The 230,391-nt window shown below is 31.9% G+C and overlaps 29 protein-coding genes, 1 long non-coding RNA gene, 2 other non-coding genes and 1 pseudogene across 49 annotated transcripts in view; 18 read left to right on the top strand and 15 right to left on the bottom strand.

Moving 5' to 3' along the window:
- LOC137835884 (putative leucine-rich repeat receptor-like protein kinase At2g19210) overlaps positions 1 to 2,562 on the top strand; it is a 4,331-nt gene extending 1,769 nt beyond the window's left edge. The window contains exons 5-13 of the mRNA XM_068644627.2: positions 1 to 18; positions 160 to 231; positions 311 to 379; positions 681 to 847; positions 953 to 1,200; positions 1,284 to 1,410; positions 1,590 to 1,658; positions 1,730 to 1,919; positions 2,047 to 2,562. The exon at positions 1 to 18 is cut by the window's left edge and continues 54 nt beyond it. Of these exons, the coding sequence (XP_068500728.2) occupies positions 1 to 18; positions 160 to 231; positions 311 to 379; positions 681 to 847; positions 953 to 1,200; positions 1,284 to 1,410; positions 1,590 to 1,658; positions 1,730 to 1,919; positions 2,047 to 2,461 (1,375 nt within the window). The 3' untranslated portion in view covers positions 2,462 to 2,562. The remainder of the gene's footprint in view (positions 19 to 159; positions 232 to 310; positions 380 to 680; positions 848 to 952; positions 1,201 to 1,283; positions 1,411 to 1,589; positions 1,659 to 1,729; positions 1,920 to 2,046) is intronic.
- Positions 2,563 to 6,898: 4,336 nt separating this feature from the next.
- LOC137834430 (putative LRR receptor-like serine/threonine-protein kinase At5g59680) lies at positions 6,899 to 8,257 on the top strand (annotated as a pseudogene).
- A 2,453-nt stretch (positions 8,258 to 10,710) lies between these two features.
- Positions 10,711 to 15,043, top strand: LOC137834540 (LRR receptor-like serine/threonine-protein kinase IOS1). Its single transcript, XM_090302848.1, has 13 exons — positions 10,711 to 10,798; positions 10,905 to 11,448; positions 11,531 to 12,005; positions 12,109 to 12,248; positions 12,410 to 12,481; positions 12,568 to 12,639; positions 12,716 to 12,784; positions 13,069 to 13,259; positions 13,341 to 13,588; positions 13,677 to 13,803; positions 13,982 to 14,050; positions 14,122 to 14,311; positions 14,440 to 15,043. Exons 1-13 carry the CDS (start codon positions 10,729 to 10,731, stop codon positions 14,846 to 14,848), a joined length of 2,676 nt encoding a protein of 891 aa, XP_090158974.1. The 5' UTR covers positions 10,711 to 10,728; the 3' UTR covers positions 14,849 to 15,043.
- A 4,339-nt stretch (positions 15,044 to 19,382) lies between these two features.
- LOC137834429 (LRR receptor-like serine/threonine-protein kinase IOS1) lies at positions 19,383 to 24,343 on the top strand. Its single transcript, XM_090302977.1, is given in 13 exon segments — positions 19,383 to 19,534; positions 19,639 to 20,173; positions 20,256 to 20,740; positions 20,820 to 20,958; positions 21,130 to 21,201; positions 21,368 to 21,439; positions 21,519 to 21,587; positions 21,957 to 22,123; positions 22,231 to 22,478; positions 22,562 to 22,716; positions 23,276 to 23,343; positions 23,415 to 23,604; positions 23,732 to 24,343. Coding segments are annotated over 13 exon segments (2,685 nt in total). The 5' UTR covers positions 19,383 to 19,464; the 3' UTR covers positions 24,147 to 24,343.
- A 7,145-nt stretch (positions 24,344 to 31,488) lies between these two features.
- Positions 31,489 to 36,479, top strand: LOC137835883 (LRR receptor-like serine/threonine-protein kinase IOS1). The gene is made up of 13 exons (XM_068644626.2): positions 31,489 to 31,558; positions 31,664 to 32,198; positions 32,281 to 32,759; positions 32,852 to 32,990; positions 33,697 to 33,768; positions 33,935 to 34,006; positions 34,085 to 34,153; positions 34,517 to 34,674; positions 34,781 to 35,028; positions 35,137 to 35,263; positions 35,438 to 35,506; positions 35,578 to 35,767; positions 35,891 to 36,479. The coding sequence occupies exons 1-13, from the start codon at positions 31,489 to 31,491 to the stop codon at positions 36,303 to 36,305; spliced, it is 2,643 nt and encodes an 880-aa protein (XP_068500727.2). The 3' UTR covers positions 36,306 to 36,479.
- Positions 36,480 to 38,565: 2,086 nt separating this feature from the next.
- Positions 38,566 to 43,432, top strand: LOC137835882 (LRR receptor-like serine/threonine-protein kinase IOS1). Its single transcript, XM_068644625.2, has 13 exons — positions 38,566 to 38,843; positions 38,950 to 39,481; positions 39,664 to 40,142; positions 40,264 to 40,402; positions 40,508 to 40,579; positions 40,819 to 40,890; positions 41,000 to 41,080; positions 41,291 to 41,475; positions 41,563 to 41,810; positions 41,897 to 42,023; positions 42,178 to 42,246; positions 42,338 to 42,527; positions 42,755 to 43,432. Exons 1-13 carry the CDS (start codon positions 38,762 to 38,764, stop codon positions 43,155 to 43,157), a joined length of 2,679 nt encoding a protein of 892 aa, XP_068500726.2. The 5' UTR covers positions 38,566 to 38,761; the 3' UTR covers positions 43,158 to 43,432.
- Positions 43,433 to 44,407: 975 nt separating this feature from the next.
- Positions 44,408 to 49,801, top strand: LOC137835881 (putative LRR receptor-like serine/threonine-protein kinase At1g05700). 2 transcript variants are annotated; one of them, XR_016521224.1, is made up of 13 exons: positions 44,408 to 44,676; positions 45,016 to 45,550; positions 45,860 to 46,338; positions 46,463 to 46,598; positions 46,699 to 46,770; positions 46,877 to 46,948; positions 47,214 to 47,294; positions 47,477 to 47,631; positions 47,950 to 48,151; positions 48,273 to 48,399; positions 48,737 to 48,799; positions 48,888 to 49,077; positions 49,173 to 49,801. XR_016521224.1 is itself a non-coding variant. In XM_068644624.2 (13 exons), exons 1-13 carry the CDS (start codon positions 44,478 to 44,480, stop codon positions 49,585 to 49,587), a joined length of 2,748 nt encoding a protein of 915 aa, XP_068500725.2. In that variant the 5' UTR covers positions 44,410 to 44,477; the 3' UTR covers positions 49,588 to 49,801. The 2 variants fall into 2 exon arrangements, 1 of the variants encoding a protein (XP_068500725.2); XM_068644624.2 differs by having other exon boundaries at positions 44,410 to 44,676; positions 47,950 to 48,173.
- A 3,768-nt stretch (positions 49,802 to 53,569) lies between these two features.
- LOC137835873 (transcription factor bHLH87) lies at positions 53,570 to 55,676 on the bottom strand. The gene is made up of 2 exons (XM_068644615.2): positions 55,520 to 55,676; positions 53,570 to 55,064 (listed from the first exon to the last, which is right to left on the bottom strand). Exon 2 carries the CDS (start codon positions 54,968 to 54,970, stop codon positions 53,684 to 53,686), a length of 1,287 nt encoding a protein of 428 aa, XP_068500716.2. The 5' UTR covers positions 54,971 to 55,064; positions 55,520 to 55,676; the 3' UTR covers positions 53,570 to 53,683.
- Positions 55,677 to 63,524: 7,848 nt separating this feature from the next.
- LOC137835876 (RNA methyltransferase family protein) lies at positions 63,525 to 70,545 on the bottom strand. 4 transcript variants are annotated; one of them, XR_016521153.1, is made up of 12 exons: positions 70,034 to 70,510; positions 69,726 to 69,968; positions 69,451 to 69,627; positions 68,699 to 68,808; positions 68,202 to 68,310; positions 66,976 to 67,131; positions 66,744 to 66,859; positions 66,489 to 66,655; positions 65,958 to 66,088; positions 65,746 to 65,883; positions 65,051 to 65,130; positions 63,525 to 63,918 (listed from the first exon to the last, which is right to left on the bottom strand). XR_016521153.1 is itself a non-coding variant. In XM_068644618.2 (11 exons), the coding sequence occupies exons 1-10, from the start codon at positions 70,346 to 70,348 to the stop codon at positions 65,776 to 65,778; spliced, it is 1,632 nt and encodes a 543-aa protein (XP_068500719.2). In that variant the 5' UTR covers positions 70,349 to 70,545; the 3' UTR covers positions 64,413 to 65,130; positions 65,746 to 65,775. The 4 variants fall into 4 exon arrangements, 2 of the variants coding, with proteins under 2 accessions (XP_068500719.2, XP_090158850.1); XR_016521154.1 differs by lacking the exon at positions 63,525 to 63,918 and adding an exon at positions 64,799 to 64,929; XM_068644618.2 differs by lacking the exon at positions 63,525 to 63,918 and having other exon boundaries at positions 64,413 to 65,130; positions 70,034 to 70,545.
- Positions 70,546 to 71,511: 966 nt separating this feature from the next.
- Positions 71,512 to 75,599, bottom strand: LOC137835880 (IAA-amino acid hydrolase ILR1-like 4). The gene is made up of 5 exons (XM_068644622.2): positions 74,989 to 75,599; positions 74,588 to 74,713; positions 73,450 to 73,764; positions 72,698 to 72,826; positions 71,512 to 72,262 (listed from the first exon to the last, which is right to left on the bottom strand). Exons 1-5 carry the CDS (start codon positions 75,343 to 75,345, stop codon positions 71,855 to 71,857), a joined length of 1,335 nt encoding a protein of 444 aa, XP_068500723.2. The 5' UTR covers positions 75,346 to 75,599; the 3' UTR covers positions 71,512 to 71,854.
- A 2,518-nt stretch (positions 75,600 to 78,117) lies between these two features.
- LOC137835878 (eukaryotic translation initiation factor 2 subunit gamma) lies at positions 78,118 to 82,114 on the bottom strand. Its single transcript, XM_068644620.2, has 9 exons — positions 81,889 to 82,114; positions 80,883 to 81,052; positions 80,587 to 80,648; positions 80,206 to 80,318; positions 80,023 to 80,125; positions 79,690 to 79,917; positions 79,376 to 79,594; positions 78,884 to 79,144; positions 78,118 to 78,727 (listed from the first exon to the last, which is right to left on the bottom strand). Exons 2-9 carry the CDS (start codon positions 80,986 to 80,988, stop codon positions 78,419 to 78,421), a joined length of 1,401 nt encoding a protein of 466 aa, XP_068500721.2. The 5' UTR covers positions 80,989 to 81,052; positions 81,889 to 82,114; the 3' UTR covers positions 78,118 to 78,418.
- Positions 82,115 to 83,601: 1,487 nt separating this feature from the next.
- Positions 83,602 to 88,350, top strand: LOC137835879 (uncharacterized). Its single transcript, XM_068644621.2, has 9 exons — positions 83,602 to 83,956; positions 84,792 to 84,961; positions 85,257 to 85,318; positions 86,223 to 86,335; positions 86,416 to 86,518; positions 86,624 to 86,851; positions 86,942 to 87,160; positions 87,380 to 87,640; positions 87,793 to 88,350. The coding sequence occupies exons 2-9, from the start codon at positions 84,856 to 84,858 to the stop codon at positions 88,099 to 88,101; spliced, it is 1,401 nt and encodes a 466-aa protein (XP_068500722.1). The 5' UTR covers positions 83,602 to 83,956; positions 84,792 to 84,855; the 3' UTR covers positions 88,102 to 88,350.
- Positions 88,351 to 91,187: 2,837 nt separating this feature from the next.
- On the bottom strand, positions 91,188 to 92,146 carry LOC137835875 (ESCRT-related protein CHMP1B). The gene has a single exon (XM_068644617.2). The coding sequence runs from the start codon at positions 92,026 to 92,028 to the stop codon at positions 91,417 to 91,419; it is 612 nt and encodes a 203-aa protein (XP_068500718.1). The 5' UTR covers positions 92,029 to 92,146; the 3' UTR covers positions 91,188 to 91,416.
- Positions 92,147 to 94,535: 2,389 nt separating this feature from the next.
- Positions 94,536 to 96,383, bottom strand: LOC137835874 (large ribosomal subunit protein eL28y). The gene is made up of 3 exons (XM_068644616.2): positions 96,054 to 96,383; positions 95,731 to 95,894; positions 94,536 to 94,880 (listed from the first exon to the last, which is right to left on the bottom strand). The coding sequence occupies exons 1-3, from the start codon at positions 96,199 to 96,201 to the stop codon at positions 94,740 to 94,742; spliced, it is 453 nt and encodes a 150-aa protein (XP_068500717.1). The 5' UTR covers positions 96,202 to 96,383; the 3' UTR covers positions 94,536 to 94,739.
- On the bottom strand, positions 95,045 to 95,135 carry LOC137836289 (small nucleolar RNA R24). Its single transcript, XR_011085240.2, has one exon. It is a non-coding gene; the product is annotated as a small nucleolar RNA R24 (small nucleolar RNA).
- Positions 96,384 to 101,298: 4,915 nt separating the features above from the next.
- On the bottom strand, positions 101,299 to 102,867 carry LOC137835872 (uncharacterized). The gene has a single exon (XM_068644613.2). The coding sequence runs from the start codon at positions 102,268 to 102,270 to the stop codon at positions 101,653 to 101,655; it is 618 nt and encodes a 205-aa protein (XP_068500714.1). The 5' UTR covers positions 102,271 to 102,867; the 3' UTR covers positions 101,299 to 101,652.
- A 3,922-nt stretch (positions 102,868 to 106,789) lies between these two features.
- On the bottom strand, positions 106,790 to 109,021 carry LOC137835870 (uncharacterized). Of its 2 annotated transcripts, none has more exons than XM_068644609.2 (3): positions 108,938 to 109,021; positions 108,134 to 108,329; positions 106,790 to 107,112 (listed from the first exon to the last, which is right to left on the bottom strand). In XM_068644609.2, the coding sequence occupies exons 2-3, from the start codon at positions 108,313 to 108,315 to the stop codon at positions 106,926 to 106,928; spliced, it is 369 nt and encodes a 122-aa protein (XP_068500710.1). In that variant the 5' UTR covers positions 108,316 to 108,329; positions 108,938 to 109,021; the 3' UTR covers positions 106,790 to 106,925. The 2 variants fall into 2 exon arrangements, with proteins under 2 accessions (XP_068500710.1, XP_068500711.1); XM_068644610.2 differs by lacking the exon at positions 108,938 to 109,021 and adding an exon at positions 108,696 to 108,830.
- A 2,227-nt stretch (positions 109,022 to 111,248) lies between these two features.
- Positions 111,249 to 119,790, bottom strand: LOC137835868 (serine/threonine protein phosphatase 2A 55 kDa regulatory subunit B beta isoform). Of its 4 annotated transcripts, none has more exons than XM_068644605.2 (14): positions 119,276 to 119,790; positions 118,671 to 118,774; positions 118,434 to 118,532; positions 118,229 to 118,348; positions 116,639 to 116,848; positions 115,504 to 115,595; positions 115,097 to 115,215; positions 113,904 to 114,027; positions 113,511 to 113,634; positions 112,532 to 112,600; positions 112,345 to 112,436; positions 112,181 to 112,258; positions 112,022 to 112,092; positions 111,249 to 111,928 (listed from the first exon to the last, which is right to left on the bottom strand). In XM_068644605.2, the coding sequence occupies exons 1-14, from the start codon at positions 119,385 to 119,387 to the stop codon at positions 111,792 to 111,794; spliced, it is 1,551 nt and encodes a 516-aa protein (XP_068500706.2). In that variant the 5' UTR covers positions 119,388 to 119,790; the 3' UTR covers positions 111,249 to 111,791. The 4 variants fall into 4 exon arrangements, with proteins under 4 accessions (XP_068500706.2, XP_068500708.2, XP_068500707.2 ...); XM_068644607.2 differs by having other exon boundaries at positions 111,249 to 111,922; XM_068644606.2 differs by having other exon boundaries at positions 116,642 to 116,848; positions 119,276 to 119,718.
- Positions 119,791 to 126,579: 6,789 nt separating this feature from the next.
- LOC137835866 (inorganic pyrophosphatase 2) lies at positions 126,580 to 129,748 on the top strand. Of its 3 annotated transcripts, none has more exons than XM_068644603.2 (4): positions 126,580 to 126,827; positions 127,140 to 127,261; positions 127,952 to 128,153; positions 128,841 to 129,748. In XM_068644603.2, exons 1-4 carry the CDS (start codon positions 126,690 to 126,692, stop codon positions 129,159 to 129,161), a joined length of 783 nt encoding a protein of 260 aa, XP_068500704.2. In that variant the 5' UTR covers positions 126,580 to 126,689; the 3' UTR covers positions 129,162 to 129,748. The 3 variants fall into 3 exon arrangements, with proteins under 3 accessions (XP_068500704.2, XP_090158084.1, XP_090158085.1); XM_090301958.1 differs by having other exon boundaries at positions 126,594 to 126,827; positions 127,952 to 127,967; positions 128,841 to 129,288; XM_090301959.1 differs by lacking the exon at positions 127,952 to 128,153 and having other exon boundaries at positions 126,594 to 126,827; positions 128,841 to 128,904.
- A 3,242-nt stretch (positions 129,749 to 132,990) lies between these two features.
- On the top strand, positions 132,991 to 135,537 carry LOC137835867 (inorganic pyrophosphatase 2). The gene is made up of 4 exons (XM_068644604.2): positions 132,991 to 133,173; positions 133,263 to 133,384; positions 133,901 to 134,102; positions 135,054 to 135,537. Exons 1-4 carry the CDS (start codon positions 133,036 to 133,038, stop codon positions 135,426 to 135,428), a joined length of 837 nt encoding a protein of 278 aa, XP_068500705.2. The 5' UTR covers positions 132,991 to 133,035; the 3' UTR covers positions 135,429 to 135,537.
- A 6,055-nt stretch (positions 135,538 to 141,592) lies between these two features.
- On the top strand, positions 141,593 to 141,751 carry LOC137836241 (U1 spliceosomal RNA). Its single transcript, XR_011085220.2, has one exon. It is a non-coding gene; the product is annotated as a U1 spliceosomal RNA (small nuclear RNA).
- Positions 141,752 to 147,997: 6,246 nt separating this feature from the next.
- LOC137835864 (inactive protein kinase SELMODRAFT_444075) lies at positions 147,998 to 153,951 on the top strand. 2 transcript variants are annotated; one of them, XM_068644596.2, is made up of 11 exons: positions 147,998 to 148,121; positions 149,107 to 149,478; positions 149,555 to 149,990; positions 150,234 to 150,391; positions 150,466 to 150,560; positions 150,712 to 151,745; positions 152,203 to 152,363; positions 152,492 to 152,568; positions 152,660 to 152,807; positions 152,895 to 153,044; positions 153,445 to 153,951. In XM_068644596.2, the coding sequence occupies exons 3-11, from the start codon at positions 149,807 to 149,809 to the stop codon at positions 153,529 to 153,531; spliced, it is 2,094 nt and encodes a 697-aa protein (XP_068500697.2). In that variant the 5' UTR covers positions 147,998 to 148,121; positions 149,107 to 149,478; positions 149,555 to 149,806; the 3' UTR covers positions 153,532 to 153,951. The 2 variants fall into 2 exon arrangements, with proteins under 2 accessions (XP_068500697.2, XP_068500699.2); XM_068644598.2 differs by lacking the exon at positions 147,998 to 148,121 and adding an exon at positions 148,147 to 148,428.
- Positions 153,952 to 154,291: 340 nt separating this feature from the next.
- On the top strand, positions 154,292 to 158,967 carry LOC137835865 (uncharacterized). Of its 2 annotated transcripts, XM_068644601.2 has the most exons (7): positions 154,292 to 155,015; positions 155,444 to 155,595; positions 155,701 to 155,834; positions 155,993 to 156,222; positions 156,795 to 157,001; positions 157,286 to 157,366; positions 158,482 to 158,967. In XM_068644601.2, exons 1-7 carry the CDS (start codon positions 154,975 to 154,977, stop codon positions 158,729 to 158,731), a joined length of 1,095 nt encoding a protein of 364 aa, XP_068500702.1. In that variant the 5' UTR covers positions 154,292 to 154,974; the 3' UTR covers positions 158,732 to 158,967. The 2 variants fall into 2 exon arrangements, with proteins under 2 accessions (XP_068500702.1, XP_068500703.1); XM_068644602.2 differs by lacking the exon at positions 157,286 to 157,366 and having other exon boundaries at positions 154,708 to 155,015.
- Positions 158,968 to 160,482: 1,515 nt separating this feature from the next.
- LOC137835871 (PRA1 family protein F3) lies at positions 160,483 to 161,334 on the bottom strand. The gene has a single exon (XM_068644611.2). The coding sequence runs from the start codon at positions 161,315 to 161,317 to the stop codon at positions 160,679 to 160,681; it is 639 nt and encodes a 212-aa protein (XP_068500712.1). The 5' UTR covers positions 161,318 to 161,334; the 3' UTR covers positions 160,483 to 160,678.
- Positions 161,335 to 167,939: 6,605 nt separating this feature from the next.
- Positions 167,940 to 171,147, top strand: PLDEPSILON (phospholipase D alpha 4). Its single transcript, XM_068644595.2, has 4 exons — positions 167,940 to 168,101; positions 168,236 to 168,793; positions 169,005 to 170,196; positions 170,436 to 171,147. The coding sequence occupies exons 1-4, from the start codon at positions 168,015 to 168,017 to the stop codon at positions 170,870 to 170,872; spliced, it is 2,274 nt and encodes a 757-aa protein (XP_068500696.2). The 5' UTR covers positions 167,940 to 168,014; the 3' UTR covers positions 170,873 to 171,147.
- A 458-nt stretch (positions 171,148 to 171,605) lies between these two features.
- LOC137834427 (uncharacterized) lies at positions 171,606 to 174,035 on the bottom strand. The gene is made up of 3 exons (XM_068642484.2): positions 172,848 to 174,035; positions 172,504 to 172,713; positions 171,606 to 171,839 (listed from the first exon to the last, which is right to left on the bottom strand). Exons 1-3 carry the CDS (start codon positions 174,033 to 174,035, stop codon positions 171,606 to 171,608), a joined length of 1,632 nt encoding a protein of 543 aa, XP_068498585.2.
- A 2,078-nt stretch (positions 174,036 to 176,113) lies between these two features.
- LOC137835861 (DNA double-strand break repair protein) lies at positions 176,114 to 181,692 on the bottom strand. 5 transcript variants are annotated; one of them, XR_016521190.1, is made up of 7 exons: positions 181,542 to 181,685; positions 180,776 to 181,324; positions 180,510 to 180,664; positions 180,122 to 180,198; positions 179,786 to 180,034; positions 176,521 to 176,858; positions 176,114 to 176,339 (listed from the first exon to the last, which is right to left on the bottom strand). XR_016521190.1 is itself a non-coding variant. In XM_068644594.2 (6 exons), exons 2-5 carry the CDS (start codon positions 181,312 to 181,314, stop codon positions 179,951 to 179,953), a joined length of 855 nt encoding a protein of 284 aa, XP_068500695.1. In that variant the 5' UTR covers positions 181,315 to 181,324; positions 181,542 to 181,683; the 3' UTR covers positions 176,114 to 176,858; positions 179,944 to 179,950. The 5 variants fall into 5 exon arrangements, 2 of the variants coding, with proteins under 2 accessions (XP_068500695.1, XP_068500694.1); XR_016521191.1 differs by having other exon boundaries at positions 179,944 to 180,034; positions 181,542 to 181,683; XR_011085162.2 differs by having other exon boundaries at positions 176,114 to 176,858.
- Positions 181,693 to 183,117: 1,425 nt separating this feature from the next.
- LOC137835860 (uncharacterized) lies at positions 183,118 to 188,251 on the top strand. 2 transcript variants are annotated; one of them, XM_068644591.2, is made up of 7 exons: positions 183,118 to 183,465; positions 183,552 to 183,685; positions 184,341 to 184,430; positions 185,064 to 185,116; positions 186,051 to 186,153; positions 187,092 to 187,196; positions 187,779 to 188,251. In XM_068644591.2, exons 1-7 carry the CDS (start codon positions 183,249 to 183,251, stop codon positions 187,800 to 187,802), a joined length of 726 nt encoding a protein of 241 aa, XP_068500692.1. In that variant the 5' UTR covers positions 183,118 to 183,248; the 3' UTR covers positions 187,803 to 188,251. The 2 variants fall into 2 exon arrangements, 1 of the variants encoding a protein (XP_068500692.1); XR_016521151.1 differs by having other exon boundaries at positions 183,219 to 183,465; positions 187,063 to 187,196.
- Positions 188,252 to 195,582: 7,331 nt separating this feature from the next.
- LOC137835859 (beta-galactosidase 1) lies at positions 195,583 to 201,535 on the top strand. The gene is made up of 19 exons (XM_068644590.2): positions 195,583 to 195,985; positions 196,120 to 196,215; positions 196,334 to 196,446; positions 196,528 to 196,594; positions 196,709 to 196,801; positions 196,902 to 197,045; positions 197,244 to 197,332; positions 197,446 to 197,551; positions 197,643 to 197,730; positions 198,164 to 198,282; positions 198,381 to 198,545; positions 198,820 to 198,998; positions 199,126 to 199,235; positions 199,391 to 199,500; positions 199,625 to 199,735; positions 199,809 to 199,919; positions 200,229 to 200,434; positions 200,513 to 200,843; positions 200,979 to 201,535. The coding sequence occupies exons 1-19, from the start codon at positions 195,818 to 195,820 to the stop codon at positions 201,087 to 201,089; spliced, it is 2,517 nt and encodes an 838-aa protein (XP_068500691.2). The 5' UTR covers positions 195,583 to 195,817; the 3' UTR covers positions 201,090 to 201,535.
- Positions 201,536 to 203,418: 1,883 nt separating this feature from the next.
- LOC137835858 (CA-responsive protein) lies at positions 203,419 to 206,191 on the top strand. The gene is made up of 6 exons (XM_068644589.2): positions 203,419 to 203,932; positions 204,734 to 204,786; positions 205,252 to 205,339; positions 205,433 to 205,531; positions 205,725 to 205,849; positions 205,945 to 206,191. The coding sequence occupies exons 1-6, from the start codon at positions 203,507 to 203,509 to the stop codon at positions 205,979 to 205,981; spliced, it is 828 nt and encodes a 275-aa protein (XP_068500690.1). The 5' UTR covers positions 203,419 to 203,506; the 3' UTR covers positions 205,982 to 206,191.
- Positions 206,192 to 208,365: 2,174 nt separating this feature from the next.
- On the bottom strand, positions 208,366 to 214,445 carry LOC137835857 (WD-40 repeat-containing protein MSI4). Its single transcript, XM_068644588.2, has 15 exons — positions 214,146 to 214,445; positions 213,997 to 214,060; positions 213,825 to 213,911; positions 213,681 to 213,743; positions 212,365 to 212,430; positions 212,122 to 212,196; positions 211,946 to 212,021; positions 211,427 to 211,622; positions 210,946 to 211,027; positions 210,166 to 210,239; positions 209,864 to 209,975; positions 209,681 to 209,755; positions 209,126 to 209,205; positions 208,825 to 208,924; positions 208,366 to 208,534 (listed from the first exon to the last, which is right to left on the bottom strand). Exons 1-15 carry the CDS (start codon positions 214,262 to 214,264, stop codon positions 208,439 to 208,441), a joined length of 1,365 nt encoding a protein of 454 aa, XP_068500689.1. The 5' UTR covers positions 214,265 to 214,445; the 3' UTR covers positions 208,366 to 208,438.
- Positions 214,446 to 218,854: 4,409 nt separating this feature from the next.
- LOC137834539 (uncharacterized) lies at positions 218,855 to 219,303 on the bottom strand. Its single transcript, XR_011084915.2, has 2 exons — positions 219,229 to 219,303; positions 218,855 to 219,073 (listed from the first exon to the last, which is right to left on the bottom strand). It is a non-coding gene; the product is annotated as an uncharacterized LOC137834539 (long non-coding RNA).
- A 2,898-nt stretch (positions 219,304 to 222,201) lies between these two features.
- LOC137835856 (protein ROOT HAIR DEFECTIVE 3 homolog 1) lies at positions 222,202 to 229,881 on the top strand. Its single transcript, XM_068644586.2, has 22 exons — positions 222,202 to 222,367; positions 222,454 to 222,520; positions 222,604 to 222,706; positions 223,020 to 223,090; positions 223,250 to 223,313; positions 223,411 to 223,476; positions 223,593 to 223,640; positions 223,727 to 223,789; positions 223,892 to 223,948; positions 224,151 to 224,309; positions 224,396 to 224,464; positions 224,554 to 224,645; positions 225,812 to 225,890; positions 226,087 to 226,252; positions 226,335 to 226,459; positions 227,005 to 227,267; positions 227,336 to 227,432; positions 227,517 to 227,684; positions 227,843 to 227,947; positions 228,298 to 228,392; positions 228,945 to 229,041; positions 229,396 to 229,881. Exons 1-22 carry the CDS (start codon positions 222,202 to 222,204, stop codon positions 229,633 to 229,635), a joined length of 2,460 nt encoding a protein of 819 aa, XP_068500687.2. The 3' UTR covers positions 229,636 to 229,881.
- The last annotated feature ends 510 nt before the right edge of the window (positions 229,882 to 230,391 follow it).

Below are 230,391 nucleotides of genomic sequence, written 5' to 3'. Positions count from 1 at the left end.
CACCATGCTGGAGATATTGTGAGTTTCTCTGTTTCACCTGGTCCAATATTGAATCATGAGACCAGAAGAAGAAAAACATAATTAATTATATCCTTTTATTCTTTCATACATGTGTCAAGATTTCAACATACTTAAAAGAGCAAGTTATTTGGTTTCCAGGGATTTATCAAACAATAGCTTAAACGGTGAAATTCCTGACTTTCTGTCACAACTGCAACACTTAAAGATCTTGTAAGTTCATTCGGTGGTTGTTCCTGATATCATCTATATCAAAATATAGAAATTTTATTATATTTCCTATTCTTTGCAGAAACATGGAAAAGAATAACCTCTCTGGTTTAATTCCACCAGCACTAAATAAATCTTCCCTCTTACTACGGTATACATCTTATTCAGAATTTTCAAATTTAAAATGTCTTCATCTTTACCCCTACATTTGTAGCCATCTATCACAACTGCTATTTATATCTTCCTCTTTGTACAGACTTTCACACCAATGGCCTATAAAATTGAATTTGGAACTCTTTTTAGTATACATGTTAAATAAGGGTGTGGTACCACTTGATCCACACTGAATATCTCGGCACAAGGAACACGAATTGAAGTATTTATAGAAAAAATTTATGACTTGTAAGACTTACTGGGAGTTGAAATATTTACCTACTTTGAATTTATCGCAGTGTTGACCAAAATCCATATCTATGTGAAGCTGATCAATGCAACATGAAGAAAAACAAGAAAAGCAATAGCATTGTTGCACCCATAGTAGCATCAGTTGGTGGGGTTTTGATCCTTCTGGTAGTAGTGGCAGCTATACTGTGGACCGCTAAAAGAAGAAAAGCGAAAGGTGATGCTGCAGTTATTAAGATTCGTAAATTTTGTTGATAATTTTCAAATCGTATTCAAATGTATCCTTTTAGATTTTAAAAAACTTGTGTATGACATTCAACAGCTTTGATGTTAAGAAAGGATCAAAGTGCCATATCACCGCAACACACTGACCAAAATGATTCATCACTGCAATTCCAAAAAAAAATATACTCATACTCTGATATCATTAAAATCACCAACAATTTCACTAGAATTGTTGGTAAAGGAGGATTTGGAACAGTTTATTTGGGCTATATCCAAGACACTCCAGTTGCAGTGAAAATGCTTTCCCCATCATCTGTTCGTGGTTATCAACAATTTCAAGCTGAGGTGGGTTTTTTAATCACCTTGCACTTCCCGAGCTCAGCAATAAATATACAAGGTTAAAAAATTGTTGAGATTTTGATTTACAGGTTAAACTTCTTATGACAGTTCATCACAAAAATTTGACCTCCCTTGTTGGTTACTGTAATGAAGGAACCAATAAGGGTCTCGTATACGAGTACATGGAAAACGGAAACTTACAAGAACATCTCTCTGGTTAGCTCCAAAAAAAATTAATTTCTTGTTTAAAATCTGTGTAATAAATTTCCAAACTAGTTTTGTTTTCTAAAACACTGGATATGGATATTTTTTTATTTGACAATTGTACAAGTCATATGACTAACCTTTAGTGAAACAAAAATATGTACAGAAAGTTATAGAACTTGATTATGCAGGTAAACAAAGCAAAACAAGTTTCTTGAGCTGGGAAAAGAGACTTCGAATCGCAGTGGATGCTGCCTCAGGTAAGAAAGTACAGCAATAATATTCTTTTCTTAATTCTTCAGTTCCTCTCTTAATATACTTTTGGCCTCAGGATTGGAGTATCTGCAAAATGGTTGTAAGCCACCAATATTCCACAGAGATGTAAAATCTACAAACATCTTGTTGAATGAACACCTCCATGCAAAATTATCTGATTTTGGTCTGTCCAAATTTATCCTAACAGAAGGGGGAACTGATGTGTCAACAGTTATTGCTGGTACTCTTGGTTATCTAGACCCTGAGTGAGTCCATCAACTATACTGTCCTATTGCTATCCATTGTTTTCTTGGAAAATATAGCAATTCTATATGAATGTTTATTTCACAAATTTCTGACAAAAAATAAATTGAGTTACATTCTGAGTTACAGATACTACCTAACCGGTAGATTAACAGAGAAGAGCGACGTTTATAGCTTTGGCGTTGTGCTTTTAGAGATAATCACAGGGCAACCAGTGATAGCGAAGAATGAAGAAAAAGGTCACATAAGTGAATGGGTTAGGTCCGTGATTGGGAAAGGTGATATCAATGCTATTGTTGACTCCAGGTTAGATGGAGAATTTGATAGTAACTCAGTATGGAAAGCAGTAGAGATAGCAACAGCTTGTGTATCTCCAATCAGCAACAGAAGGCCAAGCATAAGTGTGGTAGTGAGTGAACTGAAGGAGTCTTTATCTTTAGCAACGGAAGTAGTTGGAACTAAAGATAGAAGTAATGGTACAAGTAATTCAGCAAAACGGGTCGCCATGAATCTGAATACAGAATCTCTTCCCCAGGCCAGATAAACGGTTGTTTGAATACAAGATGAAGATTGTTAGGATTGATTGGTGAGTGAAATGGAGTGTGCATATAGAAGAAAAATAAATAAATAATCAGGAGTGAATTTCAATGTATAATTATTTACCATTGCTGTTGTTTTTACTGGTGTTGTTATTTGAATGAATGCAGTTTCATCTTCTAAAAAGTTATATCGTTTGTAACTTGATCTTTTTAAGAGTTGGTTCTTAAAAAAAGCAAGAAACAATTGTAATTACAAAATACTCAAGGCAATATTTTGTTTTGTATATAAATTAGCCTACTGAATCAAATATGGATCCACAGTTATATTTAGATTCACTAACTTCAAACCAACCAATTGGAAATCTACAATTTTCTGCTAAACTATAATTTTTCATGGTAGGCGATTGTACCCAATGAAAAGAATTATTGGGATTAAGTCTACTCATCTCACAAAATCAGAGTGAGTTAGATAAAGTCTACACAACTCTAGGGTTGTGCATAATTTTTCTATGAAAATGCTCCTCCTTGGTTGGTAATTTTCTTCAGCTGCTGGTTTTCTCCTTTGAGGTTTCCATGAGTTTTGGTGATGATTTGAAGTTGGGTAGTCTTGCAAACATGGAAAAGGCATGAATGGAAAAATGGAGTTTGGTTTTGTTTTAATGGTTGCACAAGCATCTTCCGCATCACAATTATGGAGAGACTTTTCGAAGAATGCATTCCCAAATAAAAATAAAATTATTTTCCAGATTAGTGTATCCGAAAGTTTATTCTTTTTAATTCTAGAAAGCACATTCGAAAACAGTTATGTCGAAAACAACGTGCATGCATGTGTGTTGCAGAAATGTATTAGGATAACTATAATAGTCCAACCTGCCCCCAATTCACATATAAAGGCCTACATAAAAAACAAATATGGCACACAAAGAAATTCACTGCAAACGAATCTGTCTCATCAGAGAGCCACAGCCATAATTCAACTAGATGAGCTCCCTCTTTGTATAAATGCAGCACCAGCAATGCAGTTCCAAAACATTGAGAAACAGATTCGAGAGACAACATAACAGAACTGAGATGCTGCAATTAGTCTAGCCCTCCTCAACCTTGGCACATATGGCATATGTAGGTGCTGGAAAATTCCGCAGCAGATACATGCTGCAGTGAATCTGTCGCACCACACCTAGCAGAGCCAAAGAACAGTTCTTAGATGAGTTGTTAACTGCTAAACAGCAGTACAAATTGAGCATATAAGCTTAATCTCCTCCCCCTACCAGCTCTGGTTTCTGTTTCCCTGCACCACTCCCAGCATTTTCCATTTCTGTTTTCTGCACGGTTACAGAACTTTCCAAGTGATGTATAATATATTAACTAAAAGGAGCTATGAAGAAGCTCATTCAAGCATTCCAAGTGCTTTCCAAATATTGCATACTAGCATGTGGTTCAGGATAAGATGTAGAATAGCTACTGAAAATTTTCCAAAGTATGCTCATACTTTCATATAATCTCTTAATGAAATAAAAATTCCTTAATTTTATTTGTACTTTTTTTTAAATCAAAAGAACAAAATCTAGATATAACATTATATATATATATATATAATATACTATTTTCATTGATCTTCAATCATTTTCATCGTTTAACCACAGCAACTGCCAATATAAAATCTCAAATATAGTAAAATAAAATGATAATTCCATTTACGTTTTGTTTTCTTCAAAATTTTGTGGAGTTTTAGGTTATATTTGGCAAGATTTTTATTAGCGAGTTTTTTATATTTGTTTTATTACACAACAAAAAATCATAAAATAGAAATCAATTTTAAAGACAAAAAAATAATTAGTTGTTATAGTAACTAAATTGGAGATCATTTTATAAACTAAAAAAATTGGTTTCTAAATTAGTTTCTATTACTGATAAATAGTTTCTAAATTGTTATCTAATTAGTTACCAAGGTTTTAACTACCAATTATCTATATTCTATATTTAAACTTTTCAATTTTACTACTTCTAGAATTTTGTTCACTTGATGAAGAGTTAAGAGTTATAAAAATAAATATAATGAATTGGTCTCACCCTAAAAGAATTGACTTAGGCCTAAAAGTAAAACTTAGTATGTGTTCTAATTGACTAAACTCATTTTTTTTCATCAAAGATATCTTGTAATAGATACTTAAATTGCATTTGCACTTTTTTTTATCAGTGATTGAGCATTATGGCAGGGAGTGTCAACGCTTTCATAAATCCCTGTCATGGCATTACTGTAATTATAAGGCAATTGAATTCATGCAATAATCTCAAACACAAATCGGGTTTCAAAAGCCTTCCATCATTCTAATAAACATGAACATTTTCTTGTTAATTTAACACTCGATGAGATCTCGATTGATAAGTTTTTAATTACTTTATTTCCATTTACAGTATATATTGATTGATTGACCAGTGAATGTTGAACAATTCTATTGATGCAGACGCAGGTGCATAAGAGACAAGTGATGAACATGACAGGAATTTCAAAGTATCAAGTGGATGATCCTACAGAGCTAGATGCTGTAATACCAATACTTTCAACAAAAATAGACAAAAACAACTATGTCAAAATTCAACATGGTAAAAAGTAAAACATTTTAATTCTTTTCATTTTTTTTTATCTTACCTTCTTTTTGTTTAGAAATAAAAACTAGTTTAAGTGAAATTTGCTGAATTAGAAAGATTCTTTCTCTCTGCTTTTTCTCTTTTTCTTCTGCTTCTTTTTTCTTCTGCTTTTTTTTCTTCTGATTGCAGTGGTAGCATCCGATAGGTTGAGACTCTTCGGAACAGAATCGTTGGAGAGAAATTTAGAAAAGAGTTTAGAGTTTAAATTTTACATATTTTAACCCTTTTTCAGATGATTTTTTTTGACAAAGTGTGGAAAGAAACAAATCAGTGTTGTCTTGTAGACAGAAAAAGTTTTACCAAACCCTATAGTAGGCGTCATTGTTCGAGTTCAAAATTTATATAAAAGATAAATTACATTTTTCTTATAGAAAATTAGAGTAGATACCAATAAAATACTGATCATTTATTACACATTATGATAGAAGATAAAAAAAACTATACAATGAAATGTTGTATTTTTATCATTTCAAAAAACAAGACTAAATACCAATAAAATACTCATCATTTATAATATATATAATGAAATGTTGAATTTTTATCATTTCCAAAAACAATGACATTGCTGCACATATGTAGTTTTATTATATGTAATAACTAGAGGGAACAGGAACACATGATAATTAAGATGTGTGTAAATTATAATTAACATGATAATTTTTACCTCTTTTATCTAAAAATAATTTTTTTTATAAACAAAGAATTAATAGATTAAAGGGGACACTACTTCAAGAATGTCTCGACCCTTAAAAAAAAAATCAACCCAACATATACTGCTAGAACCAACAACTTTACACACCTGAGCACAAGACAATACCTTAACTCATGAAGGTCTAATTATCTAAAAATACAATGAAATAAAAATAATACCCTGCAAAATTATATTGTAGTCAGAAATATTATAGAAGTAGACGACGTTCTTAAGAACATAGCGATCAGATTTTATTTTATTCATATTAGTGCAAGCACACTTTTAGATTATAAGTTGATACGAAAATGAAAAGACCAGTTTCAATTATCTTATAATTTGAGTTTAGGCTGAATTTAGCTTAATCAAAGCAAAGTTTACTATAAAGCTATTGACCAGCATAAAATTTCTAAACACTTCCATCTTCCTACCATATATAAAGGTTCACAACATATAAATGGAAATATTTCTTGTTGATTTAACACCCTCTTTTAATATATATGTGGGTTTAATTTTTCAATGTACTATTAACTATCTAAGATTTAATATTCAGGTTTTTCATAAATGAAGACTAACTTATCAAATGATTTTTTTTTTATCAGCAATAAAGAATAAATAAATGGGAACCACTTTAGGGATGGTTCAACTCTTATACATAAAGAGCTAGCGTCTTACCAATCTCCAACCAAGAAACACCTTCCAACTTATCAAATAATTCTAATATACACATCAAACTATGATGAACCACACAACGATATGAAACCAGTAGATGATGACAAATTGATATATGATTTACTACAACTGGACAATCTAACACCTCTCAACGATGTAAGAAAATTAAACTTAGATTTTATCTAAACCAAAATTTTCACGGTAAACAAGTGGATGTACCTACCAGGGTTTCTGGAAAGGAAGAATGAATAGTTAGACTGAAATGGAAAGGGAAAAAGAATTAAACAAGTACAAAAACTGGTTAGAATTACCTCCACGTTCCCATTGACCACGTCGCCCCAACACATACAAACTTCCTTACAGCAACAAGGCAAGCTCATATATATGTGTCATAGTCTTCTTCAAAGCCAGATAGCAGAAGAGGTGATCAAAAATGGGAATGTCATCATCTACTTTCGTAGGAACTCTAGTTCTTGTCCTTCTGATTCAAGCTAAGGGCCAACCAGGTTTGTTACCAAATTAAAACATGAATTTTCATTAGACCATTATGCTTTTATAAAAGTTTAGCTCAAGTCTAAAGTGCCATGCATATATTGCATGTTTATGTTTTAGGATTCATCAGCATAGATTGCGGAGCTGAAGCAGGTGCGAACTATACTGAGCCGTCATTACACATAAATTTGTTTCTGATGAAAATTTCATAAATACTGGTGTGAGAGGGACAATAGCATCTGAAGAGATCAGCACACACACTCAACAACAACTGCGGAGTCTGAGAAGCTTCCCAGAAGGAAAAAGGAACTGCTACAAAATAAACATCACAAGAGGCTCTAAGTATCTCATCCGCACTCTTTTTCTGTATGGAAATTATGATGGCCGCAATATGTCACCGCAGTTTGATCTTCATCTGGGAGCTAACCTGTGGAATACAGTGACTATAAGAAATGCATCCATTACCCAATCCAATGAGATCATACATGTACCTTTACTTGATTTTATACAAATCTGTCTGGTTAACACGGGAAATGGTACACCATTTATAACAGCCATAGAATTGAGGACTTTGAAAAATGATACATACGTCACTAAATCGGGATCACTGGAACGTTACCTGCGGTGCAATTTGGGTTCTAACACAGCCTACAGGTGAAATCATAGTAATGAATTAAATCTTTTTGTGCATTAAAAGATTGATTGATTCTATTATACTTTTCTGATTTTCTCACAGGTACCCGGCTGATGTTTATGATCGTTTCTGGTTTACCTGTGACATCAAAGAAGTTTGGACACTGCTTCGATTTCAAATGATTCTTTTTTTGAGAACGATTACAAACCGGGAGCTACCATCATGAGCACCGCAGCTACACCAGCAAATAGTAGTGCTCCGTTGGTAATAAGGTGGGAGCCAGAAGATGAAACTGATGAATTCTATGTGTACATGCACTTCATGGAGCTTCAAGTGTTAACAACCAATCAGACAAGACAATTCAACACCACCATGAACGGTGAATTATGGTTTGGAAATTATTCTCCACAGTACATGAGCGTCCACACTGTATATGGCTTGTCAGGCTTCAGCGGGAAAGAAATTAAATTTTCCCTTGAGAGGACCGAAAATTCAACCCTACCTCCCATCATGAATGCCATTGAAATTTACAAAGTAAAACAATTCAATCAATCTGATACATTCCAAGGAGATGGGTCGCCATGAATCTGAATACAGAATCTCTTTCCCAGACCAGATAAATGGTTGTTTGAAGATGAAGATTGTTAGGATTGATTGGTGAGTGAAATGGAGTGTGCAAATAGAAAAAAAATAAATAAATAATGAGGAGTGAATTTCAATGTATAATTATTTATCATTGTTGTTGTTTTTACTGGTGTTCTTATTTGAATGAATGCAGTTTCATATTCTAAAAGATATATCGTTTGTAACTTGGTCGTTGTAAGAGTTATTTCTTATAAAAAAAAAGAAGCAAGAAACGATTGTAATTACAAAATACAAACTTAGTCTTTGTAAGAGTTATTTCTTATAAAAAGAAAAGCAAGAAACGATTGTAATTACAAAATACTCAAGGCAGTATTTAGTTAGACTGAGGTATCTTATTTTTCTTTTTATTTTTTATAAGAGTTGAAAGTTGGTCATCCGTTAAAAGTAATCCATTTTATTTATTGTTTCTTGTTGATAAAAAAAATTCTAATTCTTTAAATTCCTATGAGCTTATGCCCTTAATCTTTAGTACAAATTAATAACAAATCACATTGACTAAATACATGCAAATCTCTTGGAAAACTATATTTAAACTTTTCAATTTTACTACTTCTAGAATTTGTTTCACTTGACAAAGAGTTAAGAGTTATAAAAATAAATATAATGAATTGGTCTCACCCTAAAAGAATTGACTTAGGCCTAAAAAGTAAAACTTAGGCAATTGAATTCATGCAATAGTCTCAAACACAAATCGGGTTTCAAAAGCCTTCCATCATTCTAATAAACATGAACATTTTCTTGTTAATTTAACATTCGTTGAGATCTCGATTGGTAAGTTTTTAATTAGTTTATTTCCATTTACAATATATATTGATTGATATGACCAGTGAATGTTGAACAATTCTATTGATACACACGCAGGTGCATAAGAGACAAGTGATGTTGTTTTTGAGTAGGTAGTTGGTGGTAAAATTGTTTGGTTTTGTTTTGCTTTGGAGAGAGGCGTGTAAGTCTTTCTTGTTCTTTATTTATTTTTTCTAGTTGGTAGTTAAAACTTTGGTAGCTAATTAGATATCAATTTAGAAACTATTTAACAATAATATAAATTAATTTAGAAACCAAATTTTTTTTTTTTAGTTTTTAAAATGGTCTTTAATTTAGTCATTATAGCAACTGATTATTTTTTGTCTCTAAAATTAATTTCTATTTCATGGTTTTCTTGTAGTGTATGTATCTGATTTAGTGTTGCTTTAGAGTGTTGGTTTTTTCCTTTTTTTTATCAACAAATAATGAAATTAAATTAAGAGGGATACAAAAGGGTATTCCAACCCTTTTACATAAACCAAACCACAATAAGAATCTTCAAGAATAAAGAGATGAACAAACACCCCAGAAGCAATAGAAAAATAATGTTTGCTGCATAAGCTAGACATCTTATTCCAGCTACTACCGTGCTCATATTGGAATGGTAGTTGTTTGGTTGGATGTTGGTTGTTAGTTGTTGTGTTCCTCGCCGTTGTTAGGTGTTTTTGGTTTTTGTTTTGTTTTCAGGGGATGAGTTATTGTTATGTATAAGAGTTAAATTATCCTGAAGTGGTTCATATTTATTTCATCTTCTTGCTAATAAAAAAAATCTCTCTTTTTCTGGATTTTATTCTTTATCGTACATAAAAATGGATTTTTCGTTTAGGGTTTGGAGTTTAAGAAATTTTCTAATCCTTTTCTAGATAATTTTTTTTTCCAAAGTGTCGAATTGCTAGCTATTGTGAAAGAACCCATAATTAAAACATAACTGTTTGACCTAAAATATGAGTATAACACAATTAGTAAATAGCAGGATTTTTTTAAAAGATATACTGATAGATGTAAGTTCACTCCAGTGATGAAATTTTGGTAAGTTGTAGGGCATGCAACGTCAAATTGAGAGAACGATTAACATCTTAAAATCATCAACAATATGACTCTATACTGGGTGAATTTGTAAAAATGATACTAAACTCAGCCATTAGCCATCATGAACTGTTGGATCAGAGAAATTCATCATGAAACGAATGCTGGATTCAAAAGCCTTCCATCTTTCTGTACACATCATATTACACAAGCCTTTTTTTCTTTACAACTGAAGTGTCCCTCTTAATTCAATCTTATTCTTTGCAGATAAAAAAAAAACATAAGCCTTGTTTTTGTTAATTTAATATTTGTTAATTTAGAAGCATCATGGTTGTTATTGACAGTGAATGAAGTGTTATTTTTTAGACAAATACATGAGTGACAAGTGATAAATATGAGAGGATATTCTAAGTAAGAAAGTGGATGTTCCTGCTGAGGTAGCTCATGAAAAGGAAGAATAAATAGGTAGACTGAAATTGAAATGAACAAACAATTAAACAAGTACAACAACTGGTTAGACTTACCTCCAGTTCCCATTGACCATGTCGCCCCAACACAAAAACAAATTTCCTTTTGTAATACAAGTCACAACAGCAACAAGCCAAGCTCATATATATGTACCATAGTCTACTACAAAGCCAGAAAGCAGAAGGTGATAAAAAATGGGAATGTCATCGACTTTCGTAGGAGCTCTACTTCTTGTCATTCTGATTCAAGCTAAGGGCCAACCAGGTTTGTTAACAAATTCAAACATGAATTTTCATTAGACCATTATTCTTTTATAAAAGTTTAGCTCAAGTCTCAAGTGGCATGCATATTTTGCATGTTTATGTTTTAGGATTCATCAGCATAGATTGCGGAGCCGAAGCAGGAGTGAACTATACCGAGCCATCATTAGACATAAATTATGTTTCGGATGCAAATTTCATAAATACTGGTGTGAGAGGGATAATAACATCTGAGGAGATCAGAACACACACTCAACAACGATATTTGTGGAGGCTGAGAAGCTTCCCAGAAGGAAAAAGGAACTGCTACAAAATAAACATCACAAGAGGCTCTAATTATCTCATCCGCACCACTTTTCTGTATGGAAATTATGATGGCCGAAATATGTTACCGATATTTGATCTTCATCTGGGAGCTAACCTGTGGACAACAGTCACTATAGACGATGCATCCAGTGGTGAAGTCTATGAGATCATACATGTAACTTCACTGGATTTCGTACAAATCTGTCTGGTTAACACAGGAAATGGTACACCATTTATAACAGCCATTGAATTCAGGACTTTGAAAAATGATACATACGTCACTCAATTTGGATCACTGGAACTTCACAATACCTGGCGTTTCGATTTGGGTTCTAACAGAAGCTACAGGTGAAATCATAGTTATCGATTAAGTCTGCTGCCGTATAAGATTGATTGATTGATTATTGGATTTATTCTGATTTTCTCACAGGTACTCGGTTGATGTTTATGATCGTTTCTGGTATGTCTGGGACAAAAAAGATTGGACAAAGCTAAGTGCTTCGATTCCAGATGATTCTTTGAAACAGAACGATTACCGACCGGGAGCAACCATCATGAGCACCGCAGTTACACCGGCAAATGATAGTGCTCCGTTGGTAATAAGATGGGAGCCAAAAGATGAAACTGAGGAATTCTATGTTTACATGCACTTCACAGAGATTCAAGAGTTAACCACCAATCAGACAAGACAATTCAACATCATGAGCAACGGTGAATTATGGTTTCCAAATTGTTCTCCGCAGTACATGAAAGTCAACACTTTATATAGCAAGTTAGGCACCAGCGGGAAAGAAATTAAATTTTCCCTCGAGAGGACCGAAAATTCAACCCTGCCTCCCATCATCAGTGCCATTGAAATTTACAGAGTAATAGACTTACAGAAACCTGAAACACTCCAAGGAGATGGTATTTTTCATTTTTTAAATCCATTTATTAGGTTTTCACTATTGTATTTGTATGTGCATGACCTTAACTACCTTCAACCTATCTTTTGCATTTGAAAAAAAGGTTGATGCGATTACAAGCATAAAGTCAGTTTATGGAGTGAAAAGAGATTGGGAAGGTGATCCATGCGCCCCTGCAGCCTACTTGTGGGATGGTCTAAATTGTTCTTATCAAGGAATAGAATCTCCAAGAATCACAACTTTGTAAGTCCTCATTCTCATAATTATCACTACATCTTATATTCTTCAATTATTTTGTAAGACTTAATTGAAAATATTCATATCTACAAGATAATCAAAACTTAATTAAGCCTTGAAATGCTATTGCACATAACTCTTTGTAATTATTTGGTTGTGCAAAACAGGAATTTATCTTCAAGTAGATTGCATGGAAAGATTTTCCCTTCAATTTCAAATCTCACCATGCTGGAGATATTGTGAGTTTCTCTGTTTCTCCTGGTCCAATGAATCATTAGACCAGAAGAAAAAAACATAATTAATTATCCTTTTATTTGGTTTCCAGGGATTTATCAAACAATAGCTTAAACGGTGAAATTCCTGATTTTCTATCACAACTGCAACACTTAAAGATCTTGTAAGTTCCTTCGGTGGTTGTTGCTCATATCATCTGTATCAAAATATAAACTATATTATATTCCTATTCTTTGCAGAAACTTGGGGAAGAATAACCTCTCTGGTTTAATTCCAACAGCACTACATAAAGATTCCCTCTTACTTCGGTATACATCTTATTCAGAATTCTCAAATTTAAAATGTCTTTTAAATAAATCATCTTCACCCCTACATTTGCAGCCATCTATCACAACTGCTATTTATATCTTCCTCTGTGTACAGACTTTCACACCCATGGCCTATAGAATTGAATTTGGAACTATTTTTAGTAGAATGTTAAATAAGGGTGTGGTACCACTTGATCCGCTGAATATCTCGGCACAAAGAACACGAATTGAAGTATTTATAAATTTTTTTTTTACTTGTACGACTTACTGTGAATTTGTCGCAGTGTCGACCAAAATCCATATCTATGTGAAGCTGATCAATGCAACAAGAAGAAAAACAAGAAACACAAAAGCATTGCTACACCCATAATAGCATCAGTTGGCGGGGTTTTGATCCTTCTGGTAGTTGTGGCAGCTATATTGTGGACCGCTAAAAGAAGAAATGCTAAGGGTGATGCTACAGTTATTAAGATTCGTAATTTTTGTTGATAATTTTCCAATCGAATTCAAACTTATCCTGTTAATTTTTAAAAAACTTGTGTATGACATTCAACAGCTTTGATGTTAAAAAAGGATCAAAGTGCCATATCACCGCAATACACTGAACAAAATGATTCATCACTTCGATTCCAAAAACAAATATATTCATACTCTGATATCGTTAAAATCACCAACAATTTCACTACAATTGTTGGTAAAGGAGGATTTGGAACAGTTTATCTGGGCTATATCGAAGACACTCCAGTTGCAGTGAAAATGCTTTCCCCATCATCTGTTCATGGTTATCAACAATTTCAAGCAGAGGTAGGCTTTTAATCACATTACACTAAGTTCCTCAGCTCAGCAATAAATATACAAAGGTTAAAAAAATTGTTGAGATTTTGATTTACAGGTTAAACTTCTTATGAGAGTTCATCACAAAAATTTGACATCCCTTGTTGGTTACTGTGATGAAGGGACCAATAAGGGTCTCGTATACGAGTACATGGCCAACGGAAACTTACAAGAACATCTCTCTGGTTAGCTCAAAAGAAATTAATTTCTTGTTTAAAATCTGTGCAATAAATTTCCAAACTAGTTTTGTTTTCTGAAACCGTGGATATGGATATTTCGTTATTGGACAATTGTACAAGTCATATGACTAACCTTTAGTGAAACAAAAATATGTACAGAAAGTTATAGAACTTGATTATGCAGGTAAACGAAGCAAAAGAAATTTCTTGAGCTGGGAAAAGAGACTTCGAATCGCAGTGGATGCAGCCTCAGGTAAGAAAGTACACAAATAATATTCTTTTCTTAATTCTTCATTTCCTCTCTTTATAAACTTTTGGCCTCAGGATTGGAGTATCTGCAAAATGGTTGTAAGCCACCAATATTCCACAGAGATGTAAAATCTACAAACATCTTGTTGAATGAACACCTCCATGCAAAATTATCTGATTTTGGTCTGTCCAAAGTTGTCCTAACAGATGGGGGAACTCATGTGTCAACTGTCATTGCTGGTACTCCTGGTTATCTAGACCCTGAGTGAGTCCATCAACTATACTGTCCTATTCCCAGCCATTATTTTCTTGGACAATATAGTAATTCTATATGAATGTTTATGTTCACAAATTTCTGGCAGAAAATAAATTGAGTTACATTCTGTGTTACAGATACTACCTAACCAGTAGATTAACAGAGAAGAGCGACGTTTATAGCTTTGGCGTTGTGCTTCTAGAGATAATCACGGGGCAACCAGTGATAGCGAAGAATGAAGAAAAAAGTCACATAAGTGAATGGGTTGGGTCCTTGATTGGGAAAGGTGATATCAATGCTATTGTTGACTCAAGGTTAGAAGGAGAGTTTGATAGTAACTCAGTTTGGAAAGCTGTAGAAATAGCAACAGCATGTGTATCTCCAAATCCCAACAGAAGGCCAATCATAAGTGTGGTAGTGAGTGAACTGAAGGAGTCTTTCGCAACGGAATTAGCTCGAACTAAGCATAGAAGGACTGATACAAGTGATTCAGTTAAGCAGGTCACCATGAATCTGAATACAGAATACCTTCCCCAGGCCAGGTAAATGGTTGCCCAAAGTAAGATGACTACAGTCGTATTGTAACGTACGACTTAAGATTGTTTGAAGATGATCATTGTTAGGATTTCTTGATGAGTGAAATAGAGTGTGCAAATAGAGGAAAAAATAAATAAATAAACAATCAGGAATGAATTTCAATGTATAATTATTTAGCATTGCTGGTATTGTTATTTGAATGAATGCAGTTTCATCTTCTAAGAAGATATATCCTTTGTAACTTGGTCTTTGCAAGAGTTATTTCTTAATAAAAAAAAGCAAGAAACAATTGTAATTACAAAATACTCAAGGCAATATTTTGTTTTGTATATAAATTAGCCGACTGAATCAAATATGGATCCACAGCTATATTTGTGCAGATAAATATGAGATGAAATCTACTGCTATTTTTTTTTATCAAATTTAAGGAGACATTTTAAGGGTGTTTCAACCCTTTTACAAGAACCAGCTAGCTTACAAACCGACAAACTAACAGTTATAACATAACAAATTGCAAAAGTTTAGGCTTCCTAACTATAATTAGAGCATAACTAGTGACAAGTTCTGCAAAAAATTGACATAAGCCCTTGCCACCATATTCATAGCAGATGCAATCACCCCAAAACTATGCAGCCTTGCTGTAAACAGATGGGCCATAGCTGCATTACAAAGTAGAACTGCTATGCCACACAGCAAAATAAAACAGAACCTGTACAGCAACACAAAACTATGCTTTAATAACTCATTCTTCCTTCATCTTCCATCCTCTAATACGTTCTCTCATTTGGATTCCAGTGTGTGATGCATAATTATGCAGCACCTTATGCTCACCAATCTCCAACCTCTCCATTTCACCATCTTACTAACACATAAAAAACCACTACAAGCAACCAAACCAGAAACAGATAACCTTTTTCTCCCTGCACAAGTCCAGCGCTGTCTGAAGGCTAAAATCTGCATAATTATGCAGTATACAGGGGAGAAAAATCAGCATGAATGTGGCTCAGTCTTTACTGCTGCCAAATTATGCATCACATAAAAAGAGGGCCTCCCACTTTTCAATCGTACATCCGATACCCTTTCTCCCCGCGAGCAGCCATTGCTTGAAACATTCTGATATGAGGGTCAACTAGTAGGCCAAGAGTCTCATAAGCAGGGTCATAGAGAGAATTACTGATACATTCCCAATTATTTCCAGAGCTATTAATCAGATCCAGAACCCTTGGATTTTCAGGTGCATTGCTTGGTCCCTGGAGTGCAGGCCCTCCTGCATTAGGTCCTTGGTTTGGTGGAATGAATTTGTCTGCTTTTTCTCCCTGCACAAGTACAGCGCTGTCTGAAGGCTAAGATCTGGATCAGCACCACCAACTTGGTTAGATATTTTCCTGACAAAGATAGCTTCTGCACCAGATGCTGGCCAAATGCTGTTAAAGAACAGATTATACACTATTATTTGTCCAAGTATTCATAAAACCCTGCCCCTCATCATATCACTGTTGCTAAATTATACAAAAACCAAGACAAGTCCTCACGGTATGCCAAACAAGACACCATGGTTTGTTAACCACTTGCCAAGCTCTTGTAAACCCTTAGCTAACACTGCAGCACCTACTATAGCAGAGAGGTCAGCATAGAGGTACTCCAACACGCTTCCTAGTAGACCCAGCAGCAACAATTATGGCAGAAAAACACCATGTATGGTACCTAAAAACCCAGCAGAATACCAGTAACAGCACTATAAACAGAGGAATTGAGATCTAGTCTGCACCTTCACATACCCAATTCTGCATCTGTAGTCAAAGAACCTCTACCCTCTACCTTTCCACCCTTCAGAAACAAGAAAGAACATCAAGGATGCTCCCCTTTAGGACTACCCTCCCTTTCAACAATAACTTTTAATGCATTGGCCAGGATTCAAGTCCCAATCCGAAAATGAATAATTGAAAGAACGAACTCCATGTTTCATCCATAATCATGATCTAAGTTGTGTCGAATGGAAGATTTCTTCAGGATCCGGTATCCCTTGCTTAAAGATAAGAGAGTTTTTCTGCTCCCAAATATCTCTTACTATAGCTGCTCACATACCTTTCCAAACCTGATTCTGCTTGATACTCATATGTGCTAAGTGGAAGTTCTCAAGGTGACACTTCAAATTCTTATACTGCAGAAACAGGATACATATCCACCAAAAACATAGAGACCACACTCATTGTGAAATGGAGCATTATACTGCTATTTAAACAAATGATTAAATATGTATCTAAAAGGACCTATAGTGAAGTTCGTTCAAGCATCCAGTGTGTTGCATGTTTTGATCTTCAATCATTTTCAACGTTCTACCACAGCAATTTCCAAAATAAATTTTCAAATATAATTAAAGAAAAACGATAATTCCGTTTAAGTTTTGTTTTCTTATAAAAAAAAATTGTAGTTTTAGGTTGCATTTGGCAAGATTTTTATTAGCGAGTTTTTTATATTTCTTTTACTAGTTGAAAAACTTGTTTATTGTAATTAACCGTAAATAAAAAATTTCTAATAGCTTTTAGTGTTTTTTGAAACACTATTTTAAGTAGTGTTTTTTTTTTTAAATATTAAACGATAGCTTCTAAGTTCTATTTTTCTATAGTTATTCTTTTTATCTTTTAAATATTTATTATATTTTCTTATTACTCTTTTTAAATAAATAAAATTATTATTTTTATTTGATTTCTTTTCTTTCTTTCTTTTTTATAAATTCGTATCTTCTCGTATTGATTTTAAATGTCATATTATTATTTATAATATTTAATAATTCAATATTATACTTGAAGAAATTGAAAATGCTATCTATTTTTATCCTAATTAAGTAATATAATTTAAAATTGGTAGCTTTGAATTCTTTCAGTTTAGAATTATCTCTGCTCTTTAAATTCCTATGAGCTTATGCCTTTAAATCTTTAGTACAAATTAATAACAACTCACATTGACTAAATAGATGCAAATTTCTTGGAAAACTATAGTTAAACTTTTCAATTTTATTACTTCTAGGATTTGGTTCACTTGACAAAGAGTTAAGAGTTATAAAAATAACTATAATGAATTGGTCTCCCCCTAAAAGAATTGACTTAGGCCTAAAAAATAAAACTTAGTATGTCTTCTAATTGACTAAACTCACTTTATTTTTCATCAAAGATGTCTTGTAATAGATATATACTTAAATTGCACTTGCACTTTTTTTTATCAGTCATTGAGCATTATTGCAGGGAGTGTCAACACTTAGAAATGCAAGCTACGAAAATTTTCATATGTTATACGTCTCTATGCTTGAATTTTGCAAGGCAAGTGAGTCATATATTATAAATTGCATGAGGATCATAAAACCCCATCTTGGAATTATTCTAAGCAGTGTGTTCCACAAAAAGCATGGACATTTTCTTCTTGATTTTGAGATCCATCGATTGGTAAGTTTTTAATTACTTTATTTCAATTTACAATATATATTTTTTATGATCCATCTATTTACAATCTGAGATCCATCGATTTACAATATATATTTATTGACCGACCAGTAAATGTTGAACAATTTTATTGATGCACAGGCAGGTGCATGAGAGACAAGTGATGAACATGACAGGAATTTCAAAGTAATCAAGTGGATGATCCTACACCTCTAGATGATGCAATACCAATACTTTCAACAAAATCGACAAAACAACCATGTCAAAATTACAAAGACTCTTTCTCTCTGTCTTTTTTCTTTTTCTTCTGTTTCTTTCTCCTGTTGGAGAGAATTGAGAAGAAAATTTAGGATTTCAAATTTACAATATTTTAGCTTTTTTTTAGGTGAATTTTTTCTGTAAAATGTCAAAGGAGAAGGAAAGGAAGATGTTCTTTCGGTTTTTCCGTGACTCAAAGGGAGATAATTATAATTAAGATGTGTGTAAATTATAATTACCTAACATGATAATTTTTACCTGTTTTATCTAAAAATAATAGAATGAAATAAAAATAATACCCTGCAAAATTATATTGCAGTCAGAAATATTATAAAAGTAGACGACGTTCTTAAGAACATAGCGATCAGTTTTTTTTTTTTTTATTCATATCAGTGCATGCACACTTTTAGATTATAAGTTGATACGAAAATGAAAATAGCAGTTTCAATTTTCTTATAATTTGAGTTTAGGCTGAATTTAGCTTCACCATATCAAAGTTTACTATAAAGCTATTGACCAGCATATTATGATACACACGAGACTATGATGAATCACTTGAAGGTCTGAGACCAGTAGATGATGACAAACTGATAAACGATTTCAAAAACTAGACAATACGATCTAGGAAACTTCAACTTAAATTTTATCTAAATCAAATCTTCACGGTAAGCAAGTGGTTATCCCTACCGCAGTAGCTGCAAAGGAAGAATGAATAGTTAGAGACTGAAATGGAAAGGGACAAACAATTAAAGAAGTACGAAAAATGGTTAGACTTGCTTCGACGTTGACATTGACCACTTCGCCCGAACACAAACATAGTTCCTTTTGTAGTACAACTCACAACACCAACGAGCCAAGCGCATATATATGCGTCATAATCTACTTCAAAGCCAGAAAGCTTCAAAGCCAGAAAGCAGAAGGTGATGGAAAATGGGAATGTCATCCACTTTCCTAGGAGCTATAGTTCTTGTCATTCTCATTCAAGCTAAGGGCCAACCAGGTTTTTAACAAATTAAAACATTCATTTTCATTAGATCATTATTCTTTTGTAAAACTTAGCTCAAGTCTCAAGTGCAATGTATATTTTGCATGTTTATGTTTTAGGATTCATCAGCATAGATTGCGGAGCCGAACCAGGTGCGAACTATACTGAGCCATCATTACACATAAATTATGTTTCCGATGCAAATTTCATAAATACTGGTGTGAGAGAGACAATATCATCTGAAGAGATTAGCAGACAGAGTCAACAACAACTGTGGAAGCTGAGAAGCTTCCCGGAAGGAAAACGGAACTGCTACAGAATAAACGTCACAAGAGGCTCCAAGTATCTCATCCGCACTAGTTTTCTGTATGGAAATTATGATGGCCGAAATATGTCACCACAGTTTGATCTTCTTCTGGGAGCTAACCTGTGGGATACAGTCACTATACACACTGCATCCATTGGCAAAACCAATGAGATCATACATGTACCTTCAATGGATTTCATACAAATCTGTCTGGTTAACACAGGAAACGGTACACCATTTATAACAGCCATAGAATTCAGGACTTTGAAAACTGATACATACGTCACTGAATCGGGATCACTGGAACGGTACATGCGGTGTGATTTGGGTTCTAACAGAGGTTACAGGTGAAATCATAGTTATGGATTAAATCTTTTTCTGCATTAAAAGATTGATTGATTCTGTTGTAATTTTCTGATTTTCTCACAGGTACTGGTCTGATGATTATGATCGTTTCTGGTTTACCTGTGACTTCAAGCAAGATTGGACACAGCTAAGTGCTTCGATTTCAGATGATTCTTTTGGTGATAACGATTACAAACCGGGAGCAACCATCATGAGCACCGCAGTTACGCCAGCAAATGGTAGTGCTCCGTTGGTAATAAGCTGGGAACCAGAAGATGTAACTGAGGAATTCTATGTTTACATGCACTTCACGGAGATCCAGGTGTTAACCACGAATCAGACTAGACAATTCAACATCACCAAGAACGGTGACTCAGGGTGGGGGTTTCAAAATCTTTCTCCACGGTACAATAGTGTCAATACTATATATACCCCGTCATCCATCAGCGGAAAAGTAATTACATATTCATTGGAGAGGACCCAAAATTCTACCCTGCCTCCCATCATCAATGCCATTGAAATTTACAGAGTAAAACAATTCCATCAATCTGATACATTCCAAGGAGATGGTAGGCCACAAAACTATCATATTTTATATCCATTTCTTCTCTTTTTACAATTGTTATGTTATGATTTGAAACATAATAGTCGAAGCGATTACAAGCATCAAGTCAGTTTATGCGCTGACAAGAGATTGGGAAGGTGATCCATGCGCCCCTGCAGCCTACTTGTGGGATGGTCTCAATTGTTCTTATCACGGAATTGAGTCTCCAAGAATCACAACTTTGTAAGTTCAAGAATTCTTACTACAACTTATATTCTTCAATAATTTTTTATTTAATTATAGTTTTTCAGACTTAATTGAAGATATTCATATCTACAAGATAATTAAAACTTAATTAAGCCTTGAAATGCCATTGCACATAACTCTTTGTAATTATTTGGTTGTGCAAAACAGGAATTTATCTTCAAGTGGACTGCATGGAAAGATTGACCCTTCAATTTCAAATCTCACTATGCTGGAGATGTTGTGAGTTTCTCTGTTTCACCTGGTCCAATATTGAATCATGAGACCAGAAGAAAAAAAAACATAATTAATTATATCCTTTTATTCTTTCATACATGTACTTATATGCTAAGAAGTATATGTGTCAAGGTTTGAACATACTTAAAAGAGGAAGTAATTTGATTTCCAGGGATTTATCAAATAATAGCTTGAACGGTGAAATTCCTGATTTTCTGTCACAACTGCAACACTTAAAGATCTTGTAAGTTCCTTCGGCGGTTGTTCCTAATATCATCTGTATCAAAATATAGAAATTATATTATATTTCCTATTCTTTGCAGAAACTTGGAGAAGAATAACCTCTCTGGTTTAATTCCACCAGCACTAAATAAAGATTCCCTCTTACTACGGTATACATCTTATTCAGAATTCTCAAATTTAAAATGTCTTTTAAATACATCATCATTACCGCTACATTTGTAGTCATCTATCACAAAACAACATTTATTTATTTCATCGGATCATGGATTACACCAAATTATACCCCACTTTCCTCTGTGTACAGACTTTCACACCCATGACCTATAGAATTGAATCTGGAACTCTTTTTATTATACATGTTAAATAAGGGTACGGTACCACCTATGCCTTTTCATAGGCAGTTGATCCACTGAATATCTCGGCACAAGCAACAAGAATTCAAGTATCTATAGAACACTTTTATGACTTGTATGACATACTGGGAGTTGAAATATTGACCTACTGTGATTTTATCGCAGTGTTGACCAAAATCCATATCTATGTGAAGCTGATCAATGCAACAAGAAGAAAAACAAGAAACACAATAGCATTGCTACACCCATAGTAGCATCAGTTGGCGGGGTTTTGATCCTTCTGGTAGTAGTGGCAGCTATATTGTGGACCGCTAAAAGAAGAAAAGCTAAAGGTGACGCTGCAGTTATTAAGATTTGTAAATTTTGTAGATAATTTTCCAATCGAATTCAAACAAACGTATTGTTAATTTTTAAAAAACTTGTGTATGACATTCAACAGCTTTGATGTTAAAAAAGGATCAAAGTGCCATATCACCGCAATACACTGAACCAAATGATTCATCACTGCAATTCCAACAAAAAATATATTCATACTCTGATATCATTAAAATCACCAACAATTTCACTACAATTGTTGGTAAAGGAGGATTTGGAACAGTTTATCTGGGCTATATCGAAGACACTTCAGTTGCAGTGAAAATGCTTTCCCCATCTTCTGTTCATGGTTATCAACAATTTCAAGCAGAGGTAGGCTAATCACATTACACTAAGTTCCTAAACTCAGCAATAAATATACAAGGTTAAAAAATTGTTGAGATTTTGGTTTACAGGTTAAACTTCTTATGAGAGTTCATCACAAAAATTTGACCTCCCTTGTTGGTTAATGTAATGAAGGAACCAATAAGGGTGTCGTATACGAGTACATGGCCAACGGAAACTTACAAGAACATCTCTCTGGTTAGCTCCAAAAAAAAAAAAATTTCTTGTTTAAACTCTGTGCAATAAATATCCAAACTAGTTTTGTTTTCTCAAAGATAGGGATACTTCCTTATTGGACAATTGTTCAAGTCATATGACTAACCTTTATTGAAACAAAAATATGTACAGAAAGTTATAGAACTTGATTATCACTACAAGAAAATCATGAAATAGAAACCAATTTTTAGATACCAAAATAATTAGTTGCAATAATAACTAAATTAGAGACCATTTTAGAAACTAAAAATAAAAAGAAATTTGGTTTCTAAATTAGTTTCTATTATTTTCTATTATTGTTAAATAGTTTCTAAATTGGTATCTAATTAGCAACCAAGGTTTTAGAGACTAAATTTAGAAACTAAATAATTGGTATCTAAAACCTTAGTTGCTAATTAGATACCAATTTAGAAACTATTTAACAATAATAGAAAATAATAGAAACTAATTTAGAAGCCAATTTTTTTGTTAGTTTCTAAAATGGTCTCTATTTTAGTTCCTATTGTAACTAATTATTTTGGTCTCTAAAAATTGGTTTCTATTTCATGATTTTCTTGTAGTGTATGCAGGTAACCGAAGCGAAAAAAATTCTTGAGCTGGGAAAAGAGACTTCGAATAGCAGTGGATACAGCCTCAGGTAAGAAAGTACACCAATAATATTCTTTTATTAATTCTTCATTTCCTCTCTTAATATACTTTTGGCCTCAGGATTGGAATATCTGCAAAATGGTTGTAAGCCACCAATATTCCACAGAGATGTAAAATCTACAAACATCTTGTTGAATGAACACCTCCATGCAAAATTATCTGATTTTGGTCTATCCAAAGTTGTCCTAACAGATGAGGGAACTCATGTGTCAACTGTGATTGCTGGTTCTCCTGGTTATCTAGACCCTGAGTGAGTCCATCAACTATACTGTCCTATTGCAATCCATTGTTTTCTTGGAAAATATAGCAATTCTATATGAATGTTTATTTCACAAATTTCTGACAAAAAATAAATTGAGTTACATTCTGAGTTACAGATACTACCTAACCGGTAGATTAACAGAGAAGAGCGACGTTTATAGCTTTGGCGTTGTGCTTTTAGAGATAATCACAGGGCAACCAGTGATAGCGAAGAATGAAGAAAAAAGTCACATAAGTGAATGGGTTAGGTCCTTGATTGGGAAGGGTGATATTAATGCTATTGTTGACTCAAGGTTAGAAGGAGAGTTTGATACTAACTCAGTTTGGAAAGTAGTAGAAATAGCAACGGCATGTGTATCTCCAAATCCCAACAGAAGGCCAATCATAAGCGTGGTAGTGAGTGAACTGAAGGAGTCTTTATCTTTAGCAATGGAATTAGCTCAAACTAAGGATAGAAGGACTGATACAAGTGATTCAGTTAAACAGGTCGCCATGAATCTGATTATAGAATCTCTTCCCCATGCCAGGTAACCTGTTGCCCAAAGTAAGATGACTAAATCATATAGTAACAAACCACTTAAGATTGCTTGAAGATGAACATTGGTGAGTGAAATGGAGTGTTCAAATAGAAGAAAGATAAATAAATAATCAGGAATGAATTTCAATGTATAATTATTTACCATTGCGGTTGTTTTTACTGGTGTTCTTATTTGAATGAATGCAGTTTCATCGTGTAAAAAGATATATCGTTTGTAACTTGGTCTTTGTTAGAGTTATTTCTTATAAAAAAAAAAAAAGCAAGAAACGATAGTAATTACAAAATACTCAAGGCAATATTTTGTTTTGTATACCTACTGAATCAAATATGGATCCACAGGTATATTTAGATTCACTAACTTCAATCAATTGGAAATCTACAATTTGTCTGCAAAACTATAATTTTTTCATGGTTATTTTTATCAGCAAAGAATAGAACTGAATAAAAAATGATACTTCAGGAGCATGTCAACCCGTATACACCACCTATAGGCTTAGGACATAACAAAACAGTCCTAAAACCCATCAAAACCCTCTATTACAGCTACTGCATAACCATAAACAGAATAACCAACAAACAGAAAAAGCTTAGCCAAAACACCACATCACAGTGGCCTGCATCAAATCTGCACCTGCATAATTGGTCCAGCCTCCCCTGCATCACAAGGTCTGCACCGGATCTGCACCTACAAAACTGGCCAGCATCCCCTGCAAACTTGCTACCATTCCCCTGCATACTTAGTTTGATATTCCATGCCCATGCATTGCCCTTGGTCATCATGTCCGTGCCCTTCCTTACGGTAAACTAGTGCAGCTGAATAGCCAAATATGAAGGAGCTAATAGGAATGTTGGCCACCACCACATTATGGTTCACTGAGAAATGCTTTGTTCTAAATAGCTCAGTGGTTGTGGAAACAACAAATTGCTCCAGTACACACTCCAATGACTGCAGTGCTAACGTAAAGGGCAAGGTCAGTTTTGTTGAGAACTAGGAAAAATGCACCTGATGTTGAAACCATCACTGCCAACAGAGAAGCAGGTCTTGAAATTCTACACTTTCCCCAGTAGAAGAAGTACATAAGAGATGGCATGAGACGGCCGAAGAACCCAAATGATGATGACAAAGACACCAAAGATGAAGTATTGGAGCAATCACGAGATTCAGCTATTTGTCCCAAGTTATTAATATAAACTAAACCAACTGTTGCACCAAAAAAAAATACAAAGAAATTTATTCTTCTTAGCATCAACTTCACTCCAACTTCTTCTATAATATCAACCTCTTCTTGAACTTCACCCTCTTTCACCTCATTCTCCACCCTCTCTGCACTATTATTCTCCTCCATAGTAAAATAGTAGACTCACAATTTTTCTCTATTTTCCTGTATTTCCTTCATCTTCATTGAAAGTGGGACTAAATGAGGCAACAGAAGGGACACTAGGATACCAGTCATGATACCTAGTGTTTAGGGTTTTTTCATGGTAGTCGATTGTACCCAATGAAAAGAATTATTGGGATTAAGTCTACTCATCTCACAAAATCTGAGTGAGTTAGATAAATTCTACACAACTCTAGGGTTGTCAAAGCATAATTTGTCTATTTGAAAATGCTCCTCCTGGGTCGGTAGTTTTCTTCCACTGCTGTTTTTCTCCTTTGAGGTTCAAAGTAGAACTATTCCTATGAGTTTTGGTGATGATTTGAAGTTGGGTAGTCTTGCATACATGGAAAAGGCATGAATGGGGAAAATGGAGTTTGGTTTTGGTTTAATGGTTGCACAAGCATCTTCCGCATCACAATTCTGGAAGAAAGACTTTTCGAAGATGCGTGGGTTGGCAACATTAAACTTGCTATTTTATACCCGAGATTGTACTCTTTATCTCTGGATCAAGGGAAGAAGGTGGGTGAAGTAGGAGTTTGGGAAGATCTTGGATGGCATTGGAGGTTGAGATGGAGGAGAGTCAGGTTTGTATGGGAGTCAGCACAAGAAGAAGAGTTGCTTAAATTCATATCTAGGGGAGCTTTAATTAGGGAGGAAGAGGACACTCAACTTTGGGGAAGGGATTCTACAGGGGTTTTCTCAGTGAAATCAGCGTACGAATGTTTGGATGTTCTTGGTACAGACTAGTCTGATGGTCCTTGATCAGTTATGGCGGAGCAAAGCCTTACCCAATGTGTTAACTACTGCGTGGAGGGTGTTGTTGGATAGACTACCAACCAGAGTTAATCTGATGAGGAGAGGAGTAGTAGTTAGTACAAATATTTGTGTGCTATACCAAGAAACGGAAGAGTCTACTCAACACCTGTTCATTGAATGTGCCTTTGCACAACGTGTGTGGTGCTTTTGCTTTAGATGGATTGGCATCCTTTTCGTTGAACATAAGGCCTTAGATTTTCACTTTGAGCACTTTCACCTATCCTTTCTGACTGTCAAACAAAATCAGGTGTGGAAAGGTTTTGTGCGGTGATTTTTAAGCAAGGGGTTTCGGGAAGAAATTTTCCAAACAATGTAATGGTTATGAGTGAAATATAGGGCATGAGCCTTTTGTTATTCTTTCTCGGACTGGATTTTGAATGCCGTCCAATGCATTAAAAGTTATGTTTAAAAAGCATGGGGACCTTAGAGATTGATACTGAGGGTGTTTTGGGAGGCAGTTTGGGAATGTGAAGGCGGAGAGCAGTGGTAGAAGCTGGTTAAAACCATGTTAGTGGGGATGGATTGCGGGAAGTGCAACAGGAGGTAGTAGCAGGTAGCAAGTTTAGGAAACAGAGGAAGGTTGTAGTTTGATTAGTTCTATTGTAGCAGGAGGAGTTTTTTCAGTTTTGGAGGTTGTATATTTGATGTGGTAGATGCTTAAAGTAGGTCTGCAGAAGGTAATCAGCATAGCCTGAGATGATGGTGTGGTGTGGTTGCTAGAATGGAGGGATTGAAGGAGCAAGAAGTTGGAGGATGGAATGTAGGATAAAGAAATATGGAATCTGTTTTGCAGAAGTGAGATAGGAGTGCTGCCAGAGTGGAACTCACAAGTGCAGATCAATTGAATCAAAATGTATATATAGACTATTTGTCAATTTTATTCAAACCATTTAACTTCTTTTTAATTAAATCTTCTTTCTTCAACCACAGATTCCAATTAAATTTTATTAAATATATTAAAATAAATAAAATGTAAAACAGTTAAATATTTTTTTTATCAGTAAAAATAAATAAATAATAGAGATATTTCAGGAATAACTCAACCCTTATACTACAAAAGGTGTAAACATACACAAGACTTATAACAACTTCTACCCTTAAGCAAACCTACTAATCTCATCCCCACCTCTAACCTTTAAATTTTTTGATGGACCTCATACATTTTTTTTATTAGCAAAGAATTAATAAATTAAAATGGGACACTTAGGAGTATTCCAACGCATATACAAAAAGCCAGAAACAATTACCATGATGAACCTCATACATATCAAAGGTTCTAACTTCTAAGCACCAATTTGAATAAGAAAAACATGTTAACCGTACTTTCGATGTTACCCATGACCAAAGCCATCAAGAAAATTTTTGTGTGGTCTATGTGCCCGTTTCTGAAAATCTTCTTATTCTTATGTTTCCACAACTCTCCTATAACTACTATCCACACGCACAACCAGATCCGATTAACAGCTTCACTTTCCTCGAACATCCTAAACTGTGAAAAATGCATTCTCGGGTACTGATGTACAATCGATGTCAAACCCACCGACTCGTAACATTTAGATCAGACAAGTCAGGTCACTCTACATGTACAGAAGAGATGAGACGTGATTTTTTCACCCTCCCCACATATATTATAAACTCTACTCTCCACGCTTATCCCCATTTTTATCATATTTCCTTTAGACGCTATTTCATCCTCCAAGACTCTTCATGTTGTGAGATGAACTGATGATTAAGCTTTGATCCTCTAAAACCCCTCATACATATTAATTAATTATAATAGATAAATATTTATTTAATTAATTTTATTAAATTATTCATTTACTGTTATTTTATCTTTGGAAAAATAAAAATATAAGATAAAAGTGACATGTAGAAGTATATACTAAAAATTTGCCATTTTTAATTTTATTTTGAAAAAATAGTTTATATTATTTTAAAAAGATGCTACATATTAATTTTTCTCTAAATGGGATGGGACACCAAAAATGTCCCTTTTAATCTAATTATTTTTAGATGATAAAAAAAATACATGTTAACTGAACTTCTGTTTAAAAGTGATTTTAAATAAAATATAATTATTTAATTCAAAACTAATTTGTTAGAAAAATATTCTATTGTAATTATTATATTTCATAAAACATATTTTAGAGGAATAAAATTTAAATTAATATAGATTAAAATTATTTAAACTTTTCTGGTTGCATGGGTTCTTTTGCTATATAAATTATTTGAAATTTATCACATTATTAACAAATTCCTTCTCATTTGCATATTTAATATGGATGAATTTAGTTTTAATAGAATAAATTTTGTTTACTTATATTAATTAAATAGAATAAAGTTCAAATAATGTGCATAAGAAAATATTCGGGCAATCATATTATTATTTTGTAATAACAATGATTTTTTTAAACAAAGTCTTTTTCTTACAAAACATTGTCATTTTGTCCCCATTTTGTTATTTTTATTATATATCCCACTTAGTTAAATATTTAGTAAATTAGTAAAAATGTGTGAAAAATGAAAGTTATGATTGCAAAATGCTTGAAAAAATTTGAATGGTAAAAATCTTGACATCTTGATAATTTAAAGAAGAAATGTATAACTAATCCTAATTAATTTATTTCACATTCAATTTTTGTTTAATTTTTATAAAATTAATGTGGTATAAACATCAAATTTTAACAATAGATGAGAGATAAAAAAATTATATAAGAAAAGAAAAACATAATAGATCTTAAAATTAGTTAATTTAATGATTATTTTAAAATTTTAACTTTTCAAAGTAATTATTTATTAAAAATAAATTATTCTATTAAAAAATTATAACAAATGAGTTTATTTTCTCCAACTAAAAATCATAAATTGTGGATTTTGAAAGTCCATACAACAAATGATTCTAATAGATATTGGTATATCAATCAATATTATAAATTAAGATTTTAAATATATCTAATCATGATTAAGTTATTACTGTATATAACTATTATATTGGTTATGTTTCAATCACAATATACTCTTTTTTAATGTATATTTATATTTATTAAAATAAATTTATACTAACAATATAAGTGTGTGAATACTAACATTTTTTATTCAATTTTTAATATTAATCATAACTATATGTAAATGATAAAAATAAAAAATACAGATACACGGATCGAGTACTAGTATTTCTGTTAATATTTATTAATTCAATATTATACTTGAAGGAATTGATAATGATATCTAATTTTATCTTTATTAAGTAATATAATTTTAAGTTTGATAGGTTTGAATACTTTGAGTTTAGAATTATATCTCCTCTTTAAATTCCTATGAGCTTATGCCTTTAAATCTAGAGTACAAATTAATAACAACTCACATTGACTAAATACATGAAAATTGGAAAACTATACTTAAACTTTTCAATTTTATTAGTTCTAGAATTTGGTTCACTTGACAAAGAGTTAAGAGTTATAAAAATAAAGATAATGAATTGGTCTCACCTTAAAAGAATTGACTTAGGCCTAAAAAATAAAATTTTTAGTCTGTCTTCTAATTGACTAAACTCATTTTTTTTTTCATGAAAGACGTCTTCTAATAGAAACCTAAATTGCATTTGCACTTTTTTTTTTATCAGTGATTGAGCATTATGGCAGGGAGTGTCAACACTTAGAAACGTAAGCTACGAATATTTTTCATATGTTATACGTCTCTATGCTTGAATTTTGCAAGCCAAGTGAGACATATATAAATTGAATGAGTATCATAAATCCCTGTCTTGGAATTATTCTAAGCAGTGTTCCACCAAAAACATGGACATTTTCTTCTTGATTTTGAGATCCATCGATGGGTAAGTTTTTATAAAAAAAATTTATAAAAAAGTAATAGATAAATAAATAAATATGAATCACTTAAAGGTTGACTCAACCCAACCTTTATACGGAAAAAATAAAATAGAACATCTCTCCTCATTTTATTCCAAACTTCCGACAGAAGCTACCTACAAATTCATACCCTCATAAACAAAACCAAGAAGATTCGTCCTTAGCAACGACCCGGATATAAAAGTACATCAAACTCCAAAATACAAACAAACTTAATCAGTTCACCAAGAAATTAACCTTTGAAAGAAAAAGTCTTTTTACAAAAAAACACAAAACCTTAACAAACCACGAACATAACAAAAACACAAATTTAGGGTTTAAAATTTACCATTAAAGCAAATTTGTTCAGTAAAATGTCAAAGGAGAAGTAAAGGAACTTCGAAAGAGATAATTATAAATAAGATGTGTGTAAATTATAATTACCTAACATGATAATTTTTACCTTTTTATCTAAAAATAATACAGTGAAATAAAAATAATACCCTGCAAAATTATATTGTAGTTAGAAATATTATAAAAGTAGACAACGTTCTTAAGAACATAGCGATCAGGTTTTTTTTTATTCATATCAGTGCACACTTTTAGAGTATAAGTTGATACGAAAATGAAAAGACAAGTTTCAATTTTCTTATAATCTGAGTTTAGGCTGAATTTAGCTTCACCAAAGCAAAGTTTATACTATAAAGCTATTGACCGACATAAAATTTATAAAAGGCTTCCATCTTCCTACCATATATAAAAAGGTTCAGAACACATAAATGGAAATATTTCTTGCACCCCTTTTTTAATATAACTGTGGATTTAATTTTTCAATGTAATATTAATTATCCAAGATTTATTATTCAGGTTCTTCGTAGTCAAGGCTAACTTATGAGATGATTCTGATACACATCAGACTATGACGAACTACTTGACAGTCTGAGAACTACTTAACAGTCTGAGACCAGTAGATGATAACAAATTGATAGACGATCTAACATCTCTGGACGATTTAAGAAACTTAAACTTAGATTTTATCTAAACCAAATCTTAGTAAACAAGTGGTTGTCACTGCGGTAGCTACAAGGGAAGAATGAATGAATAGTCAGAGACTGAAATGGAAAGGGATAAACAATTAAAACTGTTTAGACTTACGTCGACCTTGACATTGACCACGTCGCCCGAACACAAACATAGTTCCTTTTCTAGTACAACTCACAACAGCAACGAGCCAAGCGCATATATATGCGTCACAGTCTACTTCAAAGCCAGAAAACAGAAGGTGTTGGAAAATGGGAATGTCATCGACTTTCGTAGGAGCTCTAGTTCTTGTCATTCTGATTCAAGCTAAGGGCCAGCCAGGTTTTTAACAAATTCAAACATGAATTTTCATTAGATCATTATTCTTTTGTAAAAGTTTAGCTCAAGTCTCAAGTGGCATGCATATTTTGCATGTTTATGTTTTAGGATTCATCAGCATAGATTGCGGAGCCGAAGCAGGTGTCAACTATACTGAGCCATCATTAGACATAAATTATGTTTCTGATGCAAATTTCATAAATACTGGTGTGAGAGGGACAATAGCATCTGAAGAGATCAGCAGACAGAGTCAACGACAACTGTGGAGGCTGAGAAGCTTCCCAGAAGGAAAAAGGAACTGCTACAAAATAAGCATCACAAGAGGCTCTAAGTATCTCATCCGCACTATTTTTCTGTATGGAAATTATGATGGCCGAAATATGTCACCACAGTTTGATCTTCTTCTGGGAGCTAACCTGTGGGATACAGTCACTATACACAATGCATCCGTTGACCAATCCAACGAGATCATACATGTACCTTCAATGGATTTCATACAAATCTGTCTGGTTAATATAGGAAACGGTACACCATTTATAACAGCCATAGAATTGAGGACTTTGAAAAATGATACATACGTCACTGAATCGGGATCACTGAAACGTTACCAGCGGTGCGATTTGGGTTCTAACAGAGGCTACAGGTGAAATTATAGTTATGGATTAAATCTTTTCCTGCATTAAAAGATTGATTGATTGTGTTGTAATTTTCTGATTTTCTCACAGGTACTGGTCTGATGATTATGATCGTTTCTGGTTTACCTGTGACTTCGAAGAAGATTGGACACAACTAAGTGCTTCAATTTCGGATGATTCTTTTAAACAGAATGAATACCAACCGGGAGCAACCATCATGAGCACAGCAGTTACACCAGCAAATAGTAGTGCTCCGTTGGTAATAAGATGGGAGCCAAAAGATGAAACTGAGGAATTCTATGTTTACATGCACTTCACGGAGATTCAAGTGTTAACCACCAATCAGACAAGACAATTCAACATCATGAGCAGCGGTGAATTATGGTTTCCAAATTGTTCTCCGCAGTACATGAAAGTCAACACTTTATATAGCAAGTCAGGCACCAGCGGGAAAGAAATTAAATTTTCCCTCGAGAGGACCGAAAATTCAACCCTGCCTCCCATCATCAGTGCCTTAGAAATTTATAAAGTAATAGACTTACAGAAACCTGAAACACTCCAAGAAGATGGTATTTTTCATTTTTTAAATCCATTTATTTAGTTTTCACTATTGTACATGAACTTAACTACCTTCTTCTCCTCTTTTGCATTTGAAAAAAAGTTGATGCGATTACAAGCATAAAGTCAGTTTATGGAGTGAAAAGAGATTGGGAAGGTGATCCATGCGCCCCTGCAGCCTACTTGTGGGATGGTCTCAGTTGTTCTTATCAAGGAATTGAGTCTCCAAGAATCACAACTTTGTAAGTCCTCATTCTCATAATTATCACTACACCTTATATTCTTCAATCATTTTTTATTTAGTTATAGTTTTTCATACTTAATTGAAAATATTGATATCTGTGGGTTTATGACTCACCTTTACCGTTATCTTGGCATAAATGGGAGGTTAATTGTCACAATCAATTGCAATCAATAGGAGGTTAATTGTCGCAATCAATTGCAATCAATAGGAGGTTAATTGTCGCAATCAATTGCAATCAATGGGAGGTTAATTACCATTAATTGTATTTATTATTGTTGTCTCCTAGAACCACTATATATAGTGACTTCCTTCCAGCAATGTAACACAACACTACAAACAAGCAACACACACTTGTTTCCTCTCTCTTTTCATATACTCTCTATTTCTGTTCTTGGGTGTAAGTGTTTAACCCATATAGAGAGGATTTGTTTTAGGGCTATTTATCTATTAGTCTGATAGGAATTCATTGTACTCCCAATATCATTATAGTGAAAGTTTTGGCTCTCTCGCCGGTAGTTTTTTACCTCTATTTAAAGGGGTTTTCGCACTTTACTTGTTACTTTAATTTCTCATAATCTTTGGTTGAAATTATCACGCTTCCGCACACGATATCCCTACAATATCTACAAGATAATTAAAACTTAATTAAGCCTTGAAATGCTATTGCACATAACTCTTTGTAACTATTTGGTTGTGAAAAACAGGAATTTATCTTCAAGTGGATTGCATGGAAAGATTGACCCTTCAATTTCAAATCTCACTATGCTGGAGATGTTGTGAGTTTCTCTGTTTCACCTGGTCCAATATTGAATCATGAGACCAGAAGAAAAAAAAACATAATTAATTATATCCTTTTATTCTTTCATACATGTACTTATATGCTAAGAAGTATATGTGTCAAGATTTGAACATACTTAAAAGAGGAAGTAATTTGGTTTCCAGGGATTTATCAAATAATAGCTTGAACGGTGAAATTCCTGATTTTCTGTCACAACTGCAACACTTAAAGATCTTGTAAGTTCCTTCAGTGGTTGTTCCTGATATCATCTGTATCAAAATATGAAATTATATTATATTTCCTATTCTTTGCAGAAACTTGGAGAAGAATAACCTCTCTGGTTTAATTCCACCAGCACTTAATAAAGCTTCCCTCTTACTACGGTATACATCTTATTGAGAATTCTCAAATTTAAAATGTCTTTTAAATAGATCATCTTTACATTTGTAGTCATCTATCACAACACAACTTCAATTCATTTCATCGGATAATGGATTACACCAAATTATACCCCACCTTGCTCTGTGTACAGACTTTCACACCCATGACCTATAGAATTGAATCTGGAGCTCTTTTTATTATAAATGTTAAATAAGGGTGTGGTACCACCTATACCTTTTGATAGGCAGTTGATCCACTGAATATCTCAGCACAAGCAACATGAATTGAAGTATCTATAGAAAATTTGTATGACTTGTAGGACTTACTGGGAGTTGAAATATTGACCTACTGTGAATTTATTGCAGTGTTGACCAAAATCCATATCTATGTGAAGCTAATCAATGCAACAAGAAAAAAAACAATAGCATTGTTACACCCATAGTAGCATCAGTTGGCGGGGTTTTGATCCTTCTGTTAGTAGTGGCAGCTTTATTGTGGACCGCTAAAAGAAGAAAAGCGAAAGGTGATGCTGCAGTTATTAAGATTCTGTAATTTTTGTTCACAATTTTCCAATCGAATTCAAACTTATTCTGTTAGTTTTTAAAAAACTTGTGTATGACATTCAACAGCTTTGATGTTAAAAAAGAATCAAAGTGCCATATCACCGCAATACACTGAATCAAATGATTCATCACTGCAATTCCAAAAACAAATATATTCATACTCTGATATCATTAAAATCACCAACAATTTCACAACAATTGTTGGTAAAGGAGGATTTGGAACAGTTTATCTGGGCTATATCGAAGACACTCCAGTTGCAGTGAAAATGATTTCCCCGTCTTCTGTTCATGGTTATCAACAATTTCAAGCAGAGGTAGGATTTTTAATCACATATAAGGTTGAGCTGCATAATCAACACTAAGTTCCTGAGCTCAGCAATAAATATACAAGGTTAAAAAATTGTTGAGATTTTGATTTACAGGTTAAACTTCTTATGAGAGTTCATCACAAAAATTTGACCTCCCTGGTTGGTTACTGTAATGAAGGAACCAATAAGGGTCTCGTATACGAGTACATGGCCAACGGAAACTTACAAGAACATCTCTCTGGTTAGCTCCAAAAAAAATTAATTTCTTGTTTAAAATCTGTGCAATAAATATCCAAACTAGTTTTGTTTTCTCAAAGATTTGGATATTTCCATATTGGACAATTGTTCAAGTCATATGACTAACCTTTAGTGAAACAAAAATATGTACAGAAAGTTATAGAACTTGATTATGCAGGTAAACGAAACAAAACAAGTTTCTTCAGCTGGGAAAGGAGACTTCGAATCGCAGTGGATGCAGCCTCAGGTAAGAAGGTACACCAATAATATTCTTTTCTTAATTCTTCATTTCCTCTCTTAATATACTTTTGGCCTCAGGGTTGGAGTATCTGCAAAATGGTTGTAAGCCACCAATATTCCACAGAGATGTAAAATCTACAAACATCTTGTTGAATGAACTCCTTCATGCAAAATTATCTGATTTTGGTCTATCCAAAGTTGTCCCAACAGATGAGGGAACTCATGTGTCAACTGTGATTGCTGGTTCTCCTGGTTATCTAGACCCAGAGTGAGTCCATCAACTATACTGTCCTATTCCTAGCCATTGTTGGAAAATATAGCAATTCTATAAGAATGTTTATGTCCAAAAAAAATTGACTGAAAATAAATTGAGTTACATTCTGTGTTACAGATACTACCTAACCAGTAGATTAACAGAGAAGAGCGACGTTTATAGTTTTGGCGTTGTGCTTTTAGAGATAATCACAGGGCAACCAGTGATAGCGAAGAATGAAGAAAAAAGTCACATAAGTGAATGGGTTAGGTCCTTGATTGGCAAAGGTGATATCAATGCTATTGTTGACTCAAGGTTAGAAGGAGAGTTTGATAGTAACTCAGTTTGGAAAGTAGTAGAAATAGCAATGGCATGTGTATCTCCAAATCCCAACAGAAGGCCAATCATAAGCGAGGTAGTGAGTGAACTGAAGGAGTCTTTATCTTTAGCAAAGGAATTCTTTGGAACTAAAGATAGAAGTAATGGTACAAGTAATTCAATAAAACGGGTCGCCATGAATGTGAATACAGAATCTCTTCCCCAGGCCAGATAAACTGTTGTTTGAAGATGAAGATTGTTAGGATTGATTGGTGAGTGAAATAGAGTGTGCAAATAGAAGAAAAATAAATAAATAATCAGGAGTGAATTTCAATGTATAATTATTTACCATTGCTGTTGTTTTTACTGGTGTTCTTATTTGAATGAATGCAGTTTCATCTTCTAAAAAGATATATCGTTTGTAAATTGGTCTTTGTAAGAGTTATTTCTTATAAAAGAAAGCAAGAAACGATTGTAATTACAAAATACTCAAGGCAATATTTTGTTTTGTATATGAATTAGCCTACTGAATCAAATATGGATACACAGGTATATTTGTGCAGATAAATATGAAATTGAGAAGAACTTTCTACTGCTATTTAAACAAATGATTAAATATGTATCCCTGAATTGTTATATATATAGATGTGTTGATCTTCAATCATTTTCAACCTTTTTACCACAGCAACTTCCAATATAAATTTTCAAATATAATTAAAGAAAAATGATAATTCTATTTAGGTTACATTTGGCAAGATTTTTATTAGGGAGATTTTATATTTCTATTTGATTTTCTTTCTTTCTTTTTTTATAAGTTTGTATCTTCCCATATTAACTGTCATTCTTTTTTATCAACAAAGGATTAAATGAATTAAAAGGGGTACTTCAGGGTGTCTCAACCCTTTTACAATTATAAATAGACTCTCACCTTCTATAGGCTTAGATTTCTTAATCTTACCTTCCTTTCAATCAACAAAACAGAATACCATAGTCCCTTTACAGCAACCCAAACTGCATAGGAACAGAGATATGGTGACAGCAACAGCAAAACATACCAAGCATCTAGCTTAATATAAATAACCATAGAGCACAAATAAAAACAGAGTTGGCATGAATTTGGTCTATGCTTCATCAGAATTGGCCGGAGAAGCACATAACAGGCACACACAAAAACAGAATCAGGAGCTGCATAACATTGCAATCTTCATGAACAAAGAACCCTTTATGACAGTGCATCTACCTCTGCAGCTTCATTTTCATTGATCCCTCTCCACTTAACTGCAATCCAACGTTATGCAGCAAATGTTATCCTTTCAATCAGGTTTGCTATGCCTACTCCTCCTAATGATAGTCCAAGAACTTCCGTACATACAAACCTCTGTACTCATCACCCATTGATGCTATCACTCTCTTTCCTTTGTATAGCAGCATGGCCTCATAAAAAGTTGTTCCCACAGTGATAGGGACCTGGAGCAGGTTCAATACCCAATACAGCACTGAGCAATTTGTTGTCTAGTTCTTTCCTATCTGCTATGCAAGTATCAAGATCCACACAGATACAAGAATTCCAAGTTCCTTCCAATAAATATTTTCAATAACAGAAACTTTTTCCTCGATTGATTGGTATTTATATAACTTTCATTGACCATCTCTTCTGTTTAGCATCATTTGACTATTATTTATAATATTTATTAATTCAATATTATACTTGGAGAAATTGATAATGATATCTATGTTTATCCTAATTAAGAAATATAATTTTAATTTTGGTAGCTTTGAATACTGAGTTTAAAATTATCTCTGCTCTTTAAATTCCTATGAGCTTATGCCTTTAAATCTTTACTACAAATTAATAGGAACTCACATTTAATTAAATACATGCAAATCTCTTGGAAAACTATACTTAAACTTTCCAATTTTATTACTTCTAGGATTTGGTTCACTTGCCAAATAGTTAATAGTTATAAAAATAAATAATGAATTGGTCTCACCCTAAATGAATTGACTTTTGCTTAAAAGATAAATCAATATTGACTTAGTATGTCTTCTAATTGACTAAACTCATTTTCTTTTCATCAAAGATATCTTCTCATAGATACTTAAATTGGATTAGCACTTTTTTTATCAGTTCATTGAGCATTATGGCAGCGAGTGTCAACGCTTAGAAATGTCAGCTACGAATCTTTTCATATGTTGTATACGTCTCTATGCTTGAATTTTGCAAGGCAAGTGAGACATATATAAATTGCATGAGGATCATAAAACCCTATCTTGGAATTATTCTAACAGTGTTCCACAAAAAACATGGACATTTTCTTCTTGATTTAATACTCGTTGAGATCCATCGATTGGTAAGTTTTTAATTAGTTTATTTCCATTTACAATATATATTGATTGATTGACCAGTAAATGTTGTACAATTCTACTGATGCACACGCAAGTGCATGCATGAGAGACAGGTGATGAACATGACAGGAATTTCAAAGTAATCAAGTGGATGATCCTAGCACTAGATGAAAGTAAGAATGGAAAGTGATAAAAATTTAAAGAAACTCAAAACTGGTAACTTGGTAAGATTACCTTCATGTTGACATTGACCACCTCTCCAAAACACAAATCCTTTTGTGGTATAAGTCAGAAAAGGGCAATCCCTATTCTGATTCAAAGGCAGAAAGCAGAAGGTGATAAGAAATGGGAATGTTGAGATGTTTCCTTGTTGGTTTTGTTGGAGCTCTAGTTCTTGCTGCGCTGATTCAAGCTCAGGACCAATCAGGTTTGATAGCAAGTTAAAGCTTGAACTTCATTGCACCATTATTTGATAAAAAAAATAGCTAAAGTCTCATGTTCCATGCAAATATATATAATTTTTTATGTTTCAGGATTCATCAGCATAGACTGTGGAGCTACTGCAGATGCTAGCTTTACTGAGTCGAAAACGGGCATAAATTATACTTCAGATGCAAATTTAATAAATACTGGTGTGAGTATGTCAATAGAATCTGATCTCAAAAAACAGTATCAGCGATATATGTGGACTCTAAGAAGCTTCCCAGAAGGAAAAAGGAACTGTTACAAAATAAACATCACAAGAGGCTCTAAGTATCTGATCAAGACTGGTTTTTTGTACGGAAATTATGATGGGCTGAATAAGCTACCAAAGTTTGATGTTCATCTCGGGGCTAATCGGTGGAGTACAATGAACATAAACAATGGATCAATTGACCACGGCAATGAGATCATACATGTTCCTTCATTGGATTATGTACAGATTTGTCTGGTTGACACAGGAAATGGAACACCATTTATATCATCAATAGAATTGAGAACTTTGACAGATGATATTTATGTCACTGAATCTGGATCATTGGAAACTTACATCCGGTGGGATATGGGTTCAAACATCGGCTACAGGTGAACTCTACTTTTGGATTAAACTTTTTCATTACAAGACTGATTTTTTATTTTTTTTATAAAAGCTTTCATGTTAGGTATCACTATGTAACTTGACATCTCAGTTAGGCTGACACCTCAAGTAACATAATAAAACAATTACAAGATTGATTGATTATTGGACTAATTTTGTTTTCTCTCAGGTACAAGGAAGATGTTTATGATCGTTACTGGATATATGGCAACATCAATAATTGGACACAATTAAGTGTTTCGATTTCTTCTGCTGATGCTTTAGAGCAGAACGTCTACCAACCGCCAGCAATTGTGATGAGCACTGCAGTTACACCATCAAATGTTAGTGCTCCATTGGTAATAAACTGGATGCCAGATAATCCAACTGATAAATTCTATGTTTACATGTACTTCATGGAGATTCAAGAGTTAGCAACGAATCAGACAAGAGAATTCAACATCGTGGAAAATGGTATACAGAGGTATTCAAAGTTTTCACCCAAGAATCTAATTGCCACCACTTTATATAGCTCCTCAGCCTCCAGTGGGTCAGAAATTATATATTCTCTTCAAAAGACCAAAAACTCAACCCTGCCTCCCATCATCAATGCCCTTGAAATTTACAAAGCAATAGATTTCCCGCAATCAGAAACATTCAAAGGAGATGGTATGCCACAAAAATATGATCTTAATATTCTTCTTAACTACCCTTTACCAGTTATTTGGATTACCCTGTTGTCTACACGATCTTAACTACCCTTCACTCTTTTTTGCATTAAAAAACAAAGATGATGCCATTACAGCCATCAAATCAATTTATGGGGTCACAAGAGATTGGCAAGGTGATCCATGTGCCCCTGTAGATTACTTGTGGGATGGTTTGAATTGTAGTTATAACAAGAAAGAGTCTCCAAGAATCACAACTTTGTAAGTTATGCTTCTCAAATTAATACTATAGTATTAGTAGTTTTATATATCTGAGATGATTTTTCTTAGATGATATCGGATATAACTGTTGGATCTGCAAAACAGGAATTTATCTTCAAGTGGGTTGTCAGGAAAGATAGATCCTTCAATTGCAAACCTCACCATGTTGGAGAAGTTGTGAGTTTTTTTTCTTTTTTGTTTCACCTGATCCAATAAACGATGACACTAGAAGAAACCTCTGTAAGTATATAGTATATAAACGATCAGAGTAAAAAAAAATCATAAATCATGAGTTAAGTTAAATTTATTAATGGTAACTTGTTTGAGAGCTATATCTCAGTATTGATTTTTGACTGGTTGATCGTATAAACTAAACTTAGACTTGTTTAAAAGGAGGCATGTTTTTTTGTTTTCAGGGATTTATCAAACAATAGCTTAAACGGTGAAATTCCTGATTTTCTGTCTCAATTTCAACACTTAAAGATATTGTAAGTTGCTTCATCAGTTACTTTTTCACTTCCTCAGTTACTGGAACAACTTTTTGATTCCCTGTATCAGAAAATAGAAAAGGATAATATAGTTTCTCCATTTTGGCAGAAACTTGAGGAAGAATAACCTCTCTGGCTTAATTCCCTCGGCACTTGTTGAAAAATCCAAGGAAGGTTCTCTGTCACTAAGGTAAGAATGTTATTGAAAATTCTCAAATTCATAATATCTTTATTTATGGTGACGATTATCAATTGGTTTTATTTTACTTTTGTACATAAATCTTCTTTGTTTTTCAATATCTTGGCACAAGCAAAAGGAATTGAAGTATCAATTGAAAGTATCGATGACTTGTAAGGTTTACTGAGTTGAAATATAAACCTTCTGTGTTTTTCATGCTAGTGTGGACCAAAATCCAAATCTCTGTGAATCTGGTCAATGCAACGTGCAGGATGAGGGAAAGGAAAAGGAAAAGAAAGAGAAAAACAACATTGCTGCACCCATAGTAGCAACAGTTAGTGGGGTTGTGATCCTTCTCATTGTCGTGGTAGCTGTAGTATGGATGGTTAAAAGGAGAAAATTGAAAGGTGATGCTACACAGAAATTTTTTTATTGCTAATTTGTCAAACAGATTCAAATCCTAACCTGTTAGTTTTCTGTATGATATTTAACAGCTTTGATAGTAGAAAAGGATCAAAGTCAGATCTCACCACAATACACAGAACAAGATGATCTAGTGCTACCATTGAGAAAACAAATTTATTCCTACTCCGATGTCCTTAAAATCACCAACAATTTCAATACAACTCTGGGTAAAGGAGGATTTGGAACTGTTTATCTGGGCCATATCGATGAAACTCCAGTTGCAGTGAAAATGCTTTCCTCATCATCTGTCCAGGGTTTTCAACAATTTCAAGCAGAGGCAAGTTTCTCTATCACTTTACACTTGGATTTTTGTCTCAGAAATAAAAATATATGGTTAAACATGGTTGAGATTTTGATATACAGGTTAAACTTCTAATGAGAGTTCATCACAAAAATTTAACCTCCCTCGTTGGTTATTGTAATGAAGAAACCAATAAGGGTCTCATATATGAGTACATGGCTAATGGAGACTTACAAGAACATCTCTCTGGTTAGTTCCCAGATATATTTGTGCAAATAAATTTCTAAACCAGTTTTGTTTTCTGAAACCATGTATATGAGTATTTCCTTGGGAGACAAGTGTATTGAGTCATAAGTTAACAGAAAACAAGGCAGAGAAAAAGTAATGTAACTTGTTTTTGCAGGTAAACACAGCAAAACAAAATTCTTCACCTGGGAAGAAAGACTTCGTATAGCAGTGGATGCAGCCTTAGGTGAGAAAGTAAACTTCAAATTAGGTGTTTTGACAGTTTTGTTAACTCCCCTTTTTCCCTTCCAATATGTCTGCCTTAAATCTAATCTCAGGTTTGGAGTATCTGCAAAATGGTTGCAAGCCACCTATAATCCACAGAGACATAAAATCTACAAACATCTTGTTGAATGAACAATTCCAAGCAAAGTTAGCTGATTTTGGTCTATCCAAAATTATCCCAACTGAAGGTGGAACTCACGTGTCAACTGTTGTTGCCGGTACTCCTGGTTATCTGGACCCTGAGTGAGTACTTCAATTATATCTGGACCATGTGGAAGTCGTTTTTTAGCTAGTTGTGACAGGATAGACTATTGAAATTTTCTTTAGATGTATGTCTATTTTGTTTTGTAAGATGATTGGATCACCCCTAAAGTAGGCTACATTTATTACATCTTTTCTTGCTGATAAAAAAAAATGTGGATGTTTGTGTCAAGAAATTCTGACAAATAGATCTTATTCTTTTCATGTAGGTACTTCATAACAAACAGATTGACTGAGAAGAGTGATGTTTTCAGTTTTGGAGTTGTTCTTTTGGAGATAATCACAAATCAACCAGTGATAATGAGAGGTGAAGAAAGTATTCACATAAGTGAATGGGTTAGATCCTTGGTTTTGAAAGGGGATATCAAAGCCATTGTTGACTCAAGGCTAGAAGGAGATTATGATACCAATTCAGTTTGGAAAGCAGTAGAAATAGCAACAGAATGTGTGTCTCCAAATATGAACAGAAGGCCTGTCACAAGCGTGATAGTGATTGAACTGAAGGAGTCTTTATCAATGGAAGTAGCTCGAACAAAACACAGAGGTAACCCTTTAACACATTCAGGGGTGTCCATGAATCTGAATACCGAGTTTATTCCTCATGCCAGATAAACGCTTCCCAAATTCCTCTTTCAATGCCAGAAGGAGATCAAGCCACACAACTGAAACTCATATCACATCACACAACTTCTGAATACGTGCTGTTGCACAATTTGTGAATAGTATAATCTACAGAATATCGCAAATTCAAAGTGATGTTGCACAATTTGTGAATAGTTCTTTAATTTGCATGTGTGTTTGTTTTTCAAGTGATATACTTGTTTGTCACTGTATTTAGGATTGGTGATTGAACAAAATAAATAATAAGGAACACATAGGTTTCTTTATCCATGACTTTTCCATGTAGTTTCCTTTATCATCACTACTTCTGTCTTTTCTTTTTCAATTCATATTGTTAACTTGAAGTTAATCGACAAAATTAAAGAGATAAAGACAAAAATAACAATCATAATCTCGTTTAAGTTGTCCAATTAAGAAAAAATTAAACAATAGGGATATTTAGATAAAAAAAATTGAACAGTCAATAGAAAGAAATTTTTCCATTTAATACCTGAAATAATGTGAAGTATTTAAAATTTAATTAAATCTTTTATAAAATATGAATTATATTTTAAAAATAAAAATATTTTATTAAAACATATATATTTTAGTTTAAATATAAATAATTTTAAAAAATTCTATTTAATTTATTATTTTTAAAACAGTTCACAATGGTCAATAGGAAGATCCAAAATTCAAAACTCATTTACAACGGGAGTTGAATTAGAACATAAATTAAAGCTAAGAGCAATAATACATTTACAACTCACTTTTTATATAATCACATTACGATTCTTAATATTATTATTTTAATATTTTATATTATTTAATTACAATTTATTTTTTATTATGTATATTTATTTTTAAATTTATCACATAAAAAATTGTATATAATTTTAAAGAATTGTGGAAGCATCATTTTCCTAAAGAGCTAAACTCTTTGAAGTGACCCGTCAGGTCAAGCTTGACAACTTTGCCACATCTACCAATCAACATCAAAACCCATTTTTTTATGTTTTCCATAATACTAGCATGATTCAACTCGGAAAAAACCACAAGCAAACTACGTTCATCATAAACATGCCTAGAATAAAATATGGTAAGGTCAAATGCCTACTCTCAATTCTTGGTGTAACAATCAAAATTTCCTGCAAAAAAATGTATATCAATAAGTCCTTTCCTCCATTACAATAATAATAAAGCAAAGACTTGGACTATTCAACTCGGTGGCTTCTAATATTCCATCAGCACAGAAACTTGACTTCAACATAACCCTTACAGATACTCAAATGAAACTTATCATCGAATGATCAAGTTTAATCACTCTTGTTAATGAATTCTTATCTCAACATTCTTCAATCTCGTGGATGTGCTTTTACTAGCCAACAACACAACCAAAAGGCTTCAACTTGGTCTATAAAAAGTTTTCAGTTTACTTCACACAGTTTAGAAATGAAAGGATACTTTCTACTTCTCATTTTTCAACTCTCTTTAATTCTTCCTATCATTGTTCATGGCCGGAGTCAATCAGGTTCGATAGTTTCATCTCATTATCCTGAATCCTACAGTCACTTATTTTTCTTGAATCTCCTCTAAAATTTCTTCTGCTAGTTTTTCATATTCAGTTTGGTGTCTTGAACTTTTAGTTTGTCTACCCTCGATTTAGTTTTGGTTTTAACTTGTTGGTTTATGGTTTTGGAGAATCTTAGTAGAGTAGTTTGTTAGGCTTTAGAGTTCTTTAGTTGGTTTTTTGTTAGCTGGCTGTTTTTGGTAAGTTGTATAAGGATTGGTTCACCCTGAAGTACATATTTATTTATTCATTATCACTGATAAAAAAAAATCTTGAAACTTAAACTTGCACCTTTTACAGGATTCATCAGTGTTGACTGTGGACTTGTGGATGAACCAAGCTATACAGATGAAACTACTTCCATCTACTACTCTTCGGATGTCAACTTCACAGACAGTGGTGTGAGCCACAGCATATCATCTGAATATAAGGCTTCTCTTGAAAGGCAGTTCTGGAATGTTAGAAGCTTCCCAGTTGGAACCAGGCACTGCTATACCCTTGTTTCTCAAGGAAGTGGCAAGAAGTATTTAGTGAGGGCAAGGTTTGCATATGGAAGTTATGATGGAAAAGACTCTCTTCCCGAATTTGACATCTATCTTGGAGAAAAATGGTGGGGATCAGTGGTGTTTGAGGATGCAGCCAGTGTAGTCACCAAAGAAATCATTTATGCTGCTTCCTCAGATTATGTTCATGTTTGTTTATTCAACACTGGCAAGGGTACACCCTTTATTTCAGTTTTGGAGCTTAGAGTTCTTAACAGTGATGCCTATCTAGTCAACTATGTGGAGCTCTTGGCACGGTTTGATGTAGGCTTAAAGGATGGTGAAATAGTGAGGTGAGCCATGTTACAGTGTAACCAAGTTATACTTGTTTTCTTGTTAATTCTTACCATCATAACAATCCTCAAACCAACTTTTATTATTCTGTTTTTATATTTAGCAAATTTTTTACTTGAATATTCAACTGTTTCTTGTGGGATCGATATCCGTTCTTAGGGACAAATTATTACTTCTGACAACACGGTGCACTTGCCGTAGAAAGTCATCAGAACTACCACTAAAAGGGAATATGACTTTTTTTCTTTTTACTTTCTTTCAATATAGTAATGCCCTGATGTTCCTCCCTCTTTTTTTCTTTCCCAAAGATTTCCAGATGATGTCTATGATAGAATATGGACACCTTACAACTCAAAGGACTGGAAACAGACTGATACCCTCCTTACCATAGACCAAGGTGCTACTTCATATAACTTTTTACCATTGCCACCCTCCAATGTCATGGGAACAGCAGCAATTCCAGCAAATGTCAAGGACAATATAGAGTTCCACTTCCTTCCCGAGTATAATTCTTCCACACTTTATGTGTACATGTTTTTTGCTGAAATCCAGAAGCTTCAGGCAAACCAAATGAGAGAGTTCAACATTTTTGTAAATGGGGACATTTTAAATAATTATCCAATCAATCCTTTATACCTGCAGAGTGTGTATCACATAGCTCTAACTGAAAAACCGTTGGACATTTGGATTAATAAAACTAGTAGATCAACTCTTCCACCTCTTCTCAACGCCATTGAGATATATACCACAAGAAACCTCTCACAATCCGCAACATATCAAACAGATGGTATGTTCTTAGACACCTGATTTTGCTTTCTAGTATCACCTTATTATAACTGATTACAACCCTGCACATCATTATTCACATGCACTACTCTTATTATTACTCATTACTATATTCATGATAATAGTTGATGGTATAATAAATGTCAAGTCAATGTATGGAATCAAGAGAAACTGGCAAGGAGATCCTTGTATACCAGTAGCTTACTTGTGGGACGGTCTTAACTGCAGCTATGAATCTGGTTCAGCAAGAATTATATACTTGTAAGTTTGGTCTGATACATAGACTGATGCTATAGTTTTAGCTTCAAATTTACGCTTATATATTCAATATTATTAACAAAATCTTATAACATGCTTTTAGGAACTTATCTTCCAGTGGTTTAATTGGTAATATAGCATCTGGCATATCCAATCTGCAGTACATAGAATATTTGTAAGTCACTGAATCTACCTCATACAAATAGCAACTTACATAGTTGATCACAGAAAGTTTATGATTCCTCCTAAAGTTGAGTATAAGAAATTTGTTTCTATTTTAGGGATTTGTCAAACAACAATTTGACCGGGGTCATGCCTGAATTCCTACATCAACTAAGCTTCTTAAGAGTTCTGTAAGTTAACTATATTGATCAGGGTATAGTTTATGAAGAGGTAGTGTTTTCAAAAGGCTAAGCTTGTTGAAATTGATTTTTAATTAACTTTTTTCCCTTAATTATTTAGAAACATGTTAAGGATCTCCATGTGCATCTTACAGTGAAAAAAGTACTCAACTAGATCTACCTCTCCATAAAATTTTCACCCTTTTTTATTTAATGTGGACCTTATAGAGTATTTTTTATGAAAGATGAATAATGATTTGTTATTTCTTTATGCAAGAAACCTAGAAGGCAATCAGCTATCAGGAACAATTCCAACGCAACTCATTGTACTTTCCCAGAACGGTTTACTTGAATCCAAGTATGTTCTGTTTCAAAATTCAGTTTTGGATAATACTCTGCCTCTCTGTTTTGACTTCATTCCCAATGAGTTACTCATTTATCTCATTTTTTGCAACAATATGTGGAATGGCATATTATGTTGGTTTACCATTTGGTAAGACAATTCCCATAACATGTTCATCATTTACATTGTAAATGCAGTTTTGGTGGAAATCCAAATCTTTGCTCCCCAGGTTCATGCAACAATAAAAATGGGAACAGAGTTGTAATCCCACTAGTGGCATCGCTCGGTGGAGCTTTCGTGATACTAGTAATAATACTGATTTCTTTCTACATACACAAAAGGAGACAACCAGGTACCATGTTGTTTTTTAACACAAAAGAACAATGTAAAAGGTGTTCTTCAAAATCAGTGTTCTTCAAAATAAAAGTGGGAACGGTTTTTACATTGTCATTCTTAAGTTGATATACAACTGTTTAACAGTATAAAAAGGACAATGTATCAAATTTGAAGTTGATTTCTACATTGTAAATTTTCAATTGGATTTTTATTTTGAAGATATATAGGCAAGATTATCTAAGATTGCATTATATTAGGCATAACATATAAATATAGTGTACAACAATTAGCAGATATTTGCATGGACTTTGACACTGTTTCTTTCTTCCCACAGCTTCAGCTAGCAAACGGATTGGCTATTCCAGAATAAAGGAGGAACTAGAGACAAATAAACAAGAATTCACCTATGCTGAAGTCCTGAGCATGACCAAAAATTTTGAAAGAGTTGTAGGGAAAGGAGGATTTGCTACAGTCTACCATGGCTGCATAGATGATACTGAGGTAGCTGTCAAAATGCTCTCTCCCTCAGCCCAAGGGTATGTACAGTTTAAGGCTGAGGTACAATGGCTAACTTCAAATATGATCATAATTATATATATACTCGTTAATAATATTTTGTTTATGATAATTGAAGGATTATTCCTTTTTGATTTACAGGCCAAATTTGTTGCTGTAGTTCATCATAAATTTTTAACTTCTCTAATTGGATATTGTGATGATGGCGAGAATATGGCTCTCATCTATGAGTATATGGCTAATGGAGACTTGGCAAAACATTTATCAGGTATTGTTTAAGGTCAATTTACATAATGTGTTTATGATTGTATCCACCTTTGCTAGATCAAAAAGGTACTGGTGGAAAGTAAAGGCTTCTGACTCTGTAGTTGTCTTAATTATCTGCATAAAGACTCTAAACAGTCAATGAATTCCAGTAATATATAACAAACCATTCAAGTCAAATCAGATACACTTAAATGAAGCATAAAAATTAAGTCAAAGATCAGGTGTATGGACTGGAAAACAACTTTTTTTATATCATTCTGCACCAAAACACGATGCCTTTTCTTTTTTTTCTGAGATTTCAAACTCGTGCATTCCTTTGTGGATTCATAAAAATGTAGGCAAAAGCAAAAATATATTGAGTTGGAACCAACGACTTCAAATTGCAGTGGATGCTGCCGAAGGTAAGCATGGAAAGAATCATTTTGCACCCTCTTTCTTTAGAGTAAGAGTTTTATGCAACAAAAATGTAAGTTGAGACTTTAACTGTAGGATTGGAGTATTTGCATCATGGCTGCAAAGTACCAATTGTTCACAGAGATGTTAAGTCTAAGAACATCTTGGTGAATGAAAAATTGCGGGGTAAACTAGCAGATTTTGGGTTGTCAAAGATCTATCCTGATGAAAGTGACACCCATATGACCACAGTGGTAGCTGGCACCCTGGGATATCTTGATCCAGAGTAAGTTATGGTTTTGACTCAAACCCTGGTGGCAAAATTCAAGAGTCTTGAGACAACATTTCATATAAATTGAGTTGTAAATTTCTATGCATCAGGTACAATAGATCAAACAGGTTGAATGGAAAAAGTGATGTTTTCAGTTTTGGAGTAGTGCTGCTTGAGATAATTACAGGTCAACCTGCTATAACCAGATCTGAGGAGAAAACTCACATAGTTCAATGGGTTCATTCTGTGCTACTTGAAAAGGAGATCAATGATATTGTAGATTCAAGATTGCAGGGAGAATTTGACATTGATTCTGTAAAGAAGGTCTTAGACACTGCAATGGCTTGTGTAGCAGCCACTTCAATTCATAGGCCAACCATGAATCATGTAGTTAATGAACTGAAACAATGTTTTTCAAACAAGATGACTCCTCCCTTTGACTCTGATGATCTTGAGAGTTCATCCAACAGCTCAATCACTGTCTCCTTTGATGGAATTAGTGGAGAGAGCTCTCTAGAGAGATAGCAAATTGAGAGTGTAAATGTACAAGTTTAGTATTAAACTAATTAGAAATAATCATTATTATGATTGTTAACATGATTATTCTAAAAATAAACAAGTTTAGATGACTGGTTTTTATTGTATGACAGTATAAACACTGTTTACATTCTCATACCTATGTAATCAATTTTTTGTAGTTTTGAAATCATTTATAATTTATTTTCTCATAATTTTGTAGCTAATATAATTTGTATTTATTTTATAATTTTGTTATTTTAAAGAATTCTTAATTTATTTACCTCTTTTAACATTATTTTGTATTGTATTATGAAGCAAATGAACTAAACTAAGAATACTTATAATATTTAGGAATTTTTTAAATATGGATAAAAATTTGTCAATGGTTGTTATGTCCAACTTTTTAAAGGTGTCTTTTGCAACAAATGAACTTAATTAAGGAAAGAGACAACAGTTAGGAAATTTTTTAAGGAAAATATTTTTCTACTTAATTTTATCAACAAATTTTTTATTTGGATTATTTGATAAGATATTTTCTCGTAATTATGTAACATGCCAAATTTTGTATTTTTTTGCTAATAATTTTCTTACTTTGAATAAATTATAATTTAAGTAACTTTTTCAAATAAACTAATTCTAAAATAGGGGCAACAACTTAGGAGTAAATAAACCAAATCAAGAAAATTGTCAACACCTAGAAAATATTTGTACACTGTATTATATGCTTCATTTTATTTTTAATTTTTTAAAAATAATTTATTTATTTATAATTTCTTAACTCGTATTTTTATTTTATTTTTTTGATAATTTTCTTTGAAGAAACTCACATTAAAACTTTGAGCATTGCTTTGTGTCATTTTGTAGAACAAATGAGCTAAATCAAGAAAAAATGGCTAAAGCGAGGAAATATTTGAAGTACATATCTAAAAATATTAAGTATAATTTATTTATTCATAATTCTTTAACTCTCTGAATTTTTTTCTGATAATGTTCTTACTTTCAATAATTTCTATTTTACTCAAATATTTGAACATTATAATTTATTTACTTTGTAACTAACAGAATTTGTATTTTTCTATATTTTTTTTTACTTTTAAAATTTTTAAATTTATTTAACATTTTGAGCATTATTGAGCGTCTAATTTTTGTGTGTGAATAGTATATTATAGGATTTTGTCGAATGAAGTGCTTATTATTTATTTTTTTTCATTTTCATTTTTTTTTCTCAATTTCTGAGTTGACCGACAAATTTTATTGAAACACACCATCTTGTTGCCAAAAAATATCGACATTTTAATAAAAAAAAATAGACATTTACGGTAATAAAAAAAATTAATAGAAACTCAATTTAAAATATTCAAAATTATTTATGAAATACTCAAAATTTAATTAATCATATTTTTTTATCATGTAACTAAATAAAAGAAAGTAATATCCAGGAAATATTTAAAGATACATTATTTTTTCCATCAACAGATGCAAAACAATCCTCAACTAGGAAAAATAATTCCTTTGTATAATTTTGTAACTGTAAATTTGTAATTTTTTATTGATACTTTTGCTACTTTATTTTTTTTTTAACTTTTTTTCCTTTTTTTAGCCATGGTATCATAATATATTAGGAAGTAAATAAACTAAATAAAAAATAGTGAAAAAAGCCAGAACTCTCATGACATCAAGCCATGTTTATATTATTTCATGTTGGTATTTTTTTAGGTTTCGAATTTTATATAAATAATGATAATCTCTATAAAGTTTCATTATTATATAATGGATTAGGTTTGTTTTTTTATATCTTTGATCTTTTGAAGTTATTAACTTTAGTACTGGAGTGTTTTTTAGTAAATTACAATAAAATTAAGATAAAAAAAATAATTAATTATTATATTAACTAAATTATATACTTATTTTAGAAATTAAAAAATTATTGATATATATAAAATAGTTTTAATTATTAATAAATATTTATAAAGTAGTTTTTAAATTGGTATATAATCATTAGCTACCAAGATTTTAACTCCTAATTACTTATATTTTAAATTAATCTATATATTAGTAGCTAAAATTTTGATAATTAATTTAGATACCAATTTTAAAATTATTTTATAAATTTTTATTAATAATAGAAATCATTTTAGATATTAATAAATTTTTAATTTATAAAATAACCTTTAATTCACTTAATATAGTAACTAATTATTTTAATCTTTAAAATTAATTTCTATTTAATGATTTTCTTGTTGTAGTAATAACAGTGATATCCGAAGGTTGATAGAAATACATAAGAGTTATATATGTTAGGGTAATGATACATTGGCAACCCACATCTTTTATACAATCACATTACAACTCTCAGTACTACTATACCAAAGAGGGTGTAACCTTTAGGTTGTGTATATGGGTTGGGTTACCCCAAAGTAGTCCTTTAATTTAATTTATTTAAAAAAAACAACTCTCAATATTATTATTTTAATATTTTTTTATATTATTTAATTCCAACTTACTCTTTATTATATATATTTAGTTCTAAACTCATCACATCAAAAATTTGTATACAACAATCTATAGATTTATGGGTTGTGAATGTATCCTTTTCCGATATGTCATATAAAGCAAGAAACATTAGATTTTGGAGAATAGAAAAAGAAAATGGTATAAACTTGAGATTGAAAGAAGTAGTGGGAGATTATATATACTTGGTGATGATGAATGGTGAACAAAAAGTAAGAATAATTCTAAAGCATGACAGACGAAAGGCCGAAAGGGTTTCATTTTGTACTGGAAAACGCCACATGCAGATACAGTAGCATTGCAAAGAGGCATGTGCTTAGCCAAGATATTCGAGCCATATTAAAATAATCCATGTTCTTCCACATTACCACCCACATCATGTTTCGTTGTAGTATTAGCCATCGTTATCATACTCATCATCATTAACAATATCATTACTTGCACTAATATTTAACACCTTCTTCTCAACTTCTGAATAAGACACACGGGTTTGCTTTATGACAAACACCCCTGCCAAAAAAGAAGAATATACACGTGCCCAGCAATGAGTTTAGACTGATTTTCAAGAGCACGCTTTGGGTTGAATCAAGGAGACAGGACCACTGACTCAGCTCACATCTCTTGAGGGAATGTCTCTTGCATTTCTTTATTTATCTAACAGACCACTTGTTCTTCAAGAAAACCTTCAAGATCTCAAACAAAAGAAGAACACTTTTGAGTACTACTGCATCAAACTATTTTAAAACCAACTTAAAGTGCCAATCACTTTCTAGCCTTTCATATAATCATGGGTGTTATAATTGCTACACCTTTCTGTAAGCTAAAAGGTTGTGTAATTCACTTCTTTACTTTCGATACTTTTACCATAACCATCTTTCGTTCGTAAAAGTAAAATGCAATGCCGTGGAAGCATTAAAAGCTTGCCTTGATTCACTCACTCGTGCATGCCCATGATTTATGATAGCAGCTACAAAATTGCCGTGATTGATGAGAATTTTAAACAAGTCTCTCACTGTATATATTCTGAATTGATGTAAATATTCTGATTTGGAATACGTCGTTGTGTGTTTTGTGCAGGTTTTTTTATTTCTATATCCTTATTGTAAGGTCGGTTTAATGAGTTTGGCGCTTAGGTGTTTGGTTTACTTATGTTTGCTTGGTTTACTTATGTTTGCTGACAAAGATCAAGTTTAGTTGTTGGACTTTTGTGTCTTGTCTTGAAAATGTGTTCTTTTGGAGGATTGATGTAATTGTATATTGATGTGCTCTAGAATTTTGTTATGGTAGGTTAATGTGACTGATGTGTTGTAATGTAGGATCCCAACTTATAAGAAACTTGTGTTGAGATTATTTGTATAAGAGTTAGAATATCTTCAATCGTCTCATTTTATTTTGTTTTTTGTTTTTATACTGATAAAAAACTAGATATTCTGAAGAAAATTAAGACGTAATTTACTACTTATGAACAAAATTGAAGTTTTGGGTAGGACATATATGAGCATATGTTAATCAAAGACCCGAATGAAATACAATTAGAGGTTATGAGTTCTGAGACTATTTTTACATCTTTTCTTCTCTTCCACGATAATAATCATTTCCAACCCTTGGAATGTTGGATGTGGGTGTGGCCGCTAGGGTTTTGGAGGGGGAAATGTGTTTGTATGGGAAAAGAAGGGTTGAAAGAGAAGGCTATGTTAGGAGGAGAATTCACTGTCTGAAGCTTGTTACCTATATTTTCTAGTGCTTTGACTTGTGCTCTGAGAAACTTGAGGTAGTTTGCAGCTTCATCAAGCATTGATGCAGTGTCCATCTTGCTTCCACCAGGCACAATCTTCTGCAAAACCCTAATCCTCTCACTTATTCTCTCCCTTCTTTCCCGGGCAGCCACAGTCTGTGGATCAGTTGATATCCTAACATTCTTCCTCTTAGGCTTTTCCACCACTTCCAATCCCAAGTTCACTGGCCTAAAAGCTGCAGCCCTATATATCATTTCCTTCATTTGTGCTACTGCCTCTGGATCAGGTTCTTCAAAGGAAGGTGACACAGATGAATTTGGCTGCTGGAAGTTGATATTTGATGAACCAGGATGCTTATCCCATCTGGGTCTCTTGGACTTTGGTGAAGTCTCTGAGACAAGCCTGAAAGAATTATGAGCAATGCTGAAGCATGAATTGCTCCCTTTTGTGCAAATAACTTCAGAATCTATAACTCTTGCTTGACTGATATATTGATCTGAGAAGCTTTGAGACACTGTTTCATCCAGCTCATTCACTGATGGATACTGCATGTCACTGTTTCTTGCATTGGAAGCATTGCTCTCAGATTCACCCGAGGAAACTGCACTGCCATAATTGAAGTTACATAAGTTTGTGCAGTCAGATAAAACCATCATGGAAATCCCATCATCTTCGATAGACGTGTCTGTGTTGCCATTTTTAGTATCTGAAAGCAAGCAATCAAGTGACTCAAGAGAACAGGTAGCCTTGCCGTTTTGTATACCATTGATAAGGTGTTCTTGCTGGTGGCTCATGTTGAAATCTGTTTGATAATTGCTAGTTTGGTTCATATTGGCAGAAAGGGAGGGACATGATTGGGATGTTAAAGCTTCTCCCCAACTGGCTCCAGCTGCTCCTGATTTCACAGGCATGGTTGCTGTTCTTTGTGACAGAATACTCATTATCTCAGAAGTGGATGGGTGAACCATCTCCCTTTCTTTTTCAGAACAGGGATATGGATAACCTGTTTGATTGAGAACACTTGAAAAAAGGTGTGGCAAGGAATGATGATACTCTCCTTCAAGGTCTTGAGGATGACTACTCCACAAGCTCGGTATGTTACCAACAAGTTGTGATGAGGAATCCCAACTTAGACCGTCCATAGGTGATTGATTTCTTGACAACAATCACTGATGAACTGAAACTAAAAGAGATCCAATTGACTGTTGAAAGACAAAGTTGCTCCTCCTTAATTACCTATATATCATGTTGAAGACATATATCAGAAGACACATAGGTACCAAATTAGCATATATATTTCCAAATGTATGATTATGTGTAGTAAACACATGCCATATCTCAAACAGGACTGTCTATATGTGTGAAAAACTAAAAAATATATACTTAAGTACAAATATAATTATAATTTTCAAGAGCATGCCAGTGTAGATCTAGCTGTTTCCAAAACAAGAAAACTAACAAAGAGCCAAAAGGATTACAACAATCTGGTAGTAGCATTAGCTGCCTTATTCAACGGAGTAGGATGAAGATTGTGATGAAGGGAAAGAAAACAACCAAAGCTTATGTCAGATGGGGCAACTGAATTTTATGTACTGTTTCATTATGAACAGTAAGTTTAGTTCAGTGCTTCAAAACATTGACCAGATACAAAACTGACGAGAGAATAAAAAGCTAGAGAATAAAGATTGTACCTTCAGATGCCATGGAATACAAGTACTGATGGTGCAGTGTGTTTGTTGAATGGAAGCTTATATAGATTGGAAGAACAAAAGATATGAGCTTTTAGAAAAAAAATATTGGAACTTGAACAATTATGTCAGAAAATTGTACAATAAATAGGCATTGATCATGTATTATGAGAAAAAGGAGAGGGTATATAATATGCTTTAACAGTTTTTGAGCAGTACAATGGTTTTTGGAAAAGATAAGGCTAATGGGTGTGTAAGACTATATTTTTGCAGACGGGGACATGGAAATTTTGAATCTCAGCTGATTGAATATTTTATTATCTGTTTGTATTCTTTTTAAGTGGGGAAAGCTCTGACCTCTTTTTGGTTGCTTATGGATATTCCATGCGCACTGTAAAGTTGCAGTGAAAGTGAGAGCATCTGTTACAGCATCACTCTCTTTCCAAAGATTTTTGTTAATCATAGTTTTAATCATAGCCTTGTGATGTTCTTCACTTTCTACTATTGTAATTGTTTAAGTCGAAGTGGTAAATTCTTGAGGAATCTACTGATTATATCAGAACCACAGTACTGATGTAAGATTCAACTTTCTGCAGTTTCAAATGCTCCACCTTCAAAACTTAGTGACCTGTATCAATCAAATGAGTGAGTTTTACTTGTATATTAATATTTTTATCTATAAAACTTCTCTGCCTCTCTTCTTTTTATGTATATCAGTTGTATTAAGAACCCAATTTCATCTTCTAATATACTAGCAACACTTCAAAATTTATTAGTAAAAAAATATATAATACAGAGGATTCTATGTCCTTATGTCATTTAAAATACTGTCAAATTTATTGCATATAACATCTTTTAATTTAATGAGACATTTTCAGTACATCAAACTGGCTTAAGAATATGTTTGAATAGGATTATTTACTGAGAATAATGTTACACTGTTTCCACCTAGTTATCTTGCAGTAACTTTTGCAATAAGGCAAGAAGAGAGAAAAGTGTAGAAAAGTGATGGTTTGGGAATAGTGTTGTTGTTAAAGAAAGAGTGAAATTAGGAAGAGAAAGTTGGTTGAATAGTGTGTCTGGTCAGGTTTGTGTGAAGTTTGAAGGAGTTGAGTTGGTTTGATTTCATTGCATTGGTGCCATGGAGACAAGGAAGGAGGGGTCTCACTTCTCATAAGCTCCTCACATGCACCCCATCATTACACCTCATTCAATGGCTTCCCATACCATTCAACATCTTCTTTCTCTCTTCTTTCTCACTTCTTCACTCTCCACTACAATACAAATCCTATGCTAACAAACATTTCATACCACAATATTAAGTTTAAGCTTTAAAAAAATAGGGTAAATTTTGATGTTGAAATTGTTTTTTTTTATTTGAAATTATTTTTCGTCTTTAGTTTAAATTTAAGATTTAAAATTTAAAATTTAAAATATTAAAATATTTCAAGTTAATTAACCTAAATGTTAATTTAGGATTTAGGATTTATGGTTTAGAGTTTCATACCACAATATTGTAAGTTTAAATTTTAAAAAAATAGGATAAATTTTGATGGAAAATTGTTTTTTATGTGAAATTATTTTTTGTCTTTAGTTTAAATTTAAGATTTAAAATTAAAAATATTAAAATATTTCATGTTAACGTATGTTAATTTAAAAATTTTGTTTGTTACTTAAAAAAATTCTGATAAAGATATATTTTAATTATTTTCTTACTAGTGAAAGTTAATATATGTGAGAAACCTGATTCTCTTCACTTAAATGTTACTTTTTTAACTATCTTGTTTCCATTCATAAAACTAAAAATTAAAACTTTAAAAAATTTAAATCGGTTATTTAAGACCAATATAATGTTCATAACTTGTAAATATTTTAACTCTAATCATAATAGTAATAATAACTCATTTCATGACATATATATTTATACATATAAAAAATTAAATAATAACAATAGCTTTTATCCTTTTTTTTACATCAATATGTATAAAAAAATAAAAATTTTAAGGGCAAAAAGAGGCATTATAGTGGATTTTTGTTTTCTAACATTACGTAAATAAGTATGTTATGTTTGGAATAACATCTTCATAAAAAAAGTTATTTTAAAACACGCCTTTATAATGTTAAAATCTTATCTTATAGTAGTGCCAGTTTAAATGTATTTTATTTAGAAGTCATTGTTTAAAAACCTAACTTTAGATTATTATATTTTAATTTTTGGATGAAGTCGTGTTTATAAATAGAATTTTAGAGATTTTTTAGTTTATATTGAATCGTATTTATAAATATAATTTTAAAATTTTTTTTAAATTAAGATAAATTTGTATTCTTTAACATATTATTCTAATTAAGTTGCTTTATTGATTTATGTGAAATTATGTGTAGTTTAAATTATTACTATTAAATATCTTATTTATTTATTGTTATATTGTTTAATCTCATAATTCAGTTCAGTTTAAATATAGTTTTATTTAAGAACAATTTAATTTTCAAAAATTAAATTAATATCAGTTAGTTCAATTTTGTTAATAATTTATTTTTTTATAAAATTCAGTATAATTTATTTTAATTCAAAAAATAATAATCAATAACTTATTCACTTTTAAAGCAACTGGACCATATAAGGTTCTTTTCTCAAAGTTTAGGTAGTTAAACTTACAATCATATTTCTATTATTAAAAGTATTTTTAATAGTTAAAAGAATGTTAATAAAATAAATAATTTTTTACTGAATTTAAAGAGATAGATCAATTTGAAATAAAAGATGAATTTTTATATGAAAAAAATAGTAGTTATAACTTAACCTAGCTTCTAGAAGAATTTGTCCTGGTATCTACCATTCATATTTTCCCTTATTCTCATTCAATTTTTTCATAACACTCAAATGTCATTTTCACCTTCTTATCTATTTCATCTACTCTTCTTCTTTTCTCCCATTTATAATAACCTTTCACTTCAATATCTTTTATGTTTATATGTAACATTGTTAAACATCAACATCATAATTTAAATCTTATTAATTATATAAAAAAAAAGTAACCAAAACATATAATTAGTTTGTTAATTTTTATACCAATTATCTTTGAAGTTATATTAATAATAATTTCTTAAACAATATGGTAAAAAAACTTTAAGGTAAGTTCATTAAAGTTTTATTACCAACATTCTACTCTTCTGATATTTATAAACTTTTGAATAAATTTAATTTAAAAATTATTGATGGTAATTTCTTCCACAATTAAAAACACACTTTGAACCATGAGGTGTGAATGGAGAAAGAAAACTCTAGAGACCGTTCATTTTCAATTTGGTGGGCCCCACTTTGGGCCTGTGTCTGCCAAGCCCAAGAATATGGGACGTGAGCCGTTGGCTTGTCAGCTCCGCTCGGCTCGGCTCGGCTCATTAGCCAGCTGCTTATGGTCCCCAATTTAAAATGTTATTTTATATTGTAGGGCCCACGTGTTGTCTGACATGGCCACTTTTCATTGGTTCAACTTCTGTTTAGATAGGCTCATACACAGCAAATCATTAAATCTTTTTTTATTTCCGTTTATTCATGTTCTGGGTCAATATTTATACATTTAATTTTTATAGTTTATCATACAATATTAACAACACTCAATAATATATATAGTATATTACAATATTAATTAGTAAATTAAATGAATAATTTTATATTAGAAATAGTACCAAAGTGCATTAAAAAATTCTACTTAGTTATATATCTTACAATTCAAATATTATTATTTTATAAATTTTATTATTTAAGTTAGTCTTCTTAATTTACCAAAAACAAATATTTTCATGCATTTTTTACTAAATTACTAAATTTATAATGAAGCAATTACGTTTTGAAAAGGAAAAATATTATTTTTTTATTCATTTTTTAAGAAAATTATTTTGATCTTGTGTTATTTAGTATTTTTCATCACACGTCATTTGTTATCAGAAGATTAATACTTCGATAAGATATATACAAAATTAATAATAAAATGTGAGAAAAGTTAAAACATAAATTTTAAAAAATAAAAATTACTAATTGATAAAATGTCAATTAGATATTCTAATAAAATTAGTCATTTTAATTTTTTAGTCAATATTTTTAAAACATTGCTTTTTATTTGTCAAATTAACATTTCAAAATTGCTTAGTAATAAAAAAAAAAAGCAAAAAGGAGTTGTATTATGATATGGGTGTGGCCATTTGATCCAACCACCATCCATCCTTAACATTATTATCATATTTTATACAATTTCAATATGCATATTTCTTCTTCCTCTTATTTCCTATGTTTTCATTAAATAGGAGGGTTAATAGTGCGAGTCATGAACTAAAAGATTTTTTTTTAATTTTCGTATTTAATAAATTATAAAAAAATTAGTTTAAACTCTACAAAAAATATTTATTTATATTTTTATTATTATATTATTTTTTAAAGCATTTCTCTATTAATTTCTTAACTTATTTTTTATCATAATAATTTATATATATTTATCATATTTTAATGTAGATAAAAGAAAGAAAATAAAGATATACCATTCTTAAATGATTTAGATTGTATAACAGCTGTTTCAATTTAATGAAAAATCAATAAATCTCTTATTGTATATCAATACACATAACAAAAAGAGAATAAAAATATATCACTCTTAATAATTTAGATGGTATAACAGGTACTTCAATTTAATAAAAAAAACAGTAAATGGTAAAATTGAAGATAACATCACATATTTAAATCAAAGTTTTTTATTTATTAAATATTAAATTAAAAAATCATTAGATCCTCTAAACAAAAAATAGTCATATACTAAAAACTTAATAAGAAAACTTAAAATTTATCTATGTCTATTATTTATATACAGAAGAAAACTATCTAAAAAATCACATAAAAACCAGAAAAGAAAACATTTCAACCAAACCCTATTATATACAAGGATTTAAGTTACTTATTATTTATTCACAAAAACTAATGTCCAAATTAATATGAAGGGTAAGAAAGATTAAAAAAAATCCATTTGTGGCCATTCTCTTTCGGTAACAATAGCTAAAAATACAATGAGACCAACTTATGCTAAAAGAAAAAGAAAGTAATCATCGTGTCCTAAAATTGCTCTAATATAGATATCATATTCAATTAAAAAAACATTTTTTAAGTTTTAATTGGCAAGTTTGGGAATAGAAAATTATTTCAAAGAAGATTCTTAATTTTTTTAAGAGAAAAAAAATATTTTAAAGATGAATTTACATTCTCTTATAGTTTTTGCGATTAGAAAGAATAGAAAAGTGAGTTCGAAGACGAATCCTTGGTACTTCCAATAATCAGACGATTTGTAGGAGTCGAAATCAAAAGTAATTTAAATACACCTTCTCTTATTAACTTTTTGAAACTCTTAAAGACAAAATCGTGATAGTTTTGAGTTTTAAAATTTACAATATCTCGTATGTGATTATTGACTATAGTAAGAGACTTAAATTAAAATACCAAATTAAGCAATTTACAATCTCTTTCAAGTAAAATAAACTATTAATTAGAAGATAGTAAAGTCTTAATGTTATTTAATTATACCTAATGGAGTAGTTTTTGAGTTTAGATTTTTTTTTTTTTTTACTTAATCCTAACATTTATTTTATCTTCAATCTCTTTTCCACTCAGTTTTTTTTTTTTTTATCTTTCTTCGTGTAAGTAACCTTAATTTGTCACTTTATCTCATTCTCCCATAGTTTTCAAAACAAGTTATTGCATATGAACAGTCTTCTCAAGAGCTATATGAGGATGGATTCAGAGAAAGTGAGATAAGCAGGGATGGAGCAATGAATTGAAGGAAGGAGTATTATGAAAACTGCAGGTTCTATATGGTTGAAATTAAATAAAGCATTGAATAAAGAAGATGATGAACCCCACAACCATGACTTTTTCAAGTTTTTGTAGTCTTCACTCCAAACCATGAATCATACAATGCACACTTTTAATATTCTATCATAATAAACTCTCAAAATCTTGAGTTCTAGAAACTACACAAATGCTATTATAATTTAAAAGACCTATTCCAAAAGACTGGTCATTTAATACAAAAGTCTCCTCAATTAGTTTATTTTACTTTTAAAAAAATATTAGAATTTTTGAACACTTGTGTTGTACAATACTGACTTCATACTCTTATTATATAGAGTAAATGTATCTTTAGATAACTTCTCTAAACAATATTAGGAGAAAAAGTATAAAAAAAAATTATAAATTAAAATTAGTTTATGTGTGATTTTTCAATGATAAACTTGTGTAAAACAGGTTTTATAAATGAGTTTATTAATTTTAACTTTAAAGAACTATTTTATTTTTCCTTTTAAAAATGATAATGTAAAATTTTATCTAAAGAGATGTTACATTTATAGAAAATAAAAATAACATCACTTATATGAAAACAAGCTGTATATTTATGATTGATTAATTTTGATGTAACTCATGTTAAAGTTAGTAAAAATTATGATGATTTTTTTTATTATACAATAATTTAAATTATATATATATATATATATATTGGGTTCTTAAAGTGAATGTACTAGATAGAGTTAGTACTTAATTTGGGAGACATTAATTAAGTCATAACTTTAACATCATCTTCAATCTAACCGTTAAGACATTAGATTTGTCGGTCCTTCTTTTTATATATTGTTTGTGTTCTTAGGGGGCTTGAGTCAAGATGTAATCAATCAACAATTGTCAATAATTTTCTCGATCTTCTTTAATTATCTATCTTCTAGGTTTTTTGGTTACATTCACGAATGCACGAACTCGTTGACAAACGAGAGAAGTATGTACCTACAATATACTCTGACGATCAAGTTAGTTAAAATCTTAATTAGTCATAAATTTTCTACCAAAACTATCTATAAATCCATTAATTTTATTTATATTATTAAATAATGGACCTGCAATCTAGAGTATTTTCTTTACCCTAAACCCAAACTTCTTATCATTAGGGTTCACTTATTAATAATAATTTATTAATATTTATTATAGAGCTTGATTTTGATTTTATTTTGTTGACTTCAATCATCAACTATCTTTCTCTCATTATTTAGGGTTTAGAGTTATCGAGATGTCAAAATGTCATAAAATACTTTTTGATCTTAAATAGAGATAATTGAGAAATTGAGTCATTCAGTTCACTTCACTCATCACAGAAACTATACTTGAATGTATTATATATATGATTGATTAGGTCATAGTGCAAAAATGAAAGAAAGATGTCGGCCAAAGATGAGATAGGAAAAGGGAAGGGCATGTGATGAGGATGGTTGATGGTTGAAAGAAAGGATTAACACCAACCATGACTTGTCGTGGTCGTAAAAAAGCTTCTCTCCCATTGTTTTGATGGTAGTGAGTGAAATGGCATGCATGCACATAGAAGGAGTTTGTCACATTCAATGGCCTTAGCTGAACAACCAAATAAAAGGAATGACCCTACAATGGGGGAAGATGATGATGTTGAGCCCCACGTGCACACCACTCCAGGCCCACACAATCATCCCTCTCCTTTTCTCTTCTTTCCTCCTTCAACTTCAAACAATGTCATTCTTCATTCTTCATTACTGTTACCATCATTCTACAATACCTAACTTTTACTGCATACACTCCCCTACACCACTACATTCCAATAAATACATACAAAACCTCATCATCATCATCTTTCCTCGAATATACTCATCCTCACATCTCCACCAACCCTTTTCAATATCACACCAACTTTTATCTCCACCTTAAACAACCTACCAATCATCTTAGTTTTTACAAGATAAAGTTTACTTCAACTCTATTTTTTCTTTATTTTACAGCATCTTATTCAAAGAGAGAGAAAGATGAGATCAAATATGTTTTTGCTATTTTATAAAAAGATATACATACTATATGTTTTTAATCACGGTTGCATGCCACGCTTGACGTGCTTAAAGAAGGGAAAACAAATCCAAATCTGTCATTGTGGAGACAACATTAAGGAAAATCACACAAATTAGGCTCAAATGACCTAAGTCTCGTCGCTCTCATTTATTTTCAAGGGATCAGTCTTTTGGGGTTTTGTGCAAAAATAGTAATATAGCTCTTAAAGACTTCTACTGCAGTTAAAAATAATAAATTATGTTCAGGTACTCTCTTTGGGTCAATGGTCATGCATACCATTAATGCCAATATCCTTTTGTTGTAGTCATATAATATCTGTAACTTTTAAACCAAGCTGGACAATTGTCCGTACTTTAAAATTATTGTCATGAGTATGTCACGGGAGAAAACAATATCGTGTCTCACAGCATTTAAAGCCATGGTTGTTTGAATAAATTACCATTGTTCGTGTTTCTGTTCCTGTCAGTGGGGCCTTCAGTTTCACCACCATGTTGTACCGAAGTTTCATCTGAAATACCGGCCAGACAAATCAAGTAATGTCAAGATAGATTGCAATTTATCGCCAATTGTTAAAACACAATAAATTACAGACAAGTACAACAAGAATTCCTTTGTTTGCTGTGGCAACATTTTGGCCATCATCAGCAGTCCAGAACACAATGACCATAAGCCACAGGCAATCAAATCTCTGCCTCAGTTCTAAATCAAGAATTCAAATTCATGGGTGAATACAAAAATGGAAACATTTCAGTAATATCTATAACCATTTTCTCTGATAAATTTATATTTGTTTTTTTAAGAATATAGAGACCCCAGTCTTGGCCTGTCTTTAAATATTTGAGTCATTTATCTTCATTAAAGCTACATTCTATAATAGGGGGAGTATTGCGAAAGATACAAGTCTTGTTTAGCGTACAAAATTATGTTCATTGCAGCAAGATTTATTGCCTGCTTTCAGTCTGAACAGATACCCTATCATCCCACAGAAAAACAGACCTAGGGTACAAATACGAAAGTTTTATCCCACAAGGTAAGGTAAGCTTCATGAATTACACAATGCCATTGATTTTGGTTTAAGGCTAAATCCTCAAAGACATTATTCACCAAGATCTCTCTCTTGATAACTTCTTCCAATACCACTCTCCCCACCCCCGATTTCACAGGACTAGTAAAGTACAACAAATACACCAATCAAAATTACTTGAAAGCAAATCCCAATCAATACCACCTTCTTTCCTTATACAGCCACAACAATAGCACATAGTCTTCTTCCTAGATATGAAGTTAAAAAAACAATTTGATCTATTTATACACCCAGTGAATACTGTTTACGCATCCTGTTAAACATCTAATGTTTCAAGATGGACTTGTACTTCCACCTCAACTATGCAAGGATCTGACAAGTGTAGCATATGATCAATCTCATGATGGACTTGTCCCATTATATGAAGTGGGATCAACACTCAATGGTAATCCACATTTGGATGCTGCTAAGCATGAATCCAATCTTTTGGAACCTCTGCATAAATACTAATGTATGAGAAACTTTTGTAGGGTTGCAACAGTGTAGTCCATGCATGTTTTCCAATGCTACAACCATTCAAAAGGAATTTTCGGTCGGCAAAGCATTAGTGTCACACCTTGCACCGTAAATGTACGAGTTTTCCATTGTCTTGAAGATCAAACCTTGATTTGTATGTTGTATTAAGCTTGTAATTCCCTGAAAGTCATGCAAGAAACAGATAAATAAAGGAGCAAATAAGCAAACAAACAACAGTACAACTATACAGAAAAAGAATTTTAATTAGTACGGATTGTCCATAACTCAAAACTTCAAGTCATACTATACTATCTGTGGCCCATAACGCATTGTGAAAATTCAGTAACAGGCAATGTTACTGAGATAACCTATAACTTGACTGCATTGATAGTTAGCTGCAGCCATTTAATAAAGTCTCACGAGCAGGGTAATCATACTGTATGCTGAATAGAAGTAGATAATATGAGATTGCTAATTTTTATAGCAGTTTCTTATAGCCATGAGCCCATGGATGCAACTCAGTTAATACAGGCAGAGCAACATAAATCAAGAGTCCAGTCATCCATTGAATTTTAAAATTTACAGTCATTTTCATTAAGAAATAGTAATTACAAATGGCATCTATATTTGACAACAAATCATGTATAGGCTTATTAGTAAGCCTTTTACCAAATGTAGACCATAAGAATTAATGATTTAGATATTTCAAAAAAATCACTAAAAGTTCTTCAGAGTCCAATATACAAACTCCCAAATAGTCCCAAATGTAGCAGAGAAAATAAAATAGTGCCCAACCTTGAAATGGAAGTTTTAATTGATCACAGATTACTGAAGCTCCAGAAGGCAAACACACTCAATATGAGGTGTGTGTGGGAACATGTCAACTGGCTGTAAGCTTATCAGTTTGTAACATCCTTTTATATTCTGTTCTGCCTACACAAAACCTTCAACAGCTCAAATAATTGAATCTCAAAAAGCACAAGAACATAAAATAAAATGACACATACCACATCATGACAAAGAAAATCAAGATCACGTGCACATGTGGCAGGATTACATGACACATACACTATGCGAGGTGCCTTAAGATTTAGCAGGAATTTGATCAACTTCATGTGCATGCCTGGACGATTGGGATCTGCATTTTGTTTACAAATGTGAGAAGTGCAATGCATTGGTATCACACAAAAACACAGTCAATCTTGTCAATTGTAATTTCAAGTCTGTCAGAAGAAAAATTTCAGCCTGTGTATTGAAGTCTTGACTCAGGCATTTAAAAATACCAGTATAAATCAGCACATCTCCCTCCATACAAAATGTCAATTGAAGCAAGTTCCCCTCAATCGTAAACAAATCAGTACAATGATTTAATGAAATTAAATTAATTGGAAAAACACGGTGAATAACTGGCAAATCCAATAAGTAGAAGGATATCTCCATATGTACTTCTGATTAAGACTATATTCAAGTAATTAGCTTTCAGCAGCACAAGCGAAAGAAAGAGTAGGAATAAAGAAACTTGGAAAGAGCATCGAAACCTGAAATGACGATATCAGGTTTAGGAAAATTCTTCCCAAAATTGTCATCAATTTTATTGAGATCTCCCTGGATAAATGTTGCATTTTGTATGCCATTTATCTTGGCATTAAGACAAGCATCTGTGATGGCTTGAGGAACTACTTCATAGCCATAAACATGTCTTACTCTGTTAAAGATTGGAAGACCAAAAATTAATCTCATTGTTTCCCATTTTATCCTAAAATAATAAACACCAGATGAAGACAAAAGGTTACCTTCTTGCAAGCGTTAGACCTATGGTGCCTGTTCCACAAAACAAGTCAAGAACAATTTCTGAGCCATCACCCTTGACACCTGCGCAATCTTCTATAAGCTTGTATAAAACCTCAGCCTAGAAAGGAAAACAAAAAAGATTATTTTCTTGACAGATGACCATGGCTAAATTTAAGAAATAAAATATGGGACCAGATAAAGAGAATGCCAAATTTTTTTGAGCTTATTGCAAACCTGATAAGTGTTTGTTTGAAAGAAAGAGTTTGCTGATATTTGGAATGTAAGCCCTCTTAAGGTCTCTCTGATGTTAGATTTCCCATACAAAGTGTATTCTTCCTCTCCAACAGATGTGTTACCAACAGAAGTATTTACATTATTCATGACACTTACCTAGCATTCATGTAGAGAAGAAGCTTTAATGGTATTAAAAGCAATAAATAAATTTGGAATCAAGTAAACAAGGTCTTCGTGTGACAATTTCCCAAAAAAAATCTATATGACTAGTGCCTTTAAAATATTGACTAAAATTGCATTGTGAACTGCTAGAGATGTAATTTAAAAACCATTCATATGCCTTCACCAAAACAGCTTAACCTTTTTGGGTTAGTTGGTTCATGAAACTGTAACAAAACCTTTATGACATTTAACCAAGTGGATTAATTTTTCATGCTTTAAGCTCAAAAGACTCTTGAATGAAGGATGTGTTATAAAATTAAGCTTGTCAAAAATATCCAGAAGTTTACCTATGCAACTTAAATGTTAATGAATATAGTTGATACTTCTGGAGAAAAACAGTGAGAGTGAGGTGCCCAATTGATGCAATATATATCTGTCTGAGGCTGAGAAAGGTACAAATCAGTGAAAAGGAGTACAGCCTATGACCGTTCTAGATACAACAAAAACAGCTTTATAGTTGTAAACAACAATTTTAAAAATTAAGTTAAAGAGATTTCTTCCGCATCCCCCTTTTGTTGCTTCTTTCAAAGCAGGTTTAAGTGTCACCCCCTCCCCAATATAGTACTATATAGTTACAGGGTCTACTCCCTGGATATGCCACTAAAAATTAAGCTAGCAAGTAGGGATAATATCAAATTAACAATAATTGGTAAGGACCACCACCTTCCCTGAAAGCTTAAGTTGTTAGGTTGAACCACTATATGGGTTTATGTAATTTAGACAACCCCTCATGTTATATAGGCTTGAAGCATGGAGAATGCACAAAGCCCATTTTACCTTGTACTCATAAACTCCATCATAAAAAATGCAAGCAGTAGCACAGATCAAACTCTAGACCAGGCTTACCATGTCAAGACCAACTATTGCAAAAAGCTTAAGTTGATAAGTAGAAGTACTATCTTCAACACAAACAAAAATTATTTACATTACATATTTGAAGAGTTTGGATAGTTAAGGAAGAAGAACATTCATAAGAAAAAAAATTAAAAAACTTCAGTACCAACCACTTCAGGAAATGCAGAAACTTTATCAACAAGGTACTTCAACAGCTCTGGCTTGTAGGAAGAGGTCACAAAGTTGACCATAACTTCAGGCTGACCAGTCGTTACATCACTGGAACAAAAATCATAAAATAATAATGATAAAAAAAGGTATCATTCACATTCAAAGATATAAGAATCTATGGAAGGTACAAGGACAAGTGTAATTTATGTGCAATAATAACTAAAAACAATCTTTAACTCTTAAGTATACGCCTGGCAATGCAGAATACCAAATTCTGCTACCAAGTTGTTCAGTTTGCTGCAAACAGAAATAAATTGCTATTTCCAACAAATCTGTTCATACATACCCATGGACTAGTTTTTAGAAAATTTGTTAATAGTTTGTACCCAGGTCCAATGCAATGTTTGACCTGTCACACTAGTGTATAGTCACAACTACAGTATCCATATGTATCTAAAACATTTAAGTGAGGGATCACAAGATGTAACTTATATACCTTCCTGTTCTCAGCATCAAGTGCTTAAGAAATCCCATGTGTGAATGAACATTATATGGAGAAAAACCAAGTTGTGGATCTCTCCAACATTCTTGGATAGCTGCAAGCACCTACTCAGAAAAACCGAAAAAAGGTGTACTTTCCCTAATCAAATAAGATTCCAAGATTTAGCCAATCAAGTAAATAAGGTAGATCATAGTCATAAAACAGACAACAATTTATATCTTGCGTAACCACTGCAATGGATAAAGCTGCAAAAGTAAAGACAAGAAAGGAACCACAAGGCAGTGAAACAAGACAATGGAAATTATCATAATGTCAGTGCTTCTTGGTATCTATTTTCAGGCAAGGCCCCTTCAGTTAGGTGTACATCTCCGTCAAAGAGCTCATGATAATCAAAAGCTTCAAATGGCTGATAACTATAAAGCACCCCATCCAACACATATATACACATCTATCTTTCTCATGGGTTATAATTATCATAATGATCAAGAATAGTTTTGTCTTAGTGGCTCAGGCTTTTGTAAGCAAAGCAAATTTCTATTTCTACTATAAATATGGTTCCCTGAACTCGGATTTTTGTTACCTATTTTGGTTATAAGATTTTAACTTTTAGAGACGTCAAATCTAGATAAAAGAACAGCATTAGACTGGCTCCGTGACAACCTTTCCGGTTCAAAATATACTAAAAACACAGAACTGCATACACACTATACAAGCTTGCAATCGTAAAAAAGCATAACACTGCATACCTTATTAGCAGGATGAGATTGCAATAAGCACTTGTCAACATTTAGAATTTTATCAAAAAAACCCGGAGCATGCAATCCCAGCGCAAAATTCTCATTTTCATTACCAGCATCATCAACACGTCGTTCATGCAGTGATTCCCTAGGCAACCATCTTTGGGGACCAAAGGAGAATTCCATCTGCATGCACAACCATGTAAAACACACTACACAAATCATTTACTCACCCGGAGCCGATATCTGGTTAAAAAAGAAGAAGCACAAACAACAGCACCAACCTTATTCCTATAATGAAACTGAATATCACAAGGTACAATTGGCTTCATAATGCCGTGCAATTGAACCAGTTCGCGCGAAAACCTTCCCACGTGAATCAACAAGTCACGGACCTGTTCCTCCTTGGCTCGGAGCTGAGCCTCGTAGGACAAGTTTTGCGTCTTGCAGCCTCCACAATAAGGAGAGTAGACACAAGGAGCATCAACAATGTCACGTGGAGGAGTTATGGTCTTCACCTTAGTTACCTGTGTTCTGTTAATTAAATCGGAAAATGAATAAAAATAAAACAGAAGAGAGAAGAGGCACCTACCTCGGCGTAATTTCCCTTTTTCCGAGTGACGCGGCCAATGAAGTGTTCGCCGGGAAGGGCGCGGTCGCATAGGACAACGAAACCGGTTTCGGGGATCTTGCAGAGGCCCTTGCCTTTGAAGGCGAGAGACTCGCAAACGAGTTCAAGGGTTTGGCCACGCTTCGGGAAGTAGGAATTAGGTTTGGGAATGGGTTTGGGGTCAACGTCCTCTGCGAGAGAAGAAGAGAGAGTACAGAGAGAAGAAGAATAGCCAGAAGGTCGAAACCTTCGAATGTGCAGTGGCAGAGTGTTGGTGAAGTATGAAATGCTCGCCATTTTGCCGCTGGTTCCACCTTTAACGCTGCACCGAGCAGAGAGTGTTGAACGGAATGTGGAGTTTCGCGGCGGAGACGTTATTAACTATATCATCAACAGGGTTGGAGTTAGAGGGATTGCCAACATAACGCTGTTGTAGATAGACCTGCACTTCTTAACAGTGTCCTTTTTTTCCCACAAAAAATCACTTTTGTGAGAAAGTAAACTCCTGAAAATTTCTATATATTTGTTTTAGATTTTAAAATAAAAAAAAAAAACGAAAGTTTTCAACCGGATCTTGTAAAATTTGCTTTTTTTATTATTATTATTAATATATAGATTAAGACTTATGTTATAAATCAATCGATTTTAAGTTTAAAGTTTAATTTTTAGTATATTATCAAATTCATTTATAATCTATTTTAGTAATAATTTATTTAGTTTGAGTTGACAATGTGATAAAAATATGATGGACATGCCAATCAATTATGGATAAACACATTTCATATTATATAACTAAATACAAACTTTATTTTATAAGCCTATATTTATTAATAACATAAATTAGTTTTTTTTCAATTAAAATCTAATTATAACTTTTTGTGCAATCTATCTTATGCTTCTGTGTTCACTAATATATACAGACAAAACATCAGTAGTAAAAAATCTCCTATTTTCTATGTAGAGTTTTGATATTAGCTTACTTCAATAATAAAAATTAATTATTCAGTATCTCTTTATTTGGGTTATTCAGTATCTCTTTATTTGGGTGATACGGAATTAATGTCCTTAAATATCAGTATTATTTGGATGATACGGGATTAATGTCCTTAAATATCAGTATTGGAAGACGATATTCTTATCATTATCATGTACACTTTTATATCAAAATCACTTTAAGGGCCATTTTGGTCTTCATATCTTGGCCTCTCCTCTCACCGAAGGGTAATCGACTCTCATTTTTTTTTTACCTCTTGTCCTTTATACAACGCCTACATGCTTGTCTGTTCTTGGAACTTGTGCACGTCCTCATTGGATATAAAGTTTACTTGAACACAAGGGCAGTTACAAATATTTTTGCAGCCATACATTGACTGAAATGTTAATTCAACTGAAAAGTAAAAATCTAATTTTAAATTTGCTATCGCTGAGCTAAAACTTGACCTGAGGATATTTACAAACTACACCATAAATACTTCTCATCTTTTAGCAAATAGGAACTACATGAAAAGAAATTCTTGAATAGGAAATACAGTTCATTGTCCATTCTATTTCAACTTAGTAGAGCTTGATCATAGTTTAATGACTTTGAAATTGTAGAAAATATCAAAATCAAAAGTTGCCTGTTCTATCAAATTTGATATACCCCCTAGATCAGCAAGCTCAAAGATTACAATGTGGAAGCACTATGGAATTATTTTGATTTGAATAGCATACATTTACAGCAATGGATTGTGAAACCAATGCCCCAGTAGTACCTCATGATTGCACCAGTAAACAACCCAACATGGCTTGCAAGGAACTGTGCTATAATTCATCATGATGCTTCCCCTCCACTACTGGTAAGTCTTGATTTAATTTGAGAAGATACCTTGTTGCTAATGATGCATGAAGTGCAGCTCCATAAGGAAGTGCATCTTCATTGATTTTGTAATATGGAGAGTGTGGTAACTCAAGACGCTCAACTGAGGCATCCTCCATTCCAAGGAGGAAGAAGTATCCTGGGAAAACCTCTTGATAGAATGCAAAGTCCTCAGATCCCATCAATGGTTGCAAGTCCTTAACTTTGTCAGCGCCAATTAAACTCCCAGCAACACTTTTAAAGAACTCATGCAAGTCACCATTGTTCACTGTAGGGGGGAAGAAAGGTTTCTCTTCGTCAAGAAAGTTGACCGTTGCATTGCATCTCTGCACAGCAGCTTGCCCAATGATAACCTACATAGATGAATCAGCCTTAGCTCCTAGTAGAATTGCAGTGAAAACTACAAGGGTAAAATCATTTCTTGGTTGCAACAAAGGCTAAATGAGTTTGACAATAGAAGAGAAAAGGCCTACAAATTTTGACTCTCTTTACCTTGCATTAATTTTATGAATCTGCTTGCACAGTGGAGATTAAAAAAACAAGAATTTAGTTTCCTGAATGCAACTTTTTCACCAAACAAGTTCACATGAGGACAGACAAAAGCAGAGACCTTGCAAAAGGCCCATCAAATTTTGTCAAACACAGCATCTGTGTCCCCACCATGACCCATAATATGAAAAAACTCAGGGAACCAAATCCGAATTCCATGCATGTTAATTGCATCAAATAGAAAAAATGTCACCAGTTTCACTTGAAATGTACAAATGAATTTATTCTTCACTACAAACCTGCTCAATCCGACGTCTCAGCTGCATGAAGCTTTCTCTTGAAAAAGCTCGGAAAGTGCCACCAATTGTGACAGAGTCTGGAATAACATTGAAAGCACCACCTCCTTGAAATTTTCCTACAGTCACAACCTGTGGGGATATTCTTTGTGTTAGGAAGACACGGAGTATTGTCTCCATGGCCAATGAATTATTTCTGGAAACAAGGCTTTCATTATATTCAATAAACATTTAAGCAAATAATACTGTAGTACATTTTCAATATATATATGTAGCAACTAGAGTAGGCAAAGCAGAGAGCCTCCAACTAAATATTGCATAAGTTGTCAGAACCGCTGTTTTCTGATAGCATATCTTTGTCAAAAACCCACAAATACACAAAGCTTTTAATGCTTCATATAAAGATAAAAAGCATAAGGTCTGAATTCTGATATTAAGAGACAAAAAGGAGAGACTAATACTTCCAAACTTCCAAATAATGTGTAGATAACAAAAAAAGAGTGAGTGAAAGAAAACAAGGGAAACTAAGAATTGCTAATGATATTGGTTTGAAGCTAAGGCTCGGCTTATACTCTCCAGCTTCCTTGGTTCTTTCACATGCCCACACATAGTGTATGTGAGAATATACAACATTTTTTGGAAGTATTAGTCAATATGGTACAGACTGAAAACTCTTGGATAACAAGGTAAGGATAAACTAATAATAGATGAGTATGAATGGTAGGAAGGGCCAAATGGAAATGAATGAAGTTTACCTGAGAGTCCAGAGGATTGGCCTCACGAGATACAATATGCTGTAAGCTAACAATCACATTGGAAGCTGCCAATATTGGGTCTATAGAGTGCTGAGGGATAGCTGCATGACCTCCCCTGCCATTTATTGTTGCTTCAAAGAAGCCACTTCCCGCAAATATAGGACCTGCCCTATAGCCAACTTCACCAATAGGAAAGGTAGGTGTAATATGCAAACCAAATATGGCAGAGATATTTTCCAAGACTCCAGCATCTAAAATTTTCTTAGCCCCTGCACCTCCTTCTTCGGCTGGTTGAAAAACAAGAACAACAGTTCCCTGTGGAGACAAAGTAAGGAATGCTGTCAATTATTCATAAAAGAACTAAAACAATAAAACAAAAGGACTGAGAAAAGAAAGTAGTAAGTTCAAGTTTTTGTCTTTCTTGGAATAGTAGATGGTACAAAGACCAGCCTTTTTCCTTTTCCATTTCTTTTCCAGCATTCTTCTAGACATGTTTTCGATTGAATTGCACAGATGTATAATGTTTTTAATACTGAAGTTGCATACCAGGTGATAAAGAGTATCGAAAGTTCGTTACATAGTTAGTTGGCATAATGAGAAATCATAATTGCCAACAATTTGGCAATGTCAGAAACAGATGTCATGTTTGACTTTGACAGGATTACAATAAAAGAAAGGCAGAAAAATTGTAAACAGCAAAAGCACATAACAATCAGAAGAGTCACAATCTTGGATGAAAAAGTAAGGAATCTCAAACAACTGTCGGTATTTCAAACAGGAAGTTACTTGGAATACGTGCATAACAAATCATAACTATTCAATAAAAAAGAAATGGGAGTTAGTACTGTATTTTTGTGGTACTATCCAACCAATCCAATTTAATTGTTTACTTATTCATATTTTGAAAAAAATTTCTATCAATTTTTCATTAAGGCTTGAAATGTTTTGCTTTTCTCTTTAAGGATAACCAATCATTTAGAGGAGCCATGTCTCATATTCTTGACAAGATGGTAAAACTGGAAGCAGAGTAAGTCTCCCCACTCAAAACATTTAAAATATTAGTAGATCAACGCCTTGTCTGTGTATAAACTATAAGTATCCCCCCACACACAAAAAAAAAAAGAGTGAAAAACCATACTTGAATCTCATTTTCATGCTCTTTGAGGATCTTTGCCGCACCAAGAAGCATGGCGACATGAGCATCATGACCACAAGCATGCATCTTTCCAGGTACTTTACTCTTGTGCTCCCACTCCACCATTTCCTAAGGTTGAAGAAAGTAAAAATAAATAAATCAACGAAATATACACCAAAAGTGTAGCAATTCGAAATACAGCCCATAAATTGGAAAAATGTTGGAGTATTAATAATGAAAAAAATTGATTAATAAATCAAACTCAAATGGATGGATTTCATAACAGAAGTAGTAGTAATTGAAAAGCTAGAAACTTTATACAATTAGAAGAACATGGTAAGAATAAATGACAAGAAGGGAAAAAAAAAATAATATATATATATATATATAGAAATCATGTAGACCTGCATAGGAAGAGCATCCATATCAGCTCTTAATGCAACAAAAGGAAAGAATCCAGTCCCTATGAAGCCAATAACACCAGTGACTGCAACTGGGTATTTATATGAGATGCCCAATTTGTCCAATTCAACTCTTATGAGCTCACTGGTCTCAAATTCCTCATAACCCAGCTCTGGGTTCTCGTGAATCTTCCTTCTGATACCCACCATCCAATCAAAAAGCCGAGGATCCTTGGCTAAATCTAGGAACTTGGTGGTGGAGATTGCATTTGAGCTGAAGGAGGATTCTGGGAAGATGGATGTTGCAACAAGGAGATGAAAAAAGATGAAAAAGTTGACCCTATTGAAGAAAAAAACCATGGCTACTTTGAACTTAGAGGTGGGTCTGTGAAAGAGCAGTGAAGAAGAACAACCAACAAAAAAAAACACTCAACTCACCAAACTATGCAGTTGTTGTTCTTATTGTTTTACACATGACTGACAACATTTTTAGTTTTGCCATTTTTATAGAATTTTGGTTTTTCCTCTTTTTTTTAATTACTTCATTTTATTGCAACATTTATAGTAGAATTAAAAAAATCATGGAATTACAATTAATGTGTTTTTTCATTCTCAATCCACTATTGTTTAAGAAAAATTAAATTTATAATTTTAACCTTCACTTGTTTTTATATTTATTTTGACAATCTCACTCATCTACGTTTGACAAATGTCGTTTACCATTTATCTTCTTTGTGACATTTTGGATAAAGAAATTAATAAAATATATAAACTTGTTCTAAAAGAAAAAAAAGGTGTGCATTAAATTTAAAAGTATTTATGTTTGAGATTAATTTAGTGGTTCTCTGAAATGATTGTCAATTAAAAAAAATGACTTTATAAAAATATTGAATTTGAAATTTCATGTCTAGCCCCAGTATTATTAATTTTTCTATAATTATTTAAAGAAAATATTTAAAAAAACTTAAGATAAAAAAATATTAAAATATATGATATGGACGGTGGTATTGTATGATAGTGAAATAAAAAAATAATATAGAAAATAAAAAACGTGTGAATTTGAACATGCGCCCTGTAACGTCCAATCAAGGTTGGTGTGTGTATCACATCAATAGCACGTGACAATTTGCATTTATTCACATCACACTTTCCCTTTTTTCATGATATATATTAATTTTATATACTCCAAATACAAACAAATATTAATTAATTTGAAAGCAAATTAGAATATGAAAATATGTAATATCACAGTATAAAATCTGAAAGTATCAAACTGTTACCATGGCTGTCATTTTTAAGATGCAGAAAAATATGAGTTTGCATTATCAATTAATTAGGTTAAGCACTTTATTTTGATGAAGTAAATAGTGTTGTAGTTAAAGAAAAGAGAATATGTTTAATTTTTATAATCTATTTTGCTTTTATGTCTTTATAGTTATTTTTATATTTTTTATCATTAATTAGTTCAGTGTTGACGTAATTAATAAAATAAATATGTTAATTAATATAATAAAAATATTTTAAATTAAAAAATACTTGAGTAACTAACCAAATCATGAAAAGATAATAATTTGAAATATTTTGCTTCCATCCTTCTTTAGGAATTTCCGGCGCTTTTCTTTTTTTTAGCATACTTAAAACAGTAAAAATATTGTTTTGAATTATATATTTCGTGTTTTTCTGAAAAACTTAACCCAAATTATTTAAATAATTCTCTTTTCATAATTTATAATAATTTTTAGTAGTATTTCGAAATTATCATTTCATGTAATCATATTTCAAAAGATATTCCAAAATATGTTTGGGATGGTTTTGACTTAACATTATTTATATCGTTATATATACATTTGTATGTATAATTTTATAGTCTATAACTTTTTTTAAAATAAAATCTTTTAAATGTATCAAAGATTTTTAAAAGTATTGTTTGTTCATCCAAAATATGTTTGTTCATTTCCTTAGATTCTCATTTTTTTTCTTTCTGGCTGTCTCTTCCAAATCGTAAACCCAGCAATCAATTTGCGTAATTTATGCATCATCATCGTGTTCAACACTTCGTCGTTACCCTCAAACAAACTAATTCAAGTGTTTTAATCTTCAAAAAAACTCTTCAATTTTATGACACCATGTGTTTCTTTGCTTTCCAAATTCTATGCATTGATGTCAACATTCTTCAGTTGATGGCAGTGGTGGATTTCAACCCTTTTGAGTTTAGATAGATTTGAAACTTGCAAATGCTTCAAACCTGAGCACTTTATATTTTGAATGAAGTGCTGAACCAAGGGAATTTTGCGCAATTGCAGATAAGGAAGTGGCACATTATCAACAGCTCTTATTATTATTGAAGCCAACATGGAGATCTAGTCCTTTGATGTTGATGATTGGTATCTTGTAATAAGTCGAAGTGGGTCAAGTGCACACCACCAATTTCCATGTCTGTATTTTTGCTTGGTGATTAAGTAGAGATGGGATACATAATGTCTGAACATCAACTCCATAATACTGCATACACATTTCCAATTTCTGCAGCAAATTTCGGTTCATCAAATATCAAAACGGAAAAAGAATAACAGAGTGCTCTCCATTTCTTGGACAAAATACTGGTTCGAATTGCATCTTTCACGCGGGTGTGATGCATTATATGATCAGCTAACTAAGAGTTATGATCCATTGCATCAACACTCTGTGTCCTTCAGGTTTCAATCTTTTCGGACTTGAGTTTCTTTCATTCTAGCATCTTCTAAAACACAGTCGAGATTATCCTCTTCACTGCATTTCCTTTTAATCCCCAACTCATGCAGATGCCCTCCACTAGAGACAACTTAACAGAGCAGTTTTTTATATACCTGACAATCATAATTAGGAAAAGACACAAACCACAAGTTTCATAATACACATACCAAAAAGGGACTCGTCAGTTTAAAGTTCATTTTGTTTCACTAACAAAAAACATGAATACGCAATTGTTTGAGATTAATTCGACAATCATTAAAAGGTCCTTACTCAAGACACAATGGAGAAAAACACAAGAAATAATTCCATTCAGAGGTAGACATAAAAAATTCCAATTAAAATATCTTACTAGATTTATCTAATATCTCGTCATTAAAAATTACTACGCATATACCCTTATTCGTTCAAACTAAAAACTCCTTTAAATAATAACATTTACTAAGAACATACATTTAAAGATGAATTTTGTGCTCCTAATAAGCACATCCCAGGACCAACAACTCATATTGAACTTTAATAAGTTACATGGGAAAAATAAAACAATAACGATGTGAAAACAAAAATAGACAACAATCAAAACGTTTTCTTCGCCACCTCACAAAAATGGTTCCCAACAACTGTCTCCCTTCCCACATATCTAAATTGTTCTAGGGTTTTTATAGCCGCACAAGGCGTTTCCTGTGGTTGGTCTTGTCTGCGTTCAACTGAACTGGGGAGCAGGAGGGACGTCAAGGGTGATTCCTGCTTGGATTTGACCCCACCCAATAAGACGCCAATGCTTCTCAACACGTCGACTAAGTGCTATCTTCTCACCCTTGCTAGTGCACACAGGGGATGTAAGTTGCAACTTTGCCAAGTCATTCCTCACAGCAATTACTCTAGCCCCCGTTGACATTGATCCTATGTTCAACATTAGCATCTCTCCTTTAGCCAGCTTCGATACCTTCCCCTGTCTCTCAGACCCTTTTGTTCGGACGCCAAGAAGTCGTCTAAGCAGGAAAAAGTTTACCTGCAAGACCAATAGAGAATAAGGTTGAGAAGAAATGAAGGTGGGTGTTACACAGATCTGTCTCTGATTAACTCATCTTATGAATTACAAAACTCAAACATGATTGATAACTCATTACTGGCAGCAAGCACAAATGGATAATTAAGAATAGCTTACCTCAAGTTCAACAAAAACCTCAGGTAGGGATCCAACCTCTCCTAGAACTTGACCTACCAACCTATCAGCACGTGTCAGCGTGGGATCCATTGTTGTCCCAACACCAATTAGGCCTCCAGGTACAGCAAATTGAAGCTCATTTTGTTCAGCATACAATGAAACTATTCTTGAGTATATTGGTGTGCACCGGATATTTCCACTCTCATCTTTAACAACAATCCCAGGTCTAACTTCAATGAATTGATTCACCTTCAAAACACCCTGTAAAGAAATATCGGTCAAGCGAGTCTACCTTGGTCTTTTAAGCCATGCCACACAAATACCAGACAAGGTTTATTTCATTCCTTGGTTTCGGTTTAGAAACAAAAATAGCATGTATTAAACATTATATAAATTATGCATTCCAGACATCATCAGTGATTTTAATATCTTTAACTCATGACAACAGTGCAAATCAAGCTTGACTTACAGGAAATTGACCAAAAGACTTACCCTCAGAATGCTTCCACCAGCTACACCTCCTTTTATTTCATCAACCTCAAAACCAGGTTTATTGACATCAAATGACCGGATCACAATCATATTAGGTGGAGAAATAAAATTCCTCTCAGGGATTGGGATCTTCTTCACAATATACTCACACACAACATCAATATTATACTTTAACTGTGCTGAAATGGGTACTACTGGTGCACCATCAGCAACAGTTCCCTGGTAAGTCACAAAAAAAGGGGATAATTGCCATGTAGTGTAGGTTATTGAAAGGAATCCACTTGTGTTAAAGAAATCTCTTAAAAGAAACTTACCTGTATAAACTTTGAAATTGCTTCATGCTGATTGATAGCAACATTTTCCTGAATCAAATCAACCTTGTTCTGAAGGATTATTATATGCTGTAGACGCATGATTTCCACAGCAGCCAAGTGCTCAGAGGTTTGTGGTTGTGGGCAGCTTTCATTAGCAGCTATTAGTAGTAAAGCTCCATCCATGATTGCTGCTCCATTAAGCATAGTAGCCATGAGAATATCATGTCCCTACAGAAATTGGTAATGTAAAAAGAATTATCACACTAGTGAAAACAAACTATGCATTATACATAAAAAGCAGCCCTAAATAATAATGCAAGTACAGGACTTTACCGGACAATCCACAAATGAAACATGCCTCAGCAATTTCATCTTGCTGTTTTCAAACCCTGGCACATCACACAGAGGGCTATCTTCTTTCCCACTTCCATAAGCCCTGAAAGAAAAAATTGATCAGCTCACCAAAAGTTAAAATAACCTGATATCATAATGGCAAATGTAAAAATATACACCCACTTGTAGCACATAGGCCTTGAACACCGTTCATCTTCACACTTGTATATTTTTGCATTTGCATAGCCAAGCTTGATTGTAATGTTACGCTCCAACTCATTTTTGAAACGCACAGTCTGCACAACATTCGTTGAAACAATAGATTTAAATCACTTTGTTAGATGACATCAGAGTCTATCCTAAATCCATTAAAAGGGTCACTCTCCATGTTATATGCGTACCAAGCCACACAATGCTAGACATGAAAGAGTGTATTGAGAAAAAGTCAATTCTCATATTGAAGAAAGATATGGCGGCAATCCTCACCATATAAATTAGTTTTATACTGTTCAGTTAAGCCTAAATCACTTTGTAAGTAAGAGATACATTCAGACAAAAAAATACCTGGACACCTGAAATTGCTTTCACAACTGTTGACTTGCCATGTGCCACATGACCAATAGTGCCTATCAGGATGCAATTCAATACATCAGTCCATGTGGCATCAGTGTAGAGATTTCTACACTTCCAACAAATTACAAATTACCGTGTATGACTTTAAAATAATTTTTTATAAAAGTCAACAGTTTTTAACATACACGGCATGCTATGATTGGACAATAATATTAAAAACTTTTACACCATCAGTGCATTTTAATTACATTATAAGTGCTAAACCCCAAAATGTGAGGAAATATTACCAATATTAATAGTAGCTTGCCGAGATATGACTTCTGGAGAAAGTGGATGCAGCTTTGCCACATCCAACTTACTCAGGTCTTGTTCCATCAAACCCTTCCGCGACATTTTGGCAAGCTTCCAATGGGATCTTAAGTGTTGAAACTAATTTATGACTTGACAAGTAAACTATCTGCAAGCATATATAACACGGGACACAAAAAACCAGTATAAGAATCTATAATTTCTTTTCTTTTTCTCAAAGTATGTATATAGGACAGAATCTAATTCTCTAATGTCACATCCTACAATAACCCCTCATCAGGCAAAATATGTATGCTACACGCAGATTCATTATTTTCTCAGCAAATAAAATGAAATCCAAAATAATACTGTTCTACGATTGTTCGCATAATTTTCTAATATAACAAAATGGTGCACAGAAACCCCTTCAGATTTGCGGCATTTATGAATAGATTTTCCAACTTTAAGTTCAGGAGCAAAGCCCCGCAATTATAGCTTTTCTACATAATTTTTTTTTTTTTTTGCAAGAAACATGAGTAGATTGCTGATTGAAAAAACTTAAAGCTGGATAGTGAATGTAAAGGTTAATTTACTAAAACAAAAAATTTATACACAATGTATGTTATAAACACCAATTGCATAAGTAATAGTATTCAATCAGAGGCATAATTAGCCCTAACGATAGTAATAAGCATAGAGCACTCCTCTCATGACACATACACCGATAAACATGAAAAGCACAGCAAAAAATAGTATTTGACATGGTTATCAAACTCGCCAGTTAACTCGTAAACGAGTTCGAGTTTACGTTCCCAAACCCATTGCCCGAGTCGACTCGGAAGCAAACTCGTTTTTGGAGCAGGATCGGTAGGCTCGCTATGAACTAGGTGAGCTGGACCAAACTCGCGAGCTTGCAATCGAGTTGGCGAGTCCAGAGGGTCTTTCTTGTAAACCCAAAACGACGCCCTTGATCGTCGTTTCTTGTGCGTAAATATAAAAACTCACCGCGATTAGGTTCGTTTTTCTCCTCCACCTCGCGGATTAGGGTTCACTGGTCTGATATCTATTCGCCGCACCCTATTGTTCTCTTCTCCGGTCACGCGTCGCTGCGTGGTGGTGCGTCGTGCTCTGTTCTGTCGTGGTGCTTTCTGTTCGCGGTTCTCTCTGATTCGAGCTTGACGAGGGTGGCTAGGTTTTCCTTGACGTTCAGAAACACGTGAGCCATTGGGTCTTGGGCTTAGAAATTGTTTTGGACTTTCAATGTGGGCTGCAACTTTTTATTGTAGGATATTTCTTCCTACAACCCTAAATTTTCTTCCTGCACCCTCAAATTGTTTGAAATACCAGAATTATCTTTAATAAATTTGAGTGATTCAATAATAGAAATTTCATAAACTAAAGATGTCTTGCGTAACCAAAGTGTGTTTCGAGAATAGAAAATCAAAAAATCATTCTAAAATATATATTTTTTAATTTCCAAAATAATAAATTGAGAATTTTCATAGAATTTGTTCTAAAAAGTATCTTTCAAAAATATTCCAAAAAATAATTTGAAAATAGTTTTTAAAAGGTGTAAAATAGTCTTTTAAAAAAAATAATGAAATGCATTTGTTAGGATGCAGTTAGAAACACCTTTATTGTATATGTTGAAATTCGGAAACTCAATGCTTTTAAAATATTATATTAAAATTTACATTTTCAATTACTTTTATTTAAATGATAGTATAAATATAATCATATATTATATCACTTTATAAGAAATATAATATTAAATTCCTATTAACATATAATACTTAATATTTATATTTTACATAATAATTACAATGTCACTTTTGTTAATTTAAAAATATAAAATATAGTTTTTAATATTATAATTATTATTTGAAAATGTTTTTTTTTTCGCACCAAGTGTTGGAATTGAATTCATCACTTTGTTTTTAATTAATTTCCTAGATAGACTCTACATACAGCTTAAGTAGGTGCCTCTTATTTAAAACATTTTGAATAGAAAAAAAAATTCTTTTATAAACTAAAATTAATCTAATTTGTAAAAAAAAAATATACCTTATAGAATAGACAGTTTTAATTTATGTTAAAGTCAATTTTAATTTTTTTAAATTAATTTTATATTTTTAGATTTCAGATTATTAATGTTACGTAGATTATTATGTTAATACGATGTAACGTGAACGTTGATTCGTTTTAGGGATTTCATTAGCAAAATGTCACACTGCAGACACAAAATTTGTAGATATTTAACTGGACGAACAAATAAAAAATCAGTTCCACTTTTTATTTTATTTTTTTAAAAGTTATTACTAGAAAGTGAGTTAATTCAATGAATATTATTACATTAATTTTTTTCAAAATCAGATATGTTTAATTTCCGTGAAAAAATAAAAAATTATTAGGAGAAATTTTTAATTACACAATTCAATTATGTACTATTCTACATGATTTTTTAATTACACAATTCAATTATTAATTTTTTATTAATTAACAAAAAAAATCTTAGATGTAGGTTAAAGTTTGAATAATTAACTGATTTAATTAAACAATTAAAATAGTTATACGATTCAAATTAAAATATCATTCAATTTAATCGCTATATAATCATCAAACAAATATTGAATCAATTATTAATTTGATTTTTAAAATTTGAAATACAAATTTATTTTGCTCTTTTATATATTTAATTGCTCCCTGATTTCAATTTTCAATTACAAAATAAAAAACATATTATTTAATTATTAAATTTTCTGAAATTGCAAAACACCAATGCCAGAGAAATTAAAATTGACACAAGTTTATTACGCGAGCAGAGAAGAACTGCGAGTGGAGAGCACTGCAACCGCCAGCGGAGAGAACGGCGGCGAGCAGAGAGAACGGCGGCGAGCAGAGAGAACCGCGACCGGAGAGCACGACGACAGAACATAGCACGACGCACCACCACGCAGCCAAACGACGATAAGTTTGGCGTGGCCGGAGAAAAGAACGACACGGCACGGCGAATAGAGACCAGAGCAGCGAACCCTAATCGGCGAGGTGGAAGTGAAGAACGAAACTAATCGCGGTGAGTTTTTTTATTTCCGCACAAGAAACGACAATCAATGGCGTCGTTTTGGGTTAAAAAGAAAGCCCCTCTGGACTCGCCAACTCGCTTGCAAACTCGCCTACCCCATAAATGAGTTTGCTTCCGAGTCAACTCGGGCAATGGGTGTGGGAACGTAAAGTTTACGAGTTAACACGGGAGTTTGATATCCATGTCAAATACTATATTTTGCTCTCTTTTTTCATGTTTATCGGTGTATGTGTCTAGAGGAGTGCTCTATGCTTATTGTTCTATTGTTAGGGCTAATTATGCCTCTAATTTTTTGGGATTTTGATACTCTGTGAGGAAATGATGGTATCAATATTATTAACGAAGCAATTGGTCTTTATAACATATAGTGTTTATAAATTTTTGTTTTAGTAAATTAACCTTTACACTCATTTATCAAGCTTAAGTTTTTCAATCGGCAATCTACTCATGTTTCTTGCAGAAAAGATTTTTTATGTTGAAAGCTATACTTGTGCGGCTTTGCTCCTGATCTTAAAGTTGAATAACCTATTCATGAATGCCACAAATCTGAAGGGGTTTCTCTGCACCATTTTGTTATATTAGAAAATTATGCCAACAATTGTAGAACAATATTATTTTTTGACACACTTTAAATATATAATTTTATTTGTTGAGAAAATAATGAATCTGCGTGTAGCATACATATTTTTACCTGATGAGGGGTTGTGGTAGGATATGACATTATAGAGATTCTGTCCAACATATTATATACATACTTTGATAAAAAGAAAATAAATTGTAGATTCTGATACTGGTTTTTGTTGTCTCGTATTATATATGCATGCAGATAGTTTAGTTCTCAAGTCATAAATTGATTTCACCACTTAAGATCCCATTGGAAGCTTGTCAAAATGTCGCGGAAGGGTTTGATGGAACAAGACTTGAGTAAGTTGGATGTGACAAAGTTGCATCCACTTTCTCCAGAAGTCATATCTCGGCAAGCTACTATTAATATTGGTAATATTTTCTCACATTTTGTGATTTAGCACGTAGAATGTAATTAAAATGCACTGATGATGTAAAAGTTTTTAATATTATTCTCCAATCATAGCATGCCATGTATGTTAAAACTGTTGACTTTTGTAAAAGAATATTTTAAAAGTCATACACGGTGATTTCTAATTTGTTGGCAGTGTAGAAATCTTTACAATGATGCCACATGAAAAAGTAAAGAGTACAACTTAAATTGTGTAAGCTTATTTTCCATCTTGATGGTTGATATTGATGTATTGAATTAATTGCACCCTGATAGGCACTATTGGTCATGTGGCACATGGCAAGTCAACAGTTGTGAAAGCAATATCAGGTGTCCAGGTATTCCTTTGTCTTGGAATGTTTCTCTTTCTTACAAAGTGATTTAGGCTTAACTGAACGGTTGTTTATATGGTGAGGATTGCCTCATATCCTTAGTCAATGTGAGGCTTGTGTTTTTCTCAATACACTCCTTCATGTCTAGCATTATTGGGCTTGGTACGTGTGTAACTCGGTGAGTGACCTTTTAATGGATTTACGATAGACTCTGATGTCATCTAACAAAGTGATTTAATTCTAAATCAATCCTATAAAAACAGCTTATAAAGTGAAGATTGTCTCCACTTATATAATGCATTTTGACACTATCTGTAATTGATGTGGGACCTAGGTTTTTCCTAATACTCTGCTTTTGTTGGGTAGTAGGGTTGAAGCTTAGTGTGTAACTATATATGGATAATAGATTTATACAATCCATGCAACATGATGTTCAGGAGGAATGATTTTTTTTATCAGGAATCCATTTAAGCATACATTATTTATGTAATTTTTTCAGTATGAACACAAGTGTGATTTCCTCATCACCTTATTGCTGATGATTTCTATATTTGAGTTAACTTGTACGTGGGTACTTGCAGCTTGTAAAACCTGGTTAGTGGGTTTGTTTCAATATCTATATTTTAGTTTGTCAAGGATAAATTTTATTTGTATATGGAAGCCTGACTTGGGTTATCTTGATTTATTCTGTTTGATGGAAGCCTTCCTATAGGAAGTGGTTATCTCTATGTAGAGGCTATGGGGTTGTTTGGCAGCATTTGGATCAATTTTATTTGTTACCTTTTTGTTCATCTTCAGTTTGAAAAAGCAGGATTACACATAAACATACCATATTTTATTCTTAACACACATTTCCTTTATCTTTGGATATTTAAACGGTTGACCTATTGTTTCCACGAATGTTGTGCAGACTGTGCGTTTCAAAAATGAGTTGGAGCGTAACATTACAATCAAGCTTGGCTATGCAAATGCAAAAATATACAAGTGTGAAGATGAACGGTGTTCAAGGCCTATGTGCTACAAGTGGGTGTATATTTTTACATTTGCCATTATGATATCAGGTTATTTTAACTTTTGGTGAGCTGATCAATTTTTTCTTTCAGGGCTTATGGAAGTGGGAAAGAAGATAGCCCTATGTGTGATGTGCCAGGGTTTGAAAACAGCAAGATGAAATTGCTGAGGCATGTTTCATTTGTGGATTGTCCGGTAAAGTCCTGGACTTGCATTATTATTTAGGGCTGCTTTTTATGTATAATGCATAGTTTGTTTTCACAAGTGTGATAATTCTTTTTACATTACCAATTTCTGTAGGGACATGATATTCTCATGGCTACTATGCTTAATGGAGCAGCAATCATGGATGGAGCTTTACTACTAATAGCTGCTAATGAAAGCTGCCCACAACCACAAACCTCTGAGCACTTGGCTGCTGTGGAAATCATGCGTCTACAGCATATAATAATCCTTCAAAACAAGGTTGATTTGATTCAGGAAAATGTTGCTATCAATCAGCATGAAGCAATTTCAAAGTTTATACAGGTAATTTTCTTTTAAGAGATTTCTTTAACACAAGTGGATTCCTTTCAATAACCTACATAGCAATTATCCCCTTTTTTTGTGACTTACCAGGGAACTGTTGCTGATGGTGCACCAGTAGTACCCATTTCAGCACAGTTAAAGTATAATATTGATGTTGTGTGTGAGTATATTGTGAAGAAGATCCCAATCCCTGAGAGGAATTTTATTTCTCCACCTAATATGATTGTGATCCGGTCATTTGATGTCAATAAACCTGGTTTTGAGGTTGATGAAATAAAAGGAGGTGTAGCTGGTGGAAGCATTCTGAGGGTAAGTCTTTTGGTCAATTTCCTGTAAGTCAAGCTTGATTTGCACTGTTGTCATGAGTTAAAGATATTAAAATCACTGATGATGTCTGGAATGCATAATTTATATAATGTTTAATACCTGCTATTTTTGTTTCTAAGCCGAAATCAAGGAATGAAATAAACCTTGTCTGGTATTTGTGTGGCGTGGCTTAAAAGAAGCTTGACCAATATTTCTTTACAGGGTGTTTTGAAGGTGAATCAATTCATTGAAGTTCGACCAGGGATTGTTGTTAAAGATGAGAGTGGAAATATCCGATGCACACCAATATACTCAAGAATAGTTTCATTGTATGCTGAACAAAATGAGCTTCAATTTGCTGTACCTGGAGGCCTAATTGGTGTTGGGACAACAATGGATCCCACGCTGACACGTGCTGATAGGTTGGTAGGTCAAGTTCTAGGAGAGGTTGGATCCCTACCTGAGGTTTTTGTTGAACTCGAGGTAAGTTATTCTTAATTATCCATTTGTGCTTGCTACCAGTAATGAGTTATCAATCATGTTTGAGTTTTGTAATTCATAAGATGAGTTAATCAGAGACAGATCTTTGTAACACATTCATTTCTTCTCAACCTTATTCTGTATTGGTCTTGCAGGTAAACTTTTTCCTACTTAGACGGCTTCTTGGCGTCCGAACAAAAGGGTCTGAGAGACAGGGGAAGGTATCGAAGCTGACGAAAGCAGAGATGCTAATGTTGAACATAGGATCAATGTCAACGGGGGCTAGAGTAATTGCTGTGAGGAATGACTTGGCAAAGTTGCAACTTACATCCCCTGTTTGCACTAGCAAGGGTGAGAAGATAGCACTTAGTCGACGTGTTGAGAAGCATTGGCGTCTTATTGGGTGGGGCCAAATCCAAGCAGGAATCACCCTTGACGTCCCTCCTGCTCCCCAGTTCAGTTGAACGCAGACAAGACAAACCACAGGAAACACCCGCTGCGTCTATAAAAACCCTAGAACAATTTAGATATGTGGGAAGGGAGACAGTTGTTGGGAACCATTTTTGTGAGGTGGCGAAGAAAACGTTTTGATTGTTGTCTATTTTTGTTTTCACATCGTTATTGTTTTATTTTTCCCATGTAACTTATTAAAGTTCAATATGAGTTGTTGGTCCTGGGATGTGCTTATCAGGAGCACAAAATTCATCTTTAAATGTATGTTCTTAGTAAATGTTATAATTTAGATTGAAGAATTAACTTCAAACTCATGTTTTGGAGTTAAAGGAGTTTAGTTTGAACGAATAAGGGTATATGCGTAGTAAGAAGAATGACCTCTAATATACTCAATGCCATGAATATATTAGATAAATCTAATAAGATATTTTAATGGAATTTTTGTATGTCTAGCCCTGCATGGAATTATTTCTCTTGTATTTTTGCTTCAATGTGTTTTTGAGTAAGGACTTGTTAATGGCTGTCGGATTAATCTCAAACAATTGCCTATTCATGTTTCTTGTTAGTGAAGCAAAATGAACTTTAAATTGACGAGAGACCATTTTGGTATGTGAAGTACGAAGCTTGTGGTGAGTGTGTAAAAATTGAACTAGTAGTGTAATACATCTAGTAGGAAGAGGAGTGTAATAGCGGGAAATGTCTTTATGTTAATTCTGTAAGGAAATTCTGAAGTTACCATTCAAAATCGTTTTTACAAATGCAATTCTAAACACATTTAATTTGATTGAATTCATTTTGACTATACTTTAATAAATCATACACTGTGTTTAGAATAAGAAGCCTGTCTTGGTTTGGTGAAATAATAATTAATTTTCTAATAAAGAAAGGATATCGTGTACCAATTTATATTTAGCAAATAATTGAATTCAACTTATTCTTATAAAGTATTTTTCTTGTTTGGCTGAGATTCTAGACAATCTAGAGTAACATCCAACAATATTCAATAAATTTAGCACTAATTTTAAACTTTATGTAATTTAAAATCATCTTGTCATCTTTACTTTAAATCGGATAATTTAAATCTCTAAATTTCAATTTATTATATGTTTTAATTTTGTTTTTGTTTTATAAAATTAAAGAGTTCACCCAAACAAGGTGAAAAAGAAACTCTTCTACCCATTGCGGGTGAGCTCAATCCACATCACGAGCTATAATGAGTCAAGTTAAAAGAAGTTAATATTTTACTCAATCGTCTAATTTATGTTCAAACTCTTAGATTATCTTTACTTCCAACTAAGGGAAAACTGAGACCCAAAAGATAAAGAAAATAAAACAAGTACTTTTATGTATGAATATTTACTATAATCTACTTCGTTACGTTTTTATCGTTAATATTATACTAATATTTACACTTTTTACTATAATTATATTTAACTTTCACCTAATTTTCATTCATTTCATTTAAGTAATTTTATTTTTCACATTTTTTCTTAATCTTTATTTTTTTCTTACTAATTTCACTTTTTTTTCTTTTTTTGGCTATGGTTATTTAATTTTTTTTCACGTCTACCCGACATCATCTCGTCTTTTTACTTTTCCCAAAAAATTAAGAATGAAAAATATTGTAACAAATTGACATTCAATTTCTTGCAATAAATTAAGTTTAAAAAAATGAAAAGTTATAAGCGACTTTACTAGAAAAAATTTAGAAAGAACCTACAATTAAAGATAAATAAAATAGAGCGTGGGTTAATTTGTAAAAATAAGATAAAAATTAAATGTATGATGGTTTTGTAAATGCAACACCTTATGTTGATATGATATTTATCGAAAAGTAAAACAAATTAAATATTCAAACGTCTGCGCTAATATAACAAATATATGATTCACAAAGACGATGCATACGCACGTCAAAGTAAAGAAAACAAGTTTTAGAACAAAGCTTCAACTTACCGTGTGCTTAGATTTGCTTAAGGAACGCACGATACTTCCGAAATCAAGTTTAATATAGGTAAAAAAAGATGCAAAACCTACAACCTAATAGTTCCATTTGACACACGTTGAAGAGTCATAAACGCGGTACCAGACATAAACTTAAGCAGCTTCTATTGGCATTAAGGATGTACATGCTCATGTTGCTGGTTCTGGATTGTTTCTCTACTTACTGGTGCATGCCTTCTATACTAATAGCTATGAATCCTTTCTTCGAAGAACTAGTTTCCACTCCACCATCAAGATGTTAAATTGTGCATGTAAATGAGGTAAACATAAGTTGTGTGTGTAACCTATGGTTTATGGTTTCTGCTCCGGTATTTATAGTCCACATATGCCACCATATTTCTAGGATTTATAACAAATCTATTTCTATGTGCGCCTCTAATTTGAAGAACATGACATGCTATCTAATATCCATATTGAATCATGCAAAGGATCATAAATAAGGTATTTCCTATTTATAACTTTTGGATTCCAAACCAAAATTTGAGGTAATCTGGGCTACATTTTATATAAACAAGCATAGTATCACTAGAACTTATTTCGATACTTTGAATATTCAAATTTTATGCAAGATTGAGTATCACTTGTATTCATAATTCTCTCCACCATCCTTAGTTCTACTGCTATATGCACAGTTTTTGTTCTGTGTAAGTTGCCTCCAAATTAGGATATAAAGCCACGCCAGTGTTTTTTGACGAGAAAGGGAGAACCGGTCTATAGAACTGTTTTATGGAAAGAAAAAAAAGGTTGGAGTGTTTCATAGCCGGAAGAAGGGCAAGAAAACTACTTATGCCACTACTTAAGTAAACAAAGTCCTTTATATTCTTCAACAGATTTTGAACATAGCTTAGAAATGTTCTGGTTGTACCCCACCTCTAATGCGAAGAAGCCCGCATGACATCTCCAATGATTCTTCTTATGACGAGAAGCCTAACCTCACAAAAGGCAGTTTTAAGCACTCATGCAGAGATTAAGCATATGTATTTGCCTCATGCAGATAATGGGCGAGTTAGGTTTAATACATTTTCAGCACAAGAATACACAACTACCTCCAACACAAGCCGAATGCAGACCAAACCCAAAGCATCACTCCAAAACGTAGTGAAAAGACAAATATAAGCACTGTATTAACGTATAAATTATTCACACGATGATACTAACAGAAAAAGAAGGTCATAAAACCTCTCAAAAGCAAAGCCCACATAACAACTGAATTCGGATTAATATACAGAAAACATAACACTGCTGCATATGCGATGGAAAAGGATAGTGATAGTGATGATGATGGTGATGATGATGTGATAGTATTAATTGATTAATTAATTAAGTTAACCTCTAGCCTTGAGTTCGGCGAGGCGGCGTGACAAGTCGTCCTCGTCGACCTTGTCGGCTTCCTTGGTCGGAACGGCGTGAGCGGCGGGCTGAGGGAGGCCGACGGAGACCTCGAGACCGTAGTCGTCGGCGACCTGCTGCATGAGGCTGTTGACCTCTCCTTCGGGAGTGGAGAGAGAGGTCGATCCGGCCATGGCGCTCTCCATGAACTCCGCCTGGACCTCCATGTTCACGAACTGCTTCTCGAACTGGTCCATCGTCTCCGACATCTTCTGCAAGTTCCCCGTCGCCAGCGACGACTCCAGCGATTTCACGATGTTTCCCATCGACTTGCTGATCGTCGCCATCTTCGCCTGCGTATCAAGCCGCGCCACCACGGCGTCGAGGCGTGAGGCCAAGCGAAGGTAGTTCATCTGCTCCGTACGCTTACGGATCGCGTTCTCCGCGTAGATCCGCGCTCCGTCCATGTTGCCTTTCTCGATCGCCTTCTTCACCTTGAGCTTCTCCGCCTTCTCCTCCTTCTCGCACTTGCGCGATTGACGCTGCAACGACTTCGACGTGAATTTCAACTCCATGATCTGGTTCATCAGCTTCTCCGTGTTCCCCATCGTCACCGCTTCGCTTCGCTTAGGGTTTTTCGATTCCCAAAATTCAGAACGAGAAAGAGAAGAGGAATGGAATTTCGAATTTTGAGTTGAATTGAAATGAGACCTTTCTTACGTTCCTCTTTTCGGCTTACGTTTTTTTTTTTATTTGTAAAGGAATTTATTGGGTTGGGCTTCTTCCACGAAAGTTCTCTCTCTCCGCGTTACCCTTTTCACACGGCCCAAACTCTGTAACTACTATTAAAAGATATTTCAACTAACTTGCATCAAAATTATTTATATAAACAATTTGTAAGTATTATTGGTCACATGTAAAAAAAATAAATGAAACAAATTATATTATTAATATTTAGGAAAAAAAAAATTATAGTTAATTATGTTAAGGGGTGTGAAAAAATTAAATAAAATATTTATTTTTCAAATTATGGTATTGCTCTAAACATTGAAAAGTAACTGTAAATATATTAAAAATAAATTTAAAATATAATAGCTTAAAAATATGAATAACTTAAATAATTTTTCGAAAAGTAAAGATGGTACACTGAATATTTGTGATATTGATGTTTCAGTTTGTGTAATTTGTCAACCATGAAAATGATACACATTTTATATCAACTAGCGGCAGAATTGTTGTTTTTTATCTGCATCTTTTATTTTTATTATTTATATATAAATATGTTTTATGTTAAAAAAATAATAAACGATGTTATTAGTATATTTATATGGTTAGCATAAATTTATAGTTTATTTTAATATCTTTACCATATGTATACTTACATAGTGTATTAACTATATTGACAACAATATCGACCGCGTTATATTGTTAAAATGATCGATATAATCTTAATCGGATAAAAAGATGATGTGAAATAATTGGGAGAATGGATGTTACATTTTAGCAAGATATCATATATTCTTCATCTTTTAGTTACATGGAGATAGAGAAAAACTAATGAATTATTAATTGATATAGATTTTTTTTTTAGATGGTTTTTATTTCTTATAAACTCATAAATTGAAGCATGAATAAATATGTTGTGATATTATTATGAAGATAAAATATATGATTGTTATTATTTAAATCTGTTGTAATATTATTATGAGAAAAAACTCTATAGATAGAAGATGACCCTAAAAAAAGTATTATTTTATGCAATACATACTATGAAGGGATCACCTTGGATACTGCCTCTGAACTCTCAACCTCCAGTTTGGCGAGAACATTTGGCGCCCACTATAGGACGGGTTGCTCAAAACACAAATCCTAAGAGTCTGACGACATGAGGAAGACGAAACAAAAAATGCAAGACGAAGACGACACACCCACCCTACAACATATCATGGAAGACAATGAAAGCTCTTCAGCAGGACTATGAAGAGGCACAAAAGCAAGTCGAGGAGTTCTGCCAAGAGCATAAAAGCATCGATGTGAGGAAGCCCGCACTGATTTGAGGAATCCTGAACCGATCAGGAACGACTTTGAATTTGATTCTTGATTCACGGAGCATTTTTGAAAGAGTCATATTTTTATCACCTCTCTCCACTTAAAAGAGTAAGCAAGCAAGAGTCACTCCTCTTTTCAGTCATTCAAGATCCCACATTGACTAGAGATTAGGATATTTCATTGTATATAAGTGAGTGCAAACCTCACCTCATGAGTCGATTTTATGAGATTGAGTTAGGCTTAAAGTTCACTTTCCAATATGGACTTATCAAGTCAACCGTTATCGAACCACCCATAATATATTTTTCCACGCATGAGCCGTCAATCTCAACCGTCAATCTCAACGTGAGGGGTGTCTAAAGCCCCAAACTTCTTCAACAACATTTTGTTGGATTTTTTTTTTTAAAGGGTGGGTAAAACTTTTGTTACCGGTGTAATAAATATTAACAAGAATAAGGTTCATGTATCATTTAAAGATAATTGTTTACTAGACCAAATGACATTGGTTGTTAATTTGATCACTGATAGATGATTAACATTTATGATTGTTTATCTTGCAGGAGTTTCTGGTGTAGCATAACCAATTCACAATCATGTTGATGGAATATAGAGACTCTATACTTCAACTTATAAAATTATTCTATAACAAGTCATGTTTTGATGTATCTTCTGTTATTTTAGTTTACTAACAATACACAATTCTTAATTCTTGTATTACAGGGAGTAATTGATGAACAATTAGCGTAGTCAATTATCTCACACCTCAATGTTAACTCGAACCTTTAATCAAACATTATATATATATATATAGATACACACACTAACTACTTAAAAAATATTATAATTATCTTTCAGATAATATTTTTTCCTTGATTTGATCTTTTCTATCAAGCACCGATGTACTAAGCATTGGCTTGTTTGACCTAGTTTTATATGTTTTGATAGTTATATTTGTTCAAGTTTTACACCTAAAAAATTTCAGATCTCTATCCAGTTTCCCAGTTTTATGCTCAAAGAACAATGCTTCTGTGCAGTTATACATATTACCGACCCATTACAGATAATATAATATGAACATCAAACCTTCATAATTAAACAACTTCTTGAACAAAAAATCCAGCTCAGGTAGAAAAGCTATGGCATAGTAGTGTCGGTTGTATATTGAAAACGCAATAACTGGCTCTCCAGACAAAACACAAAAGAGTTCTACAAAACAAAAACTACAAAAGGATGGTAGAAAATGTAGAATGCAAATTTAACGCTTCTCAATTCACTTCCTGCCAACAACCTTCACAGCCTGTCTGTTCCTCTTCTTCACACCAGACTTTGCAACTTTCAGGCTCCTATTGACAGCGCTCAACCTAGCCAGAGCTGCCTTTTTCAGATCAGGCCTGTAGTAGTTATCAGCTACCTACAACGCCAATCACAAAGCAGATAAAATTAGCTGCGTGGTTCCAATGAATTAACAGGAAGTATGGCACAAAGCAGCTAGCAGTCAACAAGAAATAATTGACAAAGGAAAAAGACCATTAACAATGGCATTACTGCATCCATGAAAGAACTTCCGGATGATAAAAAGCTCAGAAGCCAAGCGTAACAAGTAAATTTCATTGAAGTAACCCAACTACGGATTTCTTCTTACATGTTAGAGGCTCATCACCGCTGGGTAAAAAATCACTCCTGACAGATTTAAAAGGCCTCTATTGTAAAACTTGACGCACCAAAACCATTTTTACAACAGAAAAATTTCTCAACAATCCAACAAAAGCAGATATACGAGGAATTTACAACTTTATGTCGCAGAAATTCAACTTAAGTTGCAACGAAATGCGTTCAAAATGTTAAGCTAGTACCAAAACACAAGACAAAGACCCCACTTAAGTGTGCCAAAATGCCTTTATGTCTAACAAGTGATCTACAACAAGCACCAATATTTTGGGTAAACAATATATCTTTAAATAACATTAACTAACATTGTAAAGACCGAAACATTGAACTATTTCGCAATTCAACTGAAGCAACATATGTAGAAAAAATAGCTAACCTAGTACATGTGTAGAGAAAGGCAATTAACAACCATCAACATTTTCTCATGATCGATGTCAAATATAAATGCAGCTATCACATAAAACAAATATTTTCATATAGGAATATAATCAGCTGTCTAGAACTATAAACCATTTACTCCATGTCATTAAAATGAAACAGGGAAAACACCCCACAAAACACAGATTGGCCGATTCAGTTCTCTCCAAAATTACCTGATTTTGCACTGCCTTCGCCATTCTTCGGAACTCTTTTTTCATGACAGATTTGTGAAGCAAGGAAGCAGGCTTATTCTGTTTCTTAGTCTTAGTTGTGGCCAATACCACAGATTGGTCTTTACCAGCAGCCTGAATAGTGACAGTTTTCTTGTTCGCCAAACCTACCATAAATTCACAAACAAACATTGATTACCTAAAATCACCTGGCCTAAAAAAAAGCGTAAACACCTAATCAAAAGCTTAAAAACTCTATAGCAACTAAAATCTAAAAATCAACAACACATTTTAAATAATTTTCACTTCATTAAGAATATTGTTACCAGAGTACTTGTAAGTGTTGAGATTGTAGAGATTGTTGGGTTCTCTGCTGAACTGCACGCTCTGAGTGCCATTTCCGAACTCTTTCACCAAAAAAGAGTTGTTCTTCTTCACGATCTCCCAAATCAATTGCCCTGGCACTGTCGTCATTTTCTTTTTCTTCTGCTACCTTCACACCTGATACGCACAACACGAGATCTAAATTTTAAATCACAACAAGAACCTTCGCTCGTTGTGCAGGAGAGGGTGAAGAAGAAAACCAGGGTTTTCTTTCTGTCCCAATTTATAGCGAAGAAATGGAAAACCCTAATTCAACGCCTTCGAATGGACCCGGCCCAATTCCTTATTATTACTGGGCTACAACCCATCTAATATAACGTTAAGCCAATTGCTTCCTCCACCTAATAAATTTAAATCTGCACCCAATCAACTTTTAAAAATTCTAAATTGTCTTTCATTATTGGAATTAAAAATAATTTTTGAAAAAAAAAATCAAAATTGATTTTTATTTTCTTCTATAAATAAAATATAAGAATAAAATTGGAAAATCAAAATCTGATTCCGAGAAAATCATTCTAAACTACAAAAGATACATTCTTGAAAGCAAACTGAAGAAAAAAAATTCTAGAATCCAAAATATATATCAAAATACAATTTGATAAGCACCCTATTTATTTAAAAACTATAGAAAACATTTTGGTTATTTTACATCAAAAATAGGGTGCATGTTCCATTTGTAGGTTGCAAAAAGCAATTGCCTAACGTTAAAGGAATAAGAAGGCCAAAGCCCAAAACTGTAAGATACCCACGCACAAAAGATTCTATTTAGTCAGAAAAAAACAAACACTTCGGGGGGAAATTAATTGAATAAATCAACAAATCTGATAAAAATAAATAACTTTATGCAAATTATATTATTTTAATTTTAATACTTATACATTTGAAGTTAAAATCAACTTAGGCATGAATTAATTTGAAAAAAAATAAATAGGTTCTTTAAAATTAAACATTTAATTCATATACACGTTAATTTTAGTTTTATACAAAAAAATATTATTTTTTATTTTCTTGTATAGAAGCGCTTAAGAAGAAATTATGCAAAAGAGTTATAAAATTCTGTAATTTAAATTTTAATAAAACTATATCGTAAAAAAAAAGTTTTGGAGAACTTTATAGATTTATAGGATTTAAAAGTTTTTCATAATTTTGTTATAAACTATTCAAAATTGTAAGAGTCGGTATTTTTTTTGAAAAAGATAGTTTAGATTAAAAAATTAGAATCAATACAATATCTGAATGATTTATAAATTATATATAATTTGATATTGAAAAAAAAATGTATCATTTAATTCAATAGAAAATTGATGATAACAGCATTGTTCAAACGTTATTTAATATTGGTTTGAAAATTGAAAATTGATGAAATAAATATGAATATTGTGTTTTTTCTTCTTTTGGTATAAAAGATGTATAGAGTGATTCCTTTCTTTATCATTTTGGATGGAAAATAAATAGTTAGTGGTTCACACAAAAGACTTAACTCAAAAGCACTTATGTTTGAATACATAATTGAAATTCAACAAGATTTTGGTTCTTTTAAAACCATTTTAACTTTTCTAAGCCGCAATTAATATTCGTCCATTTCATTGTGTGACAATTTAGGACCATAAGTTAATCAAAACCTTCTTAAACCATATAAAGGCAAATTCTTACTCCACCTTTTAAATTAAACTTCCAAAATTGTCTTTCATTCTGTAACTGAAAATTAAGAATCAAAAAATATATTCTGAAAAAATAAATTCAGAATAACTTTTGTATTCTGAAATAGAATTGAAAAATCAAAATCTAAAAAGTAAATCTAGAATAAAAATATATATCTTGAAAAAGAAATTGGTAGCAAACAAAACCCAAAAATGTATTCCAGCAAAAGAATTCTAAGAATTAAAAAACTATTCCAAAATTTCAAACTAAAAAACTTATCCCAATAAGAAATTCACAAAATACTCTCTTTTATTTTAAATCATTTTTATCATTTTATATAAAAATCGGATTAAGCTTCATATTTAAATTTAATCTGATGCAATAAGTAGTTGTAGCAATATAACTTACGCAACAATAAATAAGATTTGTATAAAAATACTAAATGAAAAAAATCATATTTTGTTAGAAGACTTGTAACAATCAATTGAAGATAATAAATAAGATCGGAAATGGAGTGACTAGTCAAATAAGTAATTAAAACATAATTACATTCGATCAATAATATAATAATTTATACTCATAATTTCCAATGACTCAATCCTTCACTGACAAAATTCCAACCAGGTACATCATAATCATGAATAAAATTACACATTTTAGTGTAAGAAGTTTGGTTTAAAATAAATCAAGTATAAATCATTTTATTTAATATGATTAGTTTCAAGTATGGAGGATTAGGTGGCATGGTAAAATGGGACTCATTTTAATATTATCTTATCTGAAGGATTAGATGGAGGAAGATAATTCCTTTCCTAAGCTTATCTCTCCTTCATAAAAGCCTTCAGAAAAGGATAAGTTATTGTTACCCCTTCACGTTTCTAATGTTTTCACTTAGATCTAATGAATATATAATTTAATCTTTTTCAACTGGATCGTCTAGTGTCTCATTGATCATTTAATCCTTTATTTCTATGATTGTTGACCGTCTAGTTTAAGATTGACCATCCAATGTGACCTTCCAATATAGGTTTGACCGTTTAATCAAAGTTTGACCATATAATCAGAGTTAATAATCAACTCTAGGGGTTGATATTTATTCTTTTATTCTATGATTGAGATTCATTAAATGGATCCTTATATTTTAGAATTGTATAACTTCATGACAAAATAAAATAAAATGCACATATTTTCTTAATAGAATTTTGTACTGTCATAAAACACATTAGATGATTAGAGTGTCTAACCAACTATTACTATTTTTAAAATATTATAAATTTTTGAATGTTAAAAAATCTGTGTGTGTTATGCACAACTTCTATATGAACTTTTTATTTTGACCAAAAGTCGTGAACTCCTATAATGACTTATGTTGTATTAATTTGTGCAAGTGGAACACGACTTATCCATTTCATAAATAATTTTTTTTCCCATTCCAAAAAATACCAAAACGAATTACACCATTTTGAAAAAAAAATCTTACAATGTCAATAAACCAAAAAGTTTTACAAACATGTTATTTTTAATAGAAATGACAAAGCACATGAATGTATAATCACTTATTCAATTAAGATTCAAATGTGTAATGTGACCAAAATGAGTTATCATGAATTATCTATATATTATAGACAAATATTACATCAAATTGTCCATGTACTTCGTAACTTCAACGAAAACTACATATTTAGATATACATTCCGACAAAAAATAAGTTATCATGATATTAAATATTTGTGATAAACAAACATGATTAATGAAATTATACATGCATTTTATTATTAAGAAAAATCACATATTTAAATGTGTAAAACAATCATCACAGTATTAAGTATACATGATAGACAAACAAAACACATCAATATATACGTGTACATGATGATTTAAACAAAATCACATAATTAATCGTGTGATCAAACCGAAAATAACAAATCATAATATTAAATATATGTGATAGATAAATATGATATCTAAAAGTGACGTGTACTTCCAAATTTAAGAGAAAATGCATATTTAAATATAAGATTCGAGTTATTACAATAATATTAAACATACATAATGAAAACAAATATGACATTTTTATATATAATTTACAATCCAACAAAATCACATTTTTAAATCCGTGATGCAAGTCATTTACACATTTGTTAAATTTTAATCCAACCTTAATTTGAAAATACTTTTGCTTATTGATTAAGATCTCTCATAAGAATCAATATACTACTAATTGAAACACTTTTCTTTTTTTTTCAATTATCGAAACTTATGCATTATTGTTTGGATTAAAAGAAAAGTAAAAATAAGAAAAAGAAAAGAAGATGAATAAAGAAGGAGGTACCATTGTACATCTTCCCTAAAATCCAAACACTACCTTATAGAATTATATACCTTTCCATAAATATCTCATACTAATCAACCCTATCCAAATAGTGATATGGTTGGAAATCTATTATGATATCCTTCCAAATTTCCTACTTGTACACCTACCCACTCTAATCTCAAAATTGAGACCACAACCAACCCTTGAAAGAGGTAACTATATATCCATTGGAACAAGTACACACATCTCACCATCAACAAAAAAAAGAAGTCATAATCTTAAATACTTTTATCTAAGTCGCTTCCACCATATCTCATTCGGAACAATGGTTAAGTTCAACAAAAATATATCAAATTTATATGCAGTTTTCTAAGTACTTCCAATAGTATTCTCAATTGAAATTTCAGTCAACGAACCAGCAGAACAACTTGTGTATTCAGCAAACTTATATTGAAATTTGAGAACAGAGTGGTCCACAATAGTTAACTTGGAAGTCAACTTAAGATGACCACACAAGTAGAACAACACAATTATTTAAGGTCAATCTATATATACTTTTTTTTTTCTTAACTCATCGAACATCCTTTAAAGAAAAAATAGTCATCCAACTCCAAATTTCAAAACAGATAATGTTTAAAAATATAATATAATAATTGATCCTAACAATACTATCCGAACAATTAAAAACAATGGTTACAAACACGAATTCTCGTTGCCTAATTCTCGATGAAAGACACCTCACATGAATTCTTGTTCCCTAATTCTCGATGAAAGACACCTAAGTAGATTAAACGATGTAGAATTATTGGACCTCTCCAAGAACAACAACTTTATCGAGGAATCAGAAATCAAAGTTGAAATTGAAATTAGCTATGTGATGCTTTCCTTCTAGCGATAATGCATATATAGAACCAACACAAACATATCCAACATTTTTGTGGTAGAAATCCACCTACAGAAACTAAATTTGCTAGAATGTGGAAAGTGGAAAACCAATTGCCAAGTCAGAACTCTCAAATAAAACAATAACAAAATGCATTAAAGATTATTTCCTTTGAACCTCCATTGAAAAGGTATATAATTATATATTGTGCAGTTCTGGTTTTCCAACCAGATTCAACGAAATCAACCTTCATTAATTTAATGGGTAAGTAGCTTGCCAAGTAGGACACGACCATACAAACAGCCATAGGTTCTCCAAAAAGCTATTATTAAAAACAGCAAACAATAAATTGCGCGTGTAAAATACACAGATAGAGTAATTAAATTAGAATCTCCAAGCCATGGCAACACTACAACAACAACAACATTCATATCTCTCTGAAAAATCACCTGTTTTCCTTCTCTCTTCCATCATTGGTAAAAGTGAAGAACACCACCACCATCCACAAACATAAAAATGCAACACAATGAAACCTTAAAACCGATCCTATTGCAGTGGCTAACTCGTTTCTGACCCATCATAGAACCATATATATGATATATCAATATCAATATCAATATCCTAAAGGATTGAACTTAAGCTAGTAATATATATATAACTCTTTTCACAACATGTCTAAATATACAGATCAGAATATTCATATTCATAAATTTTCATAGCTAGACCCAGGAGTGAAAATTGCAAGGTTAGACCACCCATTAGTACCATTCCAACAGCTTGAATCACCGTTTTGCATACTCAGAAAACTCTCTGCATTCCCATTTCTTTCAATCTCCACCACAGGGTTCCGACCAGAACCCGGATCCGCCATTTGACCCGATCTAACATTCTCCCCAAATTCCTCCATCTGCACAGCTTTTAGACTCGCCCCACTTGATTTCAGACCCTCCAAGAGGTTCCCCAAATGACCACCTGATGCCAGAAGAGAACCCAAACTCCCACCCCCAGCAACCGGGTCAGGGCAAATACGGGTCGGGCCGGGTTCCAGAGCAGGTGAAGGGGAAGCGCGTTTTGTGTTGGCGGTGGATGAGGATGAGCGTTTAGCGTTCTTTCTGCTTCCACCCCCAACGGGGATGTTTCTCAATGCGCCTCCTTTGGTCCAATACCTTCTGCAATTTTTGCAGAAATGGCGAGGCTGCGAGAGGTTGTAGTTGTTGTAGTAACAGAACTTGGTGTTGATGGAATCGCAACGCGGACACTTGAGCTGCTCTTGTTCGGGAAAGTGGGGTTTCAAGGGTTGGAACAACGCTGGATCCTGCATTCTCCTATTCCTAAAAAGATTTCACTTTGGAAGCACCCTTTGGAAAGATCTCACGAGAAGTGAGGGGAAAGTAGAAAGAAGACAAAAAGGTGGAGCTTTTGTAGAGAGGGTGAGAGGGGTTGGTTTGTATGGAAGCACAGAAGCGACCAAAATGGTAATAAATGAAGCAGAAGAAACAAAGTTTTGTGTGCAGAAGCGAACGAAATCCAGAAAGTTGTTGTGTGTTTGAAGATAAAGAAAAGAAAAGCTCAAAGGGGAAGAAAGTTACAGGGTGTGATGGATGAGTGGAAAGGCAGAGAGATTGATTGATGATTGAGCTTGGAAGTTGGCTGAGAAAATGGGCACTGATAGATTGCAAACAAGATTCGAGAAATTAGGGAAAGTGAGGATTTTGATTTTACTTGATTAAGTGGTATTTGAAGAGTGATTTTGAAAATGTTGCTATGAGATGACCTAACGTGAATGTGACGCGTGAATGATAACTACCTCACTTCGCAGCCTTCAGATAGAAAGGGAAAGTGCATCCTCTCTTCTCTTCTCTTCTCTTCTATCTTCTGCTATGTTCCAAGTTAAATAACTGCTCTTTTTTCCTACTTCACACTTTCATTAATCTAGGCAAAAAACATCCTAGAAAAACATACAAAATGACTAATTGTAAAAGTAAATAACCAAGTGTGGTTGGTCAAAGTTCAAAACCAACGAACGACAAACAATAAATTATCAGTTCATTTGATTCAACATCCTGTGCCGAAACTGTACAGATAATTAAACACAAGTACAACAATGATGTAATAAAAAATTGGTAAAGAGACAAATAAGAATATCGAAAGAGAGAATTAACCTTACAACACATATTCCCAGGTCATAAACTAATAAACACAAAGAGAGAAAATTAATGACTTCATCACTATTTTATTTTCTTAAAAATAATAATATAAATATATATTTTAAGAAAGGAGCATAATATATGAAACTCGCATACTTCTCTTAAATGACATGTCGGTGTTGAATACTCGTATCGGACACCGACACTCGTAGGACATGTATTCGTGAAGTGTCTAATTCAAAAAGTATTTGTTGATTTCTTACAATTCTAGTGCGTTTCTAACACAATTTTAAAAAGAAAAAATACATTAATTTTCTAGAAACTCAAACTTATTGTATAAATTTTTATTACAATTATAAAAATAAGAAACAAATAATTTTAAATTAATCATAAAAAACATATTTTTGCTTAAAAAATAATCTGAAACGTACTTATAAACATAAATCTTTATTGTTAATTTATATAATATATAGATCTGTGTCTCCATATTCTATCTTTAAAAAATTATACGTATCTTCGTGTGCGTGTCGTATCAGTGTATATGTCTATGAAACATAGAACATAATCACAAAGCTTGATGAGTGTGGCCCACTGAGTCCACCAGAGGCTTGCGCGTGAACAAAGCAAGTGCTGCACCATCATGATGCGGCTTTCACCAGCGAATCAGGACCGTTGATCCCAGAGATAAGAGTGGGAACGGGTTTGCGTTGAGTTATCGCCACCCAACATAGCCACCACCAGTGTCACCCACGACACGTGGCGGAACCCCATAAGTGGCACACGCACTAGTAGTGAGTGGAAGTGCTGGAGTGATGGGGCTATAGTGGTAAATTGAGTGTGGGGAAATGCTAAAGCAACACGTCTGTGAGATGTGGGAGAAGGTGGGTTCCAAGGTTTGTATTCCCATTGGGTGTTTTGACTGTGATGTGAAAATTGTGGCACGGAGGGTGAGGCTAAGGAAACATGTGGGTCCCGCGGTGTAACGAATTATTTGGACGGCCATGATTTGATACGGTGGATGGATTAGAATTGAAGAGAGGCACCGTCCTCGTGCGCACACCGCATAGTTGCATGATTAAGTGGGTCCCATTTACAACTATTTTCTCTAGATTATATATAATTTTACATTAGAGAAATTACTTTTTTATTTTGTCAAATATTAGTTTAACTTTTGTCAGAATAAATAAATTTGGAGAAATCAACTATTGAAAATTACTTTTTTATTTTTTATTAAAAATTGCCACTTTTACTTTTAATTAGAAGTAGACATATTTATTTTATTTTTTATTCTTAACAAAAAGATCCAATAAAACAAACTTAAAAAGATTCTATTATTTTTTTGTCAGCTAAGACAGCTTCATTATTGTGATCAAGGGGAAATCGAATTCTAACATTTATATAATAATATATAAATAATATGTGCTATTTAATAAATAAAAAAAATAGTGTGTTACTTTATAAAAACAAAATGGTGTGTGGTGGGCAGTGGGACCCCCTCACCTTACCCCAATACCAAGAGATAATGAAACATGTTTGTATGTAACCCATTAAGCTATGCTATACTCAAACAGACTCCAACACTGTTAGGATCAGGTAGCTTTTTTCACATAGTTTCTAATTATTAAACATTTTCAGATTTTAAAGATATTCAATTTTACATTAAACTTTCATTCAAGATATTTAAATCCATATTCTTCTACAAGGTCGGGTTTCGAAGTAGCTCGTTTTGTCTTTTATTTTCGGTATTTATTCTTTCCAAAAACATTGATTTTCAATTAGTTTTTTTTTTTTATCGAGTGAATCCTGTATTAATATATATTTCTTATACATGGAATGATGTATATACACACATAAGAGAATAAAAACATATTTTTTCTTCTTATATACAATTTTCTAATATGGTATCAAAGCTACTTAAAGTCTATCTTAGCTAATGTTTGTTAGACTTATCAAGTCACTGTTATCGAGCCGTTATCGGATCACCCATAATATATAATTACATACAATAATTACATTGGATACAATATCATACAATAATTACGTATAATTTGATAATTTATTATTTCCTTAATACTTGCAAAGACACTCCGCCTTTTAAGTTATTTCAAGTACAATATACATGTAAGTTGAAAAAAAAAAACTTCAAACACCTATCTTTTAAATGAGTCTCAACTATCATGAATTTGCTTGAACTGCTCCAAAATTCAAAAGAGAACTCAATCTTACCTTAATAACAATTTATAAATAAATTAACTTAATTACCATTAATTATAGATTTACTGGTGTTTAAAGAGGAGCATGGTGGTGTCATGTCGGTGTCTTTTTCCCGTGCAACACGCCACCAAAACATCATCGTCCAAACCAAACCAAAGCCCCCTTTTCTGATCCTATTTACCTATACCTACACCTACGCCTCAAACACACTCATTTCCTATTCATATAATAAAACTCTACAAATATCTAATGACATTTTCATGTTATGCATGCATCAAGTCAACGCTAGTTGACTGGTCCCCATCCACTCCTCACTCTCATCACCTCTGTTTCCATCTACAAGTTTCTTCGTAAATTTCCTCCTGCTTCAACTCAGACGCAATCCATCTTCTTTCTTTCACAGATAAGTAAGAGATGATTGCAAATTTGGAAGTGACGTGACTCCATAAAACTTGCAATATTTGGATAAACTAATGAGTTTATATACACTGTTGAATCAGAAAAAAGAAAACCAGTTAGGTTTTTTACGTTATTCAAAACCATAACTTGATGGTCTGCTTAGATTATGAGGTGGGTTTCACAGAATGGAAATGGAAGAAAATGAAGAGGATGTTTTGAATTTTATTGTTTTACTACTACTATTATTTTATAATTTATTAATGTTATTGTTTTATAAATTTGTTATTATTTATTTTAGTTTTATTATTACTATTATTTAATAACTGTTATTATTATTTTATAACTTAACATGATCAATTATATTATAAGTAAATATATAATTGATCATTTTTCACGTTGACTCCTTTTAATTATGCAAGGATAATTTCATTTTTATGGTCACTTTTTTTTAAATCATTTGAAATAAATAAGTTGAGTGTGCGCTTTTATTTTCGAATGGATAGTATTTTGTCATGCAAATTGGTTTTTTTCCATTTGAATGAGTTACAAGTTATAAAAGCATGTGTTGGAGATAAGAACCCGTGAACAAATTCTTATAGCACATGTGTTGGGGCCATGTTCAATATATTCCTTTTAATTGGAAAGAGGAACAATTATGATAACCACAACATGGATATTGTGCTTCCTAAGAATATGGTTCTTCCTAAGATTCTCAGTTATATATTACAGCAAACACATTCCTTAATCTATTAAGCTTATGTATACTTTCAATTGAATTTAAAAATAATATTAATTCCGATTTTAAGTTAAAGAAATAGGATCATTAGAGTCATTTGAGGTGTCATTTTTAAAATTGTGATCAAACATTTATCTTCAAAACCGAATAATAACTCGAATACAATGATATTATTTCTTGAATTTCAGATCAAAAGAATATTTGCCATGAAACTTTCAGATATTCATTCCTCTATGTGTACACAAATAACAACAAGTAAAAAAAAAATTACTCATAATTTAAATCAGCTTAGAAGCAACATAAATCTCTACTAAGGATTTCAGAAATTATTATGCTTGCTATTTTGACTGGACCTTTTAATTTCATACATCAAATCATCTGAATTAAAACATAATGTGTAAAATGGATCAAAGCCTTATGCTATGCTGTTTTCAACAGTAAAACTAATGGTTGTATGGTACTTAAACCGTGCAGTTCTATTTAAACATGGTAGCCCGTGAATGTAAATCCTCTGCCCACAATCTCACCTCCCCAAAACCATGCAAAACATTCTAGTCCAAACAAAGCAGCAAAACCAACATTCTCCCTGTTTAGGTCCTGCCAGTTCTTCACCATGTTCTTTGCATGATCCAATTCCTTCCAGAATGAATTGTAACGAAGAGGAATGCTGCAGAAAATAAGCTAAAAGTTCAATACCTGAAAAAACCAAAGTACATGCCATTTGTGATGGTAGTTTAATTCCCTCATCCCAATTTACTTTCCCTCGTAGTGTTTCCTCCTTGGATACTCTCACTAAATCGATTAAAAATAAGAACATTTTATAATATATAACTATGTAACTCTAAGAAAGAAGAAGTATAAATTTACACACAACAGTGAAACAGCACAAAAAGTATAAATTTAGACATAACAGTGAAACAGCACAAAGACATTACAACTGATGTTTCACTTTGGCAACTTAAGCATATAGCAAGAGTAACTTAATTCTGATCAAACTATACCATACTATCGTATTCAGCAGCAGCCTCTACCACAAGTTCACCTATTCTGTATTGTGAAGTAGCTTATATATACCCTTCATAACTATTTATTATATGAAAGTTGGTAGGATGATTCATGGCTTATTTTTCAGTCCATATTTTCATATCATGCTATCCTGGCATCTAATGTTTTTATAATGCCCAAGTTTTTCAGTTCATGAATAATGTTTTTTGCTTATTCTGTCGCACTCTACTTATATTTAGAAAGTACTTCCAAATTCCAATTAGAATAGCTGCAATGCAATGCAAACATTTCACCTCTTATGCCTCTGAAATCAACTACATGCCTTTAATCTAACATCCTGAAAGGTAGGTCCTGTTGGCTTTACATTTTTAGAGAACCTGTTAATGGATTAATATGCTTAATATATGATAAGGGAAATGAAATTGCCAAATAGAAGGTTATTTCCTAGTTTTTATTTTATTTTCATAGTTTTGAAAATTGAGAACAGTTGATTTTAGAAGAAACACTTTAACAAAATGAGCAAATAGGACATAACATTAGTTGATCAGAGACCAAATCTTACCAGAGACAAAACTGCGATGTTCACAACAAAATGAAGCAGAAGACATGAGAGTAATTGTTATGTGAATACAGAGTAGTTAACAGAACACAGAAAGTGAAGAAGCAAGATTAAGGTAGCGAACCTGGCAAGGCGAGTATAAAACAACTGGTTGGCCAATGATTGGCATTTTTCAATGGTGGGTGGATCCTGTATGTAGTGTTTGTTCTGCTCCAACAATAACTTGTAGTATGAAGCTCCATTTTTTGCCACTATTTGTGAGGCCTGGTTCACCTTTGATTGTAACTGGGGAATCTTTGATGCCATGGATCTCCGATTTCCTACACAATGTATCAGTATCCATGTTGTTGGGAAAGGTGGAACATATATTGAAATCTCATAATTAGATCCTCCTAAAACTTCCAAAACAAATCCATTTATGGAGAACATAAAAAAAAATCAAATTCAATACGTTCTTGAAGTAATTAGAGGGATATATGAAATTTTATCATACAATTTAACTTGTGCAAATTCAAAAAATAAAAATCTGAGATTCTAACTTAGATCTTCATAGTCAGACAAACAGATTTTATTTGAGTATTCAAAAAACAAAATTAAACAAGAATGTCTACAGTTACATTATATAGACAAGTAGTTATTCTGTATCATTCAAACATCATAGGAAAAAGCAGCCATATTGCACCTACCTAAGTTGTATTGTGAAAAGTGTAGGTTTGTGTTAGAGAAATCCTAGATTGTGAAATTGGGAATCATGAAGGGCTCATAATTTCAGTGGTTAAAGACAGAGTGACCTTTGTTTGGTGAGTAACTACGAAATATATGGATCTTCGTTAAAAGACAAAAAGTAAAGAACTTTGAATAAAAAATGTGATGGCAGAACAGAGAGAGAGAAGAACATTATCATTGGAACACTGGTTTTGGTTAGTACCAGAAAGGGTAGTTTGTTGATACGAGGAAAATGGAGAATGCAGCCTCCACTCAGCTATTACCGTTTCCACCCGCTATGTCGCCTTCTACTTCTGTACTTTAACTGCTCACTTCGTTATATATATAGATAGATAGATAGATGTTTCCTTACGTGTTATTATACAATTAATAGAAACAACTGTGCTTATGATTTAATAAACAATAATATGTGCATACATATTCTAAAAAATAAACTATAAAATAATATTTGCACTAATCACTTAAGTGTAATAAGAAGGTAATAAGATTCTCATATCAAACTAATTATATAAGGTAAGAAGTGGACACTGAGATATAGCCAATCCAAATGAGGCAATGAGTCTAGATGGTGGAAATATATCAAAAAGATATGTCATAATATAAGTAGAAATTGGTTCATGAGAATATTAGGTGGACACTGGACAATGGGAAGAATATATTATTTTGGGATGATAAGTTGTTTGGGGGAAAATCAATCAAAGAAGATATGCTTAGAATGAATGTACGTAAACACATAGTGATATAGTCAAATCTAGGAAGGTAAGGGAAATTAAGTTTTTGGGATGATAGAATATGGTAGTGGAAAATACCATAGAGAAGAGGATGGTTTCAGTGGGAGAAGAAAATGGTTGATATGCTGATGGAAGAATTGAAACTGGTGCAGTTGAATTTGGATTATGTGGACAGGTGGTCCTGAAAATTAACTGACAATCATAAACCTTAAGTCAAGTTACCATATGAAGTGTTGATGGAGCTTGGTCATGTGGACACTGAGGAATCATATGAAATGTTGTGGAAAACCAAAGCACTACCTAGTGCAATATTTTTTGCATGGAGAGTCCTGGTCACAAAAGTATGAAATTCATGTCTTAGCTGGGCAAGGTGTTTTACATAATAAGCTTAAAGAATACCTTAAACAATTCCACAAACCAGTACTCAACTCCAAAAGAAAACTTGATTTGGAAAGGGGTGTTGGTAGTGGTAATCTGGACTTTATGGAATTATAGGGACAGGGTAGTATTCCAAAGTAGTAAACCTGATGCAGAACAAATCTTTTGTGTTGTCCAACTTAAGACTTGAGCATGGACAAGGAATTTGCACCCAAAGTCAATTTTTCTTATTGGGATTTCAATCCTATGTTGTACCTAAAGTTGTTGTGATAGAATCAGGAGGAGTAGCAGTGTCGAGAGAAATATAAGTTAGGGAGGGTATAGAAGTAATCAAGGGAAAGAAATGTGTAAAGGATGACAAAGTAGGGGCCAATATATTCACTTTTCTTTGCAAAAGTCCACATATGCAGATGCACACTGCTGGTAGCTGCGGTTACAGGCTCATACCGTGACATTGTACAAAATCATGAATCTACAAGCAGTAAACGAGCATCACTCACAGCAATAAATCTGCAACTTTCTTCAACTTCAGGATGAAGGTTTGTATACAGCAGAGTCAGATCAATAAGATCAATACATATATGCACAACAATTTAGAGGAATCGTGTTAGAGCCATGTATTGCTAGATTATGTACAATGTTTGGTTATTTTGTTGGTGGGGGAGTGATTGTAACATAATGAACTCTCTAAGTGCTTGTATTTTTTGTAAGTGGGTCCATTCAAGCATATTTGTCTCGAACTCTATTATATTTAGAGGTTGAAACATTCCTCAAATGTTCTTATATATTCGTTAAAAGGAAAAGTTATAGTTAAGTTTTGACAAAAAAATAGTAAGAAATAATTTGCATTCATCATTCATGACCTTTCGCAAGATGCATGATTTGGAGGCTTGCAATTTATATAGAAATACAAAGTAATTCAACCATTGCTTGAAAGAGAGAAACTATATTCAAGTGCATTTAATTCAACTGAATGAAGGTGGGAAAATTTCCTTAAAGTATGTACATTTAAAGAATCACTACCACTTTGTCTATCAATTACTCCACAAAGTTTAGCTTATTTAATATTTTAAATCAACTTCACAGTACACATGCTTTTACCTTTTCAATTTTTCGTCTCAGACGTCTTGCATTAGTAGACCAATATCTGCCTTGGACACACGCAACGCACATGCATTTTACATACTCATGTATCCAAAGAATATTACATACATACTAGCAGAATTAAAGCACGTAAACTTATGATTTTAACATGAAATTCATACAAAATTAGGGGCTTATCCATCAGGATTAAACGTTGCAAAGATAGTTCTGTTTATCCTACGTTGCAGCCTAAAGTTATTAGACTTTGAAATTAACAGGTACTACTACTACAGAAAAAAATAGACTTTGAAACATGTCAAATTAAATTCCAACACAAAATTAATCAATAAAAAAATGATGCACTGCAGGTTTCAACTGCTCCATCCCACAGAGATATATATCTGGGCAAAAAAGAAAAACTACATTTTTAATCTGAATCCTAGTGGCAGATATTGAACATCGTTTAGAATCTGTTGTAGGAGAGCTACAATCACATTTTCTTCTTCACTTGCAAGCCAAACACAATTTGAAACATTGGTTGCACCTTCTCTTTCAGAAGAAGATACAGAAATAGAGGGAAAGAATAGTAGGATTGAAAGGAGAAGAGAAGGGGAAAAAAAGAAGAGAGAGAAAGATGCTGCCCATCCAGTAACAAAATATGGTCTCCTTCCTAGCCAGGAATTTGGAAACAGCCACTTCTGGATCTTTTTCTAAAAGCTCTCTGAAGGGCACTTGTAGTGTGAGTTAATAATGTATATGTAGCCTCCAAACCAGTGTGGTTGGTTGGTAAGAGGGAAAAGAAGCAGCCTTCTCCACAGCAATATGACCATGCAGATACATGTTCTTGTCTTCAATCATCTCTCTTTACGCATAGTACATGTACAAGCTATTTGCAGCAGCACAAGCAATTGAATTCTCAGTCGGATGCCATGCTAAGTGCAGCAACTTTGTTGTGAAGTCAAACGAATTCCCATTAGCATCCACCCCAGGGGCTTCTGCTCCTGTCCAACAATATCAGATATTGGAACTTGTACAAATATTTATGGAATCTTTGCTAAAAAATCTGACTACGGCAAATGAAATAGAATACTGACCCCGTCTTACTACACGTGTTAAACTATTTCCCAGTGATCTAGAAGGCCTTGAAGGGGTTGGAACTTGTCGTCTGAAGGAATGCAAAAGTTAATATGTAATGCTACAGCAATCCCTAGCTAAAAATTATACTTGATGTTGTCAGAGCTCCATAAAATTACCTCATTGGGTTTTTACTGGCTTCTAGAGTTGTTGCCTCAGCACTTCCAGGGGAACAACCAAACACACGGAAGAGATTGCTGGCATCAAGTGAAACAAAATTGTAAGATGCAAGATAAAGAATTCCAGTGGTGATCGAAGCATGGATTAAGTTTGTATAAGAGACCTGTAAGAACCAGTTGCTACACGCAATCCATCACCACTCAGACAACACTCGAACTTGTCAAAAATTGAATCATTTTCATATAAATCACAAAGCTGGCATGTTCAAACAAAAGTTTAGCTAGTTATAACGCAGCAGAGTTGCACAAAGAAATTCCATGTTCATCATTATTCAAACAGATTAATCTAACCTTGGGTCTTAAATACTCGTGAACTTGGAAAGTTGCAACGGGGCCTGAATCCATATTAATGTCCCATAACTGACAAAACAAATCAATTGGTCAAATGGGATCATGCATCTTTAAGAATTTATAAAACACAGGCAGAAATCCTCCATAGTCAGAAATGAAAATAATTGTCTCTTAATCTACACAATTGAATTCAAAAGGAACTGAGATCTAAATGAATAATCTATATTCTGCATTTACTAGAAGTGAAGGTTCATCTCCATCTCAATCAATTTCAAATACATTTGAGTGGTTTCTTTCTCTGCCCTTTTTCCCCACCCATTTGAATGATTTTTTCATGCCTCTTTACATGGATTTTTAGTGTTTCCGTTTTGGTGATGATTATGTATGCATATGCGTAGATAGTTGAATTGGGATTGCATGAGGTACAAGTAAATGTTATTTATGAAGAATTTTGTGTGAATATGTTTTTTTCCTAGTTTATTTTATTTGTATGATTGATTAATATGTGCACATGAATTTGGTGGAAATTTTAACATACAGAGTAAGTTACGAGGTTAAACTCCTGTCAAAATCGTGCTAAAAGAAATTTCCCGACAGTGTTTTTTTCAATATTTATTTCTACAAATATTTAATAAATTGTTAAATAGTGCATATAGTGGGAAATTAAATGAGTAATAGTTTAAACAAAAAGATGCTGGCTCAAAAATAGATGTTGCATCTTTGGCAAATAAGTTCATGAACTTTCAATTTGGCAATTTCCCCCCTCAAATTTTGAAAACTATTTCAATAGCAATACATTTTTCTGCATTTATCATTAGTTAGAAAATAAGTTTCCAAAATATTCTTTTTTTAGCATAAATTAGTTATTGAGATGTTTTAAAGTTAAAGGAGTTTGACTACCAAAACTAAAGTCAAAGGGTATAGTTCAAGAGTTTATGAAAGATTTAACAGAATATTTTGAAACTAGAAAATTTCAAACCTTTAAAGTCATGTAATCACGACTAAGTATGTATCTTCCATCCTTCCCAAATTTTATGTCTGATATAGAAGCAATAATCTCGGTGAAAAATGATCTGGACCCTGGGGCCTCCTGTTCCTCAAATCTGCACCGAATGGCCAAGGGTATTGGTATTGTTTATTAGAGAGTCTACCAGGTATTTAAAAAATACATAAATTCATGCATATAGCTTCAAAAATATCCTGTATCAAAGTCAAGATGAAGAAGAAGAAGAAGAAGAAATAAATGACCTTCCAGAAATTTTACCAACTGTATTGACATTTGCTAAAAACTGAGCCTAATGGGAGGAATGGGATACTTGTTTATCAGCAACCAGCAAGATTACCACAAAGAATTTAAACAATATGTACTTACAGTTTGGAATGAGAATCGCATAATGCTGATTGTCTCAAGTCAACAAGTCGGATTGAACCCTTTGAACTGCTATAGGCCAACATATTACAATGTGTAGGGTGAAATTCTGCTGATGTTATAACCTCTGCAAAAATAACATCTAGGTTCAAGGCTCAACCAAACCAATACTTGAGTCGGATAAAAAATAGAAGCATGCTATTCTTCCTTCATGTTTGCCCTAAAACCCATGAATGACCAATTACTACGTTGACAGCACTAAAACAGACATCAATACAACCTTAAAACCTCATCAATCATTAGCAAATCCCCTCTCACTCTGAAACACCCAACCAACCTTCAACCACTTACTTTTACACTTGATTACAGAACCAGGACTCTGATATGCTAAATTCTAGTCCTTACAGTGTACTACATCAAACAAAGTGAGACTAGAAAGATTTACACAAGCAAAAGGTTCTCAAGGGATGGATGGTTGAGTTTGACCTGGGCAATTTTTTTGACTATGTTTCCCAACTTTAGACCCTAGTTGAGCAGATCAAGATTGAGTCTAGGTGGGGATGTGCCAGCCACACCAGCCCAAAGTTTAGACAAGACCTAATCCGAACTGCAAATATAAAGAGAAAAGGGAGAATGGACTGGTTGCACAAAATTGCATCTAATGTAAGTTGCACACGTTCAATAACAACCAATTTTATCAAAGGAAAAATATAGTATCAATTATAAAATTACACAATACAAACAGAGTTGAACACACATAATATTTATCTATCTTGTCAAATGTTATAGGCCAAATAATTAAAAGACAGCGTGATTCTTTCAACCACCATAAAGTAACAATTGTTTTAAATATATAAAATCAGGCAAGTGTGATTATACTAAATGGCAACACAGTCTGGGAAAATATTTTCTTTGGGCCACACCCAATTTTTAGTATGAACCCAGGTCCAACCCAACTTGATTGCTTAAAGCCTGGTTAAGAAATTTGAGCCCATACCTGTCCCAATTTTTAATAAGTCACCAAGCTAGGTTTGATTAATGAACAGGGTAGGCCATGGCCCATGACAACCCACTGCCAGTCAACTACAACTTATACATTGTAGTTATTTCTTTAAGTATATAAATTGAGTAATTTTAGTGTATTACCAAGTTAGCTATAATGTTTACACTAAAGGATATTTTATTGTCAATCTTACCTGTCAGATCCTCCATATTTGCAGGCTTTACATCAACAATATTAAAACTTTGAGAGCTAATTTCCAGGTTCCAAAGGTTTATTCGCAAATCATCGGCAGATATGAAAGTTTCGCCATCACTAGAAGATATGAGCAACATAAGACCATCAAAATTTGATCAGTATCTAGAAAACTATAGCATTAAAAATAAAAATAAAGTGCACAAAATCATGCAGACATAAAGCAATGAAAGAAAACAACTTGTCATCCTTTCCAGAAACATCGCCACAGTATAGAAATAAAACTAATGAAAGCATGATTGACACTGCATAGCATTTAATTATAATGTGGATCCTGAGTTTTCAATTTCAACCAAAATTTGCTAGAGTACCACAAAATACGGTACATATTAAGAAAACTAAAATTACCTGTTATTTGAAATAGAGTTGATATGATAATCATGAGCGTGTGCATACACTCTACGACATCGAGCAACTAGGCTGCTTTCATGGCTACTTACCTACATATTTTACAACACAAGTTAGTACTACAAATTCTCAAACGAGCAATTGTTGAAGTTTGAAAAATAATGAAATTCAACCATTTCCAAATCTTTCTTCTCTTTCAAAGTACCAAGGTCACGGTACTTAATAAAATAAAAACTAGTAAAAACTGCAAAAATAAAACAATGGAAATAATAAAAAACAATATTAAACTCTACTATTTCTCTTTTAACTTCTTCCACTGATTTCTTTTCTTCAGAAAGGGGACTACGCAGGACAGCTAAAACTTCTTAATGCACAGTCAGAGTCAACACTAAGTTTTAATAGTTATGGGTCCGTGTGATTCTTTGGAACAACTCTTTTAAAGTTCTCTTCTCCTTTAAGGGGAAAATGACCAAAAACATTTTCTGAAAAGCTATTAAAAATTAATCATCTTAATTTTTTATAAAAAGAAAAGGAAGAGCAGATAGCTTTCAAAAGAGTTAGGTGAAGGAGCTTTTAGAGAGAGAAAAAAAAAGAAAACTAGCCTCTCATCACATTCTCCCTGTCCCTGCTTGTCCTCTCACTACCAACTCTCTTGTCTTTCTCACAGGCTGTCTCCTTTAAGCTAAAAAAAGGGAAAACAACCAAACAGCTTCTACTTTACTTCATAACTCTTATTTCGAGTTTAACTTTAAAGTATTTTGAAACAAAAAAAAGAAAGGAAAAAATCTGAATCAAATATAGGCACCAGTATGGTTTTATGTATTTAAATAGAAAATTTTCAAGTTGCTATATTATATCCTAAAATGGATTATGCAAACTTAATCAGCATCATGATTATATATATGTTTGAGGTACCAAGTGTTGCAAGTTCAACCTATTTTTTCCAGGCTGTTTTACCTTCAAAACACTAACTGCATTAAATTTTGAAGAAGGAAAAGCAAGCATTGCAGAACTTTGACCCTTTCATGTTTATCTGATAATTTTTTGGTTGTTTATAGTAAAAGTCATATCATGGAAAATTTTATCCGACTAAAAAAAACAAAACAGAATTGCAAGTGGAAGGGTTGGATACAACTACCATGGGTAATCTCAGTGAAGGCACGCCTCCTGGTGGAAATGAAAAGTCGTTGCTTATATAATTGTATGATCTTTCCGGAGATCCTCCATTTGCAAGATATGGCCTAGAGCTACTTGAATTGCTTGAACTAGCAATACATCCATTCCCCATAGATTTTGAAAGGTCAATATTCATCTCCGAAATTTTTTTGACCCTCTTTTCTTGAACCTGTTCAATTCTCAGATGAGGAAAAATATGAATGAGTGAGTACAGGATGATGGATTGATCAAATTATTCATATGAAGAATATGCAAATATGATTGCAACAACATTCATTTTGTAAACATCACAAGCAAAACAGCCAATGTTTAAATGTTTATTCAAAATAATTCTCCTTTAGGATTTTTTAATAGCAAGATCCTCTTTTATATCTACTTCTCTCACAACGTTCAATCATCTCAATGCATTGAATCAAAATAGCTATTAAGACACCACAAAGCATAATAAAAGTTTGGATGTTAACTTAACAAGAAAAAGATGTTAGCTTAGGCCTCCTGAAAGACAGAAGTGTTCAGAAAAGCAATTATGATATCATGCACGGGAAAAACTACAACCTATACATGCATGCACCCACAAAAGTCATTCCTCTACATGCAAAGGTATACTATTAATTTAGAATTAGTTCAATTAATGATCAACAAATCAAAAATCAGTTATTGATCTTAGATAGAAACACAGTGCCAGTCCTAACACCACTATAGCAGGGTTGCCACCATACTGAAGATTGTCAATATAAGTTATGTAATTTATACTACACATTAGCAATGACTAGAAATTTTAGGGGAAAAATTGAAGATATATTCCAACTTCAAAGTTCTTAATTTTCAAGAGTCGTACGTAGTCACAAGATAAACACACAAAGCAATAACAAAAGAACTCAAGAAATCATAAGGCTAAAAGTCAACTCAGTATGAAAAAAGAAGAGTGAACAACACTGAAACAGGATAGAGGTAGACCAAAGGCAAGACCTGTGAGAGATGAAAAGGACTTGGGTGACAACAGAGCTGACCTATGGTTGACATACAAAAAAGGACAATGAGTTACAAGGCTAGGCTGGAACTATGCCAGCAAGCAGTAGGGCGATCTAGAGGATGTTTGCACAGAAAAGTAAACGGATTTCAAACCCTCTGCTCTTAAAAAAGGAGAAATCATGAAATAACTCCCAAAAAAAGGGTTAATGGCAGGTTTTATAGTTACAGCCATGAATTACCAAGGTTTCTGTGACATTAGTGGGCGAGAGAGCTGCAGAGAAAATATAACACAACAAAATTAGTGCAGTGACATAAAAGACTAAGCACCGTGACAGACTGATTTGAGATACTGCATGCTATTAATAAGTACAGCTCAAGATATAATTGGTAACTTCAGAAGGCTAAGCCTTGCCAATTGAATACAATTAGAAAGATATACGAGCTCAAGCATTAATACATCTCTGGAAACAAAAAACAACTGTCAACATTTGAAACAAGTGACCAAAGTTAGTTCATCAGACATACAACCTTGTTCACAATTTGTCAATGAATTGGTAAATGAAAGCACTAAGTATACCTTCCAAAATTTGATCGTTTTATCATTTGTGGAGAGAAGGAAGAGGGCACCATTAGCTGTTAGGCACCATCTGATTTTGTTGATCTTTTCTTCAATCTCCAAGCTCTTAAGATAGTCAAACTGAAAGGAACATCATACAAGATAAATATCGACACTTCTAAGCCATATGATGTTGGGGTAACATTAGTAGGAAGATGATGATTACCTCAGGTTCGTGACTCTGAAACTCTGTTTTGTAACGAAACTCGGGATGCCTACTAATAGAATAGTCCATCCTCTCCAAATCCCTTCTTGAGGCACCATGCTGCATGTTTCAGCATGCATACATATTACAAATTACAAAATACTAAGTTCATAACATGGAATCTGTCAAAACAAAGTTTAGCTTCTATTTTCCTTAAGTAAAAGGAAAAATCACTTGCACAAGAAAAAAGAGTCTTACATCTTTCGTATCTGTTCTCTCAAAGAGAACCACTCGACCACCCCGATCACCAGTAGCAAGGTGATCACCAGACTTGTCAAATTCAATTGCAGAAATTATGTCCACTGTAGAAAGACACAAAGGGCAATAATCATGAAATGGTCACATTACCATGCAACAAAAGTTAATTCGTATACAAAAACATCAACCAAATTCCTCTTTCTTTTACATTGTTTTCTTTTACATTGTCAAAGGTCTGTATTAAGACCAGACCCAGCAGTCAATCTTCAACACCACTCCCATACTAAGCAACACCAAGATCTAACCCATCGTACTTGAACAAACTCACACATTGATTGACAAACTAAAGCAGTCAATCCTCCACAACAGAAGTGGCTACAGCACAGAGAACACCAAAACCAAACAAGACCCACAATCAAACAAGAATCAAAACACTGGCCCAAAAGCCAAAACAAGCATTACTCGACAAAACAAACAAGGGAGTAATGAACCACGATCCGAAACGGATCGAATCAAACCCTAATCCCAAACCAGGAATTGGATCCGACAAAGAGACGAAAAGCATGTCCCTTTTTCCACGCAGAAATAGGAGGTACGACAATTACCTTCCTGAACCTCTTCCCCTGCCGTGCGTTCCCCGAAGACCTGCGAGAATTTCCAGTCCAGAGGGTGCGGTGGACCCGCCGGAGCTGCCACGACCTCATCGCCAGCGTTCATTGTCCCGAAATCAACGGTCACCGAACACGCGACTGAATCGGCCAATCCTATGAGTGCATCAAAGATCGCTTTCTGGGTTTTCACAAGATCATAGGTTCACAAAGACCCGTCTAAAAAAGAAATAAAATTTCTTTTCTCTTCTCTTCGGGTTCCCAGTTGAACCATTGGAACACAAAAAAGACCAAAATTTCTCTCTCTCCTGCACCCCTTCTCTATCTAAGTTATTCTCTCTCTACAAGGACAAATTCGGAATTCTCTGTATTAAAATATTACTCAGCAAACCGTTCTTTGGCCTCCAACATGAAAAAAAAAACAAAACAAAGACATAATCACACGTACACACTAACTCACTGTGTTTAGTTCTCCCTCCACAATAGGGTTTTGTTTGTTTTTTACACACTGTAAAAAAATATATAATTTTAAAACTTTTGTTGTGTGATATGATATCCTCATTCGTTGTTCCACATCGAAGTGGAGAACCTCGTTTGATTGGACTATGATACTACCGAGAGTACACATGTGTGGCTGGACTGTGTGGTACAGTCAGGTGAGGTTAAGAATATTTTCCAAGATGATTCAATTCAACTTAGTTAATTAATTAAGGGTTTGTTTGGATAGTTGAATTAAACAAATCACATTGTAGGAAATGACTTCAATGTCCTTGCATTTTTTTATTACTAGAGCAATACCCTAATATAAAGGAAGAATTTTTAGGAAGTATTTTAAATCAATGAGTTGAAAAAAAAGAAGACAAAAATTGGGTCATGGAAAATAACATTGTGTTGCATGTTGTGACAATGGTGAACAGAGAAAACACACATGCAATGCAAGCAAAAGTGTGTGATGATACCTTAACTTTGTTTCCATTCCAAAATTGTGTGAGCAATAACTTGATTTTGACATGGAGATGGAAGCTTACTCACAAGTACATTACCACAGTTTCACTAACTGTTTGGAGTTTTGTTCTCAAATGATGTTAGTGTTCTGTAAAATATACTATTTATGTATATTTCACCACTCATTCTCTTATTTTCTTTCTAATATAAAATTCAAATGTTTTGTCAATCTTTCAAACTTTATCTACCAAACAAGACCTTCCAAACTTAATAATTAACTCAAACTTCATTATCAAGACACCATGCCATCTTTTCAAAAGTTAAATAATCAATATTATTAATTGATAATTAATTCAATCTTATAAGTTAACATATTAATTAAACATTTGATTTTAAACAATTTTATCTTGTTAAGAAGGTAATGTATATCACTAAAAAAAACATTAAATAAAAATCAATAGAGAAAAAAAAAATTAGTTATTATATAAATTAAATTAAATACTATTATATATTTTTAATTTTTAAAATTAATTTTTATTTATATTTTTTATTAGTGTATATTGTTTATTATTTTATTTTGTTTGAGGAGAAAAGGATTATTTAGCATGGATAATGAGAAATTGTTCATGGATTGAAGTTGAGTCTTGAAATTGACATGGCACCATGATGAAGGGGAATAAGACATTTTTTTTTCTTGGAACAAATAGTGTGTAGGTTAGGTACAAGTGCAGTGAAAGTCAATAAGTAAATAAATGTTATATTAAATTGCTAAATAATCTCATTCATTTATCTAAATCTTTCAATAAAAAATATTTATAAGACTCTCTTAAACATATTTATTATTATTGACTAAATTTTATTAAAAGTGAATTTTTGTTATCTGAATTCTAAGGCAACTATTTTTTGTCAAAAATAATTTTTAATGAATAATTAGAAAGTTATGTTAAGAAAAGCTTTAGAAAATAATATGCACAATGAGTCACTAATTGGAAAAATTTGTTTTAGACACTCTTATCATTTAAATTCAGGTTAAGAATAAATCTTAAATTAAGGATAGAAAACTAAAACCGACAACATAAAAGTAATTAATTGTTTTGGATAACTATTCCTGCATCATAGCTAGCTTCTTATCTTATGTATATGAATGAATGACTACAAAAGTAAAAAGTTTTAAATGTCAAAACATTAAAAAGCTTTAAATGTAATAATGTTTTATCCCAATGTAATAATGAATAATTTTGTGCAAATTATTTTCCATAAACCTGCTGTGCAATATGGGATAATAAAAAGAAAGTTAAAATTATAATATAATGTGTTTGTTAACTAAATGTGTTAAATTACAATAATAACAAATTACAATATTAAAAAATTAAATAGATAATGCAAGTTATATGTACATGTCTAATCAATCAAAAATAAAATTAAAAGTTAGATGTAAGAATAAATAAAAAATAAAAATATACGTTATAATAGTAATTCAAAACATAGTTATAAATTATACTAATTTATTATACCTGTCAAATTTAAAGTGTTAATCACATTATAGGATAAAGTCAACATATTTTAAATAAGATAACACGTAAAATTTAAAAATTATTATAAATGTAAAGTAAAAATAATACTCATTGTTATAGAAAAATATATATAGTTGTAGAAATGTAATTACCAGTATAGTCATATAGACATGTATATATGAAACAATACTATTATTCTAAAGTACATTATATTATTTAATCAATAAATTTAAAATAAACAATTGATTAACGAATTTAATTTAATAACTATTACATAAATTTTTGACCAAAAAATTGTAATAAATAACAAAAAATTAAGAGAAAAAAAATAATGTTATTGATAAAACATGTCAAGCAATAAATAATAAAAAGTGATGAATTAGAGTCATAAATTAAGTGTTGAACAATATTAAATTATAATGTTAACACATTTCAATGATCAGGATAAATAACTTGAATGTAAAATTGGTGGAAGGAAAGATATGAATATAAAAAACTAAATTTCATACTTCTACTCTTGTATCTTAACAAGTAGAAATATTATTTTGTCTATACAATCGTATGAATAGAAAATTTGATAAAACATTATATTTATTATAAAATTTTAAATTTGATAAGACTCTTCTTCTATTATTTTGCAAATTATTTTTCAAAAAAGATATTGGGCAATATAGAATAATGAAAAGAAAGTTAAAATTATAATATAATGTGATTGTTAACTAACATCTTCGTGTATTATACACTAATCTTGTTAGTGTAGTGATTAAAAATTATATGACAAAATTTTGTTTTAACAAAATATTAATAATAAATGTGTAATAGACTGAATTTAACTATTACACTTTTCCCAATTTTTTATTTATACCTTGACTTTTTTATCACTTAAAATTTGTTAACTTAATTATAAAATGAAAAATAAAATTTTATAAAAAACACAATAGTTTATTTAAATTTAAACCTTCTTCATATTACCTTTTGAATATATTTATTAAAACTATTTAACCTCTCTATAAATATATTTAACGTATTAAATTTAAGATGTAAAATCTTACACGAAATATTGTTAAGAAGACCTGATGTAAAATAAAAATCTTAAATTTAAGGATATGGATTTTAAGAATGATAAATTTTATTTTAATCTTCATACAATAATTAAATTATAAAAGATCTAATAACAAATATTGTAAATCATTTAGATTAAATATATAAAATTAAAACTTATAATAATATTTTCACTACAAGAAGAAAATCATGAAATAGAAACAAATTTTTAGAGACAAAAATAATTAGTTGCAATAATAACTAAATTAGAGACCATTTTAGAAACTAAGAAAAGATTAGTTTATATTATTGTTAAATAGTTTATAAATTGGTATCTAATTAGCAACCACCAAGGTTTTAACTACCAATTATTTAGTTTCTAAATTTGGTAACAAAAACTTTGGTTGCTAATTATATACCAATTTAGAAACTATTTAACAATAATAAAAACTAATTTAGAAACTATTTTTTTTACTTTCTAAAATGGTCTCTAATTTAATTATTATTGTAACTAATTATTTTGATAGCTAAAAATTGATTTTTATTTTATGATTTTTTTTATTATTTAGAAAGTAGTAAAATACTTGAGATTCATTTAAAATAAAATAAAAAATCTTAAAAAGGGTATGCCACAATGGAGTTGTTGGTGGATGCAATTTTCACAGTAAAAAATAGTTAATTATTGAGATTATAGAAAATACAAACTAATTAACCTAACCCTGAATCATTGGGTCAGTGACCTAGTCTTTATGGTGGAGATGAAAATGATGCAAGAAAAGTTTTTGAAGTATTTTCATCTCAGATTTCAAGATAATAATTGATAATAATCAAGCATTTAATTACTTTCTTTGATTCTACTATGTAAATAAAAAAATAAAAAAATCAAGTAACATAGAAGAAAAAGTAAATTTATAAATTGTTTAATATTTCTTCCAAAAGAATAAAAGTTGATATAAATTGGTGACATTTTTTCTAATCCAGTCCCAACAATTGTACCTGTACTTTTCTTCTGCTGTCCTATTAATTGTGATATGAGTTTTGTTAAGCAATAAATTGTCTGTTTCTCCTTGTAGTTCATCTTTATCTGCTTCTTCTTCAACTTGTTCTTTAGTTAGAAGGAGAAAATTGCAGTACTTATGTATCTCATTTTTATTTTGTCCTCATCATCATAATGCTAAGTAAATATGCTTCATCACTGACACCATCTTCATCTACTCAGACTGCAACATTGGAAGGTCCTGATTCAATCATCATGTAATTCTCTAGAATCATCAAAACTCTGTTTAGAAAGGTCATCAAACAATTAATTAGCCTCATAATACCAATCATTTGGTTTTAATTACTTTCTTCAAATAACTACAAAACAATCCATCAATTGTTTCTGTCCAACAACCTTAGCAAGATTCTTTCACTACCAACAATTAATCAAACTAATTATATATATATAAGGTACCTAAGTATTTTATTATTATATATTTTTTCAAACACTACAACAAAATCATAAAATAAAAATTAATATTGATAAAAAAATAATTAGTTACTATAAAAACTAAATTAGAAACCATTTTAAAAATTAAAAAAAAATTGGTTTTTAAATTAGTTTTTATTAAATTATTTCTAAAGTGGTATATAATTAGCTACCAAAGTTTTTCTACAAATTTTAGAATATAAATAATTGATAGTTAAAACTTAGTAGCTAATTAGATATCAATTTAAAAACTATTTAACAATAATAGAAACTAATTTAAAAACCAAAAATTTTTTTAGTCTCTAAAATAGTCTCTAATTTAGTTATTATAACAATTAATTACTTTTTTTTCTAAAATTGATTTATATTTCATGATTTTCTTGTAGTGAAAATTATTTTTATCCACCAATTGAAAGTTTGTTATCTTATATATAGTTTATTCAAAAATTTAGGTAAAACAAAAAAATTTAATAATTCGATTAATATAAATAAAAATGGATTTATTATATACTAATGAATATGAATACACTTACGCCAAGTTTTTATTCAATTAAAATGTATATAATTTTTATAATTTTATAAATAATACAATTTAATATATATAATTTTGTACAAATAATATTTTTGTTATTTTTAAAAGATAAGTTAGTTTATGATCTTTCTATTACCTTTTTTTTTTCAGAAAAACAAATTTAGATTTCACAATTTTTTCAAGTTTATGTATCCAGGACTTAATTCAGGGTAATTTTACTATTAAATAAGTTCTTCTTAAGATCTTTGCCCTATTCATATTTGTTGGTGGTAGTGTTCATATGTTTGATTCTTATTATTATGTTTTGAACACAATTTAAGTAATAATAAAGTATGTTTAAGAAAGTGTGATAAGAAAATATAAATAAAATGCATAAGCATGAGAGATAATATAAAGAAGATGGTTTGAATTGATTGATGGTTTTGAGGTATGTGATGGGCATGTGAAGGGAAAATGGTGATATTCCTCTTCTCTAATATTTAACCTTATCTCATATTAAAGGAATATGTTACGTGTGTCTATGCAAAGGCTTCTAGACAAAAAATAAACACTCAAACTTACAATTTTTATTACTAAACACACCTCATTCCTTACAACACACAAAACGCCAAAATTTATGTATGTGTAAATGCCTCATGTGTAGTGTCCATTATTCTTATTATTTTCAAAGTGAATTTAAAGTTTATTTTTAAAAATGATATTAAAATTATAATTGAAATTTATATTAACAAAAATTATTAGATTTATAGTGTTATCTTATCCAGACTTATAATTTGCTTTATAAGATAAGTATTTAAACTATATTATATATATTGATTTGAAGTCAAGTGAGAACAGTGTTGTTGTTCTTACATGATGTAAGAGATAAAAATAATATTACTAGAAGCCATGATGGCAACAGGAACCTAGAGAAACAACTTTTAAAATAGTTATATATAAATACATTTTTTAGATCAAGAAGACTGGTTTTTTTAATCTGAGTAATGTGTCGTTTTCAAAATCTAAAACTCAAATTCAAATTAGTATGAACTAATTTTAAATATGTAAGCACAGTGATAAAGTATATACAATACTTCATACTTAATAGAAGACAACTTTTACTTACTAACAAAGTGATTAGAATTCGTAAAATCCTTAAAATTTATAATATTTTTTTATAAAAAAATAATAAATAAATATGAGTTAGTATAGAGGGACAAGAGTGAAAAACATAGAGCGTATAATATAAAGATAGTTAGAGAATAAAAACATTATCTATGCAATGTAGTTAGTGTCTTATGTCTTAAGTGGTTCTTGTTATTCAATTTGTATTGTTAAAAAAAAAAGGAAGTTGGTGTCTTGCAAAACAAACAAAGAAGCACAATCTCTAAATGCAGGTGAGATTTTGTAACGTGATGAGATCCAGGTATAGATGCTGAATGAGATGCACATGCCAAATTCACAATTTAGCAACTTAACAAAATAATGAACCAAACCAAAATAGCAAAAGACATATTCTTTTAGCCAACACAGTGGATTTCATATCTGGCCAACTAACACCATTTAATTCCCCACTAATATTCCCTTTCATTTCATATTTTTTTCATCACATGTCACATGACTTTAACCCATATACCACACCTTCTTTTCTCAGCCCTTAGATTGTTTGACCAATCAAATGTTCATCCCATCCAATGGCTCTAACAATGGAACTTTATTCCCAATAGGAATAACAACAAATGTTCCATGAAAATCCATAACTTTTGGGTTCCTTAGGGTTTACGTTCACTATAAATACCCTTTGATTTTCAAGTTTGGATCCAAGCAAGACACGATTTTGAGAGCAGTTGCAGACACCCAATAGGAATCTGATTCCAGAGAAAGGAGATTTGTTCTTCTGGGACATTTCCATTTTTGTCTTGCACACTTACAATGGCTGGAATTGTAGTGGTTTTTGACTTTGACAAGACCATTGTCGACTGTGACAGTGATAACTGGGTTGTTGATGAGTTGGGTTTCAATGTTCTGTTCAATCGTCTTCTTCCTACCATGCCTTGGAACACTCTCATGGTATAAGCTTTTCATTTGATATGTAATTTTGTTTTTCATTGAAAATGGATTCAATTATTTCATATCTTTTCAACAAATCATCTTCAAACACATTCTTTGTCAAACTCTTGTAGATAAGTTCTTGTCTTCTTAGTTGAGTTCTTTTGAAACTTATAAAATTATACAAACCTGTGATTTATATAGTTTTTTAACACGTTTTAATTAGTAATGGAAAATATATTATTAATATATGTTAAAAAGCGTGCTGAAAGTACATTTCACCCTCTTTGGTCTCTTACTATTTGCATTGTGGTTTGGTTTTGACTTTAACAGGATAGGATGATGATGGAGCTTCATTCCCATGGAAAAACCATTGATGACATTGTGCAAGTTCTTCAAAGGATTCCTATACACCCCAGAATAATCCCTGCCATTAAAGCAGTTCATTCTTTAGGGTATGTTACGCATATCTTCTTATTTTTATTCGGAAGAAAATGATGAAATAGAAATCAATTTTTAGAGACCAAAATAATTAGTTACAATAGAAACTAAAATAGAGACCATTTTAGAAACTAAAAAAAAATTAGTTTCTAAATTATTTTCTATTATTTTTAAATAGTTTTTAAATTGGTATCTAATTAGCAACTAAAGTTTTAGATACCAATTATTTAGTTTCTAAATTTAGTCTCTAAAACCTTGGTTGCTAATTAGATACCAATTTATAAACTATTTAACAATAATAGAAAATAATATAAACTAATTTAGAAACCAAATTTCTTTTTAGTTTCTAAAATGGTATCTAATTTAGTTACTATTGTAACTAATTATTTTGGTTTCTAGAAATTGGTTTCTAGAAATTGGTTTCTATTTCATGATTTTCTTGTAGTGTTGATTTATCCATTTGTTGATATTTTTTTGAATGTTTGGAAGAGTTTTGTTAGTTGTTCATATAAGGTTAAAGTTTTTGTTAGAAAGAAATTAAGATTTTCACTTTCGATTTGTATAAGAGTTGAATTATCTCTAAAATGATTTACATATCTTTTACTGATAAAAAAATTTATTTAATTTTTTCTTCGATTTTCTTTTAATAGTAATATTATTGTAAGTGGAAGTGGATGATATGCGGTAACATTTGTGATTTTCAGGTGTGATTTGAGGATTGTAAGTGATGCAAACACCTTCTTCATCGAGACAATTTTAAAACACTTAAAAATAAGAGAATGCTTCTCAGATATCAACACTAATCCAAGTTATATCAATGAAGATGGAAGGCTACAAATTTTGCCTTACCATGACTTCAACAACTTTTCCCATGGATGCACTTTGTGCCCTCCCAACATGTGCAAGGTCTATATATTACAACTATCACTTAAATTCATGCATAATATTCACTACAAGAAAATCATGAAATAAAAACCAATTTTTAGAGACCAAAATAATTAGTTGCAATAGTAACTAAATTAGAGATCATTTTAGAAAGTAAAAAGAAATTTGGTTTCTAAATTAGTTTATATTATTTTCTATTATTGTTAAATAGTTTCTAAATTGGTATCTAATTAGCAACCAAGGTTTTAGAGACTAAATTTAGAAACTAAATAATTGGTATCTAAAACCTTAGTTGCTAATTAGATACCAATTTAGAAACTATTTAACAATAATAGAAAATAATAGAAACTAATTTAGAAACTAATTTTTTTGTTAGTTTCCAAAATGGTCTCTATTTTAGTTCCTATTGTAACTAATTATTTTGGTCTCTAAAAATTGGTTTCTATTTCATGATTTTCTTGTAGTGATTGTACCAAACTTCACACTAAACAACACTAAGAACATGGTTCCCACTTTGGCCAATTAATTTATTGGTAAGTTGTGACCTAAATGGTTGATCATATCTTAAACAACTCTCTCCTAATGAAACAAATTTTGAAATGTAATGAAACTAATTTTTAGTATTTTGCCATAATGGAAAGTTAACATTGTCTAGGAATTGGGTTTTTGAAAGAGATTGAGAAAATGATATAAGAGTTTCCCTTGCAGGGTGGAATCATAGAGAAAATCCAAGAGTCATTAGGAGAAAAGAAGAGATTGATCTATCTTGGGGATGGTAGTGGAGACTATTGCCCAAGCTTGAGGCTGAAAGAACAAGACTTTATGATGCCCAGAAAGAATTTTCCTGTGTGGGAATTGATATGCAAAGACCCTTTACTTGTTAAAGCTCAAATTCATGAATGGACCAATGGAGAAGAGCTTGAAAGAATTTCATTGCAGCTAATCAACAAAATTTGTTCTGGAGAAAGTGATGAGTTCATTTCATCCAATTGCAAGCTGCATATTATGTGCATGTTTGGTTCGCATTAAAAAACAAGTTATTGATAAAAATTTTGTCAATTTTATTAAGAAGTAGACTTCAATTATAACTAAGATATTATAACTAAGAAGGTTGAGACTCTTAGTTCTGTGTGAGACTATATATTTTATGATAATTGTGATAGATCTTAAATGATTTTGATATCATAGTAAAAAACAAATTTTAATCTTAATTCAACCTTATTAAGTCGCTTATAAAATAGTATATTTATGTATCGTTTTTGTTAACCTATGTGTTTTGTTATAATCCTCCCATATTTTTGTATTTTTTTTAATAATATTTTTTTATGTGATGAAAAATAATGGTTGTTACTTGAGGTGTCAGCATAGATGAGATGTCAAGTCCCGCGAAGTTTATTTTTCCTTATCCCTGTTAGGTTCTAGATCCTTTGGCCTGTATACGGTTGATTCGGTAAAGCTAGTTAGCGCTTGGTTTGGTTGGTCTTTTGACCGGCGGTTTTGGGTGTCGAGTTAGGAGTTAAATTGTATGTGTGTTTGTAAAAGGGTTGGACCATCCTGAAGTGGTTCTCATTTATTGATTTTTTATTGCTGATAAAAAAAAAAATAGATGAGATGTCAAGTTGTACAGTGATGTCTAACATAAAAGCTTTTATTTAAAAAAAAATAGTTTCTAAATTGTTTCTAATGAGCTACAAAGGTTTTTGCTATCAAATTTAGAATCTAAATAATTGGTAGTTAAAATATTGGTAGTTAATTAAATACCAATTTAGAAACTATTTATCAATAATATAAACTAATTTAGAAACTAATAATTTTTTTAGTCTTTAAAATAGTCTTTAATTTAGTCACTATAATAACTAATTATTTTTTTCCTTTAAAATTAGTTTTTATTTAATGATTTTCTTGTAGTGATAATACAATATAAAAATAAAATAATGATTTTGAATAAAACAGCAATAGTTTAAAAACTAAATTTTACATATTTCAAAATGTATTTTTATCAATAAAATTAATTTTAATATAAAATTATATTTAGACATGTACATTTTTCAACATTGTCATATACTTAACAAATAATTTTATGAAACATCTATGGTTGAATAAATTACTTTAACATTTTTCACTTATCCGCTAATTTTTTTTTAACTAACTTTCGAGATATGTTTCAAGCTTTAGCATTTAATTTGAGTGTAATATTTTGAGAACAATGGCTTTTTGATACGATTAACAAAAATGTTAGCTTACGAAGACATTGCGGGAAAAAAATAGTTTGTCGTGAATATGAAAATAAGAAAATATATTGTTTATTTTGGTTTTAAAAATAACATTTTTTAGGAAACAATATTTCTCATGAATAGTCTTTAGTCATATTTAAAATAAATGGAAGTGGAAATCTAGCTTTTTCAAGTTAAAAGAAAAGTTCTATGAAGACAAAAATAGTAAGTTACTGCAATTAAATTACTCAACATGATAATAAGTTAAATTTTTTAATAAAATAATAAATATATCACTGATCGAATTCTAAAAAAATTATATACAATACTTTTAGTAATATTTTTATCATTCAAAATGAATTTAGCTATTTTTAAGAATTACAATTGCTAAACGAATGCCCAAATACGAAAAGACATTTATGGTGTGTTTGGATTGGGGAGTGGATTTGAGGGAGTGAATTTGTAGTGATTTAAGAGGAAAGTGTGAAGAAAGTGAGGTTGTTTGGATTAAGGTATATTAGAGTGAATTTGTGAAGAAAATTTATTGAAGTTTGTGAGTCATGTGATGGTTGTAAGGAAATTTTTATTTTTTTTAAATGTATAAAAGGTAAGTTTACAAATTTACCCTTATTTTAAAAATATTTAAATAATAAAATATGAAATATTTTTGTATAAATTTGAATTAAGTAAAAACTTTTATTTCAACCTCAAATAAATTTTAATATAAAAGACATAATTTTATTTTATTCTTTCATAGTTTTTATATTTATATTACTAATTTATTTTCTTTTAATATTATTATATAAATATATTGATATTATTATTATTATATAAATATACTGATATTATTATTATACAAATATATTTATTTTATTATTATATTATATTATATTATTATAATAATTAAGTATAATATTATCAAATTTATAACATAGTATGTTACAAACTTTTATAAAATAATCGATTTTCAGAATCCATTAATTTATTTAATTTATTATGTTATAAATTTTATAATTAATTATTTTATCTTTATTATAATATAAATATATATAATACTTTTTATTGTAATATATAAAATAGTGTTATTTTATGTGTATAAAAGAATGAGGGTAATCTTGACTTTTTGTTTGAATTCCTTTATCTTTCTTTGCTTTTCTTTGCTACATAGAAGGGGCTGAATTTATCCTTCTGCCACAAATTCTTGCCTTTCTTTCCTTACATTTGAATGGATACAAACACACTCCTTCTTTCCTTTTCTATCCGCATGAACAGTATTCATGCGGAAACAAACAGGCCCTTATGGTGCATTCTAAAAAGTTAAGTTAAAAGATGAAGTGTTTATATTATAAACATGGAAAAAATGTGTTTTTTTTATTATTAATGAGAGTGAAAAAGAGAGAGAAAGAATGTAAAGAGAGTATAAAGGAGGGGTGTCAATATGGGCTCATCGGTAGTGTATTCGTCCGTTTCAATTTAGTTCGTCATGTATTGATTCGTTTCGTTTAAGTAATGCGATATCAATCTATTGATCTATCTTGTATAAAGAATGATCCATATAAATTCACATAAAAAATTAATTTTATTTTAAAATAAAAAATATCAATTCACTTATAATAGATATAAAAAATAAAATTTGGAGGAAGTAATTTTGTATTTTTTTATTAAGATGTTTCTTCATGCACCCATTAAATTTCTTCATGTACCTCATCAATTTTGAAATTTACTTCTCATAACATAAAAGTTAATTATGAAAATGAAAATTTAGAAGAAAAAACTAAATTCTAAAACAACCTTTCCAAAACAACTATTTTACCTTTCGAAATCTAGAATAATTATTTTAACATATGGAATTCAATTTTTAGAATTGATGGGGTACAACAAATTTTTTTTTTGAGAAAGTGTAAGAAGAAACACATTTTTTTATTATTACGAGGACTTGCGAACTGGTTCGTCCATCCCGTCCTTGGTTCGTGCAAGTTGCAGGTTATGCGGGACGAGATTAAACGGGTCAGAAAACTAAAATAGTGAGACCACTCTGCATGGTTCATCCTGCATTGTCACCCTAGTATAAAGTAATATTATATATTAGAGAGAGAAAAATGTTAAAATGAGAAAAAATAATGAAAGTGTATGTGATTGATATAACAGAGAAATTTAAGTTTAAGTGTTTTGTTTGGGTTGTGTGACTATTATCCGTGAGACAATGCAGGAATTTAAGTCTTGATTTTTTTTTTTTATGTTGGTACTCTTTAATTTGTTTGTCTGACTTATTAGTTTAGATGTGTTTTTAACATGTGTCTTTTAGTTTCTTCATTTTGTTGGCATTCCTTTTTGAGTGTGGGTTTGTTGGATGTGTGTTTTATTTTCATATTCTATAAAAGTGTTTTTTTTTATTCTTTCTTGTTCATAAAAAAAACTATTGAAAAATTAATTACTGTGAAATGGTAAATCGTCAAATAATTTTCTATGTAAACTGCACTGTGTTATATATGCTACAGGCCTTCGAATCCTATAAAATATAATCTTTATTGAATGTATAACTCCATAAGATTCCTTGGAATAAAAAAAAATTCCATCTATCATGCATGCTTACGTGCAAGCTACCCTTTTCTTTGCCTATAAATACACTCATTTCTGAGTCTAGAGGATCACATTCACACTCACAAAGATAAGCTTTTGCACACTTAATAATGGCTGGGATTGTGGTGGTTTTTGACTTCGACTCAACGATCATCGAGTGTGACAGTGACAATTGGGTTCTTGATGAGTTTGGTCTCACTCAAAAGTTCTATGACCTTCTTCCCAACACTCTTTGGAACCCTCTCATGGTTTTCTCTATTTTTCTTCATTTTCTTGCTGTAATTTCTTTCCTCATAGAAAAACAGATCATTTTTTTAATGGTCCTAAAACTTCACAGGATAAGATGATGGATGAACTTCACTCACAAGGAAAAACAATTGAAGATATTGTACAAGTTCTGAACAGGACTCCAATGCATCCCTCCATTGTCCCAGCCATACAAGCAGCATATTCCCTTGGGTATATTTATATACTTTCTTTAAAAATTTCTCTAAAGCTCAATTGAAGGGCTGGTCATGGATTATTTTCAAAGTTCTTTCAGTTTATTTCTTCTTTTCAAATTGATGTCTTGATCCTTTGGTTTATATGTTTTCAATTAAAAACAAGTAATTTGTGTTAGGTCGAATAGGTGATTCCTTCTGCTATTTGTGAGAGGTTGTTGTTGTTATTTGGACTATTGTAAGTTTTCTGTCACGTATGTATAAGAGTTAGATCATATCTGAAGTTATTCATATTTATTTATTTTTTCTTACTGATAAAAAAAACTCCAATACATTAAATCACTCTTAGGTTTGATATTTCATGAACATGCTTGTGAATATTTCAACAAAAAAAACCATCATGGTGGAAATGCTTTGCATGAAATTTCACATATGTGATGAAAGGGTTAACCAACATGTGGTATCTTTGATTCTTTGTAATTTATTTTCCTTGATAATGGTGATGCTAACCCTAAGATGACATTATTATGTTGAGGTGTGAGCTGAAGATTGTGAGCGATGCAAACAGTTTCTTTATTGAAAGGATTTTGAAGCATCATGGGGTTTGGAATTGTTTCTCTGACATCACTGCAAATCCCAGCTATGTTAATGAAGAAGGGAGACTCAGAGTTTGCCCCTACCATGACTATGCCAAATCTTCTCATGGATGTAATCTCTGTCCACCAAACATGTGCAAGGCAACTCCACTAACTCCATCTCTTTCTGTTTCTTTATTTATGGCACACTCATTAATTCTCACATTTATTCTTTCACTTCTACTGCTATGCAAAATAATTTCTAATTTTAATTGGGTTTTATACTTTGATTTTTTTTACTAAATGTGTAATTTAACAACTTCTTTTTTATTAGTAATAATAAATAAATAAATAAATACGAATCATTTTAGAGATAACTCAACCATTATAAAAAATAAAGTGAAAGAAAAAATAAAAATAAGATAAAACCTTACGTCCCAACCTAAGTTAAACTTCCAACAAAAATTGTCGACTAACCCAAATTCCAAAAAAATCTACACAACCTAATTATCAAAATAGATAAAATTTTAAAAAAATTATTAAAATGAATACATCGTACCATATCAAAGTGATACGATTTCAATTAAAATTTGATTATACTAAAATCGTGTCACAAACTTCAATATTGAATTGACTTCAAATCATCGTGTAAATCTGACACAACTTCAATTTAAAGTCGTGTTAATGTGACATAATTTCAATGTAATCAGATTTCAACCAAATTCATACCACCATCATAGTACGACTCATTCATTTAGATAATTTTTTAAAATTTTATCCATTCGATAATGCATCGTGAAATTGTATGAATAATAAAAGTTCGTTTTTACTTTTCAGTAATTTTAAAATACTGAAAAGGTATTTTTTATATAAAAGATATTATTCTTGTAGGAGGGTAGTCAAATTTTCTTTTGACTATATTCAATTATTGAGCACACTGTCTTTATTATTGACCACACGTCATGTTCCATCTTTCTGGTGTATGTCATAATGCCATAATCCAAGTGAAACTTTTGACCAAAAACTACTAATTAAATTTTATTAATACTACCATATCAAAGGTTCAACTTTTTGAAGCCATTAATGATTGACACTTTTCGTAATGTTACACAGGGATTGGTGATAGAAAGGATCCAAAATGATGGTGCAGAAGAGAAGAAGTACATTTATCTTGGAGATGGAAATGGAGACTTCTGCCCTAGTTTGAAGCTGAAAGATAAGGACTATTTGATGCCTAGAAGGAATTTTCCATTGTGTGATTTAGTGTCAAAAAACCCTAATCACATAAAACCAGAGGTGCATGCATGGAGAAATGGGGAAGAACTTTATGATGTTATGCTCCATATTATCAACAAAATAATTGGTGAAGGAAAGAGCAGTGTTAGTAGTTCTTCTACTCCAACAATATCAATTGATTGCAAGTTGGGGTCAATTTCAATTGATGTTCATAATAACCCTTTGCCTAAAGCACTTCCAGTTCCTCAATAATCTATCTCAAAATCATTCCTACTTTATTTTGCTGTCAGTTCTTTGCTTTTGCAGAAAGTGTATGAGGCTTTAGCCTCCTATTATTAATGAAAATAAGACAATGAATAAACTATATTTTATTCACTAAAACTAGTGAATTTATATATATATATATATATATATATATATATATAATATAGTTGAAGCACGTATGGAATCAAGCAGCATTGTTTAAATAATTGTATTTAGGGTTGCAGAAAAAAAATTGTGTTTTGTGAATTTATTTAACAAATTTGTTATCAGATGAATCTATCCTATATAGCATTACATTTACATAATTTTGTTATCAGATGAATCTATCCTTTATAACAAATTTGTTATAAGATGAATTTATATAGCATTTTTTAAATAAGGGTATCTATCGGTGGATGATATTGCTAAGAAGTTTTCTAATGAAGATGGTGGTGTTGCAGTTATCTATGTAAAATTGTACATTTAAATGTAGTGCTCAGAATTGGGTTTGAACAATTTTTTTTTATGGATGTGCTAAGTGAAAGTTGTGTTTCAGAGGAGGTTTTTGAGGAATTTAAACATATTAGTGGTCTTAATATGATTGTATATATACCTTTTGTAATTTGTGTTTCTTGTACTCTAGAATACATATGTGTTGTATAAAGTTGTGGAACAGCTAAGTATATCTGAAATGTGACTTCTTAGTATAGTTGGTTTTTTATGTAATTAATTAGTTGAGCAGGATTTTGTAAGAATTGTTCAAATGATGTTGATTTTGGAATACAAGAGTATGTAGTTTTTTTGAATATTGAATATTAGGTTAAAAAATGTCTTGATTAGACCTTCTTTTGTAATAGAGTTGTAACACCTCTCAAATATTTTATATTTATTTATTATTTTCTATCAAATTTTTTTAACCAACTAAATACATCAAAGCTACTTACCGTGCCAAGATTAAGGTTCTCAATAAGTAATTGGAAAAGATATATAAATTAGAAAACATAAATATCAATCTCGAAATCAACCTTGAAAAATAAATTATAAAATTGAAACTACTCGTTTATGGATCTTTTATTTCAAATATTATTTTTCATAGGTGAAAAATAGATTAGAATTAAAAAAAATATATTTGAAGAATAAATTCCTAATTAAAAAATATTTAGTTTTAAAAAGTAAACAAAAAATGAAGAAAAAAAAAAGATGATAAATAATAAAATAAATCTTATTTTTAGGTTATATCTATCACCCTCACTAAACTACCAAACTTAATTCTCCTTTCCTTTTATTTTCTCAGCCAAACATACACTACAAAAAAAAATATGAAATAGAAACCAATTTTTAGATACCAAAATAATTAGTTGCAATTGTAACTAAATTAGATACCATTTTAGAAACTAAACAAAAAATTGGTTTCTAAATTAGTTTATATTATTGTTAAATAGTTTATAAATTGGTATCTAATTAGCAACCAAGGTTTTAACTACCAATTATTTAGTTTCTAAATTTGGTCTCTAAAATATTGGTTGCTAATTAGATACCAATTTAGAAACTATTTAACAATAATATAAACTAATTTAGAAACCAATTTTTTTTTTAGTTTATAAAATGGTCTTTAATTTAGTTTTTATTGCAACTAATTATTTTGGTCTCTAAAAATTGGTTTCTATTTCATGATTTTCTTATAGTGAATGTATAGTTTTTTTTAAAAGGATTAGGTCACTTAAGTACTCCTAAAATCCATATTTTCTTTTTAATGATAAAAATAAATATACCCTAAAAGGAAAAGAATATTCCATATTTCTTAGATCAATGATTACTTCTTCTTTTTCAATATTTCAAAGCACTAATTTAACTTGGAGAAATATAAATGAGAAAAGTGAAATCCACCTCCAACATTGGATCTTGGATGCTCACCAAACATATATAGAATCCATACTTTTTTTCTTTTGTGTTGATTCTGAGAGAAGCAAACAAGATTTTTGAGCAGTGAAGTCAAGGAAGATTGTGGTCAAATTTGAACTAAAATATTGAATATCTTCTTTCCCTTTTCATTCATTTGTCATTTTGCATGCTTTCCCAGAAAAATAATGAATTTGGTAGAGTGGTTGTTTACAGAAGATATGCAACTTTGTGTAACATAATTTTCTTACTGTGCCATGCACTAAACCTCCTTTTTCTTCAATGCAGGCATTGTTGGATCTCACCACAACCTACATATCAAGACACACTAATCAACAAAGTGCAACCTAGCTAGCTCCATCACTAATTGTCTCTTCCTTATTTTTTGAAATCTCTGTTCATTTTTTATGCTTTTCTGTGTTATTAAAAAAAAAAAGAAATCATGCGTCTCACTATTTGTTTAATACATTTTACTTAATAAAAAAAAATGTGTATTGTTGGTATTTTCTATCTGTTTTCAAATCTTTGAAATGTACCTTGTTTATATGAGTGAGTTCTGTCTAAGACGATTCCTTTATATAAGGCAAGTGGTGCAGGAGAAAAGATGTTTTTTCTTTTCTTTTCTTAATCCAGAAGCATGACGCTAATAATTCAAATTTTGCAGTGTGGGGAAAACGGTATAAATGATTGAATTGTGTTTATATTTAATCAACGTAGGATCTTTAATATATAAAACTTGTGTATGAGACTATATATTATGAATTGATTGATAACGAGTGATCTAATAAAATCAATAAATTTTTGTTAAGATAAATTTTAAATAACTCTCATATCATATTAAAAAAAAACTTTAAATTTAATTTCACTTTATGAATCGATTGTTTACCTTCACTTATATATTATAAAATATTCTCAACAACACTAGTTTATGAATATTAAAAAAAAAAGACACAAATAGTATTGCATGAGACGGTTTACACTCATGCATAAACGACAGAATGAGGTTGGACATGTATGCAGGTTGCTGATAAATGCATTGGTGGCTGCTTCTTCGTGCACCTTCATATCTTCTTGTGTCATTCCCATAATTTTTTTATTCTAAAAATACCTTTTTTAATATTCCAGATTACATAATCTGGAAGTCTTTTTTTCTAGATCCAGAATTAGTTTCTGGATTATGTAATTCGAAAGCCTTTTGTGATTACCTTCCGGATTACATAATCCAAATTTTTTTTCTATACATAAGATTTGCTTCCGGATTATATAATCTGCAAGCCTTTTTTTCAGATGTGTGATTAGCTTTTAGATTACATAATCCGGAAGTCTTTTCTAAATATGAGATTGACTTCCGGATTATGTAATCTGGAATATATCCGGATTACATAATCCATAGGCTTATTTCAAATCCAAGGGGGTGGGCAAAGAAAAAAGGATAAAATGATATTTTCACATTTAGTATGGGGGTGGCACTAGAAGGTATGGAGGTGTAGGAAGAAAGAGTCTGCATTGGTTTAAGAGGCTAAAAAGAGGGCTAAGAAGCCCCAAAGGATATAAAAGTTTAGGCTGCTTCTTCCTGCACCTCCATACCTTCTTGTGCCACCCCCATAAATTTTTCTTATTCCAAAAATACCCTTTTCAATATTCCGGATTACATAATCCGGAAGTCTTTTTCTAGATTCAGAATTAGCTTCTGGATTATGTAATCCGGAAGTCTTTTGTGATTAGATTCCGGATTACATAATCTGGAAGTCTTTTCTATACATAAGATTAGCTTCCGGATTATGTAATCCGGAAGTCTTTTTTTCAGATGTGTTATTAGCTTCCGAATTACATAATCCGGAAGTCTTTTCTAAATATGAAATTGACTTCCGGATTATGTAATCCGGATTCCGGATTACATAATCCATAGGCTTATTTTTTAAATTCAAGGGGGTGAAAAAAAAAAGGATAAAATGGTATTTTCATATTTAGTATGAGGGTGGCACAAGAAGGTATGGAGGTGTAGGAAGAAAGAGTCAAAAGTTTAAAGTGGAGTTGGGCTGGTCTCATTTATTCGAATTGAAGCTGGGCCTCTGATTAATGTACTGAAATTGAAGCCCAGTAGTTTTGTCATTTCAGAAATCTCATGGTGAGGATGCTACATAAGGACACGTGGTACTTATTTTGTCATTAAATAGTAAGAGAAGTGTCTTTAGATATGAGAGTGCACTTTAGCTCTTTGCTCAATGACCACTTTAACATGGATCCTTGAAAAGAAGCATTTATAAATTTTTTATCCAAAGTTCCGACACAGACATAAGGGAAGCTGACCAATTAAAACCATGCTTTTCACTTTTTTTTCACTCCCTCAGGTTATCCTTTAAGGCTTTAACCAAAATCGAGAAAGTAAGAAACCTGGTTTGTGTTTAAGGCTGAATTAAGTAATTTACTGTTAAAACTGCAAAATCATTAATAGCTTTTATGGGGGAGGCCAAATACAATCATATGACACGAATTAATGCAACCAAACTTTAGTGGAAAAAGAAAAAGAACAATGTGCTCTATTTTTTCTAATTGACAAACAATAAATTAAATAGAAATGGAATATAGAAGAGGTGCTTTAACCTTTTTTACAAAAAAATATCAAACAATTTCTCTAAGAATCCTACAACCAATGCAAACCTGCTTAGACAAGCGTTTGGAACAGATGTTTGACCTCTCAAACCACATAAATATCAACGATTTGCTACTATGTTAATATAAGTAGTTGGACATTGTCTCAATCTGAGAAATAGAAAAACATCCTTAGAACCTTGTTTTTTCCACAACTACACTTGAACTAGAGAGAAGATTTCGTTTGCATCCACCAGAGAGAACAAAGTGTCTGCTTAAAGGGACATTAATTAACATATCTCATATGTTTGCTACCGTGTTAATACAAGTAGTCGGATATTGGGTCCAATTTGAAAAAGAGAAAAGCATCCTTAAAACCTTATTTTTTTTAACTAAATCCACGATTATACTTAAACTATGGATAAGATTTCGTTTGTATTCACTCCTGCACTTAATCAGAGAGAACAATATGGCTGCTTAAAGGGACATTAAGTAACATATTCTATGTGTTTGTTGAGAACAATATTTTTGTCCTGGTGCCATAGTCTGCAGCAAAGCAAAGTCATGCAGTACAATGCATGATAGGAGGTTGAAAACATCAAGTTGATAAAATGAAAAGAAGAGAAGTACAAGGAAAATTTGTAGACAAAAAATGGAAACTGAGGAAAGGTATCTACCATGTCATTATATGGATCAGAATCAGAATATTTTTTTAATTATCATAAACAGACAAGGTTGAATGTCTACTGGTTTTGCAGTTTGTTTAGAGAGGCCAAAATGTTGGATGTTCATGTTGATGGGCACAATTATGACATGGTTGTTCTCATTAACTGCAGAATGGTGACAGACACAAAGCAATATGCAATGGTGGTGGCAATAAAGAGGCTCCAGTGGGGGCTAACCTAGCCTTCTCATCTTTTCATAGAAGAAGGTAAAACATGGGGATGTACCTTAGGCACCTTGCATGGTATGAATTGCATGTGGGCACAAATTCCAAGTGGCCCACCATGATGCCCTGCATTATTGAGCCTGTGAAGCACTTGAGCACAAACTGTTAAGAGCTTGGAGTGGCTAATTTTTGGTTGTGGATTTTGTATAGGTAGGTTTGTGACTTAAAAGATGATTCACAATAATCCTTGAGCTGTCTATTACTGTTGTAGGGCCAATGTATTTGCATGTGAGTCTTTCCTCTGCTTCACTGCCCTATGCCCCTACCTTTTTCTTCCTCTGTCCCCTTCAAAGTATTGACTAATTCAGAAAAAAGCATAATACTATAATATGAGCCAGTCTCCAATGTTTTAACTAAATAGTAATCACTCATTAGCCCTCAAATTAATGAACCAAGAAACATTTTATGTGAAAATTCACTGCACACATGTGCCACTACTCCACAGGGGTTTTGTGTTTTCTCTTTATGATCAATAAAAAGTGATAATTTATTAAAAAGTGTATTTTAAGCCTAATTCAATCTCATAAAATCGATTTATTAAAGTTTGTACCAATTTATATATTATAAAATATTTTAATCTCTAGTTGATATAAGATCTTTAAGATATCCAAAAACATAAACACTTACAGAAAATACAACAAAATGGTCTATTAGCTAATCCCACATTGATTAAGTTCTAATAGTTTCAGCTGACAATACTGAATAAATAAAGAGCAATTGACTACATTACAATATACTTACCTGGATGGGGTCAATGGATGATCAATAAGATCTATGTCCTAGGTTGATAACTTTCATTGCACTTTGAAAGGGTGTCATCATAAGGTTTTCCCAAGTGAAAGAGCCTACATCATAATTTGTGGTAGTGGGGTCAGCGTTCGCGCGACCCTTTCTAATTCTATAATTAAATGGTTATCAAATCGTGTGTGAAATTATATATTATAAATGGTCTAATAGTGGATGGTAGGTTTGAAATGACTCGTCTAATAGTCATATTAAAAAATAAATTTTAAACCTAATCTCGTAAAATTAGCTTATAAGATGAAGTTTGCATTAACATGGAACACCTCTAATGCAGGATCTCCAACATAATTGATTCCTAATTAGATTCAAACTTATCCATTCATGAAAATGTATATAAATATGAATGTTTGGTTTGAGGTTGAGCACACTACCTTATGAAACAGATGATGGGGTGATGCAGATATAGAATGCAAATGGCATTCCTATGAAAAGGAGTTTACACAGTTGGAGGCATACGTGCAGTGGTGTCTCCCTAGCACACAAGTGCCAGCATCTAGCATCAGATAAGAAAAAGAAAACATGCATAGTACATGTAGGCCACATTACACTGCACACGAAAATGATCTTAATTAATTATCAAGATTAGCTCATTCCACTGCCCTACCACTTCACCTAACATGTTCCCTCATCCCTAATAAAACCTCCTAATTTGTCATCTAATCACTGCTCTTATTTGTGTGCTAAAAACAATGCCAAAATAAATGTTCAATCAATCATTGTAAAAAGTTTCTACAGTGGAGTTTTTGTAGTTTCAACTTAGTTTCTGCAAACTTCCCTAAACTAACCACTCCAAGGTGAAGAAGGCCCACATCTGCTAAAATTTGAAATGTAATAGAAATAATTAGAGAAGAGGCATCTTAAGTAAACAATCCATGTTCAAATCATTACCTTATTGATGTGTTTATGATTCATAGCATGTTAAATGATAGGAACCATTAAAATATAGTGTGATAAAAAATCTTCATAATTAGTTATGCTAATTATTGAATAATTATGTAAAGTTGATTTATAGTGTTAGTACACAAATGTTAATCTTTATTTTTTAATGTTTTTAATATGATAAATTTTGCTGTTAGATATTTAAAAAATTAAATATTTTTTTCTATTTTATTCAATCTGTAATTTTGGTTAATCATATTTTGAAATAGAAATCTTTGGTCCCTGTTTTAAAATAAATGAAATTTTGATCCGATTTTCAATTCCAAACAATGCTTTATTTGTTTTATTTTAATTCAATAAAACCTTGAATTCGTTATTCAAGGTATCATTTTTAATTAAATGAAATATAAGAAAGAAAATAAATAAAATGCACACAAAATTGAGGATGGGTCAAAATTGTAGATTTTTTTAAAATAGAAAGATCGAGTGACTTTATTTTAAAATAGAAACATATATATTGAACAAAATATAAAAAAAGAAGCATTTAATTGCATTTAAGCCATTGAGAAAGTTATTAAAATTAACAACATTTTTATGATTTTGTTCAAAAAAATTTAAAGTTTAGTTACTGATTTGAATTTTATACATACTACATTTCTACATTCTTTACCTCCATATCTAAAAACTATTTATATTAATCCTACAAAAGTATATTGTTCTTGTTTTAGTTTTTATTGTTAAATAAGTTTTAACTTTATTAAATAAAATTAGTAATATTTACATTTAAATATCTTTATCTTTAATCGATATGAGATAAGAAAAAGTTAAATAAAAAATAAAATTATGTTTCTTTATTTTTCTTTTAAATATGGATGGATTGAATAAAAATTTATTTAAATTTTGGAAAATAAAACAAAATAATTCAAAGTGTGCAGGTTAAAAAACCAAAAATAAAAGGACAAAAAATATGCAATGTTTTTTTTTCCATTTTTTTGAATTGGTTATTTATGAGAAAGAGATTGAATGTTAGAAAGTGGGAAGAGAATAGGTGCGAAAACATAAATGCAAGATGAATTGGATGACTGTAAAAAAGAGTGAGAAGAAGAAGAAGAAGAAGCATTCAATGACCCTTCCACCTTCCAATTCCCCACTTGCCTCACACATTAACTCATTCACCATTTTTGGATCTTTTCAAACTCTCATTTTTAACAAAATCAATGTATTCTTCCTATTCACTGCATTCTTCATCTTATTTAACATTTATTCTCACTTTCATTCCACCAGAAAGTCATTAAATATTAATCAAATTTAGATAAAAATAATAATTAATCACTATATTAACTAAATTATATATTAATTTAGAGACTAAAAAAATTATTTATATCTAAAGTGATTTCTATTATTAATAAAAATTTATAAAATAATTTCTAAATTTGTATCTAAATTAGCTACCTAAGTTTTAACGACTAATATTTTAAATTCTAAATTAGTCTTTAAAAAACTAATAGAGACTAATATAGACTATAAAATAGTGAATAGTTAAAACCTTAACCGTTCTAAATATCAATTTAGAAACTATTTTATAAATTTTTATTAATAATAGAAATTACTTTAGACACCAATATTTTTTTATTAAATTTAGAGATTAAAAAGTTATTGATATCTAAAGTATTTTTTTATTATTAATAAATTTTAAATTGATATCTATATTAGTTACCAAAGTTTTAGCTACTAATATTTTAGATTTAAAATTAGTCTCTAAATGACTAATAGAGATTAGTTTAGAATATTAAATACTTAAAAACTAAAACCATTGATAATTAATGGTTAGATACCAAATTATAAACTATCTTATAATTATTTATTAATAATAAAAAATTACTTTAGATATCCATAATTTTTTTAGTTTATAAAATGATCTTTAATTTAATCAAATAGTAACTAATTATTTTGGTATGTAAAATTAATTTTTATATAATTTAATTAAATGATAATAAATAATTCTTTATTTTTTTTATACGATTTGAATTGGTGTTAGAGTTATGATTTAGAAACTTATTTCGATTGTTATGTATAAAACTACAACCATAGTTAGTCAGTGTTATTCTCATTATTAATTATAAAATGCAATGGAGAAACTTGTATTATTTGTCACACATGTTATTACTAAGTCCACTTGTATTCCTGCTACAAATAATACACTACAAGAAAATCATAAAATAAAAACTAATTTTAAAGATAAAAAATAATTAGTTACTATAATGACTAAATTAGATATCATTTTAAAATCTAAAAAAATGTTTCTAAATTAATTTCTATTATTGTTAAATAGATTCTAAATTGATATCTAATTAGCTACCAAGGTTTTAACTACCAATTATTTAGATTCTAAATTCAGTAACAAAAATCTTGATTGCTAAATATCAACATTTAACAATAATATAAACGAATTTAGAAACCAAATTTTTTAAGTCTATAATTTAGTCAATATAACTAATTGTTTTTTGTTTTTAAAATTGTCTTGTAGTGATATTGTTGGAATTTCTTAAACTCATTTTTAAGAGGTGGTGACACCTTATTTAACTTCAATATAAGTCGATATTAGTTTTTTTTTTCTTTTGTCAAATAGGTTCTCTTTATTACTTCTTTGTTTTGTGTTTTTTCTTTTATTTTCAATATATGGTATAAAAGTCTATATAAGGAGGAATTTGAACTTTTGAGATTAATGATTAAATAAATGAGTAAGTCTTGTACATTGTTTATCATATTCCAGAAAGCTAAGAGTGTTCATTAAATGTAGTTGGTTACCTGTATTGCAGTATTAAATAATTAATTTTCCTATGTTCTTCAATTCAATCTCAAATGACTACAAAACCATTCATTGTAGTTGAGAATGGTAGTAATATATTGGGCCCCATAAATATTACTTTAGAATGTTCTATGGTATTAAATAATTTTTATGTGTCCCATGACTTGTCAATAAATTTTATCTTTATAGAGAAAACTACAAAATTTAGAACTATCTTAGTATATTTTAACTTCATCTTAGGCATCCATATTTAAACTTTACCAAGCTCCTGTTATCTCATTTATTTATCAAAAATCTTGTTTAATATTTTAATTGTGAAAACACCATCATGTATCCAATCCCATTGTGGTAAAAATAGTAAATTTTCTATTTTTATTGATGATTGTACCCATATCTCAAGGACATACACTATGAAAACTAGATCCAACATTTTTCAAATTTTCCTTATTTTTTCATCTTCACCGAAATCAATTTAAAAAAAAATAATAATGGTATCGAATATGTGAATGACGAATTCTATAACTTAACATTTATGAATTAACATGCGTAGACATTCTACAAGAAAACATGAAGTTGTAGATAGAAGAATTATCATCTTTTAGTAGAAGTTTAGGATGTAAAATTATGTAATTTTTAAAACCTATTGAGAAAAAGTTATCTTTAAGAGTCGCACTTCATTACTTCATTGTTCTCTCGTGTCTTAGATGATATTAATCTTATTGAGTCTCTTGTACCTTTTTATGCCAATATCAAAATCTACTTTATTGAGTTATTGGATACGTTATTTTCTACTCTCTTAATTCTAATGGTAGAAAATTAAGTTAGATATTAGAGTTCTTATAATAATATGTGTTTATTGGTTATCTTTGGAATAAAAGATTGTACATATTTGTTTATTGATTATTTTGATCTCTAAAAATTAGTTTTTATTTCATGATTTTCTTATAATCATAATCCTGAATAATATAACAATACAAATTAACATACACTTCATCAAATATAATTTTAATTGAATTGTTTTAATCATAATTTATACATTATGATTCTATTAAACACCTAAAAACCGAATAATATCTCCTTTGAAAGCCTTAGTTGAATTTGAGGTTGAAGACTATATACCAATATAAGAGCAAAACATAACCTAAGATTGTCATGCAAAGATCTTTAATTTAGCAACACCCATTTTGTCTTTTACCATAACTTTTTTCCTACTCAAACGCAAAAGGTTTTTCAATTCCACTCTCTAAACGGTGTGCAAAACAGGAGAATCAACAGTTTCCTACAGTATTTCTTAATATTTCTAAAAAAATAAAAAAATGGAAGAAAATAGATATGAAAATTTTGCTGGTTTGAAAAGTACGTAACAAAGATGGAGTCAGAAGAGATAGCGTGAAGTTAAAGCAGGAGCAAGAAGATGATGCTGTTTGAGGACGAGGTGGTAATGGACACAAAACGTTACTCATCGGGAACTGATTGGAGGGTGACAGCGGTGCTCAGTAGACGGGGATTCCTAACGGCTACTCGGTCCCCTCTGGATTTCCTATGTGGTACCAAAATATCACAACCACTGATCACCAAACAAATGTTTTGCTTCCAATGAGATATCTGTTGCTGGATTTTGAATCTCGAACAACATCGAGGAACATTTAAGGTGAGACTGTCTTTTATTACGGTTTCATCTCACTCACATTTATTATTCATTTTATGACAACCTTGCAAAAGTAAGTTGATTCGGGATTAGAGATAGTAGATTACTACAAGCGACAATATTTTAATGTTTGTTGTTATGCACCATTGCTGTCTTTTCCTCATGCATGTAGTACACACCTACTCATGCAACAGCAGAAACTGTTCATACTCCTTCTGCACAGTGTAGTCAATGCTTTCACAATTTAATGCCACCATACCCCCGAATATTTCAACTTTTTTTTCTTCTAGAAATTTCATTTTTCATAAACTAGCTATTAATAATAATTAATAATAATAATAATCTGTTTGAGTATTACCTTATTATTATATAATAAAGACATCAAAATTAGTTAGAATGCATTATTTAGAAGATGATGATGATGGCAAATGAGTGGTAATGAAAAGAACCAGCAGAAGAAAACATAATGATGTGATGCTGTGTATTGTTATTAGAAGTAGAACTAAGTAAAAGGCATGTATACCAGTATAATAAGTCATGTCAATTTGACCAAACTTCAAATAAACCATAGTTACATTATCATGGTATAATTGATACAAGCTTTTATGTAAAGTACACCCTTTTTAATCATATTTCTCATTTTAATTTGTTTTTAATATATTTGTAATTTTTTAATAGAACCAAACCTTAGCAAAATGCAACTGTAGTTAATGTAAACATTATGTCTAAATTTCTTTATTATGTTCAATTATGTTCAATTATTTTATAGAATACATATTAAATTTTTTAGAGAGACTGAATAAATAAATAAAAATTACATATTAGTACTATCTTTATTATAGATCACATCTTTAGATCGGTTATCTTATACTATCACATCATAGGGTGTGTTGATGCACTGTTCTTATAATATTTATTTAATCCTATTTTCAAATAAACATTATTTATGATAAAAGAGTTCAACTTATGTATATATATAGAAATGAATATATAAAAAGAGAAAAGAGAGGCTATATCAGAAATAATCACAGATGACAAATCGGACACACAAGTAGACGGCGATTTACAGCTTAGCTTTCTCTGCTCTGCACACAAAACCGATTTTCTCTCTCTGTGTTCAAAGTATGTCATGTCCCATGTCATGTGTGTGCATTTCATCTTCTACACCACATTGCAACACCATTGCACTTCATAGTAATAAATTACACTTAGAAGTTTTTGAAATGCTACTTAATACTAGTTCGTCTCAGCTTCGCCCTATCTCTCTATTCCTCGAACCAACAAATCCCACCTCTTCTCTTCTCCAGAACCATTTTTTCCTTCTTTCCATTTTATTTTATGTCTGAAAACCTTCCATCTTTTGGGTTGTCCAACCATGCGTATTTTCATGGTTTCTTTTCATTCTTGTGAATTCTGCTACCACCCAAATGTAAGAGAAGATTGCGGCAAAATATTCAAGAAACTTTAATGTCAAAGCTTTGAACTTTTTCTAACTTGTGTGAACTGTAGTAAAAGGGTCAAAATCTGTCATCCTTTATCTCTTTTAATTTTTGAAAACAATAGTTTGAGCTTTACACTTTTTTCTCTTGGTTAATGCTTGAATGCAAATATTGTTTTATTCGGTTAGGTTTTGATTTTGATTCTTTTTTTCCTGTTATTTTCATACTGATGACTTCTTACTGTTAAGGAGGTTTATCTATGCCAGTCTTCATTGAAAATTTTCAGGTTCTGATGCTATGTCATATATCATGACAAGCATAAACAGCAAAGTGTGTGTTATTATTTGTTTTTGGTTGCTGTTGTTTTATTTTGTTATTTTATGCTGGATGTTCATTGTCCCGGAGATTGACATATCATATTCGAGCATGAAACAATAATGGAGAAAAAGAAAGTTTTGGATTTTTTTCCAGAGATCTCTCTTATTGTTTTTTTTTACCCAGATCATATTTTTTGTATTCCTAAGCAATCAAATGGTAGTTGCTAGTGATTATTTATCTGTATGTCTCATACTGGCATGCATTTTTTCTTTTTTAGACTCTATGCATTATTGATGTTATTATTACCACTATTTCCAACTTTTAAAATTGATTCCTCTGGCATTGTGCAGGATAAAAATTGATACTGAGCTTTCAATGACCCGGAGAACTAGAAGACCCCTCTACCTTTAGTCATATCAATAGTGATTCAAACTCTTGATATATGAAGGACATGTCACTATTTCTGTAGTGGAATCTTTCACAGGAGTTTCTCTAGAGGATCATAAGAAGCAAAGCCAACTAGTTGAAGCCAAATGTTTTGACTTGTAAAGAGAAATTTGAAGACTTCACAGCACAGCTAGTGTCTGTAGCTCTACTCTTGTACAAGATTGTTTCATAGGCTTTTGTGTGCAGTGTTTTTAAATCTGTAGAATTTCTGAAACTTGAGATGCATGGTATTTAGTAAACTTGGGGATGCAACATCTTGCTTTCTGAGCCAAAAGGTACTTGATTCTTCACAGATTTGATTCTATTTAGGTAACATGGTTTTGGTAAAAAAGTTTATTTGTCATTCTGTAGCACTGAAGGCTTGAGTTCTGGTTAAAAGAGTCTTGTCAGTGGTTGTTCGGTCACTGCTTGGAGGCATGTTGCATTGTGGTTATATATTATACTTCTAGTGGAGCTTGACAACGAGAGAGTAAACTAGTGATCTTGAACATGCCCTTGTGTTTCTTCCCCTTTTTGTTTAGAATGTTGGAACATCTGGGTTTGAAGGTTATCTAGTGACATCTGTTGAGAAAGACATTTTTTTTTGTGTGATTACTGGCGCTGATGAGTCGAGAACAGCAGAAGCGAGGAAAGCAAGAAATATGTTCTGATGACGCGGAAAAGGTCATTGTTGCCGTTAAGGCATCAAAGGAAATTCCAAAAACTGCTCTTGTTTGGTCCCTAACTCATGTTGTGCAACCTGGTGATTGCATTACACTGCTAGTGGTTGTACCTTCACAGAGTTCGGGTAATCCAATTTTTGCCTTATTTTCTTTATCTATGTGCTCCTTTGTCAGACATTAGTTATTGCTATGTAATATAAACCCTTGCCTGATAATTTTGTTAACTTTCTTATTGTGGTGGATGACTATGGTTATGTACTATTGCTGTGTGTTTGTCTCTTATTTCAGCTTAAATTCTTATGCATGCAAGAACATTTACTCCATTATTATTGTTTTTTACTCTTCCCTTATTCTGTGCACATATGTAGGCAGAAGATTATGGGGTTTTCCAAGATTTGCCGGTGATTGTGCGAGTGGTCATAAGAAATCTTCTTCAGGATCATCAAGTTCAGAACAGAAGTGTGATATCACTGACTCTTGCTCTCAAATGATCCTTCAGCTCCATGATGTCTATGATCCTAACAAGGTCAGTGGCCTTGACGTAAGAATGTCTCATAATGAATGTTGCATCTATATGCCAACCTAACAGTTATTTAACAGATAAATGTGAAGATTAAAATTGTTTCTGGATCACCATGTGGAGCAGTGGCTGCGGAAGCCAAGAAAGCCCAAGCCAATTGGGTAGTTTTAGACAAGTAATTTTCTATCATATTTTTCCCATTTAAAGGCATGCTAGTATAATATGAAACCAACTTGATGAACTCTTAATATCTGGTTTCACTATTTTATTGATGTGATTATAATTCAATATGAATTGTTGGTATTTCCATTTTGTTCTTTGTACAGACAACTCAAACATGAGGAAAAACAATGTATGGAAGAGCTGCAGTGCAACATTGTTGTTATGAAGCGTTCGCAACCTAAGGTACTCCGCTTGAATTTGGTTGGAAAAAAAAAGAAGGATCTTGAAGAATTATGTTCACTACCTTCTGAACAAGATCAGTTGCTTGGAAAACAAACTAAGAACAAGAATGATTCTTTAAATTCCTTAAAAGGTCCAGTTGTCACTCCATCTAGCAGCCCTGAGCTAGGGACACCGTTCACTGCAACTGAAGCTGGTACTTCGTCGGTTTCAAGCTCTGATCAAGGAACTTCGCCATTTTTCATCTCTGAGATAAACAGTGAGTCCAAAAAAGAGGAAACTATCAAAGAAAATCCAGAACTTGATGATTCTATATCAGACACAGACAGTGAAAACTTGTCCACTTCTTCAGCAAGCTTGAGATTCCAGCCATGGATCACTGATTTACTTCTGCATCAACGATCATCTCAACCTAAGGAAGAAAGAACCGAGAGATGTCATAATAGGACTCAATTGTCTACTACTAGAGCTTTGCTAGAAAAGTTCTCGAGACTTGATAGAGAAGCTGAAATTGAAATCTCAACCTATAAGACTGACGTAGATTTCAGTGGGAGTGTACGAGAAGCAATATCATTATCTAGAAATAATCCACCTGGTCCACCTCCCTTGTGTTCAGTCTGTCAACACAAGGCTCCTGTTTTTGGAAAACCTCCCCGATGGTTCAGCTATGCTGAATTGGAGCTTGCCACTGGTGGGTTTTCACAAGCCAATTTCTTGGCAGAAGGAGGATTTGGATCTGTTCACAGAGGGGTTCTACCAGATGGACAAGTTGTTGCTGTGAAGCAACATAAATTGGCTAGTTCTCAGGGTGATCTTGAATTCTGCTCAGAGGTAGAAGTCCTGAGCTGTGCTCAGCACCGAAATGTTGTTATGTTGATTGGTTTCTGTATAGAGGATAAGAGAAGGCTATTGGTTTATGAGTACATATGCAATGGATCGTTGGATTCTCATTTATATGGTAATTTCCTTTGCTTTCATACTAAGTTATTTTGTGGCAAGGTCATGTTTTTGAATTGGCTTGAACTTCATTAACATGCATATTCATGTTGTCTGTGAAAGGTCCAGGTCCTAGTTTTTTGAAAAGGTATCCATCATCTAATATGTGGGAATCTGGTTTGACTTGGTAGATTCATTTTTGTAAAGCTAATGAGATCCAAGACTCTACTAGATAAAACTGGGTTTCATACATATTTCAACTAGCATGCATTTATCCTTTTGAGAGGATTCTGAAGAGTTTCATGTGCCTGCCAAACCATTGGTTGGAGTAGGAATTATCTTGTCTTAGTAATGCATCATATGTAAATATTTTGTGTTATTTTCACATTAAATACAATGATTGCAATCATGTAATATAGGTTGCATTTTACTGATACTGGCTTGATTTGTTAACTGGACATTACTTGGAACTCTATCAGGGAGACAACGAAAACCATTAGAATGGTCTGCCCGGCAAAAAGTTGCTGTTGGAGCTGCCCGAGGGTTGCGATATCTTCATGAAGAGTGCAGAGTGGGTTGCATTATCCACCGTGACATGCGGCCAAACAACATTCTTATCACTCATGATTTTGAACCACTGGTATGAGTTGTGTCACCTGCTTTGTGCTATGCAGTCAGCAGTTTTATAGTTTACATATGAAAAGCACCACTGCTTCATATCTTTCTTTCAAAAAGTTCAGTTAATTAAGTTGTGTTAAATTCTTCAAGGTTGGTGATTTTGGACTGGCGAGGTGGCAGCCTGATGGTGACACAGGAGTGGAAACTAGAGTAATCGGAACATTTGGGTATGCAGTGTGTTAATCCTTATCTAGTTTCATTGTCTTGTTACTCTGCACAATATGAACGATTCAACTAAACTTTGATGGTGCTGTGTAGGTATTTGGCTCCTGAATATGCTCAAAGCGGCCAAATTACTGAAAAGGCTGATGTTTATTCATTTGGTGTGGTATTAGTGGAACTTGTTACAGGGCGAAAGGCTGTGGATCTCAATAGGCCAAAGGGACAGCAGTGTCTTACTGAGTGGGTAAGTCAAATGATATTAACATCTAATTTGTTATGAGTTTAGTTGTGGCAATGGCATCATTTATGTGAGCATTCAATGTTTAAACAGGCACGACCACTGTTAGAAGAATATGCCATTGACGAACTGATTGATCCAAGGTTGGGAAGTCACTATTCGGAGCATGAGGTCTATTGCATGCTGCATGCTGCCTCATTGTGCATAAGGAAAGATCCTTATTCTAGACCACGCATGTCTCAGGTAAGGAAAATTCAACAAATTTTATGTTTTGTCATGTTTTCCATAGTGGGCTACATTACATACATATTTCTCAAACTAAAACTTGATTTAAGAAGTTATAGGCTTATAGTTTATAATTCAACTGTCAATTGGGGACTTTAAGGAATTCCTCGTGTGCTGCTGAACTGAAAGTTAATTTTTACGAATTCACTCTTGATGGTTCTTTATTGTGAGAACCAAGAACAGCAATGGCTTCCAATATGCGAAACACATTGATATTACGCATTAAGAAGTGGACTTTAAGCTTAAGTCAACCTCGACTTATAAGGTTGAGTTAGGCTTAAAAGTTCACTTCTTAATATTACGCTAGATTTTGTTTCCCCACCTTATCTTGATGGCATTCTTGTCTTGTTTGTTCAAGGTTCTGCGAATACTGGATGGTGACACGGTTATGGACCCAAATTATGTTTCAACTCCCAGTTATGATGTGGGAAACCGGAGTGGCTGATTTTGCTTTTTGGCCAGAAAGGTAAAGCAAAGACAGCGCCATTACAACGGCGGTCCCCTGTTGTAAGAGTCACTGGAAGCTTTCTGTGGGAAGCTGAGTACAAACCTTGGCTATTGGGAAAGCAACAAGTCTGTCTAAGAGGACAGACAATATGTGAAGAGACTACAGTTAAAACAATTCACGACGAAGATTGCTGTCTTGTTATGCTAAGCCTTAGTTAGTATTTTGCAATTTGTAGGTAGTTATGTTTCTATTTCTCTGCAATTTAATCTCATGCTGCATATGTATATGGTAGTAGTGTTAAAGTAGGGTAAGTAATATAGAAGCTTTTGAAATTCTTCAATGAAAGTTTAGCCCTGTGGCTTAATGACCTTTGATCATCAGACTATTCTCATTCAATGGATCAAAAAGCTTTTTGTATGGTTGGTTCAAATCTCTCCCCAATGCATGTGTTTTCATAATCCTTGTTTTTAAAAAACAAACAAACTTGGGCTGTGGCTGAGGCTGAGGCTGGTTGTTTCAACTGGCAACAGAAAATGGCAGAGTGGTGGCTGTCATTATATGAAGCATGTGAAACAAAGAAAACCCTGGTTGGCTGATGATGACAAAAGGGTGATCAAGTGGCATGTCAAATGTTTGTTTCTGGGTTTTGTTTTGGCTTCTTGTTAAGGATTATACACGTTATCCTCGGGGGCAACATTTTCATGGATCTTAGTTGCATGTTGTATTAAATCAACACTGCTGCAAGTTTTCAGAATCCAGAGGTATCTGTTCATCAAGTATGGTATCATTATTGCTTTGTCTTTTTTTATATTTTTGGTAAAATCTAATGGTTCAACTTTTATGCTTTTTTGTGTTTATACAATTTCAATTTTTCAAACGATTATCCATACATAATTACACCATACAAATACAATTTTCATTTAAACGTTGGAATAATTTTCAGTAATCGGAATGCATCAATTATTATATGAAAACATGATGAGAATTATAATGATTGGATTAAAATTTGTTTAGAGAAAAAGTTAAAAGTACGAATTAACAAATATATAATAATTAAAAAAATACACAGTATATTTTTATATTAGACTTTTTTTGTTGTAAGTATTTATTTATTTATTTTGTAAAAAATGTTTTTGTAATAACAAAAAGGGATTGAAACTGAAATATTTGAATATTAAATTAAAATTAAACAAAAGCAGGATTTGATTTGTGATATTTGGTTGGGAGCACTGCTCCACTTGCTGCTTGCACAGTAGCACGGTGCGTTTTGACTCAAAGCAGTGGTTGCATCTTCTTCCTTCGTGGGGTTAGGGTTTTGGGGTAGCTGAATTTTTCGTGTGCCCGACGATACGAGAAAATGTTGGGATTCTTCTATTGACGTTCCATCGTATATGCGCCAAACCAAACCACGCTTTGCATGCGTTTGATTTACCGTTTGATATGGACGCCGAAGCGGACTCAACTCAAATCCCTAATATAAGGTCAATCTGCTGCGCCTCGCTTTCAATTTTTCGTTTGTTTTATTTCTATCATGATTGATCACCGTTTTGCCATTGATCGGAAAATGAAATTAGGAGGATGATAGAATCAAATTCAAAGTTATTGAGTTTTTAAATTGGTTATTTCTGCATTTTATTCTCTGCTTCACTTTAGAGGATTCACTTGTGTGAGAGAATATTCTATCTAGTTTTCAATCGGTTTGTGGGAGCTAATGAGTATCTCTGAAATATATGATTCCCTGAATTTGCTATTTACAGTGACTAATGCGTATCTGCGATGTGTAGTGAATGATGGAATGTACTATGGTTCTGAGTAGAATAATATATATTGAATCAGTGCACTCGGTGTTGTTCTTTTTTTATTCCTTTGCGTAGTTCGTTTGAAAAATAGTTGATTTTTCTTCTTACAGACACAAATGCCCGGCATGCTATAAACAATTCAAGAAGAAAGAGCATCTAACTGAGCACATGAAAACCTCAAACCATTCCGTCCATCAGCCTGCATGTGGGGTCTGTCAAAAGCACTGCAAATCTTTTGAGTCTCTGAGGGAACATCTTACTGGTTAGTCATTTGTGTATTCAATCTGTGCTGTCGACATTATTTATTGATTCCATGTTTTATGCTCGTTGTTTATGTTTTCTTGTTCCTTTTTTAATTATGTTTTAGGTCCTTTGCCAAAAGGAGTTTGTTCAAAGATTTTCTCTCAGCGGGGCTGTCAACTTTGCTTGGTACTATTTGATAGTCCCGGGTCTCTCGTTTCTCACAGAGAAACATGTCGCTTATCTGCCCCTACTCGTCTAGTAAGTTGATAATTGACAACCTTATGAAAAAATAGCTTTCTTATGTTACCGTTCACCTTAAGTAATCAAAGGAACCTGCTTACATTCAGTGTTTCTTGTATATTCTTTTATTATCTGTTAGGATTAGGAAGTTTATGTTGTTTGTTGAACTGTTGCAGGGAACACGAGAACTGCCCTGTATAGATTCCCAATTTGACTGTCTAGATTCTTCTGATGAAAACCATGCTGGCTGGGGCCCCGGAGGAGCAGTTGGAATGGACTGTGAAATGGTTGGTGGTGGAAGTGATGGTTCTCTGGAACTTTGTGCAAGAGTATGCTTGGTTGATGAAGATGAGAACTTAATCTTTCATTCATATGTACAACCTCAAATACCTGTTACCAATTACAGGTACTTTTGAATTTGTTTCATTGTTTTCTTTTCTTTTACAGATTACTTGTTTTAGGTTTGACAGGGAGAAGGAAATGAAAAGGAGGTATATAGGATAGAAATATCAATGTTTCACTATTTTTCTGACAGCAGAAATAGGGACGAGGGAAGTCTTTCCTATGGGATCCTCCTCTTAAATTGGCACGAAATAGAGGGGAGAGATGATGTCTATTTTTCATTGTCTTTTTAGTTTCTTAAAAAATTAACTAATATTTGTATAACAAAATAATATAAATAATAAATAATTTAATGTTGAAAATAATAGAGAAAAATAATCTTTTTTTGGATTAAATTAGTACAAGGATATTTCATACAATTTATTTACTTTTTCATTCTCTCTTTCACTCATCCAAACAAATGAGGCAAATTTCTCCACTTTTTCCTTCTTATTTTTATCAATCCAAGACAACTTATTTTTTTAAATACATTTATCCTTTATTTCTATCCTTCATATTTCTTTACTTTTATTCCCAATAAAGCATTATTCTCATAGAAAAGTGAGTGTTGGGGTTGATTTTGTTTTGATATTTCAGATATGATATAACTGGATTGACAGAAGAACATCTCAGAAATGCCATGCCCCTTTATGAAGTTCGAGAAAAGATTTTGCAAATGCTATACAATGGAGAATCCATTGGCAAAGTTAGACTAAATGGTGGAAAGGCCAGGCTTCTTGTGGGGCATGACTTAGCACACGATTTAGATTGCTTGAAAATGAATTATCCTGATCATATGCTAAGGTAGATTCTTCTTAATAACTGAAATTTTGTTAAATCCTGCTTGACAGAATTATTCTTGACAACACTGTCTTGCACTAATTTTTTTATCACCGCTTTAAGGATTTATCATGATGATGAACTTAGCAGTTGTTAGAAATCCCCTGAATTTCTTCTGTTTTTCTCCTTTTTATTATCATCATATATACGGTATTATCCTAAACAAGTTTCCAGACTTTAAAGATCTATACTATTCTAATTATTATTAGCACTCATCTTTTGCCTATGCTTTATGTTGTGCATTGAAGAGACACTGCAAAGTACCGTCCTTTGATGAAGACAAACTTCGTCAGCCATTCGCTCAAGTATCTCACCCGAACATATCTTGGGCAAGTTAATTTTTAACTCAATCTTTTTTCCGTTTAAAATTTCTTCTTCCAATTTAAAGTTTTCCTTTTATTTTAAAAATCAAATTGGCATGATCTAATCGGCCCCATTTGTATGTACAATTGTTCAATGACTACCATTTCAATTTTCCCAGGATCCTTATAGATTCTATGAATGATACTTCTCTCTATACTAAAATAAAATAAAATTGGAGATTAATACTTTCTTATATTCAGTACGAATAAACTAATTTTGAAGGACATGTTCAAGGTGATTGTAAATATAAAATTTTATAAACTAAAACAAGTTTTTAGTTATTTTTTGTGGTTTCGGTACCGAATTTTAAATCCAAACATCCTATGCTAAATGATTGACCACTATCTGGGTCTGTTTGCTGGCAAATGAGGTTTGACTGGCAACAGTTGAAAGTGCAGAGGGGTGATAGTGGAGGTGGTGGCGGAGGAGGTGTGGTGGTTATAAGTAGTGATGGTAACTGGTGATGAAGTCCGTTGTTGTAGTTGCTGTGGTTATAGTAATGACGGTGGTAGCAGTGATAATAAAAACATTGATAGCTGACTGGGGAGCAGCAACAATGAGGACCATGGTGGATTGATTAACGTGAACAACAGTGGTGGTCTGACAGTGATAACGAGTGTAAAATGGTGACCATAGTGGGAAACTGGTGGCAATGAGGGAGGTGGTGGGTTCTAGTGATGACAGTTTACACGGATGGTTGAGGAGAGATGGGGAAACTAAATTGCTTGTTCTTCCTACCAAAATCCATCATAAAGCAAAACCTTTTTTTTTAAATTCAGATAAAAGTATTTTAAAACCAACTAAAAATCAATTCGGCTCCATTCGAAAATCCAAATTTAAGAACTTACGAGCATTTTTCTTTTGTTTTAAAACAAAATGTATTTGACTAAAATGAAGCTGCCGAATTGGTTTTTGGCTTTTACTTGGAAGAACAAGTAATCCAGTTTCTCCCATCTCCCCTTACAAGCATCCAAAGTTACTGCAGTGTGTATGCATCCTCAATCAATACTTACCTGTTTAATCTTTAAATTACGGTAGTTAACTGCTCTCAATAATTTTTTGTTGTGTTTTTGCTTTACAGTTATGATATCCAATCCGGCACTCATGATCCGTATGAAGATTGCATTTCTGTCATGAGACTATACAAGAGAATACGAGCTCAAATTCATCCAGAGGAAGCCCATGAAACACCGAGTCACAACATTGTTTGCGTGCCTGATAGCTGGAGATCCAGGGAACTTGAGAACCTCACTCCAGATCAGCTCTATGCCATGTCAAAATCGGATTACAAGTGTTGGTGCTTGGATTTGAGGCCTAGATTGGCATCCTGAATTGTTTTATCATTGCATTTCTCCACAGCATCATATCTTAATATGCATATTTCTTCAGACACTATGAAAATGGGGTGGTAAAATGTTTTGCAGTGAAATTTTCAGTGCTTATCGCATAGTCTGGTCCTCGGATCAAGAAAAATATTAAGCAAAGACAGGTTTTTGATTATGATGCTTTTGTAAATATATATAACTGTTTGTTCAAACCAAATAAAGGCTACCCTTTTTAGAATGAAGACTTGCCTACCATAATAAAGGCTACCGACACAAACATAAATGGATGTGAGGTTTGTTCTAGATCCAATTTCAACGGAGCCACTTAGATCTAAGTTGCTGATTGGAACAAAAGGACTTTTCATTTTCAAATATAAACATGTTTAGTTATTATTTATTTATTTTTCTTTAAAATAATATACCTTCTTTCTTTACGACCAGAAAATTATTGAATTTATATTAATTATCATGGGAAAGTTTCATTCCTAATTATGAAGGTGAAAAATGTTTTATTCTTGTCTATTCCTTTAGTGTAAGAACTTTCAACTTGAAAAGCAGGTGTCTCCCCCTTTTAATTAGGTATTTTCACCTTGCTATTATAAAAATCTTTAAAATATCAAACTGTTATCTTTGTCAATTGCTACATAAATTTGCTCAACCGTCTATTTGATTAATTTGATAGTCATTTTACTATAAAATTAGAATATACAATGAATTATTAATTGTAATTACATGTTTATTATGTAATGTAAAGGTTAAAATGTACATTTGTTACTATTAATTGTAGATTAATATTATAAGCTGCTTTTAATTTTGAGCAAAAACAATATTTTTCTTTTGTAATTAACTCTTTAATATCAAAATAGGATCCTGTATGTTAACACCATATACAATAAAATACATACACTTCACGTACCAATAAACTAATATCTTAATCATATTTTATTTATTTTTTAATTAAAAAATTATTATAATGATTTGTCAAATATGTGTTTTATTTTTTTGAATGTTAAAGAAATCTTTTCCATCAAAATAACATCTAGGCTCGTTTAATGGTTAGGATATAATATGATACGATAAAAATATAATGATATAACTAAACGAAAAATGAAAATAATGTTTTTTTAATAATAATAATAATAATAATATCAGCAATAAAAATATAATTAATAATATTGGTGAACCAAAGTGAGAGCAGTAATAATAACAATAATGGCACCTATAATAAAAGTGGTGATAACTGTGTAAGAAAAAGTTGATAACAAAAATAATGATAATATTTCTAATGGAATGGTGGATAGTAGTAAACGAAAGGTAAATTATTCCATCCCATTATTTTTTACTCAAAATTTCTTTTAAATCAGAATAAGGAAAATCATATTCTATTTGCGTAACAAACAATGTAGGAATCCTATTTTATTATATATCATGATTAAAAGACTTGAATGAGAGAAAAACACGCAAATGTCATCACATGGCACACATGCTTACTATAAAAGGCTTCAATCTATTTCGTTGAATACATAAAAAGTATTAAAATCATACAACATATCCATCAATCTACTGTTATAACTATTTCATCAAACTCATTAACACAATAATTAAGAAAATTTAATTACTGATTAAGCCCCAATTAAACTTTGCCATTTTTTGTCAACTGGGTAAGTGAAATGCACAGAAAGAAAAGTGGGAAAAAACCCTCTTTGCAATGAGATATCACAGAAAGAAAAAGGGAAAAAATTTATAATTGAATTCAATGAAACGAAAGCAATGAATTTCACTTCATCGATAGCACCCAACATTTTTAGCTTCACAAAATCCAAACTTGACAAAAAGGGCAAAAAAATAACAGAAAACTGAAAGAGAAGGAAGAAGCTGAAGCGAACCTAAAATTATTTACTGAATTCACCGAATAACAAAATTCAGAGAAGAGAAAAACATGAAGCGGAAGGATCAAGAAAGAGGAGCACCGGAGTGAGGAGGAGGAGGAACGAAGCGAGCGGCGGCCTCTTCTTCGTCGTAGAACAAGTCATCGGTTCTTCTCAAGGCGGCGTGCGCCACCACCAGGACGGCTCCGATGAGGAGAGCCACCAGGATGTTGGGGATGGCGCCGGTGAGGAGGAGGAGCGCGACGGTCAGCACGCCCATGACGACGAGCACGACGCGGTCGCTGATCATCCGGCCGAAGAGGAAGAGCGGCTCGTCGCGGAGGAAGTAGAGGAAGAGCCACGCCACCGTGAGCACCACGAACACGATCAGCGATATTGGATACCAGAGGAGACTGAGGAAGAGCACGACGAGCACCACGATGGCGTAGTTCATCTGGAAGTAGCCGACGTTCTCCTTCACGCGGCGCACGGCGTCGGAGAAACCGGCGGGAAGGGCGAAGGAGTGGAGGTTGAGCATGATCTTCCATGGGCGGCGCGTGGCGAGCCCCTCCTTGACACGCTGCTTGGCGCGTGAGATGAACTCGAGGTTGGTGGAAGGTGAAGAAGACGTTGGAATTGCGCCGTAGTTGGTCATCGTTGCCGAACACTTCTTACTTTCCTTCGTTGGTTTTGACGAACAAAGATAAAACACTCTAACAATCATTAATAAACACCCCAATTATTTTTTATTTATTTATTTATTTATTATTATTATTGTTATTATAAATTATCCATTATTTTAATTATAACGTGCCTGAGGGTTTGTCTTCATTCCTAGGCACCTTCTCATTCAAAATTAAACAAATTTGTTTCTTATTTTCACATTTGAATATATAGTTATTTTTAATTAATAGGTTTGAATAATCTATAATAAACCTAGAGTTGAAGCATGCATAATTATTAGAGACTCAACAAAAGGAGCTATTTGTTTTCATTAATAGTTTCCAACTTTTTTTATAAAAAGAAGGAAAAAGAATAATTAAATTATATCATGTATATAACCAATGAATGATAATAATAAATAAAGTCAGATCATTCGTGGGTTAGATTTCATGCAAAAATTTTGTAAGAAACTCAAATTCTATTTAACTATTTACCACGGGAGCAATAGAAAAAAAAAACCTACATTTTTCTTCTTACTTTTAGTGTAAAACTACAATTAATTAAATTTTATCATTAGTTTGATTTTAAAATAAACAACTATTTTTCGCATTATATTTTGTGAGTTTTATAATTGAATTTAGTTTTCAAAAACATTGAGTGTGTATGTTTAAAAGCATACAATTTAAATCAATCATTAAAGAAGTAATAATTAGCAACTTTAACGATCCATTTTAAAATCACATAGTTTTAGTTCGGGATGAAGAAAACTATATTTTTTTAAAATATAAGGATGAGATGCAAACTTGAAAGATTTGAAGTAAATCAAATGTTAATCTTTGATAAAATATGGTTTATGCACTTTTTTTTAGGATGTTAATAAATATTTTTGATAGAATATTATGTTTACGTAGAAATGTATGTTTAAATACACTTAAAAATTATGTTTTATGACTTAATTTATGAGTTAAAGTATACAAAATATTATGTAAATTCTTAATTATTTATTCTTTAATTTGTTATTGATATAAATTTTATTCTGATTAAACTTGTTACACGAGAATATATTTATGGAAGTTTACGAATTGAACATGAAAAAGAACAATATAGAAACTTATTTTAATATTTTTCTGAAGAATGCGTATATGTGTATTTGTATATAACAAATTTTTATTATGAAGTTTTTTTTAAGTAAGGGTATTATAGTTATTCTTGATGGGACGGTAACATAAATTATTTTCCATATTGTAAGAATTCTTCTTTTTAAAACCTTCAGCTAAATAAACGTTTAATAATAACCATTGAAAAGTGATATATATATATATATATATATATATATATATATATATATTTATAAAATTAATTAGTGTAGGTATATTATTTGTCTTTTTATAAATTAAATAATGGTATAAATATTGTGGGTTTTGACAGGTATAGATGTTAGCAAATAAAATTATGGCACGAAATAGTTGGGATGTGTATTATATTAATATTGTTGTTGCTATCTAATGAAACGTGTCTATACATTTACTTATTTGACTTTTATGATAAAACAAAACCTTTTTCACTCAACCTAATCCTAATCCTTCAATCTGTAAATCATCAAAATAAAAAATATATTTTTTTTATCAACAATAAAAAATAAATAAATAAAAACCACTTAAGGAGTGGTCCAATCCTTATACATAAAGAGCTAGCACGTTACTAACCTCCAAATATCTTTCAACTTAAATAAGGAAGAATCAAATCAAACTCAAAAAAGCATTAAACAATCAGCCTTATACAATCTATTGGATTCAAAATTTAGTTGGATACGTAAAGGAATTATAATAGGACTTTGCAAAAATCCAAAACCAAACATTTATCTGTAACCATGCAAATACCTCAAACGCATCTACCAGATACCTGTAGAAAAATATATACATATTATATATATATATATATATATATTTTTTTTTTTTTTTAAGTAGAAGGAAAAAAATGGTACCCATATGATTATTAAATACTGACAGACAGATATTTAGGGAGAGGAATGATTGGCCAGTGTTGTTATTATACACTTTATTTATAATAATAAATACAATTCACTCTAATTAAATAATTTCATTTTTTTTAACACATTCAATGGCCAAGACAAATCCTGTAATATTTAAATACAATCTGTTATACTTAATAAATATTTCCATCATCTTTTATTTATTTTTCCTCTTTAATTGATTATTAATTAAAACAAGATATTATAGTATAATATTGGCAATTGGATCTTTGGATGATCCACCAATATTTGTTTGGTTATTGCTAAGATTTGTGCTATTTGCTGTGTTTATGCCTAACAAGTAAAGGCATATGCCAGAAAATCTATTGCCGAAAATTAAAAAAAATAATTATTTGTTTTATTAAATAAATAGTTATTTATTAAAAGATAAAATTGTGACATCAAAGAATTACTAAAATTATGTAATATCTTTATATAATAGTATAGATAATACATAATATTATTTATCTAGTGTGATCAAAAGTTCATAATTAAGTGTGGTTTAAGTTCTTTGATTATGTATTAATAATAGATGGAATGAAAGTAGTGAGTTGCTAATATTTTAAATAAGTTTTTTCCTCACTTATTAATCTCTACATTAATTCATAACCTAAACTCATCTTTCTTAATTAATGGTTCTGCTTCTCATTTTTTGTGTTTTATATGTTTCTTGTACTCCTCTTCCTTAATTAACCAATCAACAGATTCAAACTTAATAATAATATTCATAGCCATTTAGGACAGTTGGCACAAGTTCTTAGGGTTGTGTGGCCCTAGAAGCTTGCTTCATTTGTGAAACTGAAACCCTAACCAATCACATAACTGAAGAAGAAGAAGAAGAAGAAGAACCCTAACATAACTTTTCAGATTTGGCTGTTCAATGCTTAAAGAAACAGATTCTATGTTATTCAAACTTCAAGGATTTATGCTTAGTTTTTTGTTTTTTTTTTTCTGTATATACATATAGCTTTGTCCCTGTATTTGTGGATGACTAAAATTTCTAAGGGCTAAATAATAATTTTTTTAATTAAAATAATTATATTTTTATTAAAAGTTTATCTTTCAAAGTTCCACACTTAATGAAAAAGATTTTTTATTAAATGATTACATTGATTTTTTTTACATGTATTTTTTAGTGTTAATAAAGTCATTCATTGAAATTTTAACTTATTTAAAATACATAATATATTCACTCATGCATATTGCACGTAATATAAAATAAATTGATGGCAAGGATTTGAATAATTAACTGAATTATAAACAATATAAAAAATATATAAAGAACTAAACTAAAAGACACAATTTGTAAAAGAAGTATCTTTTAGAATGGTGAAACATGTGCTTATTAACAATTCGATAATAAAGAAACAAAGATAATGATGAAATAGATAGATGTTTCAACTAAATTTAATGATAATAAAACAAAAACTACTTTTAATAAATTGACTAGTAAATAACATTTGCATTGGGTTGATGTCTAAGTATCAAAGAAGAACATAATATTTAAAATAAAAATAATAGGAAGTAATCTTTATGACTAAATTAGATAGTAACAATTTAAAGTATTTGTTAAACATAGCTACATAAATACGCCTACAAAATAACAACAAAATTATTATTTTATTTTTTTTTATAAAGTTTTAGTGTTAGACATCACTATGCAACTTGACATCTCAGCTAAGCTGACACCTCAAGAAACAACAATCATATGCCATCACATAAAAAAAAATATTATTAAAAAAAAGAAAAAAAGAAAAAAAGAAAAATATGGGGGAACTAGACCAAAACTCATATGTTAACACAAACGATACATAGGTAGATTATACCTATTCATAAATAATTCTAACAACAAAACTATTATTCTTACAAAATAAAACTATTTTTTCCTTTCTAAGATTAGAATCTCATTCCCTTAATTTCCTTAATTCCTGAAAGAAAAATATTAATTACCATTATATTATAATATTAGTTAATAATAAAAGTGATTATATATAAAAGTTTTTTCACACCTCTTTTTGAAGGATATATATATATATATATGACCTCACAAAGCACTTAGATTGGAAAATCTAAAAAAGTAGATCACATGTGCATTAAAAGATTGAATCACATGATCTTAGTATAAAGCATATATTGCATGTGACTTGCTTCATTGAAAGAAATAACCATTATTTGAAATATTGGGTCCATTAAATTTTGATGAGAAAAAATACTTTGTTTTACTTATTTCTATCATTATATATTACTTATCACCCTTAAATATATTTAATACATACGATAAAAAATAGTAAATATTACAAGAAATGAGAATTAGAACTTATTTGATGATCATTAAAAAAAATAATGAAATAAAAATTTATTTTAAAGACAACAAATAATTAGTTGTTATACTGACTAAATTAGAGACCATTTTAGGAATTAAATAAATTTTTGGTTTTTAAATTGGTATCTAATTAACAACCAAGGTTTTTGCTAGCAAATTTAGAATCTAAATAATTGGTAGTTAAAACCTTGGTAGCTAATTAGATACCAATTTAAATTTTTTTTTTTTTAGTTTTTAAAATAATATCTAATTTAATTACTATTGTAACTAATTATTTTGGTATCTAAAAATTGGTTTATATTTGATAATTATTTGATGATTTTTAGTGGAAGTTAAATTTTGTAATTTTATTGGAAAGTTCTTTTAACTGTAGAAGATGTCTTAATCTGCATGTACAATAGATAATGGTCTATTTAGTTAGTTAATTGGATAACATTAAATCAAATATTCATAGTATAGTATGTGTCCATATTAAATGTCACAATCTTTTTGCCCATAAAAAAGAAACATGTCAAAATCTTTAATGTGCATTTCTTTCCAAGAAGGGGAAGAAAACTACTCATTGTTTTATGAATCTACTGTGTATTTAATGGAGTTCAAAGATTAAATAAAGACCAAACAATTTTATAGCTAAAACAAATAAAATAGTAAACTGGTCATTAAAATTATAAATTATTAACCATTTTAATCTTGAAAATGTAATGTTAGGCACAATGATCCCTTATTATAAATTCTTAATTTTACTTTATTTAAATTATACAAGCTGGTACGGTTTTTTATTTATAAATTTGTATGCTATAAATAAATTGGAATTTAGAGAATTATTATGAAAATACTTACAATTTTTTTATTATGTATAACGAATAAAAAATTGAAAGCAAAAATTATTAGTTTTGTGTATTTAAGTGGAATTGGTAATTACAATTGGTTTTCCTCAGAAGATAAGTATTTTTATATGTAATAATATGATATACCTAGTTCTTTACAATTTATTATAATTTTTTTTTGTCAATTTTCATTCATTTTTATTAATATTATATAACCTATAGTACAATTTAAGCTTAAATATTTTTATATATAATACTGTATTATTATTTTTACTTAGCATGACCTCTAAAATTTATATTCATGTCTGGTTTTAATGAAATATTTTATAATCTTTTAGTCATTATAATATTACTCTCCTATTATTGAAATATAAATTTATACAATAAATAAAATTTTAAATAAGAGCAAACGTTAGTATTTCATTGGTGATATAAAATTTCATAATCCCTTTACTCTCTCTTTTTTAATTTCGAAAACCAATTTGATCAACTATTGCAACTTCAAATAATTTATTTAATTTAAGGACAGAAAAATAAATTTAAGAAATTGAAAATATTTATATTTTATGTCTAAAATAGATTCTATATACCAAATTTTATAGCTTAATCCTTAATACGATCTTTAGAAAAACTTTATCATTGCATAATTTATTAATTTATTATTAGTAATATTATTAAGAAATGATTTTTAAACAATATCATAATTTCTAATCGATGTAGGATTTTCAACACATCCGATCTTACATCGAATTCAAAAAATCTCGTTAGAATACTCTATAGCATATTAAGAAGTAGACTTTAAACTTAACTCAACCTTATATAAAATCAATATAAGAATTTGCACCACTTATATACTATGAAATATCATATATCTAGTCGATGTGATATCTCAAATACATACAATTTTCTAATCATTTGCAAAGATTGATGGTGCTTCTATTGTTAGTGTAAGTTTTCGATATTTTGAAGCTATATTAAATTCTAAGTAGTTTCGATAATCAATCTATACAAAATAAACAAAATCCCTACATCCATTTCTTTTCACAAGATTCAATTCTAAAATCTTCCAGAAAACTAAAACACAAGAGTTGTGCACTCGTATAAAATTGTATCTGACAACAAAATAAAACAACAAAAGGATGTTTATTGTTGAACATGTGATCTTGGATGAGAATCTCTGAAGCATTCCTCGTATATGTAACGAGAATATACGAAACACTCGACCAGTGTTCGAATGAAGTGGTCTGAGTCAGGCCGAAAATTTGTGATTTGAGTTTAAGAAACTTGAGCTTCAAGCAAAAACTTGTGTTTTGGATAGAATAGACGTGACGGTTGGCTGTGACTATACGTTTAATTATGCATAATTCCACAAGTTTTCCCAAACTTGCAGCCTTTCAACAGTTCAATTGCATTTTAAGGTTCCCTTTTGCTTCTTCTTCTTCAACACCAACTTCACAACCTCTATATATATATGCATACATGAAACATGTCTTTTGTAACAGTTGTAAAGTCAAAAAACACAGTTACTACTTTTCTATCTCCTGTTCCCTCCTTCTATATATTGGTTGGTGAATCAATGGAGGAAATGCCTAAGTTCATCCATGGAACAATTGAAGCTACCATCTTCAATGCCACACCTTACTCACCTTTGTTTCCCTTCAATGTAAGCTCCCCACATAACTGTAATATTATTATGCTATCAAGATTTTTCCATGTTAAAGTGTTAGCTGTCATGTGATGAAATTGTGCACTAGTCTATAAACTCATAGCATGATTAATTTTCTGTGTTTTTTGCAGTGTGTATATACAAAAGGAAAGCCTGTTCATGTGTCTATCAGGATAGGCAAACAGAAGGTGGCGAAAACGACCCAAGAACGTGAACGTGTGTGGAACCAAACCTTTCAGATTCAGTGTGCTCATTCGGAAGATTCAACTATCACCATTACACTGAAGACATCATGCTTCATTTTGGGGAAATTCCACATGCAGGCCAAGCGGCTGAAGGAAGAGAGTTTGATCAATGGATTATTCCCTCTGCTCATGGAAAATGGAAAACCAAATCCACAACTAAAATTAAGATTTATGTTGTGGTTCAAGCCAGCAGAAATGGAACCAAGTTGGACAAATATACTATTTAATGGGGAGTTTCAAGGGCTGAGGGATGCTACATTCCCACAAAGGTCCAATTGCCAGGTTAAACTCTATCATGATGCTCACCATTCATCTACCTTCCACCCTCCTTTTGACCTTTGTGGCTCTCCAATAAAGCTCTGGGAAGATGTCTATAAAGCCATTGAGGGTGCAAAACATTTGATTTATATTGCAGGCTGGTCTTTCAATCCCAAGATTGTTCTGGTAAATATGACCTCATTTCAATTTCTTATGGTTCTAGTGAAATGTATTTAGTTTCTTTCCTAAGTTAAAAAAAACTCATTCATAAACTAGTTTATAAAAGTTGTGTATTAGCTAATTTAATATAAATTTAGTTTATTTATCTTCTTATTCTCTTCTCTCATAAGACTAAGTTAATATGCATTTTTGAGAAGCTAATGTGGCTCTTGTGCAGGTTAGAGATCCTGAAACAGAAATCCCTCATGCTAGGGAGATAAATCTGGGTGAGTTATTGAAGAAGAAGGCAGAAGAAGGAGTGGCTGTGAGGGTTATGGTTTGGGATGATGAAACATCTTTGCCTTTTATTAAGAACAAGGGTGTGATGAACACTCATGATGAGGAAGCTTTTGCATACTTCAAACACACTAAAGTAATATGCAGAAAGTGTCCCAGGTTACACCACAAGTTCCCCACACTCTTTGCTCACCATCAGAAGACCATAACTGTGGACACCAGAACACCCTACTCTGTTCATGCAAGAGAAATTATGAGTTTTTTGGGTGGTTTAGATTTGTGTGGTGGCCGATATGACACAGAAAAACACTCATTGTTTCAGACACTTGCTGAGGAATCCGAATACCATGACTTCTACCAGACAAACATTGCACAAGCTAGCCTCAAGAGAGGAGGACCAAGAGAGCCTTGGCATGATGCTCATGCTTGTGTCATTGGTGAGGCTGCTTGGGATGTTTTGACCAACTTTGAACAAAGATGGACAAAGCAGTGTGATCCTTCTCTTCTAGTTCCTGCCAACACTTTAGAAAATCTCATTCCCACATACTCAGGCACTCCAGTAGGAAGGAATTGGAAAGTTCAAGTATACAGGTCAATTGACCATGTATCTGCTAGCCAGTTGTTTAGAAGGCTAACTGTGGAGAGAAGCATCCATGAAGCTTATGTTGAAGCAATTAGGCGTGCTGATAGGTTTGTATACATTGAAAACCAATATTTTGTTGGAGGGTGTCATTTGTGGCAAGAAGATAGGCACAGTGGATGCAGCAATCTGATTCCAATTGAGATTGCACTCAAGGTGGTTAGTAAGATCAAAGCAAGAGAGAGGTTTGCAGTGTACATAGTCATACCAATGTGGCCAGAAGGAGTTCCTGAAAGTGAACCAGTCCAAGATATACTTCACTGGACCAGACAAACAATGACAATGATGTATCGGTTCATTGGAGAAGCAATAATAGAAAGTGGGGAGCCAGGGCATCCAAGAGATTACTTGAATTTCTTCTGCCTTGCTAATAGGGAAAAGAAGGAACAAGAGGAGTTTCTTCCACCACTTTCTCCCCATCCTGCAACACAATACTGGAATGCACAAAAGAATAGAAGGTTCCCTATTTATGTTCACTCAAAGATGATGATAGGTATGATTGTATTCTTCTTCAATCAGCTTTTTTTCCACTTCTTTGCAAAGAAAAGCTTATTTAGAATAATTTTTCATAATCATTTTACTTCACCTATTAACCAAAAGAACTGTGCAAGTGAATTTGTTGAAATAACTTATGCTTTAAGCATAAAAAAGTTGAATTGGACTATCTTAGAATTGTGGTACAAACTGTGGAGTAGGTTATCTAACATTTTCTGTTGTTGCTTCTGGCACCAGTGGACGACATATACATACTAATAGGATCAGCCAATGTGAACCAAAGATCCATGGATGGACAAAGGGACACTGAGATTGCCATAGGGGCTTACCAGTTTCAAGATGGAGTTGATCACCACATAAACCATGGTGATATTCATGCATACAGAATGTCACTGTGGTATGAGCACACAGGAACTGCTGAGGAATTGTTCTTAGAGCCAGAAAGTTTGGCATGTGTGCAGAGAATGAGGTCGATAGCAGATCATATGTGGGAAATGTACAGCAGTGAAGAAATTGTGGACATGGAAGGTGTGCACCTTGTAAGATACCCTGTGAAAATAACTCTAGAAGGGTATGTGGAGGACCTAGATGATGGTGGGGATCTTTTTCCTGATACAAAATCTCCTGTGAGGGGGAAGAGATCAAAATTGTTAACCCCTGTCTTTACCACTTAAGTTAACCATACAACTGTGACATGACACAGACTACACTGACCATTCTTTTGCTTATCTTTTTCACTCTGAAATAAGTGTTCTTATTTATACACATGAAGGTGAAAGCTGTTGACAATAAACGGCGTAACGTTGTTATATCAATCTAGCTGATATGTCAAGTTGCATAGTGATATTAAACATAAAAGTTTTTATAAAAAAACGGTGTAAAGAATATTTAACTTCACTGTGTATCTAAATATTTTATGCACAGTCAATACAAAGATATTCAAAGCATATATCATCATCAAATTACAAACAATTATATATGATAAATTTATCAATTTTGATGATAATTATTTCATAATCATTCAATGATATTTGTTATATGGTCACAATAGTTTTTTGAGTGGTCACAAGTTTGGAAAAACCAATTCATGTTAACAAGTGATTAGAGAAGAAAGTGCAGGCTTATATATAGAAGGAAAAGCATGTTAGAAGTTTGAACAGCTAAGGTAAGTTGTCACCTTAATTTTTAAGTTGTCAATGAAAATGCTCACTTTTTTAGTAGCCATTTTACTCCATTATTTTTCAATCAATAATTATAATATCTCGCTTTACCTTTTAAAATGTAACCCTTTTGGAGAAGTAAAATTTTGATTTCCAGAATGCTATCTGTCTAATGACATTTATCAACTTACTAAATGAAGAAAGTCTGAAGACATCCAGCACAATAACAAAAGGAAAAGGGGTGATCTCATACTAAATCACGTGACCAGTTCATGCTAAACTGAACCTCCTTTGATGTATCAATATGGTTCAATGTGTTCATCAAATCTTTGTCACCGAATGTCTTTGGTTTTTCAGTTTCAGACTGGCTTTGAATCTGAACATTAACACTCTTTAAGTAATGTCTCCAGCATCTGAACTCAGGTTCATCTTTACAGCAGGATGGATTTTCTTCTCTGTTCAGTAATTCATGACACAGGAACTGCAAGTTCATAATCATCAAACACTCAATTTTTTTCTCTGTATTCACCTCCCCTCTAGTTTTCAAAATTATAGTAACAATAAATATAAAAAGTCCTTCTACATAACTGTATATGACACAAAAGTTGCATATATAGGAGGTAACCACAAGTTCTTCAAACTAAAAGTGATGTAAGCATATTCTTAACAGATTTTCATTGGAGTCAACATATTTTGTTCAATATTTTACTCTTGTGTTTATGATGCGACACTGATCCGACATAAACACAAACAGAGATATATGTATAATTACGGGGACACAAATCTATATATTATATAATTATGAATTATATAAATTGATAAATTGACAATAAAGATTTATGTGTATAAGTATGTTTCAATTTTTTTTAGCAGAAAGATGTTCAAAAGGATTTGTTCTTATTTTGTAATCATAACAAAAATTTATACAATAAATTTGAGTTTTAAAAAAATTAATGTATTTTTCCTTTTTAAAGTTGTGTTAAAACGAATTTTCAGACATTCAAGAAATATTTTTTTGAATTAACACTTCACCGTTATACATGTTCTACAAGTGTCAATGTCCGATTGTGTGTCAGACATGCCATTCAAGAGGCTTATCCGATCCTCATGTTTATTTCTAAAGATGAAATTGATTTACATATTACCTTCATGAATTCCCTATTTGCGGGAAGTGCTTCTACTCGTAGAATACTGGGATGACAGCTGCAAAGGGAACCGTCTAAAAGGAGTTGGTAGGCAAATGATGGTGTTGAAGAGGTGAGAGACCATATCAGACATTTTACTTTAGGTGGTGGAGAAGTAACCTCCATTATCTGAACTTGCCCTGGCCATAGAATCTCCTGTGCTTTGAAAAACTGGTTGAAGAGAAAAATTATTAGCAAGAATTTGGAAAGATTTAACTGCATGAACTAAATTAACAGCTTTGTTAATCATGGAAATTTGATGTTAAGAAGAGAATTGGAGAGTTGATGTATAAGTAAAACTATACCTGTCCATACAAATAACTCAAATGCACAGTTGGTTGGTTGAACATCTCAATACAACTCCTGACTGCAACATCCAAACCAGGGCGACCTCCAAGACTCAGCTTCAGTGTGACTGTTGGCTTTTCAAGATGCATACCATGGAAAGATGGAATAACATAACCTTCATAATCGAGCTGTTCAAGCTTTGGGGCATAAACATTAACGTCCAGTGGATTTTCAGAACCCTTGTTTGACAAGGACATAGTTCTAAGATTAGAACAAGCAACCATTATCCTAGAACATGAGTTGAAGCAGAGCTGCAAAGTCTCCAACAGGGCATGTTCAAAATCAAATTTTTTTGATCCGTAGTTACCAATACGCACTGTGACACGATCAGAAACAAACCCTTTAACTGCCCCATCCAAGTGTAAGATGAGGGTCCTAAGATTTGGTGCTTTAATCTCAAGCCTGCAATCAAGTGCTTGCTCAACTTCAAGATAACTAAGCCTGGGAAGGTTGCAAATTACAAGGGAAGCCATTTTACTAATCCCTTTGAGAACAAGTTTCTCAAGCAATGGGGAGTAAGATAGGATCTTGTGAACCATTAAACTACTTGTTTCAATCCTCAGCAAAACCAACTCTTTAAGGCAATTAAAGGATAAAAAGTTACCACAAAATAATGGGCCTCCCATGATATAACAACCTTCGATGTTCGCTGTGAGAAAGGATCTTGCAGAAAAGATATCAGTCAGCAGATAGTATCTGAAGTTTGAAATTCTAATATTTAGATGCTTGACAGAGTTTTTCAGCAGCAAACTGATCCAATCATCGATACAAGTAGTTATTTTGGAGATGTAAACCATATTATTCATTTCATCAGTAAGTTCTCTTTCTCCAGCAAAGTGCATGTTCAATACAAAGTGGTGAATGATTGAATTCTTCTCAGATGATCGTAGCCAGGACAAAGAATCTTCAACACAATGCAAAAAGCTTTCAAATCTCTGAATGGTTTCATTGAAGGAAAAGTGCAATATGGTGAGTGATTTCCATAAGTTAAACCAATACTTGGAGACAGTGGTCATCACAACAGCATCAGCAGTTGGTAAGAAGAGAAAGATGTTCTCCAAAATGAGGTCTGGCAACAGTGTTATCATATCAACATCAACATCACTGTCACTGTCACTGATATCTGCTTCCTTTTCTTCTCTCATATTTTTTGTATCAGAACCAAGGATTTGATTAGTATCAACAAAGCAGATTAATAAACTCAAACTCCCATTATAATCTGTGATAAAAAGTTTTTAACTTTTACAATAACTTGTCATGCCATTTCAACACAGCAGTTGAGGATCTGCATGGATTCAGGATTGTCTGTGAAATAGAAAACGGGTTCCTGCATTCACGCAACTATTCTGTTGAATGAAGAAGGTGAAGTCAAACTGTTATGTACTGTTTATTTAACCTAATAGTTTTTATTAAGTGATAATTTTTTCATGCCATTAACCCTAATGTTTATTTAAATAAGTTATTTTTTAACTCTATAAAGTTGTTGGTTTAGCACAATTATAATGTTATGAATAAAATTAGCTTATAATGGAATGAATATGAAAAGATCATAAAAGAATAAAGAAAACTAATTTTAGCAATTTAATTTTTTGATGGGATTTTGTATTTTGATTTGTTTATTTTTTTTTATTATGAAATCACTTTAACTAAATATAAAAGATAATTTTTGTGGTTTTTATTTTTTTATTACTGTAAAGTATAAAATTGTTAAACATCTTATAATAAAAATCTGTTAAATAAAAAATATGTCATGAAATTTTGTAGATAGTTATTATGTTGTTCATATTTATAGGTAAATTATATAATATTATGTTAAAAATTATAATATATTTTTTTCATATTTTGATGAATATAGCTATATTTAAAACATAATATAATTAAACGGTAAACCAATCATATGAAATTGTATATGTTTGTCACTTATCAATTAATTTAAAACTATAAATATTACATTTAAAAAAATTTATTTCAGTTAAAAATCAAACCAAAAAATTGGATTGAAAACAATTAGGTCCAAAAAAATAAAATAAAGTAATCAGCTTTAATTGATTAACCGTTTTAAAAATCAATTTTCAATTATTATTTTAAAGTGGGCTGTTAATGTTCTTAAAGGCTAAAAGTAATAATGACCTTGAAACATAACTAAAATCAAAGGATCAAAATATTGATTTAATGTGAATTTCAATGCTCAAACATTACCTTAAAAAAAATTATAAGTAGATCTCACAGTTAGATATCTACGAAGGATTTTTTTTTTTATCAAGCTGTTTTTGATCGATGAGTTTTGACAACATTGCTGTGAGACTGATTTTTTTCATCAGTTAGAATTAAAATAAAAATCTCCCTTCATAATTAACTTATTTAATGTCTGATTTCAACCTTTTTTCTTAGAAGTAACTGTAAATCAATTTATGAAGCATTAGCTCATGGTTCAATTTTAGTTGAATAAGTAATAACTAAATACGTATTTTTAATACTGTACAATATTTAAAATAACAAACTGATACAAAATTACTAGAAAATGATGTAAACTTATAATCAATATAAAATATAATCTTATTTATGTGTTTTACAAGATAAAAATTATAATAGACAGTTAATTTATACTTGCATAGTATATATAAGCACTTATATATTTAAAAATACTTTAGAATAATAAAATAATAATTTATACTACTTTTGATTCATTGGCACTAAATCTTATCCGGTTTCAACTTGTTTTGACTGATGTTTTAATCCTTTTTCTCGTAACATGACTATTTTTTGGTTCAACCAATAAAACTAACTAATTTCATACCACATTTTAGTGATTTTATGTATAACAAATAAATAATCATCCAGTCTCATGCACATAAGTCCAAGTAAATATTTCATATAATAATAGAATAATTAAAATGGTATTAGATTAGTAAAAAAAATAAAATTGGGAATAGTAGTATAGTTTTATCGTCTTCTATGCATCAACTTTATCGAAGATCTATCATTACATTTCTACACCTTGCACTTTTTATTATTCTCATGTAATTTCAAAAACGTGTTTATTTAAAATTCAATGTTTCAAAAACATTTTTTTTCAAAATTTAAATATTACGAGAAAGAAGTGAAAAAAACGTAATAAACACAGCTCGAAATAATATAAACAATTTCAGATAACTTTGGTGCAGCGTTGCATGTAAAATTGACCAAGAACATCATATATTCTTCCGGGGGTGCAAAAACAATATATGAAACTAATGAATTACTAGCACAAATACACAATGATAGAAAAAAATAAATTTACAAAGACTAAATTAGGCACCAAATGGATAATTCAGTCACCACTTCTATAAACCTTAAAATAATAAAACCCTAATAATTAACGGGTACCTAGTTCAATGACAACTAAACCGCAATCACACGATCAAAAGCAAGTGCACTACAATCAACAACCATAAATTGCCTCTCGACTCCTGTTGGTTGATCATAAGATGAGAACATAAGACTTTGATCAATGAAAAAATGTGATGAGATGCATGTAATGTGTAGGGTTCGTATGGCATTGGAACGTGAATGTCTTTTAATGCCAAATCTAATGAGGAACATCAAAAAGTGTCTAAAAGAGGCATCCCTAAGATAGATACTGAGGCATACCTAAAACAGGGTAAGCAACGTCTTATGCAAGGACTCACGATCCATCTAGCAAACTAACATTTGTAAATTTGACCGAAACCAGCCATGCTTACCACCAAAGCTTTCATTTTCAATCTCACAATAAGATGAGATGATCCAATCAAACAAAGGCTTGTTAATACCATTATTATCTCAATCCATCACGACCAGTGAAAATACATCCATCCACCAGCGACAAATGGTTCTTGGGTCGATAAAGATTCAACCAATATTGCATTTTGAAATAACAAAGAACCAACTGAATATGCACGAGGGTTGTCTCAGCTTCTCGGTCCCAAACAATATTCCCAGCTTTTCATCTGCAACCACATTAATACAAGATTAGGATGAAGTAAATTACAAGAAACTTAAATATGAAAACAAAGTTCAATAGCGGTAGGGGAAAATACACGAGAAAAACATAATAAAAGACAAGTGAAAGAACCCAGCTATGTCATATAGAAATAGCAATATCAGAACCACACAAAGTAATCATTATATATGATAATCAAACAAATCTCATGAGAATTAAGTAACCCACAAGGCTGCTAGCATCCTTTGCTCTGAGAAAGTGTAACATAACATTAACCTCCAAAGAGTCATGAGGCCAATTACTTAAGCACTACCTAAAAAGAAATGAATGCAGCTATTTATTTATCTAGGTGGAAGCTGATTAATCATGTCTACTTATCTCACTAAGGAAGCCGACAGTTCATCTTGTCTCCTTAATACTCTCAGTCAAGCTTATTCCAGAGACTGCAAATTCCATAATCATAATAATCATGTTCAAGTCGGCAATAATACCTAAAATAAACTATTCCAAGCTTATTGCCCTTTAACTAAGTAGTCTTGAAAATTCCAAATTCTGCTACATAGATATACGAATCTCTCACAGAAAAGTAGCAATAACAACCAGAATGTCCAACCCAGACACTGGAAATAAATGCAATCTATAAGCTGAAAACTCTGAACTTTAGCTATAATGCGCCCCAACTTAACTGGGTGGTCTGGCAATCCAAAAGGAGTTCCTTTTTTCTCTTATTAGAAGCCTATAAAAAACAAGACCTATAGGAACATGGAATATAGAAAATTTTCCACCCTGCAACTTCAGACTGCTCCAGGCATGCAGCTAAGTTCTTAACACTCTAAATAGGATACATTGGCAGCTAGCATTGCATTTAAATCATTACACTACTATAGAATTAAGTTTTAAATTCTTGATCATTAAACTTCTGGCTAGATGGCATCACTAGAAACAAAATCTGAAGATGATCTGACCCTACTATGCTCTAATTCAGGTGTGCAACAATTTAAGTTTCATATTAAGCAGCATACTAAAGCTCACATGATTGTAAGCAGCAGGGTAACAAATAGCAAGTTCTAGACTTGTTACATCATTCAGACCGATAAAGAGAAGCAGAATACTTGCCTATGAGCTTTCTGATCAACAGCTGGCCTTCACTCATACAGCAGGCTCGAAGCCTTTTCTTCTGATATTCCACGGTGGGTGAATACGTGAAGCTTGCATATTGTAGGGAACCTTGACCAAAGAGATTTCAGCACCTCAACTAGGTACAGAAAATGACAAACTTTGTGATAGTATGAGATAGCAGTTTTATCTCTTTCAAAATTTCAATATTTAAGATGGGATATATGGATAGCATCCCCCTTAATCCTAAGACTAGGCAGATTTGTAACCTAACTCTCAACATATCTTACCTTCACCAACCAACTTCTGGTCCACTTCAAATAAATAGTTTGCAAGAGCAACACAAGCACTATAGACTACTATCTTGATGAGCAAATGTGACACCTCCATGCACAATAATACTTTGTAATGGATATGAACTTCCATGTAGTATTTGCAACTTAAAGCACCCTAGGTCTAACTGAACAATGACAACAGAAGTCATATCCTACCAATAAGTCTCAGACATTCCCAATTCTGGAAAAAGGATGAGGGTTGTGGTAAATCATCGGCAGTCAAGGTAAAACTTGTCAAATCCCAAAAGGTCTAAGTGAACAATTCAGGTTTCTAGGGAAAAACTAAACAGAGTAACAACATATATCTATATATGTATCTCCATCCACATCCATTGTATTAGTAGTTTTCCTCAAATCCACAAACATAACAGAATGTCAGATTATCTGAAGAGGAAAACACATGTCCCTGCAATACTGTTACAGCCTTACATTGCAAATGTCTCATCATTTCATCATTAATACCATTTATGACAAAAGCAACACATTTCACTATTCACCCTCCATGCCAGCAAAAAACAGTAGTTATGTCCAGAAACTTGGCAGAGAGAGAAAATAAGGAATGAAAAATGCTTCACTACTCCCAAACATAAATATTTTGTGCAGGTACATATATTGCCTCCAAATGTGAGTACAGCCACCTTCAACACAAACAACTTTTCCAGGAAAAGAAACAAAATAAAGTCCACCAAGCTTGCAACTTCATCTCCGAGGAAAAAAACATCCTATAAACACCCCAAAGTTATTTGCAACGTAAGCAATTCCCAAACTTTTATCCCCAATAATTTGAGAAGGATGCCAAATAACCAGTTGCAGTAGTACACTGGTCCCCTTTGCCACTACCATCTCCAGGACCTCAGGAAGGTTTATCCCATCTTACAAATAGTTACAAACTTAAATCTATCATTTCCTAACAAAAACATACTCTGATCGAAGAATAAGAGCAACTTCTCATTTTTTTTTAACTTGAGTAAAGCAGAAAATATAACCTAACATAAGTTATGCTCCAATTTCCTCTGCATGCAATCAGTTCTCTGACGAAGTAACAGGACTAATTCCAACATCACAAATCCATAATCCTTGGCATAAAATGCACTCAGCAACACCATTCATTCAACACATTGCCCAGATCTCAACAAGGAGCACGAGGGACAACAACTGAAAGGAGAAATAAAATAACCATAGAGTCTTCCAATAATGCTAGCTTGACAAACCCCTCATATTTTTAACTTCAGCCCGCAGTATTCAGCACAAGAGAGATACAAAATCTCAACCTTACACTGCTTATTTCCAGTTCATGATCAACACAATATTTTTACCCAGAAGAAAGACTATTAACAATACCAATCAAAAGCATAATTGAAACAATAAATATGTATCAATGGAAAATAGATAAAAGAGAAGAATCCATCATACTAAATTTTAAACATAGAGATACTGCAGTAATGTTTTTACTAAGAAAAAGTAAACCAACACTAAAACCTACACATGCCAGTTTAGGACTAAATATATCCAGAGTTCCAGATAAAATGACCATTGGTGTCGCATGCACACACAGTAGGACACCAAACTAATCTCAGCCATCCTGCTAACAGAAAAGGCAAAGTGATGGCAAGCCTTTTCTTCATCACCAACAGTAATTACTTGAATTTCAACGACGATTCATGCGAGGCTTCTCGTGTCCCTTTCTTGTAGCAGCACTCGCTCCATACAGAGGAGCTTTATCTGCAGCACCCTAAACAGCAGCACATGAAAAGTTAATGCCATATCCATCTGCAAATTGAAGAGTGCTTAATCTAAGATCATTAAGGAAAGCACATACCAAGTGAACGCCATATCCATCTGAATATGGAGTTGGAAAACCCTCTGGGCTACCAAATTTTGTTCCATATGGCCCACCTTCATAGATGAAGCAAACATGAAAAATAAAAAGGATAAAAGAACGATAATACTATCTATGCAAATTGGAACTATATGGTTCATGATGGCTTTTCAATAATGATTAATGAAATCAGCGTTCAGCCATGATGCATAGATACTTCAATATTGGTAGTCTATCATATTTATCAATCCTAAATAGCAACACGCAGTGGCCAACCCAATAATGTTATAGTAGGCAGTAGCATAGCTGGATCAACACTAGTGTTATACATTTGACAATATTTAAACGTAAATGATTAAAAAAATTAAAACCTTTTGAAATGTCATACCTGACATACCAGCACCCCAATGTCTTCCATCGGAACTAGCAAGCTCAGCACGTAATTTCTCAACTTCCCGAGCCATGGAAACCAAATTTTTTTCCATGGACTGCCTCTGTTCCATGAACTCTATGTTTGCCTTCTTTTCATAATCCACCATGGTTCTATAAAACAAAAATGAAATGGTCATCAGTCTAAGCAACGGATATGGAAATACCTATCACAAGAGCTTGACAAAAGAAAATGGAAACCCTGACAGCAACTGAGACACACACCTGGCACGCACTAGCTCTTGGTGCAGGCCATCCATCTCAGCTCTCATCATAGGAATCTGCTGATTATCCGCTTGTAACCTTGCAACATCTTGTGTGAGTGTCTGAACCTTCCCGGTCAGCTCTTGTTTGAGATTATTAAGTTTCTGAACTTCAGCCCGCAGTTGCATGACATCATTCTTTAAGGGCTCATTTGCCCTAAGGTCAGCCTCCATCTTCATGCCTTTCTCAACAAGCTCCCTCGAATGCGCCTCATGCTCAGCGCGAATATCACCGATTGCAAGATTCATACGATGAAGCTCCTCCTTCGCGGCCGCAAGGTCTCGCTGCAACGCCATGCGGTCATCAATCAACCTCCTGTTGTCTGCCACCAACCTCCGCAACTCAACATGCTGAAACTCAAGTTCCTCTTCCAGCACAGCCGGATGAGGAGGAATCGGCGGTGGCCGCGGCATCGGAGGCCCGCGAGCATAAGGCCCATCCGGCGGATACCCCCTTCTGCCATTCAAGGGTTCTCTGTGAACACGGTGTCTCGATGCCATGTCAAATGACCTAAATCGATACACGCAGATAAAATTGCAATTACAGTTACAATTTAAATCACAAACATGTTCATATTCTGAGAATCACAACAACGATTACAACTACAAGAAGAAAAGGCTAAATACACGAATAGTAACAAAAATTGATAACAATAAGAACGAAAAACACAATCAAATTCACACGAAGATAGATACATAAAGCAATTAGAAGGTTGAGAAAGAAGAACCTTGAGAAAAGAAAAAGGGGGTAAAGAGTCTTGAACAAACAACGCCAACACCGAACCCAACCCAACAACCACACTGCAACAAATAAAAAGGATCGATAACACGCACTCTTCTATTTCGCTCTAACGGCGTCGTTACATCGTTACATCACCACTATTTATACTCCTTCCATATAAATAAATAACACTTGTTATGTTTTATCTTCTTTTTTTTCGTTCTCCTTTTCATAAACCAATAATGTAAAATATTTTTTTTTTTACTCACATCACCAATGTAAAATAAGGTTTTCTTAATTTATATTTTTATTGAATAAAATATTGATAATGATAGATAATAATATTTTGTTTATTTTTATATTATATTATTTAACTTTACCATTGTACTACTTGTTTTGTTATTTTAACACTATATTCAAAGATAATGACATGGATAGATGATATATTTTTTAAAATATTGTACTTGTGTTACCTTTATATTAGTTAACATAATAATAAAGTGTATTGTTCATATAATATTTTATTTTAAATTTGATTGAAAAATATTTAAATGTGTAGTCTAAGATAAATAGTGGAATACATAACACATAAAATATAATAAGTGAAAGTAAAAACGTATAACTAAAACTTTTGATTTAGAAATAAAAAAGAAAATTAACATCTGTGTCATCTCATTCGAAATTTAGTGGTTATTATTAGCACGTGGTCTTATAAAAAATTTAACAGTTTTCAGTTATTAACTGTCAATTTTTAGTTTTTATCTAGTTTTTCATCTTTCAGTTAATTTTATCAAATACAATAGTTAGTTAAACTTATCTAAAAACAAAATAATTATTAAATTACTAATTTATAGTTTGAAGGTTGTTTCTTCCTACGGTCCTACATTTTCTTTTCTTTTGTACCCCTATAAACACTTTTGGCAGTTTCTTTTTGTATCTCTACATTTTTTCTTCCTGCACCCCACAATTTTTTAAATTTCGAAACTGACCTTGACTTTTCATTTGAAAAAAGGCACCGTGAATACCGGAAATTGGGATGTGGGAGTGTGCAACGGATTCTTCAATCCAAAACTAAATAAATTTTTTTTTCCAGATGAGGGGCGTTTCGAAAGCAAATTTTGCATAGATTATTAATTTCTGGATTGTTGAATCCAGAAGTCTAATTCTGTTACGGATTGATGGATCTAAAATGCTTTTTTTTAATTATGGATTTGTGAATCCAGAATGCACATTTCTGTTACGGATTGGTGGATCTGGAATGTTTTTTTTTAATGATGAATTTTTGAATGTGAAATGCATATTTTGATTTACGAATTGGTGGATCGAAATTTTACAGAAAGTATCAATCCAAAAAATTTCTGGATTTCATAATCTAGAATGCAAAAAAATAAATACAGTTCAGTACATTTTAGGATTTTTAAAAAATAATAGGAACAATTTGATCTTTTGCATAACATTGTGGGGTTGCAAGAAGAAAAATATAGAGGTGCAGGAAGAAGCTGCCAACACCTTTTGCTTACAAAACATTTCCTACTCCGAAACCATCGAAAACTGTTAAGAATAATTTGGGTATTTCAAAAAATGTGAGGTGCAGGAAAAAAAAATAGGGGTGGAGGAAGAAGCACCCGGATTTGAATAGCGAAGGGGTGCCAATAGCAATCCCCAATGTAGAAATATGAACCGTGTGAGTTGAAGGTGAGTGTGAGTTGCCACAATGGAGACTCTGTTATCGTTATCTTCTTCTCTGAAATTCGCAGTGAGAGCTTCATGGGACACCGAACAGAGACTCCCTTACAACCGCAACGCTCCCAGAAAGCTGAAGAAGAACATCGTTTCCACACCCACTCCTATCTCCACTGCACCAATTACGCCCAAGCGGGACCAATACATTTCGGATCTTCTCAAGCGCGCCACTCCTCTCCCCACTCTAGGTATTTGCGTCCTTCTTTCTTCCTCCTTTCTATTCTCAATTACCTTTCATTTTCATGCTTCAAAGTAATCATATATATGCTTGCAGCGCATGTAGAAGAAGAGCAAGACGAAACTTACATGGGATATGAGAAATGGCTGCCAACTCCACCGAAAGTGGTGAAGCCTCGATCCGTGTTTAACGCCGCTACTCTGGCTTACATCGGTGATTGCATATACGAGGTCTGTTTTGAAGCTTATCTTTAGTAGCTTAAAATTTCATGCTCTCTGTGTTTTGGAAAACTATATTTATGACTTCCTCAAAAAGTAAAGAATAATTTCTGTTAATGATTTACTGTTAGAGCGCATAAGTTTGAGCTCGGTATGTTCTTAGCACTCTGTTTTTGGATTTCACTATTTGATCAAATGAGCAAATTCCCTCAAGGAAGTTGGTCTTTGACTACTAGCCATGAGGTCATGCCTAGTGCCAAAGTGATGCAAGCACTGTTTGTTGAAAATCTCATGTTCACTAGAAATAAAACTGATTTATAAATGGATGAAAAACTCACCAAGTAGGTTTACAAGTAGGTTTTGTAAGGTTGAGTTATACTTAAAAGTGCACTCCTTAACATGTTTAAGTATTAACTTTTTTAGGCACAAAACTTTGATTGCCTAGTGCAAGAGTTTTATTAAGTCTACAAATGTATTCTAATTTTAATTTTTTGATGGAATAAAGTATAAATTTTCATCCACTATGTAATCGAACGCAGTCAATAGACTTGCCTAGTTCATATTATAAGTTGTATTCATTAAAATTGTTACAATTCTTATGGTTTTTAGAACTTCCAGATGTCTTATTCAGTGAAATTCTTACAATGCTTATGTTTGAAACATGCAGCTATACGCCCGTAGGCACTTTTTATTTCCTCCCCTAAGTATTGAAGAATATAATGTTCGGGTTATGGCAGTTGTGCGTTGTGAAGCTCAAGTATATTTTCTTTCCTTACTGCTTATTTTATTTTCATGTACCATATGCAATGGAATTAGATAAGTAACATGCTAAATATTGAATAATAGTATTTTGATGAGCATATATTTTTTTCCATTCTTCTTTTTCCTTCTTTCTAATCTATAAATCTGTCAGACATTGTTGTCACCTAATTTGGAGCTAAGAATTTATTTTATGTACTTTTCTAGCTTGATCTACTGTTATAGACTTATAGATCTTTCTGTATTGAATAAGATCTATATTTATTCCTTTCTCAATTTTTGGTACTATTCACGGGTTCTCTTCAAATACTCATATAGCTTTACATGCATATAGGATTTGCTTCATACATAGTGTTAAGCTGTACAACGTAAATCCTTTCATCACCAGACGTAAATTATGGACCATGATAATGAGCTATGGTTTAAGTAGCAGAAAATAATAGAGTTCAATTCAAGGAGGAAACATAAGAATTTTAACTAAAAAGTAACTTATAAGCTTAGAAATTATAGAATTACCAAAGAACTTTAACTTTAAAAATAAAGCTCGTATTTTAAGTCTTATGTTTAACTTTAAAGTACTTTTAAGCTATGTATAGCATATATTAAACTGTTCGTGTATTCTGCATTCCAGGATGCCTTGCTGCAGAAACTTCTCCAAAGTAACTTCTTATCAGATCAGGAGAGGTTAGAATATGTTACTTTTAGGTCTCAATGTTGACTCTGTTATAGTAGTGGTTAAAAAAGGCCTCCGTTACAAAATAAAATGCCCTGAAAATTAATTGATATGAAAATATTATTCTGTTATCTCAATTGCTAACGGAATCTCTTTAATTTATAAAAGAAAATGCTAATTAATTGAAAAAAAGATAATACTACATAGCATGTCATTTTCTAAAAAATTGACACGAATATCAGAAATGTATATAAAAAATTTGACATTACTGATGCACTTATGCATACAACTATTTCATCAAGTGTTGTACAAACCACAATAAACATGTTGCCATGTTGGCGTATTTTGTAGCCATTTTAGCACATTGCTTTTGGAAATGTTTTGGCATGCTTCAAACTTTGAAGTCATTTGGACACTTCAGAATTGTTTTAGGTATAGAACTGGAATTTTCCACAAAAGGATTGCATCCTTGTTTAGTACACAGCTATATTCTGGTTTGTCACCAGACAGATCTACATCCATGAGCCTTAGTTCAAATGGCATGAGTCCAAATAATACTACTATTGAATAATAAAAAATCATTTCACAGATTCTACTATTTCCTATGGAGTCTATCTTGAGGTCCTGGAACTTGGATCTTTGTAAAAAAAAACTGGCTAGGGTAGCTTTAGATCACATTCATGTTCTAAATTTGAGACTATATTTACATTTAACATTTCTGTCTGTCTCGTGGCTTGTACATGGTGATGATTGGATGGAGCCAATACACAGTAAACATTGCAAAAAAGGGAAGAAGGAAAAGGCACTAACTTGCAATTATGCTAATGTAGTGCTGGTTCAATACAGGATCAATTATACACTCCCAGCATGATAAGAATTGGCAGATCATAGTAAATCTGTTAAAAAATTTGTTTTGGCTATGGCTTTTAATGATCTTTATTGCAGGGATGTTCTTCGATGGGGAAAAAACATAGTTTCCAGCAAAACTAAGACCACAAAACGGGCTGGTACAGCTGTGTATAGCAGAGCATCTTCACTAGAAACATTAGTCAGTGCCTTCAAACTATGGGTTTTCTCTTCTGTTGATATATATATCTTGCACAAAATGGTTATCTGAATCTTGAGAATCTCCTTTATTTAGTTGTTTGACTCTAAAATGGTGATGACAACTGTAACATGATAATTTGCTGACATTACTGTTAAAACACGTCTTATTTCCTATTTATATATATATATATATAAAATTAAAAATCTTCCTATTTTAGATACCATTTTTTATGTTTAATCCTACATGAAAGAATCTTACATTTTAGTCCTTATATGAAATATGCTTACACACTGGATCTTACTGTTTGTCAATGTTAAATTTGGTTCCTATCCTTGACATCATTTTGTTAGTCTCTTCAAAGAAAATTATATCATACTTTATTTTGGTGCCTTTATAGTTTGGTACCTACACCTGACATAGGAGTGGTGGATAACAGTCTTTTAGAAAAGAGGGACTACATGAAGAACTGTGATATTTAGAACTGAAAAAGTTATGATTCTTTTGAGAACAAATCTTAATCGTATAATCATATGTGGACTGTTGTGATTGATTTTAGTCAAATTTGATTGTGACCATTAATGTAGGATTTTATTGTAAAGATTTGTATTTCGAATTAAAACAGCTATCATCTTTTTAAACATACGCATGTATTTCCAGGCTGCAGCCTTACCCTTTGAAACAAAGGTTATATGAAATATTGGCGTCATTATTTATTTGTACAATTTATGTAGCAGAGTAAACTGTTAAGGGTAAGGGCTAGTTGCCACATTAATGCTTTGCAATTTCTTCTTACATGTGTGTTGCTACATATCCATGTACTTTTATTGTTCATTTGTAAATGAAAATCAGAGTATTTGATAAGAATAATCTGAAATAAATTAATTCCTATAATTTGAAACTTGTTTTCAGCCTGTTCTCTGACACAGACATTGAACTAGGTTGGTTATCTGTATTTGACAAATGTAAATCGCTTGGAAAAGCTAATGTCAGAGTTGGGATTCTCAGTTGACTCTTCAGTGACTTTGAATATTGAGGAAATAATAGTAAGTTTCATGTATCCACTCCTGCTTGCTTGCTATTATTTTTATCGTTTCATTTCTGCTTTCCCAGTTGAAATTTGATAGAAACCGACTCTATTATCGCATTAAACTGGAATTAACCAAGAAACCACCGAAACTGAAATTTGAAAGAAACATAAAAAGAGCGATTGGTATGTTGGGATGTTTGACCTCTTTTTGACTAAGCCAAATCTTTATGCAGACAGTTGATGAATTGGCTTTCCTGCTACTTCCTACCAGATTGTTCTACGTGATAGGACATGGGGAGGAATTAATAATACTATGTTGTAGCAAGATGTTGTATAGTGCAGCATTAAAATACAAATATCATACATGGGCAATACAGAGATTTAAAAGATTTGATAGAAGGCATCAATAGGGTGGCAAAATAGGATGTTTCAAACAAGGCTCTTGCCATTGCTAGGCATCAATAGGATGTTTCAAGCAAGGCTTTGTTTTTTGCATTTGTTGAATAACATATCTAACTAATACAGGCAATTCTTTCTTGTTGCTCTTATGTGGTAGACTTGAGCATTGCTGATAATTGCCTTTTCTTTCCACTTCTAGGCAGGTGAGTTGAACAATAGATGAATATGATCTTCAGGCAATCTTCCACAGGAGCAAAAACAACTTCTGAAGATTTTGTTAGAATCATTGTATTCTTCTACAAAACATACATCATTTCCTCTTTTCACTCTGATGGGAGATGCTGTGTCACAACCACAGCATATCTTTCCATGCTATATAGATCAGAAGCCTCTAAGCTCCTTCTTTATAACTGTTGAAGGTTGTGGCACCATAGTTTGCTGGCAATTTATCTTTTTCAGAGGGACTCAGTAGGAAGAAGATAGTAATGCGGCGAAACTTTTGGTTCATGTGGTAGATTTCTTTTAGGGTTAGCAAATTTTGCTCGAATTTAGTTGAGTTGGTAGGTTCATATGTTAATTCAGTCAGTAGAATACAAAGACGAGACCATGTATCACTTGTACTATTATTGGTTTGGAATTATTACCTTTAGTCTTTTATCTATTTCACAAAAACTCAGTTATCTAAATCTATTAAATTTAGATAAAAATTTCAATGAATTATGTGATTGCAAGTTACTGAGATAGATGTGATGCCTAAATAAACACCAGAGGAAAAAGTTCTGATAATAAGTGTTCCCTCCAAAGTAAAATCACTTTATTAAATAAGTTATTATTTTCTTATTATTTTTAACAATTTATTATATTTTATTTCTGTACCGGTTGGATCCGTACGACCTTGGCTATGACTTTGCTTCTGGTTGTCGTGCCAACCAACATCATAAATGTCATTACGTTTAAGCAGGATTAGTGAGACTAATCAGCAATTAAAAGCTAGGTAATGTACTTTTAAACATAACTCAATTCTCTAATTTTGTCCAATAAGAAAGGCCTATGACAACTAATAAAGATTCTAAGAATCCAGATACGTCATTATACAGTGCTCGAAATACTGAGTTTGGAGTGTCTTCTGGACTTTGTCTTCTGGAGTGTCTTCTGAATATTGTGCGTCGGAGTGTCTGCAGTTTCAATACTAGGCACACGTTTAACGTAATTTTTTACGCCTAAACGAAAACAACCAGTTCTATATTCTATAATTATAGTGTAAACAAGAATTGAGTATCATATCATTGAATGTGTAATTGAAATTAAGATGGTTTTTTTTTAAATAATGTAATATTTAAAATAATAAGAGATGTATGCATGACTAACTCAGGTACACTACAAGTATATGTACAACAAAATATTAAAAAAAATGTGCACAGTCAATTAAAAAACTGAGTATAAATTTAGAAGAAAATGAGATGTTATTTTTCAAGAAAAAATAAACTAAAAGTTTAATTTCACTTTATTTTTTTTTTTTTTCTACATCCTTCTTACAACTCTGAATATTATTTTAATATTTTTTTATATTATTAAATTATAAATTTATTTTTTATTATATTTTTTTTTTTAAATTGTTACATAGTTTGTATGCAACTTCCTCGGTTGTAAAAGTATAATTTTTTATTTTGAAATTGCATTTTTCAAATCACAATTATAAATGAGTTCATTTTCAATCAGTTGTCAAAATATACTGAGATGTATTGATGTAATGCTTCTAATACAACAATATTTAGCTTCAAGTGGCCTAACCTAGAATAAACCCTCTACCCTCATAATTTTGCTCCTCCACATGCCAAGGAGGGCCTTAATAAAGGCTTCAATAGACTCAACACCTAAGCCACCATGCTATGTTGGTCGGCAAACTTGGTCCCACTTAACCAAATTCAATTTTTTTTACCCAAATTGCCTTTGTAATCTTGCTTCTTTTCCATTGCCTCAACAAAATTAATGCATTTTGTATGAAGAGATGCTGAGCCAAAAACTGTGCACTATCATTATCACATAAACAGATGAATGCTCTTCAACCTTTTTCATAAAAATGCAATTGCAGAATTTGTTTTCTTTTATCAGGTGGTCCCAGAGAGGTACAAAAAACATTCAATTGGAGGTAGCCAACATTATCCTCATGCACAATCTTGTGTGGTTAATTGAACATTTGGTTCATTCTGTGACTGTGACAAATGACATTTAGCAAAAAATGCACAGTGCTTAGAAGAACATGGGGTTGGTCCCATATCAACACGAGTCAGAGGAAAATAACAAGTTGCCTAGTGAGTTTTCCTTAAGTGGTTCGTTTGGCCAAGGAACTTCAAAACTTTTGAGGAACATAACATTTGACATATAGTATTCTGACACAATTGTGGTTGAACCAAAAATACAAGTATTATGCCAACTGGATATAATACAGTCAAAGGTTTTGGTTCCAGAAAGACATAACAACAAGAGGGCTCAAGATTTTAACTGGTACATGATGTTCTGAGGTTACAGATAAAGATTATTTATGGGGAAACAAGACTCAATTCTGAAGTTCACCATACTTTTGAAGTACACAACTTTTATTTCACAGACCATAAACAGGTTAGGTATAGTACAGAACGAGTCATAGCATCAAGATATATATGATGAGAAGAATAAGTTCTATGTCATATTTCAATATGTATGATTATTAAAATTATTATAAATTACAATAACTTGGATTTCTTTAAAAACTTTATTGACCAAGATTGATGGAAATGTCTATCAGGAAAAAGAAAGTGGTTGTTCTCTTATTTCAGAGACTTGTTTGGCTTAGTCTTCCTTTCTATGGTCTCGCTTTTCTACTTCAGTCAATCTCTCTTTTCTTTCGTAGGCTTTCGGTCAGGAGGACACCAACAAAAGGTATTTCGACATTCAAGTAAGTATTTAGTATTCGATGTTCAGTACAATAAATGCGCGATAACGACATACCTTTTTTTCAAAAGTTATGACAGTTTATATGTTTATCATGTGCGTCTACTTATTGGGCCGAATTAACTTTTGGATCATGATTTAGGATTAAGGATGAGTTGTCTAATTTTTTTTTGTAGAATTTAGGCTTATTAATCTCCTCTTGATCTTAATGCATTTTGAACATGTCAGTCACCCAAAATCGGATATCGAGGCTTTTAAGTCTCCTCCGGTTCCAACTTGGTTGATGAGAATGAGACTCATAATACTCCTTACCATCCAGCCAAATCCAGCCAATTTTTTTATGATTCTCATAATATTGTGTTGCTATAACTAAATACCAACTAATTATCCAAAAATAAGCATTGACATTGGTCGATGCACTGATTAATTAAAGAGGAATTCCTTGCTTTGTAGCTTTAGGAGTTTGAGACAACAGAAAGTCAAATTGTCTTAGCATTAGGAAAAGTCGTCACATCTACCACCCCAACAACACTTCATAGGAAACCAAAAAGAGAAAACAAAAGAGTGATTGCTTTTTCTTTGAAGTTTCAATCAAATGAATAATGATAATTGCAAAACCAGCACCATGATCTCTTCCTATTTTTATATTTTGAAAAGCAAAACACATGCATGCTCAAACTTTAAAGTAAAAACATGCTACACAGTTTTTCAACTAAAAAGAAATCCCCTTACACTGTGAATGAGTAAATGGTATTTCATTTATTGGTAGAATAACAAAAGGAAGGAAGTAAAAACAGAGAATGAAAATAAGATTTAGTGACCCTTGATGTGTCCCACAGAAATGCACTTTTGAACCCACACATTACAGTGACATGACCACATGTGTTGGGTCCTAACCTCAAATCCAGTGGCTAAGGATGGTGACTGATTTGTATGCTATGCCACCACAGAATGTATGTGGCAAGCTCATCCTTTTTGAGATAAGTTCCGATGATTGTGGGATGTGCATGGCTTCCTCTTCTTCTGTCTCAAACCATTTTTGTCTTTGCCAAGAGTTAATGCAACACTGTTGCTATGGATTGGATCATATCTCTGCATCTTTGCTTATGTGTCCTTCTAATCCTTCACTGCCCTCAATTTTTCATCCCTTGCATTGTGTCTCCCTTCTTTTATTTCATATAAGTACAAGTATTCACATTCCCTTTGTCTTTTTTAGATAAATTATTAGGAAAATATTACTTTCATAATGATACGATACAGTATAAACACTACAAGAAAACCATGAAATAAAAGTTAATTTTAACAGAAAAAAAAATTAGTTGTTATAGTGACTAAATTAGAGACTAAATTTGTTTCTAATTTATATTATTATTAAATAGTTTTTAAATTAGTATTTAATTAATAACTAAAGTTTTTGTTACCAAATTTATAATCTAAATAATTGTTAGTTAAAACTTTGGTAGCTAATTAAATACCAATTTAAAAACTATTTAACAATAATAGAAATTAATTTAGAAACCATTTTTTTTTAATTTTTAAAATGATATCTAATTTAGTCACTATAGCAACTAATTATTTTTTGTGTTTTAAAATTAATTTCTATTTGATGATTTTTTTTTTTGAAAGATATGAATTTATCAAAAAAATATTACTTTAACAACCATATAATGAAAAGACACTATTTTACAATGTGTCACTCTAATTTCAAAATTCTTCTACTTTAATAAAAATATTTTTGTTTTTTCTGCAAAGTTGTGAACATATTAATACTTTTTTATTAAGCTAACTTAAAAACAATTAGCATAATACATTATGATGTTGTATACTAAGTAAACTAATAAAATTTATACATAAACAGTAAACTAATTAATTGAAGATGAGAAACAACTAATTGATTTTATCTCTGTATAAATCCTTTAAATCCAGAGAAAATATTGCAGTGCCATTTTAATGAGTTTCTTCTTTTGGTTTTGTACTTTCTTTTATTCTTTTTGTCATCAAATCCTATATTGAGGTGCAGGAAAGTAGAGTTTATTTATTCATTTAATTTTTTATTGTTGTATGGTTGGAAATGGTTAATTCATAATAAGATTTAATTTAACTTCTAAAACCATATTTCTAAATGAAAAAAAATAAATATTTATTGTCTTGATTCTTAAAGTGAAATTGGAATTCATTATAAAAGAATTGAAACCAAGTTATCCATCTACCCAATTCTTGTTTGGTACTACTGTAGTGCATAATTGAGAGATAGTTGGAAAAAAGATTGTGTTGAGTTTATGAATGTGATGAACAGAAGCATTAGATTTAGGGTTTGTGGTTGAAATAGAAGATATTAGCTGGCTCTGTGTTAGCTTCCAACAAAATGGTATTGTTGATCATAAAAGGTAGATGGCAAAACTGGGTCCATGTTTCCTTTAGAAACTAACTAGATCACAGCTATCACCAACTACTGCATAGGAAGTGATTAGGGTATCTTTCATCTTAAAGACTTCACTTCCATCTTCACTCCTACCCAAACAACCCTTATTATTGCATCTCCATTCTCTCTCTATGCTTCACTCTCATCAACTATCCAAAGTAAACATATCATAATATGCTAACTTCATAATCCATAGATAAGAGTCCCACCTCAACTAAAAATAAAAACATTTTATGGTATATAATAGTTGTTTTAATAAAATTGAGTAAAGTTAACTTTTCAATAACTCTTTATCTACTAATTTATTTATAATGTTGAACAAATGCATAATCATTAACTCATGAATTTTTAAAATGCAGTGACTCTTTGCCCGAGTAATAAAAATAACAATATCTTAAATATTGGTTGTAAAAAATAACAAAAAAACAATTACCTAAATCTAAGAAATATTGAAATTAGAAAATATAGCTTTACTTTTACTTGAAAAAATTTAGAAAATGGAAAATTTCCACCTATTTACGTATAAAGAAATTGTATTTATAAATACAAATAAAAAGTTATAAAATTTCAATAAAAAAATAATTCATTAAAGTTTACACGATTTTATATATTATATAGTTTTTTTTGTGTCTTCTAAAAATTTCAATTTAATTCAGTGTCATTCTTTTTTTTAAAAATTGATAGTTTAATTACTACCAGAATTTTGTTAATAAGTGCTTTTGGTGATTTTTGTTTAACCAATATTATCTTTATTCTCAAAATGGCTCTGTAACAAAATTATGTATTTGGTTATTGTGGTGATTGATTACACAGTTTCAGAATATATAGATTTGGATGTGAGATTTTTCCGACAAAAATCCACTGCAAATTTTCTGACAGAAGATGAATTTAGGTAATTGTGAACAATAAAAAATTTAATTTCCAATACCCAATCAAAAGCAAAACTTATCCAAACTTCTTTTGCACCGTCTTTAACAAAAGTTGTTACAATTTTTTTTATGGATACTAATTATTAAATTAAATATATTATTATAAAAAAATATTAAATAAAAAATAATTAGTTATTATATTAACTAAATAAAAAATATTTTAAAAATTAATTTTTTATTTTTTTAAATAATATTTAATTAATTAAAAAAATTATTATTAAATTTAGAATTTAAAGAATCTAGTTAAAATATTATTAGCTAATAAATATTAATTTAGAAAATTTAACAATAATACAAATTAATTTTAAAATAAAAAATTATTTTTAATTTCTAAAATATTTCTATAACAATTAATTTTTTTTAATTTTTTATTTAATAATTTTTAGTGTTTATTATAGGTTATATTAATTCAGTTTAACAACCGTCTAAAATAACACTCTTCCCTACGTTAATAGGAGATTATATGATTTTTTATATTTTATTTTTATTTAGTTGCTAAGGAAATTTTATTTTATTTTATTGCATAAGGAAAATAATAATTTATATTTAGTTGATAATTAAAATTTTAATTTTAACATTGTATTCAGGAAAATACTCTGTTTTATGGAATACAAATAATTTCTATAATAAATAATAATTCAAACAAATGGTTTTAACATTTAAATTAAAAATGTAGTTTTCTTGTTGAAAAACATAAAAAATTTATATTTTATTCGATAATTGAAATTTATGCTTTAACATTCAATTCAGAAAAATAATTTCTTCTATGGAATACAAATAATTTGTATAATAATTAATAAATCAAACAAATAAGTTCATGATAAAGGTTGGCATTAAAATTTAACCTGATTATTGATATAAAATCTCATTAAAGCATAGTCATATATTAAAAACATATTTAAATTAAATTAAAACATATTTTTTAATTATTGTGAAAAATTAGGTTTATAATTATTTATATATTTTGTAAAAAAATATATATGGATAAGTTTGGTAACTTAGTATTTTCATTAGTATTTTTATTGATATAATAGGTATAAATTGATAGAAGAATATAACCTTTTCTTAAAGTTCTTTATTAAGAAATCTAAATTATTTATAATATATCGTTTTTTTAATATATGAATTTTGATTTTTTTTTCTTTTGTATTTCTTTTGTTTTTTTAATAATATTTTATTATGTAATAACATATTATTGTTATTTAAAGCATCAGTTCTATGATATATGAAATTTTATAATGATGTCTAGTTGAAAAAAAATTATAAAAAAATTAAAATGTAGTTAACTTGAGGCAGTGGGCGTCACGATAATTGGAGGCGCGTGAGAATGAAGCAGAAAAAATATGACAGAAAATAGGATCCGACCAGAAAATGGGATTGGCTGGAGAATCTTTCTCCCTGTCGAAAAAAAAGTACTTTCTAAAATCTATTTTTGGGCAACTTGCTTCTCACTACCCCAAACACGCCTTTACCCATCTCTTCAATAAACATTCCACTAACCTCAACACAAATTACAGAGATTATTATTAATAATTATTAATTATTAAAGCCAAGAAAAAAAAAAGTGGAAAAAAAAAAAAAAGATTGGTTCAAGCTTTGGTCCGCGTGAGGTGTGCGAAAGGACAAGTGTGTGGGTCCCAAAGCTCACTCAGAGTGGGTCCCACACTCTCTCCAAATCCAACCAGTTCACTGCTTAACTCATCCTTTAAAAGCAGTACCTTGAGTTCGTACCAAAACATCTTCAAATTAAAGTCACAGAGAAAATTGTAACTAATATTCACTCTCACTTATTTTAATTACTTTATTCTGATCATCATTTTGCAAAGAGGAAAGTAAGGAATAATAATAAGAGAGAGAGAAAGAAGGAACTAAAGCCACCAAAGTCACTTCCTTGTTACTTCCTTCTGTGGGCTTAGAATAGAATAATAACCAGTAGCATCAAGGTGGATCACGGTGATGTGCTTCAAGCTCAAAATGTGGAACTTGCTGCTGCTTCTTGTTGTTTCTTCTCTCATTGCTTCTGCTGAGGCCTCAGTGTCCTATGACTCTAAGGCTATCACCATTAATGGCCAGAGAAGGATCCTCATTTCTGGATCCATTCATTACCCAAGGAGCACCCCTGAGGTATTGTTGTGTTATTAATGTTGTTACTCTCAAATGTGCTTCAGGGTCCTCATGTTTTCATCTTTTTCTCAAATGGGTGGCTTAAAGTTTCTCCCTTTTTGCATTTTTAACTTGTGGGGTTTCTTTGTTTTCAGATGTGGCCAGATCTTATTCAGAAGGCCAAGGAGGGAGGGTTGGATGTTATTCAGACTTATGTTTTCTGGAACGGGCACGAGCCTTCACCTGGCCAGGTAACTCATAGTACTGAATATTGGCTTCTAGTTTTTCTTTCTTGCATTGCTGGGACACTGCACGTTATAAATGAGAGTTGAGGAATAATCAATGTTGTTGCTTTGTTGATTGGTGCAGTATTATTTTGAGGGGAACTATGATCTGGTGAAGTTCGTAAAGCTGGTGCAGCAAGCGGGCCTTTATGTTAATCTCAGGATTGGCCCTTATGTCTGTGCTGAGTGGAACTTTGGGTAGTGAACACGATCGTTGCAGAAATTTTGGTGCCTCTCAAATTAAAAATGTCTTAACATGTTTTTTTTATTGGTTTTCAGGGGTTTCCCTGTTTGGCTAAAGTACATTCCAGGAATCAGCTTCAGAACAGACAATGAACCTTTTAAGGTTAGATTCCAATCTTCCTTGATCCTTAAGAATTGGTAAATCTTCTCAAGCTTTTCTTTTTCACTGTGAGTACCTTCTAATTTCTTTTTGTTTTTTTGCACTGCTATAATGAAGTATCAAATGCAAAAATTTACCACCAAGATTGTTGATTTGATGAAAGCAGAGAGGTTATATGAGACTCAGGGAGGTCCAATAATTATGTCCCAGGTAATATGCTGTTAGTGTATCGTATATTTTACATTTTTTTTAGTGATTAGCTTTTTCATTCCTTAACACTGTTATCTTTACTACTGGTGTTTTTGTACAGATTGAAAATGAATATGGACCTATAGAGTATGAAATTGGTGGTGCTGGTAAAGCTTATACTAATTGGGCAGCAGATATGGCTATGGCACTTGGTACTGGGGTTCCATGGATCATGTGCAAGCAAGATGACACTCCTGATCCTCTTGTAAGTTTAGATGAAGTGTATTTTTTGAGAAAATGTTCTTATCTTGTGTAGACTCGTTTTTCTATTGTCCATAACTCTCATTTCTGGGAGGGAATACTAGACAGGATCATATTTGAAACTTCAATTTTTCTGTTCTTGATGTTTTCCTTTATGACTCCAACCATTCAGCTTCTAATATGAAATAAAAATGTTTCCCAGATTAACACTTGCAATGGCTTCTACTGTGATTATTTCTCTCCAAATAAGGCTTACAAGCCAAAGATGTGGACAGAAGCTTGGACTGGCTGGTATTGGTGCCTTGTTTCTTTTTTTTTTTTTAGTTTCAATGAGAATAAGAAACATTCAAGCTATAGACATTGCATGATAATCCATTGCCTCTATTCATCTCTTGTGCTTGCAGGTTTACTGAGTTTGGAGGTCCGGTTCCTCATCGACCTGCTGAAGACTTGGCATTTTCAGTTGCAAGGTTTCTACAGAAAGGAGGATCATTCATAAACTATTACATGGTAACTTCATTCTTTATTGATTCTGATGTGTATGCTCATTGCTCACCCCTTTTAAATGTTCATCTAAGTACTTTTATTTTGTTCTTTTCAGTATCATGGGGGAACAAACTTCGGTCGAACTGCTGGTGGTCCCTTTATTGCAACAAGCTATGATTATGATGCACCACTTGATGAATATGGTAAGTGGAGAGGATTTAAAATACCTGATATGACCAATAAGTGCTGATATTATAATATACTTTTTCTGCTTTTTATGTAGGACCTACAGGGAATAAATATCAAAATATAATTTAGAAACGTCCTTTATTCCTTAATTTTGTGAGTTATAACAAATTAGAACATGGCTGCTGTTCCTTTAATGTTATCCAAATATCCAAAGCAATTTTCTGTATTGGTAGTCCTGTGAATAATGAATGTGATTGGTACATTTTTATGTATTGGTTCTTGTTGATGTGTTGCTAAGAAAATGAAAATCTGGTACATTTAATTGGCAGTTAGGCCGGTACCAAATCTGTGAGTGGGTCCTTTTCCTTAGAGATGTACTATACGTGAAGAGCTTCAAATATTTGACAGTATACTTTTATTCTCATTTTTGTTTGTTCCTCTGTGCAGGTTTGCTCAGGCAACCAAAGTGGGGTCATCTGAAGGATTTACACAGAGCAATAAAACTGTGTGAACCAGCCTTAGTATCGGGAGATCCTACCGTAACAAAGATTGGAAACTATCAAGAGGTATAACTTGATTCTGTGATGTGAGGAGAGATTTATCAATCCTATCTAAACTGCTTTGTAGCACAACTGAATTTCTATATTTCATCATTAATGTCCAGGCTCATGTGTTTAAATCAAAGTTGGGAGCTTGTGCTGCATTCCTTGCAAACTATAACCCGAAATCTTATGCAACAGTGGCATTTGGAAGTATGCATTACAACTTGCCTCCTTGGTCTATAAGCATTCTTCCTGACTGCAAGCACACTATTTATAACACTGCAAGGGTGAGAAAAAGGAAGCTTATTTATTTCAAAAGATTAACTTTGATAAGGTGTAATTTGCAATGAAGATTTGGGGTACATAAGAACTTGGCCAAGCTCATTTGGTTGAGAGGATTTAGTAACCTTTTGTATTCTGTTTTGTTTTGCCTGAAAATCTGCTTTTTAATTTTCTGAAAACTGTCATATGTGAAAGGAAAAGAAGAAAAAAATGAGTTTTTTCTATAGTTTTTATGTGATAGATTTCAACTAAAACAAAAGTTCAAAAATATTTATACAGGTTGGTTCTCAGAGTGCCCAGATGAAGATGTCTGCTGTTCCTATTCATGGCGGACTCTCTTGGCTATCATTCAATGAAGAAACGACTACTACTGATGATAGTTCCTTCACCATGACTGGCCTGTTAGAGCAGTTAAATACAACAAGAGATTTATCTGACTACTTGTGGTACTCTACAGAGTGAGTGATACAAGTCTGCACTCTGCTTCCATTTTTTTAAAATCTTTGGTTAGAACACAATTGATGAATCTTATTATCTGTTTTGTTTTTTCCACATCTTATACTTGCCTTGCTCCTGTTTTGCTAGTGTTGTGCTTGATCCCAATGAAGGATTTCTGATAAACGGAAAGGAACCTGTTCTTACTGTGTTTTCTGCTGGGCATGCTTTGCATGTTTTTATAAATGGTCAACTATCAGGTGAGGAGCACAGTGTGATGGCCTAAAGATTTCAGCATTACTTAATTCACAACTAATAAGAATTGTTTCAGTTATCTGCCTTCTTATACCATTTGACATTGGAAGTCAATAGTTTTCCAGTAGCTTTTTATTGAGCCTATTATTCTTTTGATCAGGTACTTCATATGGAAGCTTAAATTTCCCTAAACTGACATTTAGTGAAGGAGTGAAGCTCAGAGCCGGTGTTAACAAGATCTCTCTTCTAAGTGTTGCAGTTGGACTCCCGGTTCGCTCTCTCTCTCTGTCACACTCAAAATAGATATTGTCAGATGCACCCTTGCACATCATACTAAGCTGATTTTTCGGTATCATAAATGTGGATTATGATCATGGCTATATTTGAGATGCAGAATGTTGGTCCACATTTTGAAACATGGAATGCTGGTGTTCTTGGCCCAATTTCATTAAGTGGTCTCAACGAAGGGAGAAGGGACTTGTCTTGGCAGAAATGGTCTTACAAGGTTCTTTCTCAAACAGTCACCACACTTTCTCTTGATTTTGCTTGAAGTTGATCTAACTATGTATTTTGTTTAGGTTGGTCTTAAAGGTGAAACCTTGAGTCTTCACTCTCTTAGTGGAAGTTCCTCAGTGGAGTGGATTCAGGGATCTTTAGTTTCTAGAAGACAGCCTTTGACTTGGTACAAAGTGAGTAATATATCACAGAACCTCTATAACCTTTTACAGTTAAACATATGTAGTGCAAAACCCTTTGAGCTGAACTTATTAGAGTATCTTGAAAATAGCTCATAACACTATCATGTATTTGATTCTATAAGAATAGTTTAGAGTACCTAAGATAATATTTCATGAGAGTGTTTTGTCTTTTGTATCACATCACATCAAATCAATTACTCTCTATTTTCTCTTTTTCTTCTTTTCTCTACTAAACCCCAAAATTTCAACAAACTTATTGGGAGGCTGGTCTTTAAAGAACAATCTCTTTTAACATTTCAGACAACTTTCGATGCGCCGGCTGGGACTGCACCATTGGCTTTAGACATGGACAGCATGGGTAAAGGTCAAGTGTGGTTAAATGGACAGAATCTTGGCCGCTTCTGGCCTGCTTATAAAGCTGCCGGTGCCTGTGATCATTGTGACTATGCTGGAACTTATAATGAGAATAAATGCAGAAGTAATTGTGGCGAGGCCTCTCAAAGATGGTGAGTGAGAAATAAGTAACATGCCCTCAAGTTCTGTGTAATGCTGATGGCAAACTAATTACTGGTGGATAATTTCAGGTATCATGTTCCTCAGTCATGGCTAAAGCCTACAGGAAATTTATTGGTTGTGTTTGAAGAACTAGGTGGAGATCCCAATGGAATCTTTTTGGTTAGAAGGGATATAGATAGTGTGTGTGCTGATATCTATGAGTGGCAGCCTAACCTTATAAGCTATCAGATGCAAGTTGCTGGCAAACCACCTGTGAGACCAAAAGTTCATTTAACATGTAGCCCTGGACAGAAAATCTCATCAATCAAATTTGCCAGCTTTGGTACTCCAGTAGGTTCTTGTGGAAACTTCCATGAAGGAAGCTGTCATGCTCACAAGTCTTATGATGCCTTTGAAAGGGTATTGCCTTCTATTTTCTCTCTTTTGGAATGCTTTCTTAGTGGGTTTTTTTGCTGCTAGTCAAATAATCCATTTATGATCATGGTGTTATTATTACTTGGTTGGTTCATTTCAAGGATAACTTTCTTGTTGCAGAATTGTGTTGGACAAAACTGGTGCACAGTAACAGTATCACCTGAAAATTTTGGAGGAGATCCATGCCCAAATGTCATGAAGAAACTCTCAGTAGAAGCCATTTGTACCTGATCATTTTAACCTCAGAAAATAAAAAGGACCAAGATTTAACTCTTCAGATTGATTTTTTCCCCACTATTCAATACAAGCCTTTTGGGTCAACCAAAGTCTACACTTCTGAATTCTGATCACCACAAGCATTATTAATTTGGCTTTACCTAGGTGAAGTTGCAGAAAACACAACACACCATGTGGTTGAAAGCCTGTAAAGATTGCTGAGATGATTTTGGATATGTGTATATATACTTGTGTGTTATACAAGGTGAAAGGTGAAGAATTGCTTTGTGCACAATGAGACCACACTGTCAACAGAATACATGTGCTAGTGTTTTAGACTTTTAGTGTGGAAGCCTCTTGCTTCCTGTAATATTATTTATCCACTGTAATCTGCATCCATTTATTTCCTGTAAGAAACTTCCCAAACACATCAATTTCAGTCTTTTTTTATTTCCTTATTACCTTATCCTTGTTTTGAGTTCTGATGGGCTTCACAACACCATATTGATTCTACCAAGAGAAATCATACGTACCATGTTTTTGGATTGATGAAAAACATTGGAATGAGATTGGATAATGTTAACTGCTATTACCAGAATTGTTTAAACTATGATTGAATGATGAAATTTGATAAAACATTATATAAAAGTGACAGTACTTTTTAGTGTATGCATTTCGCAGTTCATTGTACTCTTCAACAGTTATCAATAAACTGCAAAATTTCAATTCACATTCATGTTATCTCACTCACCTTAGTATTAAATGTCTAACATGCTTATCTTTAATTTATGAAGTGGAAGATAAGATAATGTTTTTAAAGAAAATGCAAAGTGTCAAAGGAGAAGTTTGGAATGTTGTTGCTTTTTGTTGAATGATTCTGTTCTGTTACAAATGCACGCATGGGACACTGATTTTTTCTTTCATAGATAGATCACATAATGAAGACCATTTTATTCGAATTCAAAATTACTAATTAAATTAGAATAATCTATTATGAATTGATTTACGTGCTTTATAGTAGTACATTGTAACACTTTAATCACTGCTGAATGTGAGAGAAGATAATCATGATGTTCTTTTCTACTTAAAAGGACTTCAGTGCAGAAGTGCTTTATCAGGCAATAACTATTATCAGTAAAATATAAACAACAGAAAAGCTATTGCCTTGGAGAGTTGTTTAATTTAAAGGGAACCCAACCATGCAAGTAAAGTGCTAAAATATCTTCCAGGTCTAGTAATTTTATCTAAATTTGATTTTATTTCTTTATAAACACAACATAATTTCTTGCTATTCAACAGCCATTTTTCTGGTTTTTCTTCTTTTAATTTTCTAGGCAAAACACAATAGAAGCTTATTGAGGATCTCAAAAATGATATTTTGTAGATATATTTTGTTTGGAGGATGTTCGATTTATTTTCTTATAATTCCATTACAAGAAAATCATGAAATAGAAACTAATTTTATAAATTAAAATTAATTAGTTGTTATAGTAACTAAATTAGATACTATTTTAAAGGCTAACAAAATTTTTGATTTCTAAATTGATCTCTAATTAGCTACTAAGGTTTGAACTACTAATTATTTTTTATTTTAAATTTGGTAGCAAATTTATTAACCATTTAAACTAAAAGTTTTTTTAGTTTCTAAAATGGTCTCTAATTTAGTCATTATAGCAACTAATTAATTTTGATCTCAAAAATTGGTTTCTATTTCATGATTGTCTTGTAGTGTTTTGATATTTTAGAATGACCCTCTCATTTCAATTATGCAACTAATGCAACAAGTACTAAACTAGTTGTAAATTATTTGTTCTAAAAATGGGTTATTTTTAATCTATTTCTTAATACATAGTTTCGCAAAATTGTTTTGAATTTCTTTCATGTTATGCCTGGTCATTGTGACAACAAATGTAATATCTTATTAGTTTCTTAGAAAAAGTCAATTTGGTCTCTAAATTTTGAGCGGAAAAGATAGATAAAGTCAATGAAAACATAAATCATTTCAAACATTTAAAAAACTGAAACATTTCTTTTAAAAATTGAAGTGAAAGTCAATAAGATAATCTCTAAAACAGATCAGTCCAACTAAAATAATGATTATCAATATCATAGAATTCATGAAAACATGATGAATCTTGATTCTTTTGGAAGGAAAAATAAATTACAGTCAACAATGTGACTTAATTAGAAATCATTAATAACCACCTACAATTTATACTATATCTTTATTAGTGCATAGTAGATCTATTAAACTCAAACAACCTGTCATTTATTTAAATGTAACTGAAATAAAATATTTTAAACAAAGTATAAAAAAGAGTTTCACCAAAAAGGAAGAGAGAAGAGTTCCAAAGAAAAAGAGTAAAGAGAAAATTGAAATAGAAAAAACAGAGTATATTATCTCTTTTTTCACTCTCTCTCTCTGCATTTTCATGGAGCCTCCACCTTCATATTCGTATTCCCCATTCTCATTCTCTGTTGAGCGCCACCCACAAGTACAAATGCACGATCCTATTCTTTTCTTCCTCTTCTTCGCATCCCTCTCTTCCATTCTCTTCCTCTCTTTCTCTCTCTTCAAACGTTTCTCCAAAAGGCAACACCACACTGCTCAAGTTCCAACCTTGTTGCCACCCCAACATGCCCCCAAGAAGAAGAAGAAGAAGCCTAAGAAGAAGAGGACCGATACTCAAACCCCAGTTGAAGAGAATACCGATTCGAGCTCGGAATCGGCGCTCCGACTTGAATCGGCCTCCTACTACCCGTTCACGTCTTCCAGCAGCTTTATGCAGAGAAAGATCAAACAGCAGTACGATGAACTTGTCAAATGCAACCACTTGAAGAAACTGACACTGCCGCAGGTTTTTCTTTCTTCAATTTTCGATTTTTGTTTTGTTCGTTTACGTTTTTGTTTTTCATTAATTTCCTATGTTGTCTTTAAAGTGATGGAAATGTGCTGTTTTTAAATAAAGGGGAAGAACAGTTGCTGGTAACTTAGCCACCAGCTTAGTGTTTTTTGTTTATGTTTGAGACTGTTATTTTTTTTTAGTTCTTCCTCCTGAACTGCATAATGTCTTGTAGTCTATAAAAATGGAAATGAGGGTTTGGATTTTACATCTGGGAGTGGTGTTTATGTGTTAGTGAGCAGGGTGATTTCTATAGATTGATGAAATCGTGCAATTAATATTTTGGTAGTTTTGAAATAATTTGAATTCAACTAGTAAATGTAATTCAGGAAGATATGTGGTGCAGGCACTGGCAACCTACTCACCTTTTGTATATATGTTGGATAAGCTGTTTTTGGAAATATAAAGAAAATTTGTTAGGAAACAAGATTACATCTATTCAGTGATCAAGAATGATAATACTGTCTATCTCTACCACATGACTTGCCAAACGATTTTGTGGATGTGAAAAGAGTTTTCTTAAGTCTTAACTCTTATGTTGATGGCAAAGTGCACTTTCTTTGGTAATTTCCATTTTATATTTCACATTCAGAGGTTGCTTTTGTTTTAAGGATCATGAATGGTCTTTTCTTTTTTATGATACTTAGGAATTTCAACCCACTATTGTTCAGTGTAATTCTCATTCAAAGATACAAGTGTCAAATTTTTTGTTATGTGAACACCTTACAAATTTAATCCTTATCCTATGTAATGCAGGTTGTACATTTTGCTAATAGTCTGGTTGACGCTAGAAATGAACTTCAGCACAAGTATGTACAAACTTATTATAAAGCACTTGATGTTTTCTTTTCTTTTTGGTCCCCTCTCTCCCTGCACATGCAGGTGTACTTGTGGAAACTTATTTGGCACTGGAACTTTCTATCTGCCTTTCAGAAATATGCTAGCATGACATTTGTGACCCATTTGTTTATTTTGGAGATTTCAGCTGAAGGAATTAGTCAGGACTTTGGAACAGTTATAGCAGTTAGTTAATTGATAGGGATTAGGTACATGTAGGAAGACGGGTCATTCTGCATTTTTAGCATTTGAGAATAGAGAAAGTGCTCAACTGTGAAAGGGCAAAACCCCTGGAGGAGAGTTTTTTTCTGTGTTTTGCTTGTTTGAGTTTAGAAATAAAAGTTTTTCCTTTCTTTTCATTACTTTCTTATTCTAGGACTAACACCAAAAAATATGCTGTACTGTTCTGATTCTTTCACGTTCTCTTATTTTAACAGAGCTGATGTGATTCAACGTAAGTTTGTAATAACGAAGGCTTTACTATGCAAGGCAGATAGATCTTCTTTTGATCGCCTTCATCAACAGGTTGGTTAGATAATAGTATGTTGTTAAGGAAACTTTCAGGCCATCAAGCTAAGATTGCAGACACATTTGACCATCTAATTTTTAATATTTCAGATATACAAGCTAGAATTAGAGCAAAAACGTTTAGAAGAGGACGCCTTTGTTTATAACTCACTTCAACAACAGCTTAAACTCTCACCAGCATACCAAAAGGTATTTTCTTTATTTGATGCCTTTCTACGAGGATTGATGAACATCTTCTCTTTATATTTATTCCAAAAATATGTAGAGTTACCGTGAAACACTACTCGTTCACACGGTTGTTGGATTTCTCCCAGCTTGCTTTTCATCAGTTCATGAAAAATTTCATGTATTATGATATGCTAACTATAACCTTTTTATGAAGATGCTTGAACTTGGAGCTTGCATGGAAAAGGAAAAAGCAAGTGGACTAGGAGAGAACAGAGATGATGATTTTGCTGACATTTCTTTTGAAGAATTATTAGCACGGGAGAAGAAAGATTCGTTTTGGTTAGTTTCATTTTGCTCTTTCTCCCTTGCATTTTTTCTTGGAGGAGAAGGTTAGGCTTCAAGTCACCAATAACCACTTTTCTTGGTTTGCACAGGCAAAAAAATGGGAAATCAAGATTATGCTCCAGCTAATAACTATTAGTTTGGCTAACTATAACCTGCTGAGTTAGTATAGTATGTACATCCAATACCTGTAGTAGTGTATTGTCACAGGAATGTTGTTTTTGGTTCTTTGCCTGTGGCATTTTTGGTTGTTAATGGAATATAGATGATACAACTTTGAGTTTGTTTTAGGAATTCAGTTATATTGAAATTAATGATCAGACTTAAGAAACAAGTAAACAGTGGTTGAAACTAACACAGTCACCAATTGTGTTAAGATAAACAACAGTTGTAAAACAAAGATGTATTTGGATTATTGATGGTAAGATAAACAGCCCATAGCACAGAGCTCCCATATGAAAGATTGCCTTGCCTTGCCCATTGTGTTTAGATTTTCAATGGGTATAAGTTGTGGATATTTTGGCCTGATGGCAGCGATTGAAAACAATCCTAACCCTAAACAAAGATTGATGGCATATACCTAACATTGGTCCCAAAAGAGCTGCACATGATTTATGTGCATAACAAAAAGTGGGGCATTGCAGTCTGCATCCCAATGAAAGAGTCAAATGACAAACCTCTCATTTGAAAAATTACATATATATTTCTGGATCTGGTAAATACCTTTCAGACATGACCATACATACATTCTACAATGCACACATTCTGGGATTTTTCTAGATCCAGAAAATGCATTTTGGAATTTTCATTCTGGGAACACATTCCAAAATATACAAATTCAAAATGTGTTTATACATTTCAGGATTTTTATTCTATAATGTATTTTTGAATTCATAATGCATACTTTAGAAAGTATTTTTGAAGTTAGAAATGCATTTTAGAGTGTGTATCCCATAAATGTATTAATAATACATTCCAGAGTGTGCATCCCATAAATGTATTAATTCATTTCTGAATCTAAAAATATATTTTAGGATGTCCAATTCGGAATACATATTTTTGAAGGATAAAATTGAACCCAAAAGTGATCATACCAAGTTAAAAAGTTTCTGTTTAATGTTAGCAAAAACTGGCCTTTTCTTTTTGTAACCTATAAAATTGTTTGGCACCTCTACTTCATTCCATACATTTTATTTAGATGAATGGGAGGTGTCCAAGAACTTCATGGGATGCATCAAAACAACCTCAAAAAAATGTAATATAGCCTAAAAATATGTGAAGTGGTAAAAGTCATGACAGAAAGTGCAACTGAAGAGCACTTGAAAGGCACCCCTAAGTCCACAACTCACAAGCTATCTAAAGTTCAATTTATTAATAACCCAAATTAAATTTAAAAGCTCAAACTGAAGTTCAACTACAAATTAACCTGTTAAACAAGCTAAACTTAACATCAATAAATTCATCTCACCAACTCGTGAATTGATTTATAAAGGGAACAAAATACATAATACTCTACAAGTTATACTAATTATGACACAATGAATGATTTTATATGGAATATAACTTTTATCTAAGGGTTAAACTATAAATATCTTATAAACTCAAATTACACTTTTATGAAAGTATCAAATTACACTACAAAATATTCAGACTGTCCCAAAAGATTTATATAAACCGTAAGTTTTAACCGTCTAAACATTAAGTTATAAATTCATAATTATTTATCATCTTAAATAAGTTAGGTTTTAATAAAATTAAAGAATTCAAAATATGTAATTAAGTAATGTTATTTTAGACATTATTTGTTCTTCAGACCTCAAATTAATTAAGATAGTTCCATCACGGTTTTATTTATTCTTGAAATGTGCTTCGATAAATTTCGAAAAAAAGACATACAAAATGACACTGACCTTAATTTTTAAACAATATAAAACTATATAAGTACCGGAACACTTGTAACAATTAAACAATAATAAAAAATGGTGAAACAGTTCATATTTTAATAAACTTTAAAAAATATATAATAGGCCAATCTTTATCAATAAGGATGAAACATCAAAATTACAAAATTTTACACATGCAAGTATGTGTTGAGTTTATATTTTTTACACTACCAAACTTACTTTTATAGCTAATATACTCAAACCAAAAATAATACATTTATCAAATGATAAACTCATTCACTGGGCTAAATGCAATTCAAACCTAAAGGCCACCTGAAATTTATCGCAGCAGGTATTCAACTTATTTCAAAGGATAAAGTTTTTTCAATCAAAAGTATAATTTCATTTTAAAAATTCATACAAAAGTTAAAAGTTAATATCAAATATTAATTACTGAACTAAAAGAACAATTTTGATTCAAGAACATGAAATACAGGAAACTAAATTCCATCCTAAAAATCATATATACCTTCTATTCCAAGCAAAAGATGCAGATCTGTTTTGCTTGGATAGATAGATGAACTATAAATTAAAACTAAAGAACAGAACATCAAAGTTTTTACACTGATATTTTTCTTGTAACCTAAGAACGATTAGCATTTTACTTAATCCTGGTGTTTATTGCTAACAGTTTTAGGAAATGTCATGAGTTGCATCCAAAAATATGAGATCTGAACTTATCCAGCTCAGTGAGCACCTCCTCCTCTGGTCGATATATGAGATCCATCATCCGCCATATCTGCATCATAAAAAGTTAGGAAAAAGACAGAAAATTATAGGTTATAATAGATAATAATGACCAAAACATTTTATATCAGAAATATCAGAAAGTACTTTCATATCTCTCCAATTCTTTTTCACGTAATAATTAAACCAAGAAATTCACAAGAACAGTCAGAAACTCATTACTTAATACAAGTAAAACAAAGGAGTATAACAAGATTTGGCCAAAATCAACCCCAATTGTTCCACATTCTGTTATAGGCGAGAAATCTTTCTAACCCAAGGATAAAATAAACTTGTGTTTACCTGTAAGGTGCCACCTCCACCGCTACTTTCACAATCGTCAGAGACACTAACAACTGTCCACGGATCAGATGCACTCCAGTGGAAGTCAACAACCTTATCCCTGAAAGCACAAGCACACCGTATTGAACACTTCTTAATAAAATCCATCACCAGCCATTTATTACATCACGGCAAATTACAATATTATGCAATTGAACAGTCCAAGTTGTAACAAAAAACTCCAACCAGTTAAACATAAGGTTGAATTCCTATGAACTTAATAAAGAAATGAATGCACGCAACCACTCAATATTATACATACCTATGCCCAGCATGTCGAAAGAATAAACCAGGGGGGGTATTTGATAATTTTGAACCAGCAGAATCTGTTGTTTTACCAACCTAGAAGTGGCAAATTTTTAGCTTTACACCAAAAAAAATTTAGATAACAAAAACAATCATGCAATATAAGGAAAAAATCTGACATCAATGAAATAAATCATAAAAATGGAATTAGTGATAAGATGGCTATAAGCTAGCCCATCAAACCTGATCTTCATAATTTAGAAAGTAAATTATCATGATCATAGGACCAGCCGTGCTGTAAAATAAAAAATAGATAGCCGAGAATGATTCTTTCAAATATTTTTGACAAGCAGCCTTTAGATCTATTATATTTCCTGGAATGGCTCAAACAATTCATTGATAAACAATAACAAAAAGGTTTTTGTGATCAGATTTTCCAGTAGCTCTGGCACTCCAATAAAATTTTGAAGTCCATAATATCTATATTGATCAGTATTCTATACGCAATTCACATTTAATAAAAGGGGAGGCATGATACAACAAGGTCTGACTTTAAATTTTGAGTTTAAACCTTTTCATGGTCCCAGATATTCAAAATACCATCTTCAGCAGCACTACCAAATACAGATGCCTTGTCAGGACTCCACTGAAACAGAAGAAAAATGTAGGTTGAAAAGCGCTAGATTAAAATGCCCATAACTGACGTGCAATTAAAACATCAATTAAAATAAACAAGGCGGAATCTCCCAGCCACCTGTACACAGAGAACTGCTGCTTCATGACCTTCAAATTTATAAACAGGCGATCCAACTCCACTACTTTTAAGTTTTCGACGATCAAACATGTGGACTGTATTATCGGCAGAACTGAATCCAAAGAAACAAAAGTTAGAACAAGGATTCAGAAGGCGAATAAACTGTTTTGGTAGCTAAATAAAAGCACCTGAATTTTAACTTCTAAGTTAAACCTATTAAAAGCATTGAGAACTTAAAAAGATAGCTAAGAAAAATCAGAACTTAATTCACATTAATTCCAATAGTTGGGGGAAGGGGATACCCAGTTAGTATAAAATTTAAGTCATGAGGACTCCAATCAACACAATGAAGATCTCCATTATGCGCCTTGTCAACCTGCACAAAAAGATAACCATGGGATAAAAGGATGAACATGTAAGTTCAAATCTAAATATAAATGTTTCATGACAGCAATTGAAAGAAAAAAACAAATATCAAACCCAAATGAGATTTATGAGAACCATATTCCAAAAATCCAAATGGTAAGAAAACCTCAAATAAAACATAAGTTGTACTGAAGTCATTTTCTTCTTAGAAGAAATATTAGTAATGGTAACAAAAAATCTCTACACTTGGACCACTAAAGAGTAGATTCATATTCAAAAGAACTTAATTCATTATGCAATTCAAACTCCACAAGTGATAGGATGCTTATGATTATTAAAATGTGAGTTTATATCTAAACTTGCTAAATTAGTAGACTCTTATAAAACATTAGAATGTGGCCTTAAGATTAACTTAATCTCATAACTGCCTTGTAAGGTGAGATTACATTCCATTTATATACTCTATTTTAGTCATTTCACTCGTCTATGTGGGGACTAAACCATCACCACCATAAACATTGCAATTTAGACAAGCCCCAAAAATGTCGTAACTTTAGGTGGAGTAGGAGTACCTACAATTAAGGTGACTTTTCAACAATGATGATGCCAAACTAAGAATATTTCTCTTCACTTCTTGACTTATTTCAGCTATTAACATTTGGTTTTTGAAACATGAAGAAAACAGCAATAATGCAGATGAACTGAAAAAATTAAACCTTAACAACTGGAACAGATCCAACTCGTGCATCCCATAGTATAAGACGAGAATCATCACCTACACTACAGAACTCCTGTGCACTACAATTCATAGTCACAAAAAATATCAGAAAAACAATATAACAACAAAGGAGAATATGATATGGAAATCAGCAAGTCAATCCATTAATATTTGACTTGTATCCAAAACAAAGTTTGAAATTGAAATATTACAGTTCAATTTTTTATCAACTTACAACTCAAGACTCCCTTCAGTATAACAAACCGAATATGATTAAGACAGTAAATTCTATCACAACAAAATAAATTAAAAATAAAATGACCAAAATTATTATTTTAGTAACAATAAATAACAGGCAAACAAATAAACTACTGAAAATACATACCACACGATAAGATATTTTACCAAATTTGATCATAATAATTCTGATTCAGGTAAACAGGCATTGACACAAGTATGATTGCAGCAAAAAAAACTACCTTGATGGGCAAAATTGCACATCTTCAACAGTGTCCGTATGACCCTTGTAGATGCCCCTTGGTCCAATAGTAGGGTTTTCTGTAGCTTTTGCAGTATTGCCCCCACTTTTAGAGCCCTGTTTAACAGTGGGTTCTTCTACAGCTAAAGTTGAAATATGATCATGAACACTCCATAAAACCACACACTTGTCCTTCCCTGCCATAATGAATTCAAACAAAATTAACAAAAATCCAATGTCCATAAGCAGTAAATAACCCAGAAAGGGTAAGGACAATACCATTTGCTTTTGGTGGGGAGGAAATTAACAGATAAAGTTTAATATTGTAGGAGCAACATTAACAACCAGACAAGATTACAACCAATAATAAAAATGTTTCTGTGGTTTTATATTGATAACTGCAAATTTTGGGATGACTTATTTTTCTCAGATCCCAAAAAGCTAATGCTTGAGAAAGAAATTTAAACCAGTGCAAAACTAACATCTTTTATGATAAGAAGGCAAAAAAACAGACTCCAACCTCCAGAAAGTACAAAGGGTTCAGATGGGCACATTGCCAAAGCAAATTCAGCATTATCCTTATGGCCAGTTAATACCTGCAAAAAGGTATAGCTTATGTTTCAGGTGCCTGATTTATGAATAAAGAGGTGTGGAAGAACCAAATTATTTAAAGAAATAAGATGTATGAAAATAAACCAGGTCAGGACGGGAAGTGGCAGCCCCCAGAACAGCATTGCGATTAGGTTGAGCTTCAACATCCCAAATAAATACCTGTTTTATAATATATAAAATTATAATTCAGTTATCAGACTTGGATAAGTTCATTAACCACAAAAGTTGAGGATAAAATTTAAAGGTAATTTTTTTTTTTCAAAATCATGACATAATGGTATTCGAATTTTACAGGGAAAAGGAAACATAAAAAATTCATTGCTTAACCTCAGGACTATCGGTGTGAGTAGCTACTATATGACTTTTTTGTGGAAATTCCCTGATTCTATTGACCTGAAAAAAAAAGTAAACCAATGCTCAAGTAAATTAGAAATAAACTCCATGGATTGCATTAACAGGGTTTAAAATAGCGTTCTATAGCAACAGAGCAGTCCCAGCATGCTATAGGAGCTGTTGTCTTGTACCAGAGCAGTTTAATATAACAGTCGTAGTTATAGTAGTTAGTATCTTACTATTCACGATACGATCGTACGAAACGATATGGTTTCACCCTCCCACGATACGAATCGTGTGAAGAATCTTTTTCGTCCCTGAATCTTAGTTGTATCATGCGATTCGCACAAAGAATCGCTGAATCCCGAAACGATTTCGTATTGTGTGAATCGGTGTGGATTTTAAAAAATGAGTAAATAAAAAAAGATAGACATAATTTGTTTAATAACATGTATGCACCATAGGGGTTGTTTTGGTGAAATTGTGTGGTATATATATATATATATATATATATATATATATATATATATATATATATAATTTATATAATTTATTGTATCTTGCATGTATTCATATCTTATATATTTAAGTATATATTACATTTTTTAATGTTTATGAATCTTAAGATTCACGATACGAAACGATTTACGATTCATAATATCAACTCTCCGATACACTACTTGTATCTCGATTCTACTACCAGATAGCAGGTTGAACAGTGGCCATAGCAGAACTAAGTGGTGCTATGTATTGATTCCCAAAAAACTCTCCAAACAAAGGCAGTAGGGCCTTTTGGGATTTCAATTGTCAAAAATGAAACCTACAGCTGTAATAGTAATGAAAATAATAAAGAAACCTAATGTTTAGAAGATGATGATTTATAATAAATTATTCCTAATATATTGTATTTGATTTTTTATGGTATTTACTTATCTGTTTTTGTTCAGACACCTATGACTTTTACTGTTAATTATGAATGGTCATCATTGCCTGTCAGTTATTTTTGTGATTTTGGAGAATTTATACGCATATAGCATAATATAATCAATATAAACAAAATATCCTTACCAAAAACATATAAACAAAATTAAGAATATAAACATTATACCAATAACATGGTGATCCAAAAAGAATACATGATATAAAACAATATAAAAGATATTCAAATTTGCGTTATTGATTTAAAATAGTGATTGCAAATGGCTGAGCCTGAGTGGTAACAAGGCATTTATGAGCGCATAAATACGTCTGAAAGGAGAAACTATACCTAAACAAAAAGTGTGGCTCCCATGAGCCAGTAAGAAGCATACCTCGCCAGGATGCAGTATAGTTTTGAACTTCTTGACAAAAGGAGACCGTGATTCTTCGTTAAACTGAAAGACAACCAAAAAAAGGTAAATTGGGAAGAAATGAAAACGAAATGCAAATGGAATGACAACAGCAATGGAGATGACCTGAGAGATGTGCTCAGCAGCAGCAACCCTGGGTTTGACAACCTCGCAATTGGCTATAACGAGAGTGTTGGGAACACTTCCATCAGTCTGAGAAGAACAAAAGACGAAGCAATGAGACAAACAACAGAAAACCGTTGAAATGGAAATGTAAAAGCAAAGGAAGGGAGAAAACCTGCTCGGAGAGATAGAGCCGGTGACGGTTCTTGTAAGTTGCTTGCTCCAGTTGAGGACCCCATCTGCAATGAAACGACACCGCATAATTGATCAAAATCGTTTTGGAAAATGGAAAACCCTAAACACAGAGAGAGAGAGAGATAAAACCTGCAAGAAAGAGAAGGCCAAACGAGGTTGTGGTTGGCGAGCCAATCGTAGAGAACAGGAACAAGAGACTTCCACTGTGTGTACCTCTCTTCCACCCTCTCTTTCTCCTTCTCCTTCATCTCCGTTTCAAATCTCTGTAATTGTTTTCAAGAGAAAACACTAACATAACACAGTTTTGTTCCCAATGCTTTCAAGTTCCCGCCATTTTTTCCTTTCTCTTTTTTCTCTCTCTCTCTATATATATATATATATAAATTTTTATTTTATTGTACGGAAATTTGTACTTCCACTCACTCATTCATATGGCATTTCTCCAAATTTGTATATAAATGTTTTTAATTAACAAATCCTGAGAAAAATGTGTGTTTGGCTTTTTAGACAACATTTCAGTTAAGATGTCTGAAAGAAAGGAAAAATATATAAATAAAGATTGTTTATTGAAAAAATACAGAATATTACGAATGTTATTTTATTTAGTTATCCTATGGGAAAAACTGTTTTAAAAGTATTAAACAATGTCGTAATTAATTATGAACTTTATTAACTATTACAACTGTAATCCTAAAAACTAACACACAATACTATGATTAAAATAGTTAATTACATTAAATGTCATATAACTGGTATCCTAATACCTAGATGTCGTCGTAAAACAAAAATTACTCATACAAAAAATAATGACTCATGAAAAAACTAAATAATGGAGAAGTGTATTTATGATTTGAGTTTTTGTTGATGATCGGCGAAAGCACAATGGATTGTTTAGGGTCAAGGCCTTCCTAAGAGGTGTGGTGGTCTTGGAGGTGCATGTTAGGTAGGGAATGAGAGTGGTGAGGCCATCTCTCTTTGGTAGTGTGTAATGTTGAAGATCAATAGTCTAACCTTGAGAGGTTTTTGACAATAAGTGAAATTGGCTCAAATTTGACAACAATTCACTATTATATTATTCTTGTAAAATCAAGAGAGTCAAGGCAATCCTTAAATAGCAATGGAGGCCGGTTTACACAAGGCAAAAAGAGAAGGAAATTCAAAGCTAATCTAAAATAAGTGGCGCCTAAAAATTGAGCACATGGGAGGTATGTTCTAGAATTTAGCATGTGCAACGAGTTCTATAACTTGCGCTCCTCTTTGGGCTAGCTTGGACCGGCCTAAGTTTCATTAAGAGTTTAGGAAACTCTAATTAAACTTGGGTTGGTATTTTAGGTACCAATTGTCATTTGTAACAAAATTACAAAAAGAAATATTCTATGTTAATTTTGACAAGAATTTTAAAAGCTATTATACACTAGGGACTATGGCGTCTTTGAGCATGTATAGGTATGTCTCTCTGCCATCCGTGGCAGTGTTCCAATCCTCTTAAAGCTTCTTAGCCATGGCCCTAGTGATTGACCCAATATGACATGTTGCTGGGCTTTCAATTGAAGTGGTGTTTGGGCCTCTTCCATCACTAAAAATACACGCAATGACCAAAACTTGAATGTTAATTAAAGTTGGGATATTTAAGATAAAAATTACTAAATGAAATAAAAATAGTTAAAAAATATTTCTATTGTTTATAAACAAGAACGGAAAGAGTATAGCAAGTTGCTCATTCAGAAAAAATTGAAGGAGAAGTACAAGTATTCTATTAAAATAACATAAACTTTATGTTGAAAAAAGATTGTTATCTAAAAATAAAGTATTATCCCTTTTATCTATGTACTAGCGGGAACACAGGCACAGACACGTATCTGCATTTTTTTAATTTTATATAATCATGTTTAATAGTAAAATTAAATAAACAATATTATTATTCACATATCACGTTTATATTATTAGTAACAGTGAAAAAATACAAAATAATTATTAGTGTATAGTACTTGCTCTTATACATTCCGAGCAAACATCACTCACCTTTCCCACCCTTTCCTTTTCCACCCTCTCCTTCAACATTATTTTGTTAATTTTATTACTTTCATTCTCGTAGTTAACATGAATCAAAGTTTTAGAATGGAGTTTCCTTAAACCAAAAGTTTGGTCTTCTCACATTCCTCATTCCTTCCACTGGAAGGATGCACACTCATCACCACGTGATTACAAAATAATAATCTCAAAATATATAGGAACACACAATTCTCCAAATGAGACCTAAGGAAAAACCCCTTTAATGATAAAAGCAATGTCCAAAGAATCATTATTATTGTTGCTTTGTTGAGTTTCTTTACACCACAAACTCCTAGAAGTATCGATCTTTTCAACCATGTAACTCTTGCACCCTATTAAGGAAAATTGTGACCGTCCATTTTCAACAGCATCAGCGGCCCCAACTACCCCAACAAAATATACTTTATAATTGAAAAACAAAACTCACTGATTGATTTCGTGGGTTCTGGAACAGGGGTGCGACTTTTGGTAATTTGAATATGACAATAGAAAGTTTGATGGGATAAAAGTGAAGATGAAAAAAGATGATAGAAAGTTTGATTGGATAAAAGTGAAGATAAACCGGAGAAAAAAATGATAGAAAAAGGATAAAAGTGAAGATGAACGGGAGAAAAAGATGCAATTATATCATGCTCGTGAACAAACATCATTGTGCAATGTTTAGTTTTAAATTTAAACTCTTCGAGATATAAAATTTAAACTCTTCACAAAATGACAAATAAAATAAGATATAAAGATAAAGATAAAATTTAAATAAAATAAGATATAAAGATAAATATAAAATTTAAATAAAATAAGATGGTAGTTAAAAGGAGAATCCCCTTTATAAATAGGTATAGAAGGTATAGATATTACATTAAATATTCGTAAGCATCTCATTTTAGTTGTTTTATCATTAATTTATACATTTAATATAAATTAATATTAATTAACTTTTTTTTTCTGTTAATTCCAAATACTATTTTTTTAGTAGGCTATATTGTATCCATCTTGTTGCAAAACATGATATTCAAATCTACATTATCTTAAGCATTTTCTTCTACATATCCTAAAAGTCAAATTGCATTAATTAATTTATTAATTATAAATATAAACATTAATTTATTTTATCTTAAACAAATGCCAGTTTTCCGTTACAACTCTCTGATATAAAGTTGACCATCAAATTAGGTTTTTTAATTTAAATTTAAATAAAACGTAAAAATTTAACTGGTTAATTTGACAATATGATCACTGCAAGAAAAAAAATTAATGAAGTTTATTTTTACATTATTAAAGATTAAAATCTCCATTAAATCAATTATTATTATTATTTTATGTTATAAATAAATATTTATATATATATATATAAATTAATTAATTATGTAATTATAGTGAAACTTTTGGTAGTAATGTTAAGGTAAAAGAACATTCATATAGATATTTTGTGAGTTTATTAAATTTATGTAATTTTTTGTATGGATTTACCTACCACATTTAAAAAAAAAAAAACTTGCAATTTATAAAAATAATATCTTGCTAATTTCTCAACAAGAAAATTACCCTAAACCCTCAATTTCTTTATATGAAAAGAGATACTTTCAAAAACACATAAGTTTACTACCACTAACGATGCAAAATCATCATAGTTACCACTAAATTTGCTTGAGATTTCAACTTTTGGAAGGATCCAATTGTCCACAATTCTATTATTTGAAAATAAAAATTCGTTTTAAAGATTTTACATCACTTAGAAACAATTAAATCATGTTATTTAATTAAAGTGTATATTTTATTAATTTATAAATATATTTTTTAAAATTGAGTTAAACTTATTTTATGGTATTACTGTCTATTATAATTAAATTTGTTAAAAATGTTATAATACTCATTATTTTGTTATTAGACTTTTTACAAATGTCTAACTTTCTCCTTAAATTATTTATTCTTAACCGTTTGGGAGTGTGTTCAATTGACTATTTAATGAAACTATAGTATATAAATAAAGTTTATTAAGATAATAAAATTTATTAAGAACTTTTCCTTTTTCAGTGTGATTATAAACTCTCTTTTTCACCTATTCAATGAATATAACCAAGGAAAAGTTTACTTTGAAAAAAAAAAATCAAGTATAACTGTTTGGGAGTAACTATAACCAAAATGAATAGTAAGTATAATAGAAGAAAAGAAAGATAAATGAAAATTTGATTTATACACTACATAAAATATGCTTATTAGCATGGGTCAAAAAGGGACACTAGCTATAAATGGAGCAAAAACGTAGTTATCATTAAAATTTGAAAACTAATATGCTCGACATAAAAATAGTGGCGAGTGTGTGAGACACAAGTGGTGTATTCTTTTGCGTAGGCCTAGCCTACATGTTTCCTACACAAAATTATATTTTATATTATTTATTTAAAGAAACATGGACTTAGCCTACATGTTGCCCACACAGAATTATATTTTATATTGTTTATTCAAAAAAGTGTGGACTTAGTCAACGGATTGACTACACGTGGGCTTAACCTTCATAATTTTATTACATATTTAAATTTAATTTAAAAATTTATATATTATGTTTGCGTGGGCTTAACCTACAAAATATTTATTATTTATAGTTTCATTTGTGACCGTTTGACCTACGCATTTTTTTTTCCTTTTTTTAGTTTATGTCCATATAACCCACGCTTACCCACACTTTATTTAAATTTTTTTAATAATGAAGGTTTAGTGGACACTATTTAGCGTTCCCACGTCACCTTCACTTTCTTTTGCAGCTAATTTTGCTTTTTGGTGTAGTGATATCATTGATAATCCTTTATTATTTTAATTAATAATGATTACATCACCATCTCACTATATTCTAAATGATATAGTATTATTTGAAGGTGGGCTTTTGCAGTAACAAGTGTGCTCCTCACAAATGCATGAAAAACATTTTGAACATATTTCATTACAGACTTGTGGATTTCTGTTACAACTCCCAATTGCATGTCTTGTTGCTTCAGAATTCATGATCATATCTGCATACAAATATGTAAGAACAATGTTATAAATAAAAAAGAAAAAGTAAGCAAAAATAAATTTAATTGAGAGAAAAATTACAATAATTATAAAAATTTGGATAATGGGATTGAATGGTGAAAGATAGAATAGAAATAGAGTATGATTTTGTAACCTGAAGAAATGATGAAAAAAGCCAATAAGAATGCCAACATGAGAGAAGATTTTCTTGAAATCTCCATCTTGGTATACAACATCACCTTCGACCCATGTTTATATAGAAAATGAATGAATTTCGAACTTAAGTCCGTTGAGATATTTTTGACCTTAAGGCTTTGTTTGGACTGAGGAGGGGATTTGTGAGGAGGGGAGGGAGTGGATTTGTGAGGATTAGAGAGGATGAGTGAGAATATGTGAGGTTGTTTGGATTGAGGGATGATAGAGTGGATTTGTGAGGATGGTTTATTGTAAGTTTACAAATTTGTCATTGTTATTAAAATAATGAATTACGATTCTTTTTGTGTGTAGGTTTGAATTAATTAAATTTTTTAATATATTAATTAATGATAAAATTAATAATATTATTAAATGTAATATTCATTAAATGTAGTTAAGTTTAAAGTTAATGTATTCTATTAAAAGTTAATGCATATGCATTTTTTTTATTATTACTATATTGTATATTATTATGTGTATTTATATCTTTTAAATATCAAATATCACTAAGTAAAAATAAGATAGAAATATTTTCTCTCATCATTTATGAGTTTCAACCTACTATTTTAATAGTAAAAAATATATTAAACAAATTTAAATTTATAACACAATAAACATAACCAATTTTGATTTGTTGTTACTAACATAAAACTAAAAAAGTGAATCACTAATTTTGATTTGTTGTTACTACCATAAAACTAAAAAAGTGAATCACTAATTTTGATTTATTGTTACTAATATAAAACTAAAAAAGAGAAATATAATAATGAAAAGAAAAAAAAGAATAATAAGATAAGAAAATCCGTAATAAACCTTAAGAAAATATTTATTTTCTAATGTTCACATTCATCCTCCCCGTAGATGCTCACTAATTTTGATTTGTTGTTACTAACATAAAACTAAAAAAAGAGAAATATAATAATGAAAAGAAAAAAAAAAAGAGAATAAGATGAGAAACTCCATATTCATAACACATTCATCCGCCTTCGGTGTACGAAAATGAAAAGCAGAGCAAAAAAAATAAAAATGAATAACATTAACAATTAAACATCCAAGAAAATAAAACTCACTTATAGAGACTATGCATGCTCTTCTTCTTACTCTTATCTTGAAGAATGAATCTTTTTATCTAATGAAAATGATGTGGATAACGGATAAAGTCAGAAAAAGGAGGAGAGAAAAACGAAAATAAAAATTCTAAATATAATTTCAAATTGAAAAGAAACTGTGAGTGAAAACTAAAGAAATAAATATATATTTCAAAAAATTTAATTCAAAACTGTTTTACGTTCAAAAACTATATTTACAAAATTACAAAATAACTAAAAATAAAATTAATAATTGTTTTATATATATCAAAAACAGTTATGGATTATACATATATATAAAAAACGGTTATGAAGGGGAATCCCCATTATATATAGGTATATATATGATTTTTCAGATAATGTTATTAAATAACTATTATTATTTTTTAAATTGTTGTTTAATGTTTTATTAGAAATCAAGAATGAAAATAACTTAATTCCTTATATAACAATATTTTTACTTTTATTTTCCCATCTAGTATTATTTTGTTTTTATTTCCATATCTTACACCATTTTATTTTTATTTCCCTATCTAACACGGTTTCAAAAGTAAAAAAAATAAAAATAAATTAATAATTTCAAAGGTCTAACGATTGTTGATTACAAAACTGAAGTGGCATGTGTATAATATTTAAATAAACATTGATTATTATCTTTATTAAATATATTACATTAAATATTCATAAGCATCTCATTTTTAGCTGTTTTATCATTAATTTATACATTTAATATAAATTAATATTAATTAATTTTTTTTCTGTTAATTCCACATACCACTTTTTTTTTTAACTTCTAACCTCCCAAAATTTGTATATATACTAGTGGAAATCCAGAGAGCTGTGTATCCATTTTTTATTTTTTTACTTTTTTATTATTTTTTAAAAACAATTTATCTCAACTTTTTTTAAAGAGAATACGTTGTTATTGAAGTTAATGAAGAAGTGGAGAGAGTAGTTAAAAAAACATTACACGTGGCAAAGAGAAATAATCAACCTTCAAAATTTAAAATTGTTCTATACTCAAAACTGCATATATAAAATGTTTTAGAAAAAATTGAAAATGACAGCAATGCGCGTAATATTAAAATAAAATCAAATATTAATATAAAAGCAAAATAGAAAAATAATTAATATCTTAGTATTTTACTTAATTACACAGGTATACTAAAATATAAAAAAAATTATAATTTAATGGAGATAAGATATAAAATGGAAACAATCACATATTTACACACAAACAGGTTATTGTTAATGTAAGAAAGATCCATTAAGCGAATTAGCAACACTTATTGCAATGTGATTTTAAAATATTATTAAGAATAAAATAGAAAAAATATTTTCTTGTAAACTTCAAAAGATCTTGAAAATGAGAAGAATGAAAATAAAGGGTAATTCAATAAAAACGTTTTCCAAATTTAAAGATGCATAAAATAGGCTAGATCGTAAACAATTCTCCACAGAAGAATTTTGTTAAGAAAAAGGGAAAAATGTTTGACACCGTAAAACAAAAATAAAACAGTTTGAAGATAGTTTATAAGAACAAAAGCAAAATTGTAAATGATTCTGTAAGATGAGAGATTAACCTTTCTCTTAACTTTTCAACGTTCTTCAAACCAATCCCGATCCATGCAAATGGGTACGTCTTTCTCATGCATTTCTCAAATATACTTATCAAAGCCTTTTATTGTAACTTCTTTTTTATCTGCAGCTATAACAGATAACAATGTTTTCATCTGGTTTTTTAAATACTTATCAGTTTGTTATTTATGAATGTTGATTTGATTTGATTAAGCCTTGTCATTTGATCCGTAATATGTTTTGAATGGCAACATTATTAACCTCGAATGTGTGTTTATTATGCAGCATATGACAAATGTTGTTCCACTCAGCTTATTGATGGAGATGGTACAATCAATGTTTCTGGAATCGAAAGCTTCATGAAAGAGGTTAAATTAGGTGAATGTGGGCTTTCCTATGCCGTAGTTTCTATAATGGGTCCTCAAAGTAGTGGTGTGTTTTCTATTCTTCATTGTCTCTTAACATATATAACATGCGAGAAGCCATGTTTAAAAGGTTGTCTTGTTTGGTTTGGACAGGCAAGAGCACACTCTTGAACAATTTGTTTAGTACCAACTTCAGAGAGATGGATGCATTTAAGGGAAGGCATGTTTTTGCAACTCCCATGTATCTCTTAGACCCTGCACATTTAGCAAGGTGGTAACCTCATGGAACTTGCTTGTTTTCAGGTCTCAAACCACCAAAGGAATTTGGATGGCTAAATGTGTTGGCATAGAGCCTTGTACACTTGTGATGGATTTGGAGGGTACAGATGGAAGAGAACGTGGAGAGGTGTTTTTTCCACCTTAACTTGCTCTGATCATTGTGGTCATGGTCCAGATTCTGTTGCCATTTTGTCATTTGCATTTTTGTTTCATATCATTAACTTCACTGAACATGTGTTCTATGTGTTTGTAGCTCCAGTGAAACATAGTAACATCATACCTTTTTTTCATCATAATTTGCAGTAGTTTATGCATTTTAGAAAGTTGACTATTATAGACCTCTAGCTCTAAATTTCCTAAGGAAAAATTAGGACAAAGAGAAATTTTACTTCTGTTTTTGGTTGTTTCTCCATTTTATACTGAAATTGTCTTTCCCTCAGGATGACACTGCATTTGAAAAGCAGAGTGCTCTATTTGCTTTGGCTATTTCTGACATAGTGCTAATAAACATGTGAGTTGTTTTTCGTCTCTTCTTCTTTGGACATATTTACTACAGACATATACTAGAAAATTTCAAGTCTGTGTAGTTGCTGTCATTTTTTAATGTTTTTCAACTCAAATCTTCTTTCTTTGTGCAACTGATTTTTCCTCCTCTTAAATATTTGTAAAGGTGGTGCCATGACATTGGCCGTGAACAAGCTGCAAATAAGCCTCTTTTGAAAACTGTGTTTCAGGTATCTTTCCACAGCCGATTGAATGCAAGCAGCATTTTTCAATCTTACAAGTTGTTAAGTGTTATTTATCTAATTGCATGTTAGTATTTGGTTTCAGGTCATGATGAGATTGTTTAGTCCACGCAAAACAACATTGCTGTTTGTCATACGTGACAAGACAAAGGTGACAAAGCAAAAAATGATGCTTGTTTAGAATCTTCTAAATATTTTCCACTATTTCATTTTTTGTATCGTCTACATGTCTCTATTTACTCTGTGATTAACCTTCTCCTTTCATAGACACCGCTTGAAAATTTAGAGCCTGTTTTGCGAGAAGATATTCAGAAGGTAATTCAGTTATTTCACTTCTATATCAGATAATATGCAAATTTTATGTTCACCTCGATTTCTCTACTTTTTATTTTACCTGGCAGATATGGGACTCTGTTCCTAAACCAGAGGCCCATAAGGAAACCCCATTAAGTGATTTTTTCATTGTAAGATCATCATTCCTTTTTGAATCAGTAAACTTACTAATGCATAGTAGAATTGTATTGGACTTTTATGGTAATTCTTTGGACTTGGATACAAATGACCAGGTTGAAGTTGTTGCTCTTTCTAGTTTCGAAGAAAAGGAAGAACTATTCAAGGAGCAGGTGTGAATGTTCACTAGCTTCCTTCTGATTTACATGTTGTTGATATTGAAATGACTAATTAAAAGCATGTGACTGATGTAGCTCACTGTGTATACACATAGATTTGTATCAGTTTAGCTTTCACAGTGTACAACAAAGTTATCCATTTGTAAGTTAATAAACACTCTAATTTGCATATGTTAGTGATTCATTTTAAATGTAGGTTGCCAATTTGAGGAATCGATTCCAGCATTCTATTGCTCCAGGTGGCCTTGCAGGGGATCGGCGTGGAGTAGTTCCTGCTTCTGGCTTTTCTTTTAGTGCTCAGGAAATCTGGAAAATCATTAAGGAGAATAAGGATCTTGACCTTCCTGCACACAAGGTAGATATGTGGAGGTTATGGTGCCACTGTTTTTGTTTTACATGTATGTTGATTTTGTTAATTCTGAATGATCCAACCACCTGTAGGTCATGGTTGCTACTGTACGATGTGAAGAAATTGCTAATGAGAAGCATGACCTTTTTGCTTCAAATAAGGTATTTACATTTCTTTTTTGTATAGTTATCTAACACTTGACAATCTTAAGTACTAATGGCATGGCAATTACTTTATAATTACAACTCAGGACTGGTGTGAGTTGAAAGAGGCTGTGCAATCTGGACCTATTTCTGGTTTTGGGAAAAATCTCAATTCACTCCTTACCACTTGTCTTTCAGAGTGAGTATGGCTAATTTTACGACATGTTTTATGGCTGTTTATTGACTTCAATGCAAATGCCATAGTGTAAGCTCTCTGCTAAATCTAGTAGCTCTAAACTATTTCTGTTTGGAAATATTTGAGTATTTGCTTTGTTGTTTGATTAAATCGTTGGTTCTTTTTTTATAAGTTGTCTGTGATCAACCCAATTTGAAACAACCTCTTTCCATAAGCAAGAGAAATGCTGCACACAACAACCCTCTTTCATACTTTCTTGAAGTGAGAAGCCATTTAGTACTGGGATACATATTTATTTATTATTAGTTAGAAGTAGATATTAATTACTGCTCTGCTTCTAGTAGTTACCATAGAGTTTCTTGGAATCCTTTTCGACCCCATGGTGAGTCTAGGGTTTAGAATTTAGGGTTTGTCTTCGACAGGTGAGGACGAAGTATTTGCAAAAAATACTCTGATGTCTAAGTTAGTAATCGGTATGTGGTAGGTGAGGGTAATATATATTGTTCAATGCGTACTTTTGTCTTGATTGGAGTGCATATTTATAGGATCGTAGTAAGTTCCCGATATTGGATCTGTACTAGGGTAAGTTATGGGTTAATCTCGGCATTAGGATAACATGAGACGCTTGTTAGGTCCTTGAGAGCCATTTCAACCATGTCATCATAGTGGTATTCGATCAGATGTTTAGACCAAGGGGTCTCGGTGTCGTATAGTACAATTACAAAGAATTAAGACGACAAGAGATCTTCATTTAAACAGGAAAAAAGAAACTGAGAGAACAAGGACTGATGTCATGAGCGAGGAATGGTTTTTATTGCTCAAGGTGGTCGAAGAGAATGAATATTCACTTCATGGTGTTATTGTTTCTTACCTGACGGTTTTATACATTCAAGGGCAGTTTTATTGCTATGATGTTACACGGTAACTTCAAAAATAAAATGTAGTTTAAGATAAAATCTCAGAAGTTTGTAGTATTTATGCTGCATGCAAGACAAGAATGAAGAGAAGTACGAGAAATAAAGAGAAAAAGAATGAATATATTATTGGTGAATGAAATGCGAACAAAAAAGGAGAGATAATTCTTTACTCCTGTCGTGCATGTTGAAACATTATATGAAAATGACTTGATTTGGATTGAAGGTAAATCGAGATATTTTCTTTTACTCCAGATATGATGCTGAAGCCAATTATTTTGACGAAGGTGTCAGATCGGCAAAACAAAAGCAACTTCAAGAAAAGCTGTTGCAAGTAATTCCTCTTAAGTTCATTCTTGCACAATCATGGGTTTTTATCTTTAATTTCATGTAAACATAAATGAAAAGAGAAACAAATATTAATGATATTGAAATAAGGCTGACTAATTAAGATATTGGATTGTTGGTCATGTTTATTCTTAGATTTATAATGCTGCTATATTTCCCTTAATGCCTTTTCAATTGGTTAGCTTGTGCAACCAGCATTCCAAGCAGCACTGGGACATGTAAGGTCCAGAGTTTTTGACAAGTTCAAGGAAGCATTTGACAAGGCTTTGAATGGAGGGGAAGGGTTTTCTTCTGCTGCTAATACGTGCGTAGAGTCTTGTATGACTAGGTTTGATGAAGGATTTGCAGGTATTGTTTGAGTCTTATATGCCTCAGTATGATGAAGGATGTTAGTGAATTACAATTTGACACGAATTTGTTATCCTTGAAGATGTTGTCATTGAAGTAGCAAACTGGGATGCATCTAAAGTGAGGGAGAAGCTACGGCGTGATGTTGATACACATGTCTCATCTGTCCGTGCAACTAAGATGTCAGAACTAGTTTCATCATACGAGGTACATGTCTGACATTGTTCATTCATGCTTTATAAATTATTGAGAGTGTTTGATCTTAATGTTTGTGTTGGGTCAAATAGACCAATGTTTACATCTTGTAGCTGGCCATTTGAAATTATAACTAAAAAAGAGTTTCCATTACAGTTATAGGGGAGAAAAAGGAGCAAATTGATGGTTTCATACAATGTATTTTTGTCATTATTTTGCCAATTAATAATGGCAAGTCAAAATTTATGTGAAGTTTTTTTCTTAGTGACACTTGTTAGAAGTTTGCTGTGTTTTTATAAGATTTTCTTATCAGTAAAAAAAAAATAAATAAATAGGAATCACTTCAGGGAATTCAACCTTTATATATACCACAAGAGACGTATGACACGTCCAAACACCCAAATCTGATAAGAAACTAACACCTGCCAGCAAACCCAGAACATCTGGAGTAGTCTCCAAACCAGACAATCCAAAACCAACACCAAACAAAAGGACTGTGTTTCTATAGGTGAGTGGCTAACTTCGTAGGAGGTTTTCTGATAGTAGTACCCTTGCAGGAAAAACTGAAGGAGGCATTGTCTGCACCTGCTGAAACTCTATTGGATGGAGCTAGTAAAGATACTTGGCCCTCGATAAGGAAACTCCTTAATATTGAGACTCAATCAGCTGTTTCTGGGTTCTCTGCTGAACTTGCCAGATATGATACGGAAGAAGAAACAAAAAAGAGCATGATTATGGCTTTAGAGGATTATGCAAAGGGTATGATAGAAGCCAAGGCCAGGGAAGAGGCTGGCAGAGTTCTAATCCGTATGAAGGACAGGTATGAACCTTGCTAAGTTGACTTATTAAGTTCTACACTAGAGGCACTTATCTTAAATTTCAATGCAGGTTTTTGACATTGTTTAGTCATGATTCTGATTCAATGCCTCGGATTTGGACGGGTAAAGAAGATATTCGAGCCATCACAAAGTCTTCCCGCTCTGAAGTATGATATATAATTAAGATTCATATGTTGTTTCTATAGCATTCGAGATTGAGATACCCTTTTAACCAAATTTAATCGTTTCAGTGCTTGAAGTTGCTGTCTGTAATGGCTGTAATTCGTTTGGCTGATGCTGATGACATTTATGATATAGAGAAAACTTTAACAGTCGCATTGGCAGATTCATCAAGCGATTCTGGTAAAGATAACAGCATCACAACACTCGATCCACTGGCTTCGAGCACTTGGGACCAGGTGCATTTTTATTCTTGCTACATTATATTTGATAAATGATACATCAGAAATGCAATCTATGAAGATAATAAACCGGTATGTTTTGCATGTTTTCATGAGTTGAGAATATTTTCTATCCTTGTGACTGATCATTCGTTGTGATTTAATTTTCTTTGAAGGTACCAACCTCTAAAACATTGATCACACCTGTCCAGTGCAAATCATTATGGAGGAAATTCAAGATGGAGACAGAATATACTGTCTCTCAGGCCATTTCTGCACAGGCATAATATTCTCTCCATTCTTTTTATGATTTTCAAGGTTCTTCTATTCATGGGATAAATATTATAGAAAAATCATAAGAAATATAAATCCTATGAATTTATTTTCACTGATATCTATTTTAAAGCAGTAGAATAAGTCAGCTAGTTTTTGTGTGTGAAAGAAATGAGGCTAGGCTACACTTTTAATGCTGCTTGCAGTTGAGGGTAAAGTTGTTGTTTTATGGTCTTGTTTAGGTCTTGCTAACTAGAGGACATAATTGGTTTGGATGCATATTATGTGGCCATATTGTTTGGTCACTGATCAAACGTTTTACTAACATATTGATGATGAAATTTCTTTTTAATTTCAGGAAGCCAACAATCGTAGCAACAACTGGTTACCTCCACCATGGGCTATTGTTGCTTTGCTTATTCTTGGATTTAATGAATTTATGACAGTTTTAAGGTGGATGCTAATTTTTACCTATTTGATATCTTTCTAACTTCTTCCTTGGAAGGAAATAAGTCTCTGTTCTAGGATGTTTTTGCATGTACCCTATTTAAACTCACTGAAATAGCCATTAGGTTGAGCCCCGTAAGGAGGTCAAAAGACCAGTTTAACTCAATACAAACTAACTAAAACTCCTTGAAAATTCTCTTACTGCTTTCCAACCATGTGATGTGACCAATTAACAACATATATTGCAATCTGCCAAAGGGCTTTGCCCTCTTTACTTCTCCCAAAACCTCAAGGAAATTACATGTGTGGAAGTGCTGCTAACTTGCTAGACACATTTAGCATTCATAAAATACAAAAAAGAGCCTACAATATTATTACTTACACTGCCTAGCAGCTGAACAGTATAAAATGAGTTAACGGTTTTGAGAACTTACTTCAACACCCTTTGTATTTATGAAGCTACTCATCTTAATGTTCAAACCTACAGAAAATTTCTTAATTTTTATCCAACTATTTAGTTTAATTGGTTTCACCCAAATTTGCTTTTCTGTATTGCAGAAATCCCTTGTATTTAGGTGTCATCTTTGTTGGCTATCTTTTCATGAAATCCCTATGGGTGCAGCTAGACATTGCAGGAGAATTTCAAAATGGAGCTGTGAGTATCTTTTGTGATTTGTTGTTGGAGTAATTTCAGGGAAGGTGTAATTGATCTCCAGGAAATATTGTGAACGATTCATTTTACTGGATATAAAATATTGTCTTGATATTTTTCTTATAAGATATGCAACATTTCTGAGCTTCCCCTACTATTATTGGTTTTATAAAAGAGGTTAATCAGCCCATTAGGCGTTTGGAGATGCTCCTACATGCTTCATTACTTGCATTTACCATTCAAATTTAGCATTAAAACAAACTGAAACTTGGAAACCAAAACCTTGTAAAAAAACAGACCCCAACTAAGGTTTACATAGGATGTGTTTAGTATCCTAATGTTTTCTTTTTCTTTCAGCTTCCAGGAATCATCTCCTTGTCTAGCAAGTTTGTTCCAACTATCATGAACCTTATGAAAAAACTAGCAGAGGAGGGACAGGGCACTGCAGGCAATGATGATAGTAGAAATTCATCAAAAAGCTATGAAAGGCCTGTTCCTTCTGGTAGAGTTACATCATCTAGAGCTTCTTCTGGTGTGACTTCTTTGGGCAATAGAACGGACTCAACCGAGTATACCAGTCCATTAAAAGACGAGTAGGTAAAGGTAGTTATCCAACTACTTTTCTCGTGTGATAGCAGATGATTGTTGTTACTTTAGGTATCAGCCTAAAGATGTCAAATTGTATAGTAATGCTGGGTCTGCAGGGTTTTTGCAAGTTCACAGATTTATGACCTGTGTAATTTTTGAAGACATTCAAAGGTGTGATTTTTGTGCAAGTGCCGCACATGGGGACTATTTGTTCCAAGGTTTTGAAATACAAGTCTCTTCCAGTTAGGTTCTTTAGTTAATATGGGAAGTTAGGCTGTGATTTTTTTTATACTGGCAGTGCATTCAATTTTGTGTGTAAGAGTTGAATGTGGTCTGAATGTATCTTTCTGAAAGTTTAAATGTTGGAGTTGTGTCTGTTTATATTACATTTTTAAGATTTTGACTGATGCAAAGTAAGATCATGTTTGCTGCAAAATTGGTTATCATGCAATACGATGTTTAAGGTAGAAACTGCTTACCAAACATGGTTTTGTATTGTTAAACATTTCGGGATTATGTTTTGATGCCTGAACAAATAATCACAACAAGTTAAAGTTAAAGTGTAATTTGTAAACATGTCTACCTCATAATACTTAAATAAGGGACAAAATAACTTTTTGAATACTCAAACTGTTCATGTTTATTTCAAACAAATTCATATTTCAATGATCCATTGGTTACTTGATAGTTAACTAGATATATAACTTGTGAATAGTTGATAGTTTTGAAACCTTTTGATACATTTTATCGGATTTAAAAAAGAAT

This window comes from Phaseolus vulgaris, chromosome 5 (assembly GCF_051622355.1).
Source record: "Phaseolus vulgaris cultivar YP4 chromosome 5, ASM5162235v1, whole genome shotgun sequence".
NCBI lineage: Eukaryota > Viridiplantae > Streptophyta > Magnoliopsida > Fabales > Fabaceae > Phaseolus > Phaseolus vulgaris.
The sequence above is the reverse complement of the archived record's forward strand: the minus strand, read 5'-3'. Positions and strand labels throughout refer to the sequence as shown.

What these genes read in the sequence shown, in the direction of transcription:
- LOC137834540 (XM_090302848.1), top strand. Translation starts at nt 10,729, where the DNA reads ATGGGAATGTCATCGACTTTCGTAGGAGCTCTACTTCTTGTCATTCTG. An exon ending in CTGAAACACTCCAAGGAGAT is followed by an intron (nt 12,006 to 12,108) that starts GGTATTTTTCAT and finishes TTTGAAAAAAAG; the next exon opens with GTTGATGCGATTACAAGCAT. An exon ending in AAAGATTCCCTCTTACTTCG is followed by an intron (nt 12,785 to 13,068) that starts GTATACATCTTA and finishes AATTTGTCGCAG; the next exon opens with TGTCGACCAAAATCCATATC.
- LOC137835883 (XM_068644626.2), top strand. Translation starts at nt 31,489, where the DNA reads ATGGGAATGTCATCGACTTTCGTAGGAGCTCTAGTTCTTGTCATTCTG. An exon ending in TCTCCAAGAATCACAACTTT is followed by an intron (nt 32,991 to 33,696) that starts GTAAGTCCTCAT and finishes TGTGAAAAACAG; the next exon opens with GAATTTATCTTCAAGTGGAT. An exon ending in CTCACTATGCTGGAGATGTT is followed by an intron (nt 33,769 to 33,934) that starts GTGAGTTTCTCT and finishes TTTGGTTTCCAG; the next exon opens with GGATTTATCAAATAATAGCT.
- LOC137835882 (XM_068644625.2), top strand. Translation starts at nt 38,762, where the DNA reads ATGGGAATGTTGAGATGTTTCCTTGTTGGTTTTGTTGGAGCTCTAGTT. An exon ending in AGAAACATTCAAAGGAGATG is followed by an intron (nt 40,143 to 40,263) that starts GTATGCCACAAA and finishes TAAAAAACAAAG; the next exon opens with ATGATGCCATTACAGCCATC. An exon ending in CCTGGTTATCTGGACCCTGA is followed by an intron (nt 42,528 to 42,754) that starts GTGAGTACTTCA and finishes CTTTTCATGTAG; the next exon opens with GTACTTCATAACAAACAGAT.
- LOC137835881 (XM_068644624.2), top strand. Translation starts at nt 44,478, where the DNA reads ATGAATTCTTATCTCAACATTCTTCAATCTCGTGGATGTGCTTTTACT. An exon ending in TCATGGCCGGAGTCAATCAG is followed by an intron (nt 44,677 to 45,015) that starts GTTCGATAGTTT and finishes CACCTTTTACAG; the next exon opens with GATTCATCAGTGTTGACTGT. An exon ending in ACACAAAAGGAGACAACCAG is followed by an intron (nt 47,632 to 47,949) that starts GTACCATGTTGT and finishes TTCTTCCCACAG; the next exon opens with CTTCAGCTAGCAAACGGATT.
- LOC137835873 (XM_068644615.2), bottom strand. Translation starts at nt 54,970, where the DNA reads ATGGACGGTCTAAGTTGGGATTCCTCATCACAACTTGTTGGTAACATA.
- LOC137835876 (XM_068644618.2), bottom strand. Translation starts at nt 70,348, where the DNA reads ATGGCGAGCATTTCATACTTCACCAACACTCTGCCACTGCACATTCGA. An exon ending in ACCTGATATCGTCATTTCAG is followed by an intron (nt 66,089 to 66,488) that starts GTTTCGATGCTC and finishes AACAAAATGCAG; the next exon opens with ATCCCAATCGTCCAGGCATG. An exon ending in ATTTTCTTTGTCATGATGTG is followed by an intron (nt 65,884 to 65,957) that starts GTATGTGTCATT and finishes GGTTTTGTGTAG; the next exon opens with GCAGAACAGAATATAAAAGG.
- LOC137835880 (XM_068644622.2), bottom strand. Translation starts at nt 75,345, where the DNA reads ATGGTTTTTTTCTTCAATAGGGTCAACTTTTTCATCTTTTTTCATCTC. An exon ending in AGCATGAAAATGAGATTCAA is followed by an intron (nt 73,765 to 74,587) that starts GTATGGTTTTTC and finishes TTGTCTCCACAG; the next exon opens with GGAACTGTTGTTCTTGTTTT. An exon ending in CCAATCCTCTGGACTCTCAG is followed by an intron (nt 72,827 to 73,449) that starts GTAAACTTCATT and finishes ATATCCCCACAG; the next exon opens with GTTGTGACTGTAGGAAAATT.
- LOC137835878 (XM_068644620.2), bottom strand. Translation starts at nt 80,988, where the DNA reads ATGTCGCGGAAGGGTTTGATGGAACAAGACCTGAGTAAGTTGGATGTG. An exon ending in GCAAGCTACTATTAATATTG is followed by an intron (nt 80,649 to 80,882) that starts GTAATATTTCCT and finishes GCATCCTGATAG; the next exon opens with GCACTATTGGTCATGTGGCA. An exon ending in AGGTTTTTGTTGAACTTGAG is followed by an intron (nt 78,728 to 78,883) that starts GTAAGCTATTCT and finishes TTGGTCTTGCAG; the next exon opens with GTAAACTTTTTCCTGCTTAG.
- LOC137835879 (XM_068644621.2), top strand. Translation starts at nt 84,856, where the DNA reads ATGTCGCGGAAGGGTTTGATGGAACAAGACTTGAGTAAGTTGGATGTG. An exon ending in GCAAGCTACTATTAATATTG is followed by an intron (nt 84,962 to 85,256) that starts GTAATATTTTCT and finishes GCACCCTGATAG; the next exon opens with GCACTATTGGTCATGTGGCA. An exon ending in CAATTTCAAAGTTTATACAG is followed by an intron (nt 86,852 to 86,941) that starts GTAATTTTCTTT and finishes GTGACTTACCAG; the next exon opens with GGAACTGTTGCTGATGGTGC.
- LOC137835875 (XM_068644617.2), bottom strand. Translation starts at nt 92,028, where the DNA reads ATGGGGAACACGGAGAAGCTGATGAACCAGATCATGGAGTTGAAATTC.
- LOC137835874 (XM_068644616.2), bottom strand. Translation starts at nt 96,201, where the DNA reads ATGACGACAGTGCCAGGGCAATTGATTTGGGAGATCGTGAAGAAGAAC. An exon ending in CAACACTTACAAGTACTCTG is followed by an intron (nt 95,895 to 96,053) that starts GTAACAATATTC and finishes AATTTATGGTAG; the next exon opens with GTTTGGCGAACAAGAAAACT. An exon ending in CGAAGGCAGTGCAAAATCAG is followed by an intron (nt 94,881 to 95,730) that starts GTAATTTTGGAG and finishes TTGGCGTTGTAG; the next exon opens with GTAGCTGATAACTACTACAG.
- LOC137835872 (XM_068644613.2), bottom strand. Translation starts at nt 102,270, where the DNA reads ATGCAGGATCCAGCGTTGTTCCAACCCTTGAAACCCCACTTTCCCGAA.
- LOC137835870 (XM_068644609.2), bottom strand. Translation starts at nt 108,315, where the DNA reads ATGGCATCAAAGATTCCCCAGTTACAATCAAAGGTGAACCAGGCCTCA. An exon ending in TTTTATACTCGCCTTGCCAG is followed by an intron (nt 107,113 to 108,133) that starts GTTCGCTACCTT and finishes TATTTTCTGCAG; the next exon opens with CATTCCTCTTCGTTACAATT.
- LOC137835868 (XM_068644605.2), bottom strand. Translation starts at nt 119,387, where the DNA reads ATGAACGCTGGCGATGAGGTCGTGGCAGCTCCGGCGGGTCCACCGCAC. An exon ending in AAATATGGAGGATCTGACAG is followed by an intron (nt 114,028 to 115,096) that starts GTAAGATTGACA and finishes TTATTTTTGCAG; the next exon opens with AGGTTATAACATCAGCAGAA. An exon ending in GCCAGTAAAAACCCAATGAG is followed by an intron (nt 112,093 to 112,180) that starts GTAATTTTATGG and finishes GCATTCCTTCAG; the next exon opens with ACGACAAGTTCCAACCCCTT.
- LOC137835866 (XM_068644603.2), top strand. Translation starts at nt 126,690, where the DNA reads ATGGCTGGAATTGTAGTGGTTTTTGACTTTGACAAGACCATTGTCGAC. An exon ending in TGCCTTGGAACACTCTCATG is followed by an intron (nt 126,828 to 127,139) that starts GTATAAGCTTTT and finishes TGACTTTAACAG; the next exon opens with GATAGGATGATGATGGAGCT. An exon ending in AAAGCAGTTCATTCTTTAGG is followed by an intron (nt 127,262 to 127,951) that starts GTATGTTACGCA and finishes TGTGATTTTCAG; the next exon opens with GTGTGATTTGAGGATTGTAA.
- LOC137835867 (XM_068644604.2), top strand. Translation starts at nt 133,036, where the DNA reads ATGGCTGGGATTGTGGTGGTTTTTGACTTCGACTCAACGATCATCGAG. An exon ending in CTCTTTGGAACCCTCTCATG is followed by an intron (nt 133,174 to 133,262) that starts GTTTTCTCTATT and finishes AAAACTTCACAG; the next exon opens with GATAAGATGATGGATGAACT. An exon ending in GTCCACCAAACATGTGCAAG is followed by an intron (nt 134,103 to 135,053) that starts GCAACTCCACTA and finishes AATGTTACACAG; the next exon opens with GGATTGGTGATAGAAAGGAT.
- LOC137835864 (XM_068644596.2), top strand. Translation starts at nt 149,807, where the DNA reads ATGAGTCGAGAACAGCAGAAGCGAGGAAAGCAAGAAATATGTTCTGAT. An exon ending in TGTACCTTCACAGAGTTCGG is followed by an intron (nt 149,991 to 150,233) that starts GTAATCCAATTT and finishes GCACATATGTAG; the next exon opens with GCAGAAGATTATGGGGTTTT. An exon ending in AATTGGGTAGTTTTAGACAA is followed by an intron (nt 150,561 to 150,711) that starts GTAATTTTCTAT and finishes TTCTTTGTACAG; the next exon opens with ACAACTCAAACATGAGGAAA.
- LOC137835865 (XM_068644601.2), top strand. Translation starts at nt 154,975, where the DNA reads ATGGACGCCGAAGCGGACTCAACTCAAATCCCTAATATAAG. An exon ending in ATACCTGTTACCAATTACAG is followed by an intron (nt 156,223 to 156,794) that starts GTACTTTTGAAT and finishes TTGATATTTCAG; the next exon opens with ATATGATATAACTGGATTGA. An exon ending in CTCACCCGAACATATCTTGG is followed by an intron (nt 157,367 to 158,481) that starts GCAAGTTAATTT and finishes TTTGCTTTACAG; the next exon opens with TTATGATATCCAATCCGGCA.
- LOC137835871 (XM_068644611.2), bottom strand. Translation starts at nt 161,317, where the DNA reads ATGATTGTTAGAGTGTTTTATCTTTGTTCGTCAAAACCAACGAAGGAA.
- PLDEPSILON (XM_068644595.2), top strand. Translation starts at nt 168,015, where the DNA reads ATGGAGGAAATGCCTAAGTTCATCCATGGAACAATTGAAGCTACCATC. An exon ending in CACCTTTGTTTCCCTTCAAT is followed by an intron (nt 168,102 to 168,235) that starts GTAAGCTCCCCA and finishes TGTTTTTTGCAG; the next exon opens with TGTGTATATACAAAAGGAAA. An exon ending in TCAATCCCAAGATTGTTCTG is followed by an intron (nt 168,794 to 169,004) that starts GTAAATATGACC and finishes GCTCTTGTGCAG; the next exon opens with GTTAGAGATCCTGAAACAGA.
- LOC137834427 (XM_068642484.2), bottom strand. Translation starts at nt 174,035, where the DNA reads ATGAGAGAAGAAAAGGAAGCAGATATCAGTGACAGTGACAGTGATGTT. An exon ending in TGAGTTATTTGTATGGACAG is followed by an intron (nt 172,714 to 172,847) that starts GTATAGTTTTAC and finishes CTCTTCAACCAG; the next exon opens with TTTTTCAAAGCACAGGAGAT. An exon ending in CAAATAGGGAATTCATGAAG is followed by an intron (nt 171,840 to 172,503) that starts GTAATATGTAAA and finishes ATGAACTTGCAG; the next exon opens with TTCCTGTGTCATGAATTACT.
- LOC137835861 (XM_068644593.2), bottom strand. Translation starts at nt 181,314, where the DNA reads ATGGCATCGAGACACCGTGTTCACAGAGAACCCTTGAATGGCAGAAGG. An exon ending in CAAGAGCTAGTGCGTGCCAG is followed by an intron (nt 180,665 to 180,775) that starts GTGTGTGTCTCA and finishes TTTGTTTTATAG; the next exon opens with AACCATGGTGGATTATGAAA. An exon ending in TTGGGGTGCTGGTATGTCAG is followed by an intron (nt 180,199 to 180,509) that starts GTATGACATTTC and finishes TCATCTATGAAG; the next exon opens with GTGGGCCATATGGAACAAAA.
- LOC137835860 (XM_068644591.2), top strand. Translation starts at nt 183,249, where the DNA reads ATGGAGACTCTGTTATCGTTATCTTCTTCTCTGAAATTCGCAGTGAGA. An exon ending in TTCTTATCAGATCAGGAGAG is followed by an intron (nt 185,117 to 186,050) that starts GTTAGAATATGT and finishes TCTTTATTGCAG; the next exon opens with GGATGTTCTTCGATGGGGAA. An exon ending in TGAATATTGAGGAAATAATA is followed by an intron (nt 187,197 to 187,778) that starts GTAAGTTTCATG and finishes TTCCACTTCTAG; the next exon opens with GCAGGTGAGTTGAACAATAG.
- LOC137835859 (XM_068644590.2), top strand. Translation starts at nt 195,818, where the DNA reads ATGTGCTTCAAGCTCAAAATGTGGAACTTGCTGCTGCTTCTTGTTGTT. An exon ending in CATTCATAAACTATTACATG is followed by an intron (nt 197,552 to 197,642) that starts GTAACTTCATTC and finishes TGTTCTTTTCAG; the next exon opens with TATCATGGGGGAACAAACTT. An exon ending in GGCAGAAATGGTCTTACAAG is followed by an intron (nt 199,736 to 199,808) that starts GTTCTTTCTCAA and finishes TATTTTGTTTAG; the next exon opens with GTTGGTCTTAAAGGTGAAAC.
- LOC137835858 (XM_068644589.2), top strand. Translation starts at nt 203,507, where the DNA reads ATGGAGCCTCCACCTTCATATTCGTATTCCCCATTCTCATTCTCTGTT. An exon ending in TCTCACCAGCATACCAAAAG is followed by an intron (nt 205,532 to 205,724) that starts GTATTTTCTTTA and finishes CTTTTTATGAAG; the next exon opens with ATGCTTGAACTTGGAGCTTG. An exon ending in GAGAAGAAAGATTCGTTTTG is followed by an intron (nt 205,850 to 205,944) that starts GTTAGTTTCATT and finishes TGGTTTGCACAG; the next exon opens with GCAAAAAAATGGGAAATCAA.
- LOC137835857 (XM_068644588.2), bottom strand. Translation starts at nt 214,264, where the DNA reads ATGAAGGAGAAGGAGAAAGAGAGGGTGGAAGAGAGGTACACACAGTGG. An exon ending in GATCTGTTCCAGTTGTTAAG is followed by an intron (nt 210,240 to 210,945) that starts GTTTAATTTTTT and finishes CTTTTTGTGCAG; the next exon opens with GTTGACAAGGCGCATAATGG. An exon ending in GTGGAGGTGGCACCTTACAG is followed by an intron (nt 208,535 to 208,824) that starts GTAAACACAAGT and finishes TTTATGATGCAG; the next exon opens with ATATGGCGGATGATGGATCT.
- LOC137835856 (XM_068644586.2), top strand. Translation starts at nt 222,202, where the DNA reads ATGTGTGTTTATTATGCAGCATATGACAAATGTTGTTCCACTCAGCTT. An exon ending in TTTTGAAAACTGTGTTTCAG is followed by an intron (nt 223,314 to 223,410) that starts GTATCTTTCCAC and finishes ATTTGGTTTCAG; the next exon opens with GTCATGATGAGATTGTTTAG. An exon ending in CTTACCACTTGTCTTTCAGA is followed by an intron (nt 224,646 to 225,811) that starts GTGAGTATGGCT and finishes CTTTTACTCCAG; the next exon opens with ATATGATGCTGAAGCCAATT.